Source organism: Vanessa atalanta, chromosome 11, assembly GCF_905147765.1.
Source record: "Vanessa atalanta chromosome 11, ilVanAtal1.2, whole genome shotgun sequence".
Classification (NCBI taxonomy): Eukaryota; Metazoa; Arthropoda; class Insecta; order Lepidoptera; family Nymphalidae; genus Vanessa; species Vanessa atalanta.
Window position 1 is genome coordinate 1,091,101 of NC_061881.1, and position 240,671 is coordinate 1,331,771.

The window sequence follows — 240,671 nt, forward strand, 5'->3', positions numbered from 1 at the left end:
ATAATCAAATTCGTGTTCAGCTAAAGGAAAACATTGCGAGCAAATCTACATACGCTTTGGATATTCTGCCCCGTACACATCTACCAATCCAAAGTGTTTGTTGCTTATTTCAGTAACTGTTAAATTTTAAATAAATCAATGTTTTTTAAGCAAAATTCGTTTTTAAATTGTATTATTATTAAATAGATACTCATACCATCATATCGAATACATTTTGAAATGTTCACAATTCCAGTAAAATTAAATTGCAACGTTTTAAGTGTAACGTTTGTGTGAAACGTTTCTGACGCAACTAGGTTTAACTACTATTACATACAATACGAGTTGCATGTTTAAATTCAATAATCCAGTGACGATAAATTTGTATTAAGCAGTCTTTTCGAAATAAGTAATCCATTTACATAACAATCAACAGTTTATTGCCATAAAATAATTCATTAATTCAACTACATACAGAGATAAAAACAATACCGACAAGCGTCAGTCAGGCATAAAACTGAAGAACACTCGAATTTAAATATTACCTACCTAACAGAAAAACTAAAATCTTTTTATTAGATAATGCGACCTTCCCATCTCTACAGAATCATTTAGTCACATTATAGTTTCCGTACAGACTGAGCGTGTTGTGATAATATAACAAAAATAAAAAAAAAATATTCTTAACATAATACGAAAAATATTTTTACCTTTTCCATATCGCGAAATAAAAAAAAAAAAAACGAAAGAACAACAGGGACGATAGAAAGAATAAGTGTTTCGAATTTTGAAAACAATCGATGTCGGTGACATTGTTTTGATAAATGACTACAGACAAAAAAGATAAAGATATAGAAATGAGTGGACGAATTGAGAACAATGTTAAGTGCTACAGTTACGAGGACGCGTTAGATATGACAGGTAATATATTTTTACAGTAAAATATAACATAGTATGTTGTGGACAATACTATAATAACTTGCTTAACGTAATAACATTTTAATTGTCAAACTAGTTTTAGTTTTAATTTACTTTAATTAAGGCTGAGTAGGTTTTTTTCTAAATATCTTTTGTAAAAAAAAAACGAGTAAATTGGTCATGGTGATAGTCACATCTGCAGGTCAGGGACATAATAAGCGTCTTGGGTATATTTTATCTAGCATTTGCTTGGGAATTATATTAGAAAATTGCGACTAAATGATATGTTGAATTTCGTCTTTCGGAGTTTTTACTATTAACACAACGGGTAGACGAGATTAATCATACAGAGATGCCTAGAAAATACGAGCCTCGTAAATTACTCTCGTCTCCGACTTCAGACTTACAATGGAGTATTGACGGACGCGACTCGCGACGGCCGCACGCGTCCCACGTTGCGTCAACTGAGCGCTAAGGGCTTCCCCTTTTTCAGTCGGGTCTCATAAGTCGACCTCAGCGGTAAATCTTACTGAGTCTCAAGTCTTAGGCCTTCCGAATGCAAATCGTCGGCTATTTTTTATCAATATAATCGTTTTAACAGTAGGCTAATGTCCTAAGCGTTAAGTCTAATAAACATGGACTTTCTATTATCTGCCATGTTGTAAAAAATAACAAAACAGTAGACGCATATGATGTGTAACATCGGACGTCTCACCTTGGTGATAAGTAACATTAATATTATATCCTCTCGGAAAATGAGTTGGTACCAAGAACCGTTCATTCAACCATTCGCGTTCTCTGTCCAAATAACCGCGGAATCTCGGCTTCCGTTCCTTTTCACGAAATTACTCTTACAAATCGCATGCAAGCGAGATGATATTGAACATCAAACACTTTAATTAAGTCAAGTCAAGACCGATGTTTTATATGTGTCGGAGTAAAACATCGTCTCCTGAACAATTTCATATATACACGTCTTGTGGGCGTTATCAGAATTGAATACGAGCACAAAACAAAGTTATAACTGATTCGTACAATTTAATTAAAATTTGTCTTAATCACATAACAGTTATTACTTTGCAGTTACTAATACAAATGATCTAACAAGATCCAGCGTTGCGCCATTATCATTATCAAATTCCCGCCAAAAACGGCCAAGCCCGCCAAAGATGGCGCCTCGACCGCACTCAAGGCTTAACCTCCATTGTAATTGATCGTGAGGTATAATGCAATATTATAACAATAAATTGGAATAAAACATTACGATTTTATTCTTTTAATAGTATATATAACGAAATAAATTAAATGATATTTATTATGTGCTATTCCGTAAGAAAAAACTCGAAATTCACTGCAGTGAGTGTTGTATGAGCGCTCGCAGCCTATCTCACTTGTAAAAAATACAGTCTTATTCTGATGCGTATTATCTTTAATTGTTACCACGATAATGATGATAATGTTAGAGTTTTTTCGTACAGAATAACAGTAAATTTGTTATATGGTTTATTAATTTTGGTTAAAATATTAATTATTTATGAATTGTCTAGTGTCACAGAAACGCACGTGAAAATATATATTAATATTAAGCAAGGTAGTCGTGTTTATGACCTCTAGGAATAAGGAAAAACATATCCGCAAAATCAGTACGGTCTTGAAAATGACCATGAAATTCAACGGAAATATCTTTTACGAACGCATAAACGACGGCGCAAAAATTAAATCAAGACTGTCATTAATACTATATACGTACTATCTGAGCCGAGGTGGCCCAGTGGTTAGAACGCGTGCATCTTAACCGATGATTTCAAGTTCAAACCCATGAATTTTCATGTCCTTAATTTGTGTTTATAATTCATCTCGTGCTTGGCGGTGACGGAAAACATCGTGAGGAAACCTGCATGTGTCTAATTTCAACGAAATTCTGCCACATGTGTATTCCGCCAACCCACATTGTAGCGTTAGAGGCAGAATATGCTCCAAACCTTCTCCTCAAGGGAGGGAGGCCCTAGCCCAGCTGTGGGAAATTTACAGGCTTTTAATGTAAAAATTTTTAAAATGTAAAAAGCTGACCCGGCTAACGCTGTCTTATGTTCCTCATTCATTAGTAGAACATTGCGAGTAACAATGGCCGCCATTTCTACAATGTTGTACTGCAGTTCACGATTCATTTCAGTGTTCATTAAATCAGTTGCACCTCGATTTGGCGAATTCAAACCGAAATGACTGAGTGGTAAGTTGGCAATGATAATGCAAAGATCCTCAATAGCAATCAATGCCTCATTGTACAGATCGTCGCTGAAGGTTAACGTTACATCGTCATCGATCATTGAATCTTTTTGATTATCCCACAATATTTCTGCTGCTGGAAAACAACACTAGAGACAATAGTAGACGAATTTGTATTCCTGTACAGGTCAATGCTGCTTCAGCAAGCATATATTCCCACTGGTTGTCATCTTCCAGTAAGCCGAGTGCACATTCACTTAACGTATATCTTGAAATGACAATGGGCCAGTAACATTAACCAACAACAGTCGAAAATAAAAGCACTCAGTCTGTCTTGGATTCACTGTAAATACTCGCCCAAAGGCGTTTAATTTGAATAAATTAGGACATGCATCAACTGGTGAGCCTTGCTTGCGGGGTATCCATTGTTGTGTTTGAGCCCATGTGAAATAGCGTGCTATTTGTGAATAGAGTACGTGTAAAGGCACCAAAATCATCCGCACGATTACACAATTTAAAAAAATTCAGTGAGTGTAGTTTTTGGTGGATTTATAGCATGTTGATCGTGCAATCAATCTAAATGTTTAAAAATTACATGTAATTTAGTAATAAAATGTATTAAAGACTTCAGCTTTTGTCTAAACACACGTGCTGTAATGTCATGACGATGTATTAGACTTTGGTCAGGCAACAGCAAAGATGTAATCTCTGGCCATTTTGGATTACATGTGACAACACCGTGTTTATTATCACAACGTGATAATAAACACGGTCGCCCATATTCGCGCACGAAAGTCAGAGCATCCAGTATGAGTATATACTCTTGCATACGTGGACGTGGACTGCCTACGTACGATGATGGTAGAATGACAGAGTTATCAATTTCGGCGGCGTCGGCGTTGTTGACAATAGTGACACCGGTAGACACATGAAGGTACAAGGAAGGTAATTATTATCACTTACCAAGTGATAATAATTAATGTTATCGAGCGGGATAAAAAATGATAAAGTTATTAAAATGACTATTAAAAAGAAGAGGTGGGAGATAGAAGAGTGAAAATTTAGGGTTGTATGTATTTTTAATGCCACATTATAAAAAAATAAAAATTTTATACAAAAAATAAAAAAAATTGAGGTGCACACCTCTTATCACTTAGGGGTTTGAAAGAGAGTTAATAGCCGGATCTCAGACTTACTGAATATGCATAAAATATTTCATAAGAATCGGTCGAGCCGTTTCGGAGGAGTATGAACTACCTAACCATTGTAACACGAGAATTTTGTATATATTAAGAAGACAAGTAAACTGTAAGGTTATTTGTTTATTGTCTGTTTTTCCGCTTCAACGACGAAACAAATCGTCGTGAAATCGACTCACGAATAGCTTCAATAGCAATGGGCCTAATTTGTATTCCAAGCGACAATGTAGTACCAATTTCACACTAGCATATCCTACTATAGTCAGTGCAAACGTGCTTACAAATATGTTAAGTTTTTAATTTAATTTATACCAGTTTGGCCACTACCACCCACTCATCACGTCATATTCTTCAGCTCCTAAGTATAAATGTGTTCCGATTTGAGGGATGAATGTGAGCCAGTGTGACTACAGGCACAAGGGATTTTACATTTTTGTTCCCAAGGTTGATGATGCATTGGGGATGTAGGGAATGATTATTTCTTACAGCGCCCGGAAGAGTATTAGCCAGTCTGCCTAGAGGCCATTCATTTATTACGTAAAACGATTTAGAGGGGGAGGGGTTTCGACCATGTCTTATGTTTTCTTACAGGGGGTGGAAAGGAGTCTCGATAGTTCTTACGTAAGATAAAAAATGCGCAAAGTTAAAATTATTAAAAAACACGGGAAACCGCGCCATTGCCGAGGTTCACTCGGATGCGTATAGATATAAAACGATATTTCTATTTCAACGGACGGGCCAAAAAATAAAGATTATTCGTACATTTGAAATTACAAATAAATATCTCATAAATATTGATTCTTTGAAAAATTCTTACATAATAAATATTAAACAGTGGGAGGGGGTCGGCCTATTCTAATAGGGGTATTATATGAAAAAATGAGAATGAAGTCAAAATGGGAAGTAGTCCAAACTAGAGAAAATAGTCATGGCAACTTTAAGTTTTAATTTTGTACAAATTAAACGTTTCCATTATAATATAACTTACATGATAAAATTGTCGCCGCGATTTTAGGGAAGGGACTTAGCGAGCGCGCATTTTCAATAGATTCCGAATAAGAGAAAAAAAAAAAAATTTTTAATAGGCACACTAACTCAAGAACAATACATAAGATGTACAACAATTTTTGGACAAGCCTAAATATTGCTGTATTTACAGGATTCACCCATTCCTATTGATATTGGCAACAAAAATATCATTAAAGGAAGATTAAGATTTATAACACGTAGCAAGAGTGACATTTCTTTTAGTATCGAGCAGTAACCCACCGGCGAGATCTTGGCTAACTACGCGATCTGATACTCATCCTCAAGTAATCACCTGATGTCTGAATCGAATATTTAAAAGACAACACTGATCCGCCTATTAATATCGAGCCTAGCGTATATTTACATAATAGGTAATTTACGAATATTTAAGAAATTACGTTATCTTATACGCTGTTTTAGCTGCTGGGCTTTTCCTTTTACAGAACCGGTATAAACTAGTTTATCATTTCGTCGAGCACGTGTATCACAGACACAAACATATATAATATTTGCTTCGAATGTTCTGGGGTCGATTCTATCAACAAACTGTCACTTTATCGAATCGAAACTCATTCGTTGCCATTTAACCGTTTTTCTATTCCTGTATCACAATGACGTGACGGTCTAAGTTGGATCGGAATAGAATTGGGAACGTATCGTAACGGTTATAAATCAGTAGAATTGTCCTCCCTATTACATATATTATACAGAACTAGAATTCGACTATTTTTCCCAGAGAAATAATCATAAAAATGTAATTAAACTGTAATAACAATGTTTCAATGACTGCTAAACCGTAATCTGTATCCAATCTTATCACGATTTATTATATATGGTTATTTGAATAATGTAATTCAATTTATTTCAAGATATTTTCAAGATTGCATACAAAGGTAAACAAAGGAAATAAACATTGGCGCTTTAAGATATATAAACTTGGTGGTATGGCTTTGTGCAAGCTCTTCTAGGTAGGTGCTATCCACTAATCAAATATTCTACCGGCAAAAAGCAATACTCAGTATTATTGTATTTCGGATGAGTGAGCAAGTGCAACTATAGGCACAAGGGACATTATATCTTATCTCCCAAGGTTGGTCGTGCATTGGTGTGATGGTAGGAATGGTTATTATTCCTTTGTCAGTGTCTATGGGCGGTGGTGACTTACCATCGGGTGGCCCATTTGCCCGTCCGCCTACTTATTTCATAAAAAAAAAACATTATAACTATTATATACATCACCAATGTATTAGTGTTTGGCGGTAATATATGCTACCAGTTGACAGTATTACACACAGCTCGAGACGCACAGAATATTAAGTAATAAAAAATATTATACCCTCTACAAGTTAGCTTGATCTTTTTGACAGATGTAAATTTTTCTTATGGACCGTTATATTTTCTGTTTCCCATCACTAGCCCGTCTGTCAAAAAGATCGAGTTATCTTGAACAGGGTATAAATATTATATCGAGAAATATACAATTTGAACAAAACCTCTTGTTTCGAGGCTAGCGCTTATTTTCAGTGAAAAATGTTAATGATTCATTGTTTTAATAAAGTTAAATATTAGTAAATCAGACTGTGTTTGTTACCTTTTACATAAATTATATTTTATAATAAATACTATAGTTACAAATTGTAATTATTATCTTTTTAAATTTAAAGTTTAAAGTATTTTTTATTCATACTTCGGTTTACTTTGTTCTATTGATGTTGCGAACGCCTTCAACAGTCTCCCTTTCGAGACGATACGGGAGGCACTCAGATACCGTGGGGAGGCGACCCATCTGAGGAAGCTTTCCTTCAGGACAGGCAGGTCCTCAGGCCGGGGGTCGATAGGAGGCTGGTCCGGCGTCGGGTAGGCTGCGGCGTTCCACAGGGGTTCTGCGAGTTCCCGTCCTTCCCGGGATGGGGGTGTTGTGTTATGCTGACGACACCCTCGTCACGGAATCCTCGTTCCGGGAAGCGGCTTGTCACCGTGGACCGGATGGGTATGCTGGTACTGAGGGTCTCCATATCATAAACGGAGGCACCCCTCTTCCAGGGTCCACGGATAGGACCACCACGAGAAGAAAATATAACCGTCCAGGGGAAGGCGATCAAGGTGCAGGTCTAGATGAAGTCTCTGGGACTGATCCTGGACGGACGATGGAGCTTTGGGCAGCTTTACCTCGGCCCCAGTCTCTACTAGTACAAGCTACACACGCTATTTGTGCACGAATTTTTTTCATTTTTATGGTCTAGCTTTATTTTGGTATAGTAATGCTTTGTTTTTGCTGACTGTAATTTTTGATGTATGCCATATAAATAAATAAAACATGTTCTATTCACAGGTCATGGGAAATACAACAAAGGACTGCTGTTCGCTTGTTTTATGCTGATCATTGCCATGGGTATTGACATTTATGGCTTAGGAATTATCGTCACAGTCGCGACTTGTGACTTGGGATTGAATTTTCAGCAAATTGGAATATTGTCCTCCATGCCTTTTGCGGGTAAGATTTAATTTAAATATATTATAACCTTTTCAATATATATATTTTATTTCTTTGTTACCTTTTCTGGTAGAAAAATAGACTTCTTAATTGCATACATAATAAAGTCATAAATTTAATTGTATTTAATTAACTATTTAAATAGGCGCGAAAGGTAAATACCTACTGAGTTTCTTGGCAGATCTACTCGTTAGGACATACATTTCAAATCGGTGATTTTACATTTAATTAGATTATTAGTTAACAGCGATTGAAAAGTGCTTTTATGACCCTATTTTAACTAAGAATATTTTGATTTGCATAATCTCTTGTTCACCCTTCAGGTATAATAGTCATGTCGTATCCATGGGGCTACCTGTCGGACACTCGGGGTAGGAAGCTGGTGCTGATGTGGTCTATGACTGGTAGCTTCATTTGCGCCGCTATCAGCAGTTTGGCACCAACTTGGCAAGTCTTAGCCGCACTGCGATTCCTTAGTTCAGCACTGTAAGTTAACTGTTGATTAAATTAGTGATTAGTTTACGTACGTGATTTTTTTATCGAAGAATGCGTGTTTAAAAGCGGATGTCTGCTTATAATATATATCGGGAGGTAAAAGAAGCAGAACTTAATGCATCGGTGTCAAATTTACAAGCTGTTAATGAACAGCTAATTCAATTTAATGAAATTGAATTATAAAATTAACTACATTATATTTTACACATATAAGTTACAGATATTGTAATAGGTTTTAAGAGTGACAAAGGTTTCGAATGCGATAACATTGGCGGTTAGTTTCTTATGGACCTAATCCAAACTGGAGATACACTAACACAGTCACCCTTCACACCTGCACGCAATAAATAGTATTTCTACATAGGTACTCAAAGTTCCTTGATTTTATTTAACAAGGTTCATATTACATTTCTAATTAAAATTTAGAGTTCGTTATATAAAATCCTTATTCGCATACAAAGAAAGACTTCTTTTTTCGAAATGCTAATTAGCTATATCCTAATAACTACATATATATAGGTAGTATTTTACAACCAATCTACTGTAAACCAAAAAACAAATACAAATTTTGTGTGTAACATCTTGGAGGCGGTTTGTTTTTTAATGGAAATCACATAACACGCATCTTTAAATTCAAAAATCGGGTCGATTTTATAGGTATAAATTAGAGATTCCTTATCCTTTAGATTCAATTGAAAACAAGCCTCTCCCTACTTCTCTAATGTTAAATATGATTCTTTTTACTTATAAAACTGTATGTGACTTAATTGTATGTAGGTCCAGCGCAGCAGAATCTGCAACGTACGCTCTTCTTGGCGAATGCTGTAGCTCCAAGTATCGAACCAGATACATGCTAATCATGACAAGTGCCCTGATGTTGACACCCACCTTGTATTATGGTGAATTTATTTGATTTATTTAAAAGAACTCAACCTCCCAAAAGGTATAAATACCAAAAAAAATGTATACATTTTATATTTTATACTAACGAAAAAATAAATAATTACAAACATAAATAAAAAACGGTGTTCATAAAAATATCTCCGAACTTAGTAGTAATTGCTTAATGAACCTAAAAGATAATTATAAATGTTTATCTTTTCCAGTATGGGCGTACTTAATAACCAAGTTAAATTTCACCATATATATAATGGGCATTGTCTATCGGCCCTGGCGTCTCCTGACCCTCGTAATGGCTCTGCCCTTGGGTATTGGAGCTTTACTGTTGTGGTACTTCAGCGAGAGTCCTAAGTTTCTCGCCAATGTTGGAAGAACGGATGAAGCTGTGGCTGTACTTAAACGAATGTATGTCATTAATGGAGGAGAGTCAGAAAAATATCCTGTAAGTATATCTTTCTGTTATAAGTTTTTATATAAAATTATCTTTATGGGGTAAGCAAGTCGAATAAAAAAATATATATTTAAAAATTACGTATACGTATAGTCATAGCCTATAAATGTACCACGGCTAGGCTAAAACCTTCCAATGGCTTTAAATAATATTTTTAAACATATTCCACCAAGCTGTTTCAATGTTGCTTGGTGCATATAATGTGGTACATTAAATTCAATTAAGTTCAACTGACACATGCACGATTCCTCGCAATTATTTATCGCTGACCACAAAATGGTTCTCATATAACTCAAATAAAAAAAATCCTCTTTTACGAAGGGAATTTCGCTGCTTTATATTCAATACACCAATGACATTATCCAATACACTTATCCATATTATGTATTAGTTAATCTAATAATCCCTATTTCTCATCTGTTCTAGGTTGAAAAGATATATTTAGAAGAAGGCAGCAAGGATCACGTAGATGGTTTGACTCTCCGCTCACTCTGGGAGCAGATCGCGCCCCTCTTTAAACCGCCACTTCTCAAGAGAACGTTGCTACTATACTATTTAACATTCGTTGTATATATCGCGTAAGTAGTTTATGGATTATGTCCATAAATTGGGATTTTTATTTGAGCAACAGTAAAATGATTATTAGTCGAGAAATTTCAAGTATCGTCCTAGAGTCCACAGAATGTATATACACTGATAACTATCGAGACCTAACTGAATAATAATATTTTTATACCATTAAGAGAATAGAACCACAAAACTTTTTAAGTAAAAAAAAATTATATACTCCAAATGAATTATAGTATATTTAAAGTTATTATGATTTTCAGAAACAACAGCTTTGCAATAATACTTCCAACGATATTTAACGTATTCTTCACGTCTTACGCCAGTCAAGAATCTGGTTCCAGCTTCTGTGAATTACTCTCTGACGAGGCCAACAATGTTACCACCACAGATAGCCCCAATACCACAATCATTCAACAAGCGAGTATTTAGTATATTTATAACTTATATCCAGATCCCGAAGAAGCTTGTCCGGGCGTCCCTAGGCACGCCTCGGGACCTTTTTACCGCAATTTTCTTCATTACGATGTTTTTATTGAGACATTTTCGGCATCAACAATATTTTACTAACAATGATCTTTAAAATCTGTCTTACATTGTTTGCCTGAAACAGGACTAATTGAAAAATTTATTGTAGTTTCAAAACGTTTATTCAGAAATAAAAAAGGATAGATTTCTTTTGTTCTCTGTGAAAATTCCAGTTTATATGAACAATATCTTCATTCCAGGAATTAGATTGTACAGATTCCATATCTGATAACACGATATTTGCGGGATGCGCTCACGGTCTGTCTTTCTTTGTATTGAACGCGCTCATCTCGCAGTGCGCGAAGAAACCGAAGGTAAATCATAGCGCCTTTCTAATTGCTTGATATTTATGACCTTTTTTGACACGTGTTATTTACGTGTTTGTTGATGATGATCGTCTGAATGGATTTGGCGTTATAGCGAGCAGGAGCTACCATAAAAGGTCGTCTTATCAATGTTTATTTCTATATATTTTCCAGGTGTTAACGATAACAATCCTCGTGATAGCAGCAGTCGCAGCCGTCTTGATTGACCTGACCGGGGAAGCTATCTCCGGACTACTCTTATTCTACATCTTCCTTACCACTGCCATGGTCTTTGGACTCGTGTCTTCATATTTTGTTACATTATATCCCACGTCTTATAGGTAAGTATTGAAACTTCACTGATCACTTGCTCCAACTTTTTTAAGATGTTTAATGGAACAAGTCATTCCAATTAAAAAGACAATTATTACAATTCTTTTTGTTAGAGCATTATATTCGTTAGACTTTATTGATGGTATTCCTGAACTATTGATAATTTTCTGAATCACATAATAACTCGATAAATCCTTCCTTATTAGTTTCTATACTTGACAACATTCCACGGCTATTTTTTAACGAACCCGCATTCTCTTCAAAGGAGATACTAATTTTGTTTTAAATTGTTGGTAAGGAGTAATTACTGAGTTTCTTGGTTATTCTTCTCGGTTCTTGGCTAGGCTAGCTTCTTGGGTTATTTACTCAATTGGAAAAAAGTAATATTAGTAATTTCTGAAATAGATCGCTAGTATTATTTAAAAACTTACGATGATCGATTAAACATGAATATGTTCGTGTTAACCACCCAGGGGCATGGTGGCGTGCCTGGGCATGATGGTGGCGCGGCTGAGCGCGTTCGGCGGCACCAACCTCGTGAGCGCGCTGGTGGGGCGCGCGTGCGGCGCCACGCTGCACGCCGCCGCCGCGCTCGTGCTCAGTCAGTATACAACTTCAACTATTATTATAGTGGTATTGTTGATATAAACAAACGCGTAACGATACATATTGATACGTTATACTCGACCTTGAAATTTTAGTCTCAACGTCGACAAACGAATTTATTTTTTAAAAATACTTCTATTATAATTAAACTTTTTTATTTCAGGTGGTGCCGTCGCAGCTTGGTTCCTGCCTCCAGATAGCGATGCGAAAGGATAATAATATTATTAATTTGTTTTATTTACCATATTTTTAGCATTTACATTCAGAGTATTTTAATTGTTAAAATACAATAATTTAAAATAGATATCGTGGCATTTATTAAAAACATTTATATAATAAAATATAATTATTATTTCGTATTATACTTATTCAATATTTTAAATATCTTATGAAAATATCCATTGAACAACTTAGTAGTAAGGTTATTAAATTCAACTTCTTATCTTTAAATAGAAATAAAAGTGATTAATGAAAAAAAAAATTTTGAAAAATGTACAATAAAAAGTCAAGCCTTTTGCTGTATCTACGTCACCGTAGTAAAAAAAAGTAGCGTTGGCAAGGGTATCATTTTGGAACCAGTTTTATTCAAAGTTTATATAAATGAAATGCAAAGATAATGATCTTAATCTCTTTATTTTATTTATTTACATATCATAATATATCTCTGTTTAATAATTTAAATATGGATTTCGATTTTCTTATAAATATTTTAAGTTTTCTTTGTCCTACCGCCAGGGTAGGCCTCTGTACAATTCTAGCGTATAATGTACCATAAACTCATCGATCATTCTACTACTAAACCGAAAAAAACCATTTTTCTTCTGTTTGAGTCAGTGCAACACAAACGGACTAGCAGTTATAAGCAGTGTTAGGAATGGTCGATATTTCTTACAGTATCAATGTCTGGTTGCTGGTAACCGCTTAGCTTCAATTGGCCCATTTGCACGTCAATTCTAATTAAATAAAGTATATACACTTATGTTATATTAGATGCTAGTACTCTTTTTTACTTTCAAATATGTACACGAACGTTTATTTACTTTTCTACCAATCGCGCATTATTGCAAAGGTTAGCTGATGAGATCTCTGTTAGGGATAAAATCACATTCATAGATTTAAATGTTCCCGCTTAATTAACTGCTGTAACTATAACTGGTGAACAATAAAAAGTAACAAAATCAATATAATATTATACCTAATATATGTCGTATTGTCATGAATACGGACATTATAGGCTGTAGAAACAAGTGCCACTAGATGGCGCTCTGCAGAGTCTGGGTGGCGAGTGGTCGGAGTGATTTAAGTTCAGTTGCATATTAAACGTTGACCGCGACACTATCTATTTAGTAACAGCTCAGTGTTTCAACCCTTACTGTTTTGTGATTATTTGTGACTTTTTGAAATTACAATGATTTTTCTCGTAACGTCAACCCATTTTGCACGATACGATACGTACGCATTATGTCGTCCGAAGAATTAGACTGTAATCGTATTTTGGATTAAATATCCTAGATATACAATATAATACAATAATAATTTCAGATCCCTAGCACATTTATTTACATATGAATACAGTTATAACTAATACTTGTTTAGGTTTCCGTTGCTTTTTTGCTGACGGTTTTCGTATCAGACGGTAGAAGGAATCCAATTATACCGCCAACTGCAATTGAGAAAATAAACCTTTGTTAAGAAAAATATCATTCGAATTTGCAATCTTATAATTTAATAGAAGATATAATATATGCGAAAATAATATAATAATAAAAATATATATAATACTTGAGGTATTTTATTTTATATGAAGATTAACTGAGCTTCATTCCGATTTTTCTTGGTACATACGGAACTGAAAAAATATATAAATTTATCGAGCGTAATAATTGGACCGCAAAGTTATTTAAATATTAAAACAGACTTTGACTTATTTGTTCTTGCTAAATTTTTATTAAAATTTTAAAACCACAAAGCAAGAGGTGGACCAGTGATTAAAAACCATTAATATTAACCAAAAATTGCGTGTTTAAGCCCAACCAAGTAAGGCAATGTAACAGTTAATATGTTTTAATAATTCTTCTCGTGCCTTTTCCCATAAAACAACGTGAAGAAAGAAACATATGTCGCAAAAAATCTGCTCAGTAGAAATCAATAAGTATTCCTGATCTCACATTGGGATAACGTGGTAGAATAAACTGTAAATAAAATTAAATAATATGAAAAACGTACCGAAAGTGAGTCCACCGAAGATATAGAAGGCTAATTCGCAATCATATACAAGCAAGTGCTTCAAGATATTGATGCCAAATACTGAACTTCCTCTACCGACCATCAGCGTTAGACAAACTGCCATCGCTCTATAAAATAGAAAGCATAGCTGTCAATACGAAGTTTCCTTCACGTATCCTAGTATCTGTACTTCTATAAATGGCATGCCATGACAAAAACACTTATTACTAAATTAGATTAAACAGGAAGTTAAAGAGATAAAAGTTCGGGAAACGAGCCTTACAGATGTGTAACACTTGACATTATTAGGGAATAATATATAAATAATTATTGAGTGTCAATATTAATAAGATAATGATTATTTGATATTTATGAAAAATAATAATAATGGCACCTTTTCTGTGTAAAGTACTACTCGACACAGAAAAGGTTGAATTAGCAATTGAAGGCAGGAGCAGGTGCAATTACTGCACATGACTACCAACTTACTAGCTGGTCTTTCTTATAATGAACATTAAACACACACTTATAACTAAGAGGTAAACAGGTAAGTCCTACATACTTGACGTATGTGGGGAAGATATCGACGCTGAACGTGGAAAGGAAGCCGAAGTTAAGAACACCGGTCATGAATGCCACGAGCAGGATCGTGCTCACCATCCACGAGCTAGTCAAGTTGATGCACAGGCCCGCGATACCGGCGAACAACTGGAAGATTCAAAGACATCAATTAATAGGCATCAATCACTATTATTATAATCTTTACTGTTTATTATCAAAAAACTCAGTTCCAAAGCGAGCAAGGAACTTTGGTGTAATAGATATTTATTTTTTAATTTGTACTATTTATATGAGGTCCGAAGAATAGCGTTTTGTTATGATTTCTGGAAGGTATTTATAGTACTTTAACATCACCAGATATCATAACGTATTTAAGGGATCAGCTCTTATTTCTTATTTTCGATCCTTATAATAAACAAAATAAAAATGCATCGAAAACTTATGTGGAAATGACTGTTCATCTAACTGGTGGTAGGGCTTTGTGCAAGTCCGTCTAGGTAGGTACCACCCACTTATCAGATATTCTACCGCCAAATAACAGTACACTGTATTGTTGTGTTCCGGTAAGAAGGGTGAGTGAGCCAGTGTAATCACAGACAGAAGGGACATAACATCTTAGTTCCCAAGGTTGGTGGCGCATAGGTGATGTAAGGAGTGGTTAATATTTCTTACAGCGCCTTTTTCTATGGGCGGTGGTGACCACTTACCATCAGGTGGCCCATATGCTCGTCCGCCAACCAATACCATAAAAAAAAAAACTTATCCATACCTGCACTCCAATCAACATGCGTTTTCTTCCAATATAATTGATAATAGCGCTGAGGAATGTATTTAAAGCGGCGATTGTGACGCTGATCACAAAAACTGTGACCATCGCGAAGCTGTTGAGACTACAGTCTTGGTTCTGGAATAGAAAAACAAAAGTGAATTTAGTTCAATGTAGTTGTAATTATAGCCCATACAAATAAAAACTAAATAGATCTCAGTTCTGTTTCTTCGTTCGACGTATCTGAATATAATAGTGGCTGTCAGGGAAACTTTGATGCTCTACAAACATTATTGATTAGTTTAGACTTAGATTAGTCAGTAGGGCTATGTGCAAACTCATCTGGGTAGGTACCACTCACTCATCAAATAATCTACCACCAACATTAATACTTGGCATTGTTGTGTACCATTTGTAAACGGTGGGTGATGCAGACACAAAGGACATAATATCTTAGTTCCCAAGGTCGATGGTGAATGACAATTTAAGGAATAGTTAAAATTTCTTACAGTGCCAGTGACTATGGGTGGTGGTGATCACTTACCACCAACTGCCCTGTTCATCCATTTACCCAGTCTGGGTTAGATATTAATTAAGATGAACACGAAGGATATTTTAAATTTTTTTTATGATATCGGTAGGTGGACGAGCAAATGGGCCACCTGAAGGTAAGTTGTCATGTCACCTATTATAGACATAGGCACCGTAAGAAATATTAACCATTCCTCAAATCACCAATAAGAATATCTGACGAGTGGGTGGTACCTGTGTTGTATAACTTGGATGATGATAGCTGCAACATCTCGTGTTTAAAAACTTTTGTGAAAGTTTTCATTATAATAATATAAGTTATGTTTAGGATATAAGACTTACTAACTGCTTATTGATGTCCAGGAGCCCCAAGGCAATGAACGTCCCGGGGGCCTTAGCCCTTTTCTAACTGTCTAAAAGATTTTTTATTCTACCATGAGGAAATTTGTCCGTAATTACGATGTTTATTTATATACTAAGGTATGACATTATCCTCTCAAATAGAATAAATGTTTGCCTTCAACAAATTTGTGAAATTTACATTTTGATAGGTAATTGAAATTATTGTTATGCTTTTTTCAAAAGCCTAATTGAATGATGTATAATTATATTGATATAATTTTTTACTTTGACATCATATAAAACATATACATTAACATAATTCAAATAAGGCAATTCGAACTGATTTATTGAATATCAATTATTGAATGCGATAATTACTCTGTCTGTCTGTCTGTCTGTCTGTCTGTCTGTTACGCTTTCACGGCTAAACTGCTGAACCAAATTTGATGAAATTTCTTATGAAATATAAATAATGAAGTAGGCATTAACTTCAAAGAATGACAGGCTACATTTGTATACCCAAAGAAACGCCCGCATTGTAAGGCCCTTGGCGTGGGGAAAGCCGCGATCAAAAACTAATATAACGTATATTTATTGCTACAATTTCATAACTTAACTAAAATTCAGTAAATGTTTGTATGTCTTAAACACTACTCGCATATCTAAATACGTTTGATACGCCTAAACAGCATAACCAATAGCGTTAGAACGAGCAGAATTGCACCTTAAGGACATAAACATGACATAAAATTTCCTATGACCGATCTCATGATAAACGCTCTTGAACACCTAGGTAAACAATAAATATTCTAATTAAATATTAAACTTGTGTTTAATGCTTTATCAAAGAAACGAAATACGATAAATTATCCGCAAGTTTGAGTAAGAATTATTTTATTACGTGATTACAGGTGTACGTACTATTTACTCGTTAAACTACAAACGTCATAAAATTATTAATAATTTATTATCTGTAGTTGTACGTGTGTCTGTCTTTTATGCTTTTATGTACATACATTGACTTCATTTTGACGAAATTTGGTACAATCCTTTCCTGTTTATCCTTTGAGGTGTGGTCTTAGGGATGATGAGTCGTAAAGGAGATCTTGAAGCATTTTCCTCACAAAATGATTTCTAAGCGGGCGAAGTTTTGTTCAGTTACTCTTATACATATACAAAAGTTAATAAAATCGAATAATCATTTAAAAAATCGTTTTTCAATTAATTATAATATTATCATTATTATGTGATATTGTGAAAAATAGCGTTTTGAAATTCGGCGAAGTTGTTTTCGGAACTTAGGAACTAAAATTAAAGTACAAATTAGAACTATTTGTAGTGCAAAGCATAGCAGAGTATGTATTAACAAATCACATGGAATATTTAAATCTAAGGATTGTTTTTCTTTACTCCTTGCGCACCAGGACCAATAGTTTGGATTTGGAAACTTTGTCGAAATCTTAAAAAAAAAATTCAGTTTCCACAATTTAATCGAGGCAACATACTTAAACATAAATATGTATACTGCAAAGTATTCACGAATTCATAATACTAGTTGTATAAATGTATACGTGTGTAAATAATTCAAGTAATAGCCCGTAATTATTCTCTTAATTCATAGGCCTTTTCCTCTACGTTGTCCTCCAAATTAGCGTTGCAATTTCGTACAACAACGCGAGATATTAACTAAAAAATATTGGCACAAAGGTTTGGCCTATTTGTAAGGTTGGCGTTACCTTAAATAGCTGTTAGCTTGACCACGGAAACGTAGATTAGACGAGATTAGTCACGGCCTATTTAATTTATCGTCATCATCAAATGCTTTACTACTAAAGTTTTAATAAAAACCTAATTCAATTTGTCAGAGCTACATAATATTATTTAAATGAGCAAATAAATCACGCAATAGCAGATTAAAACAGTTGTAATAATGAGATAAGAATCAGGAAAACACTATCTGATGAAGTTGGAAACATATTTTTGAGGCATTATGGTACGTATGATTTTTACATCTATTCTGCCTATAATTCAGCATTTTCCTCATTATGCAATATAATATAAATTGATGGTGATAAATTGCGTTTGAATGTGTCTTTATCGTAAATCCAAATGTGTGGATTCTGATTCGATCACGTAGAGAAACGCCGAGCATAGCCCGCTCCATAGCTCGCTGAGTGACTCTGAGCCTTTTTAAAAGGCCCACAGTTAGAGACCACGTCTCGGCACCGTAGGTTTGTTTGTTGGAAGGCCAGTTTGGTTCAGGGCTGAATAGCTTGGTAGCTACCGAGAAGATCGACATTAAACCATCCAACGAATAAATAACACAGTTATTATATGTTAATATAATTTAGTCCACCATTTTTAAATATATTTATTTTTAATAAAATACCATATCACAGGAATAATTGCGGAGCCATTAACTAGGTGGTATTAGTTTACCTTTACTTCTGCTACTCATACAATGTTTGTCTTTGATTCTTAAATTGTTTGGGTAGTATTGTATGCCATAAATTTTGTGTTATAAGTAGACATACTTACTTCTGTTGCGGTTTCATTGTGAGACGATCTCAGCATATCACAGAAGGATAAGTTATCATCACCTCTTTCAATCGCCTTCATAACTCCATCAGCGATGTAAGGTAACCAAGTTAAAAATGGATTGATTCTGAAATTATAACAAGACAAAATTGAATAAAACATCGATAAATTCATTGGGATTGTATTTCTTTCTACTATAGTTATTTCTACTATAGTTATTTCTACTATAGTTATTTCTAAGGACTTAATTTATAATATTATAATCGAGTTAAATAACTAATTAAATAAAGTTTTGAATGAGATAAATACAAGATCTAATTATAAAAAATAAAATAAAAAACTAATTTAATAATTATTTAGTTTTTTAGCAATGATTGAATTAACTATCGTTCGTTTTTACCACCCTCTCCTTAAGAGAGAAGGTCACCAAGTGGGACATTACAAATCAAATAGAATAAAAGCACTTTAGTGTACACCAATAAACATATATGTAAGTTAAATTCAAGAAAGATGTACAAGATGCCTTATCCCTAAAACGACAATCTATTCCAGGCAACTTGAAGGTAAAGGAACAGAGGTAAGAAAGGGCAAGATAAACGTGTTATTTTGGTACATTTCTGTATTATCGTAAAATAACGTGGCTCATAAAAATGTATGTCGGCTCATCCATATCTAATGATCAATAAAACTCACCCAAAGTAAACAATCACAAACATGACGGATAACAGCAATGTATTTTTAAGAAGTGGTGGTTTCATTAGTGGTACTGTTTGGGCGACTAGAGATGACCAAAATCCGTTAGACGGTTTGCCCGTGTCTTCGCCTAAAACTACAGAACTGACCTGTAAATATAAAAGTATATTTTTACTCAATAATTGATTCTTAAATTATTACCAACAATTAAAAGGATTACATATTAGGTCATTCATGATAACCATTTTCTGTGTAATGTTAGCCATTAATTCGCTTTAGTTTTACCAAGTATTGGCCCAAAAATTGGATCTGATTATTATTATTACATAGTATGAAACAAAGTCGCTTCCCGCTATCTATCCCTGTATATGCTCTTTGATCTTTAAAATTACATAACGGATTTTTAATAGATAGATTGATTCAAGAGTAAGGTTTATATGGATAATACATGCACAATATAGTACAACAAAACTGATTATTTTAGAGGTTTCTAAAGTGATGTCTTAAATAAACACATTTTTTTGCGCTTAAATTGTAAAAGCTGGCTGAACCCTTTTTTTTTTTTTTTTTTTTTCGCTGGAAAAACGCGTTACGCGTTTCCCCCACGTGGAAGTGGGGGGGTATGTGGGACTCGCCGGTGCCCAAGATGTTAGCGGCACACCGGAATACCCACTAAAAAACCAGCGGTACCCTCTCCGTCTCATCGGTAGGCGCCACGGGATCGCTTTCGCATACTACCGTGACGCCCTGACGGTCGGCCCACCTATGCGGGCCTCCAATTCCTAGGGGGGATTCCCGGGGTACTGAGAACCCTCCTAGCTCCTGTGGCGCCTATTGAGGCGGGGGGAGAAGGTGCGCGTAGCGTTGTTTCCTCCTCCCCGGTCTTCTTCGGCGGATCGGGTCTGCAGCAGCGTCCACCTCCCGCTCCCGTTCCGCTGCCTCCTTCTGCGACATAACGTTTTCGCAGAAGGAGCGCATTTCTGACCAGCACGCCTCGCTACCGAGCATTGCGTTGATGACGCTCGGCAGCGAGAGGTCTCCGCCCAAAGACGCCACCAGGGAATGCCTCTGGGGCCCCCACGCAGCACACTCAGTCAGGGTGTGGTACGCCGTGTCCACTGACGCGCCACACTGATGGCAGGAGGGTGACACCTCCCGCCGCGCTATCCCGTGCAGGTACTTACCGAAGCATCCGTGCCCGGTAAGTACCTGCGTCATCCTGAACGTGAGCGTGCCACGCTTTCTCTTGACCCAGCGACTCAAGTGGGGACGAACCGCCTCCACTGTCGCCAGGCCTGCCGTGGGTGACCCCAGATCCTCCTCCCATCGGGCGATCAGGGCTTGCTGGGCTATGGCCCTGATCCGCCCGACCTCCGCCAACCCTGGACGGTCGCCGCCGTTCCTCGCCTCCGCCCGGAACCGGTACACCTCTGCGAGCACCTCCGCTTGGAGTTCCCAAGGTGGATCACCCGCGAGAAGTGTCGCCGCAGTCCATGACACCGTACGGTACCCTCTTATACCTCTCACTGCTATGACCCTCTGCGGTTTCCGCAAGAGGGCCCGATTGCCAGCGGTGAGGGCGTCTATCCAAATCGGGGCACCGTACAGCGCCATTGACCTCACTACACCGGCATATAGTCGCCGACATAGCGATCCCGGCCCTCCCACATTTGGTAGGAGGCGTCCCAGGGCGGCAGCGGCGTTGATAAGCTTCGGCCCGAGTTGAGCGAAATGCTGCCTGAAGCTCCATCGTCCGTCCAGGATCAGGCCCAGGTACTTCATCTGGGCCTGCACCTTGATCACCGTCCCCTGGACGGTGATACTTGCCCCTCGAGGGGGTCCCCTTCGTGGACCGTGGAAAAGGAGAGCCTCCGTTTTCGAAATGGAGACCCTCAGGCCCAAGCTGGCTGAACCCTACGAGACAGATCAAAATAATGTACTACAGTATTGTACGCCTTAAAAAGGGTTTTCAAAAAATTTCCGTGATGGATATATATCTATCTCTTAGGGATAACCCACAATAACCATTTTTTATCTTTTACTTTTAACGAGAAATAATGCCTTAATTTCGAAGCGATTGTAAGCAATACAAAATACAATTATGCATGTTGATTTATACAGTATATATTTGGTGCATGTAATTTAAAGGAATTATTTTCGAAAATATTTAAAAACGCTTTTAAATCGCAGGGACATAGCGGCTTGTATTGTCTAATGATTGAAAAACTGTGAACGTTGTGAACGGATATAAAGACACACTGTAGATATTTAGTATCGGGATTGCACCCGTACGAAGCCGGGGCGCGCGGCTAGTAGATACTAAATTTAAAATTTCAGAGCCCAAGCTTGACGGCGCACGGATCGTGTTCGATGATGACTTTATGACCAGGTCTTCTTCATATTCGTACATTTTTTTTTGTTTTTTTTTTTCAACAATATGGACACGAGTGTAATCTTAATAATATGTAAAGTCTGTTTAAATATAGAAATTGTTTGTTCAATTGTATTGTATTTTTGTACACTTAGTACTTTTATACTCTTTGCTAATTTTAACATTGATATTGGCGAAATTATTGTGGACTGTAACCGTTGTATTAAATTACCAAAGGCAAAAAACAAGTGAAAAATGATTGGAAACGTATTCAAAGTATTTTACAATGAGACTTCTTTAACACTGATAAAATTATTAAATGCGATCACATTATGGATTGGTTTCATTTAAAACAGAAAGTGAGAGAGACAAAAAATCAATTATCTACCATTACAAACATATAACAGCACTACTGTAACTTACGTTATAGTCGTCGCCACTCTTTCCAGTATTTATCATGTAAATGCCTTTCAAGACCTTCAACGCCTTCTCCTCCTCGCCAACACTTAACAGAAATCGCGGACTCTCGTATGAGAAGTACATGCCAACAGCTCCGAGGGCACAGGGAGTAGCGAACACGAGGTTCAAAAGACGCCACGATGTGAACTCAATATTTAAATACGGTATGTAGTACGAGAATTTTAATTGTAGAACTGGAATTGATATCACTGAAACAATGGACACATAAATACCTATATTTATTAAATTTTGTTAGCAAAGTGGTTTGAAATTTTAAGACAATATTCATAATAGTCATCAAGTTAAATAATAGGTTTATCTATACATACATATAATAAAATTGGAGTGTCTGTTTGAAATATTAAAATAACCGCGTTTTACTAAATGCATATGTATGCACGGTACATAATACCTAAATATTATTTTTTACAATTTTTGTCTGTTTTGTTTGGCTAATTTCTGGAACGGCTGGACCGATTTTTTCTGGTTGATGTAATAAAGGAATAACTTAGGCTACAACAATAACCATTTTGTTCACTTCAAACGCGCACGAAGTCGCGGGCACTGCTTGTCAACAATATAAATTATTTATTGCACGGGTTAAACCACGGTTTATATAAAATGATTTTACTGAATGATAAAAAAAAAACATAAAATTTAATTGCCTTATTAGAGTTAAAAACCAGAAACAATGGCCCATTATAAGTAATTACTAATATTCCTACTTAGTCCTCCGATTAAGCTTGAAGCTTGTGCTGGGAGTGGTGACGACAATAGCCCATGGGTTAGGATCAAACCCGCGATTTTTTACTGCGGGCCGTAAACCATAGCGCTATTAACGCTTAGAATTAAAATATATATATATATCTCGTTTATACATTTTCCGTTACAACTAATCACCTGCCATAAGTCCAGTGGCGCACAAGAAAATACTGCTCGTTAAAGCTACCATAATTGCCCTTCTGTGCTGCGGCGTACATTCACTCAGCAGAGTCAGAGCTAATGCATATGTCCCGGCTACACTGTAACAAAAATACTCATTGAGGTTTTGAAGAAACTACTCATGTTTTTTACTAGATTAGTAATAGACAAATGTTTATTTTATTTCTGATGCAACTGATCAAAGGATATCCAAGCAATTTATCTCATACATTAGCAGCCTGTAAATTTGCCAATGCTGGGCTAAGGCCTCCTCTCCTTTTGAGGAGAATGTTTGGAGCATATTCCAGGACGCTGCTCCAATGCGGGTTAGTGGAATGCGTATGTGGCAGAATTTCGTTGAAATTAGACACATGAAGGTTTCCTCACGGTTTTTTCCCTCACCGCCATAGCAATTTATCTATTTAGTAGTAAATGAAGTTTGATTTGGTTGGAAGGGTGAGAAAGCCAGTGTAACTACAGGGACATCATTTCCTACGGCACATTGGCGATTTATCAAATGGTTACATTTTTATACGGTGCTAATGTCTATGGGCATTGTTGAACAGATACCATCAGGTGACCCATTTGTCCACCCTTCTACCTAGACCAGAAAAAATTAATACCTTTATTTTTTTGAGCAAAAAAAATATTTTTAAAAGATGTCATAGTTTGATGAGATTAGTCTTTTGTGGCGCTTTAAATTTGCACAGTTATCTAAGAATGCTAAAACACATACTTTTTTTAATTTGTCTCTCTTCAGCGAATATCTTTATCTGTCAATGTTCCTGATAAATTATGAGCATGACGTCGTATTACGTAGAAGAAAATAACATTTCTATGATAATTTCCAAGCATAAAAACAAGTTTCAAGTATATTCATACTTTAACACAGTGGCGTAGCATGGGGGGGGGGGGGCGGAAGGTGCGGTCCGCACCGAGCGGCACTATGCCGGGGGCGGCGCTGCAGAGGTTTAACTTTTTTTTAAAAAATGTTTTTTTTTTGCCTCACACGCTTAATAGTTAATTTTCAAAATAAAGTTTCACTTGCTCTCAGCTAAATTAATCAAGTGAGTTCAAACTCGATAAGAAATTAACGAAAACTTCCTAACTACTACCAAAATGTCGAAACCGCCCGTTATTTCGACTTCAAACTCGATTACGATTGCAAAAATAAGAGGGCGGCAAATTTGGAATCCGCACCGGGTGCTAGTGACCTATGCTACGCCACTGCTTTAACATTTAAATAAATTAACGTTTACATTCATGTTTGAATATATAATTTGAACTTACGCGCACGATGATAAGAATTTCAAGACACTGAATACGATCCAGTCTGGAGATAGAGCTGCTGATGCACCAGCAAGGAAAGCCAAAGACATACACCAAGCTAAGATCTTCCTCCTGCCACGCGTGTCAGCTAAATATCCCCAAAAGTGGGATGTCGCTATAATACCTATAAAAAGTATCACGTGTTAATATGTGACATCTGAATGTAAGTTTTTTGATAAATTCATATTCACACACACAAACACACACACTCAGATGGACTTTAGTTGGTGGTTTGGTAGGACTGGTTTTTAAAAACAAGCTCACGCAATAAAACGTATATATTGTATATTATGTTAGAACAACCTAGAATCTCGCGAAATGTCAGAAAGTCGAATCAACTATAATTAATAAACATATACCTACATCAGACAAAAATACCTACACAAGACAAAAATAGTAATCATTTTCCTGTTTGAATTTCATTCATACAAATATCATAAACGTATTAGTTAAAACCCGAAAGAATATACAATATAAATTAAAAATATATGAATATACCTACAACATAAAAAGCATTTGTCATTGTCATCAGTAAGTTGCTTCTCTTCATTTCGGGAATGTTGTCAAATACCAAGTGACTTCTTGCAAAAGTTACCCAAAGCGGTTTAGTAAAATTAATCAGTTGCAAGATAACACCCAAAATAATAACAGGTGAGTTTAATTAAAGATTATAAATAATAAAAAGTAGATATGACAGGGCACTAAACATTAGTATTATAATTAATACAGACAGACAACAGTAAAGATAATAATTGTTATACTCATATTTGTTTATTAGATATCAAATATTAATATACTAATTACTTTCTTAAATCTTTTGAATTACGCATACAAATTTCATCATATATTTATCTACATTTAATTATATTTTCATTTAGTTTAACTAAACGAGTAAGGAAAAGCTTAGAGACTAATATAGGTAAATACAGAGAACTTTCCAACCGAAGATTTATTCCAGTTCCACTGACTTTTCATTCGCTTTAAGTTCAAACTTCATCTCGGTGTTGAAACATCGTAAGGAAACCTACATGGCTGTCCATATTATTGTGCCACGTATCCACTAACCAGCATTGGCGAAGCGTGGTAGCATGAGCTTTAAGTCATCTAATTAAGATTATAGAAGACTTTTCTCCACAATATTAACGTTAATTATTTAAAAAAATGGTTTTTCTTACTTACCTAGTAAGGGCATACCAGCCATGAAGCCCTGTTGAAAATTGGTAGTGTTCAGTTCACAGGCACTGGCGGGAACTAAATACGCTACAGACACAATCTCGAACGCCATTCCCATGATGAGACTGATGTTTACCAATTGCATCAGGAAGTTGAACTTGCCGAATCCTGGTAAATTAAGCATATAATTTATTGGCAATTATTTACAAAAACATAAGTATAACACCTAATCTTGGCATCTGGTTGATTTTTCGTCCACTGAATCAAAGGTGAGATTTAATTTTGAAATTGTGCTAATGTTTTGCTACAAGTCAACGCAATTAATTGAATAGTGAGTACTATTAATTATGATTGGTATAATATATTTATATAAGACTCTTAATAATTCTTTAAATATTCATGGTTATAATTAATACTACCTTATAATTAATCTGTACTGTTAATTTTCAACTGAGTTGTTACATTTTTGAATTAAATGAATAATTTATCTTAAAAATGTTTAATAGTTAAACATAGTTAGTATTCAAAGAGATTAAGATTTATTTCTTCTAGAATAGAAGCATTATACTCCCGTGTTGATTGTCACAGAGATACCACTTATTTGGAAAAAAAACATATCTCGGACCTGAAAAGTGTTTAAGATGTATAGTCACTTTATAATAACCAAAAATGTATTTATTTATTTGGCACACATAACAAATAACCGTCAATAAAGGAAATATATGTTTATCGAAAAATAAAGCAAGACTATAATATTACAACATCGCCGTGCGTGTGCAGACAACGTTAGTACTATTTCGGCTAAATTAAAAAAAAAAACAAATAGGTATTATTAATAGAAATTAAATCAAGATTTATATATTTGAGGAGGTTATTTGAGGAATTATAATACCATAGCAGTTTGAATATCTACGGCAGTATAGACTGTAACATGGGCTACTCTCGTTATGTTACGCTGAACTGATACGTGTATCCTTTAAATATTATATATAATTTGTATCGTCAATATCACGTATTATCACTTTCTGACATTTACGATCGTGATCGTGAGTTACGAGTTTGTTTGTCAGTTCCTACAGATCAGGTGCAGACCATTCCGAATATCCATAATAAAATTGTTTTAGCTCCGTTGAATAATTCATAAGAATATTATGACAAAATATTAATTTTATTAAATATATTATAAGACAAAAATAGTAATATTTTTCCTGCTTGAATTGCAATCATACAAACCTATCATAAACGTATTAGTTGAAACCCGAAAAAATATACAATATGGAATAAAAAATGAATATTATTTGCGCAGTTAATTCACTGATAGTATTGCTATGGTTTGATAAGTATAATAGTTTTTAGATGCGACACTATCTTCAAGTGAATTGAGATAAAATCGAGCCCCCAATTTCTACTTCATTAAAATCATTTTAGCTCGAAAACAAACCGAGCTCTATTTCATTGTAAAACCTTGCCATATGGTAGCTACGCCACTGTATAGTCTAAACTAGACCTAAAGCCTAGACCAAATTGAAATTTCGCCATTTAAGGAAAATTGCTGATAAGACTACACTAATGTTAAATATTTTCTTAATTGAAAACATTCGTCAAGGTTATTGTGACACGCATAGTTTATATAAGTAGGTCGATTGAAATTAAAAACCTAATCTATATAAATGTGGAATATGGATTTGAGTTTCTTTAATTAAATATAAATGTCATTTTTGTCGTTATATATATTTGTATTTATTATGAATCGTTAAGATTGGAAATTATATTCGCAACAAAAACTCTTTGAGCGATTAAAGGCATAGATTAGTAGATCAACGTTCTCGCGGTCGAACACACACAAGATGGATAGACCTCGTTTAATCGTCTATCATGTGTTCCCACACTCAATATACACAGAGTTCCACGAACAGAGAGAGACGGAAATCTCTATGGCAACTCCTCCAGGAGATAACTAAGAAGATATTTACACGAATTTCTAGATATGTCAAAGGAAAAAACATTAATTGACTAAAATAAATTTATTATAAACGATTGATAGTTTTTGTACAAACTGACATATAACTGAACAATAGGTCAAGTATCCGGTCACGATCGCGCTTCCATTAGATAAAATCAATAGTAATATTATCAAATCAACCTTTAACGTGTGTGTGTGAACTACGCTTAAAGATATCGTGTAAGGATATTTGGTTAGTAAATCACATATTTTTAAATGCAATAAATACAAAAAAAGGTTCCTCTCACCGGTTAAATTCAAAGCTTCTTCGAAGTTCACCGTATTCGTTTTGACAACCATTTTGAATCAATTCACTTTCAAATTCACTTTCAATAAAATTAAAAATTAACTTCATTTGCATTTAATTTTCTTTTTTTTTTCGTTTTCGTACGATTTATTAACAACACGACGCTTCTGCGGCGGATGCGTAACTATGAAGATTTTATTTCGCAATATATAAGTATAGTTTTAATTTCTTATCAATGTTCGTGTTAATACTAAAGACAACATGGCACTACTAATGTTTGCTGAATGAACTTGGCAGCGATATTTGTTTTTTTATTTTTAGTACAACTCGGTCACTCTCGTTTCCACGCATAAAACAAACTCATCGCAGACCCCACGTGCGTTGGTTGTGCCCGCGAACGTTTGCGTTTATCGTTTTATTGTAAAAAAATTTGAATTAGAAATGCATAAGGTTACACTATATTACTTATTGCGTAAGACTTCTTTCAATCGTGTCTTCATGAGACAAATATAAACTGAACTAGAATCTCTATTAATATAACCATGCCACATATAAAGTTAAGGTCATACAGTTGTAAACATTAAATCCTCAAAAGGGAAGCCAGTAGGGTTAATACCTCCTCTCCGTTTTGAGGAGAAGGCTCGGAGCTACCACCAATGCGGGTTGGTGTGCACACGTGGCAGATTATCACCTATATTTTTAAGCACGATTTATATTATAAATACAAATTACGCACGTGAATTCTGCAGTGCTTGCCCCAGATTTGAAGATGAATTTTGAACATGCTGTATATGCTCTACAAGAATTTTAGGGATTGGTCGTCACCGTCAGGTGTTAAACGAAAAAACCGATGTCCTTTTTTGGAGTTCAAGCTGGCTTCATATCAAATTTCATTAAATTCGGTTCAGTGTCAGACAGACAGACAAGCAGACAGACGCACAGAATTACTTTGGCATTTATAATATACGTTCGTTTAACGGTGTCAAAGACGGAACGGTTGAACACATTTTCTAAGAGAAAGCTGTTTAGACTATAAAATATTCCAAAAATTGTTTTTTGCTAGAAAATTTTCTGCTAAAAATTCCGTGACACGTATATCTTTAATGTTTGATCAGATACCACTATCATGTTAAAAAAAGTGCAAATAAATACTAAACAATTAACTTATAACTAAAAAATATATTTGCCACACAGCATTAATCCTTATCAAAATAATTTACATAATAATTTCAAACGTTATCTACGAGTAAGGAACTTTATTCACACTTTGCAATTTGGATCAGTAGTTTTGTAAATATTACAATATATTTGAATAAACGCACGAGAAGGAATAAAATGTTGAGAGTTGCGATAAGATCTGATATAATTAGTGTTGTTGTAATACAATGCGATCACAAGTGTAGTTCGCTTGATCAACTTTGAGTGTATTTATTATTATTATTAAAAAAAGCTATAAAAAATATATTCAACTGAATAAAGGTTCGTTATTATATTTATTATTATTATTTTGTTATTCTTAACAACTCGGCTTAGAGCCGGTATTTACGTCATTCTCACGGGCCGAAGCCAAGTGGTCAGACACGTCTTAAAAATTGAAAACTCTAAAGCAATTCCCGTTCCCTTTCTGTTGCAAGAAATTTGCGTACAATTCTGCAAGTGTTTAGTATCACGGCCTTCTGCATATTTACATATAGAAAATTTGGAAGATTTAAAGTTTTTACAGATATGTGCATTTGTTTGGGTACGATACCAGTAGTAGACAGAACTATTGGGACTATTGTAACTTTCTGCAAGTATTATTATTATATAGAATGAATTATAAATATAAAAGTATAATCAAAAGCAGCAGAGAGAAGAAACAGCAAAAGTTAGTTTTTTTTCAACCCATTAACAACTTAGCCTAATACTAATATTTACAATAAATACATATAATAATCTTTTTACAAGGTATTTAGTAGAAATATGTTACTCTAAGTTTTTAAAAAATATTTATAAAACAATGCTAAGGAACTCAAGTTCGATTAATATTACCCTCCGTACTAAGTGAACTGTGTGACGTTAGGAATTTAGTAGTAAACATACTCTTTAACCATTTTATATCCTAGTGAACCCTCTCTATCTGTTCATCAATAAATTAAACAAGATACAAAAGGAAACATGATAATGGAGAAAATGTAACTTTAAAGCTTACTACTGACGTTAAATTAAATGCCGATTTAGAATACTTGGAGAGGATATAAACTCTGGATCTTGATTATCAACTTCTTAGTTTTATTATAAACGGTTTTATACAAATTAAATTTATTATTTTAATATACACGTGATTATAAGTAAACATTTCATTTCTTGACATTCAATACGTACCTATATAAATATTCTCAAATGTTGTAAATTTATTTCATTGGCTGTTATTTAATAAAATATAGCGAAGCAACTTCATTCCGAATGGTTGCTTTGATCACAGTTAACATAAAACGAACGTGATTCGTTAACTTTCAGTACTGTGATCAAAATTAGAATATTACAAAACAAAAAGGAAGATCGACCGCGAAGAACGAGCAATGTAAGGTTCGCATTTGGTCAAGACAGCACTGGAGAAATACAAGCAATATTAGCGCTATTGTATGTGTTGGGCTGCTCTACATGCTTCGGTATACATGATCGTCTGATTACTGAAAGATTTCAACATTAACCATCAAGCCGAAATTTATATATATAAGCCTACAAATAATCATTAATATTTAACAACGTACGTAAAACGGGAGCTATAGCTTAGTCGTTATTTTGTTTCTAATGTAAAACCTTTATACCTTATAAACTAATTTTCGTCTCTATTAATTTCCCTATTGTTTTGTTTTCTAATTTCCTTTAACCGAAATACTTCCAAGGCTGTGTTTTTCAATGTAACAAGCGATTCTCATTGAAATTTCGTATCAGTAAAATGTTACCAATTATAGGAAAACCTAAACATGGTACCTTGAATGATTTTTAGTATTTATTTGTTATTCTACAATTAGAATAGTTGTCAGAATTTCATAATATGATAATATTTTTTTGTTTATTTTGTATAAAAATTATAAATGTGTCTAACAGTACTATTATTGTCACCAAGGGTACAAACAAATAATATCAAAATTGCAACGGTGGCTAGGTCGGGCAGCAAAAACATCGAAGTCAACAAAAATCGCTTGCGGCCAGCGGTGTGGAGTAGAGGAATGTTTCTTTCATTGCCGAGGCCACGCCACGCCTTCGCTCGCGTTGCAATGCTTATCAATTCGCTTTATAGATAAGACCCGGGTGAATATTACGCGATATTCTTTAGTCGCTGGCGATCGTATGAGCTTCGAGCGAATTCTTTTACTATTATTTTTTCATCTATTTAAAAAAAAAATTCAAACAATAAATCGCAAGTATAAAAATGACGTTGGTATCAACTGAGTATTAATTTTTGCAAGTGTTGTATTTTTTTATGGATTCGGAATAAGTAAATAAATCTTTCAATACGATAAATAATAATGATTTAGAGATATTATAAAGCATTTAATTAAATAATTTGATTTTGGTTGGTTTAGTGGCTAGATCTAAGGCTGCAGATTCCGAGTCACTGGGCTAAAACCACAGGTCGTGGTGATAACAAGTTATTGGTTTTTTTTCTATTAAAAAAATCTTACTAACAGCCCGAAATCTGGAAGTTGGAAGAGTTTACGCACCCATACTTCAGAAAGCACATATAGCCATTAGTCCTGCGCCTCAACTCTTTCCGATCGTGATGGGTTTGCTGTCTCATCGAATTATGAGATTAAGGGAATAGGGAGTGTACCTGTGTTGGCGCGCAGAGTTGTGCAGTATATCTAATGTGTACTGCGTAGTTGCTTGATCTCCCTTAAGGTTTACTGCCATAGCCGAAATAAGTCAGGACAATATCATGATACAATGATTCAATGATATTCAAAAACTACAAATCTGTTATTGATTAAGAACGAGTATTTGATTACGAAATAAATTGTTGCAATTACATTATTATTTGAATTTATCGTCATTGGTTTTAAACAGTTGATAATAATTTGAACAGTCACGATTTGACGTATTGCATTGTGTTTGTATATTTGGTTACACTGTGCAAAGAGACAGCCATGATTTAACAAACATACTTTATATCTCGTTCACATTGATCTATAAAATAAGCAAATATTAAGACTGTCAACGAACTTGATATGATTATTAATTTTTTTATGATATGGGGGGCGTGCTAATGTACCTGATGGTAATTAGTCACCACTACCCAAAGACAATGGTGCTGTAAGAAATATTAACCACTCCTTACATCGCCAATGCGCCACCGGTTGGTGGAAAACCAAGATGTTCTGCCCCTTGTGCCTGTAGTTACATTACCCTTCAAACCAGAACACAACATTACTGAGTACTGTTGTTTGGTGGTATTATATTATAACTCCTGAGTGGCTGGTATCTACCCAGATGGGCTTGCACAAAACCCTTCAACCAAGTTCTAGTAGGAGCCTAATTGATTTTATTATTAAAACATAGATAATAAAATTTGCTATTAAATAATAAAAGGAGAATGTACATTCAAAAAAATGGTAAAGACTAAAAATTGTCTAGAAAGTAGTCATTATATAAGCATATATCAATATATGTATAATTTTATCGCAAGTTGATAAATTAAACGAAACCTTCTCCTCAAAGGGAGAGGAGGCCTTTAGGCCAGCAGTGGGAAATTTACAGGCTGCTAATGCTAATCAGAAATAAATTAGGATTAAATTATAAATAAATAATTAATTATTACATAATTGACCAATGATCGTACCCGATTGGGTGTTACCTATAAATATGCACGGCGCAGACCTCAGTAGTCATTAGTAGTCGTTAAAAATCCTTCGTCTGAACGACTAGTCGAACTTTCTAGTCGTGTTCGTTTTAGTCATATAGACCAAATCTTGCCTTCAAAAATTTAGGTAACTTTATGATTATTTACACTACACTTATATAATTATAATGAACATTTATTGTGGTCGTATGTCCTTCAAAAAGAGCCGAGATAGCCCAGTGGTTAGAACGCGTGCATCTTAACCGATGATTGCGTACTCAAACCCAGACAAGCACCACTGAATTTTCATGTGCTTAATGGTGTTTATATTTCGTCTCGTGCTTGGCGTTGAAGGAAAACATCGTGAGGAAACCTGCATGTGTCTAATTTCAACGAAATTCTGCCACATCGCATTGGAGCAGCGTGGTGAAATACGCTTCAAACCTTCTCCTCATGGAAGAGGAGGCCTAAGGCCTGTAAATGTATGTCCTTCACTTTAATTAGAATGTTTAAACGTCAATAATGGTTGTGTAAACACAAATAAAATACAAATATTCTTTATTTAGTTTTGAATCTTCATGTAACTGTATTGTATTGATTGCATAGCTACCGTTTCGGTAAATATATTCTACTGGGAAGAACCGGCAAGAAAGTAATGACTATACTTAGAATCTTAAAATCGATTACCGGATATAATTTCCAAATAGATAACTTTAAATAATTTAGATCTTATCAAAAAATAATTAATTTGACAAGAAATTAATATTTAAAACTAAGATAGATATAATTGTCTTTTCGTGTACTTTTTTATATTTTACTGCGTCACTATTAAAGTATCTTGTCTTATTCAAATATATATATATTACATATATGCATCCATTGCTATCGACCGCTGAATATTTTTTTCAATTCCTACTGGTAATCCCCTGTAATCGCTGTGAAACAAAAGAGGCTTTATTCAGCTTTACTAAAGTATAAAGATAATTAAAATATTGAAAAAATAATTTAGTAGTCGATTCCTAAAGCCCTCTTGGAAAGGCTATAAGCTATTCAAGATCACAGTAAAACTCACGGGCCAGAGCAGGATAGTAGAAACTATTCTGTTATTATTTATTATAATTGTTATAAATTTAGCACAATTATCCCTCAGCTATTTTTTTTTGAGGAATAAACCAAATTAGAAAAACTACCGGAAACGTACACCAACCATTAAAATTAGCAAATATTGCGCCCAGAAACGTTAAATGCGATTAAAGCACGCATAACAGTCTTAGAGTTTAAAATAACGATTATCATTCAAATTCTTTTGGTTGGTCGTGGTCGTGATATAACAATAAATAATATTCAGCAAAGACAAAACAAATGTTGATTATATTAATATAGTCCTGCGAGGTTAGTTGAGTTTTTCTATAAATTCTGTAGGCGCTTGGGACGCTAAAATTCAGCCACCAAAACAAATACAATTTTCAAAGGCAAATACGAACTACATACACTGCAATAAAGCTTTAATAACGAAATGTATCAATTTATCGAATTTTGCGGATATATGTTGTCGACTAAAACATTTAGCTGCTGTATTTTTTATTTTTTTTTTGTGGATAGGTTAGGTTAGTTAGACCTGTACGATAGTTATTAATAAAAATAATGCCTTCTTGTGTAAAGATCGTAACAACTGTTCCATCAAAATTGATCAATGTTTATCTTTTCATGTCACGGTGTTGTCGGGTGACATTGAAAATTTTTCTTTCGAAGTAGGTTAATGGAAATTAAAATGAAACAATAGGGAAATTAATGAAACGAACGGAAATTAGTTTGTAATGATAAAAAATAAACATATAATTCTAGTGGATTCGAAATGACGACAATAAATTTGGTCAGATCAAGTTGGTTAATATTTTGGAACCATTGGGATGCCTTATTTGAAATTTTTTTATATTATATAGAGACACTAGCAGTTGCCGCGGCTTTGCTTGCGTGGAAGTTGAATTAAGTTTACAGATTAACTTAATGAACTAACTAAACTAAACTAAAATATTACGTTAATTTAAGACATCTTTGTATACCACATTGGTATGTATTGGTATGTATATGTATCAGATAAATGTAAATCTGCCTCGTTGATCTGCAGAGTACGGATCAGCTCCAACTCCATCCAAAAGACAGTGGCTGAGAGATATGATTCTCCAATTGTGCGTCATATTGTTCGTTTATGTATAAGCTAAGCTAAGCTTTTAATTCTTTTATACTGACCCACTCATTCTTGTCAGTAATCAGTCCAAGAATAAAGTTTCATGTTTCTAAGTTAAAAAATTACGGACTTCCAAACAAACTTTCAACCCCTATTTCACCCCCTTAGTGGTAGAACTCGCCAAAATTCATGGCCCTAACTTTAATAGTTTACGCTCGGTCATGATGAATCAGCCAGTCAGGTCATGTTATTTTATAAGTCTAGATATTTAAATATATATATAGTTTTTGATCCGATAACGGTTGCATATTATTTTGATAAAATTAATAATTTTAAGATATTGTATCGTTTATCATAAAGTCATATTGTATAATACTATTTTATAAACTGACAATAATTTATTAAAATATGAACGTGTACGTATTTTGTATTGTTAATTTATTACATCATTATTATAATGTCAATTTATCTCTCACGTCCGCAACAAAATAAGTCCATATATAACATATTTTTAATGTATAACCAAAGACATAAGTGTGCATTGTCCATGTATTTCCAGTGCATATTATAAAATAAATATTATCCGCCGCGTCTGTACGCGATGAAGTTCAAAACTATCAACCGGAATTTTTCATGAAAAAGGTTTAGGTATATAATTGGTTAGATTTTGTGTGTATTCTCTGAAATATAAAGATGATCGTTGAAGTTACCCCAAATATGCCAATAGAGATGTATTTTATGATATAAACATTTTATGTAGGTATACTACCCATGTGAAACCGAGTCTAGCGACTAGTTATTCTTGTGTAGTGTAATTGTGTACTGAAATACATTTTTATATGTATTTGAGTTGAGTATTTAGAGACCCTCTAGATCGTTTAATTAAGTGGCGCTATGATCGGTTAAGGAAATTCTTATTTCAACCGGCAGAAGTCGGGATGGGCAGCTACTATATATAAAAACTTACATAAATAAATATTTGTAAAGAGTTTTTCAATCCTATATGATTAGAGGCCAAATCGATTGCCGTTCGGGTTTCAGCGACAGGTTCATACTCTGGAGGACTATTCTAGCCGAATTAATGTTTTTGCATTTTAATCACAACTGAATTGTTCCTCCACTCGCCTATGGGGATGAAGCTGATTTGGATCGAACCATTTTCAGATATAAAGTTTAAAATTAAAAAAAAGATAATACAATAAAAAATTCTGCACAAAAAGTTTTTTTTTAAATTTCAATCGGTGAAATAATGGAAGAGCATACCTTGGAAATTAAACGATCTCCGCCTGGTTGTTTGTTTGATATATTCAATAATTGTAAAAATTACAAACTGACAAAATAAATACCCGCTATTTCCTTCGTCAGTTCTTTACATGTATTTTATTAACCGAATCGGTAGTTTTAATTTGACATCAATAAGTACGAGTAATGCTTCTGTATTGAGTAGGATTTGGATTTGAATGATGGTTTCAGTGAAAACTACAAGTCATATGTCGAAAATATTTTGAGACAGTTCGACATAATTTAGTTCTTTCTCCGTTTAATTCTCACGAGGTTCTCGTGATGCGGAATGGTGATTCCGAATTCGACTTTTTATTATTGCCATTACACTAAATGCTCGCAGTAAATTTACATGTTTTTATCACTAATTATTTGAACACAACACAACATGTATTTTTGTCCGATAAAAGTTAAGCATTACGTATACTTTGTATTTCTACTAAATAATTATGTCTAAAGTTTAATAGCAGTTTATACGAGATTTTATAAAGTTTAAATAAAATTATTCAACTAAACAGCTATATATTTAATTATGACAAATGCCTAATAATTCAGCGTATATTCATTTGTTTTTATAAACAAACGAGATTCCCGAAGAATGCAATTTCAATTTTGATTACTTCTATCGCCTTTGGTACTTACAAAGATATAGTATAATTAATTAGTCTTGAGCGCGTTACAATGCTTATTTAAAGAAACGATTTCAAGGTGACGTCATCAAGCGCATTTTTTAAATGATTAAAATCAAAATTAATTGCAATTCCGATAAGCGTTATTTAATTAAGTCGAAGATCTAATATTTTAATCGAGCTTATTAGTATATAGACAACGCACAATCTGAACGGATTGGTCTAGATAATTCCTTTAACATCCTCATCTAATGGTGGTAGGGCTTTGTGCAAGCCCGTCCGACCCGTACCATCCACTCATCACATTATCTATCACCAAGCAGCAATACTTTGTATTGATGTATTCCGGTTTGAGGCTGTGTGCCAGTTTAACTAGAGGCACAAGGGACATAATAACTTAGTTCCCAAGGTTGGTGTCGCATTGAAGATGTAAGGAATTATTAAAATTTCTTACGGTGCCAATGGTTATGGGCGGAGGTGACCACTTACCATCGGGTGGCCCATTCGCCCATCCGCCTACCTATATTTCATATAAACTAAAAAAATATATTATCTTTCTACACGTCGTATTTATTATCTATTTATTAAATAAATCCACCAAAAAACTTATAAATTAAAAAGATTAAGAAAGAGGAAAAATATATCGACACCAGATCATTATAAGATAAATTAAAGAAGTCTATATTATTTTCTTCATTTAAATAAAATCTACATTGACTGATGTCTTAAAATTCAAGTCCGGACAGACTTTTGTTATAATTAGTTTTGTTTCGACTGCAACGAGCTTATAAAGGAAGACGGACATACATTCGTTACGATTTTATATTTGCGAGACATTTATCATTTAAACGAAAATGTTGAATACACGTCAATCAAAATGTCAGAATGCATTTGCATTTGTTTGATTAGCTGTTTGAAGACACAGCGTCGTCGTCGTGGTCGTCTCAAAATTAAAATGATGCTTCTCAAATTAAGCGCTAGTAGGCACTATTCAATCGTTTCAGAGTTTTCCAATGAATTGCTTGCATTAGAATGTAGATTATACCGAATGAAAATCAACAAGATCCTGTAAGTAGTTTGGAGAGAAAAAACATCTGTACAATTAAATTTATGTGCCCTGTATTTATAATTTAATCAATGACTAAAGATAATCAACGAATCACTTCGGTCGAACTTCTTTTCGTAATAATAATAATATCAATAAAATTGAAATGTTTTACATACATTACATTACATTACATTACATTACATTAGCAGCCTGTAAATTTCCCACTGCTGGGCTAAGGCCTCCTCTCCCTTTGAGGAAAAGGTTTGGAGCATATTCCACCACGTTGCTCCAATGCTGGTTGGTGGAATACACATGTGGCAGAATTTCGTTGAATTAGTCACATGCAGGTTTCCTCGCGATGTTTTCCTTCACCGCAGAGCACGAGATGAATTATTAAAACATTTCACAACACAAATTTTGTGTTGTGAACTGTTTTAATAGACAAATACGTGCTTAAGCTAACGAATAATTTGCCACAGAAAAGACTGCTTTTACGAAATCGAAAAATGTATCTAAATCCATCCTTATTTTACATACGAAATTAGCATCCACTACTACTACCTACGAGGTGTATATGTATAATATTATTAACAAAACAAATTTACTTTTAATAAATTTATTACATGAATATAAAATAATAATTAATTAATAACAAAATACTTTAATCAATTTCTGGTTTGCTAATATTACAAAAACAGTTTACAATGATGTATAACGCGCTGCTTCCCGCCAAAAAGTGAATGCATTTAAAAGACGTCTGACAGCTTGACGCATGACGTTCGGAAAGTCACACTAATTCTCCTTATAATATATTTACTCACTGTTAACCACGACAATTTTAATGATGTGTGACAATTCAATTACGCATTCTTTGTAGAGGTGCTTTAGAAAAATGAGTTTATAAAACGTTGTAACATACGCGTGTACATCGGGTGAGACTACTAAAAGCTTAAAAATCAAGATGAATTAAACACAAATAACCGCATCAAAAGTCAGTGGTGCCTGCTCGTATATGAACTTGAGATCTTCAATTATTGACTTAACATCCACTGAACAATCTCGGCATATTTTATATATATATATATAAATGGTATAATTATATCAATAAAACGATAAAACTGAAATAAAAATATATGCAGATCGATTAAGATAGACCAAATCTATTTTTAGACATCAACATAAAGTGTTTTGTTTGATAAGATATTTTCTGATAAAGTGTTTATCATTGGTAAGAATTTAATCGGTTAGTTATTTATATGCGTTAATAAATTATTATTTATTACATATAAAATATACATCTTCCATTCATGTCGTGATGCTTGAGTGAAAGATAAAGGAATAGACATTAAACCAAGCGACTCTTTGTTTGTATCTATAGTAAAATAAAAAGCGGCCAAGTTTTTAAATTTCAGTTTTAGGTATGGGGGACCACCACAATTTTCTGTTTTTTTTTTCTATTTTTGTGTGAAAATCGTAATGCGATTCACAGAATACATCTACTAAGTTTCAACAGTATAATTCTTATAGTTTCGGAAGAAAGTGGTTGTGACATACGAACGGACAGACAGACAGACATGACGAATCTATAAGGGTTCCGTTTTTTGCCTTTTGGCTACGGAACCCTAAAAATGAATTAATTATGTCGTTTTCCTCCAAAATTTTACTTAGGTTACTATATAAAAGACTAGCGACCCGATGCAATGCCGATTCCAAATATACTACAGAATGTCTTTATATAAAACGTTCACAGATTTTTTGTTATTAGATAATACAAACCGCTATGTCTCTGCATATGAAATCTGTAATATCTTCGAAAATACTAATTGAAATTACATGCTGTAAAGGGCCATATCAATGTATATTAAATGTTAAATATATTTAAGGTACTTGATTGAAATTCGCTTCGTAAATAAGCCACTAGTTTTCGTAAAAAGTAAATAATAAAAAATGGTCATTGTGGGTTATCCCCTAAGAGATAGAATTATACCATCGCGGACTTCTTTATAGAACTCTTTAGGGTGTTTCTCTACTATATTATGCATGTATCTATTATAGAAACTTTCCTCTTAAATCACTCTATTTACTTAAAAAACCGCATCAAAATCTGTTGCGTAGTTCATAGATAACCATATAATTATGAGTTTATTTAGTTGGATGATTAAATTAAAATTAAATATTTAGAAAATGATTCTAAATATAGATTAATTAATGTCTTTGTGATATTATATAATCTCTTCACAAATATATAATAATAATAGTTAATAGTCGCTATAAAATGTAATGAAGGAATCACTACTCTTTTCAAGGCCAACATCAAGTGGTACCTAATTATATCAAACTATCCAAAGGTACTCCTTACGACAATTCTCTACTTGAAAATTCAAGTGTTTATCGCAGGGCCAAACCATATCGACTATTATATCGATCGATATCGGCTCTAGGTTTCGCTAATAGTTTCAGAAGATACAGGGATTTTATGCAAAAAGATAGTATGTATACATCATAACTATATATATGCATTACAAATGTACTTTAGTGGCAAGTTTTATTAGCTTGCGCAGATTTCACTATTAGTATGATTAAATAAAGTAAATAAACAATGAATATAACTTAAAAAAATGTTTCAGGAGGTATCTGAAGTGAAACTAAAAACTGTGACTCCTATCAATTAAATATAAAAAAGTAAATACGAAGAGATAATATGTGTTAGAACGGAAGCGGGGACGGGGAAGCTGCGGAACACAAGAGAACCGACCGAAGTTTCTAACTTTTTCTCTAGCCTGAGGAAAATTCGTGTAGGTAACAAAAATCAAAAATTCAAACATCTTATTCACGACAAGCACATATTAATTGAATGTATACTACAATTTATAGAAGCAGTCTGTAATCAAACCAACATAGTGCATCTTATCAGTAAAAGAAAATCTAACATTGGAAAATAATAAACTCTATTCAGACAAAAAGATCTTAAATTATCCATCAATTACTTACTTTCATGTCACCCCAATGAGCTAAGAGAAATATTTAATTACTTGGTGCTTTTGTATCCTTGTTTTTATCGTGAAGATATTTTAGACACTTTTTTTTTTAAATCAGTCAATTTCATAATTAAAAAAATTAATTAGTGTAACGCGGTTGGAAAATAAATCAATATCGTAATATTCAACAAAAATATGAACTAACTTGTTGTTGTAACATCTTCCTCTCGATTTTCTACAATCTGTGGGAGAGATTTTATGAAAATGTACGTAACTGTGACAGTAACTAAATTTACGTAATACAGTTCAGTAATACACAATACGTAAATTTGATTTGACCAATAAGTGCACCATTTCCTTTTTTTTTCGCTGGAAAAACGATTTACGCGTTTCAAGTGGGTCTTGATGTGGAGTTTATGGGGCACGCCGGCGCTGAAGGTGCCGGAATATCCACTAAAAACCAGCGATAGCAACTCCGTCTTTTCGGGGTACGTCACGGGATCCCTAACGCATACTACCGTGACGTCCTGACGGTAGGCCCACCACCCATAAGTGCACCAACTCAGATCAGTACAACGGTAGTAAAGATATTGCTAATGTTGCGTCGATATCGTTTAATATCTAACATCACGCGTTGGTAATAACCAAGGTGAGATGTTAGATATTAAACATGATATCCGACTACTACATAGCTCATTGGTTCTTTTTCGTAGACTTTCGAGAGATCCCGGGTGAGATTAGAGTTCTTATTAAATCCATGAAAACCCTCATTTTGAGTCATATGACCGCAAAATACATTCTTATTTTTTTGGTCCAGATTTGATAATAAAAACTGTTATCGACTTAAACTTAAAAGATTTAAATCTCAACGTATTCCTATAAGTCATTACATTAATATCTTTTAAGTTATCTCTTTAGTTTTGACGTAATACAAAACAGATCACAGAAATATAGCCAGTGGGAAGATTGATAAGTACCTTAAGCCGTAAAATGTGATGAACTCGAACTTACGAGCATCGAGGTAGGATTAAGATATACGCTGATAGGAGCACGAGTCAGATGCTGATTAACTTACAAATCTATAATCCAACAGGTAAGTGATTATTATTGTAACCGCAACTTTGAGCTCTTAACGTGAGAAGTAATACTTTTTTTTTTAAATATAAATTCTTTCTTAAACGGCTTCAAGTTGTGGTTGGCGAAGCACTGAGCAAATCTATGTCGATGTCGAATGTTATTCCCAATCTTAGGTTCTTAATTCTATTAACTATTTTTTATATAAAATAATGGTAAAGTATATTTAAAATATTAATATATGAATCATTTATTTTTTATCAACGTTAAATGAAAATAAATACTAGAAATTATCTTTTAAAGAGCAAGCTTTTATTTGCCGGCAGTTTTTAACAAATTGAGATATTTAGTACAACAATTATAGTACATAAATGCATAAAATTTTAGTGTGACCGAGGAAGTTCATTTGGAAATTAATAAAATTGTTTAAATATATAATGATGTTACGAAATTAGTTTCGACAAAACTCTGACATTCAGTTAATAATTACAAGTAAATAATGAAAGTGTAACTTTTTACTTCACTTAATCTTGAAATTAAAATCAAGATTTTAAAGACGGTACAAACAAATTAAACTGTATAGTGATCACTCATCAGTTATTTTTAAATCAATCAAACCCATACTTTGCATTCCAAATTCAAAATTGAAGGGTGAGCTAGTCCCTGTAATTATTAAGTCCAAACATCCCATTTTGATGACATTAAAGGTATAAGAGATAAGGCAAGGAAGCACGGAAGGTATAACGCTCAAATCATTCTTAAAATGTCAATTATGTCTATCCGACAAAATTTTTTTAGAAGAATGTAGTATTTTTATCTTCTGCTTCCAAAAATGTATAATGCTGTTGTACATGATTCATAGTTATGATTGGTACATTCACTTTTGTCATTCTTTCACCGGTCAAACTTTTATCATCATTAATTATATATTTTGTCACAGCTGCTGTCAATACGGATTGATTGGAACCACATGACACTGTTATCGAGTCATCTGATAAATGTGATTTTGTTTGTATCAGTGTTCATTTCGATTTTTAACTTTTTCTCTCACTTAGTATTCGAAAGGCGTGGTAAACATTTTGCCAATATAAGGACATCATAATTTATGCTGTCAAATATATAAATTCGAAGTTCCATAGTCATAATAAACGTGAATAAGTTTGTGTTATGATTTAGTTCTAATATTTATTAAGCAGGTTATGTTTAATCGTTCAATTCGTTACTGTAAAATAACGAATTAAGTTGATAATTAGTCGTCTTTTAAACGTCTTTGGAAGCTTTCAGCGTCATGAATTGTCAACAAATGTGGTATTGCGCTATCTTTCAAACGCTGAAACGGTCTAGCCCAACTTTCTTGAATAGAACACTGGTAACATGAGGTAACTCAGGACGAGTTTCCGTTCTCACCTGAAAGTTTTGATCATGTAGATAATACCAATGATGTTATTTAAAGCCTCCATTGGTTTCGTACGGGTACAATAATACCTTTATTTACGTTGGTTACGGTTATCTTTATATCAAGCTATAAATCTGTATTAGTCGGAATACTTTTTTCTGACTACTTTTACTATCATCTTATTTCAGTCAATTTAGACAAAATCTAATGAATTATATACCTAAACCTTCCGCATGAATCAATTCAATTTCCATTTGTGAAAACCGTATAAACTTCAAAACTTCACAAACGGATGTTCCGTTTGGTAGTTTTGAAGTTTATTGCGTACAGACGCGGCGGGAGGATGGACAATGTATACGTTGTGTTTGATTATATTGTTTTTGAATGTTATATATATTTATTTTGTTGCGGACGTGAGAAATAAATTTACATTTTAATAATATGTATAGTACAAAATAGGTGTTCATATTTTCAAGTTGATTAAGATTGAATAAAAAAATATTTTGATTTGTTTCTGTTTTTTTACTTATAACTGTTTCCTTTTTTTATTTTCTCGCATCAAAGCACATTTTGTATGTAACGTGAGATGGTTCTACTAAAATTTTATTTTTCTCAATATTCATAATATATATTTAATCAACAGCATGTCTTGAAAACTTATTAACTATGCTCACAATCGTTGCTTGATACGAAACACAGACACCTGGCGTTCTTCTATATGCTCGATCCGAATTGATTATGATAACATGACAAGATATATTGTGTGCATTTGATAAAATTCATGTAATTAAGATTATAGATAGTTATTGTATTTGTAGCTTAGTTTGCAATTACGTCATTAAATTTTAAAGTGAAGCCACATTCTCGCCATTTCTGAATAATTTTATAGGACAGGATTTTTTTGTTCAGCATTTTTTATGGCTTAGGCAAGTAGGCTGTCAATTTGTAATATTTTTAGATATTCTTTTTTTCGACCATCGACGCTCATTTGAAAAACTCATACTTTCTTAACTTATCTACAGGTATATGTACATAATGTATTATAATAACAGTCATATTGCGTGCATAACGTGTATGTATATGCATGTAGAATACCAGACTTATAGTTGGCAAAATATTAAAAATATTATAAATTTCAGTGGTGCCTGCCTGGGTTTGAACCCGAAATCATCGGTTAAGATGCACGCGTTCTAGCCACTGGGCCATCTCGGCTCTTTCATGTGCTTAATTTGTGTTTATAATTCATCTCGTGCTCGGCGATGAAGGAAAAAATCGTGAAGAAACCTGCATGTGTCTAATTTCAACGAAATTCTGCCACATGTGTATTCCGCCAACCCGCATTGGAGCAGCGTGGTGGAATATGCTCCAAACCTTCTCCTCAAAGGGAGAGGAGGCCTTTATCCCAGCAGTGGGACATTTACGGGCTGCTAATGCTTAATCTTCCTGCCTTTTGATAATTTTACAAGTATCTTAAGCGATGATTGCGGATTCAAACCTAGATAAGTGATACAGAATTCTCAAGTCGTTACTAGTGCGAAGTGCAAAAGCATCTCGTACTCGAGAAGAAACCAGCACGTGTCTAATTTAAATGAAATACTGCCATATGTGTATGTAGTAACCCGCATTAGAGTAGCGTGGTGGAATTAGCTCTTAGCCTTCTCCTTAGAGGCAGAGGAGGCCTTAGCCTAGAGGTAAATAATAGAGGTAGACTTACAACTTTATACTTAACTTTTACTTTACTCTATTTAAACCCGACTGACGTTGTCCTGACAACACTCAATGCGCCAACAACCTTGACGTTAGTTCATATGCCTTACACAGCCTCACTCACCCTTCAAGCCGACACACGACATTCCAATCAGAGTGCTAATTAGATTAGAATAAGTGATGAGTGCACAAAGCCCTACCTCCAAATATTTTTACACCACATCACTAAGTATTGTACCAATAATAAATATGTCTCGTAGATTATAAATTTTAATGTCATGTCCGGCTTAAGAAAAACATGATTCATATTCATGTAACGCGTTTCCTACACATATGTATCAGGGCACTTCCGATAAATGGATTTAATTGTTATTTTTACACGGTAAGGATTAAATTGAAGCTTAATGTATTATAATTTTATAATAAACTGTACAGTCGGGAAAACTGGTTTGATATTTTATTTGTCACCAAAAATCGTATAATTCCGTTAATTCCACAAAACTATGTCACAGAAACACCGATTCATTTAACAATTTAGTTAAAAGTACTTAAAATACTAGACGACCTCCGTGGTCGAGTAGTGTGTACACCGGTTTTCATGGCTACGCCACTCCGAGGTCCCGGGTTCGATTCCCGGCCGTGTCGATGTAGAAAAAGTTCATTAGTTTTCTATGTTGTCTCGAGTCTGGGTGTAGTCGTCGCTACTTCTGATTTTCCATAACACAAGTGCTTTAGCTTTACTTACTGGGATCAGAGTAATGTATGTGATGTTGTCCAATATTTATTTTATTTATTTTAAGACATGCCCTTAATATTCATTCAGTATATTGGCAAGTTAATTAGTTAAATATTAATAATAGTAAATTCTAAAATACTTATATTAGAAATAACAAGTAAGTTAGTAAAACATTATAATAAACGACTATGACATCCAATTTAATAATAACAACATTTTCAATCAATTAATTTATGTAGAGTGCCCTTTTCTGTCAATCTTCTGATAAACTATTATCATTTTGCAAGACCTTCGGAAACAGTAGTTAGTAGGATAAGTCATTGACTGACATCCGCACTGTAATATATAGGACAGAGAACAATGAATAATTCTAATGCATTTATGAGCATTTGAAAGGTCTGTCTGTGTTGAACATTCGGTTTAATTGAAAATGGCAAAAATCGCATTTTACTAGAAGTTATTTATTTTATTTAAGGTATTGTTACGAGACTAGCCCTAGCCTCCAATACGGTGCTACGTCATAGGATATCATAATTAATAATATCATTAATAATGTCACATTATTATTATTACATATTATTACAATTATTATTGTAATTAATTGGTCAATAATTTATACAACTTTAGTTGATATTATTTTATAACATTTAAAACTGGCATGTAACACTATTTCTTATTTTAAAAGTGATTGAGCTGTCATAAGGAAAACGATTGGATGATTGGGGCATTGTAAAAATATAGAGAGAGATTGAAACTTCATGGTACAACATAATTTTATTTTGCCATCCCGAACTACTGAAATTACAGTATACTACGAAGCGTAATTTGAGATCTTTTTACTCACGAAGGTATACTTTTAAATTAGTTTGTACTCAAGCTAAATCTATTTATATAAGAAATTAAATTCTAAATTGAGATGAAAAAATCAAGGCTACATGCGAGATAATAAACAGTGTTTGATGTAAACCTAAAAAGACAATTTTGCCAATGAAATTAAACTTTGGAAATAGATCATACATTTGGATTTGTGAGTGGCAAAGGCTTTTAAAACTTTTTTCGACAAAATACCTACCACAATAAATTTCCACTGAAAATCATATACTTTAGAAGCAAATAAATTACTAGCAAATCACAGGAGTACAGAAAAATAAACTTTGGCATTAAATTAATGTGATATCGTTTGTCGAGATTGTAAATAAGCTACGGAATTCATACGAATTCGTAAGAAATGGCGTTTTGAATTTCGGACTCGTCATCAAAACTTTGGAAGTAAAATTAGAATGAGCGAGATCGTTAGGGTAAAATAAAAGAGAGATCTCGGTTCAATTTGAATTTATTTCCCCGAATAAAAATATTTTTGAGGCTGTCGCAGAAAATATTAAATAGACAATCGACTGAAGTTAGTATTACTGCCCAGAAAGTAGGCAAATCTTTTATAGTAAGAGACACATAAAATACTTTTTACAAGAGATTAAGTTGCCTATATAAAATTTGACAATTCAACATATTATAAATAAAAATATATGGATCAAGTACTGAGTAATTAAGTAGCTATATATGAATTTTTTGAAGTGATTGTTACAGTACAGGCGAGTGCTCGGCGGTCAGTGAGGCAGTACTGTGACGTAATGTCCAAAATACAGACGAATGCTCCCGGTGAGAATCGCCCTTATAAGACTGTAATCTTTATCTTGTAATCTTAGAGCTAGAGACGTGTTATGTTCTACGTAACATTTATACATTTTTTAATATATAGTATTATAATGCATGTAAGATAATTATCACATATATACAACATTATTTTATAACACTTATTTAAATGAACTATATAATGTACGATAAATACAAATCTTAATAAAACGATAAATTACAGATTAGATATTATGAAACCGGTATGACCAGTTAAAAATAATAAAGACAATAAAAAATAGGCATTAAAGCGTCGGATATTTTTGTTGTGTTAACAAAAGACGAGCTCTTTATGATTTTTTATCTGTACTAAAATAAAATCTATACTCTTCAAAAGAGGTCAACTTCAAAAGTTTCGTACACCGCAAATTCAATAATTGCATCCAAGGACAATGTAAGCGCTTCTGTAACAACATTCCGCAGATATAATTATATAATTTTTTCTAAATTTTTATAATTAATAATAATTTTTGATTAATTCAAAAATGAAAAGTTGTGTAAAAAATATTATTTAATAAAGATATATTACTCATTACGTTATACGGACGATAAAAAAGAGCGAATTTTGTATTTGCAGGTCGAATATTTCTTCTTCTTTACAGATTCTTCTCGGAATAATCTACTATCTTACCCCGTGGTAGCTTTATATTTAATTCAAAACTGTAACGCACAGGATAATTTTGTATGTGCTTTATTTACAGATAAGTAGTCAGTACGTGTGACACACGTAATTTTATTTTTCAATCAATACCAAATTACCAACATTTTTTATTTTTTTTTCACGAAACACTTGGCCCTTGAACTAGTCGTGCAAAAAGCTTCATTAAAAGTATAACACCTCGCATTATTGCCTGCGCTGGTGACTGGAGGACTGGTTCGTTTTTTGCCTAGAGGATCGGGATTGCGATTCAACGGGGAAATGCTGCTAGCATTCTTGTCATCATTCCACGCGGTCAAGATTTATACAGGAACAATTTTAAATTAATATTTGTAAATATTTAAGGTCTTAATATTAATAATTCTTATGTAAATAAATAAAAGAGTATTTTATACAATTTATTATCGTAAATATTAAGTGAACGTAAGATCTTGTCTACTTCTAAAAAATGTGACGTAAATTAGACAACGATTAATTAGACTTATAATATTCATGCACAGGAAATCGATAAAATCATTACTTTGTTATCTATCGTAGTATGAAACATTAACAAAATGTTCGCACTAAATGACGAGACGCTTTTTTTGTCATGCCTCACAGAAAAATTACTAAACCTATATACATAAGACTATAAATATATATATATATATATATATCCCGCTGAGGTAGATTAGAACTAAATAGAGCTAAATTCCGAACCGGTGGTAGATTTTTGACTATCAATAAGCAAGTGTAAACACTTCTATATTGAATAAAGATTTTTGACTTTGACTTTGACTTGACTATCAGATGTTAAGCGTTTTGAAGGAGGTTCTAATGTATATATCATATACATTAGAACCATATTAGAAACATATTGTTATATAACGAACACTCCGCAGTTTTACGCGCTTTAAATTTATACTATTGACGTGACAATCACAACCACGTTCTCGTATATGACATAAAGTAATTTCATTTTTATAAAATGGCTGATATCAAAAATAACGACTTAGATTCTTAGTTATTTTTTATTACTTGGTGGGAGGGCTTTATGTAAGCCCGTCTGGGTACCGACCTTTCGTTTTATATTGTTGTGTTTGAAGGGTGAGTAAAGAAGGTTAACTGCATGCATAAGGGACATAACATCTCAGTTCCCAAGATTGGTGACGCATTTGTGTGTTGGGTGGTTATCATTTCTTACAGCGCCAATGCTTAGAGGCGGTGGTGCTGCTTAGCATCATCGGCCCATTCACCCGTCCTATCGTAACAGTAACATACACAAAAAAGTCTGGATTCTTTTCTTTTTTAAACAAACCAAGTCAAAGTAAGGCAAAATGTAGAATTGTGTAATGTGTCTAGAAAATATATAATAGCTCAGAACACAGGCTTAAGAGCTTTCCAAGGGGGATTGCTTAAAGGGAAATGACAATTTTCATTCTCCGAGCGAAAAAATACAATAATACTTATCGAACCGAACCGGAAGTCGAAACCAAGTCTTAGATCTACAACTTTACAAGCTAGCCACTAAACTAGATAGACATATCTAGGCAGTCGCCGCTTTAAATTATGTAGATAGTAAAAACGTCCAGTACCGGAAGTAGCAAGGAACTATTGTGTGTCGGCATATAATGTATTGAGGTCAAGATTGTTGACCGCTTCCTTAACTAGTTAAACGTCAACAGCTGGCTCTGACACTTACCTCCATGGTTTCCTTTTATTCCTGATAATATCCTCAACTTATTATTTTTAATTTTTATTTTTAGTCTGTAGGTAGACAAGCAAATGGGCCACCTGAAGGTATTTCGTCATTACTATCCATAGACACGGGCATATTCCTTACATTGTCAATGTGCCACCAATCTTTGAAACTAAGATGTCAAGTCTGTTGTGCCTGTAGTTACACTAGCTCACTCAAACTAACCATAAATGCAGTTTGACGGTAGAATATATGTTGAGTGGGTAGTACCCTACCCAGACGGGCCAGCATACATCACCACCATAAGCATAAATTCCAAACCTATGATTGTTTTCCATTTTCACGTCTTAATCACTGGACCAAATTAGATAAAATTTAGTTCGGATATAGGTTGATTTCTATAAAGAAAGAAAGAAATGCCCCAAATGAATAAGGGCAAAGCCCAAGGGGTCGGGATCTATCCTGTGACTTTTTAAATCGCTAGACAACTAACTGTTGCGCTATTGACGCTTAAATTAATGAATTACAAGTAATTGAAATAAATATGCAAAGTACCCTCTGAATTTATTATTATTAACTTTTTTTTCCTTAGCTACTTATAGCAACTATGCCATCCGGAGCCGGATCTACCATATGGGATCTTTTCGGGCTTCAGCCCAGGGCCCTGTGGAATCAATGGTGCCCCAGCTAAGTCATATCTAAGTATGCGAAAGAATCCATAACTTTATTAAATTAAACAAATCGTATGGTTTGCAGCTCTGCGTGTCCAATTAGTAAAATTAGTCAATTAGTCAAACCAGATCAGAATCAGATTCAGATACGTCTTAAGTGGGCCCCTAAGTAGTGTAAGCCCAGGGCCCCCTAAGCTTGCGGGCCGGCACTGATGCCATCGAATATTATATACAATTATAACACATATAACAAATAAAATTAATATATTAAAATATGTAACTCTAAAATATACCGTATAGTTCGAATTCTAGATTCATTATACTGCCTGCAACCTTGGCCTGTACAAGTGTGCACTAAGCACTTCGACTGTAGCTTTAATCAAAAGCCGTTATGTCACGGTCAATGTCATTCAAGTAATTCTATTGAATGAATATTTATAAAGCAGTTCATTCATTCATACATCAAATTACTGGCATTTGAATTCGTATGAGTAGCAACTAGTGACTAGTGAGTTAGCCCGATTTGACTTCATAAGGATAAAATATTCACACAATTATAGGCTTCGACTTAATTTTCAAAAATTTTACATATGATCGAAAACCTTTATTTGCGGATGTTTAACCTTTCTTTTTTTAATATAGGACGAGTAATTGGGCCACTTGATGGTAAGTGGCACAGTAGTTAGAACGCGTGAATCTTAACCAATGATTACAGGTTCTAAACCAGCAAGCGCCACTGCCTCACGTGCCTAATTTGTGTTTATAATTAATTTAGTGATCGGCGATGAAGAAAAATATCGTGAGGAAATCTGCATGTGGCTAATTGCAATGAAATGATTGCTCTGATTCCTCTACAGAGTCCCCTGGCGTAGACTAACATATCCAGCGTACCTACTTTCAAATATTAATCAAAGACAATCATATTTAGTCATAGACAATTTTACTACTTTTTACTTATATGTAATATTCCTAACATTGTATTTTTTGTAGTTCTGTGTTCTATCTAAGAAGACAAGAATACAAAATAAATAATAATTGTTATTAATATGAAGGCTAGTAGTGCAGTACATACTCTTGGCAAATTCAGTGAAGCGTGAAAAATACACGCCTTACATCGACAGATAATAAAAGGTTTCATGTAAATCAATATAGTGTTGTACGCACAGGCTAAGCACGTGCGAGGTGATTACTATAGTATTAGGGGAAAAATTAAATCCTATAAACATAGACTTTAAAAATTATCCAAGTAATGATTTGTACGGTAACAATTTTTTAACTTTGATCTATATATTTATTTAATTCTATTCTAAATAAATATGTATTGTCATAAATTAATTTGCAATGTTTATTTTACCCTTCCGGTTGTCAGATGATATCAGGAACTACTTATTCGTACCTCGTTGGTTTAATAGCTAGTCATGATGCTGTAGGTCTCGAGATTTTCAATTTAAAGCCCAGCTGTGATTATTATAAAGTTATGTAATTTTATGTCGCGAAATCACTTAGAAAGGAAAAGCTGTTCTTGTAGCTCATCTCTTTCCGGTCGTATGAATTTGCCGTTTGATCAGATGAAGGCATGAAACTTTTTCAAAATAATATATACGCTCTCTCTCACGTTTGAAAATGGCGGGCCCGGCCCGGCTAAGGACTCAGCTGTCATCATTAGGAAAATGTCAAATTTGCTTAGTAAAAGACCGTTAAAATTGGAGGGGTCACTTGTCAGAGAAGACGTCCTAATGGATATCGCAATGTTCAAAATTACCTAGATGTTTCGACACTTGGTCAAAAAATCCTTCAAGTTATATGTATTTGCGTATACCGAAAACTAACCTGAAAGAACTGATAAGTTGGAAACAAAATAATATTCAAGAAGAAGATTTTTTTTTCTTTAACCAAATCACAACTTTGACTAAAAACAATATAATTTTCTGATAATTTAACATTAATATTTGTAAACAAACTTGTTTTGAAATGGGAATGTAGGTTATCTAGAATTTAAGATGCTAAAAGATATGCCCTCGGTCAGTTCTGTAATCTAATAGGGTATTGATAACGCTTGTATCTCGGTAGCTATACGCAAATACAAACGTATAAATTTCAATTATATTTTCCATCAAAACAAAAACCTAATTTTTAATAACCAAGCGATTTGAACCAGCTGAGAAGGCGAACCAATATTATAAAAAAGAGTCAAAAATCTAGCTTATTAATTGTCATTAATCACCAACCAGTTCACAAAAAAAAACACATCACTGAGGAGAACCGTCGATTCTAAAGAAACCGGCAAAAGTAACACAGCGAGATTTTTCTCCGACAATTGCTTACAATGAAATGAATGACTCCATGAATGACTCCACAGCACAAAAATAATATTTTAAATCTGTATAATATATATACCAAAAAATCAACATCCAAATATACTTTATTCAAGTAGACATTTACTTTTGAATCGTATTTTTACAAACTATATTGAGCAAAGCTACTACCGGTTCTGAATGCAGATTCTACCGAGATGAAGCGGTAAGAAACTCAGTAGGTAGCTAACTACTCTATTCCTACATTTTAAATACAAAGTTATGGTAGTTGAATACATTTATATATGTATAATAATATCCTGCTTGGAAGTCAATAAGTATGTATTAATTCCACGCTTTTTTATCATCTATATAATCTTTAGAATTAACAAAACGAGTTGCTTATAAGAAAATATTATTTGGATATTACTGACAACAATAGTGAACACCACGGCGCCTGATAATAATAATAAGGATAGTTATGAAAATTGTGACCACGTCAAATGTAGATCACGTGACACGTGACATTTTACGGTGACCAGCTGATATCGTGAGATAAAGGCAAATGACATTAATTTTTCATATGGAAAAAGAAGAATAAATAAATTTTAGAATAAAAATTACGAGTAAGGCGTAATTTTCGCTTTAATTAAAACTAAATATTTTATTATTACGAGACAATAGTCTTTTAAAGCGGGTGGTTTTACGAAGAGCAGTATAACAATGCTACCAATGGCTAAGTTAAATGTTAAATTATATTGTATGATAATGTTTATCTAAATACCTTCACTGAAATACGCTGGATATCAGCTAAAAGCTAAAAGAATCAGCGAACTTTATATATATATATATATATATATAAACGAACTTTATAAGGAAATTATACACGAAAACCGTAACATCACGAAAATGTAGGTATACGAGTGGTTCACCCACGATACTTCGCGTTTTTGCAAAAGATCTTTTAGGTACGCCGAAACCTACGACAGATATTGTTTTATTTTTTATTTAATTTGAATGATGAAACCTTATTTAAATGAAATTTATAATATCAAATAGTATACATTAGTTCAGTTAGAATTGGAGTTGGTCGAAAACAATTTAATAATTTTGTTTACATTTTTCATTTTTTTTCTTATACAGTCATAGTACCGCTTGCTAAACGGCCAGTAATTTTTTTCCGCTTAATTAGTAAATTGCAATTAAGAATCCTCTTTTTTTCTGCACATCTGCGGCTGGAGCTCTTCAAAATGAGACCTTAATCGATTTTTATGTGCAGCTAACATCCTATAATCACGGGAACAAAAGTCGGCTTACGCTATTAATATATAGGATTAGTTTAGTAGTTACATCACATATAAAACCGTCTCATTCAACTCATTTATTATTAAACATATAACAATACCTGAAATGAAAATAGATCTGTAAACAATAGTTGCCATGGACACAACGGAACGGATATGAATATATAGGAAATAATCAGATATTAATATCTCCTGCCTTAACATGTATATACGACCTTTTGCTATAATAGTGTGTCCAATGTTCACCGAGAAGCCCGACATAATAGCTGTGTTTATTCTAAATAGCTTATGTATAATTAGGTGTGTTACTTGTACGAGCAGGATGTCTTATAGAATTATCCTAGATACCTTGAATGCCCGGTCGTGGCCTTGTACGAGCCTAGAAAGTGGAAAGGCTCGGAGATCAGACATGATTAGACAATATAGGGTGCACTTTATAACCATAATTTATAATATTATTATTATTATTTTTTACAGTTAAAGTAAAAATCTCTGGTTCGAAACATAAATACACGAAAATAATTTTAGAAAGAAAATAAATGAGTCTGTTTTGTTAAGGTGTTCTTTCACCTAAGAACTCACTAATTCACCTCTATCAATATATTTTTTCACTGTCATGGCAACATTAAAACATGCGGATGATATTAAAAAATATGTGTCAAATAATCTCAAAAGAGCTGTGATGGCCCAGTGGTTACAAAACATGGATTTTAACCGATGATTCTGTGTTCAAACCCGGAGCAAATACCACTGAATTAATGTGCTTCATTTGTATTTATAATTTATCTCGTGCTCAGCGGTGGCAAATGCACGTAGTGGACACCACCGAGCCGCTTTGAAGTAGCGTGGTGGTGAAGCTCCAAACCTCGAAAGGAAGTGGAGGTCTTTGCCCAGTAGTGGGACATTGACTGGTTATTACTTAAGAATAAATTACGTCGAAACTGTTATTCTGTACCGACTCTATAATCACTCTGTGCAAGTGATAAGCGATGTAGACTATCGTATCACCATAACTCGCTTGTCAATAATTTACGAGTGAGATCTTAAAAATAGTACTGCAGTCTCTTATTATAAATATGAAAATATATTTTCAGTATATAAGGGCAGGAGGATGATATGACGTACTATTTATATAACTGCCTCAAAATAATAAATTATCAATATATCTAATTTCAAAAATATTTAAATACATTTAAAAAAAAATCTTAATTGAAATACTTTAAGAATATAATTAATAATAAAATTGAGCAAGGGACGAAAATTAATGTACCTTCAAAATGAATTTGTATATAATATTGTATGTGTATATATATATAATAGTAAGTAATGGTACTTTGTTAACAACTGCATTTATTTTAAATACTTAATTCCTTAATTAATTAAATAAATATATAAAATTATGACAATATGACGAATCGTGAAAGGCGAGTCTTGTATTTTATAAAAATGTTATATAACATTTATTTGTAAGCATCTATTTTAGTAAATAATGATAGAGCAATTTGTATAGATTGCGGTCTTCACCGGTACAGCTTCCACAGAGCGATTTTTATTAGTAAATTAGGTGACCTGCGCACAGACACTCACTGAAACTGACACACAGCTGTCTAGACAAACGAATAAATATAATTTAAATAATAATTATTGAAATAAAAAAATATCTTGATAAATTATTTTATTAGTGAAAACGATTTTTTTTTTTTTCGTTCATTTACTCTCGTTTGAATTTACATGCGAAAAAGATGGGGAGATTACATTAAAATTATATCATTACAAGGCAGTAACGAATTTAAAGATATTTTTACGTACTACTGTAAAATATCACTCACTCGTTATATAAAAAGTCGAAGTCTTCATTGAACGTTGAAGCATGAAATTAGCTTTTAGATTGGCATAAATTTACCGCCCTATCGGAAAAACATACCACAGACCCGAGAAAATGTCAACAAGTTCAGCACTGCATTTAAATGATAATGCAAACTTAATTAATGTACAAAGTAAATGCAAATTTCTGGTATGCAATTTACTCGAAATTCGATATAATCGAAATTATTATTTAATTATAAGAAAATATATTACAATTCATTATTTTATCGAAATCAAAAATATAAAATCTTATATTTAATCAAGATTAAATTTGATTGTAGATTGTGTACTTTATCCTACATCGTTTGAAGCAGTGAGTCACGGAGAGTTATCACTGAGCTAGACGAGACGAGGAGTGCAGTATCGGCTCAACCATACGTGGTGTTAACTCTAATAAAAAAAATAACCAAAAATGTATAAAACCTATGTATATTTTCGCCAAACATCAGTTGTTTTCGATATTCGCAACAGTGCACATACTCGAATATATTAATTGAAATTAATAATTCGGAATAATATATATATATTAATTTATTTAATTAATATTTTTAGTACATAATTTATTAAAATTTTTAAAATGTGGATTATTGCAGTGAATTTATTGGCTGTTGCGGGTGAGTTGTTTTTTTTTTTTTTTCAATTATTTTTACATTGTGTAGAGATAAAAAAATAAAGTTGAAGTTGTGACGGAACTATTTAGTTTTTTTTTTTAATATATTTTAACCAACATGTAATAATATTGAGCATACATGTAAAATTTATTCAAAGCATTTTAGTGATTATTTATAGTAAAATAAATTAATTTACATAGATTTGCTCGTAAACAGATCGAATGAAAGCAAAACACGCCAAATTTAAATTTATGTACAGACATGCGAATTTGAGACTCGATCATTTTGTATTTATTATATTTTATCGGTTTGTTTGTAAACGATAATGTCGGAAATCATAGAATACATTTAAATTAAACTTTGGATGCTATATTCATTTGTCATAAATATAATACAACAATAAATTAAACATTAGTGTAATATTAAATATTAAAAAAAGGACTCAGGTTTTATAAGTCTTGTAAAAATTATTCAAATTTAGCTCATACATGTCGACATTTTTTTTTTAATTTTATTTAGATTATATAATGTATACTAGTATGTGAGTATACAAATTACTTCTATTACTTGAAGGTAGGCTAATAAAATATAAATTATATAAATAAATTAATATATAAATCCACACCGGAATCAAATTACGTTTACAATTACATTTATTTTTAATAAAAAAAAAAAGTAAATGCATACTCCTTTATCTGCGTCATTCAATAAATAAATTAATTAATTGACTGTAAACAGGATATTTAGGAAAAAGGCGGATTAAAAACAACGTTATTGTAAAAAAAACAGGAATTCTCTATTTAAAATTTTGTAAATTTTTGCGCGGATAATAATTTGTTTCTTAGTACTAATTCATATTTATACAATTTCAATGGTTAACTATATACATTCAATGAATGAATGAACGATTCAAGTATTGTGCACTGTATGGTTTCGCGAACTAAATCTGTACGTCATTCTATTACAAAATATACAATTATTTGATACAATGAATGATCAACAGCCAACAAAGAATACAAATAAACGTATCGGATTATTAAGAACAGTTACAAAAATTACAAGAATTTAATTTCTGTGATTAAATAATATTAAAAAAAAGGTCTTTACTATGGTTAAGATAATATTTAATAAGTTGAAGTGAAATTAAGGTTAATAACATTCAGACAGCGCCAAAATGGTAACGTTGATAGCCATATATCCATCGTATAGAATGTGACTTTCATCTCCCGTTTCTTTAATTTCATAATCTAGAATCTGGAACCCGAGAGCCAAGATGCTAAATCGATCTGAATTAATTTATGAATCATGTCATGATAGGCGTTAAAGGAAAACTTCATGAGAACACCTGAAGGTGTGGGATGAAAATCTGCCACGTGTATACACTAGCATTGGAATAGCGTCTTGGAGTTTGCTCCAATCATTCTCCTGAAATGGAAAGAAGGCATTTGCCCAGTTGTGCGAATTTAATATACACAGGACAGATCTAGCGATAAACATATGCCAATATGTTTTATTTTAAATTTTGCTTACAATAAATATAATAATATTAAAAGTATCTCGAGTTTGGACTAAAAATAAAACTTCACTAATCAAGCGTTAAGTCGCTGTCGACGAATAATTTAACGCTTTTAAGTTAATTAAATATTAATTGTGTGCCGTATTATTGTTCGAAGATAATTTCTGCAGCTGACAGTCTAGCGGCGGCTTTTTACTGATATTCGCAATAAGATTGAATTATTGATATGTAAATTAATGAAATTCAATATATTATCGTTTGTTTAAGTAGATTGTAATCTAATAAGTATATTTGAATTCATTTAAAACAAAAGAATGATCTAACGAGAAAATAAAAAACATACACTATGTTCTTCCACTTTATATTCTCCGCCAGTCGTATTTAAGAAAAGTTTAAGTACTAAAAGAACCGTCTTTCGTGTCGAGAGCAGTAATCTCCACTTAGGAATTTCTTTGTTCCAACGATATTCAATTTTTCAATACAGCCATTTAAGGCTGATCAAAAAGTCATAGGTTCGATTTATGATTAACTAAATTTGACCCTTTGCGTAATGTTAAATATCCTATTCCCAACAAATATTTGAACAAAAGAAAAAGTTGTTTTTACAAGTAGTTCTCGATATAAGCGAGTTCGAACAAATCTTCAACTTTATGATAATGTAACACTAAACATTTAATTCCATAAAACCAAAATCCAAGTCATAAAGACGCCATTGAATAACTGTGTGGCAAAGTAAACACTTAATTCTGACAATCGATTTTATAATGTAACAATACGAATGTTTCCGACGTTTTCCGATGCTCAATATTTATACAGAAATTCTATACAGAATTCATACAAAAAAAATCTAAAATGAATTTATCTCAAATTCATTGAATTAATATTAAATGATGATAGACCTCATACACGCGCAACATGTCACTCACACAGGCTAAATATTTTATATGTTTATAAACAAAAGCGTAAAACAAATGAAGGCTCGACAGATATAATCTCTCTACACATTTACACGTTTCTTTGAAAAATTCCATTAAAACCTATTTGAATCTGAGCAATAAAAACTGAGTTTGTTTTTGCTATCTTGATTCATGTGAAATTGATAAAATATCGTATTACATAATTGTTTTAATTTTTAAAAACGTAATTGCGCAGAAACGCCTCCGGAAACAAATAAGTAAAGAATCGGTTAACAGTCGGCACAAATGCCACATCATTACAACATGCAATAAATTATATATAAACAAGAAAGTCTACTACTATGTACTACGTATTTTAACTCCTCGATCATCGACTGAGCTGACTGAAGTCAAAAAGATATATTTTTAAACTTTTCCCTTATCCATAGAAATCGATTATTTAAAGTAAAAAAAATTAAAGTCAGATTTAATAAAAAATATAATGCCCTAATTAATAACAAGCAAAAATCCACGATTCATTAGAAACGAATGAATATGAAAATAATTTATTCCGACCTTAGAATTGTAACGTTAATAAATATAAACAGACGCTAAAATGTACTGTCGGTGTATTAGTGTATTTATTATAGTGTAATGTCTAAGAATCTGAGAACGTTGTTTTACGCCAAACATTAAGTCTATTTGTTTTTTTTAATTTGTCCAATAAAATCATATGCCAATCATTTATTAATCACCCAAATTATCCTAATTACAGTCATTTATATAATAATATAATGTATATTATTATCTAACTATTAACTAACACTCTGTAAGAGGAATATAGTACATATAAAGTAATTACTTAATATCAACCATTATATTGTTATTATTATTTTTGAATAAATAATAATTAAATGAAGCGTATAATGAAAAAGTAACAATATCTAGTTAATCTATACTATCTAACTTATATTATAAATGTGACTAAGTGAAGTAACTCCGTCTGTCTGTCTGTCTGTCGGTCCTTCACTGATGATCGAATTTGATGAAATTTGGTATGAAGCAATCTTGAATTCCATAGAAGGACATCAGCTAAACCCAACCCCTTAAAACGCGAAACTGCGGGCGACAACTAGGACAACTAGTAATAAATAAGATATCAGCACGGACAACACGTTTGTCATTAAAAAAAAACCTTTAAAGTTAAAGTGGTTCTCCAGGAAATTGCAAAAATTGTGGGCGTGTTTTAAAGTATGTCGCTTAATTTTCCGTGTTTTATGTAATCGGTTATTTTGTAGACATTTAATATATTTACAAAAAGTATAATACAAAGTTGCAAAGTATTGAACTAAAATAATTCTTGTCCATTCATATATTGACGTATTCTAAATTGTTAATAGCTAAAAATAATTAATACCTACAGACAAAAAATACGTAAATTGAATCACAAAACAATATTAGATTAGATAGAATTACGTTTTGACACAAAAAAAAAAAAAAAACAAAACAATAAACTCCGGGCATCGTAATAAAAATGAATAAATCCCGTTTTAATTTCCCAGGAGAAGACGATCGGGCTCGATGTGAATATTATATTCTGGCTGACCTAGAGTACGGCATCACAAACATACATTAAATCGTGTATATTCAATTTTATGACGCCTTGTTTAATTCCGCTTTTGAAAAACTTATCACCAAACACAAAATAAGTCTATTAAATATTTTGTAATTCTAACAAAATAAGTCTTGGTTAGTGTAATGTTTGATACATTTATACCAATTCAGTAATAACTTGAAGCGTTTTTGGTTATAGCGATTAAAGAGTTCCGTTATCATCCTCCCTCAGATCTCCATCACCCGATCAGCTTAATTTGTAATGCATATCATTGGATTATCTGAATTACATTTATTTGAAAAGTTTCAAATCGACAACACAATGAGGTTAAAATCAACGACTTATATCATAATATATATATAGAGAGAACTGAAACTAATTAACTAGAAATTGGCAATCAATTTCACATTATCGTGCTATTCTGTAAGAACGCACGCAAAACTTATCGCAAAACACGATTGTACAATGAAATATACAAAGTGAGTTCTTACAGAATAACGCCGCCGTTATCAAAATGTATTAGAGCGGCCGCTGGATTAGCTGGATTAATTCGACCGCAAAAACTACCTTCTTTAGGCAGTTACATATATTTTGATTTGCATAACTCGCTAAAGAATAATTATTTCGCTTTCAATCATTTGATCAAATAATTATAAAGAAGATAAAGAATAGTAGGAATTATTAATATTCCTATGAACCCCTGCGATTGAGCTTAAAGCTAGTGCTAGGAGTGAGAGTAGAGCCCAAAGGGTCATTACAAACCTACAAGTTCTTACTCCACTAGACGGCTCGTGATCAAATTTTTCAATTGTATAACAATATTTACCGTATTGTTGCAGGTATCATCAACGGAGCCGACTGGTCATATGATTGTAAGTTATCCCTTATAACTTGCAATGACTTTAACAAAATTATTTTATGAGATACTAAAGTTTCCATAATAATGAAAAAATCCGAATATCATTTGTAAAAACATATTATCTTATAAAACCTAAATTCCAATTGTAATATTTATTTTTTACTCCAGTTGAAACCCAATGGCCGGGCGTTTGCACCACGGGGAGCCAGCAATCCCCAATCAACATCATGTCCCGTGACGCGGTTGTGGACAGACAGGAGGCGCACATCAAAGGACCGCTGGCCTTCAGAGGATACAGCAACGTGAACGCCACTGGTGAAAATAACGGACATACTGGTAAGCATAGATGGAAATTCTGATGTACCGCACAATCTTGTATTTAAAAGAATCTAATTCAAAACATGGTATTGAACATAATATATTATGATAATCAATCATTTTACCTGTAATTTAAGTATATATATCTTTAGAATTCTAGTATTTTATAAATAAAAGACTTATACACCGTATTACTGATCACCATAAAAGTTTTCTCAAAGATATTCTATGATTTTCTATGCATGGATACATTGGTTTATACTACTTAGTTGTAGCTCCGATAGATGATATTTAAATATACAAACAGGACCACTTGTGTCGAGTTTTGTTAGTAGGTATTACATAATAGTATCATTAAAACTTACTAACATAATATGAATCCGGTTAAGCACCGTTAAGTTTTCATGTGTTGAAGTTCTGTTTGAACTTCAACACATGAAAACTCTCGAATATCTCGAATAAAAGATATGATGAAAGTTGATATTATCGGTTAAGCTCAAGTTATTCGATATATTTTAATATTATATTATATTAATACTTAAGAATATCTAACAAAAGTTCTAACACATTTCGACTGACCGATAAATTTGTTTTCTTTTTTAATTCACCCTTAAAAAAATTCTAATGAGAACTTTATTTCATCAGTAAAATGGACCATAGTGGATGACGAACCAATGCCCATATTATCTGGAGGTCCACTGCGAGGAAACTACAGCTTCATACAATTCCATATCCATTGGCTGTCAGAACACGCTATTGACGGCATGAAGTGAGCATTTTATATTTATATAAAATAAAACCTAATTAACTTCCTCGTTAATCACTGTCCAATGTTTCTAAAAAGTTCCAAAAGTGACAAACAACTTTTGGAACTTTCCAGAAAAACTTGAATAAAATGAAGGGAGCTAAGATAAAAGATAGACGAGCTATAATATTTTTTTCATCACAAAGAATACGACTTGTGATTTATAAACAAAGAAAAATTTAAATATTGAGTCCCGAATTTATATTGACAATAAGAAATCATCAAATTGTTGCTACAGTACGAATTTATTTTCCTAGATACCCAATGGAAATACACTTCGTTCACGTTAAGACGGGTCTGACAGTCGAAGAAGCACTTAAACGGCCAGACGGACTCGCCGTTGTTGGGGTTCTATGCCAGGTAAGCGAATATTATTAAAAAGAAAACCTACATGATCTGCTTTGATTAAAAAACGTAGTAAGCTTGCTTGTATTCCTTAAATTTCACAGCAGGTGAAATTATTGCTATATTTGATAACTTTCCGACTAAATAAATGCAAGGCGATATTCTTTTTTTTTACGTTTTGGACAAACTAAAATATAATTTAATAGGGAACGTGCTAGATTATTTTAAATTTCACAATGTATTTTAATTTTTGAATGAAGTATCAAAATCAATCAACGATTCTGAGAAAGTGTACTTATTCCATTTTTTTATGATACCAATGTATGTATTTAAATATCTTACAAGCTCGTCGTTCATTTTACAAAATTTAAATGTTAATTAAACTATATAGTTTTAACGAGATCGATTTTGCACAGGTCCATAGTGGAGAAGAGAATGAGTTCGCATTAGGAGAATTGACACCAATGCTCCCTAGCCTTTTTGATAGACAATCGGGGCCCTTGCCAGCTTCCATCATCGATCTCACGTAAGTATATATTCTAAGAGTCCCTCGTAGTCGAGGACTGTGAAGATATTAACTGTAGCAAATTATAATTTAAAAGTTTTTAGTTTTTTTCTTCGCACATGCAACATAATTATAAAATTAATCCTTATCCCAACAGACGTCTGTTTAGTCCAAACGTGCAATCTTTCTACACATACCACGGCTCTCTGACTACTCCGCAATGTCAAGAAGTAGTCACCTGGATCGTAATGGATACTCCTCTCATTATATCTGATACTCAGGTAAGCATGACAGACAGCGTATATATTTAAGGGCATTATCGATGTTCTTACGAAAATTTACATTAAGAAATCGACCATTTTATTTCATCGATTTTTCCGTTATTTTCTTTTCCGAACCATTGCAGTTTTTGCTTTGACGATCAATATTATATTTATAAGAAATAACATATGTACATTTGGAATTTTGCCAAGCCTTCTTAACTGCACTATTACTGCTTTCAAAGGAATCTCATAATAACACTAATGATTAAATCTGTATTTTAATATTCGCAAACATTTGCATAATCGATTTAAAAAAATGGACAGAATGCTTTGCAATTCAATATTTATAAAACTTTTGGAAAACAGTCATTGTCAAATGAAATTTATAAAAATTGATAATACAAAATACGTCTTTTCTTGGGGTTTAAGTTTCGTACAACATTCATCAAACGTTTCAGTGTCTTTGCTGTAAAAACCTAACGGGCAAACAGATATTTTTCTTTTCGCCTTTGTAGTATTACGTAGGGATAAATGATTATCAAATTATTGTAGGTACACTAAAACAACGTGATCATCACGTGGGTAATAAAAGACTAAATCATGTAATATTATCATAACCATAAATTATTTTATTGATTCGTCAACTTTGAACACTAATTTATCGGTTAAACTACTTAGGATTACTTCAGTCTAGTGACAGAAAATAATCTTTCTATTGATGCCAGATGGGACATTTTTTTTGATGCAACTTTATAAGTAACTGCAGTTCAACCGTCACACCTACACAAACTACCCCTGTACACGTGGGGGGTTGGACGAACGGCACCACGCGGTCGTCCAACAGACCAACTGTTGGACGACCGCGTGGTACCGACATTAATCTTAATTTTGTTTACCAATTTAAAACAAACTAAACAATCTTTACTATCCACAGTACAAACTCTTCAGCAAAGTTGACGTCGGTGGCATAGACAACTACAGAAGCTTGCAGCCTGTCAACCGAGTCATCTACCGTAGCCTCGCTTCCTGTGCATCCTTGACCTTACCGAGCTCTCTTGGCCTCCTGGCTGCTCTACTTAATCTCTCATCAACCATGTCTGGTATCGTGAGCAAAGGAGTCTGCACAATTGTGAACATGAAGAGGAAGTTCTGGGGCAACAAAACTAAAGAGTGTCTCAAAAGTGATTGAAGAACGCGGACATTTAAAATATTGGTTTCAATTGGGTATGTTACATATCATTCTTGCAAATAGGAAATTTTAAGGAATATTTCAAGAAATCCTTAATTTGGATAAGGGTTTTTTTTATATTTGATGAACTTTGGGAATTGTTTCAATCGCTGAATGGCATATGTAATATCGTTATGAATTAGCTTAGGATTTATTGCATTTCGTTACTATATCCTTAAAACTGCATTTAGTCATAGTAATACTGTTAATGTGTGATTAACATGCTTACAAAGATTTTATAATTTAGTGACTAACTGTAGTTAGTTCTTCATTAAAACAAGAAACAATTTCATTGTGTTACATTTTTGCTCTAGATGTGTGGTAATTAGTGGCACTAATTACTAATCACAGGAAATAGGCAAAAAAAGATTTCATTCAATTTACAATTATAGACTACATTAGTTAGAGTTGTTAAATTGGATTTTTTGACTTAAATCATACAAATTTAAGTTTTGCTAACTCAAACCCTACACCATACTAGAACTAGAGCCGGTGGCTTTGTTGAGATTGACAATCGTCATTGTAAACAGCGTCCTTCGAACTCATCCTCGATCGAAATACTACTCGGACTAGGGGCCACAAGGGACGATTGGTTCTGAAGTTGCGAAATACGATCTTATGTTACTAAAGTGCCATTAATTTTTCGTAATGGATTTTTTATTAGATTATCAGATCGAAATACTTATCGGCGGATGCTTCTTTTTTCGATTTAAGATTTGAAATAAATTATCCTTGATAATGAATGCATTTATGATAAGAATTATAATTGATGGTCTATTTATCGTCGTGAAATATTGATAAATGAATATAACTAGTTATAACGAGTTCTTATCAAAAGATCTGTCAGAAATTAGCCGAACTGATAAAAGGAAAGAAAAAAACGTCTCGCAGAGAAAAATAGAAAATACTTCTGAGAAAGTATATTATATGAAGAAAACATCAAATTTTGGTTTTCACAAAACTTATGACAGATATACTGTATGTATATGAATATTATTAGACCATGCTTTACACATTAAACATGGAATACACTATGGAAAGTGGAGTATGTATATAATATAGTAATTAAAAAGATTACATTCTGTTATCGTAATTAAACATTAGAATATATATTTATTGTTATCAAAAATCAAAGTATTTCTTTCATTTAATCTGTACTAATTATATATATATATTGATTAAAAAATATTGATATTATGACTAATGTTAATTAAGGCGTAATTCAAGTATTCATTAAAAACAATCGCAAAAGACAAAAAAAATCTTTCATCGGATGTTCTTTGGCCTAAAAAAGAATTTAAAAAATAAAAGGATATAAAGAGATATACATCACTAATATACTCTTTATTAAAATACTGCTCTAAATTTCATGATCGCTAATTGACAAAATTACTCTAATACATATTTCTAATAAATATTTTTGATTAATTCTAAAGATATAGATCTAAATAAAATGTATTATTGTCACATGATACCAGCGCCTTTATCTTCTTTTTAATCGTTTATGCACCTGAATGTAAGTATATGTGAAATAATAATAAGAAATTGTACAAAATGAATGAATGTATCCACGTGTCATTCAGTTGAACGCATTTATAGAATTATCAATACAGATAATACAATATGTAGCTTATTATTTTATTTAGTGCACATATTAAATTAAATCTATAATATTGTCGTCAAAACTTTTATGACATATCATTATTTGTTTATATATCGTATCGTTACATCATAAATTTTTAAGTCTGTCTGTGACGTCAGATTAAATTAAATTGCTCTGTTTAAATCCTATAGATATACAGCAGCGTTAATTTATTATAGTAATAAATTAATACAACTATTCTTATAATAAATAATTCTAAATTTAATTTTCTATTTACAAGCTGTTATTAAGATCTCAGATATTATATTCTATAAAAGATACAGTCTATTTATGTATCAATAAATTATTTAGAATATATTTATTTGATAGTGTTAAGATAAAAGATATTAATTTGTCATGTTTATATATTCAATAAACCATAGACTGTAGATCCTCAACTTTTAAAGGAATGAAATATACAGCCGATCGTTGTGTCTGTGTGTAGGGAGGCACATAGTTCTATCTTGACTATAATTTGTTGTATTCGTTCTTTGTTGTAATAACAAACATTTATTAGGCTGTGAAATCGAAAAGATATTAAAATTATATTCATTTTAAGTTCTGAGAAATGCGTCAATGTTCAAAGTACCTACTATAGTTATAAGTAATTTTAATCCTTTAGTTTTTATTTAATTGTTTTGTTAATGGTTGTGTTTTGTGTTCTATACAATTTAAGTCAATAAACTTACATAATAAAATTTATTTTAAAATATTGATTACGTTTTATTAAAACGCTTAGATATTTTTAAGTTTATTTTAAAAGTCGAGTGTTACTAAAAATAATATTGAGTGATTTACATAGCATGTACATACAGATTTACATAACAGATTAAACATAAAAACATGTTCCTCGGGCTAACTCCGGTTCCATCTTTAATTGATACAGCTGGTAAATAATCCAAGATATCGAATAATTGATATACATTGATAAAAACTATAAATAGATTTTTTTTTTTTAAAATATGACACAACGATACGATAAAATTGATTGATATGTGAATTTTCGCGTATTAATTTAATTTACTTAATAATAATTAATTAAAAAATATATCAATGCAACATAACATATAGAGATAAGTGAATAAAATTAATTATGTATTACTAAAACTAAATAAATAGACGACATAAAGTACATTGACAATAAAGAAACTTTGGAACATTATTTTAAATTCTATAAATTAGCTAGATTATTTTTGGCGCCCTTTTTTCTGTAACAGAGTGACAATATTTTGGACAATTTAATTGACCTAGGACTTATTTAATATATGAAATGTAGATAATTTTCTTCACAGAGAAGGACTTAAGGAAGAAAGAAAATTCAAATTCTAAATAAGGATTTAAATAGATTATTCAAAACATAGATTAGCTTCGTCATATTTTAACTAAACAGCGATACAGAATTATTGGTAATTAATTTTTTAATCGCACGGTATTCAGGCAACAGACAATATAAATAAATACTTAAGATAATAACGCGTTACATTTTTATTGTTATTAGTAAAAATGTTTGAGATAAAAAATATAAATCATATTTTATGAGATAAAGTGTTATCTAGGTAACGTAATAATGTGTTAGCTCTTCAGAAATTTATATTCCTATACTTAATGCAGAAGTATAACACTTACTTATTGACAAATACAAAGGCTACTACAAGAAGATGTACTGGCGAAATAAACTAGCCAAATTCATTTTGTCTTTTTTAAATTTACTATTTTCGAAGGCAATCGTTTCATTCAGCCAAGCTTTCAAGATCTCAATATATTTAATTTTTTATAGAAAGGCGGACTGGCAAATGGGTCCTGCAAAGTGGTCAACATCGCCCAAAGATATTGACACTAATTATAACCATTGAAGCTTAGGAACTAAGGTGTTATGTCTCTTATGGCTTTAATTAAACTGCCTCACTCACCTTTCAAATTGGAATACAATACTGAGTCTTGCTCTACCTACCCTGAAGGGCTTGGACAAAATCCTACCACCAAGTAGGTACCATAAAAAAAAAACGAATTATATATTTTTTTGTTAATTTAACAACAAAGACAGTTTGTATATTATCTTGCATAATATCATCGTATACATTGCCCTACAGTTGCACCAATTAAACATTCACAAGACAAAATAACTATCTATCGTACACTGGCTGACTAACTGTCAAATTATTATTATATTATTATTATTATAAAAAATATATAATCTTCTTCAGGGAGAGTGATCACCCAAAGAATCATAACACGAACAGAACGGAGCCGGAGGCGGAATACTAGTTATAAAATACCAAACAGTTATTACCGCTTACTGTACCTAGATTTATCAACGCGTCCTGCAGTCTAGATTCTAAATATACCTTTGACTTGGGGTTTCAGATAACGTTATTATCTCGTTACGACCAGGATACAGCAGATCTTATTAATATTGTAGACGTTTTACTGTTTAAAATATGTGCATTGTTTAGTCATTATGTGTTATGCGTGATTCCAAACGTATGACACGTATCCTGTGAGGGTGTGGACAGTGAAGAGCATCGAGTCGGTATATATGGTAACATTATTTTGATTTAAATTAAAGCATCAGGAAAACCATAACGACTAAACCGTATTTTTGAAGAAAGACTATCAATTGGAAGATCTGGTAATTTAGTTTAAAAAAAAAATTAGACATTTTTTAAACAAAAAATAAATAATAGTTAGTCATAACAGGTTAAAGACGATTATAATATTTTATTGTAAATCTAATGAAATAGTTTATAATGTGCGCTACATAGAATAATCAAGTTATAAGAAAGTAATGTATAACGTTAGAAACTTTGTTGATTCCAAGATGTCCAAGAAGGCTGCGACAAAATAGGTCGATTGTATTAAGTTTAACTAGTTTTAATAAAAATAAAGCTATTTTATAGCTTAAAGGTAGTAAAAAATCAGTTAGTGCGAGTTTCTTTATATTTACCAAACCTTATCATCAAACGTTTGGATTTAGAATCATAGCCGCTAAGGGAAAGTTATTCCCAATCGAAGAAACTTTTCAGATATAAGGATATCCTTATATGATATAATGTATGACCTATTCAAATGGACAAGTTAAACTCCATGAGGAATTGTAAATATAAAGTACAGTCAAAATTTCCGGTTACCATTACGTCAAGTTCCGAATGAGAGGGTTTAAGTCCTATCAAAATAGTAGTGTCAGAATTACCCCTCAGAACTGAGTTCACGTACTGGTAGAGGATGATACGAGACGTGTGATTATTTACATGAGGTTTTGACTGCCTCGTCTCAAAGCTGAAGATCGTGAAGTCCTACCTTCAATCCTAGGTTTGGACAATACAAAGTGATTGGATTTTGCAATCGAAATAATATCTACAGCAGTCTGCAACTTGGGAAGTTGGCAGTTTTTTATGGCATAGGTGGCAAAAGAGCAGGAGCTAATGGAAGCTCATGGACATCTGCTATACTTGGCAGGGGAGTTATTAGCGTGCAGGAATAGTTCAAATGTGTTTTGCGCCACACACATGGCACCTAACGCGTAATCATAATATCATCCTGGTTGATTTCGGCATCGGCCATTTTCAAGAGACATTAGCTATCTGAACGAGATGTATTAAAGTGCAAGTATGTTTACATATCAGCTAATCTAATCATTCAAACCAACCATTATTTTGCCCACGTCTAACAGGTCATCGGTAAATTGTGCTACCTGTGCAAGACCGACGCTACGACGACTCTGGTAAAATTATGTCTGCACTTATCACGGCGAGAGTATTTACGATTGGGAAATTTAAAACATTGCATTACACAATGATGTTATTGAAAACAAATATTATTAGTGGAAATCACAGTGCATGAATTTTTAATATCATTTGTAAAGTGATTTTATTCACGTTCGTATTGAGATATGTTCGTGGAGAAAGTTTATATAATTGTAGTTTTTTATATAGGTAAGTGTTGGCTTACATATATGTGTTTTAAGATTACGAAATAAATAATATGAAATTATAATCAAAATAATCACTATTTAATTAGGCTCAAAAATACTTTATAAAGTCATTAATATGTACTTAAGTACTTAATACGTACTTAAATATTTAAATAAAATACTATCATTGCATTTTGATATTATTTAAAGTTTGTGTAATAAAATCCTTATCAGTTTTGATTTGATTATCTTTTGAGATGTTTTTTACTTTACTGTTTTACATCTTGCTAACTCCGAGGTAATGAGAATTGTTATATAACAAACTAGAGAACGCTTTACTGGACCGAGCAGGGATTTGAAATCTGCAGCCTTATAAGCTAGCTACTAAACCAAAGAGACAAAAATATACCGAACATATACATATACATTTCATATTCATTACATAGTTATAAGATTTTTTTTTTGTGAATCTCGTCGTTTTCATAAACTTTCTTTGCCTGCAATTAACAGAAGTGCTCTTCTTTTAAAAACTAGGTCAAGTAGACGTTCGGGCGCAGAGTTTGTTGTGTGTTAACTTTGACGTGTTAGAGCAAGTTTAAAGCGTTCACATTTTTTGCCGACTTTAAAAGAAAGGTTGTCATTTCACTTCGAATATTTTAGTTTTTTCTAGAAACGATTTCATTCCACGTACGATTTTGTTATTGTTTTAATGTTATCTATATAAAGGGCAGGCATATAAAACATAAAATGATAAGGAAAGGAAAGGAAGGTGTTCATAAGGGAACACATACACACATACAGATTATCATTTATACTAATATAAACATATCTTAAAGTCTTTAAAAAACAAATAAAACAATACCACTTGCGGCTTAAGCCGCGCGTCACCGTCAAGCCCCCATTTTGCCGTGAATTAAAAAAGTATCCTATAGCCTTCCCAGGGACTTAAGCTCCATACCAAATTACATGTAATTTGATTCAGTGATTTAAGCGTTACTAACAGAATGAGTTACTTTCGGATTTATAATATGAGTATAGATCCTTTTTGATAACACAATCTATATATAATATTAACGTTTATTTCATTTATTTACTTCATTTTCTCTTCCAAATATATATGAGCAATAATATTTAAATGACCGCTCTCTGTCGTTTTTTTTTTTCAGATTTATTTTCATGTATTTCGTTTTACGGCCCAATTTGGAGTTACCGCGGTACGTTTACATTTCAATAGTGTATTCTGCCAAAATTGTTGAGCAATTATTTAATAATATAATAACTATGACAATTAATGCAAACTCGATAATCTTTTTTTGTATCAAACAAATTTTTGCAGACGAAAGTGCATGGCCGGGGGGATTTTGTAAAAAAGGGGGTAAAAGACAGTCCCCAATAGATATCCGGACGAATAATGTCATTAAAGACTTTGACAGGCAGTTTATTACAAATGGCCGACTCAAGTTTATTGGTTATGAGAACGTCCTCTCATCTGGGATCAATAATGGTCATACAGGTAAGTATAAAACAAGTGACTATTCTCCGATATAATTTTATCGTATTTAGTGTGTAAGGAATATTATATATTAGTAAAAAATAGTAAATTTGTCTATGCCTAAATCCCATTGTCTTTGATTAGAGTATATATAAAATTTCTCAGTACATCAGAAAGCCTCTGGATTCTGGGACTCTCAGGTAATAATCGGTAAACAGAGTAAATAGTAATCGAACAATGTCTTTCGATCAGAAGCTCAGAAATATCCAAGTCAAAGATATAATATAAATAAAATGATGTGTATGGCTTGGGCTAAGGAAAAGCGTTTTTTAATCAACTATGTATGTGTCTTAAGTCGTTTCATAGTCTAAGATAAAGCGAATGAAATACCTGTCTATCGGGTACCACCCACTCATCACATATTTTACCGACAATGCTTACAGTTGTCGTGTTCCAGTTTTAAGGATGAGTGTAACTACAGGGACATGAGATACACATCTTATTTTCCACGGATAGAGGCGCATTGGTGTTGTAAGAACTGATTATTATTTCTTACGGTGAAATTGTCTACGGGCAACGGTGACCGTCAGTTGATCAAGTCGCACTTTCGCCTACTTTTTATAATAAAAATAAAAAAACATTTATTATTTATTAGATTCAAAATTACAATAGACTATTAATACTTACTGTTATTTATGAATCTTAAGAGCGTTTCGCTGGATTAGCCGTTTTCGTGAGATTTTTTATAGAGACTAGAGTGCCAAATATTTTTCAGTTACTTAAACAAAAATAATACTGTACAAAACTTAATTAACTTAACTTATTAATATAATCTATTGAAATAAATTATTTGTTAAAAATGCAAAATTTTACGAATCAGTGTGATTTAAATCTTGTTTTACCGGTAAAAATGAGTTATAAGTTATTTCTGTAAACACTACATAAACGATCAGATTGCCAAGATTTTTTTCGGGACCCAAATAAATACCGCTTACTTGAAATCGACGAAACAATATTCCTGTCATATGTATATATACGGTCAGCATGAGCGAGCAAAAATTTTGACTTTATTCCGTTCAAGAAAATATTTCTACTACCTCGTTTAATTTTGTAATATGTATAGTAATTTTTATATTGTAGTTCAGTTCAGTACGGAAGGCGATCCAGACATGCATCCAACAATAACTGGTGGGCCTCTGAAGTATACATACCGCCTCGAACAACTACACTTTCATTGGCTTTCAGAACACTCTATAAATGGAGCTAAGTAAGTGTACAATACATAATCAAAATCAAATAAATATAGTAAGATTGCTTCTATCGAGTGGATTCAACCTTCACGTCGCCTATAGTGCCCAGCAAGCTGTTGTAAAAAATGACGACCAATTTTCGAATTTTTGCTTAAAGTCGACTAATTTGCCATACACAATTTTAAATTAATAAAAAAACTCATTCACAGCATTTTTTATATTCCATATTGACATAGCCAGCGCTGGCTATATCGTCCAATGTAAATATGATTCAAAAGCCTACAGTCTAAAACTGTTCAAACACGACAAAATTACAATGTTTACAGGTTTCCTATGGAACTACATTTCGTACACGTGCGGGCGGACCTCAATGTTTCAACAGCATTAAGTAAAAAAGATGGACTGGCAATACTCTCCGTATTTTGTAATGTAAATTATATATTTATATAAATTGAGCCAAGATGACCCAGTGTCTGTCTAACTACGATAAACTCACTCAAATAAAACGATGACTGTTGATGACGTTAGAAAATATCAGAATTGTACTACGTTCGCCGCGTAAATCAATAGAGTTATAATGAGTTAGATATGAGTATTATGATTGCCATTTTAAATTCGTAAAAGTACCCTTGTAGTTTTCATATGCTGAATTATTTTTAATAATTTATTTTGTCCTGATTTTATGTTATTTTGTTGCTTCAGTTGCACATTATAGCCGATTTGAGCCCTGTTTTAATCTTCTAATCACTCCAGGTGATTAGACCGCCATTGCATACTTTCAATTTAAATGGTCTACAAAAGACTAAGGAAATTTAAAGAATACAAGCAAATATATACTGTCTCATAGAATTGTTTGGCTCTTAGGTCCAACCAGAGCTAAATGAGGACCAGCGAGAGGCATCCGAACAGATAATGCAACACATTCCACTGTTAATGAGGACTGGACGCAGAGTCAGTGGAGTTATTTTAAACTTAAGGTACCTAATAAACATAATATCTACCATTAGGAATCTAACAAGTTCGGTACTTAAAGAGTTAGATAAGGAATACGCGATCAGGATTCATAACACTTTGGATTGTATTTGCTATGTAATAGGATGTATTTTTTTATGTTGTGAGGTTCTTATTTACTCGCGCTAGTTTTTATATGATGATAATGTCCACCTAGTCGATTTAGGTCACGGCCAATTGTGAAGGTCATATTAGAGGGCACTAGCGCACTCCCTATTCCCTCACTCTCTTAATTATGGGATGTCAAAATTTCGTCACGAGTTCAAGCACAGGAAGAGCGATGACAAAACGCACGGAAGTGTAACTGTCAATTACCGGACTCCGAGCTGTTACTGTTATAATAGAAAAACAAAAGAAATATCCTTTTAATCTCCAAAGTTTGAACCTTAGACCAAAGTGGCAATCACTAAGATGTAATAGGAATATATATCAATAATATGACACTACCCTATACTATAAGTTACAAATTATAGTTATGTACTAGCTATGTAGAGCGATGTCAAAAACAATGAACAAACAATGATTGAAACAATGAAGTTAAAGAATTAAAGAACAACGATCTTCTTTTAAATTATTTTTAGTACGTGTCTTCAGTACAACACCAAAGCTATCTTCAAAATATCAGTCTCTTTGTCTTATACTTTGGACTTTACGTTGTGAATCAGTGAGGATATTGCCTTCTTTATATTTAAAAAGATATATACAAAAATGGAAAATTCACGCCTTTCAAGATAAAAGAAAAATAAAAGCGGCTAAAATTGCAAAGCGCAGCTAATTATACACTAAAACTTTGTTCGTAAACGCAAACGCTATTTACTTCTGGTATAAGTTTTATACAATATATCGCCTTAATAGTTTTTTTAATAAAAGGTCTTCTCCTTTGTTAGTTATATGGTGTTGTTAATAAAGTGCTATACAATGATGTGTCCAGAAATGTCGCTATGTTAACCAAATTAAAAATGATTGTCAATGTCGTTTCATTACCAATTTTAGGGCTATTAAAATTAAGACGAAATACCGGAACCTATACAAGTTCAAAGGCATAAAACCGTTTGGCAAACTCAATAGGGATTAATAATTGGAGAATTACCGGTCCCAATTAACATTACAATGCATACAGTAGTCCTTTTAAATAAGCACATATTTTTTTTAAAGGAAACTTTGAAATGTGAAGGTATTACAAATCAAAATTTTGCGAATCTGTTAAATAGGTGTAACATAGTTTCCAATAAATCATTTTATCACATCACAATTGCTACGTTAATCTTTTAATAACTTTTTCTTCATTATTAATACGTCGCTGTTTTTTTTTAGCATTAGCAGCCCGTAAATGTCCCACTGCTGGGATAAAGGCCTCCTCTCCCTTTGAGGAGAAGGTTTGAAGCATATTCCACCACGCTGCTCCAATGCGGGTTGGCGGAATACACATGTGGCAGAATTTCGTTGAAATTAGACACATGCAGGTTTCCTCACGATGTTTCTGCCTCGCGCACATATGCCTTTTTTATTATTATACATTATTATTTAACATTGCAATATATGAGCTGAGATGGTCCAGTGGCTAGAACGCGTGCATCTTAACCAATGATTTCATTCATCATCCCAATGGAGGTTCTCAAACCCAGGCAAACACCGCTGAATTTTTATGTGCTTAAGTTTCGTTTATAATTCATCTCGTGCTCGGTGGGGAAGGAAAACATCGTGAAGAAACTGCGTGTGTCTAATTTTAATAAAATTGTGCTACAGCGTGGTGAACCCTTCTCCCAAACTTCTCTTCAAAAATTTGAGGAGATTTTAGCTCAGCTGTGGGATGTTTATAGGCTGTTACTATTGTAATATCTAAGTACATTATTGAAATGAATTTGTTTTAGGAAGCTTCTAAGTCCGAAAATAAATTCTTACTTTACATATCTCGGTTCTCTCACATCACCGGAGTGCAACGAAGTGGTAGTCTGGATAATTTTTAACAATCCTATATACATTTCCGATGCCCATGTAAGTATCACTCAGTATATCATATATGTAATCAGAGAATAAAATAACTAACTCTAACTGTACAGCCCCCCGTCAAGGTAGACACCATTTTTGTACTGATTCACATAATCGAGAATCGAAGATCGAAGAATAACTGCAAAAGATAACTCGATTGCAAAATCAAAATTTACTTCGCTTAAATAATCTTTTACGAGCACTTTTGAATCGTCATTTTAAAAGATTATATTAAATGTCAAACGAATCCCGGTTCGAAATTGAGAATCTATCAAAAATAACCGGCAAGAAATTCAGTATTGTGAGCATTCTTCAATCAATACATAACATAGGTTGGAGCCTTGACTTATACATAAAATACACTTTCGACTAAAATACCACGCAATAAAAGATATTAGCGATATACATAATATGTTCATACCTTAAATAAACGGGTCAAAGGAAAACATTAAGCGACATTCCTGCGTTATCATAAAGTTGTATATAAGAATGCAAATATATTTTACTTCAGAGTAAACTACTTTTACATAGCAAAAAGACAAAATGTATAAAATTCACTATTCAAATGTGAAATGTGTAAAAACTGATAAGTGTTCTCGTAAATGGGAGAATGTTATACACATTACAAAATTCCTTCCTTTACTATCGCTAAAGAGGTTAAGCTACAGGATAAGCTAGGATATAGGGATGGAGGGGAAGAGGACGACCTAAGATTACATGGATGGAGTGTATGAGGAGGGATATAAGAGAGATGAATGTGAAACTGAAGTCATTCTTTCCTTGCAGAGCCATCGCGGGTAGATGTTTATATATGCTGATCTTAAGAATTTTAATTTCAAATTGGATCGCTTAATTGAGTACCTAATTATTTTATTTTATTCAGTACCACCTCTTCGGTAAGGTGGGCAAAGGTCGTCACAACTTCAGAAGTCAACAGAAGATAAATAATCACCAGGTGTTTCAGCCTCCAGACGCATTCATCACCACACCAAAAGCTGTGATCATAGTAACTGATGTTTTCAAACATGTTACACAGTTCTTTCAGAATATTACCAGGCAAGTTCGATTACAGTCTATTGACGTAAATAAAACAGAAGTTTGACAAGTTTGAAACCTTGATCGCTATATTGGTACCAATCAAAGTCCTATCCTGAACTCATGGAGAGAACAGGCCTGATGTTTTGTCGTGATTGCGTAAACAATGCACAGATAATATGCGATACCAGCAATCACAGAAAATCAGTACCAGATTTTTATCCAATTTATGAATGGGTTCATTTCGGAATGAACCTCCTTCGAACAAAACATACATAATCATGTAAAGCATATAAAACATCTGAATTAAGAACTTCTTCCATTTTTGAAATGTGTTAAAAAAATATGAAAAATAGCAACTAATTGCAATTTTCGTCGTTTCTTTCAGGTTCGTAGTAAGAGGATTTAAATCAAGAAATTAAACTTAATCATCATGGCTGTTTTAAAATATTCCAGCATTTTCATGTTGTACTTAGAATAATTAGGGTTATTTTATTCATGATTTTTCATGTTAAATTTAGTGGTTGATGTTGAATAAAACACGATTTTAATTAAATCTATTTATTTTTCTATAATATTAACAACCACTATTTTACACGCCCTCGCAGTTAAACAGAACAAATAAATCAAGGGAATTTGATTTTTACATGTATGAATTAGAGACTAATTTATCGTGAATAAATTAAAATTAAGTAGACAGCATTCACACATATACAAATCTATAACAAATTATACAATACAATTAGGTAATTTTTATTTTCAAGGGTATTTCTACATAAATAAATAAAAAATGGGCTACAGTAAAGAAATATTACGCGTAATATTGTTGATGCGGAATTGGATTAAAATGTATGTTTATTTGCTTTTAATTGAGACATCAAGGGGACAAATATGTCACCATAACAGTGGAAAAGAGACGAAAGATTGGATGCTATCGAATTAGTTATCCATCAATTTCTAAAACTTTAATTAAAGTCAGATTAATTCATTTGTCATTGTTCGGTGTCAAGAGCTGACTAATAAGCCCTTAGTATTTACTTGAACTTTATTAATTTCTGAAACTAACTGTCGATCAATTAAATTTTGAAGATAAATAAAATATTCCTTATAATTCAGTTATTCATTTCAGAAACTTTGATCATTGTCCAATTAAATAATTAGAATTCAATCTGAATGGCCAATGGTCAGTGGCTGCTGGTGACGTAATAAGGCCACCAATGAGCGTCCAATGTTTAGTCAGATTTGCTTAACTCATTATTTCTGAAACTAACGGTAGATCAATCTTATTTTGAAGACACATAATAGTAGTAATTCCCATATTAAGCCTTAAATCTAAATCTTACTGTATAAACAATCTGTATTTGACAAGTCGAGAAGACTTGCTACACTTTATAACCTCTTATGACAGAGCGAGAAAGCAATATTATAGCCCGATCAAAATTATGTCTTCCCCATAGGACAAAACACCTTATATTCAATATAGACGAAACCAAATTTGATTAAAGTATTTATAAGTTTAAATAATAAACTAATATGAATACACACTGATAGCTAATTGGTCGGCTATAGCGTCATCATCAGTTATCATAGACCAAGGCCATTCAGCATTAGCATTAGCAGCCCGTAAATGTCCCACTGCTGGGATAAAGGCCTCTTCTCCCTTTGAGGAGAAGGTTTGGAGCATATTCCACCACGCTGCTCCAATGCGGGTTGGCGGAATACAGATGTGGCAGAATTTCGTTGAAATTAGACACATGCAGGTTTCCTCACGATGTTTTCCTTCACCGCCGAGCACGAGATGAATTATAAACACAAATTAAGCACATGAAAATTCAGTGGTGCCTGCCTGGGTTTGAACCCGAAATCATCGGTTAAGATGCACGCGTTCTAACCACTGGGCCATCTCGGCATTCAGATTGAAGGCATTTAGGTTAATTTCACTTTGATTAAGGCTTCAGAAATGAATTGGGAGATTTTATTGTTTACTAAGAGTTCTCTCCAATATAGTTTTGATTTATTTATATTATTTAAATACGGATCACATGCTTTCCGTTGCAAATGGATGATTTGTATGTAATATATTTTAATAGCATAAGTATTACACCACGAAAAAGTTCGAACACAATACATGTAAGACCAAACATATGTGAGGTAAAAAGATTTTCGTCACTGCAAACACTTGAGATGCAGGACACAGGACTCGAACCTCTAAGCATATATACTTCCGGTCCTCTTATCTTGTGATTTGTATATTATCAGTACCAAATAATTCAAACTTTGCTTTTGTAACACTAAATAATTGTCTAGTATAGCTCTGTTCATTCTCGAACAGTGCGTTAAATTATCGGCATGCGTTATTAGTGACGCTTCTGATTACAAGATGTCTTAGTGTGCGTGAAAAGAATTAGATTATATTTGTTAATGCACGCCGATAATTAATTTAACGAGGAGGCGCGCCTTTGTGAGTGAATAGATCTATTCGAGACAATTATAAGTAATTATTGAGTGTTAATCGACAAAAAAAGCAAAGCAGATATTTGAAACCAGTTAAATTTTTGGATTACCGCAGGATATTCGCGGAATACAAGAATAATGAGCACAATAATTTTGCTCATTGTTATCGTACTTTTGAAATTCGAATTTGGATTGTCCATCCGATAACTTGCTTATGTTTATAGTCAATGTTACATCAAACAATTAAATACATACATACATTATATTACATTTTAAAATTAGTATAGGTCTTTGATGCCTCATTAATTTATAGTGTCAATAAATAGGGTTGAAAATCATTTGACTGGTAACAGAACAACTTAAAAAAAATTGTACAGATAGAAAAAAAAGTGAAATAATTGAATATGATTAGATCAAACTATTAATCTCTTTTTCATTTAAATTTCATAGTTACATACAATATTTTTTTGTTATTATAGTAACACGTTTTGTTTATAAAAATAACTTCGTATCTGTCACATCATCACAGAGCATCTGGTTATAGAAAACAAACTGCTCAGGATAGGGATTTTTATTGTTGATCCAGTCATCATTTTAAACATAGAAGGTATTGCTAAGGAGTTTTTACATGTGTTTCCGTGACGTTGAACTCAAATAATTCAAATGGCGTGAAACGAATTTCAGTTAGATACTGACGTTACCTAGCAAAACAATCGGATACATTTACAGATACAGATTATATTGAACTGTTATCCTCCTAAAATAGTTCTAGTATTTTACCTTTAGTACGTTACCTTTTCATTCCATAATTTAAATGTCAAATGACAATGTGAAAACGAGAAGTCATCTTAAAACAGCTTATAGTACATATTATAGTTAACAAATTAAGAGTCGTGTATTATCTACAGTATATTCGAACTAAAGGACTCGAAATAAGCCAGATAAAAAACTTCTTGAATAATCAGTATGAAAGATAAACAGTATGGATTATCGTTTTGAATTAGTGTTGCATATCGATAGTCCACTATCGATAGACTATCGATAGACTATCGATAGTATTGATCAAAATGATACTATCGATATCCTGAATAGTTTTCGAGGTCAACTATCGATAGTCAAACTATAGATAGTTCTGTATAGCTGTTTTGATTGTCGGTGAAGTTGCTAGCGGAACTTTGGAAGGAAAATTGAAAGTGATATTAGTGGTGAAGTGGAATAGTGTTGTATTATATCTCATATAGCTATTATTGGAATAGGTTATAACAAACCACGCGCGATGAAAAAATGCGACCTTGTGGATGATGAAACTTTGACATACGCGGTAGAGTCAGGAAATTAATGGAAACAGAATTAAAATTATAAAAATTCAATCACGCACGTTAAATCTGTCAGTTGAAACATATTTATGAATAACGAAATCAGTCATACAAACGTACACACATACTTCTATTTACATAGTTTGTAAAAATCATAACCACCGTTTTGACTTTGCCAGAGTCGGATGATTATTGTTCGAAACTTCTTTGATAATGCTATTTCGCTCGAGAATTTCTATTTTAGATTACTTTGACAAGGTTCCGTTCCAATCTGGTAGAACGCTAATTAAATTAAGATTATTGTTATGAAAATTACTGTAAAAAAAATATAATTTTAATATACGTAGCTGATTATCATGTCACACTCAGACATTCTGAGTTCATATATAATAAAATTCCAAAAAAAAAAAAAAATTAACTACACAACAGTTCTATAATATGTTCTATAGCTTGTTTACAAATTCAATTATACGACCCTAATTAATATTTTTATACCTAACTCTTCGTGGTCGATGAAATGATTTCCTTGAGACGATTCTCGATGTACTTAACCCTTGTGACCAGCTTATCTTTAGGATTGAACTCCGTGTATGGAATCTCTAGAACTTTGTAACCCTGTGAAAAGATAGATACGTATATATTATGTCTATTTTTTTAATAAAAAAATTTACAATTAAAATTATAGCTGTTATGTATTAATCGTTACTAATATAGTAAAGTTTTTTTTTTAAAGAATAGTAGCATAACCCTATTTTAAGGAATTATTAATATGTATTCCTATTTTCCTCACCAAATTAAACAAAAGCTTAAAGCTTGTGTTAGGAGTGGGAACGACAATAGCTCCAGGGGCCAGGATTGAACTTTGCGACTTTTTACATCGCTCGGGGGCCCGTAAACCATTGCGCTATTGACACTTCAATGTAGTAGTATCTAAGTAGGATGTAATGACTGCGGGATTGGAATTTTTCTTTTACAAGTTTATAATTAAATAACTTACCTTAAGTTGCAATAGCCGGCTGTATAACTTGTTAACTCCGAGAGGAACGAACTCCTTCCTCGTGAGGTCGTGATAATCCAAACCTAATACTGCTATCCTATGTACACTGAAAACAAAAAAATACGTTATATATATATTTTTTAAATATACTATTCTCATTTATTTTTTAAATAAAAGAATATAATATTTTTTTATATTATCTATGGTAAATTTATCTACAAACAACTCCTCACAGCTGAAGACGAATAAATAACTTTGTCATTTTTTAATTGAAACAATATCATTGGTCGAGATCGTGAATAATCTATGGTATTATGGCATTATGGTTTCATGAGAAAATAACATAATAAATGCGACAGAGTTAACACTCTGTCCGTCCGTCGGCCTGTTTCTCTTTGACAGCCAAACCTATGAAATTAATTAGATGAAATTTGTTATGAAGCGAGCTTGAACTCCAAGGAGATAGGCTTTTTTATACCTGACACCCAACAACCAGCCCCTTAAACGCAAGCGTATGACGACTACTATAAAATTACAAGTGTACGTGACTACGACGGGTGTATTAATAGAAAATAATAAAAAATCGCGCGATTCAATTCTATATATAAGTCTAATACACAACACTTACTCCTTTCTGTTAGCCGCCTTATCCAAAGACACCGGATGACACTTTGAATCCACAACGAACTCTGCGTCTGGAATATAATAATTATATTATTTTTAATATAATGAAATCATATCATAGTTATCAGTAAGTAGTAGAATTTAATTAAATTATATTATTAAGTGTCAAAAGCTTACAGATCAAAAAGGAATATATTTATATTAAAGGATCTAAATGGTCTCTATTACGATTGATTTCCGAAGTCTCAGTGCACTCTGCTGGATCCCGCAACTACGTGGATCCAGCGGAACTGAAATGATTCGGTCCCGCAAATACGTGGATTGCAATATTATCGTAAGGGGTACCATCACCATTACCGTCTTTACCATAGGGCACACGGGGCATGTGCCCAGGGCACCCCTCCTGAGGGGGCCCCGAAGAACCAACAATTTGTTTCACACGTTTATGCTAACGTTGACTGCTATACATTATATTTTCGAAATTGTCATATTTGTAAGAAAAAACTAACGTATTTATCAAAAGGCTCGTGACGATAGCCGATATTAAAAGTTAAAAGCTATAGACGTGCTCTTCATGATAGAAAGATATATACTATAGCCATAAGATTGCACAACCAATCAGATTCCTACGAATTTACGAAAAGTACCTTACAGTTTATATGAAACTATACTTAAGGCCTGGCTAAAAGCAAATTATTTCTACATGGTAGTAAATATTTACCAAAAGGGCCCCAAATTCATGGGTGCCCAAGGGCCCCAGCATAGCTTGAGACGGCTCTGACCACCACCTCAAAAAAAACTTAGCCATGGAGCAGCACACTTTTGTTGTTGTTATTTTAAACGTGTATTACTATATCTTATAATCAAAATCAACTCACCGTAAAGAAATCCCATTCCCGATTGACACTCCTTCCTTAAAAACGTTTCCGCTGAAACTAGACTCCTGAACGTGTCCATGATGCTTTGCACGTAGAGCGCTTTTTCCTTTGTATAAACTATCGGAACACCTACTGCTATGTCTTCGGCTAATCGAGTAGTTGTGGACGGGAATTTGAGACCAATGTAAGCGTCTATCGACATCAGTTTACGTCGAGATGGGATGGGTATTTCTGAAACGTTAAATAATTTCATTAAATTATTCGCTCCTGAAGCAATGCAGATTTTTACTCTTTTTCTATCGATTTAATTACAAAGCTATACAAATTGTAAAAAAACAGTCTTCAAATCGTCGCATATGACGTGTAGCATCTGACACCTCACCTTCTCTCTCACTCTTTGGTCAAATCGAATAACGCGTGTTTCCCCGGCTTCCTGTTACATACTTCCGTCCCCTTTCACGAAATCACTCCCACAGATAATAAAGAAGCGAGAGGAAAGATGTTACACATTAATAAAAAAATATTATCTCTTTGCTTTTTTTATCATATATTGCCATTTTACAAAACTAGATAGTTTGGTTCAACTTACAAAACTACAGACCCATATATTTTTTGCCTTATTAGTCAATTATAATTGATTTGTTATATTTATTTCTATTATAATTATATTTATGGTTAAAGATAGATATTGCAAAATAATTCAATCGAAAATGAATATTATTTCAGCATCATAGAGTCTATTTTTACTCACCACCTGCAGAAAGAAGTTTTTCAATAAATTCAGGCTTGACTGTAGAGACGAGGTGATGTTCCCGTGCTTTGTCCAATATTAGGAGAGAGAACACAAGATCGAGCCACGATGATGCTTTTGTCAATTCGTCTTCTTTTAGTAATAGTGCTTCCTGGTAACAAACATGAAACATAATTTAGTTTATGGAAGAAAAATAGTCCTCTTTAGAAATAATTATGTTTTATTATCACTAACATGTCGTTTTTAAAGGAAGCTACTTTTTGTTTCTTAAATAAAACAATTCTTCCTCCTGCCTGATGGAGGAGCCATCCCATTTACGACAAGGCAAATTTTTATGTAAATACATCAATCATAATAAAATCAAGCTGTAATTAGTTTTGTGATTGATCATATATATCATATATATATTTATCTAATTGTTTATTTTCATGTTATTTTAGTTTGTGGATTTACAAGGAAGCTACCACTATTATGTCTTTAAAATTAAATTGAGCCTACCTTCTCCATTGTATGTGACATTGGTGAAATAATCTATGAACTCCCGGCACTAATAAAGCCAAAAAAAAGTAATTGTTGTTAGAACTTAAGTTACAAATACCGGTTAATAGTATTGAATTTACCTCTATCAGAGAGCCCAATTGAGCTGGCAAGTAGTCAACAGTAGCCAGCGTGATGACTGCGGATGCTATGTCTCCCGGTCTACAAATTTCTCTATATTTTTGTATCCACATTGTTAAGGCTAAGAGGACTGTTTCATGTCGATATTTGAGCAAGCCGAGAGATACTAAAATAGAATTTACAACAGCTGGTTTATCTGTGTTCTCTGGTAGAATTTCTACAACATCGCTGAAAAGTAAAAAAAATAAAATATTTATAATTTGTCATGGAATTAATGTATAATTAATGGCAACAATTATTATACTGTATTCCATCCCTGTAGACTCTTACAATTAAATTAAATTTTAAGTAAGTTACTTATTGGACTAAAGATGCTACAGAGATGAACTGGCAAAGTATTCCGTTTATTTTTTCTTTCCTACCAATTAAATTACTCAGAATTTTTGACTAAATGCAGTAATAAAATATTATTATTTATCTTGATTTCAATCAACAAATTCTACCTTCACACTTTTAAATCATCTATCTATCATTATAAAAGATTATGCCTTTATTTTTTTAATAATATATTTAACCCTAAACCCTACAAGGAATATAGACTATAAATCAATATCTTACCTGCATATCCTATCCAACAATACTGGATCTGGGAAATTCAGAGCAGCCATTGAAAAGAGAAGATCAGCTGATTTTTTTAAGTCAATTTTTTCAGACTGTTTTGTTATGTTGTAAGAAAGGGCACGTAACAGTGGTGTGCTTCGTCTACCTTTCACCTGGAGAGCTTTCATCACCTAGAAACACAGCATTAAACTATAAACAAAAAAAAACAATGCACAAATAAAAACACTCATAATAAAAAATATTCAATAGAGATTTGTAATAAATTTTGTACAGATTTAATGCTAAATGACTTGAATCCATATTAATTTTAATATAAATTAAAATTATAAATACATATATTCTATAGATATATTTACTTATATGTCTATATAATTAATTTATTATTCTTTGTACATCAACCATGCAACACACATATTATATTTGTAAATAAAATTACCTTTATCATTTGCGGCAATGATAGATTAGCTATAAGCCTTGCTGCTTCATCATCACCAGTGATACCAAGTACTGTGCTCAGATCTTCAGCCATTGTTAGTGAGCTCATAGTCTGGCCAGTAGGTGTCCTGGCTAAGATCCTACACAGCTTAAGGAAGCGTGGATCCTTTTCAAAGTCAGATAATTTAACCTTGTTGTTACTGGACCATTCAGATAATACTGACACCATCTATAATTATATATATTTAAATGACTTTCAAGTATAATATTTTAAATATTCATTGTTATCGAACAGTGTAATTAAGAACTTAACAGATCTTAACAGAAACAAACCAGGGCAAGCACCACTCAATTTTCATGTGCTTAATTGTGTGTATATGTTTATAATTCATCTTATGGTTTGTGGTGGAGAAAAAAAACATAAGTAACAATATCATGTAGTATTAGGATGCATGAATTTATTAAATATTAATATTATTTAGACACTAATAAGTAAGCAGTTATCTTCTGCATTTCTACTTTAATGTAATGGCATAAACAAATATTCACCTTAAGTGCATGCCTCCTCGATATGACAGGGTTTTCAGCAGCTAATAGCAAGGATTCTACATCTGTTGCTCTAATAATCTGACTGTCAAGTTGCTGGGCACGGCTCTGTTTTACAGATTTAGGACTTGGCTTCTTCTTTTCATCCTGCTCTGGAGAATTGAGTGAAGCAAATGCAGCTGCAACTAAACCTAAAAATATTATTAATACATCATATTTATATTACAAACAAATGTCATGAAATTTTAATGGGTAAAAAATAATATTAAAATCATCTATTGTGTTTTAATTATTACAATTCTGCTTACACAATTTATAAGTAACTTTAATTCCTATAATTTAATGGAATAATTCAACTAAAATTATGGTCAGAAAAACCAGATTTTTTAATGTTATAAATAAATTATTATTATATTTCAAATAGATAATATTATGTAACTGTCAAATGTTATAACAACAAATATGGTAATTCTGACTGACTGTAAATTTTGTTTTGGTATATGGACTAACTTACTTGGACCTTCTTTAATTCCCAGAGTATTACCTTCGACATTTCTGTCAGTAACATTTGTCGATGGCTCTGTTTTATGCGCTTTAAATACTGTCGCACCTGGAGCTGAATATTTTCTCAAAGTACTTCGAGAACCTAACCTCCAAATTACTAACCCGCTAAATTTCAACATCTATAACAAATATAAAAATGCACTATTTATTAAACGCACACTTATGTTTAAAACTAGCTTAAAATAATTGTTGCGGTCGAGATATAACCTTCAAATAGTAAATATTAGTGTATAATTGTCTTCTTACATCACGCCTGGATATGTTTATATTTTAAAATATAATAATAAATATGGTATTATGATACAAGGATAATTAAGCTATAGAGTACCTTAATGTATAAATTATTAAATACTTGTCGAAGTAAATATTTTTCAAGACATTTACAATTTGTAAAAAAATTATAAATCTAATCAAAATCAACTTGACAGTTCCGTCATTGATTTGAAGTTGTAGCAAAAATAAAACAAAAGCACAGTTAGCTACAAGAACTTAGCTGAAAAAAATTGTGAAACTATTTAATTTGCATTATAATAAATTCAAACAACTTTATTAGATGATTTAAATGTATGAATCATACTATATTTTCTTAGATAAATTAAAAAATAGGAGATATGTTATATGGCAATTTTCTGTTATCCTTTTATCCTCGATTTAATATTTAATCTGTGATTCTGTGCTTTCTTAAGAAATTGCAAGCGGTCGTCGGTGGGAGATTTGTTGTGATTTTTCGAATTATTTAATCAGGCTATGAAACAAAGGTGCAATCAATATAACAAACGTTAAAATGGTAAGCATAAAATGCCTTGTAAGTAAACAATACATACTTTAGACTGATGAACCATAACTATAAACATTCTTGTGTATAGATAATGGTTAATTTTAACGAAGTTTTTTTATGAACTTGAATAATTACGATAAAAATCGTTTGAGAGTAATGTATTCATAAAGAGCATGTATTAAACATTGCTAATGTCAATTATTTTGATCATTTTAACGAGCAAATACTGCTCTGCAAGCCACTATACATATAAATAACAATCTACCTGCATCTTATTGATAAACCATCCTTACTGCTAGACTGCGCGCTACTTTTATTTTTTTCCATTCGCCTTGATATTTATGTACTTACGTATTTTTCACGCAGGAATTATAAAAAATGACATGTACGCTATAAGTACATACATTTTTATGTTCAAGTATTAAATACATCGTAGTAATAATTTAGCTATAATATTTTTATACACTGTTTCTAATCGACTTGAGATACATTTACATAGTTTAGTTAAACATTTGTAGAAAAACAAATTCCAATTTTCCTTTATTTTTCATTACATGTTATAAATAAAAAAGGTACAAAGCCTGTAAATCTCCCATAGCTGAGTTCTCACCTCTCTCCCTCTTCTCCTTATGAGGAGTAGGTCGAGAGCTTGTTTGGCAATTCTTCTCTAATGTGTATTGATACATATGTGTATATTGCATAGTTATGTCTATTTAATTAAATAATATTCCTTAAAAAATGGCCATTATTTTGTAAATTATGCTATGTAACAAAAAATAAGTGCAGTTATGGCCCTTTCGCATTCAAGTTGAATTCAGCAATATTACAAGACAATATACAAAGACAGAAAGAATGTTTTGCTGTTTCTTAATATAATTATAAGTGAAAATCTTAATGAGAATTAAATAGTTACGGCCATTATTTGTATGAAGCTTGTTAATACCATTGGAATAATGAATTTGTAATACTTGTAAGTAGTAAATTACATCTATAAGACCAATAAATTATATAAATTGAAATATCAAGACATATTTATATTTATTGATTATAATAATTCTCAACTTATTAATCTGTTTAAGGTTAAACCTTAATCTAATAGACAGCATGTTTATTGGATTAGCATTTACCTTTGGTGTATGACTTACTGGCTTTCTCCAGTTAACATTATTTGTTATCATTATAATGTTAACATTATTGTTATTAAGCAGCTTTGAATGTATTTATAATAGATATAAAAACTTCAAAAAGTTTAAGGCTTTATACACAATTCTTAGAGCAATTTTAGTGAAAATTTAGCACTTTTAATTGTTGATTAAATTCAAATTAGATTCTACCTAAAATAAATGGCATGTTGCCCAATGATTTCATTTTATATGTCAATTAAATAACATAAACATGGTTATTATTAATGCATGAAAAATCAATAAAAGCTGACTGTACACTTTATCATATTCTATAGCAAGTTAAAATTATTTTTATTACATTTACTGTAATTTTGCCTGTTATTAAATAGTAATTAATATGTTTCATCCAATCAGACTTAATTTTCCCACACTTTGATGACTATATAATAATATATTAAAAAATCATTCTAAGACCCACGAGGCCAGAGCAGGCACCACATGCAGCAGCTAGTTAAATAATAGCAATGTTAACTAACAGCTAGTCTAATATGTAAAATCATCGATAATGAGAAGATTTAAAATGTATTCCCACAGTCTATGGAAAGCCTTTATGAAATTTTGTAACCATCAACGGTATGTAGAAAAATGATTCTAAACCTAATTCTTCGCCTGTAGTAAACTACGTTACTATAATAAACGTGTATTTACCTTAACCACTTAGAATTTCCTACAAAAATTTAAAAATAAACAAATCTCTTCAACCTCACCAGTAAAAATGTGTTGCCATTAGTTATGGCTCATCATTTCCTGAGGACGGAAATACGACGATGCCTTGTTTTTCTCATTTTAATTTATTTATGGAACACCATGACGAATGACATGGCGAAACTGTTTGGTGGATAGGGTTACCAGAGCTTTTTTACTAAGTTTTAGATTTAGCTGTGATGGTATAAGTTTCAAAGAAATGATAGTATGAAAAACGGCTGTAATCATATTTTACTAATCGATTTAAGCCAAGACGTTATAACATCGACCATATTAACCGACAACTTTTTAATAAAATTATTAAGATACGACTCTTTTAATTTTTTTTCTGCGCTTGTTAGAAAAAAAAAAAGATATATTATTCCAATCGACGTTGTAAAGAGATTAAAATTATAATGAGAATGTTTCGTATGAATAAGATATGTTTTTAAAACACATTTGTAACCAATTCTCTTATTGAAGTATAAACCGTGTTTTCAAACTAACTACGTTAATGATGAATGTCGTTATATTTGTAATGTATGCTTAATTAAATAGAAAAACGCTGAAGTGCTTGTCGTTATATTTTAATTGAAGATAGTGGAAAATAAGAACGTCACTTATTTATACTGGTAATTTTTTTTAAGGTTTGTACGCGGAATAAATGTCATGTAACATTAAAAATAGTCAATATAATAAATTAATAACTTATACATTTATAAATAATATTTAAGATACCAAAAAACTTTTTTGAGAGCAAGCATGTTATTCAGAAAAAGCTCCAGATTTTTGGTAATAACATTAGAAGACTTATTCATAAAATATACCTATTTATTTCTCACGTTTGTGGTGTGATAACATCTAATTTAATAAATATGTCAAAGTCGTTGGGTGCGACCGCTCCAGGTACACGACGCTATTTTTAATTTTAAAATATATCGTCTGCCCCGAATATAGTTTCTAAACAAGATGAAATAATTTTTGTAATAGAAAGTATAGTAATCCCTAACTATACCCTTGAGGGCAGAGATGGTTCAGTGAGTAGAACAAGTCAAATGGTAACCGAAAATCGCCGGTTCAAATGCAACCAAACACAAGAGTTTTCATGTATTATCTCGTGCGCAGTGAAAAACGATATCGTGATAAAGCCTGCATGTTCAAATGATATAAAACCACAAGTGTATACACCAAGCCGCATTAGAGCATCGTGGTAAAATTGAGTCCAAGCTTTCTCCTTACGAAGAAAGTAGGAATTGTCCAGCGAGGGCCATTAACGAGCTGTTATTCTATTAATCCTTACCATACAAATAAAATAAATAATTTACAATGTTTCACATGTATTTAATGATGGTGTTTTTTTACAGGCGGGGGCAAATGGCGTTGGTGCGACTCACTGAGCGCGCCCCGCTCCGCGCCCCCTCCCGAGTAAATAGGTAATGTATTTTCTATCATTTTACCTTTTATGTATCTTTCTGAACAAAAATGTTTTACCAAACGAATCGCAATCATCTTAATTAAATTTACTTAATATATTATTGAGGGATTACATGTCTACGCCCAAGCACCTTAAAACTCTTAATAATAACATGAATCTTCCAGGTCGCAGGCATTTTCGAAGAAGTAACATTGAAACCAACCGAGTTCTAATGGCTTACCAAACGACTTGTACCGAAAGGTATGTCAATTACATATATTTTTTTATAGTCGAAGTAAAAAACAGAGCACTTGGCGGTAAGTGCTGTCGCTTCGAAACATCGTGAGACAGTGAACCATTTAACACTAAACTACATTTTCAGTCTTATCCACTTATATTTAGTATTTATAATATAATATTTATATACATGTATGTTTCATATGTGTACACTCAAATAATAACATACACAAATTTGATGTCGGCGTGCATTTTGTTCCTTTGATTTCTAAATAGGTTACTTAAATTTTTCTTTTTTCCAATAATATCGTGCACGTATCTAACAAATATTTTTATGTTTGTAATTTGCCCGTGGGTGTCCTTCCCAGTCTATCATAAAAAAAATTTTTTCTTAATTATTCCTTATGAAAGATCTTTTATGGAGACCGTGAATTTAAATAAATGCTAAATAATTATGTCATGTATACCTGACTAGTTAGTTAACTCAGCTGAATATCTTCTGCTAATGGGGATTTTTTTTTATGGCATTGGTTGGCGGACGAGCATATGGGCCACCTGATAGTAAGTGGTCACCACCGCCCATAGACAAAGGCGCTATAAGAAATATTAACCATTCCTTACATCACCTATGCGCCACCAACCTCGGGAACTAAGATGTTATGTCCCTTGTGCCTGTGATTACACTGGCTCACTCACCTTTCTAGCCGGAACACAACAATACAGAGTACTGTTATTTGGCGGTAGAATATCTGATGAGTGGGTGGTACCTACCCAGACGGGCTTGTACAAAGCCCTACCACCAAGTAAAGCCCTACCACCATTGATATAGAACATAAAATTCCATATATATCATCTTAATCCATAGTAACAAAATTAATCTAATATATAACAAAACTATATATATTTTACTTGTAATAAATGCTTTCAGCTGCACGTAAATAAAATATTTTAATTTCATATTAAGACTATAAGACTTTATTACGTGCAAATGCAAGCATTGGGCTCATTCTCGCATTATTCTCAATTAAAACTAACCGCACGGTGGTTTTCCACAGTCAAGATTGATAATTCAATTGATACCGTCCGCCATATTAAATTTCTAATGACGTCATATTATGCCAATGCTTTTCCTAAACTGTTTTGCTTCGGTCCGATTATTTTCATGATTTTAAATATGTGGCAACGTACTCATTAACTTAAGTGCTTTAACATTCAAAAATGAAACGTTTAAGATTAAATGAAATTGTATCAAATAATTCATATACCTTTATTTATATTTACATGTTAGTGCGTGTGTGTATGTATGTGTGTAAATCTTATAACATAATCTCACCCCCACGACGTGCTATATCATTTAGGATACAATCGTTTTATTGTTACTGATTGTCTATGTATGTAGAACTTATGTATGTAATTTAGCCAAACGAAATAAATTAAATTAACGAGTACATCTAAATGACAAGGCTGTTCAAGAAATACTGTATATTATTTTCATGACTCGTTGCCAGGTCGCGACTCGACATATGGGAGACTTATGACATTCGATATGATCATATAATCCAACGATCATGTTACTCGAGATTAGTGGTTTATGTATGTTTAGGTATACTCTAGATGGTGTAACACAGGGAGTACTAGTGAGATGTCTCGTTGGTCTAGTGGCAATATATGACCACAGATTCCGAGGTTCTGGGTTCAACCATAGGTCGAGCCGACTAAAAGATGGACGAGTCTGTGTACATATGTATTAAATATTCTCTTCGAATTAAGCACCAAGCTAGAAAAGAAGACAATAGTGCAAGTTTTACATCGCTAGGCTCGTATATAGTTAAGCATGAGACTTAAATTCGAAATTTCATCAAATTTGGTTCAGCGGCTTGGCCCTGAAAAAGCAACAGATGGACAGAGCTACTTTCGCATTTATGATAAATAAATAAACGTTAGTACTTATGTAAATTCTTAATTTATAATAATCTTAAGGATTACCGCATACGAGTAAAAATTGGGATGAGTGCAAACACTTCGTGTTGGATATACCGTTGTACTTCGCTCCTGGGAATTGTACGCAATACGGGGGAAGGTAAATCTAATCTCCATGTCGTAATTGGTAATATCCCGGCTGCCCCTTTTCGTGTTGAGGAATTTAGGGGTCGTCTTTTGGGGTATCCGAGAAATCGATGTTATTTTATTTATCTATGTCTCTAAATTAAACTGAAATCCATATATGAACAAGTCAACGTAAAATAGACTTTCAAAAATCGATATATTTTTTAATTTCATTTATCTACATGCGTTGACGCACTGGCCTCCTCTTATATCTGGGAAACAATATTCAAGGTCGCAAATTCGTCTCTTATTTCAAACTATTGGTAAAACATTAGGACCTTGTGTTTAAAATTTTTTTTTAAGTATAACTTTTCGTCTTCTTGCCTCCGCTGGTGACTGGAGTGCTGGAGGTCATTTTTCACCCAGAGGATCCGAATTGCGATTCAATGGGGAAATGCAGCTAGCATTCTTGCTAACATTCCACGCGGTTATGATATTTGGTACCGTAGCTATTTTTTTTCTCATAATCTGTTTCTTCTCGGTATAACAATATTCAATGGAAAACACCACAGGTTCGTAATGCAAATTCTTACTGGAAAGAAAATCAGTATATACTCTTTTCACGAATTAAATAATAATAATAATATTAATAAAATACAATTAAGTTTATTCAATGGCATGAAATCAACAAATACTAATCTCATTTGCTTTTATAGTCTTTTCTTATATTATTGTTATTGTTTTATTTAATACTGATTTTTACTTAAGATTTAAATTTATTGATTGGCGTTAATATCGTAGTGAGAAATATTTATCAATTAAACTCATCAACAACAATTATCATCGCTAAATTACAGATACGAATTCTATTGTAGCTCTCCCCTTCGAAATGTGACTACCGGAGTCACATGCAGGTCACGTGGCCAAGGGGTCTTGTGTCGAGCGAACACGGCGTCCATCTCACGTGTTCAATATCGACTTACAATATTTATATTTGGATTAAATATTACGTAAAATACGGCATGTTTACATTTCGTTAATGGTACGATTTCATTTTACGTTAGAATTATAGAGTAATATTATATTTCAAAGTTGTATGTTAGACAGGTTCAGAGAAAAACTAATATAGTGAGTAAATGTTAACAAATTATTATGGATATATAAATGATCACACGTCGATTTGTGTTATTTGTGTGAAAACAATTGAAAATCACAATTTTAAGTCTAAACACGTTCTGCTAAGTCAAAAACACCTATTTTTATACATTGCCTCCTGGCTATTTTATAGTAATGGGCCGAACCGGGGAACGAATCCAGTAGGAGTCACTAAATGCGTCTTAACGAGTGTATTCTTTATTAGTATGCATATTATTACTTTAAGCTTAAACTATTCACTACTAACACTTGCTTGTAATATGTATAACAAAACAGTAGCTGTTACTGAATTACATCCATTATAATAAAAATGTATGTTGGTATGTGTGCTTGACATTAATAGACTTCAACACCGCTTGACTGAATACCATGAAATATTATGTATTTTTCAGGGAGAAACTTAATTTACTTTCCACATTGTTGTAACTCGCTACTAGATGGCGTTGCAAACACATCAACTTCATTCACTTTCCACCGATAGGCTTGATAACAGCAGTGTAATTCTGGAAGAATTCACTTCGTATCTCACTCGTGCAATGTTGAAAACTCACTTACCTTGATACGTGTATCCTATAAATGTTTTATACTCTATATCGCATATCATATTCTGATATTTTACGCTCGTATTCTGCGTGAATTTCTATTCTCTTACAGAACACTTCTATTGATATATAATAAAGTATGAAAAATATTTCAATGCAATCCGGAAACAAATAATAATTTAAACTACCAGTATAAAATATATATGAAAAATAGATCTATTGTATTTATAATACGATAACATTTTACGAATGATTCGATTTTTTTTTCTTTAGGAAGGCAATGCGAGCAATTTCTAAAATAAGTATACACTATTCCCTTAAAAATAAAAGACAATATTAATAAAACGTTAAACATTTCCAGAAAGACTAAAGGTGAACAAATCTTATTAAAGTAAAAATCCCTAAAGTGCCACTGTTAGAACTCTGTCTTTGCCTAGGCTCTCTTTGAGGAGAAGATTTTTGTACAATTTCCCGATAGTTCTGCTATATTATGCACCATAAACAATTCTCAACGAATGTGTCTTAACTTATAATACAACACTATTCCACTTCCCACTAATTCCCCCTTAAATTTTACTTCCAAAGTTCCGATAACAACTTCGGCGACGTTCAAAGCATTTCACAAATCGAAAATGATACTAGAGATTATTCAATATCAAGTCGTTTCCTTGTCAAAGCTTTTTATTTGTCTTACTGCTCCTTTGATTGGAATACGCTATAAATCGGGTCTCTGTAGAGGGAGTATGAATAGATATTTATCGAATATAAAGAGAATTATAAAATTTAAAAAATAAGAAAATATTGTTTTCATTATATTTTCTCTTGATCATTATCCTTACTAATATTATAATTGCGAATATGAGTTCGTTTATATCCTCGTTTGTTTGTTTGTTACGCTTTTAAGTCTCAACTATTCAATAAATCATGATAGTTTGCACACGTTTTCAAAACACACCCGAACATTCTTACATGCAGAAACTAGTTTAAAGTAAATTTATTTGCCATCCGAATTACGATCTATACTTAATTTTAATGATCATTTATCTTTTCTTCAAGTTTTAATCTAATAATAGATAGATGCCTATCCTCTGTCGTGTGACGCTAGCGATCGATGTGACCGAACCACGCCACTTCACGAGTATCGTATACAGTGTGCTCAACCAGCCGTGTCGTTATATAAATCCTATCTTCGATTACACTGGTATACGTACGATATTGTTATGTTTTAATCGTAACTTACCTGTCTGTAACATGATTGGATTACTATTTAATAAGTTGTAGTAATGTCTCTATCGAGAACAGAAGCTGAGCTGTCAGTGCCGACTGAAGTTTGTTTTAGTTTAACTGAAACAAAAGACGACATCGACAAGGCGAAATCTTAAATATATAATAAGAAATATTCACAATTAAAGCTTCAAATAATTAGTGATTTTATTGATTTTTTTAATGTATATTTTAATTCGTTTTCCTAACGTAAATTTCAACAAGTTTTCGACTCCGCGAAGTCAATAAATTCTTCCTGAGTAAGGTACGTATTCGTTTCTAAAACAAATATTCATAAATAGTTTAACTCAATTAAGTAATTTGAATCTTTTGTACATTTTATTAATGTATATGACATATAACTCAACACAAGATTATGTACAAGGTAAATAGGAACTAGTTTTCGCTCAAGTATTAGGGGAGGCGCTCGTAGGCTTTAGGTATAAAAGAAGTAGCCTATGTCCTTCCTTAAGCTTGAACCATTCCAAATTTCATCAAATTCGGTTCAGTGGTTTATCCGTGTAAGTGTAACAGACCGATAGACAGTCAGTTACTTTCGCATTTATAATATTAATAAAAATAAAAAAAAAGCGTGAGGTTAGTATTTGTTGATTTTCAAATACGAAAATTGGTAAAGAATAATTACCGACACATTTCTGTAGAATCTACATTACGAATCGGTAGCTTTACATTAAATATAATCGTTACGGCTTGCCTTAATTATATTCTGTTTTAAATGAAGACTTTCAGTGTGTTTTATATATAACACCTTTAATATACTTCGTTCATCTAAAAATGCATCACGTTGAATCAAGTTTTCTATTACTAAAATAACTCTGCACTAAAAGCAAAAACATTAACTGAAACAAAAGAAAAAGTAATCAAGTTCTACGTAGCTCGTTTTCTTTGAAGTCTCTCGGAATTATTAAATTTTGTTGCATAATGTTGACATTAAAAAAAATGTAACAACACCATTTGTAATTAAATTATGTCAAAATAATGTTCTCTGTAAAGAGCAGAGACGAGATGATGATTAGAGCACGCTGTTTCAATGAGCGTTGCACTGGATACAAATGCGGAAAATTAACCCACAAAAAATAAAAAGTGGCCAAGTGCGAGTCGGACTCGCCCATGAAGGGTTCCGTAGCAGCAAGTAACATAGACCATGTATGAAATTGAATTTTTTATTTTTTAGTTGATTGAATGAAAGGTAAATTTCGGTTTACGATTTATGACGTACTTACTAGGTCTCGTTCAAACCAATTTTCGGTGGAAGTTTGCATGTACCTACTTCATATTATTTTTTTTAGTTTTATCATTCTCTTACTACTTACCGAGTTTCAACAGTATAGTCGGAGTATAACAATAAATCCAGTCAATTGTTACCGAAGAAAATCAAAATATTATTCATATTATACAGTATTTAATATTCACAGAACTGAACAGTTTTGTCTTCGTCTATTTATATAATTTTTAACACATCAATCGATCATATTCTACCTTACTTAAAAATATAAAAACCATTTGTATGCAATTAACGCAGTTTCCTCTGCTGCTACGTGATGCGAATCTGTTCCAACTAATTTAGCGTGTGACTAATATTATTACAAACATTGACACTCCAGCGGTTTTGCGTGTGCAATTTTTTTATAACTTATCTCACAACTCAAATAAATTAGTTATTCAAATAGATTTAAAAAAGTACATTTGAAGCTCTTCACGTATAAACAGTTACATATTTTCACGTACGATACTACAATAACTTTTTTTTTTAATTTAAATGTAAGTAATATCTGTTCTTTTGTTGTACATACCGTTCTTGATAAGTAACACCCACTCATAAAATATTTAGTAAGTTAGTTAGTGAGCCATTGTAAGTTACAGGCACGAGGGCCATAACATCTTAGTTCCACCTTTTGGTCGCACATTAACGATGTAAAGAATGTTAATATCCTCGCGAGTGTGTTTCTATCTTGTAAATGTACTCATAGTAACTATTTTTATATATAACAAACCTATTTAAAAAGTATAGGTTATTTGCAAAGCTATTTATATTATTAATACCTATTCAGATAAATATATTAGCTTAGGTATTTTATATAGATTTAAATAGTATTTTTTTCAGTATAACAATCGATTGAATACATTACAAGATATCATCAATTCAAAGTTACGTGCACCAAAAAAAACCTTTGCCACGAAACGGGTGGTCAGATAACTGGCTGTAACAATAAAATTACACCCTACCTTGTCACATAAAAAATTGAGCTTTTGATTTCTCATTTATGATATAAAAATAAATAAACAAAAATAAATTAATTATAATTCGCACCCGTACGAAGCCGAGGCGGTTTGCTAGGAAACAAATAAATAATTGTGCCATGGAAGTACCCTTCATTGTATTCAAATGCAAATTAATTAAATTCATAACAATATGTTATGTTAAGCTTCAAAAGGATGAAACTGGAGGTCGGCGGAAGAGTTTAAGAACAGCAGATGAGCGGAACACTGCATCGTATCGATTTAACCGCATGCGATTTACCGACTCCGACGCCCACGTGGCGTCTCGTCTGAAATGCTAGACCGCTGCGGGCTTACTCATTGCTTTTTTAGCTACAGTACGTTCACTTCCTATTAGCTATGTTCATTATGTAAACATTATTCTGCTGCAAATAATTGTTTTGGGGCGGAAAATGTTCATAATAAAACAAGTAGCTCCAATATATGTAGTAAAAATGTCTCGTTTTGACGGTTTCCGAGAGATATTATGTATGAATAAAAGAGAAAGATTAAACGTGACTTATGAAGATCAAACAGCTGTACGAATTTCGTATATTGACGTTCAACAAAGTGCTTTTAAATAGAAGCGCCCGGTAACAGACCGCCACATCAAACAACGCCCTCTGTCGCTAATACACCCATTCAACACACCGACCTCGCCTCATCCCTAAATTTCCACAATAACCTCGATCATAAACAATAATACACTTTAATACTTCTGCGTTAAGTTCGAGTATAATCGGCAGCCGTGCGACATATACCTTTCTGGCATCAAGTAAAAATCGATTGACGGCATTTATTATTACGATGGAAATAGTACCGTATATTGCAGGTATGAAGTAGGTTTTTGCTTGCGCGGCATGCGCAAATACGCAGCCTCCCCCAGGGTAGCGTTCGATCCTTCCAGTCGCCTCGTCGGCGTGGCCCGGACGCGTACCCGGAAAGAAAATCGAATTCAGGAAAAAAATAAGTATTAAAACAAATCCACTCTTTCCTTCTGAATGAAGGAAAGGAGCTGGTAGCAAGCTGAAAGATAATTTCACGTTATTAGCTTTGTAGTTAACTGCGGTGAGAAGATTCTTTTATTCTTTATTTTAAAACGAAAGTCTTATCAGGCTTTTTGTGAAACAGTGAGAGTGAAGTGATATTTTGATAACGAAATTTATCATATATATTTTTTTATGCAGTGATTTCGCAAAACATACTTATTACATTAAGCTTAGTCCTCCGAGCCTAGTTATTTCAGGATATTTGGACGTCGTTACGAGGTATACGTTTGGTTATTATCATGTGTTGGGTATGGTCGTGTAGCTTGTAGTTAGGACCGCAAAACCGAACCGCTTCCGTCTTTGTGAGACAAAAGGCTTGATGCAGCTGAGTTTCCTTGCAACATGCAGAATTGTGTGCGTTGATGATACAATGTAACGCGCAAAGGAATGCACCGAGTGGCTAAATTTTGGTAATATTGTGACGAGTATTATTTATTAGTCCTTAGATTATTAGCGGTAGTCACAGAATCGGTTTGTGATTAGGTAACATGACAATTTCGTCATTTCAAGGACGTAGGTTATGTCACATACGATAAGTTCACATTATATTAAAAAATAATTTAGTGCTTTTAAAGTGTTGCAAAATCGATAAAAAATATGAAAGTATCAAATTAATGGAGACATTGCGTGATAATTTTGAGTTCACTGCCAAAACCGTGGCAAATTTATTTTATCGATTAAAATATTAGTCCGTTTGATACAATCGTTACAGTTCTACTTGTGTTCAATAAAAACATTGTTTTTACTACATACATACACGCGAAAGCAACGCACCGAAATTTTACAAAATTCGATGTTGTTGATAGGTATGGGCATTTGATGGCTCTACGATGTATTACATTCGATATATAAAGTGTAGATGTGTGTGTTTGTGCATCGGAATGTAAGGTTTTATATGTGTGCTTAAGATTTTCATAACTAAAATAGTTTACACGCAAAATTTATATTTGAAAATTTTACAAAGGTACTCGAATGATATTTGGATATGTTTAAATGTAATCATAACGATAATAAATACAATAAAATCTTGTATTTGTACAAACGTACTATTGAGCGTTGTTAATAACATTCCTAATTTTACAAGCTTTTATGTAAAGTCAGCTGTTTGTGATTGTCAAATCAGTTCCAACGGATCGATCGAGTTGAAATTTTACATGATGATAATATCATTAATTCGAACGTAATTTAATTATTATTTAACATGATTTAATCCGTTTTAAATTTAACTTATTACTAATTAAGCTTAATTTTGTAAAACAAAATGTTTTCGTTGAAAGCGATGATGTAACTCCATTAGCACTGTAATAAATAACTGCAATTCATATGACATCACACGCTTATTTGTCAACACTATGTAGAACAAACTGATATTAACAGCGTGCACCCTTAACTCGTGTCAAATGACCGTTTTAATAGATATGCTTGTAAATAATTGAACTCTCTGAAAATCAAACATCTAAACCATGACACAAAGGAATGTTGCAAAAGAGTTCCTTTTAGTAATCGTCTTTATGATCATTCTTCCTAATTAACTTTCTTTCTTTGTTGGGTTGAATTTGAATGAAAAATAATTATAATACATCAAAAATATAATACTTAAGCTGACTGAGAAGTGGGCCAAGTGATGGTATGTGCCTTGTGCTTGTAGTTACACTGGCTCATCCTTCGAACCGGAACCTAGTATTGTTATACTAAATATTACTATTTGGCGGTAGAATATGCACAAAGCACTAGTAACCTAACCTTACCTCTAATCTGTGAACTCATAATGTTAGCGTTGTTTATATGATTTTATTGTCACAAAAGCTGTGAAAGTTTGATGTCGAATGCGCTCGGAAATTTTCGCGTTAATGATTTTGAATGGATGAGACTTTAAATTTAGATAGATCAGTTAACATATGACAATTGTCGTACAGGATTCAATATAGTTCTTTGTATTGTAAACCAAATTATTAATGACAAAAGAGCTCGTTGAGTTTCTGCAGTCTATCGATGTTCGCCGTTATTATCAAATGCGAGGTATTATTCTTTTGTACCGGCGGTAATTTTTGACAATTAATAAGCAAATATTAGCTTATTGTATTTTGAATAAATATTTTGGTCATTTTTGTCTTGGCCTTTGAGTTACATAAAAACTCCTCGTGAAGTCGTTTCTCTATAGAAATATATTTAATACGTGAATTGTTTGTCACGGAAGTGAACTCTCTGTTACTAACATTTATCGGACCTTCAGCTACACGTGCGTAATGCGTTATTTCATCAGTAAGTAGGTTTAAAAGCAATTTCCTTTACTAACGCTCATCATAGACGATTAAAATTTCCACTTCATTTAATTCATTTCATAAATCATTTATGCAAAGGTGTACACTACTTTTTTATATGTAAAATGCTCTATGTTTTTATTAGCAAATTGCTATGTTGCAGTTATTATTTTATAACAACGCGCACCTCCTTTTCTACATTGTTGGTACTACAACAGAAATATCTAGACTTAAGTTGCAACTTGACAAATATAAAAACATTAATAAGTTTAATATTGATATATATTTTTGTTTATTAAAAGGTGTTTAAAAATTATTATAATGCCCTACACCATACAGGATGTAATTGGGCAACGTTTCCTACTGCGAGCATTTTGTCTCTTATTTGCAAAATTTTATACTTTCAATAATCTTAATTGACTTGATATGTTCCTTGCACGCATAAGCCTGGACCACGAAACCCCTATGTAAATAAATAGCGTGGTTCAACACGTCTGTGGGTCTGACAATTCCATTGAGTTTGATGTATTTATTATTTCAAATAAATAAATTACAGCTATTACGATACAGTTATAAGTTCTATAATAGGTGGCTCAAAAAAGAAACGTACGCAGTTCACGTATCGTAATCAGAAGTTTCTGAACATAGTCGCGAGTATGATTGTTTGAATAATGTAGTCAAAAGCATGTCTATTTTAGTTTTCTATAAATAAATTCACATATTAATGGATTCTAGTAGATGTATAGAAATACACAAGGAAATGACATGTCATGTAATCAGAGACTGCTCAAAAATGTCAACAAAATACGCTTTGTCTCGAACTTCTCTAAGCTCGCTTCTTTCTTGGTCTATACTTAATATAATAAAGCATTTTTATTTTATTTGAATGCGTTAATCTCTGGAACTGCAAGTCGGTATTGAGACGTATTATTGATTATCATATAACATCATGCTACGGCTCATGGGAGCGGAGCAGGAGTGTTTAAGGCCGGTAAAACCGCGTAAAGCAGCTGATTAATTAAATATAATGTGATTGTCTCTATATCTATATTAATATTATAAATGCAAAAATGACTCCATATGTCTGTCTTTCACGTATTCACGATCAAACTACTGAACTCCAAGGAAAAACATAGGCTAGATTTTAATATCTAACACCGAGAAAACGCGAGCGAAACCACGAGTCGCAACTAGTAATCAATAAAACATTTAATATAATGCAATGATATTGCACTGCACTTACATGGTAGACAGTTTGTCGTTTTTCACGCAAAGTTCCGAGTGCTGTAATAATTAGTTCATCGCCCCCGTAACGGGTGTGGCATATTTAATGAAACAAAAAAATTTACGCGAAGATTGCTTAATTAAAGTTTCTTTGTTCGTAATAGCCCTAGAGAAATTAGTGTGAATTCAGACGTCTACACTGTTGACCCCTACTTTACACATATTATCAGTTCAATGAGTTTAAATTATTATACAAACAATAACTTAATATAATACTATTACAATATTTAAGTAGACGTGGATCCAATGAAATACCCCATTATTCAGAAACACACCAATTTTTCTTTAGTATTAGAGGTTTTGGTGACATGCATTGCCCTCATCTTACCTCGTGTTCCATGTAAACTTTCATCCCCTATTTAATCCTTTAATATTATATTTGAATCATTCTAACGACTGTAACACACAAACAGATGCTTAAAATATTTCTAATGTATATGTTACTATAAAAGCTCGAACTACGGTAAATCTTAAGATTTTCCATTAAAACCTAAGATTTACCGATTATGAATGGTAAATGTCCATAAAACTTTGGGATTCGAATTTTTACTACCATCACTTGGTTTTACATGTTAGGTTAGGTTAGGTTGGAATGGTAAAAGTGCGAAAAAGTCGTCCCTTTATAATAAATGCTCACATTTACTTACTTAGGTTTTACTGGAAAATCTTAAGATTTACCGTAGTTCGAGCTTTTACAGTAACATATATATATATTCTTAAGTATAACCTATTCCAATCGAATAAAGAATTAATGAATATCATAGATTATTCATGCTCACCAATAGATATCGCGTCGATTGCATGTGAAATATCGTTTATTTTGTGTTTGTTCCCTTGAGGTACGAATTGGCAATAGATAGGCTGTTAATAATGTATATTTATTGTCCCAACATTATAATATTTGTTATATTCTTATTAATTGTTTTTTGTTAGAATATATTTTTTGGATATAGTAAAGAATTTAAGAGAATTTTGATTTGTGTGGATTTTGTGTTACGATTTATACACACATGACTTGGAGATGAGACTTCATGACGCGCATATAAATCTTGAATTATGTGAAATTTTCTGGCAAGTAGCCCATAAATGTTTTTTCGCATTTTCGTATTACGTCGCTCATCCGATTAAGTTACTTAGTTGGCACTTGCGTGAAGGTTTCTGGCGGATTATCAACGTAGTAGCAGCAGTTCATGTCTTATATCGTGTAATATATACAAGTATATTAATGTCATATTTGTAGCTCCACAGATATGTTCGCTTTTTTTCCTTATCTTTAATTTGTAACTTCATTTATTTTAATGTGCCTGCGTATTTTTATCACCAGCCAGTATCACATTCTAAGTTATAGAATTAGTATATTTTTTAAATAGATTTATTGTATTTAGGAAAAAAAATTAAAAGGCAAGACTGTACTTTTTATAATATTCTCATTTTCAATCGTTCAAGCTTTCAATTTCATGAAAATTTGTTACTTGGTGGTAGGGCTTTGTGCAAGCCCGTCTGGGTAGGTACCACCCACTCATCAGATATTCTACCGCCAAATAACAGTACACTGTAATGTTGTTTTCCGGTTAGAAGGGTGAGTGAACCAGTGTTATCACAGACACAAGGGACATAACATCTTAGTTCCCAATGTTGGTGGCGCATAGGTGATGTAAGGAATGGTTAATATTTCTTACAGCGCCTTTGTCTATGGGCGGTGGTGACCACTTACCATCAGGTGGCCCATATGCTCGTCCGCCAACCAATGCCATAAAAAAAAGTTACGATACTTGAATAATTGACACATAACAATACGAAAATGACGCATGAAAACAAGTTACCCTTTGAAAACGAATATGATTTAATGTTCAATAATAATCAATGAAAACCCGTTGTTAACGTGTAACTGGGTCTCGCACGCATTGTGTAATAATTAGGGTTAGGAATCATGTCGAATTATACAACGAGCAGCGCATTCCGTATAGGGCATCGCGATTCGCTCTTACTTCCTGCTAACGGTATCTATGCTAATTTGGAATCGTTTCGAATTGTACGTATTAAGTTATTAAGGTTACAACAATTTGTAGAATTCTACTTGGCTTGTTTAGTAAGCTTGATGATATAGCTGCTAGTACCGAGGTCCCGGACTCGAATCCGGGGTTAAGTTCATAATGGGTTGTTAAGTTTTTCTGCCAATTCGTTGTCAGGAGTTACGAAGTCAGGAATGTTAAGCATCAGAAAGTAAGATAGATTACTCATTTCTCCTGTGCCTGATATCCCTGAACGTATGGGATTGCTCCTTGACGAATTGAGAGAACTGGGTAGACCTGTGTGCTCACTTGGGCACTATATAAAATGTGCCACGGAGATAATCCAACCAGGTTGTTGCAAATCAGGAACGTTCACTGCTATACAGACGACAGTGCCGTTGACACATCATACACCCGCCATGCTAATATTTCTCGGGAAAACGTCGAAGAGAACCGGAACAAACTTGTGTCTGAAATCGAGTCTTCATTAAACGAACGAAGTCTCGATCTGGGGCCGGCTAAACCTAGTCCATTTCAACCCCAAAAAGACGCAAGTTTGCGCGTTAACCGCCAAAAAAACACCATTCGTCGTATCTCCACGATTCGAGATCATTCCGTTAGCCGCCACAGCTAGTATTGGAATACTTGGCGTTGATGTTTCTAGCTTCGTTCAGTTCCGCGGTCAACTGGAAAGCAAAGCCAAATTGGCATCAAAAAAGCTTGGTGTGCTCAGCAAGGCAAGACAGTATTTCACGTCGGCCCATCGCCTAAGACTATACAAGGCGCAAATTCGGCCTCACATGGAGTACTGCTCTCACCTCTGGGCGGGTGCTCCCCAGTACCAGCTCCTTCCATTTGACCGCATCCAATGTAGAGCAGCTCGAATTATCGACGATCAAGCCCTTTCTGATCTGCTCGAATTTTCCACGGGGAGTGTTCCGAGGAATTGTTTGGATTAATCCCGGCAGCTGAATTTCACTTTCGGACATCTCGACAAAATTCTAAATTTCAACCGCACCACTTAGATGTCCGTAAATCCACAACAGCGCGATTTTTAAGGCATTTTCTGCCTCGCACAACCACTCTGTGGAACCAGCTTTCGCCGGCGGTTTTTCCGAACCGATACGACTTGGGAACCTTCAAGAAAAGAGCGTACTTATTTCTTAAAGACCGGCAACGCACCTGTAACTCCCCTGGTGTTGCAGATGTCCATGGGCGGTGGTAATCACTTTCCATCAGGTGAGCCTCCTGCTCGTTTGCCCCCTATATCATAAATAAAAAAAAAGGTTATCTGCTCTCTGATATAAAAATAAAACCTATTTATCTCTACTTATAAAATAACATGTCCTGACTGACTGATCCATGATTCATCATCACCGAGCGTAAACTATTTAAGTTAGGGCCATGAAATTTGGTGAGTAGCATCGTTTTATTGAATAGACACCTACTAAGGAAGGAATTTTGAAAATAGTACAATTTTCAAATTTCTACCATTGTTGAAAGTTTGTATGAAAGTCCGTCATTTTTTAAGTTTGAAACATGCAACTTTATTTTTCGGATACTCATTAAAATTAGTAAGTAGATACATATTCAAACGTTTCTGCATACCCTAAGGGGTGAAATACACGCCAATGTGGTATACAAAGAGATCTTAAATTAACGTGATATTTTAGGTTAATCTGTAAATATATTCAAATTCCACGCGAGCAAAGCCGCGGGCAACAGCTAGTATTAATATATGCGTGATATGTAGTAAAGAGTAATTCAATATATGATGTAATTTATCTAAGACAAAACATTAACACGTGGTCGTTAAAGTCGGACAAGCTAATGATTACATGTGTTGTAGTCTTGTTTTAAATATTACAATTCTACAAATTAATAAACACTTGTTGTTGAGCGATATTCTAGATAAGCGTCTTATCAGACATATAATTTGTTAGCGTGTTCGAGGCGAGTAATGAACCGTGAATCTTCGAAGAAACTAAATTAACAGCAGGTTTTTTTTATGGAAATCCAATGGTCGTTGCGTATATGCCGCGAATGTGTTTTGCGTGCGCGAAGAGATCGCTACGTATACGCGGCGGGCGCGTTGACCGATAGAATCACTGGTGATACGTTCACAAATCGCTAAGAACTCTCTAAATCGTCTTAGAGGACGCTTTTAGTATTTGGTGGGGGTATTTACGGGCTTTTATTGTTTTAAGATAAACATATTCCGACGTAAAAGTATATATTATTGTCGACCTCCGTGATCGAGTAGTTGTGTACACCGGTTTTCATGGGTACGCCACTCCGTGTTCCCGGATATTATTCTATATTGTCTTGGGTCTGGGTGTTTTTGTACCGTCGTTACTTCTGATTTTCCATAATACAAGTGCTTTAGCTACTTACATTGGTATCAGAGTAATGTATGTGATGTTGTCCAATATTTTTTTATTTATTTATATTGAGAGATTTAATGAGAGACACCAAGGATACAAATCGATGCATATCGAATAAGAGATGGCTAATCCCTCTTGAAATACCAATGTCTATAAACTGTGGTGATCAGACAAGTAATCATAATGAAATATTTGTTTAGCGGTTCTGGATGAAAAAGTTTTTTTTTTTTTCCTATACACGCAGAGGAAACCACCAGAAAGGTACCAATCCCTTAGAGGAACCGGGTTATGTGATATCTAACTATTCACTTAAACCCCAACGACGAGATTCTTGCACACGAATCAAAATTTAAGTCAAAAATCATAATTTAATATAGCCAAAAGCCTACCACCGGTTCGAAAATAAACACGGACCTGAGAAAAAGCGGGGAAACAAACTCAGCGGTTTTTTTTTTTGTAATATCATATTTTACAATTATTGTTATCATACATAATTTAAAAAAAACCGTAATTTGAAATAGCCTGGAGGCGATCATGTCTTTCCCAAGGCGTGTAATCAACGAAAAAGTGGTTATGTTTTGTGATATACAATATATCATAAAAGAGTAACATAGAGAGTATGTAATGTACATAAAACTATGTAATCGGACAATTGAAGTTTATGCTTGTTCCCATGGCTAACGCGTAAGTAGTAACGTACATTAAAATATCTGCATAAATCCTTATATTTTTGCGTACATGTAGAATCAATACGCCTGTTTGAATATAACGCGTCCGCTTCAATACCCTGATAAAAAAAAAAAAGAAAGAATTTCTCTTAGTCTCGAAGAGACTGCAGACTTTACCTCATCGTCTAATTAAATATTTAAAACACGTGACTGTAATGGGGACTTTCTTTTCTTATGCTGATGACTGTGTAATAATATGTACATACTTATAATAACGCGTTATATCTGTGCGAAAACTAGAATAGGCTTGTAAGGAATAGTTGACTTTATCATATAATTAACTTGCTAAGCTGTTACAAGCTTGCAACAACATGGTCTTAAAAAAAAATCTTAATTCAAAATAAAATGTTTTTTCTGTGTAGGTACTGTTTATGGTAGTAAATACTCTGTCCATTTTTATTAGCTTTTGCAATTCTGAGGTCGGAATATAAATCAAATTCACAAAATATACAATTTTAAATAAAGTGCCGTAAAATGCTTTCAACAATACGGCAACACAAATAACGTTTTGAAATCGATTATATTTTCATTAAATCAGATAGAATGATAAAAAATGTGTTTATTATTTTAAACACATGACATACGTAATCGTCTTTAATAGCAAGTTTTTATTAAAATATGTTATAAGTTGGAAAGGAACCACTAGTAGGCTTATTGTTAACGCATTTATAATAACAATTGTATTTAAATTTAAAGCTAAAGATAGTTCTGCAACGGAATTGTAATATTATAAACCGACCATCACTGCAATTAAATATATAAAGTAGGATGTAATATGTAGATGGACAGACTTACATAATACTAGTATCACTCTATCCCACTCTATCCCTTAAACTAAATAATATTAATTTATATGCATCTGATATTATAATAAAGTAATATACAGTGAAGTTAAGTCAATATCTATTGAACAAAACTCACTCGAGGTTTCGTCTGACTTTGAAATATAATATATCTAATTGAAACACTAATAACGTGTACATTGATATGCATGTTGTTTGATAGTAAGCACATATTATTCTTCGTGTATAAGAACGCGTATACATGTGTGTGTTGATTTGTTTGCGTGTATGTGTTGTGTGATCGAAAATGCTAAAATTCTTTTGCAAAACAAACAATTAAAAACATAATTGATCGTTAGTATTATGTTATTTGCTGCAAAATTTACATATTTTTCCCCTACGTCGCAAGATTATTTGGGGAATTCACGGGGCTACTGGGCAAGTTGTCAGATCATGTAAATTATACTTTGATATGAAATAGTTGTAGTAACTACGTTATAAGTTATTTATGAGTGTGTGTTTGCGTCTATGCGTTTTTGCATGCGTGTGGGTGTGTTTTTTTTTTATTCGACAATGCTTAAAAAATATTGACAACTTTGCAAATTCTAAAAAACATGTTATAATATAGTAAATTTATTACTAATCGTCAACTTCTTATAACCTAGCTTCATATGATGACTGCCTTGGCCCTCCTTAGTGAAAATCCGTAGCCCCGTAAGTCCTGGGTTCAAGACCTTGAGCAAGGTCAATGAAGAAGTTATTGTATTTTTATGTCGACAAATTATCTTAGCAGTAGCTTACGGTATCTCACACTTTAAAACCACAAAAGGGCGTTTATTAAAGCCGTTGATCCTGGGCCTGAAATTGTTCCGGTCGTATTTACCTTGACCGAAATCTGTCAGAATTATAAAAAAATAATTAAAACTGGTTTTGCGGTTTTCTTTTGCAAATATACCGTGATGTCTTGGAGGTAAAGGGCTTGTCCAAAGCCGTCTGATTCTATCCACTCACTATACCTGATATCACCACGTAGCAATAATATTATCATACTTGAACACAAGATACGTCGGCCTATATAGTATTTATTTGCTTACTCAATTTTCATTACAAATGTACGAGTATTAGTTATGTGACTTTATTTTGTAATAATATAAATAGTGACATAATCGATGTTTCACAATAATTTAATTACTATTCTTAATTAATAGAATAAAAACATTTACGGCCTTACTAAAAATATTATATATCGAGGGAATAGTTATAAAATTTATCTCTTTCTGTCGTCTTTATCCTCGTAATTTAACATACTAAAGAAAGAGACAGAGCATTGTGTAACTATACAACCGATGCACGACGTTTATTAAGTAAAGGAGTAATTTTATTGCTGTCCCAATTAAATTATTACGTGTGTCACGTAAGCATCCTTTGTAAGTTTATAATAGTTCTGATATTTAAAAAAAAAAATTAATTATTTTCTTTAACAATGAATTTAATACAAATATGTTTTGGAAATTCATACACCTAACTGGAAACTCGTATATATCCTAATATGAGTATATTTGCATTTATAATGAACATGTTATTTTTATACGATAAATTTCTTTATCTTCTAATCATTTTGTAAATAAAGTATCTTTCAAATCATACTCATATAGACAGCAGTAAATAAATGTGAGGTTTATATATAAGTTTAATATCACGGAAAATGCCGCGAGATACAACTAGTTGACTTTACGATAATTAATTATTATGATGTCTTCCCGACCGATTTCGGGACCGAAATCGTTCGACCTCAAGAAACGTCGTCAACTACGCAGGAAATATAAGAGTGTACAAGTGTATGCTTAAACACATGTGCATCCTCTGTTCCCATGCTCTCGTAAACCGACACGATGGGAGAGATTTTATGCGCAGGAGCAACTTCTTTGCAACATATTCCAATGGAAGTAGGAAAAAAGATAAACAAACTTTAGATTTACGTAATTCATGCGATTTGCTATTAACTCACCTATGTTGTGCACTATTAGGAGTTTATGATTAATATATCTTTATTTATAATACAACACTTTATAACCACTTATTTCAACTGTAATTTTACTTCCAAACTTCCGATAACAGTTTTGTCGACGTTCAAAACGCCATTTTACCGCAAATCCATAGTGGATATATAATATAAAGAATATTTTTGTATGTGTTTGTATGTTAGCTCTCGATCAATGATATCGTGTCAATATGCTGCCAAGTGTTGTTATTTTCCTTTTATCCTGTTATGGTTGGAAAAGAGCACACGTGCTTTGCAAGGCACGGTATAAACTTCCAACTGCCAAACACCGGATTGCTACCGATATTTTCGAACAACTTTTTATAGGTCCGGGTTTTAAATCTGGACCGCTGGATCTTCGGGCCTTTGCCACTAAACCACGGAGGCAGTCAAGCGTAGATAATTAATTATTGAATACACAACTAACAAACCATCGCCAATCGATGCATTATGCATGTAAATAGTAATTTCAACGAACTGACGTCTTATGCGCTTTCTTACGTGATTCCAGATTAAATGCTCTGTTAATGATAGACTATTGGCCTTTTGCTAATTGATGTATGAACGATATACATGGCGATCGTTTAAATTATTATTTAATAATTTTATTAAATTTCATTAATGATTTATTTCTTATTCAACATCAAAATATACTTTATTCAAGTAGGCAATTGTTAATCTATACTAATATTATAAATGTAAAAGTAACTCCGTCTGTCTGTCCGTCTGTCTGTCACCTCTTTCACTACCAAACAAATAAACCGATTTGATGAAATTTGGTATACAAAAAAAAACTTTACATGCACAATACCTGTGACATTACCACTAGGTAGGTACTTCCACTTCACCAAAAACATCTAAGATTAAAAATAGCCCTAACCGCTCGTTTTTCACGAGTAAGATTATTCTCAATAAGACAATTGAATGCTGATGATATAAATTGACTTACCAGAGATTATTTAATATACTGAAAGTATAAAAATATATTTATCAACCAATAATTTATTTACTTGTAAATTCGAACTCAAGCCCACCCAACATTGTCTCCTTTAGTGTCTGAGGTCAAACATTGCGTTAGACGAAATTTGAATGTCACAATTTTTATTCATTATGCTAATATTTGGACTAGCTTCTCCGCGTGTTATAAACTTTTGTGCTGGTGGTAGATCCAACGCGCCATAGCGTGATAAATAAATAAATATAAATAAATAAATATTGGACAACATCACATACATTACTCTGATCCCAATGTAGTAGCTAAAGCACTTGTGTTATGGAAATCAGAAGTAACGACGGTACCACAAACACCCAGACCCAAGACAACATAGAAAACTAATGATTTTTTCTACATCGACTCGGCCGGGAATCGAACCCGGGACCTCGGAGTGGCGTGCCCATGAAAACCGGTGTACACACTACTCGACCACGGAGGTCGTCAAATTTTATATAGTTTCAATAAATCACTCTTTTGTTTTATATCGGTCGGCCATTTTTTGAACTAACGCTCTGTTATTTATTTAACAATTTTGCATGGTTAATTAATCAAATTAAAATATACTTTATTCAAGTAGCCTTTTACAGTAATATGTAGTAATAATAATAGTTTCCTACACTTTAATTTCAAACGTCTTTTCGGCTTTTATTAAAATCCGCTTACAAAAATTATGCCGTGTTATTGTGTGTAAATAAATCTCACAGTGGTATTTATTTCAGCCCACAATATGTACTTTATGAGAGACGGCACGTAGCATTGCTCGTAAGGATGATGTAACTACCAAAAGGTTTAGCTCAATTAAATACTTTACTTATACTAGATAATACGTTCAGTGAATTAAAATTCATCAAATAGTTTTCAATTATCTATAAAAACAATTAATAACTCATCATAGTTATAGGAAATAAGTGTTAACACTAACACAGTAAATTAATTAATCACTACTACTTAAATTGTGTGTATGCGCGGCGTCGACGTACTCGTTTACTCGCACATAGTACGTGAAACTACATCCCCCTGTATCGCGGAGCACGCACAGCGCCGACCCAGTCAGTCGGTCTCGCGGCATGCGGCCACTGCGCGCGCATCGACCGCCTTCTCTGATACATATTAATTTTACGAATACGTTCCGTGTGTAATTAAATTTTTATTGTGACTTTGACATTTCACTTTTTTTTTTTAATACGAAGTGAATATCGCTCAGTGATAGTGTTGTGTATTCGGGTCCATCGATGTGCCTTATCGGAATGCGTAGAAATCGTCACGCACGAACAGCTCAGAAGACCATGGAGATGTAACCACCGGGTTGCTTGTACTTGGACAATTTCAGGCACCGCTGCCTCCCGTCTAGCAGTTGCGTTGATTGCCGTACCGTTATGGCTGGTATTATTCTTACACTTAAAATAAATTGCACTAAAAGAAAGTGTTTTCGTCTTGAAATTTAAATAACACTTCCTAACGTAGTCTTTCCGACAAGAAAAGGCACTCTGTAAAATGAATATTCCTGAAGTTTAACTACCGGATGTTTTCAAAGAACAGTTAAAACGAATTTTCAAATTTATTTCAACTAAATAGAGTCTTTAATTCTTTGTTTCGGTCGATTCTTCCGTAGTTCTAAATCCGTAGTTACGGGGTAGTCTCCGACCAGATTGTCGGTTGCTCGTCTTAATCTTTATAGTTTGTTTAGGACTAATGATCTGTTTGATGCGTGTGGTATGCCGAAGACAGATGAGGCGATGACATTTAAACTATTCCTAATTATCGATCGAAGACTTATCCTCGTACACACCACGTCCATAAATCTTTTACTCTTAAGTATACGTCAATTTAAAACTATGAAGTTACTAGCCAATGTGATATAATATATAACGATTCACAAATATATTTTTTTATTTTATTCATATATATCGGCTCGAACTATTGAATTATTTTTTATATCCTAAGCTATATATTTGGCATACGTTTCCAAGTCAATAAATGTTTTCATAACAGTAAGCTTATAATAATAATAATAACAGCCTTTATTTAACAATCTTACATAATAAGTTTCTTTCTTAAATACTAAATTTGAATATTTGACACCAGTTTCGCCAAGATTGTCTTGCTTCCCAGCATAGGCCTCCCCTAAAGCTTGCCGCAAAGTACGATCTTGTGTCTTTCTTGTCCATGTAAAACCTGCTATTCTTTTTATGTCGTCTTCCCACCTGCGTTGTCTTCCTATCTTTCTTTTGTATTGTCTTGGATAACAGTAAGCTTCCTGTGTGTTAACTATTGTTGGGTTTCCACTAATCTTGAAGAGTAGTCAATATTTTGATTGATATTTGATATTGTTTTCTGTTATGTAATAGTTGTTACCAGTTCACACGCCTTGAGCACTATTTCGTCTTATACGTAAAAGAATCTACAATTGATCTTATAGTTTCTTTTTTTTTTAAATAAATAAAAAGTTATTCAATATCCTTTTTCGTGACATAATAGACTTCTTTAATTTATTTCCTTGGTATTAGAAATAGTGGACGGTTGTTCGTGTGTGGTAATAGGTAATAGTACCTAATTTGCGTTTATTAGTAAAAATTGTGATTGTAGTAGAGAGAGCGATTCTGAACGTAATGACAGGAAACAGCTGATAAATAATTGCTATTATGTTTCCGACCCTTTCACATAAGTGTTACATAAATATCCATAAATACTGATCTTGACCTACGCCGACGAAAATACAGTAATTACCTAACTGCGCCGGAGTAATGGCCGTGCCAATTTATTTAAATATACTTGTTAAAGTTATTTAAAGATATGTATTTATATGAAGTTTTTCAATTCTATTTACATTTTGATTGATTTTGCAGTTCCGTATATGTGGGTATCACCCACTCCCCATTAATTCGTAGCACCAGCAATACTTTGTACTGATGGGTCGTTTGGTGAATGAGTCATTGTAATTATAGGCACAAGGGGTATAAATTATTAAATGTGTGTTTGACGCTGTCTGCTGTGGTTTATTCTTCATACAATTCCAAAGTCTATGAGAAATGGTTAAATTAAATAATAATAAAACATCATTAAAAAAAAAACAACTAAATAAATTATAAATTTCCCGTTTGTTTAACAGCTACAAATATTATTCATGCTAAAGTAACTTTGTCTGTCTGTTACATTTTCACGGTCAGACTACTGAACCGAATTTTATGAAATTTTGTATAAAGCGAGCTTAAATGCCATGTAAGTACACTACTTTTACACTACGCTAGGCTAGGCTACTTTTTATATCTAAAAGGTACGACCACTAACACGCGAATGAAGCCGCGGACGGATAATATATATGTGTAACTATATAACTATATATACTAGCAGTAATATATGTATAATACATGAGACCTTTTTCGAAGACGATTAGTTTTTAATTTAATACAAATTAGATAAAAAGAAAACTTTGAAGTTTCACAGTTTAATTCAATTTTGTCTTTATTGATTTAATTGATAGTATTTCTTACAAACCACCTCTCAAATTAATATATTATGTGACAGGTGTTAAACAATTGATCCAGTGACAGTACTAGCGCGAGTGAGTCACAAACCAGAATAGCGTGGCGCTTGAGTTTAAACAGGTCACAGTTATAAGTAATCATAACTCCGCTATGGATGGTGTTGTGCAAACATACGGACTAGACTAAATATGGAACGCGAATTATTAGTAATTAATTTAACAATATACAATAGGCACAGAATTTCCAAACGAATTTGTGTTGTAAGTTAACTTTTTATTGGAAATAGGAAGTGGATTTCGGTATAAAAGTAAATTTAAAATGAAAATTGTCGCCGTAGCTTTTAAGTCTTATTAATCTATTAAGTGTGTTTTTTTAATTTATATTTATAACTATAAATAAAAATTAGTTTAAGCCCCAGACTCGTGATTTTGGTATAAATAGTATCCTATCTTTGTATTCTCCGATACACTTTTACATTCATAATTATTAGAATCTAATGTATTATCTACTCGTATCTTCATTTAATGTTACGTTACGAAGACGCGGTAATATTGTATCTAAATTTAATGGTTGAAATATGTTTTTAAAGAAATATTAACACAAAATAGTATGAGAGAATGTTACCTACGCTTAAAACGGTCTTGTTTCTAGATAGCCAATCTTCATTTCAAACAAGTTTTTTACTATGGGATAGCTTAAACCACAACGTAGGTTTAAGTGATAGTTACATGCCTTATACAACAGACTATCTAACTCTAATAGAAGATTCTAATAACACTTAGTGAGTCTAACTGTATATTCCAAACGATTGAACCCACTCGGCTGCATTGGCTGTCTAATCTCCGTTTAATGAAATGCTGGTCAAATTCAGATTTAAAAATTCGACGTTTAACTGAATATTCATTGTTCGGTTAAAACCGATTCGTGACAGGTGACCAATGAGCGTTCAGTAGTCGTTATTAGTTAATCGGACTTTAATTAGCGTTTCGAAAATATAAAAGGTTGTAGTGGTGTGAAAATTTTTGTATCAATATTTTGATAAAGAAAATTTTTGTATTCCAATATTTAAAAAAAAAAATATTTTTTTTCTTCAGAAACGGTTATATTACCGCTGTATCGATAACCTCCTTATAACACGAATAAAATATAGACAAGTTGTTTGATATAAGTATCTTATTTCTCTACGATTTGTGGTAACATATAAAGAAACATATATCTTGGAACTTTCTTCGAAATTGTTCCTCTAATAAAAGACGGTATATAGTTTATTTTTACTTTCTAAAGCCGAATACGTCGGATGTGTACGTAACATCCCATTGTATCGGACGACGTTATATTTCATGTTCTATGTTGATATGTAACGTATGAAATTCATCTGGAGAATGTTCTGGAAGAATCTAGGGCAAGTATGTCTTGGTATGTGTTTGTTTTTGCTTACAAAATTATTTCAACATTCGTTATTATAACAGATGTTTATGGGCTGTTCTATGATTTTATAGTCAACTAACTTATCGTGGCCTGGTAGATTTTAGTTTTCCATCTGGTACTATTGATAAGTGGTTTTATTGTTATGTCATCGACTCCCGTTATAGCTATTACTCCCGTCGAGAGATAAGACCGTTGTTTTGGTCTAATCGTAAACATATGAATAAATAGTTTCTTCAAAATCTGTCACGCGATTTATAGTCATATAATACAGATAGATACAAGATAGAGAACTGATTAACCGTGAATGTGACTGTCTGTCTGTCTGTTACTGATGAAATTGTGTATGAAGCATCGGATATATACTACTTTTTATACATAAAACCATAACCCTGCCCAAACAAGTATAATAAAAATGGGTAATGGTATTCGCATTTTTATTTGTTTATAATGTGGTATTATATTTAAAATAGCTAGAAATTTCATACTTTAATCGGAAGTTGGAACTACATAGTGACGGACTGGTTTGAAATTATTCATACAAAAATGATAAGAATGCAAGTTTATGGGGATCAATTTCTATCGATAGCGTTTAAATATTTTACATTCTTCACATTACCGACCGGTACTAGTCACCGGATATGGGTTATTTTCCATTTCGTAATTACAAAACTCCACTATACTCAATGATAAAGTAAAATGTTTAGCCTACAAACAGTTACAACTACGAAACACATTTGGCCATCACTCTTCCTTAATTCTTGTCTAATTATATTGTCACAATATTTAGTAGGTAAATAAGTATTGATTTATACCTAAAGTACATGTGAATTCTTACTTTTTTTTTGTAAATTGTGTTTTTAGATTTAATCGTTTAGTCTAAAAAGTAAGTTTTAAAAAAGACTGCCTATTGAGATTCTTAACAGTTATTTTTCAATAGATTCCACATTATGACCTTTGACATCGTTATCGTTATGTTAATATAAATGTAATAGCAGAAGTCAATTTTAATAAAATAAATTGACTTGAAAAAAGATGATCTGTCAAATTAAGACAGATCATTTTCTTTTAAAAATAATCTTAATAGTTATTGTCAGTTAATTTTATTTTTAATGTTCTCGCGTCTCAGTCCTTTTAATATAATATATACTTTAAGCGAATTCACTTCAATATTTTTCGGATATATTCACTATCTTTATAAAATGCCCTAAAATTATTCTCGGTATAAAAATTTACGCAGTAAATTCCAATGTTACTGCATCCCACAATTGATGAATAACAACTACTGGCGTTATTTTATAACAATAACTTAACAAACACATATTGTAATTTTTTATTGAAAGACTATAGATACATACATACATTTTTTTTCTATCTGCACATAATTTGTAAAATATTTTTAAATAAACCATTAACAAATAACGTTTATGCGCAGACGCACTGACACCGTTCACCCGTGTGACTCACCCGTTGGAGATTATAATTTATTTTAGTGTGAAGGTTAGCGCAAGCAATTAATGACTAGATATTTAATCATGAGTAATTCCTATGGGAAAGTATACTCTTTAAGCGAATGATACGTTGCTTTCTTGCTTTCAAACATGCATCTTTATTATTAGTGCAATAAATCTCAATCTAATTTTGCCGGTCTGAAGTTAGCACAGTGCAATTTTATTTATTTATATTATATTGTTCGAGAAACTACTTGGTTGATATATACATGAACACAATAAAATAATTGATTCTATCCTCCCAGATGTAAAACAGCATGCAAAAATATAAAAGTAACTTTAGCTTACCAGCACATCAGTATAGTTTATTTTTTTACATACTATAGTAGTGGCTTGTAACAAGATTCTATTTTTTAATGCAACAGATCCGAACATATCTCTACTTAGAGAGAGATTATGAATCTTATGTTATTTGATGAAGATCCGTAATCACGTCTATAACCTAAGTAATCGCCCGCATCGCAAACTTGTTTGTAAAAACTAAATCTGCGCAGCCACTCGTGACTAATATCTGACTGGCTTAACGATATTAAGTTTTATTTTCATTGTATTTTTTTTAAGTGAAATTTCTTTGGGTGTGATGAGGGAACAATTTCAAGGTCGTATTCAAGTTTCGAATGGCCGTGTGCGTTGAACGCTACTGGCGCAAAAATATTTTACTTAATACCTAGTTAAAATATATTTGGTTATAATTTTTTTATAAAATATTATTTTATCAGGTTTTTTTTAATCTTCTAAGTTATTTGAACACTATTCATTTTACTTTTATAAAATAAGAAATTCTTATTAAATCAGTGTCTTAATTTTTTTTATTATTATGAAATAATTAACGTAATACAGTTATGTAATGTGCTCTTATTTATTTATATAACATAAATAAAAACTATTATAAAAATTTAAAGTAACTAAATTATAAATTAGTCTATATTTTCCCATCATTATATATTATTTCATAATCATTAACAAATTGTAGGAAACGTGTTATATACCTAGTTAAAATTGTATTCGTTATGTCAGTAACAGTTTCTTAAAGTATGTGCAACGATGTTATTGTTCAAAACTCAAACTTTTTGTCGCTACATCTGTAATCAGTTACAAGTTACAGTAGCGGGAAACATTTATACGGAACTCATTTATATAATCGTCACAATAACATCAAATTATTCAACAATAACAAGAAGCTAATAAATTTAGTCGTTAAATTATAACTATTTCAGTCGAAGAAAGAATAAATATTAACATACAATTTGTTAACAGCTACACTGTACACTATTATCAGGTCTTGATTAATATTTTTTTTATTTATAACAATATTCCACGTGACTAATATATATGAAAATTAATTTAATTTTCAACAATTCTGAGCTTTGTCAATGTTCAAAATGCAATTTTTTTGCAAATCCATTATGAATAACATTGTTTGGAAGGCATACTTCCTGTTTGATTCCATTGAAGTTAGTATTTACAAAAGTCAGCAGACGTCGCTTGCGCCTTTTTGTGACCAACTATGTTAACTCCTTGAAAATATACGTATAAATGTAACTTTAATGGTAATTGGGCAAACGGTATTATATTATGTGTATATAACTACCTACCGGTACCTGTTTCGCACGGATAGAATAAGGGTTTACATATAATGTTTTTTATAAAAAGAAAACATACAAAGTAACAAATACAAATTATCTATACATATATAATAATAATAAAATTGGAGTGTCTGTTTGTAATATTAAAATAACCGCTTTTTATTGAATGCAATATGTATGTACTGGCACGGCTGGACCGATTTTGACGAGACTTTCACTGGCAGAAAGCTGATGTTATAAGGAATAACTTATGTTACAACAATAACTTTTTTGTTGAATTCAAACGCGCACGAAGTCGCGGGCACAGCTAGTTTATTATATAATTTAAACTTTATTTATTGCATACGTAGGTAGAAGAATGATTATAAAGCTTAAAACCTTGTCTGTTACACAAGAGACGCAAAACCCTGAGTGACTCAGTGGCCCAAGCGAACCGGTCGCAACAAAAACACACTCCTTATTTGTAAGTTGCACGTCAATTTTGTTAAATGTATTGTTGAACGCGAGACGAGTTGCGAGTGCAGTCAAAAATGTTGATGTTTTTTTTTTTCATTTCGATACGTGCACCCCGTAATGATTTCAACTTAATACTACTCAACTAATTAGAAAAATGATTTCGTCGTTCAATTGTTAATTATATTTATTAATTCATTATTTAAATTGTATGCAAGCAATATTTGTGGCAACTTCAACCGTGTGCAATTGTCTATTTCCCCCCTCGTCTAAACTTTTATATAAATTTTATTTATACTTTTACTCGAATTTACTCTAGGATGTGTAGAATTTGACAGAACTAAAGATAGCTAATAAATGTGCATTATTGAATAAGTTAGTTTTAACAGCTAGCGAACTAAAAATAAAAATCTCGGAAACTACTGGACCGATTTTAATGAAACTTACACTGTTCCCTAAGTTGAAGTGTACCTAATTTGAATTAAAAATAATCAACTCGATATGACTTTTAGTTTTTACAAATTCGAACGAAAATAAGCACACGTGCTCGGAAGTCTAAATGGATCATTGTAGTCGAATATAATTCAATTCTAACAATGTACCATATATACATGTCTAACTGATAACCTCCTTTTTCTAGAAGTCGGTTAATAAGGTACTAAATACCGCCGCGTGTGTACGCATTAAACACAAAAAACTAACGAACTGATTTAACTATACGGTTTCAACTAACGGACGGAGTGATTCATGTGAAAGGTTTGGAATTTATGGTTAAGATTTTGTATAAATTGTCTGAAATATGGTGATTGTTGAAGCTGGTCGATAATAAGAAGATGTTGAGCAATAGAGATGTGTATTTTGCCCGTGCGAAGCCGTGGTGTCTATTGAGATATATAAACATACTTTTATCTGAAATAATATCTCATTACAAATCGAGTATCGTAACAACGTTCACTTTGAATAAAAAAAAATCTTTGAACTTTTAAAATGAAATTTAATACAAAAGAAATCAAGCGAAAGTACACCAGATATCGGGTACTTCAATTACAAAAGATATGACTCTTGATGAATTATTTCAAAAGCATTTTTTATTTGCTTACCAAATACTTACCTTTTGTTTGTCCGTCAAAGATTGTCTCTATTTCAAGTTCCAATCTACATCACTAACATAATAAATCTAACTTTCACTCGATTTCGTAATCAATTTAACGGAATCTGTTGTAATTAATCTTGCACTTTTCATTTAGATCATAAAATCACGATTAATATAAATATTAATGATTCTAAATTTAATACCGAGTCACTTTCATTTTTTAAATTAATTGTATCAAGTTACTATCGTTCATTCATAGACTGCTTTGAAATATATAAAACCTTACCTACTATTAGCAACACGTAGTCTGAAAACAATACTCGTGAAGGTAATTAAGGAGAAGCTAATTAGGTCTACATTTTCCTATTCAGTGATTTAAAAATTAATAATAATACGTATTATGTTCATTGCACAAACAAGTGGAAAGAAAATTTAAGGCTTAACAATATTAAAAGGTCTTAAAAGTATTTTTATTGCACAGTAAAGAGGAATTTAAGACTATAGACTGTAGTAATTAAAGATTTGTTTATCCTAATCATTCGACCTGATAAAATCTACCAACTATTAATCAACAAACATCAAGCAGTCCTAACAATGTTATTTACGAGTGGAATACAAATATTGTGATCGTTATCGTATCCACTGTCTATTTACCAGGTTACGACCTATTTCGCTTATATGTATCGTACTACAAACAGACTAAAGGTAGTCTTCGTATGTCCAACCTGTCGCCAGCAGCGACACCACGACGCCTTCCAGTTAATGATATAAATATAATAACGGACTACGCTATCCGTGTAAACCTGAAGGTTGAAAAGAAAGCGCAATAGTTTATTACCTAACGTCTGCTATATCTGTCCTTTTCGTTAATATGTTTAAAACGAACACATCGCGTGGTTTGTGTATTTTGCTAGCAATGTCCCGGGCTTCCTACGCTCCTAATTTATATGCACCATTCAAACCGTCAGGTCCGTATTCGGTGACTAAGTAACTATATGAATTGTTATTGCAATAGTAGAAGTCTTTGTATGCTTATAGCTTATTATTTCTGATTTAATTCGAATATATTTGAACATCTTTATTATATAAGATTTAATAGTATCGTATAAGATATGTATGTGTAACAATGCCCTTATTTTTAAAGAAATGTTAGTACTATGCATTTCGGCGGCATCGCTCGCGTTTTAATGGTTGGTCGTCAAGTGTAAGGCATAAAAAAAGTAACTTGCTTGATACTAAATTTCATCAAATGCGATTCAGTTGTTTGCCTGTGAAAAAGCAACAGACAAAAAGAGTTACTTTAACATACATATTTTGATAATATTGATATAATGCCAATGTAAATGAACAATCTGTTAATAAAAATAAAATGTTAAAAAACGAATTACATATAAATTAAGTCTCGCCCATACCAAGAAGCCATCCAACTATGGCACAGGGCCGTCGAGTTTTCTTGCGTAACCTCCTCTGTTGTTTCACATCTTTGAATTGAATTTTCAACGAATTTAATGAATACTCGCATTCAATTGATTATAAAAAAAAAGTTTCTCCATTATTTAAACTAGTTTTTGTATTTACATAAATACTAGTTACTATACCAACTGTAATTGTAATAGGTCCTTTTTTTTGTACATATTTGCCTCTCCAGTGCTTTTAAAAGAAATTTGATAGATGATAATGATAATTCTTTTCAACATTTACTATTGAATCTTAACCGACGATTACGGGTTCAGACCCAAGTACCATTGAATATTTTATTGTTGTTAATTCATTTCGTGAAGGAATCTTGCTTTAGTTTAATTTGACAAAACTCCGGAACCAGCACAGCGGTACTATAGGTTCCAAAATCTTTTCATTTGGGGAATAGACTTTAGCCCATCCTTTACGGTACTTATAAAAGATTATTTCATGAATAATCTCGGTGATACTGAAATATCATAATCTTGATATTCCTCGCAAACGATCAGTAACGACTATCCTATTGCTAAGAATCAAATTAACCCCAATTCTTAAAGTTTCTCAAACAAATGATTATAAACTCCTTAATTATTCAATGTGAAACGCCTATCAATAGTCTGAAATTCAGGCCATTACTTCCTCGGTACCTTCACGCTTCGTTATTTTAGATGTCGACACCATACTTGACCTCATCCGGTTGGATATTACAAAGTCCTTCCGTTTTACGGGAACTAAGCTAACATAAAGTGAAGCCTTTTAACTCAATGCCTTTGGACTCAATGAGATATACTTTAGATAATTTATGAGTAAGGTTAAATATTTCAATACTATGGAACTAAATATTTTTTATAAACAATCACATTGCTATTCAAAACATAAATATGTTTTTAAGTATCCTGTAGCCAAATTTTGATCGTTATATTTGGTGTAAAATTAAATGTAAAGCTACTACCGGTTCTTAAGACAGTCTTTTGCAAATCAAACTGCGACAAGGAATTAATTTTAATCATATTTATTTTATTGTCCCTATATACAATTCAATTTATGTACCAACCAATGTATGCAGGACAGTCAACTTAACTAATCAATATGCTTGCAATCTTTTATATAATATACTTCGTCGATTAATTATTTTGAAATGTACAGTTCAAATGACTATTTTCAAGTTCTATATGAGAAGCTTAATTAGATCCAAAAGTGCCTCCAGCATTACCATTTTCACCTTCTATCAAAGAATTCATTGCATTGTTCAAATCTATTGTAATCAAGTTATATAGTTACCTCTCGCATTGTGATGGAATTGTCTAAAAAAAACCGTAATCTTTTTAGCCGTATTATCTGCTAGGTGATATACAAATGCAACATACTTAAAAATAATAACTACATAGTTAGTTAGTCGCTTTCGACTAACTAACTATGAAGTTATAATCGTTTCTCCTGTTCAGTTGTCAAAGTCATTATACTAAGAAAATTTTCATCGGTATTATTATTCGTTTTCATATTTTAATTATCATAAAACTTTACCGTGTAGATGATTGTTTATCATTATAATTGCAACATAGCATAAATCTAATTCATTAAAACATTTAACAAACTAAGTTAGAAATAAGCACATAATTCACATGTTTGTGTGTAACGATAATTTTCGCTGTTTCACATTCAAGTGACTATAGAATTTCATTAAAAGTAAAAGTAACGCGTAATGTTGTATGATGATGAAGAGAAACAGCTAATTTACGTGGCGAACGCAATGCGAGAAATATATAACGATCTGGATCACTGGATTTAATTCATCATTATTTATGTGATTATATATTCATGATTATAATAATCAAAGAAAGCTCTTATTAAATTAAACAGTTACCGTAACAAATTGAGAGTACCGAGAAATATTTTATAATTTTCTGTCTATCTATCTACAAGTTGCAGCATCCCTCTGCTGAATGTAGACATCTCCCAAGTTATGCCAACAGACTTTCGTCTTTCGCATTCAGTACGGGTCAAGCCACCGTCTCTGGGTCCTATTTATCTTACAAGGCTGTTTTTATAAACACGATTAAAAAAAATGTTTAATTGAAAAATAATTTGTTGTTTGTTTCACATTTGTTTTTATGTGTTATATGACATTTCCGTGCCTTTGATGTATGTTTAATTTGTATTTTTTTTTTGTTTCTTATTTTTGTGTGCTTGCATATTTTTATTACCAGATATATATAAAGCTAAAGTTTAAAATCTAATGTATAGTTGAAGTTGAAAATCGAATACAGCAAATGTAATTTAATAAACAAGCCGCATGTATGCCATATAACAGCGCTCACTTTCATTTTATCGCCGGCTCGTCTTTAATATAATTGCTTTGAACAACTTAATTCATTTCGTACTTTTGAATAGAATTCGCATGTTTTTCCTGTTACGTTAATCTCTATCTTATAATTATGTTAACGTCGGGGCGATGAACTCAATTAGTTTTTTTTTTTTTTTAGTTTTTTCTTAATCGAGGCCACGTAGTAAATGTTAATTGACTCCAGTTTCAGAAACGATGATCAAAGAAAAATTATTTTATTTTAATCTTATTTGTAATTGGTCGATGGAAGCCGATGCCGGAATAGACGACCAATGACCGTTCAGTATTTAGTCGGATTGGTAAAACTGGCGTCAGTCAGCGTTTAAACAGTCTCAAGTCTAAAAAAAAGTAGATATATTGTCAAGTAATTGTCTCATTATTCGACATTAAATTATATGTATTTTTATAAAAGTTTTATTTTAGCGTTTTTTGTATACCTTCTTATATAATTTTATGAAAATCAAGTAAAAATGTTATTATTATTGATAAGTGTCTGAGGTTTTTAATGTTTAATAATTTATATACACACAAATAAAATAGAATATATAAATTTTATGAATATATATTACGTTTTATGCAGTAAATATATACATATGTCTTGAGATTTCGTTTTCCATCCGTGTTACACGAGCTTATTGTTTTAGTTTTTACTTTTTGATCTGTGCATTCTCACATTTTCATATTATGTCGTTATGTCTATGTGAATTATTACCCTACTTTATATAACTTCTAAGCATTATTTCCTGGGTAACTTTTTACTCATATAGAAGTAGCTATTCTGTAAGAACAGTCTCGAATATTACGTGAAGTATCAGAAAGTGATAAGCGACATTATTTATAATAATCATAATTATAAAAGATACACGCATCAAAGTATTATATCATCGTATGTCGATTTTAAACATTTCACGAGTGAGATACTAAAGCCTGATATTACCTTTATATGCCTCCATAAAGCAACAGTGACCGCGTATATTAAAGGGCATTGTGCGAACTCATCAGTGTCGTTAACAACGCCTTTATTAATACAATCATTAAAAATATATGTAAATATTTATCTATATACAGATATAAAGTAGCTATGTTAAGTTTTGGTTTGAACGGTACACGTGCCAGTGTAATTGCTGTTAGCATGAGGTGAATCCTAGGACCGGACATGTACCTATCTATTTTCATTCAAAAGGTAATTCATATCAGTACAAAGAAAAATTTAAAACCATATAAAAACTAGGTACATTATTGTTTCTTATTTTTTATGTGGCAAGTTTTCTATTTCTGTTGGCACTACTTACTAAGATGTGCGATAATCGTAAATCAGTATAAAAGTTTCTCTTTTATTACCTTCTGGTTTCAAAATGGCTTACTTTTCTTTAACGGCTATTATGCAACATTTTTCTGTTGGTTATTGATAGAAATAGGCTTAAAAAAATTTAATATTAAAATGTATTATTATTTATAAATGGATCCGAGAGCACGTTGAATACTAATTTTAGTATGTATGTGTTTTCAATGTGCAATTTTCGATAATGGTTTCAAACTGATGAGTTCATGTGTATGTTTGAAATAGGTAGGTAATATAGGGCTCTTCCAAATCACAAATCTTGTGTTAGATAGACCATTATTTAAGAAAGGTTGCAAACTCAACATCACGCTACGATCTAAGGGAGAGGAGCGATGAAATTGAAGGCGTGTGGAACCGCGCGGTGGAGCTTAGTGAAACTAAAGTAACATATTGTAAACGACCCGCTGCTGCCTTCTCTTCTTTCAAAGAAAAGATTTAAAGCTCACTTGACACTATTCTATCATGCTTTGCATTGGATGTATGTAAAATACTAGCATTTGCAATTATTATACGTTAAAAAAGCGATTTAAAGCGAACTTTTGCTTCTAAAAATGAACCTGCTATAGTAACAGCTGTGAATAGCATCCATTGTTCTCAGGTTCACAATGTATTCTTAAGATGCTAATCACGCGGTCCTCGTTGTAGTCATTTCGTATCATCGGTTAAGAATGTTAGATAATGTTACGTTTGTTAATAAGTAACATATCTGGATGGATTGTCTCATAATTAAATATAGTTTTAGAATTATAGCAACATATTTTCCATCAATATAAAATACTATTATATGTAAGAAAAATTTAATTCGTGCTAAACATGGTCAAGATTGATCAAGAATTAATCTTAATTTTTTAAATTATAAATGCAAATGTCAATAAGAGAAATAATAAACACAGATTATATAATGATTGTTAATGCGATTAAATATTAATCTTATTGATTTAAAGGCAAATATATGATAAATAATTTTGAAGCTGTTGAATCCTAAATTAAGATTTTAGTACAATAATTAAATGTAGCAAAATGTTCCAATAATAACGTAGAAATATTGTTTTTATAATGTATACACTCTCGGAAATAGTAATCGTATTATTATGAATAATCCATATGTTTATAATTTTCCAATCTTAATTTTTCTTTGTTGTTGTTTTATTTTTGTGCATGTCCGTAATACTCAACGAGACTTTTAATACTACTTTATACTGTTGAGAATTACGGTTGAAGACTGACAGCACATTTACTGCGTCAATGTTGATAAGCCGATTAGCACATGTCATTTGCTTTTCTTTAAATGATAAATAAATATTAAAAATATATATATATATATTTCTAATAAATGATCATAGTCTATATTAGATAATAATCATATCATATCATAATCATCGTGGTATATCTATATCTGTTACCAGCTATGAATCAAGATAAATCACGTAATAGTATTTATTGATGTAATGACTTGTCAAACGTGAAAGAGCGAGGTAAGTACATATAGTGCTCTGCAATGCGGCGACGCAGTTTCCCTATTTCAAAATTATTAGCTTATTAATAAGAGTATTATGTCTTGATCCCACTAGCCGCCGTTTTCGACTTTATATCTGTTCTGATAAAATACTGTTCAATGACAATAATGATTATTTTAATATAATCAGTACTAATATTAGTAATAATCAGTAATTCATTAATTCATATTTATACATATAATATATAATTCATATAATTATATGTATATTCAATTATACATATAATTATTTAATTCATATTTTTGCATTTTGTTATGTTAACAGTCAAAACATCTTTATGATGTTAAATGAAAAATCAAACGGGTAAAAAAAAACATTTTATATTTAATATTAGCATTTAAGTTAAATTAAATTCATGAACATACAGTATTCCTTTGCATAGTGTTTCTTTATAAATATTTGGGTGAAAATAATACATTTCGAATGAATAGTGAATTTCATGTGGGTTTTTTTTTTGTAAAATTCAAAAATGAATTAAACTAAAACAATTATTGAGGTCGAAGGAAACAGAGCAAGTAACGAATATAACGTTATTCGTAACGATATGACATGATGCTTCGTGCGAAATGAACTTTTTCTTTTCGTCACCGTTCCCCAGACAGCGGTGGAGGTAGCGGCGTATTGTTCGCGATTCAATCGATCTTTCGATCGAATGAATGATTGTCTTAATGTATCTCACTTTCACTCGCCGTCTTTGCTACTTTTTAAACTGTTTATTTAGTTAAAAATTCTATTATATTTACGTAATTTTTACCATAATTATTTTAACTATTATCAAATTAAATTGGTATGTACATAATTCAAGTAGGCTCATGCGAGAACTTTTAAGTAGTCAATTTACAAGATTAAATGAAATTCAAAGTTACCACCTATTTGCAATGTAGATTCAAGCCAAAACACTACTCTTTTCCAACAATTAAATTACAAAAACATTAAAATGTGTTAAGATTAACATAGAGTTGCTAATAATTATCATTCAAATTGAACGAGTTTCAAATTTCATCGCTCACGAACGGAATACACGATATCGTTTTGTTCTATTAGTGTATGTTAAATCATAGTTATATTGCTTCTCATTAAGATTCACTCACCTTAGGGTTGAGCATGAACTCATCTATCACGCTTGCGCCATACCGTGTACGCGTTTCACTCCAATTACCATAATAGTTGGGTGCATCGCAAAATTCCATAACATCACTTTCACCGTTTTCTGTAAGTGTTCGGTTTGCTTTCGTGTATCTAATGGCTGGCTTTGTGTGATGAAAGAATTACATTTGATCGCATTATATTCTTGCTATTGTCGACTTCGATTTTTTTTTTAATTGAATATATCAAGCTGAAATATTTCAGCTTGATTTATTCAATTGATTTATATAAATCTTGAGCGTGTGACCTTCGTTTTGTATTCGCCTGCACGATATGAAAATCTTTATTCATTGTTAATTAATTGTTCTCAATTTAAACTAGTCCGATTCATGCGGCTTCGCCTGAGTGCTATTTACTATGCTTCTTTAATAGAACATACATATTATCAAAGAAGTTCTTAGGATCCATCTTTGATTGAAGTCATAAATTATTGTACCGTCAAATAGCAATATTTTGGCAGTGTTCCCGAGTGGAAGCGTGAGTGAGTCAGTGTAATTACAGTCTCTAGAGACGTCGTTAGTATCTTGGTTCTCATTGTTAAAAGCGCGTTGGCGGTCGGTTTAAGTAAACGTTGATATGACTCGTAAGAAAGTGTAATGTAATCGTTTAATATCGATAGCGACAAATGAGAATCTCCTTAAGTTTGTTTATCCGGTTCTTCTCGAATCAAGTTGTTTTTTCCGACAAGGTGATAGTTTTTTTACTTTGACTACGATAACTATGGGTAATGCTTCTATAGTGGTAGTGTTTAAATATTGACGATTCGAAAACGCTTAATTGTAAAATTAATTCGTTTCATTTGATTGATTTATATAGAATAAAGGAATTTGAATTTACCACCAGTCTGACCATTTGTCCGACTGTCTTCTATTTAAGAATAATGTTTTAATGTACATGTGTGTACGTTTTGTATACTAAAACCTTTTTATACTTGTCAGTATGTCTAAATTTAACCGTGTTCAGTTTCAGTCAAATCTTCTAAATATAACTCTTTGACTTCCTACTCTGTGTATTTTTTTCACAGCTCATGTTCATTCATTCGTGTGTTTGTGTTTTTTTCTCGTTTTATTTTATTGTATTTTTGTATTCAAAGTTAAAGCCAACTTAATTTGACTTAACATTTGGGGTAAAAAGTGTTATGTGGCGGTAAATCCATACTAATATTATTAATGCAAAAGTAATTCTATCTGTCTTTCTGTTGCTCTGTCACGGCCGAAATCTCTGAACCTAATTTGATAATGTTTGGTATGAAACAAGCTTGAACTCTAACTACTTGACGACCAAAGCCTAAAACGTGAGCGAAGCCACGGGTGACAACTAGTATATAGCATATATAGTATAGTAGCGACCCGCCCCGGTTTCGGCACGGGTGGAATACTGATACTAAATATATTACAGAATGTCTTACAACGTTCACAGTTTTTCAGTCATTAGACAATACTAACCGCTATGTCCCTGCATTTTAAATCCGCTCCAATCGAAATATCTTCGAAAATATTCATTTAAATTACATGCTGTAAAGGGTTATATTAATCTATATTAAATGCCCAATGTATTTATGGTACTTTATTGGATAGGGATTAATGCCGTATTGCTTAAAATCGCTTCGAAAATAAGCCATTATTTCTCGTAAAAAGTAAAGGATAAAAAATGGTTGTTGTGGGCTATCCCTAAGAGGTAGACATATACCATCGTGGACTTTGAAGACCTTTTTAAGGTGTACAATACTGTAGTACATTATTTTGATCTATCTCGTAGGGTTGAGCCCGCGTTTGCAATGTAAGCGCAAAAAATGTGTTTATTTACGACATAACTTTAGAAACTTCTAAATTAATCAGTGTTTCTCTACTATTATACTAATATTGTGCATGTATTAAACATATAAACCTTCCTATTGAATCAATCTATCTATTAAAAAAAACCGCACCAAAACCCGTTGTGTAATTTAAAAGATCTAAGCATACATAGGGATGTAATGATTATACAATTATTTTAGTATAATTGTTTAGTTCTCTTATTAGAGGTAATAAAGCCTTAGCAAACTGATAAACTAGTTAATGATTATGAAATGGGTACATAGAGCGTATTTGTTCTTTATTCGCACGTTACATAACGAAAGCCTGTAATTTTTAGTGAAATGAATAGCTTCTCCTTAGCTGACCTGCACTTAACTTAATTGAATGCGATCACTAGAATCAACGACCTTTAGTTTCACTGTCTATTATATAAGTCAGTTCATTGACCTCGCTGTGTGTGACGGAAGCTTTTATTATTATTTACATCGATAGCTGCGGTTTTAGTACATATTAATTATAAGAAAATACACATATTATATAAATACATAATGTATATATAAGTTGGAGTATAAAATTTCACACATATATAATAGTAGGAGGTTGCTTGTTGATTTTTGTTTGATATTTTGTTGTCTATATATTAATAATATATTTCTATATAAAGTTACTAACTTTAATAAATATAATAAGGTCTAACGTTTAAAATGTCTAGTCCATTGTATTACGTATGTAGAAATAAAAACTGAGACCTGAAGCCACTTAAAAATCTAAGAAAGTTTAAGGGCTATCGAATTATCGCAGACGTCGGATTCAGGTCAAGGGATCTTGTAATAACTGAGTTCGCGGCGCTACGGAAATGTTACCGACCGTGAATAAAAGAATACCTACTATATATTTATTATATTCTGACGAAACGCAGAATATATACCTATTAGAGACAGAGTACAAACTAAAGAAAAAATAAAGTTTTCGAGTAGTTCATTATTTTTAATTACCGACTACGTTATCGATACTATTTATTTTCAAAAATTAACTACTTATATCGGAATCATTTGGGATTGTACCTACCCAGATAAAATCATAGAAAACTATTAAAATAAGCGCTACATGCTGAATTTAGATCATGAAAGATAAAGTTTTCCGATAATAAATAATAGAACCTTGAAGAGCGTTCCATCGTAAACCTCCAACAGAAGATAGTTTCGGAGTAACGTCGAGATTTAATGTATTTTTGTCCATCTGTCCGCCTCGCTGTTAATGTCTGTAACATGTGGCCGAACGATATTATAATCATTATGAGAATGCACGCAGCTTTGAATGTTTTTAAACAATCGGCGGATGCACTTCCTTGTATTGAACGTTTCTGATTATTGAGAAAAAATATACCCTTTGAGAAATCGTCGATCGTTCGCAAATTTTGTTTAAATTCTGTATCCTTTTTCGCAAAGCTGTAGGTATATTTTTGATTTCCAGTGACTGGACGCCATATGATGGTTTGCAAATATATATGAATATATATTATACAAAACATACGTACATACGTTTCATTATAAAAATAATTGGGTCGATATATTTCAACATTTGCCCATTGTTTTTGTACTTTAACGTGAGAATGTGATAACATTATGTTTAATTAGTAGCAAGTAATAGTCTTAACCTCACAGTCTCAACAAAAGTTGATTCCACCACGTTGCTCCAACGGGTGAATATATGGCTGAAATTTAAACGACAGATGCTGGCTTATTATTCCCTAAGCGCAAAACTCTAAAACCTGCAAATCTTATCACCTACTGTCACTCAGACACAGACTGTACAAACAGCTTAGATGACATCATGGATTTGTAACGCGTGAAACTCATTCATAATATTTTGTCAACGCCAATTTTGTCTCGTCAGACGGTTTTACTACAAACAAAGGACTTCTTAACAGAAATCATAATATTATTATAACTTTGGTATCTTTTCACCGGAACAACGTCTCGTTTGATTAATGTTTCTCATCGGTACAAGATTTTACTGTAAATACCGTTATTGATACGTGCTATCCAAATCCAAGTATTCCACTAAATTAGTTAATAACCTAGACAAGATAGAATTATCTTTTCGGAATGAAAGTAATCCACGCGTATATATATAGCTCTAAAAATTAATCTAGTTCAATAGGGGCGACTAAGTAACTAAACAAAGTTTCACTTACAAAATATGATAAATACCTATGACCTATTTCTAAACGAGTCTAAACTATAGCGGTCAGATGTTTATTATTGTTACGCAGTCAGAGAGTAATGATCTCTTTACAATATTAGCTCTAAGGCCCGTTCAAATATTAGAGTAATAGTGCTCTGGAGTATATCAAGTATTTTCGGATTTCATATTCAAGTCAATACAATGCCATGCCAAATTGTTACTGCCAGTATTCGGTCCAATATTTTGATTTGAATATTTAAATGCTAAGTTGTTTTAAACGCTTGAATAGTTTCAATAATTAAAACGAAAAGTAACCGATAATAATGACCAAAGAATTTAAAAAAATTAACAAAATTTCGTCTTCGATGTAATACAAAGAAAACAGTGTCTGAGTAATTAGTATTCATCCTATGTGAAAGACGTTATCATTATTTTGATACGAAACTAATTTTACATGCGTTAGATAACCGTGCCAAGTTTACTACGGCCGTACCCAATACATCATTCATGTTATACCGGTATTCGACGCAACTGCTTCAAAATCATTCCTAACTTTTTAAAATAATCGAACAGGCAATTCATTTATTATTTACAATGAAAAGCAGACTTAACGGAAACTTAATTTAAAATTAGAAGAACGTTAAGTAATAGTGAAATAATGAATCGTGATTATTATAAAGTGATGTTTACAAACAAGAACTCGAATCGTTCTAACGTTGTGGAAAGTCATGACATCTTAGACAACGACACTGAATTCAATGCTAACCAATTCAAATTGTACGACGATTTTACGACAGACCTTCGTTTCAACTTCAATTCTCTAAGGAACTTTCATGACATTGTCAGAAATGAAGTTGTTAGACGAAGAGGTGATCCAAACGATTCCGGCGTGGATGTAGAAAATGGAAACCCATTGGATGACGCGACCACGTCTAATGATAGCGATTTGGTAAGTTTGTAGTTAGCGTCATCGGCATAGTCGTATAAACATTTACTAACATTGGAATCATTTCCGTTCGATGTCATAAATTCCAAGAGTCGTGTTTCATTTGTTAAATAATACATATTATTTTAATGATGCCTTCGTAAATAAATGTTATTAAGGTTTCGTTAGTTTGTACCATCTATATACTTTTTTATTAATTTAAAGGAAATATTACGTCATATACTTAAGGGCAAAGCTAAATAAATATTTTTAATACCATTTAGGATTTATTGCCATTTATTTGCGAATATATATATATAAAAATACAAAGTAAAAAACCTTATCAGAACCTGGATCCAATTAGTCAGTTTCCCGACGCCATTTGTCGGCGCCGAGCCATTGTGTTGGAAACGGAACATTAGCATGCCTCGTTTATTGTCCATTCGTCCGCCACTGTCCATTGTCTACTTACTAAAGCATATAAGTAATATTATCACCTCACGTTATATACTAAATATAATATATAGTTTTCCTCATACTTACTAACCGCATTTGAAAAACGTATTTTTAATGTAGTAAAAAATTGAAAATTACGCCACATTAGGCTTCAATGCATTGCACTCTATACATGAGTTTTATTTTAATTATAAATTGCACATAAAGCAATGCTTCATAGCTAACACACTCTACTTTCTCCAATAAAGACGGCAACCTTAATGATTATATGAACATTACAGTTTTCTTGTCTCTTCAGCAATAAACCATCAGTCATGATTACTTTAATTTACTCTTGAGTGCCAGTATTAACCTGTTAAGCTTAAAAGAAAACCGCTTTCAATTTGTATTTTGTCTTTCTATGTGCTTTAAAGAGAATGATTCACTTTCTTGTTAACACAATACCGAATAAAAATGCAATATAATTCGTGTATTGTATGAAAGTTGATGCCATTATAAAATACGATGCCTCTCTACTGTTCGCTTTAATAATATGCAAAAAGAAAAGGTTATTTTATTTTGTAATGCTTAGAAGAACATTAATTGTTGATACGATAATTGTGTAAATTACGAAAAAGAAATATTTATCTTTGAATCATATGAGTGAGTGTTCTTTTTAACGCCAATCATACTTGTATGTGCGTGAGTTTTGACCTTGACCGGTTAACGGTAATTAATTATTTTGGCTGTATTCTTCTTAAGCCGCTTAAGAAAAATACAGATAAATCTTATAGATACAGACTATTAATTTATTGCTTTGAATATATTTTACCGTCTCTGTATTTTTGTTACAGTTGGAGAACGAAGTTATGGTAGATCCTTGGAGCAGTATGGACTCTTCAAATTCGCCATTAACTGACTCTGGGCCATCCGCCAGCGAAGACTGCACCCCATCTACTTCTAGTGAACCTCGGAGACCTTTAAATGCCTCTTCTCCAATTTCGTCGGATGCGCGCCGCTTACCGAACCCAAAAGATACCAAACCCAGATATTCCAAACACCTCGCTCCGAAACCGATCGACAAAGCGCGCAACCGCGATCTTACTCTTGACTTAGATAATCTTGATTCTGATCCTCTCTCACGCCGGCCGCATTTTCTTGACGATGATTATCACCTACCGTCAAAATCTAACATCGAATGTCGTATACCTAAACCACACTTTCTCGATCATTCGCCATCACCGGATGAATTTGACGAACGTAGTGATATTACCAACCCCAATTTCTTAGATGATGAGGCGGAGGGTGATGACAATCAAACGCAAAAGAAAGCTGGTGATCTTCCAAAAAGAGCAACAAAACCTCAATCTTCCAATTATACATCACAAGAAGACCGACCGCACAGAACAAATTACAGAAGTACCTTGCATTATGGGTTGGAAAGCGCAGCTAGATCGAGTGAACGCGATAAAAGAGCCTCGCAATTATATAGAGGGACGTGGCCTGGAGAACGGGATGTTTGGACGGGTCATGATTCAGCAAGTGTACGAAGTTTCTCTAGTAATGGATCAGACGGACCACGCTCTTCATCGAACTTAGAAAATAAAATGGAATGTGTATGCTCACTTATTTCCTTACTGAGTTTATCACCTGAAAATAACGCCGATCTAAGTGGACCTCTTCTAGATATGAGTAGGTCTGTTGAAAGTTGTATTGCAATGAGACAAGCAGGGTGTATTCCATTATTGGTTCAATTAATTCACTCGAAAGTAGCCAGAGAAACTAGAGATCGTGCTGCAAAAGCTCTTCGAAATATTATTCACACGCAAACTGATGATAAAGCTGGTAGAAGAGAAGCAAGAGTGTGGAGATTGCTAGAACAAGTAAGAGAATATTGTTATGTACTAGAAGATTTGGTAGAAGCTAGAAAAGAAGGAAAGGAAGCCATAGAAGATGATGTAACTAAACATCCTAGCCAAAGTGTGGCTGCATTAATGAAATTATCTTTTGATGAGGAACATCGTCATGTAGTTTGTCAATTAGGAGGATTGCAAGCTCTAGCGGCATTGGTGAGTGGAGACCAAGCAGCACATGGAAGCAGAACTGATGACAATACATGTTTGACAATGAGAAAATACGCTGGTATGACGTTAACTAACTTGACTTTTGGAGACGGCAACAACAAATCTTTACTATGCTCGTTTAAAGACTTCATGTTAGCGCTGGTCGAACAATTAGAGTCACCGAACGATGATATGCGACAGGTCAGTGTTTACTGTTATTTACAAAGTATATACTACATCTTAGACTCGTTTAATATATTTAACAACATATTTTCATATTTCAGGTCACAGCAGCTGTACTCAGAAACCTTTCATGGAGAGCAGACACAAACAGCAAACAAGTTTTAAGAGAAGTAGGTGCTGTAAAAGGACTTACAAAAGCGGCTATGACATGCCAAAAAGAAGCAACCCTAAAATCCGTTCTCTCTGCACTTTGGAATCTTACAGCTCATTGCTCTATGAACAAAGTTGCCCTATGCTCAGTCGATGGAGCTTTGGGATTTCTCGTAGATATGCTAAGCTATAACTCGCCCACAAAAACTTTGGCAATCGTGGAGAATGCTGGTGGCATAATGCGAAACGTGTCCAGTCACATCGCAGTACGTGAAGATTACAGGCAAATTCTCCGTGAGAGAAATTGTTTAAGTGTCTTGCTCCAGCACCTCAAATCTCCAAGTCTAACAGTAGTAAGCAATTCGTGCGGTACTCTGTGGAATCTGTCAGCGAGGTGCCCTCAAGATCAGCAATTTCTGTGGGACCATGGAGCTGTACCGATGCTTCGAAGTTTAATTCACTCAAAGCACAAAATGATCGCAATGGGATCGAGCGCTGCTCTCAAAAATTTATTGAACTCTAAACCCGGAAAGACACACATAATATCATTAGACACAACAGCGAGAAGTATGAATTTGCCTGCACTGCCGACTCTCGGCGCAAGAAAACAAAAAGCTCTGGAACAAGAATTAGACCAAAACTTGGCTGAAACTTGTGATAACATTGAGCCCGCTACTTCACCTACAACTAGCAATAGAGAAGAAAAAAATCTTTTTACAGCTACAGAAAGACAGATTGCAATGAACCTAGAGAGACATAGGATGACATCCAGTTCGCCACTTATGGGTTCTCTGACGTCACAAATATCGCTTAGTCATAGTGCTCACTTGGCTAGTTATCTAAGCTGTAGCAACACTTTATTAAAAGGAGCGCTCGTATCGCGCTCATCTGAAGGAAGTTCCAACAATGTTAACAGGTCAGAAAGTAAAGATTCCGTTACCAGCACACACTCTGATTCTGTTTTCGAAAGAGGCACACGCACGGGCAAAGTTCCGGTACCAACACCAAGAAGCAAAGACTTAATGAAAATGGACACTGGAAGTGATTCATTCAAAGGTACCAAGCCCATAGCGAAAGATTCTAGTTACCTGCGATACACAGGACAACCACCAATTCCGCCCCCAAGAAGTTCAACAGACATGAGAACAAATTACACAGAATCTGGTTACGACGTCGACCAAGATTCTTGCGACCAACCAATAGATTTTAGTAGAAAATACTCGGAAACTAAGACAGAGTCTGAACCGGCCGAGAAACCTAAATCTGAAAGCAAAAAGTACTCTAAAAAAGAAAGTCCAAATACGTTTGGAGACTACCAAGAAACTGATTTGGATCAACCAACCGACTACTCTTTGCGATATGCGGAGCATCAATCAGAAAACGGTTCGGACATATCCGAGCCTCCAGCTCCATCAGTCCACGAAGACACCATTAAACACTTTGCCACAGAAGGCACGCCTTACGAAACTCCCATAATATTTTCGACGGCGACGTCAATGTCAGATCTCCGTATAATTGGCAAAGATGGAAAGCCAAAAACATCGAGTGTGAAAGAACACCCAGAAGCAATGACTCACTCGGATGAAAAGGACACTTGTTCTATTGAAGATCCCCCGCGACACGACAACGATATTGCCATTTCTACACCACCAACTGCATCGGTGTCCGAACCGGTTGTCGAGAAGCGAGGTGTCTTTGATACTAAGTTCAGCTCGGGAATGATCAGTCCCGAAAAACCCGTAAACTACTGTGACGAAGGAACCCCGGGATATTTCTCTAGAGTTAGTTCTCTGAGTAGCTTAGGGGAGCCAACCGAAGAAGACAGTTTGGCTAAGAAGAATGCTCAAGCATCCATAAACGTGGAACTAAGTCCACAGGAGCAAAGTACCAGCAGCTCCGGAAAGGACAAAGAAGGTAATTATAAGACATATAGTTATATACGTCATATAATACGTTATATATTTCAATAAAAATCTTAAATTTAGAGAGCTCATATCTTATTATAAAGTATTACAATGTATTCTGCTCTACCTTTTAGGATCGAAGGCAGTAACATTCGCTACGGACCCCGTGTCGATACCGCAGGACGCGTCCGGGGCGGCGTCGGTGCGGACGTCGTCGCCGCGCTTCATAGAGGACACTCCGCTCATGTTCTCGCGGTCGAGCTCGTTGGGCTCCTTACCGGAATGTTCGCAGCAGGACGACCAGGGTTCTGTGGTCTCGGAAGTTAGGTAAGAATTCATTTACTTGTACTTTTTGTATTTTTCGAATTGCAGTCAGTATAATGTATACGAAACCTCGTAGCAAATTGGTTAATGTTTATACAAACGAAAGTATAATTTAAATTAAGTTTAACTTGCTTGCAGTCAGTCATTCCAAAGTTTTAGATTACATTAATATTTTTAGCTCAATCTCTTCAGATGGTAAGATGTTACAGTCTAAAGAAGACGCCTTTTCATGTGTTATTTTATACAGGTATTATATATAAGCTTCGCTCACGTACATCATCGTGACCTATCGTGACTACATTTTAAATAAGATTATTCGGTTTTAAGAGACCATGGCATCATCTAGTGGGTTTCTTAAAGATATTTTAACTTATCTTGTGATATATTTTCTTGCCTAAATTGTGACCGAGTCGGGATGAACCCTCATGAAGTCAATAACCTGCTCCCTCGCAACATAAAAAAAATATTGAATTTACAACATGACGAGAAGTTACAATGTTTTGGACACTACGCTAGTTTTGTTTTTTATTCCTGCTCGAGGAATGAATAAGCCAATTTAAGCAACGGGCACGAGGAACATAGCATCCTACCCGCTACGACTCACGGCTCGGTAGATGACAGTGGTCACACTCGAGTCGGTCTCTGCCGTCCACCCCGACGTCGACGTAAACAACGACTCCGTTTAAGTGGTGGGGACGTGGCATGCTTGCAGCCGGCTGACGTCGGGCTGCATCTCCCCGAGCGAGATCCCGGACTCCCCCGGGCACAGCGTGCCGCAGTCGCCGCGCGCGCCCTACGCGCCGCACGCGCCGCTCGCGCCGCACGCGCACTCGCCGCCCGCAGGTACGCCGAGTGTATATCAGGGCTGGTGGGCTACGTTTCTGCTGACGTGCTAACGATTCATTTGAAGGAACCACTGAAACTAATACTTGTTGTTGTTACCACGTGATCATAGTTTAAAAAAAGAAAAATGCACGAAGTGAGGTAATTCGCTTTTACACGAATCGAATGCTTTTTTTCAAATCCCAGTTTGCCAAATTAAACGTAAATTTTGTTCCGAAAGAAAATGTTCTGATTTGGATGTGATTTTCTATGTTTCTAAAAAATCATGTGAAACTTACAGGTGAATTCCATCGAAATATTGTATGTTATAATAAAACCACCGGAATGCCCACTTATGCGATACCCTACTTCTAACAGCTAAGTCATTCAATTGGTGTTACACTAAGTAATCCAATTGAATACTACTAGTCTCATATCGCATAAAGACGATCGTACACAGTTGCGATATATTTATACTTTATTCCAATTGAAACTAATGTTAACAAATAATTACATATTACTAAAAAAATTTTTAATTTGTAACATGATCTGTCTTAGTTCCTTTTCTTAAAAGACTTCTCTTTATTAAAACTCAAACAAAATAGTATAACACGTACTTATTAATAGTCAAAGTAAAAATTATTACTTTAAATTATAAAGATGGGACTTTTCGACGGTTAGTCTTATGTCTTATGGTATGATGAATATTCCAGTGGAGCCGCGCAACATATCCGTGTTCGAGGAGCGCACGTCTCAGTTCGTGGTGGAGCACACGCCGGCGCAGTTCTCCGCCAACACCAGCCTCTCCAGCCTCACCATCAACGACGAACCGAAGGTAAATATAATCATCAACTACATGGTTAAATGTTAAAGTTAATCAAATGATTGATGATCAATATTCGCGACGATATTATTTTAAAAGATGAGCTACGTTTTTGTAATATTTATAATAATGGTATAATATATTTTCCAGTTACCGCTGCTACTCGAAGACATAAATCAAGAATCAAACCCTGATCTCGACATATCCCCGCCTGAAAATGAACCGTTATGTTCTGATTTGCTCGATGACGGGTAAGTACTCTGTGATTCGTTTAACCCTCGACTGTCACATACAATAGTTTGTTTTCCTAAATTAACTTTCAATTTATCGTTCTTTTTGATTAACAATTTGCACTTTAATTTTGTAAAATGCCTAACATTAAAAAAAATCGTGTATAACGTACGTGCGTGATCAGCATAATTAAAAATAGTTTTAATTGCATGTAAAAAATAAGTAATATAAAATAATATATTGATATATATACTTACTTATACTTATTAATAATAAAATAAAAATCAATACTATGATAATAGTACTTTCCTGCTACACTTACTTTCAAATTTAAGTATTCTTTTAAATTTGTAATAAAATATACATTGAAGGTTTAATGAGCAACTTCGTCTTGTAGATTTCACGTCACGCTGTGCGCGCGCATCATAAAAACCACTCTCATGTTTAGGGAAAGAAATATAATTAAAATAAAATACAATTTAATGTGTTACGATCGTCCTTTTCAGTTTACCAGTGGAAGAACCAGCTACGAACTCTAACGATGATATCAATCAAGGTAAACAAAATAAAGTTTTAAATAGGGCTAAGGCATTTTGATAACATTTATTTTAAAAATCTTACGAATTTGCTTAGAAAAATTAAATAACTAAACACATCTTGCTCTTCAAAATAAATAATTCAAAAGTAATTCAAAAATAAGAGAAAGATTATTCGTGTTAGTCCGTCCGAGCGTCCGTACCGAGTGTGTAAGCGTGTGTGTGTTGCAGGCGCGCACTCGACCGACAGCGACGCCAGCGACCGCGACCTGCTCAACGAGTGCATACAGAAGGGCATCGCACAGGTACTGCACTCTTATACACCGTACTGTTTATCCAGCCCTTCGATTCGTTTTGTAAATATTATTCAAAACCTGATAACTTCCACATTTCAAATATTCATTAGATGTTTTTGAGATGCAAGCTAGCTAAGTCAACTATCGTTTACAATGCCCAATACATAATTCTAGCATATCGAAATTAAGTTTGTTATTAATATCCATGACCGAACAGATCGTGACACGAAATGCTTGGTTACAGTGTACCTGATACTGTACATCATGCGTATAAATATAACCCAAACATTTTAATTCGAATAAATATAGTAGCATTGCCCCGTTAGAAAGAATTACTAGTTTAAGTAGTAAGTTTGTGTTAGGAGTGGGGATGGCAATAGCCAAAGGTGTCAAGATCTATACTGTGACATTTTAAGTTAACTCTCATATTTTTTCAATAATTCATCTCTTAACATGTTTTTATATAATCATGATCTTTACATATTAATTTTTAGTCTAAAAAAAACAATTATATTTACAGGTCGTAAAGAACAAAGGACCACCATCTGACGTATCTTCCGTTAACCACTACCCGCTGAGGGATGACGTTTATGTAAGTGTTCAATACGACAAATATTAACTTACACCATTTCTTTTAGGATTGTAATGTGCACTAGAACGCTTACCACGCCCCCCTTCCCCTCTCCCTCTTAAAACCGGAACACAACAATACTAAGTATTGCTGCTTGGCGATAGAGCACAATTTTTGTTTGTCAGAACATGAGGGGGTTAAATATAATTTTAGTAATACTTGAATAAAACCTTACATATTTTCAGCGTTCATTGCCGCCCTACTTGCGATCATCCACGGAGACTATCATGATGTCGCACGACTTCGGAAGGAATGTCCGGGATTGGTAAGATACATTCAATAATATATTTAGTCACAAAAAAAAACTGTTACAAATGTACTAACATATTAATATTTATATTTTAGCAGTCCGCGTCAGAGTCCACCTCCTTTACCTCCAAAAGTACGTCACCCTGAAGCTCCACCTAGACCACCTCCTCTTGAAGACCATCAACTAATTGAAGGTAAAGATTTTTTTTAGTGTGTTTATACAGAGACTACGTAAAATATGAAAATATTGTCAGTCTGTTTATAGAAATAATACATACAAAACCATGTTTTGTTTCAATAATAATACATACTTCATATCCAGGAAATTAAAAACTGTTCTCGAGTATTAGCAAAAGATTGTTCACGTTCTGATATGATTACTTTACAGGTATTACAGGACGAAGACATGAAAGTCGTCAGCTCGAGAAAACGCAACGGGATAAGCCGAGACTGCCGGTCACCCAAACCTTGGCGCGAAACGATTCGCTCAGCTCTCTCAGCCTAGACTCCTTCGGTTCCACAGACAGAGAAATATTCGAGGAGACAGTTAAAGCGGGCCTCTCCAGCGTCAACCCTCGGGCCAAATTCGCTCTAGAAAGCGACAAAGGTAAGGCACACTCCGTAGAAAGAAAACCGGAGTCCGCTAAGCACAGTCGAAATCACAAATCACTAGACAGAAGCGATAAGATATCACATCGAGGACCGAAAGTACGAGATGCTGAATTTGAAAAGAATCTTGCATCGGGCGCCTATCACATCAAATCTTCAAACAAAGTGAAGAAGTTGGAGCAGGATTTCGCTAACTTGAACGTAACCAGGTCACCATATTCGTACCACGGGGAGACATCCGGCGCTCATCACTCGAGGTTCAGAGGCCACTCGCGGTTTTACGACGACGGACCACCGAGCCTGCCCGCCAGGATCGACGACCCGAGGCGACTAGACAGGAGCAACTCTCTCAGCTCCCTGAGCAACGACTCCTTCGGGTCGACCGACAAGGAGGTGTTCGAGCGCTCCGTGCGGATGGGCATGTCGAAACCGCAACCCAAGAAGCGGGACGACGGCAAGCTGCGGGTCCGAAGCGACGACCGGCTGGAAGTCAGAGAGTCGCACAGGCGACGTCGCAAGGACACGAAGCAGCACCAGGGGGCCCTGGACAAGATGGTCGGCGACGAGTACTCCAAGGACCGCGCCATCCTGGAGGAGGTGATCGCTCGCGGGGCGGGCGAGCTGCGGGGCGGGGAGGGCTCGCAGCCAAAAAACGTCCCGGCGCCGTCTGCGGTACTCGCGGCCGCAGGCGCGCGCGCCGCCACCGCGCGAGGCAGCACTGGCTCTGAGCACGACTCGGCGCTCGACACCACGGCCGGCAGCGCCGACGCCGCCGACGCCGCCGACGCCTGTCGCAACTCCGCGCTCGACCTGTCCAACGAGCTGCCCACCGTCGACTCGGGCAACACCACGCTGGACTCCGACTGCAACGACATGGAGCACTCCAACGAGTGTCTCGCGCCCGAGTCCGTCAACACGACGGTGGAGTCGGAGCGGGACGAGCTGAACCGCTCCAACGAGTCCTACGCGGACGTGCTGGACGGCTCGTGGAGCGACGAGGACGACAAGCCGAAGTGCTACGAGGCCGCCACTCTGACGAGGAAGAGTAAGCCTAGGCTGGAGTGGACCGATATCAAGTGCACCGATAGTCAAGTGAATTTGGACGACGTGTCGAAGAAGAGCAACGATACGTGGAACGAAAACACGTGTCCCGACGACGTCACTTTTCCCACTATAAGTGGTTCTGTCCATATGGTTTCGTCTATGAGGAGTGAAATAGTAGATGCCACTATGGCTTTGCCGGACTTATTGGAGAAAAGTGAAATGCCAATTTTATTCTCGAGACCAGATTTAACGGATAAGCTCGACGGAAATATAGGAGACAGCGACGAAGGCAAATTAGATGATAGAATTTTAATAGAAAATATACCCGAACCAAGTTTTACTTCCTTAGTCGACGATGGAGAGCCGAAATTTGATTCAATCATATCTTCCGCAATCGAGCAGGAAGCCGCACGCTTGGCTGCTCAATTGAAAATCTCCCAATACGTCATGGAGAATAGTATGACTTCTTTAACATCGATAGATTTAGATAATGTTAAACCACCTTCTAACTTGGGCAGCTTACTGTCGCTCAGCGCTTCGGGCCATTTTGACGACTCGTCTGCTCAAACGTCGAAAAAATGTCAAAGAAGTCGTAAAAAGTCATTACCAGTTGCATTAATGGTTAAAAGGGCGCTCAGCAATTCCATACATCAAGGCAGCTCCGAACATCTGGATAGCATACCACTCAGTTTCTTAGACAACGTAAAACCTCCTTCGGAAATGGAAAATCTTGATATGGATGGGAGCATGATATCTGTATCGAGTATTGCATCTGAAGTAGCAGAAATAAGAGATAGTAAAACTCCAATAATATTTGATTTTAAACAGCCAATACAAGACTTTCCTCTCTGTACTACGTTCACTCATGTCTTCCATGATCTAGACAAAGTTAATCCTCCATCTCTATTTGACGAAATGGCAGAATCGACATTAGAAGTAGAACCGACAACAGCCCATGAAGTTTACGATGATTGCGTTTCCAATACTCTGAATGTAATAACTGACCTACCTTCTGGTTCTGAAAATTGTACACCTTTACCATCTGACATAAGTAGTGTTGAATCAACTCCAAAAAGACAACGTGACACTAAATACTTAACCCCGAAAGAAAAACGTAACGCGGCCAAATATCGCTACCAAACATACACTATTACTGACACCGTATCAGAAAGTGATGTCGTTTTAAAAGTAGAATCGGAAGAATTCGTCACTTGGACAAAATCTGAAAGTGACAGATCTGATGATTACGTTACAGCGACATCTGAACCTAAATCGAAACGAAGGGTTAGCGCGAAGCAGAGAAGACAAGAGGATCGAGCAAGATATCAAACTCAAACGGTCGACATTCATAACATTTTGTCATCTTCTCAAGAAGCATCACAATCTAAGGACCAACCCAACCCGCACATCGAAAGTTTAAAACAGCGGTTAGCTGCAAAGAAAACATTAAAACAAAGACGTTTAGAAGACGCAGAAAGATTTAGAACCAGAACTTTGAGTGAGGATATCCCTCCATCGCCAACTTTCGTCACTAAAGATGCAAATTTCGAGAATGTCGAGACTACCACTGGCTACGATAGCTTGTCTTCTAATGAATTGAACCATCAACAGTTACTCGATGATAGACAAAACGATGATGTCTTCCCAGACGCAGATAGCGGACACAACGAAGACGACTTTGAATTGAATTCGACACAATTAAAAACATACACACAAAGTTTTAGAAACTATTTACCTGTTATCGAAAGCCCCGCGTCAGTAGATATGTGTGTAGTCAATAACTTAAAAAACATTGAGATGACGGCGTCATATAGACGTACATTACAAAATGATAAAAATCCAAATCCATGTAGTAGTGATTTCGCTAGCTACGAAGGTGACAGTAATTCAGAAGATAAAGTGCATTCAGAATCGGACTCAGAAACGCCTTCTTCGAGGCCTAAGCCGAAAATACTTAAACCTGAACGAAGAGACGAGAGTTTAGACTCCAACGACTCTGGTGACAAAGAACACGAAGCACCGAAAGCAGTAAGAGGTAGAAAAAAGGCAATGTACGTATCACCGTACAGACGAAACGTACCGAGTCCGAAGAAAACTGTAACGCCACCTGTTAAAACATCTCCTAAGGTTACTACCACAGCAAAGGTTGCAGCAGGCTCTGCCAAAGCTCAAACCAGTGCCAAAACGCCTAGCAGGGTATCAACTGCATCTAAAACCCATACGACTTCTCCTAAAAAAGCTGTACCGAACAAATCACCATCTAAAGTAGTTCAAAAGCCCATTAGTATTCCACCGGCTCCGGCTAAACCGATTCCTTTGGTAAGACAAGGTACATTTACTAAAGAAGAAAGTTCTGTGCCTGCTAAAGATCTTCCAGTTCCTGATAAAAAAGCGACTGGATCGCGTGCAGGAACGGCCGCTTCCCCTACGAAACAACCGGCTAATACATCTCCATCACGGCTACCTCAGTTTAACCGTTCCCGACCTTCAATGAGCAAACCAACTAAGCAGTCGAAACAAAGTACCTCCGCAAAGCGTAATTCGGAGCCGGCAATGAAGAATTCACCTTCCAATCACAGTTTACAAAGTAACGACAGCGGAAGAACGATTGTATTAGCTCGCGGTTCCAGACAAGGGAGCACGTCTAGTGTTAATTCGGTTACATCGTCGAAAACGAAAGACGTAGAAAGCAAAATAGCTAATCTTTGGAAGAAAGTCGAACAAACAAAGAAATTACCAGCAAAGAATGATAAAAGAGTATGGATAGAGAGCGACAAGACTGAAACACCCAAGCTGATAAGAAGTTCCACCTTCGAAGGTCAACCGAAGCAGAGTCAGGTCTCCACGGCCACCAAACAGAAGTCGGCGATCGGCATACGAGTGTCGCAGATTCCAAGCCTGAGACCGAAATCGACACCGACAAAGACTACGAGCCAAAGTAATGTCGGCAAGAAACCAACGACCACGAGAACATTCTTACGTAAAGGAGGCGGCCAAGTCGCATCGTGTTCGTGAACGGAACGCTGAATCATATTTGTAACCGTCCCAAATTTGTGTTTGGGTTACTTTAAATTCGTGCAATTTATATTAAAACGTTGCTTCTTAACGTTGGAAACACGACCAACATATTATGCAACTTTATAAATTAGCAATAATACGCTCGCCATTGATGAACAGCAATAATCAACAGATAATATAAGAACGTCTTAGAAATAATTCAATTTATTCGAATTAGGATGATTTGTAATTCAATTATATGGTTTGTGAATGTGTTTGGACGAATCTTGCACTTCCAGATATTTGCACTAATGTTGTGCACGGTTTTTGTCCGAGTATTTATTTTGTTTATGGAATATTTGCTTTCGTTGTAAGACGATTTTTTTTTTGTTCTATTTTACTATTTACTTTGTATATCGGTTGCATTTATTTACTGTTGGGACGAAAATATTTAATAAAAAAATAAAAAACAAAATGTAGTTGTAAGTATCACACGATGATTAAACGTCACAATTTTATATACGAACTGGCATATTCATTTATTATAATATATTCAGATGAAATACTGTTTGAGAAGCAAATTTCGCTCCGTTTTCGCAACACCATAAAATATCTACCGTAGAATTTACGGGATGAAAACATGAGCTTTTCCACTGTACTATTTCTTACGGTATTTTATCATTGTAAATATTCCTATATGACCTGTTTAAGGTTACCAAACGCATATTTGTATATTTTTCATAATATTATAGTTATAAAGGATCACATCGCTTCGGAGTAAAAATGATGGCATAGTGTGTTATGTCGTAACTTTTTACGTCTAGTCAGTTTTAATGTTAGATAAGCAAAGTAGTGAATTCGGCTTGCGATATTTAGTATGGAAAGCTTCGCATTAAGCGTAAATTTTTTGCTCCGAAAAATAAACTGGCTTCTCAAATTTTTTTACATAATTATAGGCTTTCTAATCGTTACTTGCGTAAGACATCATTATTTTCTAAAATTGTTCTAAATAATAGAATATATTAAATTCCATTTCGTAATCTTTTCCTTATTGAATAAACATGTCAATTGAACAATGTACATCAGACTGATATTATATATATTGTCTCGCTTATATTTTTGGATCATCTTTGTCTAAAATATTGCCAATTTAGTTAATAATGTTTGGAAGTTAAACTATTATCAATTGAACATGGAAAGAACGATCGAGTCTGTTTCTGTTAAACAACGCGCCGGCAGTACGTTTGAGCACTGATAAGGGTTTATTTAATCTTGTAGTAATAATAATACAACTCCATAGAAAATACCATTAGCTTCGATAAAACTGTTTATTCCATTGATTTAGCGTCAAGTTATCCTAGTGTTAAAACGTAAATAGATAAATATTTGGTTGTATTAACCCCTTAGTAGTAGTTCTGACAAGCCAGTTTTAGCTAAATGATTATATGATTAGTTTTAAGGTGCGTAATTCGATGGTAATAAATGGAACTTACCGCATTTGATGTTTTATTTCTAATAGCCCCATACGTTTGGAATGATGATTATGGAAAATTAATTAATATAATTTTCTGAAATGCGTAATCTTTGATACATTTATTGAGGATACTTAATTTGAACTATATTCCCGAACCAAAAAGGCTGTAATGTATATTGGTTAACAAATGAGGACTTTTTGTAATGACTAAAAAACTACATAACCGATAATCATAAAACTTTAACTAGAAGGTGCAGCGCGTTTCTGAATGTATATTATATTATTGTATATTTAATAAAAATAGCCAACTGATCGACTCGCAACTTTAAAAGTTGCATAATTGCAACTTATTAAGTGAACGTTTGACTTGCTTACACGATCAAAGTCAAGCGTCAGGTGTTGCAATTTGCAAAGAATTATCGAGTCTAAGCGAGCATTTGCTGCCCTGCATTAGAGCATAAACAGCACAGGCTAGTAGAAATAAAACACAACAGTACATTGAAAATAGGATTTAATTTTCGAATATTTTAATAAACATTTGTTTCTTATTTACATACAGGCTAAAAATACTGATACACTGAAATTTTGTACACGATCATCGAAAATTTATGTTGACTTATTTACATAAATATGATGCCGCTATACATCAGTTATTTCATTAAAAAGCACTATTAAAAATAAAATTTAAGCCGTCTACTGTTGGCCAACTAATTTATTTCACCTTAGCCCCGTTACAATTACTTGTACATATATACATCACTACCCCATCAATGTATCGATTCTTTGCTTCTAATTACTAATCATAATATTTGTTCATGTTTTTAATTCTTTAAAATACCTAAAACATTATAGTCCATCTCGTTAGAAGTTGTACAAAATGTTAATAAAACTACGTCAAGGTAGCCACACTATTCAAATTAAATTACAAAAGGAAAAAAAAAACATATATATATTATTGGTTTACATTTTTTATCTGTATAATAAATAACAAATATATTAGTCGGTACAAGTTGCATCAGATTTAAAAATAATATATTTTTGTAGTTTATTTACGTTTTGTACAAGTTAAAATAAAATGGAATGTACATGAATAATTTCAAAAATACTATTTATTAAAAAGTAATACTTGTTACGCTTAATAATCTTTACATAAATATATATTTACAAATTTAGTAGCAATATAAAAATACATACACAGAGAAATAATTTAGTTTAAAGATATTTAATTTCGTGATAAATTGACCTTTATTTAAAAAATATATTTGATAATAAATTTATTAATTAAGAATAACTACGTTAAGTATTTAGTGTCGTAATATATAAATTATTTAGTAAAGACTAAGATCACACAAATACAACCATCAATAGTTTCATTAGCGGGAAATAGCATTATTTTTTCAATTTACGGAACGGCATATTATAAAAACTTTACTAAATGGTATTATTTAAATAAATCATTACGTAATACTTTTTTGTCTAAAACTTTAAAACTTGTTAAGAATATGTCAGTTTGTAAAATTTCCATACTTTAGTGTATTTTTTATTAATTTCAGAGCTTGAAAGTATAGAATCAAAACTGTAGTCTCTTCCAACCACAAAGCAAAATGAACAACTCTGACGTTGACGTGACATTATTGTTCTAGATCTTGAATAATCTATGATATTTAAATCCACATTTAATATCAGCATAATTGATATCGGAACTTTGTATGTAAAATAAAGTGGATATCAGTAGTTAAGTGCAATTGTGTTGTATTACAAATAAAATTATATAAATCTAAGATTGTTTATCTGTACTCCTACTTTTGATTTTAATAAGGTATAGTTTACATTTTGCTAACATTATATATCTCACCTTATCACTCTCACTGGCTACAAATAATTTGTCTTTTTATCTAAACACTATTTTTCAACTGATTAATTTATCTGTTACGAGCTAAAACATAGATTTTCTCTCTCTCTCTCTCTCTCTCTGATTGCCTACGAAACCATTAACTAATCATTAAAATACTGTTAATAATTTTCACAACGATTTTTGTCACAATATTTCATTAATTATTATCGTTAACCTTTGAAACAGTGAGTATAGCATAAAATGGCACTGACTAAAAATGTCGTCTGTAAAGTCAGTACGAATAGACGCTATAATTGTATTGTTACTGTAAAATCTCGAATGGTAAATGTCCATAAAACTTTGGGATTCGAACTTTTACCATCAATCACTTGGTAAATCTTAGGATTTACATGTTAGTTTAGGTTAGGTTGGAATGGTAAAAGTCCGAAAAAATCGTCCCTTTATAATAAATACTTCTAAGGTTAGGTTTTACTGGAAAATCTTAAGATTTACATTAGTTCGAGCTTTTACAGTAACATATTGTATATTTCATGTAATTGTTATTTCTCAATTTGAAAAAGTATAACGTTTGACTTTTCTTTAGTTAAAATTTTACGTACGACAAACCATTTTAATAAAATACCAAGCACCATTATATTGGTTGCACTTATTACCTATTATTATTTCCACTATACCCACTGTTCCCTGGATTAAAATATTTAATAGCCAAAGTTACTTAAGGTTCTTCATCTGACGTGTCGGGCAGGTTGATCGGGGAGGTATCCTGAACGTTCTTGAAGTTGGCGAGCACTTCAAAGTGCATGTGTAGTGAGTGAGGCATGCCCGGTTGCTCGTGTAGATACCTGCTGACCTGTAAACAAATACGTACATTATATATATTATTACATTACAATTTGTGCAAAAGTTGACCAATCCCAAAAGAGAATAAGCGACCCGTGGGTGGTATTTACTAGGAACATAAAATCTACTTAAAAGTAGTCAAATTTAGTCTAAATCTCATAGTCTGGTTAAATTTGCAATAACAGGTAAACCATAATTGGCATTTGCCAAGTCGTTTTAAAATTATAAATTTCTTTGTACTAAAATGGTTGAGAAATAAGTCTCAAATAATTTTGACGATGTAGCTCTCAATTATTATCACAGTGTGTGACGTCATAACAAATACCAATCTACACAAACCAGCACTCTCACAACTCACCTTAGCACCCAATTTCTTCAACAGAGTGGTGAAAGTTTTCTCTTCACGCCCAATCCAGGGCCGGCTCTCGTCTTGCACCTGGTACGGGCTCACGTGAATGAACACGTTCACATCTGTCAAGTAAATGAATACTTGCTTTTTAGTCACCATAAATAAACACTACAATGCAGAATAGTGAATTAGATTATTGATCAAGATTTCTTTGCATAAGTTTATGATAAATATAAAGTTTATCTTGACCGCAGCCAATTTCAATAATTTTTGAACGAGACAATAGTGCTCAAGCGGGTTCGAAAACAGATATTTTTAACTTTGCCGACTCATAAATTCAAGTAATTTGTCAATCAATATAAGATTATACAGATGATAAAGAAGCGTGGAGCTAAAACTTGTTGGAAGTCAAGAGGCAGGATGTATTACATACATATAAGTATATGTAATTGTATTTAACAAACATGACTTTGTATTTTTAAATGTTAAAAAAGAGTAACTGCTGAGTTTCTTGTCGGTTCTTCTCGGTAGAATCTGCATTCCGAACCGGTGGTAGCTTCACTTATACTCATATAGTTTGAAGAATCACGATTCAAAAGTGCTTATAAAAGCCTAAATGAATAAAGTATATTCTGATTGATTTTGATTTTGTTTTGTTTTACTGGGTTAAGAAATTCACAATATCGGTGCAGATATAGGAGGTTGAGAGTGGTAGAATCCAGTGTTACGTTAAGAAAGTAAAGTCGTTGGCTCTGTGACTGCGATCTCTCTTAGGTCGTGTGCTTCGAGCCTTAGAGACTGTCTCTTTTCCTAAAATTCGAAAGCATCTAAGTTTCATCTCTCATCTCATCTCAGTTGATCTATCATTAGAAGACATTATATTTAAGGATACAACAGTTGACAATATTTTCATGTTGCATCAGTATTTATAATTTTATGTACATATCAAGAAATCTTTCAAACCCAATAAATCCTTGAACCAACATAATGTAGATGCTAGAAAAATGTAAGTCTCACTGAGCCTGGTGAGCGTCTCGAGCAGACTGCGCGACGTGATCCAGGTGTTCTTCCCGCCCGCGTGTCCGCCGTCCAGCCAACACATGCTCTCCACGCGACCCATGAACCTGCACGATTTATTCATTTATTCGCACAACCAACAGACATACATCCTACAACAAGTTGCATCCTCTTTTCAAATAAATTCAAGTACCTCATCATATGCGCATCGCCCGGTGTCAAGGTCTTAGTGTAATGAAACTCATAGATGATTTGGTTGAGCACGACACAACCCTTGCTGAACCCAACCAGTGTGAGACTACTTTCATCCAGGGCCAACTTCTCCCGCCACCACAGCGGATCTCTATCGGAGTCTCTGAGACATCAAGACAAATCAACTTTAACATAATGCCAGAAAATTTATTTATCATAAATCATTGATTTCAAACCAATTGGTAAAAACGATGTAAAATTCCAAGTATTATTTGATTTATTTGGTTTATTGGGTTATTTTATTAATTTACATTTTCAACGTGACTGTTTACATTACTGTGATAATTTGCACCAAACGTTTTTCAGTAAAGTTCTAGCAATTTGGACACCAGAGTTCTGGTACCGACGCTAAAAAAATTGAAGTGTTCACCCACTTCGACTATTAGAACATAGGTACGATCATATGATTCGTTGTTCTCTTAAAATCTAATAAATCACGTGGGCGTAAATATAGTAAATACAAATAAACAAATATTGTATTTATTATTACAATATTATATAACATGAAAGTCGCGTTGTTTATCTATTATTTTCACAAACTGGTTTGACAACAATTTCATATAAATTAATAAAGGAATCAGCAATTAATAAATTTTTATTCACAATACAAAGTATATTTTTCAACTTAATAAAAATTATGAAAACTAAAATGATTGCGATGATTTTGTCAAATAGTTATTAAAAATGCAAACTAAATTATATAAATGTGCTACATTCAAATTTGCCCCTTCTATATTTTATACAAAAAAAAAGCAGACATCCAAAAAATTAAAAAGTATATAAAGATCATTTTCAGATTAAATTGCAATAGACCAAATATAAAGAAACAATTTTAATTTTAATTCAAATGATTTATATTCATTCAACATAGAAGCATTACACTTTCTTATTGATTGTAAAAATTCTACCACCAGTTCGGAAAGAAACACCTCAGACCCGAGAAGAACCCACGAAAGAAAACAAGCGGGGTTTTTTATTCGTTTTGGTCAGATATATATTTTTAGATAAATTATAAATTTCGGAAAAGGCGTGGAGGCGATCATTTCGTTCCCAAAGCTTGCGACAACTTTACTGATGATATTTATAAAGTCATGTATGTGCTATGTATACTCTTATTGCACACAAATGTTCTTTGACCTTTTTTTAGCTTAATAGAGGCAAGAGGAAACAATTTAAGATATATTGAGGTAAATGTAAGGCAAATAAGCATTAATACGTTTTACTCACACACACAACTAAACTTGGAAAGCAATATCTAATATATAACATACATTGAGCAGTATCATTAACGCTAATATATAATAATACTAAATATTAATATGTATATAAATATAACTATAGTCCATTTCAATGGAAGGAGGACAAAAGATTACAAACATTTTATTTCTTTTGTATTTACGTTTTCGTAAAAAACGTATATGAAATTTAATAATATGTCTTTTTGAAACATATTTTATAACAATCCAGGATCCAGGTGTAAGGCTATCATTGAGTATATTTTATTGAAATTGTTTATTTACCTTTTCCCCTCCACCAATTGGAATGGGCTATACATATATTGGCAAAATTATGAACATCAGTCACTCTGGGGGTAGGGCTTAGTGTAAACTCTCTTGATATGTTCAGTTTTAGTGACTATATTTTGAAAACGTTAGTGAAGCAGTGTTTTCACGGACACAAGACATCAAAACTTAGATTTCATGGTTAGCAGCGCATTGAAAATTTTTATGTTTAGAAATACACTAACTGTGATTTTGTCGATTTACTAATTTGGAAGGGTTCTCAATATTCTGAGACCCGCCGGCCGTAACCAAACTCGCGAGTACTATCAATTTTGCCCACAGAAGGAGGTTAAATAGCCCCAGTATCGATACGAGATATTACGCCTTATTCAAAACTATAGTATATTGATACGATGTATTATCGAAATCTCGGTCTTTAGAATTAAGTGGCGTAGAAATTCTGGAACTGACGCTGAAAAGTTTGAAAACATAATTCAATACTAAGAATACGCTGCCACCTGACTGAAGCTGACTTATTTGACCACGCGCAGGCGTGCTTACAGTCGGCCCGCCCCAGAGCGCTGGCCGTGCGTGTTGGAACTAGACCTACTCACTCGCTCGCTGCGGGCCCGCGCGGTGCTCGCCGCACTCTCTGCACACACCACACGCTACTGGATTACACCTACTCACTCACTCTACACTCTCCGGTATGATAGCGGCATCGAGGTACGGTATGACTAGCGGACATGACTGTTCGTGTCGAGACCAAAATGTGTTAAAAAGACATCAGATGACCCGTGGGTCTGTTTACTTACTACTATGACTATAAAACATATCATTAATATAAGAAAAAAAGGTCATATGTAAAATGTTACAAACAAAGGTAATAAACAGCTTACGAAAAATATATACATATATGACATCAAGCTAACACCTAGCTAGACTTTAATAGAACAAAAAGAAATAATCCGATATTTTGCTCTGGTTACATATTACCTTTTGCACTTATAGTAACTTCTTCGTATTCGTAGTTGTCTATGATTCACATATGTTTATCATAGACAAATTACCCTTTGCTCCGCCATCGTAACCCAATACCACCAACATATCGAACAATGTAAAATCAGTTTTAGATGGTATGATGCCGACTTAGCATTGTTTGCGGAAGCGCAAAACAGTGAACTTCAGTGTTACGTATGTTTATGTCTAATTTAATTATAATCGAATAGAATGCGGATCATTGATTATGTGAGTATCATAGATCTCTTCTGTGCCCAGAATCTACCAAAAGCGACTGTCAAGAGCGGTAAAAATAACTCCCTTCTCAAATATAATTACGAAATCCCAACCGTATAAATGGGACCTGACATACGGGCGGAGCCTAATAAACATGACCGATAAAAGAAAAATAAATAAATTACTAAAAAACAAAAATAAAACGCTTAGTTAAACTTGGAATCGAGCCTTAAAAAATGAAGTGAGCAAAGATTCCCTAGGCAGTGCACGTTTCAGTATCCCTTTACCTTTTATAATTTCCTTAAAATATATAGTATATTTCCTACCACATCACCACTATGCAACATACTGACCTAAAATTCGTTTATATTTCGGTCACCAGATGTCACTAATCCATATGTCAGATCCATATACAGATTATATCCAATACAAAAAACTAACAGCATTGGTGTCAAAATAATTATCACCCAAATAAATAATTACACAGAAAAATATATTATTTATATATCATCTTTGATGAATATATATTTCGCTATAATAGAAAATAAATATCTAATAATCATGCCTAATAACCAACCATCTATTACACAGGTTTTGCCGTTTAGGAAATACATAGGCCTGGTCAAAAATAAAAATAATATTATAACTTAATAAACCCTCTTTGGGCGCGATGAAAATAAAATTAATATATTTCGAATTTTACTATATTGTAATTGTGTGTGTACTGTTTGTACAGTAATATAGACTTGTAAATAATTTATGCACAAAATCATGACATTGTGGTAGCACTTTCCAGTGCAACTTGGGGGGGGAAGTACCATTTAAAGTATTTGTCCTGATATCTGATTTGGAACATATAAGTAGTAAAGTGGATTGGGCAAACGGATACATCATAGATAAATGATTATTATCGATAATTATTTTGACAACCATAATAAAAAAGAATACGCAAATTCAAATGGCAACACTCACATGCAGCTCCTCAATATCAATTTCTTCGGGGATTACCACTGATGTCACCGCTTCTAATAGTTCCGGTGTCGGAAAAGATTTTAACCTGCCTGTTACACCTTGGAGTAATCTGCAAAAAAAGATAATTATTTTTTAAAGGACAGGGGAATTTACTGTCTATACGGATGAAACATCTAGCACTTGGCTGTATTACCGTCACTAAAATTCAGGAATTGGATAATAATCTGCCAAATCTCGGAATATAATAGCATGGTGGTAAACGCATAAGGAGTTAAATTATTTAGAACACTTAATTCTAGTGGATTGGTTTCTATCGTACGATTCGTTGAAAATCTTAAGTGTTCAATTTGACACGTTAAAAACGAAATCCTTCCATTGACATTTACTACATTTGGTTTGAGATGTCTAATTTTTTAAAACATAATCTCCAGATTTCAGGTATCTTTCAAAAGGTTTTCTCAACGGCAAGAAAATGTAGCTCCTATCTATTTCGCTACAATAACAACACTTACATTCACGCTATATCATGAGAACATTTCATAAGAATAAGAAAAGAATAAGTTTACTATATTGAATGCACAGGTATACCTCTCCAAATGGTGCAGAGCGTTATGTGTCGGCGTGTGGTCGGGGACTCCCGCATTGTTGCTGGGCACGAAGTTGTCATAGCAACTAAAACTCTTGTACTCTATCCTGCAACACGACATTTAAATAGAAAAAAATCTACGAAAAGAATTCCCAAAGAAATATGTCCTCATGCGGTTATTGGTTATAATCTTGAGTTTCATTGGACAATATTTTCTTAGGATTGTCTTACATGCCGAATACATCACTTATAGCCGTGGAAATTGACCAATGAGGTGCGAGAATACGTACAACGTCCTTATAGTCACGCTACACATACCTGGCTGGTCTCACAACCAATATGTGTTTGGTGGGATAGTTGTTAGCAAGTAGACGCGCTGTATTTTCCAGGTTCCATTTTAAGTAGTTTCTGTTGTCGCGATGCGCTTGCATCACTTCTGGGTAATCCTGTTTTAGAAAATGTAATACAAATGAAAGTCATTTTATTTTACTAAACAAACTAGTCCTTTTTAAGTCCATTGACGAGGGTTTTATCAAGCCAGCCTAACGATCTTTTATTCTATCATTAAAAATATTGAAGATAACTATTTTGGTTTGCAAAGCGAGTGAGCCAGTATTTTTTACAGACACAAGAGACTACACCTAGTGCAGAAATGATTGAGTTTTCCATTCCCATGGGTGACAGCGGTTTTTCAATATATGGATTGGCTTATATTGTTAAGTTTATTTCTTGGTCTACTAATTTTCCAGTACAAGTACATCTCTCGACTTCAACTTGTATGCGAAAAAAACTTCGTTTTAAGGTTTTTTTTTTATTAAATAGATAGACCGGCAAATGGGCCACCTGATGATCATGTTCATATCAAATCTCGACTATTTAGCACATTGTCTCTAACAAATATGTTATATTTATCGTGGCTGCAGTTACACTGGCTCACTCATCCGGCAACAAAACTAGCTGTTTGGCGGTAAAGTATGATATGTGTGGACGGTACCTATACTACGCTAAACTACACTACTCATCGCATTTTTTAGACATCACTCATTATACACGGGTTTTCTCAAAACCTTACCGTCAATTAAAGTATCTAAAATATTGATACCATATTAACGGGAATTATAAATTCATATACTAAATATAAATAAAGATTAAAGTAACCTGCACATCTCCTCCAAAGAACACAAGCGTTTGCGGTTCCAGCGGCGGTCTCATGGCTGGAATGAAGAGGATGTCGTTAGCGCGACCCTCGTGGCCGGTCACGCGCCGCAGACGGAGCGGCAGCATCGCCGCGCTCACTCTCGATACATACCTTCATAAGTGAGAGTTATACTTAAGAGGAGCCCATTGTAACGGCTTGAAAATATACATCTTTGGGTCATCTTTATCATCCTCTTCCAATTAAGAAAGTATGGAATATTTCCTGATTGATTTGCGATATCATGCAAGCGTCATATCATTGACAATCGCAGTATCGCAGGTTCAAGTCCAAGTACCACTGAATCGCCATGTGATTGGGTACACGGAATTGTGCTGATGATTCATCTCCTGTTCGGCGGTAAAGGAATACATCGCGAGGAATCCTGTATGTGTGTAATTGACATTGATTAGCCACATTTGTGTGTCGCATTGGAATAGTGTCTACCAGACTACTCCAATGCAACCCGCATTGGAGTAGTGTGGTAGAATTAGCTCTTAACATTCTCCCCAAAGCCTTAGCCCGATTATGTATACTATGTACATACATATATATTGAGGTTTAATGAATAAATGTTTTAAATTTATTTTCTGCAACTCGAATGTATAATTCTATACTCAAAAATAAGGTTACCTTAAAAGGTGAAATATACTTTTATTATTTATTATTAAAATAATGTTTCGTGATAGACACATTGCTGATTGTTTATTGTTCATATTCAAATTCAAACTATGATTTTTTTGTCTTCAATATAATATCCTTCATGAACCATATATGTTAATAATATAAGTAATATTTACTTTAATAAAAATTGGGTAAATATATTAAAAGTAGTATGAGATAGTAAACAGAATATTTATTTTCAAAAATTAATTAATAAAGAAAATATACTTTAAATTAAAAAAATTGTGATAAAAAATGTATTTGTAATGGTCACAACCGAAAATATTACTTTTTAAAACTACTGCTTAACAAATAATTTAACAAAATTACAACATAGGTGTTGAATATTTCATTTTATACAAATCCAAGAAACTTTAATAAGGAACATTTAAAAGAAATGCATATCTATGTTCATCATTTTATATTTCTAGTCTGTCTCTGGTGATAATACTTAGTATCATTCATGCAAACAGTTATTTTAAGTGTAATATCATCCAAACAGTTCTTCAAATCTTCTCTCAGCTCCCGCACTTTAACCCTAACATCTTCGCACATTAGGTTATAACACATAGCCACTAAACCCATACCGAGCAAAACATATATAAAGTTTATGACGAGCTTCAAGTGAGAACCCTCGGCGGAATCTGCTATATTTGCTCCAGGAACAAAGTCACCAAAACCGATCTTACATAAACTAATCACACAGAAATATGTAGAGTCTAGATAGTTCCATTTCTCCCAAGCACCAAACATAATTGTACCAGTCAATATGTAAAAAGAAATCACCCAGAGGCAAGCAGTGGACGGGACAGTTATCTTTTTCTTAATGGGTTGTATTTCTCCATCTTCAAGCAACGGATCCTCTCTCCGACTACATTCATGAGCCGTGATATATAACCATTTGAAAGTCTTGGCCAGTACTTTACCCATGTTACAGAAATAAAGCACATAAATCGGAATTCCAAAACAAGCATATGCAATTGTTACAATCTTCCCCCAGACAGTTTTGGGTACAACATTGCCATACCCAATCATTGTGAACACTGACAATGAGTACATTAGTGCTGCTGGGAATGACCATATGTCTTCTGAGGATCGCCCGTTATATCCCAAATGTATCGCTGATGTAACATTGTTTTGAAAGTCTTTCAAAACTTTGTTACTGTTAGACATCCAAGCTGTGTAGTTTAAGACATTGTATTTGTTTGTGATGTTCCACAGCTGTTCAACACAATTTTGCCTCCACTGGATAACATTTTCCAGCTGTTCATCTGGACTGTCTTTCTCAATGTGCATGAAACTTGCAGCACCTAATATCGCATAGCACACGACAAGGGCGCCAACACCCACTTGAGTAAACATAAATGCTATAAATTTTCTAAGACAATCTTTGATTTTTTCTCGCGGATCACTCTCAACTGTCGAGGAAGAGTCCTTGCTCCTGAAGGAGCCATGGATACTAGAGTGCAGGTTATGCTGCCGCTCCATTTATCATAAATAAAATAATAACCGCGGTTTTACGTGATTTTCATATAAATGTCGGACGCGATTCACACGGTTTATTTCTGGAATACGTTGGCGCGGTGCCAGGTCGTTTTGATTACAAAACATTTAAACTAGTTTTGCCCTTTCAACTCCCTACCATGAAATGCTTTACCAAAAAATATTTTGGCCAAAATTTATTACAAAATTTTATAACATGTTATGAATTTGTTTCAGTAAAGATAACAAAATATTATTCAACGTTTTACTTACCGTACGATATTAAAGCTTAGAAAAGTTATCACTGCTGAAAATTACAATATTTAATGCATTTTAGATGATTTACTATGGCAATTTACTGACAATTTTGAATTAATATTGATTATAATTTGTTAAATACAATCCAGGTTAAAAGACGCAAAATTCTTGTTTATCCTTCAAAATGTCATATTGACAGATAAAGTTATAAACAAAAAAGCCGACTAATGTACAGAGCCTAACAAAAAATAGATATTTTTTTAATGTTTTTTTTTTTTTAGTTTATTACATAAACAAAAATACTTATTTAATGAACGGTGTAACTAAATCAATCTATATAGGAAACTCAGGTGAATACCTGGCTTACACAACAGTTTCTACAGGCAATGCGATATAACAATATTAATTATCTAAATTGTTAATCACGTATTGTATAATAAATCAATTAATTATTATGTATTCCTCAATACGTTGGTCTATTTGTCAAAACTAACAATTAAATCTATGTCAAACTGTAAAATGTATTATAAGATACATTTAAAATAATCTTTATTGAATATTATAATATTTTTACAGAAAATATTGCTATTATTCATTTTCAAATACCCGAAATTAAAAATTTACTTTAATTAAAAAAAAGGAGTGCCAGAATGTCTACAAAGCTTATAAAACAACTGTGTGAACCAGCGTTATCCAATTTGAATATCGATTTTTTTTCTACAACTATAGATGCTCCACAGATGTCAAAAATCAAAATTCACACGTTTTCTTGGCGTTGTTTGTCGTCCGGCGTTACATTTTTTATCGTTTAAGTTTTATTTCGGCTGTTGTAATGTAAAATGTAAAGTGGGACTCCTGTCCGATGCAAATTTATAAGTTTTTATCCGATTTTGTAAGTATTCATTCATATTTTATAACTTAATGCGATACTTAAGCCGTACATCGGCCTACAAATTTACTGATGACTTTTATGTTTTAAGGAATTTCAGTGTAATTTAGCGAAATGTATTCTAAAATTACGTGTACAATTTAAGATTTGTGCATTAATTATAATTTTATACGTAAATTCATGTTAGTAGTTTTTTTTGGAATAATTCTGTTTTAGTCAAGGTCGCGGGTGACGGAAATCTGCACAGATCTCTACATATACATGTATTTTTAATGAATTATGATTTGAATTGAAATTAATATATTTCTACTATCGTTTTTTAGCATATTCTAATCGTATATTTAAAATATTTCGAGAAAAACATGACTGATAATCCTTTGACCTCAGAACTTATGATAACATTGTTTACACGCCAAGATTTCCTTACACCGAAATTTAAAATTTACATTATCTTACAAGTTAGACTGAAACTTCTTACGTCTTTAAAGTAAACAAAAGTGTATTTAAATATGTAATTCCTATTTTTTGGATGTTATTTAAGGTCGAAATCAACATCCAAAACATGTAGGTGCAAAATGATGCCTAAAGGAAATATTACACATAGCAACCATGGAACCCCTCGTTTGACAGACATAGATGCTTAATAAATGGATAGCACTCAGCAAAAAGATCTAAAATGGCTTCACTCACCCATATGGACCCGGAGAGCTCAAGCTCAGCTTTATACCGGAGCCCTAAACCCACTACAATTGATTTAGTCGGTGGTATATACTGCCACATATGTCATATTACATATGCTAACAAAAAAGAGTATGATTCACATTACATTAAACATGAAACTGGAAGTAAAGATATAGTGTACACATGTGTGGTATGCCATAAAGAGATAGCTGGCTATCCGAGTTTCCGCGGCCACTGTTATACAAGCCATGTCATAAAAGATAGATTCAAGTGAGTTTAATTTAATTATGAATGTATTTTAATATATTTCCTATAAAATTTTCTGTTAACTGTCTAATGTTTTGAAAATTTAATGTTTTAAATATAATCAAGTACAGTTTTACAACCTTTATAATTATTATTTTTTATATATATAGGTAGACGATTTGACCATGTGGTAAGCACTCATATGCAATTGTGGTGTAAGAAACATTAATATTTCTCAAACCTTACATAGCCAATGTGCAACCAACCTAAGATGTTATGTCCCTTGACAACAATACTGAATACTGTTGTTTGGCAGTAGAAAATCTGATGAGTCGGTGGTACCTACCTAGACGGGCTTGCACATCATTCTTACCACCAAATTATAATGGCAATGTCTTTTGAAATTGAAACTGTAACTTTATCTTTCAGGTGCGAACATTGTTCAAAATTATTTTCTAAATCTTTATCCCTCAAGGAACATATCAAAGTAATGCACAGATTTAAATGCTCATCATGTAATAAAGAGTAAGTATTTATTTCGAGTTTTAATTAAAGCTTACTTCTTCCTTGAAAAAATTCCTTGAGAAAACTATGTGATACATTTTTAACTAATTTTAGATTTACAACTAAAAAAGAGCTTCAATTGCATCAAATAATTCACAACAATACAGATATGCCACCTTTCAAATGCCAAGCTTGCGACAATCAAATTGATTCACTCGAAGGCTGTAAAGAACATATAGATTTGCACTCTGCTTCTATATACTTTTGTCCAGTTTGTAATGAGAATATATCAAGTCGAGAGAATGCTAAGGAGCATATGAAAAAACATTTTGGTGAAGACAACGAGGATCAAACAATAATACATAAAAATTTTAATAAAGAAGAAAGTTACATAGAACAGTTGGGTGGAATTTCATGTAAATACTGTCCTCTCATTTACAAGGATAGAGTTGAGTTTGACGCTCATTTCTCTTGCGAACACGGCAACGAAGATATAGTCTACACATGTAATGTCTGTGGGAAACATTTTGAAAAGTACTCGGTGTTCAGTGATCATTCGTATAACCATTTCATGAAGGATAGATTCTGGTGAGTGTATGTATAAAGAAGCAATTAAATGCAACCTCTTTTTAAACATGGTCCAACAATATGGATTTCAAAACAATCAGTTGAATACTCCTCTTTATCATTTACAGCTGCGACATTTGCCATAAAACATTCAACCGCCTGTCCCTGCTGGTGACACACATGTCTGCCTGCCAAGCTAATATGGACGCAAATGGGAAACCATTTGTGTGTTTCCAGTGCGGACACCGCTACGCCACCGAGATGCGGCTCCGCGAACATCTCCGAGACGCGCACGCTATCCATTGCATTATGTGTCCTGAGGAAGGCTGTCAGAAAATGTAAGATGATATTTTAATCAATGTTGTGGTTTAAATAACTTTTGGGCAAATGTGCAATCTTATGATAAGCAGTCACTGCAAAACATAGACATTAGCCCTATAAAATTACTTATTAATTTGTCATACATTGTGTTCACATTTTTTTCAGTTTAAATTTATATCATTGTATGTTATTTCATAATAATATATGTTCCAAAAAATATGAGAATTGGCATGGGACACTCCGTTCGAAAGATGCTTTCGCTAACTGGCATAAGTGTAGTCAAATATATTTCTTTTTATAGATTTTCCACACCAAAAGATTTGATCACCCATCAACGTGAACACCGTACACAGCAGAACTGGTGTCGGCAGTGCGGCCTACTGTTCCCCACTCTGAAATCATGCGAACGTCACTTGGATGTTCACAAGAAAAAGCTCTATATCTGTCCGGTCTGCAATCGAAATTACAGCGAGAAATACCTTATCCTGAAACATGTCCCCCAACACTTTGAAACAGTTTTGCACCTCTGCAAAGTATGCGGAAAGGTCTATAACGCCAAGAATCGCCTCATCGAACATATAAAAACTCATTCTGAAACCAAAAGCCATAAGTGCACATATTGCGGAAAGAGTTTCGTGAAAATTGGTCAGTTACAGCAGCATCTGAACGTCCACACCGGATCCAAGCCGTACAAGTGTCCCATATGTTCGAAAACATTCGCCAGCTATCCGAACTGGCACAAACATTTGCGCAGAATGCACAAAGTCGACGGTAAAAAGTACAAAAAGTGTACAGAAAACGTTCCGAATATAATCGACGACTCGGAATCGGACAGCACGGAGACCCCGGACGAGGAGGAGTCGCCCACAGAAATCGACATCAACGAAATCAATATGAATCAATCGATCATAGATGTCGCCCCGCAACTGGACGGCAACTTGACGAACGCTCGCCTGCACGTCGACATCTCCGAAACGTACTCGTTCCAGGAACCGGACGACAGCACCATGGAGTCGGACGACATCGATCGGATCATCATCGAGAAAGAACTGGAAATCTTCGAGGACACGGCGAATCTGAAAAACATCGTGGAGTTCATCAACGTGCTGCCGGCCGACATCGGCACCCCGGCGCCGGCGGCCCCGGCGGCCCCGGCGGCGCCGGTCGCGCCGGTCGTGCCGGCCGAGTACGGGCCGGAGTTCGCGGAGCCGGACGAGCACATGCTGCACATCGACCCGCTGCTGACCATCAAGCACGCGGGGCCGGGCTGGGAGCCGCTGCTGACGCGCGTGTTCCCCGACGTGCTGGAGTCCAGCCGACTCTCGATGATGAACGCCGATATATTTTGAAGTGTCAACGCGACGAACATATTTTTGTATCTACACCTCCGGCCGGCCGGTCCCGGGCCGGGAGCGCCGGCCGGCCCCGCAGCTACCTCAGACGGAAACGATGATGTACCTCAGTTATACAATAGGCTCTATTTTAATGTTGATATGATATACATTTTTAACATATATCCCACCAAACATTAGACGGTTAATGTTATCATAATTCATAGTAACGCTACCTCATTTAGTTAAGTTTTTCTCTTATATTCGCTTACACTGTAATGTTCGAAATATGTATATGTCGTCTCATAGAGTTTGTGTTGTATGTTGTGTATGAAATTTACTTGCATGAGAGGTTAGAGTGACTGCTTTACGCACTTTCTCTTCGTTTCAAACGTATTTTAAATTTGCGCCGATTGTCGATTAGTTCGAGGGTTAAATTAGCGAACTTCAAAATTGTATCTAATTTGATAAATTTAAAACCCTGATTCCTACGATAAACATACGCCTGTATGTTGTTGAATTCAGGTCACAAAAACTGTAAACAATTTACATACCCTTGTGTCAGTCTACCGTACATCATTTAGACTTCTGTATAAGTGAAACATTCTCAAACAGCGATGTTTATCGTAGTCGACATCGAAAACAATCTTTTCGAATGATTTCCAAAGGTTTAGGCTTAAGATGTTTTGGTAAAATCGGCTTTTTGTAAATATTTTGGTACATTTTTGCGGCACGTTGTAATTTGCATTTTCTAATGCTTGATCCTGAAGCCACCGCCCACTTACTTCACCGACTTTGAATCGGCTCTCCTAGTTCGGCAGGAAACAGATATTAATCAAAAGAGACCTAGGAGAGGATGTCGGGGGGAGGGGGGTCTAAGAGTAAACGAGACAGCGGTGGCATTTTCATGCATTTCAATTTCGATTCCTTTTTTTATTATTTTATTCAAAGTTGCGAACGCAAAGCGTCGTGATTTTAGTGTAAGTGAATCGATAGTGCTGTGATATTTTTATGTATATTTAGATATAAGTCTAGAGAGTGTAACGTAACAGCAAGTACAAAGATACATTATTTATGATAGACAAACAGCTACGCGTCCTCGTTCTTATATATTACGAATAGATTGCAAGGAGTTTGGTAATCACGAGATCGGTACTATTCTCCTCTTATAATGTTGTTGTATTAATCTCGAGTTTCTCAATCTTCGTGTATTGCAAATTATTGTGTCAACGAACTCTACGTTATACCTAAAATATTGAATAAGGACGCTATCATATAACCTATACCCATATGGACAGAACACTAACAAGTATCCGAAAATTGTGTAACTACATTGAGTCGCGCTTGCTGACTCACGGTTTTGATACAACCCTTAAATCTCTCTGAGGGATTCCAAAGTGTAACATAATACGATAGCCGTACGTCCATATGCGGTCAAAGTTCGTGCACGTTCTCACGTTAAAACGACAGGAGAGAAATCAAAACGGTCGCAGGTTACTGCATGACAAAATGTAGGTTTAAAAACAAAAAAAGAAATGAAAAATGTATGCTAAGAAATGAACTCCGAAATATATTTTCGAGAGAGTAAACTATTTACAATTTCGCGGCGAAGGGGTCTTAGTGATAAAAGTATCCAAAGACTGTAATGTATTTATAAGTTCAATGAACTTAATAATGTAATGGAGGTAAATCCGGGAAAAAAAGTCAGATGTGAATTAAAAAATTATGAAATAGCTGTTTAGCTTTTGATAAAAAATTGGGCTTCGACGGAAATAGACACGCGGAACGGCCGCACCGGAAGCGGTGCTGGACGACAAATATCAATCAATCTGGTTTATAAGCCGATTAGAAATGACAACGCAAGAGCAAGTCGAGTGACATGCTTGAGAAATTACAAAATTATTGCATTAAAATTGATGGGGAAGTTACTTCAGTGAATCCGTTCGAAAAGGAACTTTTAAAGCTGTTGATAGCGAAATGATCTGCCGTGGCAGCATCTACGAGTACTTCCCCTGTCGAAATTTCATTCATTCTCGTTTGGTGTAACTGCGCTGTAGTTTTAGTTTTAATATGTGTTTCGTCAATGTATACCCACTCTCGAGTAAATGAATTACAGTATAATTTCGTGTAAATAAAATTGTGCAGTGGGAAAGTGTGGATGATTAATGTTCCAAATTTACAGACTACAGCGCAGTGTAACTGTCAATAAACGTTAGCTTTGCTGCAAAATACACTGCGACCATCTACACGGTATAAACTAGATGTTCTGTGAAGATAACCTATCGGTGTGATCGATATCTATGGTATAAATTGATTGTATTGAGTACTAAAGTTCGTCTCGTCTCTGAAACGTTCGGCGTCGCAGTGCATTTTGTTCCGTTACGACAGTACATAGCGTATAAATATTTGGTGGTGTTACATAGTCTTATATAAACCTCATCGTTCAATGTCATAGTACTTATGCAAAACTTCTATATTCATAATAAAATGATAACAGTTTCTATGTGTATTTCGTCGCAAAGGTAGCAATAATGTATAGATTTTCACACATCTTTGAGATAAAGAGTATTTATGGTAAAGAATAGAGTCTTAAAAGACTCCTATTGGTGTACCTGATAAGAATTATCTCTATTCAGACATCTATTTGAAACTGTTCGAGTACATTTTATGTATTAAAATAGATTAATTTAAATTTAAGAATCGTATATGAATCAATTTTCATTACTATTTACTATTTTTACAAACAAGATATTTTACTAATTTTACTAAATATTATTTTTGATAAGAGAAAATTTTCATAATTGTAGCCTTTGCGATCTTATTGTCCCTAGCTTTAGGTTATTAGGTTATAATCGAGCACAGGGTATTGTGGTTCTATTTTACGGATGCGTTATATTGATAACTCGATAAGTAAGCGAAACAGCCTCCGATAGTGATGGTTACACAATACTACCTCAATACCCGACATGTGTACAAAATAGATTCCATCTAAATCTGTCTTAAAATGTAAGCTTTGGGACCGGGCTTACAATTAATCACTTCGCGAGTCAATCTCGCACGATGTCGATAAATAAAATATCGGATTAATTTGTATGAATGTGAAGTTTGAACCTAAGCCCGGTCCTGTTACGCGTAGTAAGCAAAATTGCGTTTCAATTATTCTTTTAGTGCTTCTAAAGTATTGCATAATAGATCATCGATAGAATTTATTTTTCTCTCGTGTCGAATCTAATTTGTCGATGTATTTTGATATATGGAAATGTTTAAGTAAGATTTTCTTGTCGCGTAAGATATGGAAACGGTACAACAGTCAGCCTTCTTACAGCAATATATTAATAATAATAATAGACAGGTAACAAAGGTTCCTATAACATTTACACTCAATAGTAGTATTCGTCGTGAAATAATTTAATCAGTCCGTATGTTGTGCGACAAGATTAGAATTGTAAATAGAAATTGCTGTTCTCTATGTATTCAATTCCTAAATGGATTTTTTTATAAGATAGCTCGTATTGCTTGTAAGACGATACACTGTAAAGCTTGATCAAAGTTAACTTTTTTTTTTTACTTAGAATATAATGAAACGCGCCGGTACAGCATAATTACAAACTACATTTATATTGTATGATTTTCTTGGATTTTAATCCTCTGTTACTTACATCCATGTGTTTACATTATTGCATAATTTTTAAAGGTTAAAAGATCGGTTTTTATTATAACGCATAATATATTTTTAATTTTTTTTTATTCGCCATTGGATATATCCAGTAATTTGCCTTTATGCATTTTGTGTTTTGTATTTTTTTATATTACTATTTAATAGATTCGTTTTTGTTTCCGCTGTAACGCCATCTAGGGGTTGTTTGTGTGATCCGGCTTTACAGTAATGTTATAATGTACCGAACTACCTCTGCATATACATGCCTCCATAAATACAGTAATTATAGTTTTTGTTATTAATATTTTTGTACGTTATATAAAACAGATATACATAATTATAGGGTAAATAGGTTTTACGTGATTAATGTGCTATTTCAAAAGTAACTATAAAATATTGTAAGCATGTTTTCAGTTAAGTAGATGGGACACTCCAATCTGAATTGTATTGAACCATATTTGACATAATAAACAATCTGACTAGTATGATCATTTTATTTATTTGTGAAGTTCGCTTTTTTGTCGAGTCTCCAATAACCAAACAGGCAACAGATGTCACACACTTTCAGATTAGTACACATACAGCCATTTAACGGGTTTACATAACGTAATAACATTAGAATAAATTTTAATTATACTTAATAATTTTCGAATATATACCTACTAATATTGGATTATGTCATAGCAGCGGTTGATCTACAAACATTCATCAAGAGGGTATTTGTTTAATATAGTTTTAATTAGTAACAATGCACACTAAGCCGATACGGCCGTGTTTAGAACGCCTCATGCGTCTTAACCGATGATCGCAGATTCAAAGCCAGGCAAGCACTACTGATTTCTTAGTTGTGTTTATAATTCATCTTGTGTTCGGTGTTGGAAAAACATCGTTAATTATAAATTTGAATGCACCGATCTTCTAACTGAATTAAATCGATTCGTATTGAACTGAACTTTAATCGATATGAGCAAAGTAGTATATATAGTGCTAGTGTTAGCCATGTTGGACTTAATGGAAACAATAAATGGTCAGGTTTGCCAAGAAACTTATAAGAAAACAAAATAAGTCCTCATAACAGTTTATTTGTAAATTCATTGTTCCACATACAGAAGAGTAAAACTATGTTGTACACACTTATATACAAATTACTACACCTCAAAGTACCTGACAAGAAGTTTCATAGTTATAAGAGAAGAATTAAGTATTGAAATTTATTCAAACTTTGCTAAAAAGACAACAGTAGCTTCATAATCAATAACAGAATTTACACAAAGATCTATAAACTATTTTAGCGTTTGATATAAACTAATCAGGTAAGATTTAAAACCAGGAACCTGTATATTATAATACAGTAATGGAATCTACACACATGTATCTTTCAATTTCATTACAGATCCGTATAAAAAAAACGATTCGTTTTCGTTACCGATAGTAGAACAGTCTAATTGACTTTTTTTATTTAAAAACTAGGATCTGCGTTCATAAATTCGCCCTGCTAACTTTTATTTAAAGGCTTCTGATCTTTAAGAAACATGTCAATAGCTCCTTCTGAAATACGCCTCGTAAGCAAAACGAATCGTTTCTTAAATACAGTAACTAAGGGTCCCTTAATCCCCAATTAAAACGTAGTGACTGAGAAATACCTTGAAAATTAATTCAATACTCCACAGTAGATCCAGTCACGCTATAATGTTACACACCTACAAATATTGTAGAAACAAATTAACTTACATCGTAAATTACATTTTGGTGCGGAGATCTAGATTCAACTGCGTGAGGTACTTGACCAAACGAGATTTGCATTTTGAATATGTAAATGTATTGTTTATCGTGAACTCGGGTTACATTTAAATAAACACATACACTTCATATACGTACATAGATATAAGATTATGCTTTAAACATTGTGAAAACTGCATTCGTTAATTGGAATTTAGTGTGAGGTGGCAACATTTATATTTTAATATGTGCTCTATTATATTTAAATTTAAGACAAATTCATGAATCATATTATGTTTTAAAATGCAAATCGTTACAAAAAGACTAATGTACAATATAAGTTTTACTAAATAATTAAACACAAAGTCGAAATAGCAGTAAATTAATGCAGTTTTCACATTTGAATGATTTCCACTAAACACACTTAAGCAAATCTGTTTGATTGGTACATTTACGATACAGAAGATCACATGTTCTCAAACTGTCCATCCTTATCCAACAAGAGAATGTTAGGATTCTCCTTCTCAAACTCCGTAGGTTTCCTGTCTCTCTGCTCGTCGGTCCACTCGCCTTCCCCCTTTCCCCACTCGCCTACTTTCTCGCCGATGACATCGATCTCCGCCTTAGCTCTTTGTTTCTCCGCCTTGAATGAAAAAAAAATACATGTAACTGTTACATAATTCTCTAAAGGGTTCTCAGTCCGAATTTGGATCACTGGTGGAGAATTGTTTCATGAGGAAATTACGCACAGAATTGCATTTTCGTATGTAAAACTAGTCATAGATTAAATTTATATGATAGCTATAATATTCGAAGCAATAGGCCCTATTACTTTTGCTTTAAAGACACTTATTTTTCGGTCCTTTACCATCTTGAATAGAAAAAAGGTCGGGGACTCCTGTTTCCAGGCTCGCGATAAATCAAATGGGCCGTACGCTCCAATGCCGCTACCTAAAAATATAAAGTAGCAAATATTTAACGTTACCTGCGCGTCTCTGATGGCGAACTTATCGAACATGTTGGCGTACAGCTGCATCTCGCGCTTCTTCTGCAGCGCGATCGCGTTTCGGCACACGATCACCTGGTTCGCCGCCGCCTGCAGATGGATATCATCATTAGATATTAGCTCTACTATCGGTATTATGTACTGACATGCTGTCTGTGCCGTTGTTACAGTCTTACATGTAATTTTTTCTATTGCCGGGCAGCCACCACGATCTAAAAGTTCTTTATATTATTATTTATTATACAAAGATTTGGCTGAGATGACACCGAGATAAGAGAAATCAAACAAACCACACTAGACCAGCACGCTGGAATGAGCTCCAAGCTTGCCTCTCCTAAGTCCTCTCAAAGAGGCCAAATTTTTTTACAATAATGATTATTAATAATATGTCAATTTCAACAACCATGCATATTCTCTCAATCTCTGTTTACCTTGTTCTGCGGCTCAAGTTCGATAACGTTCTGGAAGTTCTGCAAGGCCTGGTCTACTTCTCCCAGACCCAGGAGCGCTTGTCCGAGCCGGAACAGGCCTTTCACGTTTTGCGGTTCGATTTTGAGGGCTTTGGCTGCGTGCTCGCGAGCTTTGTAGTGGTGAGCCGGAGTCACCTTGAGGTACACCAGAGCTAGGTTCAAGTGAGTAGAGAGCAGCAACTGTTTGGCTTGCTCTTTGTGCTCTTCTGCTTCGTTTGCATCTTCAGGCAAGTCTTGGGGTGGCAATTACATAAATTAAATTAGCTTTATTTATCAAAGTATTAGCATTACATTTTAATCAGGTAAGATTTCTTAGAAAATATATTATAATAGACTATTTGAATGGTTTTTAAAAGACATTTTATATTACTTAGTTGTGTTTAAGGAAAACGCTACTTTGAAAAAATGGGGTCGATGACGTCACTTGCCTGTATTATAATCTGTCGCACGTGACACGTATCGCACGTGACACGTGTCGCACGTGACACATGTCTCACGTGGCACGGTGAAACGTTTAAAAAAATGCATTTTTATTTATGGATTTTTTAAATTATTAATTAATATTTTCAACTTTCGTCGATAAATAGCCATTTTTAAATTCATAATTTATACTGATTACAATAATTGACACTTTTTTTTTCGCATTGTCAAATAGCCTATTATATAAACTTTCGGAACACATCTGAAATTAAATATTTTTGAACATAATAAAAGTTAATGATCCTTTTATGAAGTAGTAAATATATCGTATATTATATTCACCAGCTTTAAATTTAGACTATTGTCGTGCCAAGCGTGAATTTTTTTTGATACTTGAGTTTTATACTTAGTGTTACCAAAGCAGAAAATATAAACAAAGTACTACAAGAAACTCACCTCCCAGCATTGTCACAACCTTTTTGTACTTCTTAATAGCGAGCTGGAACTTGCTAGCTTTAAAATAGTCCGTCCCTTTCTCTTTCCATATGTTAGACTGCTGCAACTTCTCTTCGGCATCCATCGACCACGGCTCCTTGGCCTTCTCGAAGCTCACTAGCTTCACGATATAATCTACCACCGAGTTAGGAGGTACGCCCATTTCAGTATTTCCCTCCGTTTTAAACGCATATTTTGGTTGCAAGGTTAGTCGGGATTTTTCACCGAGTGTGAACTTTTCTAACGCTCTCTCGATGCCTTCACAAATGTTGCTTTCGCTGCCTTCGCCGAGGCTGAACGATACGGTGCGCGTGTCAAATACTTTGCCGTCTTGAAGCTTGCCTTCGAGTTCCACTGAAATAGTATATAGAATCTTGTTTAGTAGTTATTTTTTACGACCTTAAGTTATTTATTTCTAAGCTAGCCCATTTTTATTCTTTTAACACATTAGTCTTCGGGTTGGTTGGTTAATGAGATAGGAGGCTGGAATGAAAGACTTGAGAATTGGAGCAGGCGGTGGAATAAGTCTAGCCTATCCTAGCCTCGAGAGGAAAGGAGATCTTTGTCCGGAAATGGAACATTCAGACTGTTTCTAGGTACTATTTTTAATTATAACTTTATTATAGAAATTATTATTTTATTAACTACAACATAATAAGAATCTTGTCGAGCTACCCTTAGATATTTGCACTGCAAGGAATATTAAGTAATCCTTACGCCACCTATGTGCCATCTATAATGTAATTTACAATAACTCAGTCGGTAACATCTACCTGAACGTAACCCTAAAGTAAAGCTTAATTTTTGTTTTATTTTTAGCGACAAGCAAAAATAACATTCAAATATATAAATGAAAACGCCTGTTTACATAAAATCTTCGTAAATAAAATTGTAAACGAAGCCATATAATGGAATGCTGGCACGACGCGTCGTTACGCGATACGCATGTAGTCACACAATTGGATTAATTAACAATCATAGAAAGGGCGCCGTGAGGATGCGAAGCGAAAAGCTTTTCTATTCATAAAGCGTGCAAAAGAGCTGAAATGACTCAGGGACTACATCTAACGCGTTCATTATGAAGCATACGTGATATCGAGAATTTCACGACTGAAATCCCACTTTTTTATTGACCTATCCCAGGATTTAAACCAACTCCCTAAAAGGCCTGCGACACTATAAACCATTAAACACACGAGATAGTCTATGAAAGGATCTAATAAATAATAAGCATTTATTACAGTTTGCCGTATTATATATTTAAATAAATTCATAATTGTAATAAACTTAAGTATATCATGATAGCCTACCCTTTCCGATTTAAATATTCAGTGCACGACATATTTAACTAATAATAAGGATTGAGTTCCAAAGGCCCAAGGCTAGTTCGACAGGATAATTCTATTGAACAAAAATTTCTTCTGATGACCTATATTTTTTTTTTTAAATGAAACTTGTGCCAATTTATAATATCATAATCGTGCCCAACGAGTGAACATACACGAATACAAGAAATTTTAAGAAAAAATGCGGTGAGGGCTTTCGGAAGTATCTTGTATTTTTCCTTCATGCGTTATCACGTGAAAACTACTGCATGTATTTGTACGAGACTATGACCAGTCGACGCGGAATTGTTCCTAGTTTTGCTATTTTATTCTTTAATAGCGTTGATCATTTCCCTATATTGGCCAGCAAAGTGTGCATCAACTAGTAATATTTTGAACGTGAAATTCTTTTTTAGTTCATTTAAAAAAAAAAAAAAACAATTTATAACAATTCTTTTTGCTATAACATAACAGCGGACAGGCTAATGGGTCACCCGATGGTAAATGGTCAACACTGCCCGTAGACATTAGCGCCGTAAGCTATTTTATTTTTTTAGTACTAGTACTTTCTAGTATAGAAGCTTAAGCGACGACCGCCACAATATTTACGCACATTTGTAACATTTATTTGGTATTCGAAATAATGCATGTACATATGTATGTAATGTATTTGTAGTAAATGATGTAAATTCACCGCCCGCTTACGTCATCTGACCCAAATAGGTATAAGTACTTATAAGAGATACGGCGACTACATGTTAGATGTTTTCTAAAACTCGCGACTGAGAGATCAAATCACATCGCGATATGTACAATAAAAAAATCTATAATTTTCTTTTGATTCTTCTCGTAAATATTTATATCAGAACCGGTAGTAGCTTTTATCTATTTATATATTTTATCTAAATATATATATTTTATCTAAATATATATATTTTATCTAAATATAAGTTAATTTTGATATATTTGAAAAATCAAACAGTAAAAATAAATTAAGTTCTTTAAATAATAATATCACGCCTCAATATAAATATTTAGAAACAAGGATACACGCACGTACGTACAGACATACATACCTAGGGTAACGATAATATCAAAAAGGTTGAGGACAAACCGTATCTAACATCACTAGATTTCTCGTTTATGAACGAAACTTGACGTCAGAAATGTTTCGTTTTGAACCTTACACATACGTTGCCCTATTATTTCACCTTGCCATTTGATTTCGATACAACATACACTACAAAGAGTGTAATGGATTTATTGATAGCAAATCATAATGTTATTGTGAAATAACGCGTTACAAATACCCATTTAAAAAAATAATTAATAACTATGACCTATTCCAATCGAAGAAACATAAACAAACCTTGTATTTACATATTCTATATTATTTGCTAACAGTTCCGCTATATTATGCAATACGAACAGTTCCTGATTCATACAAATATATTTATTTATAACACAACACAATTGCACTAACTACCTACATATGCACCAAAATTTTACTTTCAAAGTTCTAATAACATCGCTAAGACCAAAACATCCATAATAAATACCATAGATAATTCAAGATCGGCCAATGACAGCACGTCAATTGAATGTCAAAGTTGCCACTCCTGTGATTGGTCCAATAGGAAATAATGTCAAGAACCCTTATTAGTGTGTCGAACAGTTCTCACCTGTGACTTGAGCTCCGTCATTGGGGTTGTCGTAACCGGAACCCTGTTCGATGATGTGCCGAAGGATACCTTTGTTCTTATTTGGACTTAAATCTTCCGCCTTCCAATCGATCATTTCGATCTGAAATTTTTAAACTTCATTAATAATTTACTTAAGACCAAAACAATTTCCTCCGGTATTAATAAAAATAATAAAGATATTTGTTTACCAACCATTTGATCAGTAAAAAGAAATAAAAATCACCTTAATTCATGAATTCAAAAAAAACTGCCAATGAAAAGGTCATAGTATGGTATGGTCAGGTAGACTCAGCTAGTAGCTGATTTTCGGTGCGCACCTATACACACAGTAAAAATAAATAAAATTGTCTATATCTAATTCTCATTGTCTTTGATTAGATTTTTAATTTATGGTAGGAATGTGTGCAAGCCAAATGTTTTCTTAGTATTGTTATGTTGCTTTTTGAGTGGGTGAAAGTAACCACATCTTGGGTGCATTCAATTGTCGTGGTCTAAATTTACGTACATATATAATTTAACTTATTACAAATGAGGTAAATTATACATGATGTACATAAACATTGCGAGGAAACCTGCATGCATTGTATGAAATATTCCAAATGTGTAACCACCGAATCACAGTGGAACAATGTGATGGAGCAAGCTTTAAATCTCTCCAAACAAGAAGTGGCCTCAGACCAGCCATGGCATACTTATAGACTGTACTTTACTTTTTAAGCTCTAAATGATTTTAAAAAGGAAAAATTGTAAACTAAAACTTACCTCAAATTGCAACGTTGCATTTGGTGGTATTTTAGGAGAACTGCCAGTCGCGCCATATGCATACTCCGGGGCGCAAGTCAATACACAAACCTCCCCCTTCTTCATCGTCGCCACGCCAATTTCCCATGCCTTTATCACGGAATCTATGAATGTTAAACATCACATTAGTTACTGAAACCTACAAAATAATTAGCAAGCTAGTAGAACAAATAGTTATATCTAAAATATATTCAAAATTATTCAATAAATATAAATTGTTAAGGAAAATACACTTTGCTTAAATCATTTTCATAATTGAATACATAACCTACAGAACCAAAGTATATTAAAGAAAATAATTATGTAAAATTCGGATAAACTTCCTATTAACCTACAATTGTTCCGAGTTTCGATATGACATTCAAAACAGCTGCGAAGTTTACAATTCTACAATCTTTTCGCGTCGACTGCGATATATATTGCTGTGAAAATGATTCCTACAAAAGTAATACAAAGATTTGACGTTTTTCGTTTAAAGCCAATCGTTGAGAAAGAGTCCTTGTCCAACAATACTCCCATTAAAAGGTATCGAGATATCATTTTTTTCTAGTTTTGACTTTGACGATAAAATATTATTTTGTGCTGACAGACAGCACACAGAAGAAAGAAATATTATCGGTGCTTCGTAATACATACCTATGTATACCAAAATTCAGATCAATCGTGTATTTTAAATAAGAAAAATGTTTACTTATTTACAAATAAATTAAACTAATAATGATATTTTGATGGCACATGGTGATATATTCCTTGTAATATATTTTTGCGGTCATATTAGTAAAAAAAAAAGTTTGTAATAACTATTAATAATATGAGTGATTTGTTATCGAAAATGTAAACCATATACAGGATATAGTGTGGTTAATATTGTCAAATTAATATTTTTATTCTATTTATAATATGAAATGGCATTTGATACAAAACATTTTTAGGTATTTCGAAACCTATGAAAGGTTTTGATTTCATTTCATTGTCAACTGCCAGTTACATTTAAATGAAACCTTTAATGCCAAATAGTATACATTAGTTCAGCTAGAATTAGATTTTGTCGATAACAATTTACTTTTGTGTACGTTTTTTTTTTTCTTATACAACCGTATTACCGCGCTCTAACTGGCCAGTAACATTTTAACCGCTCTCTAAAAGTTTTTTTTGTAAATTGTAACAATAAGTAAATTTCAATCAAGATTCCTCTTCAATTTTTTGCACATCTACGGGTTGAGCTCCCCAAGTGAGACCATAACCGATTTATGTGCAGCTACCGTCCCATAATCACTGGGACAAAAATCGGCTTACGCTTTTAATATATAAGAAGATTAACTTATGACCTAACTTTAGCTTCGTTTATACAATGAAAAACCTCAACCTATAATCTGCAACAAAACGGTTATTATAACACTCTTCCTCTTAATATTTTTATTGACAATATAACACAAGGAGTGTTATAATAACACTTAGTATTTTTTATCACAATATATTTCAGCTAGTTCCACTTTTTTACAATATTATTCTTTATGAGCACTAGTGAAACAAGTCCGATGAAATCAAATATACTATGTCCATATGTGGGGTGAATAATAAAACACTATTAAAATGATTAAATTATGAACATACATTCAATTTGAAAACGATAAGCATGGCATCGGATTTCACATAATAATATACTAAGCGTTAATTCAATATATTAGAGCCATGTATGAATGTAACAGATCAAATGACTGGTGGATCTGATTCGATACAACTTTTAATCCCTAGCTAGCGATCTATACTAATATTATACGTGCGAAGTAACTCTCGCCTGTCTGTTGCTCTTACAAGACTAATCCACTGGTACATATAGCCTATTCCAATGGAAGTGGGAAAAAAGATAAACAAACCTTAAATACCTTAAACGTATTTCATGCAATTTGCTAATAACTCAGCTATGTTGTGCACTATCAAGAGTTTATGATTAATATATCTTAATTTATAATACAGCACTACTGCACTTAACCACTTATTTTCACTTTAATTTTACTTCCCAAATTCCGATAACATTTCGTCGACGTTCAAAACGCAATCAAGCTCAAGACCATCAATATCGCGTCAATTTGCTGACAAATGTTGTTTATTTGGCTTTTATTCCTGTTATGATTCGAATAGAGTATAGGTATAAAGCAAGCTTGAACTCCAAGAAAGGGCAGGCAACTCTTTTATGCCAAACACCTGACAATTAGTCCCTCAAACGCAAGAGAAGCCACAAGCAAAGTCGCTGGCGGGAACTGTGTATAATCATTACATAGTATAAAACAAAGTCGCTTACCGTTGTCTGTCCCTAATTTTAAAGATCTAAGCATACACAGAGACTCCATATGTATTATATGCTTAGATCTCACGACCGATTTTAATGCGGTTTTATATTAATAGATAGATTCATTCAAGAAGGTTTATATGTATAATACATGCACAATATTAGTATAATAGTAGAGAAACACTGATAATTTTAGAGGTTTCCAAAGTTATGTCGAAAATAAACACATTTTTGAGCTTACATTGCAAACGCGGGCTCAACCCTACGAGATAGATCAAAATAATGTACTACAGTATTGTACACCTTAAAAAGGTTTTCAAAAAAGTCCAGGGTGGTATATGTCTATCTCTTAGGGATAACCCACAATAACTATTTTTTATTCTTTACTTTATATGAGAAATAATGTCTTATTTTCGAAGCGATTTTACGCAATACAGCATAAATCCTTATCCAATTAAGCACTTTAAATACATTATGTAATTTAAATGAATATTTTCGAAGATATTACAGATTTAAAACGCAGAGATATAGCGGTTCTTATTGTCTAACAACCGAAAACCTGTAAATGTTGTAAGACATTCTGTAGTATGTTTAGTGGCAGCATTGCACCCATACGAAGCCGAGGCGGGTCGCTAGTATAATAGTATATTGCCTTATTAAAATGAAAGGAAGCCTGCCCAGAAGTGAAACATTTATAAGTTGTCACTGTTACTGTTTGCTAAAATTACAATATAAGGGTATGAATAAAGGTGAGCGAAGTTCAGGGACTTTCATATACAAAGTTACACATTATGTAAATAAATTTAAATACATTACTTCAATAATTCATTTTGATTGGTTCATAAATTGTCACTATAGCATTATTTTCCTTTAAGCCTTCTGTCTTGTACTTTTGTACTAATTATAGAAAAAAAAAATTGCATTTTTAATAAATAAATAAGAAAATGTAAAAACTAACATTTTATTTTAAAATTTATATGAGTAGAAATAAGAAATATTAAATGCCTGATAGAATATTATTTCCAAGATTTACAATATATTAAATAAAATAAAACAATTTAGTTTTTCTTTTTTTTTGCATTTATATTGTAAATGAATATAAAAATGTAATCCAAACTTAATTCAACTCATTTTAAATAGTTGTAACATTATAAAGAAATTAATTATCCTACAGAATGAATATTACAATTACAGGAATATCATGACTGATGTACCATCAGTACTGCTCATGTATAATGAAGCATATTATTCTTTTATATTGATTGAGAAAGAGTGTCTACTGAGTTTATTGGCGGTTTGACTCATTTTTTTTTTTATAATTAACTTGTTTTTACGAGTCAAAATATTGTTTGATTTTTAATTTTGATTGAGCTGGATGTTGTTCAAGGGATAAAGAATCGATAAAGAGACCAGACAATTTTTTTTCTTTATGGTGATAAAACTTGAGAAATATTTTATTATGTCCTTTGTGTCTGTAGTTACAATTCTGCTGTTCTAAGTTATACAGCAGAATTGAGAGGGAAAATCAGGCTAACCTGGCTGTTACAGCCAAATATAATGACCTACAGGAATTTCTTTTACATGTTAATACTTTAAGGGTATAATATAATATAAGAAAACAGCGGTCATACCTTTCCCCAGAAAAAATTCGAACGGCTCATTTCTATCTTTGCTTGAATCGAATTTTGTGCCATCTAACAGCGTTCCAGTGTAATGTACAGTGACCTGGCAGCCGGCGCTTGGAGTGTCTGATCCTTCGCCCTCGGTGATAATTCGCTTAAGAACACCACGATCGCCATCCTTGGTTATATCAATTCCTTCATCCACTGTCATTATTGTATTTTTGAAATTCTTATTATTATAGTTATAGTTTTAGTAAAATTACGTTTATCAGTAGCACGCCAGTAATACGCAATAAATAATACTAAGACTTTCAGGAAACTTATTGCACGAGGAGCACCGGCAATTAGTAACAAAATTTGAATGAATCGAAATTATGAAGATGAAGGATTGAAGGATGCGAAGTGAAGTAAGAAAGAACGAATGAAAATACGTATTTGATCGAATGAGTAGAATTTTCTAGACATTAAAATCGGATACTCATACGAGCAAAATGTAACGAATGCCACTTTACTTTAATTTTGTAATGCTAAGCTCACACTTTTTTTATATACCTTTAGTATTTTCTGTTGGTACAACAGAGAAGGACAGTGATATGGGATAAAATAAGCACTGGCTACGATTGAAAAAAATAAGAAAGAGCCGTTGATATTCTTACAAATGTGAGATAACTAATATCTCATAAACTACTCGTCCAAATCAAAAATTGCGAATGACTATATTAATTTAAAAAAAAAATATTTTCTTATTTTGATATGTATCGTTTCTGCTTATCAAATAAACTAAACTAAGAACTGTTTATCATATATACCAGTACATAAGGCGTTTCAAACTTTTAAGTATATGTTTAAGATTCAGTAATTTCGTTTTCATTTTTCAACTGTTAGCCTGAGCTACATTAATTCTTTGAATAAATATATTGCTTACGTAACCCACCAGTGGTTGGATCCTTAGAATTTAAGGGAATGCTTACGTTACAATAGAACTATAGAATGTAGGCGTAAAGTGTCCTAATTCAAGTGTGGCGTCGTATATATATTGTACGCACTATCGTCGAATACAAAAGAGCTCCAAAAAAGGGTTTCGCCTCCACAAGCGAGGCACAGCACGAGAAGCAGTGGGTGTCTAAATGCAAGCGATCTCACAGCCTCCCCACCGTGCATAAAAAATCGTAGGGGTTTTAGTGGGTAAGAATCCCAGTTATTTCCATGGCTAGGCCCTGCGTAAAGCTATACTTTATGAAGAAAATACAATTTTCTTTTATCTTGATTTCGGGTTCAAACCCAGGCAGGCACCACTGAATTTTCATGTGCTTAATTTGTGTTTATAATTCATCTCGTGCTCGGCGGTGAAGGAAAACATCGTGAGGAAACCTGCATGTGTCTAATTTCAACGAAATTCTGCCACATGTGTATTCCGTCAACACGCATTGGAGCAGCGTGGTGGAATATGCTCCAAACCTTCTCCTCAAAGGGAGAGGAGGCCTTTAGCCCAGCAGTAGGAAAATTTACAGGCTGCTAATAATGCTAATGCTTGTCAAATATTATATATGATCACTTTATTATGTACATTTTTTATAAAGATAATTATTTATAGTTCTCTTATAGTTTGTCATTTATGTATCAATCTTTTGAAGATATTCACTGCGAAATAATGTAAGATGGGACAATATATTTGGCGGACTGGTACAGTGTACTGACCGAGTGTGACCTGCAGTTCGTGGTTACAAGGTAACATTTCTTAACACGAGCATTATAGGGTTCCTATATTATTGGGTTGGCTAAACATGTAGCAAAAAGTAAAGACCTTTGTTTGATAAATACAAAGATTTGGGTCACATTTGTATGTGGCAGAATTAAATCCAAAACATGCAACGACCCTTTCCTTTACCACCGAGCACGAAAATGTCGAAATATATTATTTTTCAAATTTTGAAACGCGATATATTTCAAACGCGTCTTTGATTTCGATGTAGATTGAGAATTCGACTCTAAAAATAAAAACGGGCAGTTATAAACAGAAAAATACATTTTTATTGACTTTTTAAATTTAATACGTAAGTCTTACAACATTATATTACTAAAGATAACATTTCTAGTAAGTTTCAGTCTTTTTTTAATATTCGAAAAATCTAAATTTTAATTCTATTAATTCTAATAATAGTACCTACATATTACTGTTTAGATTTGTTCTTTCGAATAAAGAAATTACAAAAATTAGAATTAGTAGGTAAGTAAGTACGTAATATACTCAATGTTAGTTTTGATAGATATAGAAAATGACTAGGTACCTATTTAAATAATAACTTTACGTACTTTATATTACACCTTTGGGGAAGATTAGATAATCCAACTATAACTATTATACTTATTTACATTTTACAATAACTTGAAGCCTCAATGGCGTAACGGTGCAAAATAATAGGTATTAATATGTGTTAGCACATAATTAGGTATAATTCAATATTGGCCTGGCTACTATAAAACTAAAAAACTGTTTTATTTATATTTAGGAAACATATAATTATTTGTTTTAATTATCTACTTAATTTAATATTCAATTGTATACAAAAATTAAGGCTCCACAAAAAAAGGAATTAAACGTTTACCAAATTACGTTGCAATAGTTGTTTTAATTCTTTCAAACCACCGTAACTAGCCCTAAAGTTGCTGCTCTGAACCTGACCCCTTGGACTAGTTTTGTACTAACAGCAAAATGTTTACCTACCCTTCATTGATAAGAAAATGAGTTATTACTTGAATGTGACCAATATTAATGATTGATGAATTAATAAAAAAAACACTTAATTACAAATACAGAATACAGTTTAAGGACTTAGGCCGAAAAATAATTTAATTAGCAAAATGAATTATGTATATCTGAATATATAAATATTCTGTATGTATGTATGTAATGGTTGGATCGGATTCGATTTTGTTATGTGTATGTGAGTAGGTTCCTGAATAGTTTGGATTAAACCCGGTAGGCGACGCTGCGATTGGGAATGTAATATAATTCTTATTTTACCTGGACAGAGTCAGGACGGGCATTTAGTATATTATTGGTACCTACTAAGCTTTCGCAATTTTTGTTAGCATCATTCGTGACGCTTAATTTAAAGCAATCTGCTTATTCAAAATGTTTCTTTTTTTAACCCAGCTAAATCAATATGTAAATAAAAATTTATATACACCTATTTTTGATGAAGTTTACAAATTTACATACATAAAAAAAAATTAAACTGTTTGGTATTTACTTTACTTATATATTTTTTACCACATTGTTCAGTTTGATTCTAAGAAATATTTTTCCTCTTCTTAATATCAGAGTCCAGACCTTGACTAGACCACCAATTACACAACCCTGACATAATATATATCACATATTGATACACATATCATATATTGGTGACAATAATTTACCACCCTAAACATCTGCGGATGAATTGGTTGACAAATTATGCTAGTAAATGATGATTTTTTAATTATATATAATTATTATAAGGTAAAGTTCAAAATAAATTAAAATATGTAGGAATAACTGGTTTTATTTTCAGAGGGCAGTTGAAGGTAAGTAGTATGATAATATACATAAGATAAGACCATATACTTGACAGTGTTAATCTATCAGATGTATATTATTCATGTATTGGCATATTGTGGCAATGAGACTGAAAAGAAGGGAATTACGATAATCTATAATTATATTAAGACTTCCTAATTGTTTTAAACAATAATGTGCATATAATAAAATCCATAGATATTTAGTTTACTATTTGGTTCTTTTCACCTAAAAGTAATATTTATTACAATCTTTAGTTTTACTATTTACAAATATTTACAACTTTGTTCATATAATTGTGCTAATTTTTATCACTCATTTGTTACAGTTGTTAGGGCACTGGGTTACATAGAATCTATAATGTTTAGGTGAACTTTGGCTCAGAAGTTTATCACTGTTACTGTGCAACCACTCGTCAGAACCATCGCAACAGTCACAAATACCATCATTTACTTTACTTGATGATATTGAGAGTGTTTGCTTTCTTGGGCTTTGTGTATCACAGTAAAAGATACCATCAGGACAGGCAGTTGTGCTTGGCTCGTCCGTACCATCTTCACAATCACAAAAGTCATCATTCACTCGTTCAAATGGAATTTTTTGATGCGATGTTTTGCACTTAAATTCTTTGTTTGAATCTGGCCTGTAACTCTTGATATCAGCATAATATATACCACGAATCATGCCGTGTTCATTGAGGTATTTGTCATCTTCTGAACGCAAATGTAGTAAATCCTTAATACTATTGTAATCCAGTACAGGAACCACTACATTCATGTTAGCTTCTGATGTTATGGTTAAGAAGAAATACAGCTGATACAAAATAAAACAAGCAACCATGCAACATGATAGGATAATAACGTTTTTCTTTTTCTTAAGGCCCATTCTCACTGTTTTGTATCAAACCACCTTTAAGTTCTAATATTGTACATCAATTTATTATATTTTTGTCTTTTTATAAGAAGAATGTTATCGTTTCTGACACATAAGTCAAACCAAATAACCATTTCTTAGCAATTTTTGTAAATAATTTATGTCCATAGAGTCAAAAGACCACGTATTCTTAAAGTATTTTATATATTGCAGTTTTCAAATGGTAATCGTGACAATAAATTCGATGGTTAACTTAAGCATAATATCTTTTAAATTTTACACTAATATATTTGATGAATAATAACATTAGTGTATATTGTAATACATATTTTATATTCATGAAATTTATTTTAGTAAATATACAATCTGGAGCCATAAAATGTCAAATGTCAATGTAAACAAATGACCATCTGTCAGACAATCGTGGATTAGAAATTTTTTAACAAATAATAGTAACATTTTTATTGTATATCATTATTGGTGTATGTTTTATATGAATTAAGTGCTTAAAAATACATATATCTTGCACTATGATATTGTTACTCTGATACGTTGTTCATTTTAGATAAAATGAATTATTTAACAGTTGATTCGGCTACGACATCGACCAGCTCTGACAAAAATGAAGCAACTAATAATGAAGATCTTGAAGTAATTATCATAATTCTCATTAATTTATTTAATATTGTGTTATTCTCACCAAAAATAAAATACGGGTACAATTATGTCAAACGACAAATAAATATGAAAAGCAAACTCTAAAGAGATTTCTTCCAAAATACCTAAGAAGGAATTCATGTAGTAAAAAAAGAGATTTTCTAAAATAGTTTCTAAAATAGTTTTTAGTTTTTAAATTATTATCTTTGCTATACATCTTACAATTCCAAATAAATAAATAGATAAATAATTACAATTACAAACATATTCTATCATATAGATTAAGATAATAAAAAAAAAATTTAACTGCCAAGTTTTAATGGAATTGTCCCAAATATGCAGAACTGCATTATTTGTAGAAAGCAGTTGATTTGTATCTCATATTATATAGATCTACTATTGTTATGCTACTTACCTCCAGTAAAAGATCAGTAATCTTTCTATTTTCAATAATTATTTAATAATTATAATTGTTCATACTTGGTTGATATGGAGAAACTCCTTGTAATAAAATGCCTTTTTGGGAAAATCACAGATTGTATATTTAGTAAAACTTTATTGTAACAAATAAATAAGTTATAATTTTAGTTATTTTAAGGATTAGATTCATATTCATTGACTAAATTTATAATCAGTTTGTTTTTGCAAATTGCATTAAAATTAACTTAATATAATTGCTTCTGAAATTTAGATTAGCTAAAATACTTGCTTTAGGGATTAAATCATATTTGAAATTGTTGAAAATATTTCTTTGTTCAGGTGGACAACTCACAGAGTGTTTTGCTTAAGATAGCAACTCTGTATGCAGAGCAGTTGATGAGTGATCTGATCCTGGAGGTGGGAGGGGTAGGCTATCCTGCCCACAGGCTCATATTATGTGCCAGCAGTGAAGTATTCCAGGTGAAAATGTGATTACAAGAAAATATATTAATTAACCGAGATGCTGTTGTGTGTGCCACATACAATAAAATCATAAATCTATACTAATATTACAAATTCGAAAGTAACTCTGACTATTGCACTTTTTCCCCGAAACATGTAAAGCAAATTTGATGAAATTTGGTATTATTATGGTAGCTTAAACCCCCAAGAAGGACATGGGCTATTTTAAAACTAAATCTTACGACAACCCCCACCAAAAACATGGGCGAAAAATAGTTTTTATACATATTTAATTTTAAAGAAACAATAATGTTTCCTAAAAATTAATTAGACTTTTTTTTGTTTCAGGTTATGTTAATGAATCGTGAATGGAGTGAGTGGCGTGAAAGTCGTATAATATTACAGGAAACTCCCACTGGTGCATCTGTCTTCCCTCACTTCCTGAAGTATTTTTATACTGGCCAAATTAGGATATCGCATCAAACTGTGCTTCCCGTGCTGTCCCTTGCTGATAAATACAATGTTAAGGTAATCAAATCAATAAGTATTCTTGTAGTAGTAGTAACCTTAGGATATGTCAAGTTTGGCAACTAAGATGTAAGAATTAAATGAGAGGGTGAGGTAATTTAACCAAAAAGTTTATTATGAAAAAAGTTTTATTTTCATGTAGTGTGTAAAATAGACATGCTATTGTGAGTGCATGTGTATTATGATTTCATATGTATTGTGAGTGTTTTGTGGGTTTGCATGTATTATGAGTGCTATTATTGTATACGTAATTAATGTACATATTTCATCTTGTAAATACTAGATGGCGTTATGTCAAATTGTAGATAATTCTGAATCGCGATGGCAAGATTCGCTAATTGTTTGCATATAGCATTTATAAATTTTTTGATTAAACATGGTTACCAGTGGCACCTAATAGTTTTAATAGTAAAACGTTAGTGTTGTGGAGCATCCTTAGGATCGACTGAGCTAGATGTTCAATTATATTGTAAGTGTGTGTTCTTGCATTTAGACTTGCTTGTATGTGTCTGTGACCGAGTGTCAACATTTTCACCTTTATTAGTGTACTTATCTGTTTCCACTTTCTTCAGGACCTTGTAACCCTCTGCCTGAGTTACATGTCTCAGCACATAGCGCAGGCAGCAAAACGTGGACAACTTATAGCTTGGATGCAGTACACCATGGCTTGTGGCCATAATGATGTTGCCAAGGTAATTAAAATATTGCTATTCTATGTATTTGGTAATGTTTTTGACATTATTTATAAATCTGTAAAGCTTTAGTTTAATTTAGAATATTTCTTCCAGAAAGCCTATTTATCATAGAGTTTTTTTATATATTAGTAAAATAAATAAGTAAATAGCTTGAAAATGTCCCATTGCTGGGCTAAGGACTCCTCTTACTAAGAGGAGAAAGTTTTTGACTCCTCACGCCGGACCAATGTGGGTTGCTGAAGATTATTTAAATTAGACACATGTAGGTTTCAGCACGATATTGCCCCTCACCGACGAGCACAAGATGAATTATAAACATAAATTAAGCACATCAAAATTGAGCGGTGCATGTGTGGATTCGAATCTGCAATCTTTAGTTAAGCTGAGACATCTCGGCTCACCTCGGCTATTTATTAGTATGTTAGTATATTGGTTGGTTTTTTCTGAAAGAAGAAGGATTTCTTTAGTTCACTATTCGGCACTATGCTCCCCGCATTGATTTCTATGATACAAGTATAGTATAGTGCAGTATTCAGACTTATCATTTATTTGTACATCCATGATGCCATCGTTATTTGCACTTAAATATATTATTAGATTCTCAAACCAAATTTTTCTGTATTTAATGGAAATGGAATTCTATTAATTATTTAATATAAAAACTAAAAAATATATTCTTATAATTACATGATAAATAAAAATATGTTAGTAAAAATTTGTATAATTTTATAGCATGCATATTTGTGTGTGAGTGTGTGAAAGCATACAAATTTTTATTATATGTGGATGTTTGTTTTGTTGCAGGCTTGCCAGAACTTTGTCAAGTGGAACATGGAATGGGTGGTGGACAGTGAGCTTGCGGAGCTGGAGGATGACACACTCCTGCTACTGTTGCAGCACAGTGACCTTGTACTGCACAACGAGATGACACTCTACCAGTGAGTTAACCCCACAAACTGTATCGATTGCAAAAGCATCATCAAAAATATTTTTATATATTTTATGTTATAGATTCGTTGTGCGTTGGTTAAATAAACAGAAAGAGAGGTTAAACACGAGTGACCTCTCTGAGAACGAGTTGAAAGTGCACTGGGACTCCCTCGTCACTACGGTCTTTTCACATGTCCGGTTAGTATTCGACTTAACTTAGCATTCTTTTAATTAGTAATCCTAATTATTAATAAGGAGATTGGGACGCCTAAAATTATTATTATTATTATTATTATATATTTCATAACATTGTCTTTTATAACCATTGTTTAACTGTTTTTTGTAGTTCGCATGGTAATTAATTAAGTACCACTAAGTTACATTTGTTTTTGCTTAAATCCAGTTTGGTCCAAATTTAATATTCTTGATGTGATCTCCTGTAATTAAAGGAGCACGTAGATATTGAAATAATATTGCACAATGTACCTGCAAATGTGTATGTGTCCTTTGTTGAAGATAAGGATCTTATCGATAAATAAATATAATTCCAGATTTCCTATGATGTGTCCAAACCAATTGGCAAAGTTGCTGCTGTGTCCATTAACACAGGAACACAAGGAGTTCTTTATGGAACGAATGGCAATTGCGATGAGTTATCAATCAGGTATGTCGAAAATCTGAATTAAACAATGTGGAGCGAAATCTGCTATTTTAGTGAAAACCCAGTTTGTAGTCAGTAATGCCCTCATTCCTCTTTGTTTATTCGTGACCGGTATAATGTGATCAAATAATGCAAGAAAAATGATTTGACAGACTTTTACTGCTAACCGCTTGTCTGAAGATAAATACCCCTGGGAATGCTTCAGAATCGGTTACCCGCCACCACTCAGGTGTTTGTGGATAGTGGTGATGGCATTCTGGATGGTCTTAACGCAAAATACAAAGAAAAACATAATCTACTCTTACGACATTCACTTGTTAAGATGTGGTAATTGGTGGTAGGACTTAATGCATGCTCGTCTGCGTATAATACGTAGCACCTACTCATTAGATATTCTACCGCTAAACAGCTGTAGTTAGTTGTAGTGTTCCGGTTGGAAGGGTGAGTGAGACTCTAAACACAAGGGACATAACATCCTAGTTCCCAAGGTTGATGGCGTATTGACGTTGTAAGATATAGTTTATATATCTTACCCAATGTAGGGACAGTAGTTATCACTTACGCGGACGAGTAAATTGTCTATCCGATGGTAAGTGGTCAACACCAAATATAGACATTGGCCTTGAAATAAATATACACCATTCGTTAGAACGCCAATGCCTCACCAATCTTGCGACCTATAATATCTTCATCATCCGCTAACTCTCAGAAGCCCTTCTCAGACATCAACCATACGTGTCATCATAAATAAAAATTACAACGTGGTACCTTATTACATCACAGTGGCCTCTGTTAATAAATTCCAGGTCAATATGAAAGAATAGCAGAAGTTCAAGAGACGGAAGCCGGCCGGATGCTGTTTACCCCCCGTCTCTACACCGAAGACACCTGGGGCTTGGTGCTCGCCGTTGACAATTTCCATTCACTGCCGTGTTATCACACACGCACGTTCATATTCTCGACCAGGCCCTCCATAGCCGACGTGGCAGCCGACAAGCTAACGGAGTGGACGGTGGATCTTTATCCCAAAGGGGTCTGGTTCAGGAAGAGCATGCTCATTGTATGGGCTGTGACATATGATGTAAGTATGACTTACTTTATCAAATCTTACCTCTAGAAGATTTCATAATTATTATATTATTAAGAGAATAAAGAAATTTTTGTCTTTAGCATAATTTTTTTTGACTTAAGTTCTATTACATGGTTTACAATTTTTGCCAGTAAACTGGTAACCTTGCCCTCTCTTGCACTTTCATTCTATTTTTTTCTTTTTTATAGGATTTTATATATTATTTTTTAAATTTTTTTTGTTATTGTTTTAAGTCAGAGAGGATTTTTAAGAACATTTTTTTTGTCATTGAATTATTCTCAAACGTTGTTAACCCTTCCCTCTTTCTCTTTCACTCCGTATACAATAGAAAGGGACAGCCTTTGTGTTGTATAAGGTTTTATATCATATTATTGGTTTTATATCAGATTTAGTATCATTGGAAAGATCTTGGCTTGGATTTGTGTTTTTTCAAGGTTTCATGCGGTATCCAGAGTTAGTAAGTTAAGATAAAATGCGTATATATATTGTGTCAGACGACATTTATGATTGACATATAATACTATACTGAACAATAGAACTCGTAAGTCTTAAAATCATCCTGATATATAAAGAATAATGTTGAATACTCTTTGATTTGTCCACAGGTACCAGAAGTAGTCCTGCGTACAGTACGCATCTCGATCACGTGCCAAAACTGTCCGCAACAACAGGACAACAATTATGAGTACTGCGAGTACAACGAGCCCGATGTCAGGGTCAAGGTATGTTATATAAAAAAAGTTGTTTTTATGTGGATGGACGACCGGGAAACGGTCACCATTCCACATAGCCTTGTGCCGTATGTAATTTTAACCACACATCGCCAATTCGTCACCAACCTTGGGAATTAATGTCTCACTCAGCCTTCCAACCGGAACACAACTGTGCTAAGTATTGATTCTTGGCGATAAATCTCTGGTCCGCTGGGTACAGAGAACATCTCTAGTCCTGGTCCCCCCTACCCCTAGTCGACGCTTACAGCGGGCATAGATCTACCTGGTCTTCTTCAAGGGACGGCTCAGCGGAGGCTCTCTCTTCGCGCTTATGCTAAATAGTAGTAATCCTAACACGCTGCTCATATTTATTGAATATGTGCGTATGTCAATGAACTCATATTAAATGACTGGACCGATTTTGATAGTTTTTTTGGGTTTTTTGACTACTTTAAGATCGGACCCGGTCCCGGAAGGGCGATCGGGTTTCTTATTTCCTTGGACGAAATCGGATCGGTCAGCTCGTGTTTACATAATCATGTCTCTTTTAGATAGGAATACTGGTGTGGGGAGTACAGAATGGCGTCGAGCACGTGGCGTCCGTCGTCGAGAGAGTGCACAGATTCTCTGCTCAAAATAGGTGAGCTAACATTTATGACTAGTAGTAGCAGTCCAATACTTAACTTTATAAATGTAACTAGTTGAAAAGCTAGCGATATTTAAATTTTCGAATATTTATCTCTCAAAATACTGCCGATCTAGATTCGTATAGTTAGGTACCGACGAAATTTTAGTACTTTTTTTTCATATCTTATGACACGACACCTTTAGAAATTGTTGGTGGTTTCTTTGTGAAGAAGCCATAATATGGAATATATTTTAATTTTGAAGAATGTTTTTCGTTGTGTCTTTTGGTAATCAATACTTAAAAGATATGCGTCCCAGTCGGACGTCGCGTATAACAGTCGTGTAACTGTGCCCCGCAGAGTGCTGAACATCGACGGCGCGCTGGACTTCGACGAGCTCAACACGCCGCTCTACTCGCCCGCCGGGCCCGCCTCGCCCTCCCCCCCCGCCGGGAAGCACGGGTAACGCTCGTTTGCCTATCCATTTGGGAAAAGTCAATGTTTCATTTGTTGAGCCTATTGTAATTGAACAGGTAGAAATTAATGCAGTTCTTAAGTTTAACTTTATTGAACAACACTATACCAACTTCTTATGTTCACTTTAATTTTATTTTGAATCTTATAATAACACCTTCGTTTTCAGTTTTTTCGTTGTTACTCGTCTCGCCGTTGAAATAGACTAAGATTAAATTAAACCAAATTCAATCAGTCATATGTGTTGTCTCGTGTACTCAAATCGTTAGTCAGGAATCAAACAATTTGAATCTTCTCTGAATGCCAACAGACGTTGTCCGAAGTGCTCGGACATCTGCGACCCGCCCGAACCCAAGCACCTGTTGGGCCCCAACAGAGACCAGCTGAGGGTAAGTCGGACCCATCATAACCATCCTTTCTCACCAGCAAAGTCAGCGTTTTCTGCCATCGAACAAGTAATTGTAAAAGTAAATAATAAACATCCTGTATATTTTACTTCTGGTCTAAAATTGGCTGACTTATGGGCCACCTGATGGTAACAGATCACCACTGCGGCGCCATAATAAAATTGAACCATTTCAAACATTGCTTATGGGCCACTGACCTTGGGAACTAAGTTGTTATGGCCCTTAAAATACATAATACTTCACCTGTGCCTGTAGTTCTACTGACCCACCTTTCAAACTTTAACAGAAGAATGCTAAGCAATACTGCGTGTCGATAGAATATATGACTACCACCAAGTAAAAATTAAATGTCTTCTGTTTTCTAGATACAAGTAGTGATAGTTCCGCTGACAGACTTCTGCCACGTGGGCGCGGCCGACACCAACGGATGACCGTCCGGCGCCGGCTCGGCCTGAGCGACCGTCGACTTGCGCCTCACTGGATGTAAATATATGTGACGAATATTCGCGAATGTTGTAATTTATATTATTTAGTGTTGTATGCGTGAAGTTTTACCGGTTTGTAAACGATTTAATGGATAAATTAATTTTAGTTCAATTTAATTAAATATTAAATTACAGAGTTGTGATTATTGTACTATGTTATATTGTAGTCAAAAGTACATGTTATGTGATTTAAGTATTACGTACATTTCTTTGTATTAAAAATAAATGAACAGTAACAAAAATGTTTTTAAAGCTTCTATGTTCAAAATATTTTGTCTATGCTGACCTATGATCTTAGAGGAGTTCCTTCGCTTGTATCAAATTTGGGTGCAGAATCATCTTGCGCTTATCATAGAAATGCATTGTCATCTGAAATTCAACTGAACCAATATATAAAATTTCTACTCCACGGGATAAGAGTAAGTGGTTTCAATTCAACTTGCATATTTGAACTAACAAACATTGCACGTTAAATAAAATAATGTAAAAACTAGTTTGTTTTGATTTAATAAGTTTTAAAATATATTTCTTACTTTCTTAATTTTTAGCTTTAAAATTTATTCCCTTTGACAACAAAAAAAAAAAAAGAAATACTTTGCGTAGTACTTAAATGACATTATTCGAATGTATTTATTATTCAGTCAGTAGATAAGAATTAATTACAGTAATTAGGACTTTTGTCGTGAAATAATTTAAATGGTTAAATTTACTTAATTCTGTAATTAAAATAAGTTTCGAACTTTTTTCAAATGTAGAATGCCAATAAGTGAAATCAATAATGTGACTTCTATACCACGCCATATTGTTTTGTTACTGTTGTTTGTCGTATATTTATGATTTAAATTTTGTCTTCGGAAAGAAGTGCAATAATTTTAAGCTAATATGACTCCATATTGTTATATTTGAGTATTAATTAAATGTATTGAATATTTGGTTGCATTTTATTTAAATAATAATCATGTACCGTGTATATAATATAATGTCTATTTGTTCCATTATAAACTGTTTTTCTTTGGGGTAACACTACAGATATGAAACTGATGACAATTCATTCGACAAAATAGAGCTTTTTAGCTTGAGAATCTCTTCGGGATGTTTTTAATAAACTGGGTATACCTACATCACTATTATGTATATTCAAAATAATATAAACGTTTTAAAAAAAATGGTGACAATCATTGTGTAAATAGAAAAAAAACATCTTATTTCTTCCTAGAATAAGATTACAGTTATTTTAAATTTTATAGCTCATGTTAAAAAATCATTTATAAATAAGACATATTACTCATTACAAGATTATATGAATGATAAAAAAAGCGGCGACATAGACGCGATTTGTTTATTTCTAGGCGGGGTATGTAATATATAAATTTAATTGTACTTGATTGACATACTCTGTAATTGGAATTTTGGAAAAGAGTAACTAGAGTTTCTTGCTTCTAGAATCTAATTTCCGAAAAGGTGCTAGCTTAACATTTAATTTAACTTTAAATTTAAATTTTCATGTGGGTTTCATGTAACATGACTATTCAAAAGTGATTTAAGAGACTACTTGAATAAAGAACTAGGTTTTGATTTGTAAGAACATTTCTACACGTAAATCAAGTCACTGAATTCAAATTAAATGTATTTTATTCAAGTAAACTTTACAATAAAGCATTTTTAACCGTCAATCTGAAAGTTCGCAAACTCACTGGAGCAACGAGGGAGTTTCAAACTTAAAATCAACAATATAATATAATTAGTATTTTTAGATTTGATTTTACCCTATATATTTAAAACAGATCCGGAAGTAAAACAGATCCGGGGAATTATCGGCCGATATCAGTTTTACCAGTTTTGTCAAAAATTTTAGAAAAAATAATGTATGTCCGTCTTTATAATTACCTCAATAAACAAAACTTCTTTTTTAGTCAACAATATGGCTTTCGTCCGAAATCTAATACACTTTCAGCAACTGTGGATATTGTCACCAAAATTAAAAACGCGTTGGATAGTAAGCAAATCGTTCTAGGTATCTTTATCGATTTAAAAAAGGCTTTCGACACGGTCAGCCATAATTTATTATTACAAAAACTACATAAAGAAGGTATAACAGGTTCGGCAATCAAAATTTTAGAATCATATTTACATCGTCGCAAGCAAATTGTTAAAATCGGAAAATTTTAAAGTAAGCCCGCAACGTTAACATATGGAGTACCACAAGGCTCTATCTTGGGACCGCTATTATTTTTAATTTATATAAATAGCATTAGTGCAATTGATTTGTCTGGAGATATAACTCTTTATGCGGATGTCACAAGCTTATTTTAGTTTGGTGATAACATTAAAAATATAATTGACGTAGCTCAACGTGATTTAAATGTTATTAGCGAATGGTTTGTTTCTAATTTATTAACTATTAATACCAAAAAGACATCATATATGATCTTCGCGCCTAAAAATAAAAATATACCAAATCATGACCAACTAACAATTTGTAACGAACCAATAAATAAAACTGATCATGAAAAATATTTAGGTCTTATAATGGATAGCAAGTTAACCTGGCAATATCATATTGATCATCTTAAAAATAAAATATCCCCTTTGATAGGTGCACTACGTAAGATTTCCTTATGTATACCTAATAAAATTCGTCCTATTATTTATAATTCTTTAGTAAAACCTCATATCGAATATCTTATTGAAATATGGGGAACAGCTGCGAAGTCTAACATAAAGTCATTACAAACTTTACAAAATAAAATTATTAAAGTTCTTTATAAATATGATTATATGACGCCATCCGTTGAATTATACAAAAAAACAAATTTTTTTAATATAAATCAATTATACACTTTAAAAACCTGCATGTTGATTAGAAAAATAATAACAAATAAAACACATTCACAATTACACTTTCATAAAAAAACACATACATACCACACTAGAAAACGTAATAAACTAGAACTTCCAAAAACCAGAACCAACTATGGAAAGAAAAACATTTTATTTGAAGGAGTTCAAATTTATAATAAATTATCAGACTTAATCATTAATAGCAAGAGTTTTCCTATATTCAAAAAACGTGTAATGGAATATGTGCAAAATAATTTATAAGTTAATGTAACCCCTACCTAAACATGTTTGTGTAATATTTAACTACCCGCAACATTTTATTTTACTGTATATAATTCATAAGGCAGACTTTTAAATGTACCCCCAAGCAAAATTATTGGAATTTCTTATTATAAGTGAACTTTTGTGTTCTTTATGAGAAATAAATGTCTTTAAACCGATATTTATTGAATCTTATATGTAAACGATTCATTGTTAAATTATTACTTTAATTATAAGTAGATTGGTGAAATAAAACGAAAATATTTTACAATACATTTATTTGCAAATAATTACATAAGACCGAATACACCGTAGCTCGGTTACGAATTTAAATGCAAAATCAGGAAAACATTGCAGGAAACTTTGTTTCAAAATGCGTCTTATAATTAAGCATTCCTAAAATACAAGCAAATAAAACTTATAAGCTTTGACAGTTGAGCAGTTTTTCGTTAATAAACGAAAAATATATGTACCGTCAGCAAAAAGTAATCTTTTATTTTTAGGTTTTTTTAGGAGTGATTTAAAACCATAAAACACAAGTGTCGTATTAAATTATCAATTGAAAGTTAGAAAATAGAAATCAAATCGAATTTGTAGTTAGTTTTTGCTGACTATACAAAAGCATACTTCAATTAAAGACTTAAGTAATAATGTATTCCAATTCATTTAGATCCAGCCGAATACAAAATAGTCTATTCAAAGCTATTCAATATTTTCTTTTTCCGAATATTTGCCGTAACCAATACTATAATTAATATATTTAGTTGACAGTCATTACTGATTTTTACTTTTTAAAAATAACAAGATAAAAACAGCTTAAAAGCAGACGAAGAACTCGTCGCAGCCAGCTTATAGAGAATCACAAAATTATTAAAAAAATAAAATATATTTAAATAATAGAATCCTCATTATTTCGGTGGTATCCATGTACATACGTCTATTTCAAATGCTAAATATTTGAATAGTAAGAATTGAATGTACGGAATGTATATAAATGACGAATATTATTTGTGAATAACGCAGATACGCCTTCGTATACTATTCATCGAATTTAAAAACAATAAAAATATATAATCTTTGTAAATGTACACCAATGATCATTAATACATCTTAATTTTAATATGAAATATACTTGGATTTCTTTGTCACTACTATATAGATCTGTTCTGTCACGAAGGCACACAACCGCGTTAAATTATCGGTGGGCATTAATTAGCAAATATTATATAAATTGATTTTTGTTGTAATGTTTTTACATTAGTAATATCACGCACGCTTTGACATCTTTTAAGAACAAACGTCACTCATACTAATTAATACACGCCGATAATTTAACAGGATTAATTAAATAATGTTCGAAGACAAATATTATTTGTGATACTTTTTAATTTTGGCTGGATCTTAATTTCGACGTACAATATTTAGAAAAATTGACAGTTTTCGAATATTTATAAGTATCTGTATTTAGTTCATAGATTATATAATATGACGTATCTATTGATGTTACAAATATTCATATAAAATAGTTTATTACTTGAATAAAGTATTTTCTTAATTTCAATTTCTCTTAATATACTTTAAAATTAAGTACTTAAATGAATAGTAAAAATAATGGTAAGGATACAAATCGTATTAAGTACAAATAATTCACTTTTCAAAGTTAATTTAAGTAATTCCTACCGGATGGGATTTAGTTATAAAAAAATTCGTTAAAATTTTTTCGAGAAAAAAAAAACATATGACGTGGTTTTTGGTATTGCCAGTCTTAATTTTTTACGTCTATGATTAGTACTGTTTTTATATTCCGAGTTATGTACAAAATAGTTTGACCAAATGTTGGGCAATTTGTCTGCCCGTTAAAATTTATTTTTTATCACAGTATGGAAACCTTATTAATATAAATTCAAACCCTGGATAGTTTGGACTGTTCGTCCTTTTTGTCAAAGATTTTATAATGTTATAAACGACAACTTCGTAGTGAATTTAAAATTTTATCAATGTTAAAAGTCATTACAAGTTTTAAATAATTTCGATAAGGCAGCGAAGGTTGTCGATATAATCTACTATGTAAATGATTAAAATAATTTCGTTTCAAGTTAATGTCTTCAGTTACGATAAGCTCAGCTCCGCTGCAGCGGTCGCGTAAAGGTTCAAAAATCGCATATAATATGGAGCGTATTATAAAATTTCATAAAAATAGCTTCGAATCGAAGTCATTAGTATTGCGGCGGTCACAGCAGGAGTTCTTGGGGGAAGAGATTCATGGAAGCGTAGTCTTGAAGTACCTGAAATGAATTATTGGATTTAGTTTCTTCGCTTTTCAACAACAACATTAACAGCCTGTAAATTTCCCACTGCTGGCCTAAGGCCTCCTCTCCCTTTGAGGAGAAGGTTTGGAGCATGTTCCACCACGCTGCTAAAATGTGGGTTTGCGGATACACATGTGGCAGAATGTTATTGAAATTAGACACATGCAGGTTTGCTCACGATGTTTTCCTTCACCGTCGAGCACGAGATGAATTATAAGCACATCAATATTCAGTGGTGCTTGCCTGGGTTTGAACCCGCAATCGTCGGTTACAAGACTAGCTTCGAGCCGTAAAGTGAGGGGAGTAGAACTTTGGTGTTCGGTAGCCTGAGTTATTATACTGTCGTCGTGACCAACTTCGGCTCCGGCGGCCCATCTCACGGGAGACCAGCCAGCGATCCGACACAATAAAAAAGAGTTCGACGACCGACACCAACGACTTTACGTGCTTTCCGAGGCACGTATACACACACGCTTCCATCTTCCAAACTCCGGGCCGTCAATGAGAATTTTAAAAGCCTAAGAACTCTTGACTGGCCCGACCTAGCCTAGAGTTCTACCGGCGAGTAGCGCAAGGCGGGGGGGGGGGGGGCGTACCTCGAGCAGCGCGGCGCGACAGGGCGCGGGCACGGCGGGCGCGAGGTGGCGGCGCAGCGCGGCACCGTCGAGGCACAGCTGCTTGTTGAGCAGCAGCTCGGCGCCCGCGCTCGGCTCCAGCGGCGAGTGCGCCAGCCCGTACTTGCGGCAGATGTCCGCCCACGCCGTCAGATGCTTGTCGTTCGCCTCCTCCGCCACCGAAGCGATATCGTTCTGGAGTAACGTAGTATATTGCATAAATTAGTGGAGGGGAGGGTCGATTTGATATCTCTTTGCACAGATTGGGACCGAAGGACCGATGATTTGAATTAATTCTATAGACATATATTAAATGAATTACGATCCCCGTGCGTACTCAGCTCACCTTAGCCAGAGTGGATATAGCCGTTCCGTAGTAGTCGTGATTGATCTTGAATATCTCCGACACGAGCTCTGCGAGGCTGCCCTGGGTGCTGTTCGCGTCGTCGACGACGTTGTACGTCTTCCAGTTCGCTTCGGGCTCATTGCCGAGGACCCATATCGCGCGGCAGACGTCGCTGACGTGGACCGTGTTCATCTTTAAGTCGGCCGTCCAGAGTAGCTTCATCGTTTCGCCCAGATGCTTGTATATACCGCCATAGAGTAGGCGCGGGGCTGTGTACAGTAATTATTATCAGTGTGGAAGGTATACTTCAAAGAAAAAAATATATACAGCCCATAATGATAAACAAAAGTATGTTACACAATAAAATACTGCTATCTCTTTCTCGTGAGTGGGGTTGAAAAGATAGGAAGGATTTAGGCTAGCTGCAACCATAACTAAGCGCCCCCTATGACCTTATTTCCCGGATCTATTATTACGTCTTTTAGTTTGTGGTTAAACACTGACACGAGGTTAAATCAATATGTATAATATCTTTATCAAAGACAATGAGATTCAAATAGACAATTTTATTACTTTTTTATAATATGACATATTCCTAACACAATGATGGAAGATAATGTACGTAATATTATCGATTTTTTGAGTATTACTCAAGACAAACTAAATTTAAAGGTTTCCTTTGTGGCCGGAAACATAATTTTTGCAGACAACCTATTTTGGAAAAGGGAATAAGAATTATGATTTTTTGTCTTGAAATAGATGCGAATTATTTTTAACTAGGTGAAAATGCCAAATATATAATATTGAATGAATAATTTTATTTGTTCAATCTTTACATTCAGTTGATCCTTGATTTGATTTCCCAATTGTCTCAATGATAATAATTAAATACCATTCGATACTCACTCAAGCTCCTCCTGTCTCCCACTCCATAGACAATGGCCGGTCTAAGTATAGTGTAGTTCAATTCTGATTGCATGTTCTTGAGTTCCTGCTCAACGCGACTCTTCATACGACCCTCCACCGTCCACGGTTCCACAGGACAATCCTCATTTTGTGGCTAGGAATTAAATAGTTAACTAAATAAATATAGTACTGCCTACTGCTGGGCTTAGAGGCCTCTTCCGTTGAAGAGACCGTTTGAAGCTCTCTCCACCACGTTGCTTCAATGGTGGTTGGTTGTGACAGAATCACATTTCTTGTATTTTTTTTATTTCATTTCTTACTATTAGTTACTCCGCGCGGTTGCATTCGCATTAGAAATTACTAAATGATATATTTATTTATTTATTTATTAATTTTCGAAACACCATCGGCATATTCACAAAATATTTAAGAAAAAGTAAGAAATACATTCTTGTACGGTGTGATACACCACTACAGGCGTTTACATTTTACACATCAAATAACAAAGTAATAACAAAACATTACACTCTTACATTAATAAATCTTTAAAATAACAACAAAAATATGAAAGATATGAAGTAACAAAAAGGAAACCAAAACAATAATAAATTACTCCAAATTAAAAGAAATAAAAGCAAAAACTAAAAAAATACAAAATCTTGACACAAATTGAGCAAACAGTCTAATTTTTTCTTAAAACTATTGCTGTTATGGCTAAATATATCAATCTCATGAGAAGTGATATTATTGTTACGACTCATATATCGGATAATAGGCGAAAACTTTCCTACATTTGTACGGAATCTAGGAATAGCGAAGGTGTTTTGTATTGGGTGACGCGGAATCGTTCTTGGGACATTTATATAGATTTGTGAAAGTAATTTTTGCGAGTCTATTGAACCATGGATTAATTTATGCAGAAACATTAAGTCATGATTGCACCTACGTTTCTCCAATGTGGCAAGTTTGAAGTGTTTCAGTCGTGTATTATAGTCTGCGCGATATGGACAGCTTCTATCTTTATATGCCAAAAACTTTGTAAATCCTTTTTGAATTCTTTCAAGGCGATTAATGTGAATTTTATAAGATGGATTCCATGCAGGTGAAGCATATTCAATAATACTACGGCTTAGTGAAAAATATAAAGTTAGAATGGCATTTACGTTTTTAAAATCATGACATGTTCTTTTAATAAATCCTATCATTTTCAAGCATTTTTTTACGATTGTATCTATGTGATCTTTTAATTGTATTCTTTTATCTATAATTACACCTAAATCTCGTAACTTTTCAACTTCGGATATTAATTGATTATCTATGTAGTAAGTTGATGGTATGAAGTTTTTCTTTTTTTTACTAAATTTGATATGCTGACATTTATTAATATTTAGTACCATTTTATTATGAATACACCAAGTTTGCACAGCACTCAAATCTTGCTGCAGTAGTACTGTATCATTAACAGTTTCAATAGGCCTATACAGCTTTAGATCATCAGCAAATATTAAACACTCACTGTGATTTATGTAGTCCGTAATGTCATTTATAAAAAACAGAAATAGTATAGGACCAAGATGGGAACCTTGCGGAACGCCCGAATATGCAGTATAAGTCTGTGAATTATAACCTTTGACTACTACTTGTTGCAGTCTGTCTTTTAAGTAAGATTCTAACCATCGCAGTAGCTCCCCGTGTATTCCATAATATTTTAGCTTGCGTAACAAAATTAAGTGATCAACTTTGTCAAAAGCGTTAGTAAAGTCTGTGTAGATGGAGTCTACCTGAATACCGCTATCAACGCAATTGGAGATATCTGTAACATAACTTACAAGATTGCTAATAGTAGACTTATTTTTACAGAAACCGTGTTGTTTTGTTGAGATAACTTTTGAGCTATATTTTGATAATGATTGACAAATAATGAATTCAAATACTTTAGCAAAATGATTTAGTATGGATATCGGTCTGTAATTATCGACTAAGTCTTTATCACCTTTTTTATAAATAGGAATAACATTAGCTATTTTCCATACTGACGGAAATACCCCGGTCTTAAATATAGACAAAACAGTACGACATACTCTTCAGTATTCACCGAATTTCGACACAAATACTAGTCAACTAAAGCAGGAGATATTGTTGTGCAAAATCTAAACTAATATTATAAATGCGAGATCATTTTGCTGTCTGCCTGTCTGTTGCTTCTTCACGGCCAAACCACTGAAGCGAATTTGATGAAACATGCTATGAAAGAAGATTAGACACCAAGGAAGGACGCGGGCAACGACTACTGTACTGCATAATCAGAAACATTATATTTCGAGACCTATTGCCTAATTGATTTAACGACTAGCTGATAATGATAGAAATCTTTAGTGATACCCGTCGAGCCAATAAAAGTTTTTAGATTTCTTCTCCCAAGAAATTCTCTGTAAATGAGTAACTACTGAAAATGAGTAACTACTGAGTTTCTTGGCGGTTCTTCTCAGTAGAATCTACATTCCGAACCGGTGGTAGCTTTGCTTTAAATAGTTTGTTAAATGACGATTCAAAAGTGCTTGTAAAAGCCTACTTGAATAAAGTATATTTTGATTTGATTTGATTGCATTAAAAACGCGATGAGTATTTGGATCCGAACCTAAACTCGTTCTTACAAATTCGTGTCTGATTAAAAACATTATTCTATCAGTATTATTATTATCCTACCTAATCACGAGTGAGTCTGTTATATAAAAAAAAATGTGTCGTTTGTGTTTATATTATTCTGCCCGCTTAATAATTTTGCAGGAAGGAAAACACAATTACATGCTATTTATAACAAATATAATTACCTAGTGAAACAAGCTATTATAGACGACACTTAAAAGTTATTTTTTTGTTTAATTAAAACAAAACCAATTTCCGGAGTAATGTCACAATAATAATAATATATACTAATATTATTAATGCGAAAGCTTTTTCACGTTCAAACCATTGAACTGTTTGAATTTGATGATTTTTTGTATAAAGCAAGATTGAACTCCGATTACCATACTTTTTATACCAAATGGCTAAAGACGCCACTTAAGAGACGTGCAAAGTTGCGGGCGACAGCTAGTCATTAATAAACTAGTCGGCTCGAGTTTGCACGGGTTAACGAAATCGGTTTTTTACGCAATGATATTCAAATTATTTATACTGCTATTATTTGTGTACTAACTAACTAGGTATGTCTGTTACCTAAACACGATTAAAACACCGATTCTTACGAAAGCTATATGCATAAAAATTACGAGTCTTATCGATTAAAAATGGTCACGGATGGTGTCGCGGGGAAAATCTAGCACAGATATATATACAAATATGGTATATTACAATTCTATAAGTGAAGTATTATAAACACTAAAGTCTATATTTGTTAACCAATCAAGTTCGACCCATTGGAAATATAATAAAATTTCACTTAGAAATCGTATAACTGCAAAAATAACCTGAAATTGACGCCATTTCTGTCAATTGTCTAAATTATAAGTGAAACTTCGCAATGATTTTACATAACAATCTTTATCGTCTATAAAATATCGCATTTTTTTTAAAACGCATATCATATAGGAATGTTTTGACTTAAAATAAGTACCGTTTTATTTTATTATACAGTATAAATCTAGGTATAACGTAGCGTGTGCCTGAATCTGCTAGTACATCTTTTTTTTTTAAACTACCAGACGTTTCATAATAAGACTAAGACACCAATCGACGCGGAATAGTCGGTAGATGGTTATAAACTTTGAAATCTGCATCTTCTTATAAGTTTTATGTTTATTTGTCGAGTCATTTTTTTCAATTAGTAATTACAAAAGAAGTCTTCAAATTTTTTGTACATTGGGTGCTTGTTTTTATTTAAAAGATAAAATAATAATGAAAATTGAATTACGCCGAGCGAAGCGGCCGCTCGTACATATACATGACAACATGACATATACATTACAACTAAAGCATTTAATTAAAATTTTCCAAGGGAATACTGATAACTGTTCGTGTTTTGTGAAACGAGAAGCCTTACACTGCCACCCCAAATTAAGTAAAGTTTAATTCGACTAATGAATAAAGTACTTCGTCGTATCGTTCCACTTACGCCATTTAGACAAACAATTAAAATGTTAACTCGATTACGAATACAGCTACAAAGATGTCATATAAATCTTAACAAATATAACAAATGGGAAATTTCGTTTGTGTGTTACCTACGCATTTCATACATACTACCCAACCAATCATCATGAATTTTTTCATACAGGTTATCAGGGGCGCAGAAAAGAATATACACTTAGACACCCTTACGCCCATTCAATTCCAAATCCTTATTCTTTTATTTTATTGATTTATTTGTATGTACACAGAAATGTTGTCCGTGCCTTTGGTGTATCTTATCGATAAGTTGTATTTTTTATATTTATTTGCCTTCATATGTTTATTAGCAGGCAGCATCACAATTTGAGTTTGAGAATTTATTATTTTGTTCTTTAGTGTTCTATATAACGAGAATCTTATATTGTAGGTCCAAAGAGCGCGGATAGAAGATTTGGAGGATGTGAGAGTCTATAGCTAGAAGAAAAAGGTAAGTTATTTATGAAGCATACCTTATCACTGCTATACATGTGCCCGCTGGATATTTCAACCAATCTTGGTACTTTCAAGTTGGCGCACTGTTTGGCGACGTTCACGCTGAGTGTGAAGATGCCCTCCGTGTAAACTGCCTCCATCTGCCCCACGCGCGTTTCGCCCGCACAGTTGGCTACTAGGTCCCATTGGGATCCATTTGGCTCTAACGCTTTTGCACATGATGCTGAAAAAATCAACGGATGAATAAATCGCCACACTAACTTTAGTAGGATAGTAACGGTAGGTTTTGTTATGTACTAGATCCTTCACGCGGTTTCACTTGAGTTAAGGTATGCTCATTTTGGTCATGGCGTAAAATAAAGTATATACTTTAAAAGCTTCCTTAATAAATGGACTACCTAAAATATTTTTAAAGTGATAACTTCTGATGGGAAAGTAAACTATTTCGTTACGTTACGCGTTACGGCGCCAGACTATCTGGCTTCCCATTATTAGTGTCATTATTAGGCAATAATGCCTACCGCTGCCGTATGCGTAAGAGAAACACGCACAAAAATATATTGTACATATTTAAGAATTGTAACTAAGAGTAAAATAAATTTTATAATCAATAAAATATTTTATTAATAACCTTAAGCCTAAGCATTCGACGTACGTAGATGACGAAGATAATTGATAGTTTTTAACAGATATGTTCGATATTCTTTCTATCAAACAGTATAATAGGCTTTTAGACGTTTTTGTGTTTTTTTTTTGTTTATGTAATTGGTAGGCGGACTGGCAAATGGACCGCCTGATGGTAAGCGGCCCCTACCACTAGATATAGACATTGGCGCGAAAGATATAATAACTATTCCTTATATCACATCAATGCACCACCAACCTCGGGGGCTAGGATGTTATGACCCTGGTGCCTGTAGTTACACTGGCTCACTTAGCCTTCAAAGCGAAACAAAACAAAGTAAACACGTGAATCGAAAGCGACCATTGTTAAGTTATAAGTTAACATATTTTTAATTTATGCTTGTATGTAATTTATCTCGTGCTTAGTGGGGAAAGAAAACCTGCTGCAAATCTGCCACGAGTAAGTAGTTCAATGGAAGTTCCAAGTCTCTGAATGAGATGACAGATCTTTGCAGCAATGAGAATTTCACGGCACTTTTATATAGCGACCTTTAAAATATATATTTTTTTGAATACAACATAACATTACTGCAAATATACATATTCCCTATACTTAAGCAACCTTATTAGTAGTAACATGGATATACATGTTACTGTTCAACAATAGTTTAAAAAAAAAAAAACCATAACTATAAAAAAGCGTTCGTCTTTCATATGCATATTTGTTATGATGAATACAACCCTGGAACCCGCTATGAGTTTCACTTCGTATCTCACTCGTGAAATTTTGACATTTAATTTAATTTCTTAAACATTTTGTTATTATTATAGTCAATATAAAATATCACATTTAGACATTAAAAATGTTCTGCGGTGAGTTTCGTGTTCTTCCTTGCAGAATAAGGTTATTATAAGCGTGTCAAGATACATAAGGTAGAATAACGGATATTCTTTGTTGGAAATCTAAAGCCCTATCCAATATAAACAATTTAAAAGAATTCAAATCACTGTTTATTTAATCAACGGATTTTGTTATAATATGTATTAAAAATAATTAAAAGGTATTTGTTGTGTCATTGTTACCTTAAGAACTATAATTGAATAATGGTACTAATTATATAAACGCAACTAACGCAAAACGAAAGAAAATTAATGTAATTAAAAAGAAAACTTTAGATTTTAATGATCGCCGAGGCAAAGACCAAATAAAAGACTGCCCAGAATGAAAACTTGACTCAATTAATGTTAGTTTTTTTTACTTTAAAGAAATAGTCAATTATTTCAGGCAGCCAGTATATACATCAGTCACGGAGCATTAATGTTTTATAGTGGACGTTTTCTAGACCAAAAAACTATATTAAAATTTAAAAAAAAAACATTTCACACGTAGAAGTAGGTGATTATGTATCGGTATTTTTTTAAACCCATCATTAAAAGTGCATACCCTCACGCCCGCAACATTAGCTGGCGCGGACATGGTTAATATATTCACACAATATCATTTTAACGACTATTGTGTAGGGCAGCCATTGTTAGTAGCTACACTTGAATACTAATCAATATTATTGTCTTTCTTGTCACATTTTTTTGGATAAACTTCCCTCTTCGACGACAAGATCAATATTTTTTTTACCCATTTAATTTGAATATGGAATTAGTTCTTTCAACCAATTGTGACGAGATGTAAAGAAAAAAAAATTAAGGCTACTTTATTATACAACTGTTTTAACATGAATTAAGTATCGTTTAAAAATAGTTGTCCACTATTTCTATGTTGTACTTGGTCAACACGATATAAGACATATTGTTGTGTGCCATAGAGCCCCGGAAAGGGCTGAGACGGCCCTACGTGTGGGTTTTTAATGTTTTAGTTTATTATAAATTTAATCACCGTAAACGTTACAGTTATACATTTACAGTCTGCCAAAATTAAGGCAAAAAATATGTTATATTGACTGGTATAACGGATTCATTATTAACTAGATATGATCCATCATATAATGGACCCAATTGAACCATTCAATGCCTGTCCATGGACAATTGCTTTGTAACGGCGACGACACGACATTCTTATGCCCTTTGTGCTGTAAATTACCCAAAGGCTTATTGGCAAAGTCGCAGTTACGCTACATAAAAAAATTATGACGCTTACATCCAATACGTGTTAAAATTCATTATAACATTTGAATTTCGAACCGCGCAATTATTTTGTAACAAAGCTACAACACCATTTTTTTTTGTTGTTAAAAGAGTTTGCATTAGATAAAATTTACGACGGAAATAAAAAAAAAAGAAACCGGACATGCATGTGACATTTGTTGGTAAAGAATTACCTTATCACATGTGATAAGAGTGATTGACGATAATATTCAAATATTTGTCCTGTTTATATTTTGCTAAAGAATTAATCATCGCCAAGGTTAATTGTCTTTAGTGGTCAAATTACACTAAATTCACAGTAAGCACATTTTAGCTGTGTTTAAAAACTATTTGAAATACGAAACTTCAGCTATACGTTCATACATTATTCAGAATTTACTACTCATTCATATAAATAAAGAAAAAAATGTTTGAGAAATACAGTTAAAAAATGTAAATCTTTTAAATATTAAGTTCACATCAAAAAAACCACATCATTTCTCTCATTCTGTCTTTTATGAAAGCTTAGCATGGGGAGCAAATCCATCAACATATATAAAAATACACAATAACTTGGTAGTACGTGCAAGCCCATGGGTAAAGGTACCATCCACCCATTACATTTTCACACGCACAGAGAAACAGAAATACTTAGTACTTGGTTCCAGTTTAAAGGTAGAACAAGTCAGTGTGACTACAGGCACAAGGAATATAGTATCTTACTTCCCCGAGATTAGTGGTACATTGGCAATAAGGTGACATTACAATACATAAAAAAATATATGTATAAATCTGTTATGTCACGTCTGATGCGTTAATAAAAACACACAACGCAATAACTTAAATATTGAGGCTTAGTGGCAACGTTTAAATATAATAAACATTCAACGTATTGAATATGATTCTAAATATAATTTTGTTTTAATTAATTATATCTTACTTCTACAGTTAATGTGTGGTCAACAGTAGCATTATATTATTAAAATGATTCATCCGTTGATAAGCTATCATAATAAATGTCAACGACACGTTAACACTTGGGTTTATATTGAAGGAAATTATTAAATTCATACATTTGTTACCATGTAATACAAACTGGCCTGGTGTTAAAAGGACCAATATCAATAACTCCTTATTTTGGTAATTGGAATAGAAACAATGATCTGGAATTGGTCATTGTATATAACATAAGCCTTTTCATTTCAATAGACAAGTATTTTTGTTAAACTGGTGCCGTTTAAGTACAAATAAATTTATTATTATTTAAACAATATGTGGTTTATATTTTGCAATTATTAATACTTAAAATTTGACTTGGTACTTATAACACCTGGTCATAGAAATGTATTGAATTTAATTATATAAATATATATAATGCAAATGAATATTCTCTAATTACATTATGATATGGTTAAAAATTATGTGATAGGTGCTTACATAATTTTAGTGCATGGTGGTAATTTTTTTAATATTGTCGATTCAAAAATGCTTCGTTGTGAAGTTTACTTGAATAAAGTTGATTTGATTTGATTTTAGTAAACAAGTTTGGAATTAATTTATGTTTATTAAGACAATGTATAAAAGTCAAAAAATTAAATTAAATAAAAAAAAGTGTAGTTATTTTTGAAATTGTAAACTACTTTTTAATATTTTTTTTTAATTTTGAAGGATCTTAAATATTGATGTTAAAAATGGATTCATAAATTAATGTTTGCAGTTGAATAAATTAGTATTATTTCTGTGTATTAGATAATTTATTGGTAGCATTCTGAGTTATTTAAATATAAAAAATCTATATAACTTACTTGGATTAATAAGATTTGCACTTTTATATTCAACGCGGGGGTCTTCAAAAGCCTTAGTGTGCGCCGAGTTTAAAAAAGCCAGTTGCGGTGGAGTCTTGTCCACCACACGTAACCAACTCACCAAATCATTTGTTATCAAATAGTCGACCAGGTTCCGACCAATGAAGCCGCACCCTGAAGCAAATAGCACGATCAGACAATAAAAAAACACTTAGGTCACCCGATGACTAAGACTTTCCGAAACCGTTATAGAATTTAAAAACTCTATATTATATACTCTTCAAATATGACTTAAACTGTATACAAAAGTTTCGTTTTTCAACGTGTTAAAATATATTATAGTGTTTTCTACCTCCTAATACTACTACTCGAGGTTTTGAATTATCGCCGGCGGAATCGGACATTTCGCTTGCCGTTTCACAAAGCTGAATGACAGTTTGACACTTGCAGAGACGGGTGACGTTTTAAGTAAAATGTTGCCATTAAAGTTATTTTTAAATGTTATATTTTATAAATAAATTGAATAACTTAATTGGCTACTTTATGTTAGATTAAAGAAAGAATAGCACCGTCAATATTAATAATTGAGGAGATATTTTTTCATGTTTCTTAACATGTGTTCTCCTGACGGTCGCTTATGTTTTAGATTTGGTAGCTACTTGTCAAGCTATAGGCTGTGAGTTTAAAACCTGTACGGGTCGATAAAAAAATCTGAGGTTCTCTGTCGAAAAATTATCTTTAACACCCAGGTTCTAGTAGTGGGCAATGGTAACTCAGCGGGTTACGAGAGTAAACTCGTGTTTGCGCAGTGATGCGCAGTAATCGTCCTGGCGGCCAAACTTCAGGACATTATGTAAATCAAACTACTACTACTAAATACTATTCGGCTACTACGCATATTCAACAAACGTATAGTTTTGTTTATTATAAGTAGTATTGGTATATCAACGACGTTATATTTGATTTAAAAACGACGTCGGTTACTGATATAAATATAATAAGAATCCGATAAATATAGGAAACTACAGATTTATAAATAGGAAATTATTAAACTCCAAGCTCAATTAATCATAAAAACCAAAATGTCCATAGTAAACCTCCTCATTAAGGGGACTACATGAGCTAAATGCAAGTTTTATAATGCAAAAAAGTATATGATCCAATGCAGTAAACCAAATGAAAAAAATATATGATAATCTTCAGGATACATGCTAAGTATTTGTTATTTTGAAAACATGATGTAATTAATTTGGTACGATAGAAAAAAATCACAAAGTTACCTCTAAAAAGATCTTTTAATCAATAATAACTATACTTATATACGTTCCATAATTCTGGTTTTTTGTCAGATTATTCTACAAGCAATATACTATTTAACCTCGGTTTCACTTTTTTAGTAAAATCAATAGATTTTTTTTAAATCCGATATTCTTATTTTCGAACAAAATGCGTACGCATGTGTGCGTAAACGCCGTGTACAGACAATGCCGGCCGAGGCCTGATGCTATACAGACGTGTCGATCTTTTCGCCGCATCATTCATTACGTTACGAGATATTTTTTTGTAATTTTAATTGTAAATTCATTGTTTCATGTTTTCTTATAATAAATTTTATTCTTTCTTGTAAATAAATATATTAAGTTAAAATAGTGTAGTAGTAATTAGGCATTTGATTTTTAATAATATTTTTTGTTATAAATTTTAATTGTGTAAATATGGGAAATAAAGTGAAACGCGTGAGGAAAACTAAAAAACGTTTATATAAATCAAGCGCCGAACATACATATGAACGATATTAAAAGGTAAGAGTATTTAATTAGTAAACATATTTTTTTTTTATAAATTTTGAATATTAAAAACATCTATTAGAAAAATGTGCAATCAGTTCTCATATAATCAGATTTTTCGAGCAATTCTTAATAATTACGATAGAGTATTTGGTTAAAGGAAGGAAAACATCAATTGACTTTCATGGGGATCAAGTGACTACATTCGATCCCCATGAACTCGAAGCATTTTTTTTTCATTATAACTACTATGACATATTAAGATACATATTTTTTAAATACATAATTTTATAATTAATAAAAATGTAATTACTAACATATATTTATTTTTTACAGAATAAAGAAAGTCGAAAACAATAACACGGAAGCTATTTATATTGCGTAAGAGTTTAATTTTATCGATTGTTTATAATAAGAATTAAAGTTATGTATGAACTAATTTTAATAATAATAAAAAAAAGTAAAGTCGTAACAAAAAAAATGTAATTGTTGTGAACCAGAGAACTAGAATATTTAGAAGTGTCATTTGTACGTAATTCATAAATTTAAATTTTTTTGTAACGTCCGCCATATTGGATTGAATATAGCAGCAATTCATGAATCGTGCATTGTCATCGAGATTAAATATGTGTGCCAACTTTTAGCTGAAAGTGGGTGTAATATTTATTCCAAGATTCCAGGACAAATGTAATAACATTAATACATACAAGTGAAATTAAATAAAAAATTTTTAAAAAAAATTAACACTAAATGTTTTTTTTTTGTAGTACTAAATATAAATAAAAATATTTTAAGTTTAATTAAATCAGTTTTATTTTTTAATCATTTTTGAATAACAGTCAAAAGCAATACAAATAATTCTAATATCCTATCTATTTTTATGAGATTTATGATTAAACCTATTATGATTAACCTTTCATTCATCAATGATTCAACCAAACCGAATTGACAACATTTTTTTCTAGTAAATATTTAGATTTTTTTTTTTTAATTTAATATATATTTTTTCTTTATGAACCAATATTAATAAAACGAACAAATACTCCGCTATATGTTACCCCACGGTCACTACACTACAGATTTCGAACACTTACGATTTTATTATATAAATAGATCATTAAACTTTTATAAAATGTTAAAAATTGTGGTATAATAATATAAATAATAGAAAAAAAAGGTTAAAACTAACTGTCTATTTTATTGTATACAAAATATAAATAAAAATATTGTAAGTTTAATTGAATCAGTTTTATTTCATAATCATTTGTTAACTAACATCGAAAGAAATAAAAATAATTCTGTTGTCCTATCTATTTTTTATGAGATTTATGATTGATCTTACGTCGCTCGGTTTGGCGCCATCTATTAGAATATTTGGGCGTAATCTCGTTACCTCGCTTAGCCCTTAGTACACGGGCTTGCCGTTTTTGTCGATTTTGTAAGTGTGTGCGTGCGATTCTCAAGGGCACTTAGCTCTTGTAGTCCTCTTAATGTGTCAGTGGTCACTACAGAGGACTAATGTTGTGCAGCCAGCAGCATATTTTAAACTAAAATTTATTCTTACACACTATTGCTTACATACATTCTGTTTAATATATACTGAAATGAGTTGTATGCGAACTGATATATTTCTTAAATATCTTTGATAACGAATGGATACTGTATCAGTTGATGATCACGATGACTTAGATAACATGAAGTTTTGGGAATTTGGGAAATTTATCATACTTAATTCGGTATTAAATAAAACTTATAGCAGGCTTTAAATTTTTTTTATTTTTGTCTTTTTTTGTTGTTTGAATTACTTTAGTAGGTACCTATTTACAGTAAAATTAACTTAAGTAATATATCTTAACACGATTATTATAAATGAACTAGCTTAAATCCTAATAATACTATAATTCAGTTCTTTCTATTTCATTTTTCTTGTTTGTTGATATATTGTTTTCGATGTCATCTTTTTTCGGTGATTTATCCGGAGGTAAGAAGAACGATACCAATAGTCCAGCTGAAAGAGGAAATGGTTTGAGTAAGTTCATTTATAAAAAAACAGACGTAAATCATGAAATACAATTTACTTACAAATAACAAGAGCAATGTATCCAGAGATCATGGGTGTGCAATAGTCAGCGAGTAAGCTGGCAATTAATTGGACGCTTATAAATCCGAATCCACGTGCAACTACAACGGACAAACATGTCGCCATACCTCTGAAACAAATTTTTTTTGACATAAGATACTAAACAGTAAATAAATATCCCGCGACTAATCAATGGTGAGACAATGATTGGACTTTGTGAGGTTATTTTTTGAAGCTGAGGTTTTATGTTTAATAGGCATAATATCTTTGATTCTCCACCAAATATGAAATGGAATTAACAACAAAAAAATACACGCGAAAAATTTGTTCAATTTTCAGCTTTTTAAATATTTTATATACATTTTTAAATTAATTGGCTCTTTTATTCAACAACTAAATATTCAAACACCCGTCTTTATGTCAATTTACATTATATCAATGATTTTGAAGTCTATGTAGTATTCAATTGTGTTTATTTCATAGTATGTAATTCTATTAGAATTTAGTCATCTAAATAAGTTTATATCCCAAAATAAACAAATAGGAATAATTAATCATTTAATTATTTAGAAAAACACTTACCTCAAATATGTAGGGTTTAGTTCAACTATATAAGTATTGACGTTGCCCAAAATAAGCGCCACGTACAAAAAGAAGTAGAACAGAACGATGCTCATGATTGGAATCTTGATAAACAGGAGGATGATTCCACAGATTATAGCGACGGAGAAGACTAGTATGGTTGTCTTTCTCTTGCCCAGAGGTCCTACCACAAAAGTAAGTACGATGTTCAAAGAGCCGGATAGTCCAGAGTAACACATGACCGCGTAGAGGGTCATGGGTTTTATTACGTTATCACAATCGGTTGTAGTCTGTAAACAAATATAAAAATATAAAATAATGTTTAAATTTTAGATTTAATTTTACTAATATTATTATTGATTGGTGTTGTTATTATAATTTTAACCTTGAACACTAATGTATAAATAATTTCAAATTGGACTTTTACATGTACTATAATTTACTTGCTCATCAAGTTATATATATTATATCCTATATATACTCATATATATATATATATACTCTTTATACCCGAAACATTACTTTTACTTTGCCATAAATTGTACAAAATGTTTTAATTTTGTTGCTTTAAATTTTCCTGAAGCTTTGTTAATTTAAATTGCCTTTTTTTTAAATTACAATTTGTCCGCTTTGATTTTGCAGAAATAGCTACATATTCATGAACCAAAAATATGAAAGATTGTTGGAAGTATTACAGTGCTATTTGAAGCAGTGGCGGCTGTACTTGCAACTTCACAGAAAGTCTTTCCCGCGCTATCTTCTCCATTGAAGAAGGCATTTGTCATCGTCGGTACCCACATCGTGTAGCCCGTTGAACTAAAATTATTCAAAATCTTTATCTTTATATTTTGTATTTAAATGAATTATTCATATCAAAGCATATTTTAAAAAACAATTAAAATTCAATAACGCAATGGTTTATGGGCCGACTAGTGATGTAAAAAGTTGTAAGATCGATCCTGACCTCTTCGGCAATTGTAAATAGGAGCATTTAGAGCAATCCTTCTTTAATAAAAATACTTTTTTTTTACATAATACCAATAGATAAACATGTCTGTATTGCTAATGGCTGATAGGACGTTTAAAAATGGCTTTCTGCTGCCATTGATAAACGGGTCTTTGAAGCTACCGACTAATGAGGATTCGACAAATACGTACATACGAACAAGTCGCGAGAAGCCAGCGTAACGTCAATATGAAGTAATACTAATTGTTTAATATACTCTGATTTCTTAGATACGACAAAGTCAAATAAATATGCTTGGTTAATATTATTTTAGATTAGTTAGTAGAAAATCTTACTTCTTATTATTATTACTAAAGCGGAAGTTTACATACGGATGTTTAACTGAATAATGCTCGAATGAAATTCGATTCGTTTGCGGATATATATATTTATATTTTGTATTTTATAATAGCGGAAATTGATCAAATTAAATAAAATGTAAAAAATGTAATGTTTGTGATTGTCATCATGATCGATTTGACATAACTAAATTTAAAGTTAAAAACGTTACTGATTGATTAGATTGATTGATTAATGGTTTCCGATTATTTTTAGTCATATCCTCGATAAAATCTTTGAAATTGGAAATCGATTAATCTCTTACGTGCATCTCTATTAGACGCGACTTTCCGGCGACGTTTCCGGCGTGGTACGGTTTGTACATTTGTCGCTCGCTTTACTCGCGTTTGAGGGGTCGTCAGTACAAAGAGAAGCTTATATCCATCCCTTGAGTTCAAGCTTACTCCATACCAAAATTCGTACAATTCATTCATTCATTCAGTGGTTTGGACGTAAAATTTTTAGTAATAGTATAGATATTTTATTAATTGTATTCCTAACTGATCTCCGATTATTGATTTTCTGTTATAAAATCAATAATCGGAAATATCGGAAATATTTGTAAATTTTTAATTGTGTAGTTTGTAAATTATATATTCGGTAAATTTACTTACGTCATATAAGCACAGAGCAGAATGTAGTATAGTTTCAGCGAGTTTTTAAGAAGAGGTGGTTTAAAAAGCGGTGCTGTTTGATTCCACATTTTACGCAAAAATGACACATTTGCATTATTCGGTGTTTCAAATTCTTCTAAAAAAATTGATTTCACCTAAAACATATGAAGTATAAAGTGTTAGGAATATTACATATTAGTAAAAAGTGGTTAAATTGTCTATATGTATAATATTTGTCAGTACATCAGAAGCTTATATAGGATCTACACCGGGGGACTCTGTTTAAATATTTACTTAACAAGATCAAGAATTAAATAGTGAAAATTATACATAAAGTTTTGTTTTATATATTATTTCATATTGTTAAATAATATAATTTAGTATAACTTACGGGAAAACTTTCCTTGTCTAGTCCTTTATTCCACCTGAATATATTTTTTAGACATTCAACAGCAGCTTCCTCCTTTCCTTTACTGAGTAAAAATTTCGGACTTTCTTGAAGAAATATAATTCCAACAACTCCAATGATGCCCGGCAAGCTGATGATTTGCAGCAGCATTCTCCAAGGTCGGTAGGTCATTGATAACCAAGATACATCAATGACGAAAGAGATCCCAGTTATGGGTAGAGCAATAACTAGAATAACATAGTAATAAACAATTTAATATTCTTTTCAATGTGTAGTTTAAATTGTAGTTAAAATTTACAGTATGCAAAGTGTATGTATGTCATCAGGGAATATGAAATATCATCTGATATTTAAATTATATTTAATTTTTTTTTAATTGAACATTGTGACCAATTATTGCCGTCTATACATATTTTAAACGAGGTTATATATATATGGATAAGATGTGATATATGTCAAAGCCCTGCAGTCGTTAGTAGAGCTTTGGGCAGGCCTTTCTAACTAGGTAGCACCCAGTCATGATACATTCTACCGCCTAACAGCCATACTCATTATTGTGTTCCGGCTTGAAGCGTAGTTGAATCAGTGTAATTAAAGGTATAATGGACATAACATATAAGTTCTCAGGGATGACATTGTAAGAGTTAATATATTAGTGCCAATGTCTATACTAAACACCTTTCATCAGCTGACACATTTGCTAGTATGCCTTATATTCAATAAAAATAAATGTTAAAATTAGTTTTGCTTACCACATATAACAAATTGCACGTACATTGTCGCACTCGCCATTAAGAACATGAATCGACCTCTATATCGAGCTGGAACACTTTCCCCGAGCAGAACAAACGCAGCTGCGTTTGCTGATGACGTGCTGAAATAGTAACAAAAGTTTTTCAACTTCAATTAATAAGTATAATATCGGTAAACCTCGTGGATTTACTATTCCACTCGAAGTGGATTACTTTGATTAACATACTGAGGGCGATTAATACCTTGTTGTATAATTCAAGTGGTACTTACAAGCTGGCTGAGAAAAACTTGAATACGGCCAAGTATATGTAGTTCGGCGCTATACTGGCAGCTAAGTTTAGGAGCATGCCGATTGGCATAGCTATTAGTAATGTTGTACGTCGCCCTATGGTATCAGCGCCGAGACCCCACGCGTACGAAGATATCATCACTCCTGAACATAAGAGTACATACATTAAAAACTTTTTTAGTTAGCATCGTTTGCAAAACGTCTGGGCTTCTTTTTTTATGTGTTCATTGGCACGTAACATTTTCAAAGGGATTATTCTGGTATCTTGGTCGTCTAACTAAAAAATATGCTGGGGGAGTTTATGACCTACATTATGCGTAAGCAATTATCGAGAGAAATGGAGCGTAACGAGGTTATGGTCTGTTTGTAACCTTACCTATTATTATACATTCAATTATACAAAAGAGGATTATACATATAAGATGTTTAGTATATTTATGCATTAAAATAACTGAAGTAATTGCCTGTAGATGTCCCACATTAGCTGGGCTTAGCCCTCCAGTCCTCCTGAGCGAAGAGCTATATACATATGTTTTCACCAGATAAACGCAGATGACCTCTTAAAGATTTCCTTCATCGTAGATCAAGAGATGATGTTAAACATTTTTTTTACATTAACAGCCTGTAAATTTCCCACTGCTGGGCTAAGGCCTTCTCTCCCTTTAAGGAGAAGATTTGGAGCATATTCTACCACGCTGCTCCAATGCGGGTTGGTGGAATACACATGTGACAGAATTTCTTTGAAATGAGACACATACAGGATTCCTCACGATGTTTTCCTTCACCGGCGAGCAGGAGATGAATTATAAACACAAATTAAGGACATGAAAATTCAGTTTTGTTTGTCTGGGTTTGAACCTGAAATCACCGGTTAAGATGCACGCGTTCTTACCAGGGCCATCTCGGCTCTTGATCATGTTAAAGCACAAACATACGCTCGCCAGCGTTTTTCAGGTTTTTTAATTACTGGGCCGTATTGACTTTTCTGTTTTAATATATTTTTTAATTATTGTATTTCTATTAATAGTATTTATAAATAAAATTACATTTAATTATATACAAATAGAAATAAAAGCCTACTGTCAAAATGATCGAATGGAATGCTGGCTAAAATGTTAGCAGCATTTCCCCGTTGAATTGCATCTACGATCCTGAATATGTTTATTAGGTAAAAGGTAGGCGGACGATAATATGGGGCAACAGATGTTAAGTGGTCACCACCGAGCGTAGACGTTAGCGCTGTAAAAAATATTAATTCTTTCATCGCCATCCACCGTGAGAACTAAGGTGTTATGCCCCTTGTGTCTGTAGTTACACTGGCTCACTGACCTTTCTAACCGGAACACAACAATATTAAGTATTGCTGTTTGGCAGCAGAATACCTGATGAGTGGTTAGTACCGACCCAGGTGGGCTTGCACAAAGTCCCACCACCAAGTAAAATAATTTTAATAATAAAATTTACCAATTAAAGGCACCGCAGAAAGCAGGCCCTGTTGAGAAGTCGTGAGCTCCATGTCACACGCAACACTTGGCAACACCACCGAGAACCCGAATATGTCGATGTACATGGCTAAGATCAGTAGGCAGCATACCAGCAGCATAGTAAAGTTGTATTTTCCAAAACCTGTACGAATATTAAATAGTCAATTTACTTTTATAATAATATTCAAAATACTCATACAAAAATGGGCTTTAACAAGTAGATTCGAAGCTAAGTGGTGAGGGTGATATTTATTCAAATAATAAAATCATATAGAGGGGCGGAATGTCTCTGGAAAACTAGGGGATTCGTCCCTCGTTACCTTGTCGATGATGTCTCAATTGAGTAGCGTGTAAAAAAAATTAAAATCAAAATTTAAAAAAAAAAACAAATATTCTGTTCAGAGAATTTTAGAATCGTCATATTACAAGATTCATTTTATCGTTAAGTATAGACATTATATATACACGCAGGGTAATGTGTATACAACGATAATATTCTTATGACATATTATAAAAAAATATATTAAAATATTTGTTAAATGTAATAGCAAGAAAGATATAAGGGCATTAGATTGGCATTTATAAATTATTTTTTATGTAACTAACAAAACCCGTGGCTTCGCCAACTTGGAAAGGGTGAAAAAAGTATATGCCCGTCCTTTGGGTTAAAGTTTGCTTCGTAAAAAATTGCTTTAAATTCAGTGATTTAGCCGGGAACTTTACTTTCGTATTTATAATATAAATTATATCAAAGGTAATATAACAGATGGAATTCAGGGCTGATATTGAAAAATGTAAACAAAACTTGTGTGTAAAATAAATAAATAAAATATTTATAGGTTTCCAAAATATAATAATGTCAAATATGACTGATGAAGATTAGCCATAAAAATTAATAATAACAAAAGTCTAAGTGGGACATTAATTATTAGAAATTAATGTGTACGTAGTTTTATAAAAAGAGGATGAACATAGATATTAATTAGAATAATTAAAACTTACCAGTTATATTTAACGCGTCCTCGAAACTACATTTTTTCGGTACATTTTTATAATTTTCATTCACTTCCATTGTGTTTGGGATTTTATAACAGCGTTAAAATAAAATAATGAGATTATTTGCAGAGAGGTGAAGTCATCAAGATATTTTGTCACTAATACCGGTATTCCACCATAATCAAAATTTTCTGTAATAATTTGTTGAACTAAAATAACACGTTTATGGCAACGTATCAAAGTAAATGAAGCAATACTAAAATTTCTTTAATAGTTATTGATTTCAAGTAGCTATTCAGACTTAAGTTTATCGCGGGTTTTATCGATTACTTTGTCCACAGAGTAATTTCTCACAGAGTTAATATTATTTAAATTTGTTCTTTTTTTTTTAAATATATTTATAAATAGAATTAGTTTCCACGCCTTTGTTACTTACTGAATACATTTACTTTTTTTTAATTGTAGGCAACTATTTAAAAAAAATTAAACAATAATTATATGTACATTGAAAGCTAAACTAAAACTGTAAGTATAAACACATACTGATGTTTATTAATTAATTAATAACTTCCAATTATATGATACTCCTCCTCTGAAGTTTTTTTAGAGAGTCGCGTATGGAGTACCTAACTGATAAATTTCAAACCAACCGGACCTACAGTTTCGGAAATCTCGGATACTTTACTTTACTTATATGTATAGATTAAGATAGACTTACATTATTTTTTTTTGACTTTTCAAATAACTCCTAATGTTTTAAAATTATTAAAATAATATAACACAGACAAATAGCTTTATAAGTTATAATGTTAGCCTAAACTAACTAAACTTTGAACTGAAATAATATAAAAACGACAATTCTATTTATTTGTTTAAATTACAATAACAAAATAAACAGTGAAAGAAATATAAAATATATTTAAGCAAAATTAAATGATTAGATTAAAAATAATTAAATTCATTCCATTTCCAATTACATGTAATTACGACATGCTTCCGTTAAATTTAACGATTAAATATAAATATATTCCTTTGGTTTTAATTCTTGTGAGCCTTTATTTTATTATTATGATTAATAGCAGAATATGTTACACTAGGTAATGGTAACGGTAACACTTAGATAATATAAAGCTATAAGCGGGCTATTCAAAAAGGGTAAGTCTTTTCGCAAACGGTATATTAGTTGGTGACGCCGACAAGGGACGGTAAATATTTATCTCTAGATGGCTTTGGGCGGTTTTGACCACTTACCATCAGGTGACCCATTCTCCAACCTGCCTAATTATTTTAAATAAATTCCATATACAAATTAAAATTTTCCACTAATTTTTTACCGATAATAAAATATAGTATGATTAAGTTTTTTTTTTGTCGTCGTCGTTTATTTTACGTATTATGTAGATGTTTTATTATTATTTAATTTGATTTCCATAACCGTTTAATGTATCTATAAAGGTGTTTTAGGTACTCTAAAACAACACAGAAGATAATATAATATTTCATGTAAAGATCTCTATCTTAAGATAAAAAAATTGGAAAATCCAAAATTTTTCACTTTATTCATTTATGTTGTAATAGAATAAATTGCAATTTCAAGTGGAACTATCAGTTTTCTCTAATTTAATTTATGTTTGTACATACGTATATCTGTTTCCTTTATATTTATAACTAGTAACTCTAGGGCATAGATAGTATAAGGGTCTACAAAAAACATGAACAATGAAAAAAAAATGTTTTTTTTTGGGCCAGAAACCAAGTTCAGAACAACTCATGAACGCTTCATCACAATCGGATCGGAATCGGTAGGAAGGCATAGAAGACATTCATTATTTTTTATGAAAAGAGATAAGAAATTGACCACGTGACTACTTTATTAGCTGAATTTTAAGTTATTTATTTATTATTTAAGCGATGTTCGCTTTCTTGGCTCGTAAAGTTCTTAAACTTAGAAATTATATCAACAAACTATTTAACGCAGAAACAATCATTCATTCAAATGGTGTCAGTAATTATTGATATAAACGCGTTTTCACGTCAAGTCACGTCACGTCACGTCACGCAGACGCAGACGCAGACGCAGACGCAGACGCAGACGCAGACGCAGACGCAGACGCAGACTCAGACTAGGACAAAGACGAAGACGTAGACTAGGACAAAAACGAAGACGTAAACATATCATTATAGATAATGAGACTATTTTCTTTTCAATTTACGATATTTTTATCGTGTGCTGAATAAATTTTAGTAGCTGTTCTAAAAACAAATACATAAGATTATTGCCAAATTATCATAATTCAAGTTGTTTATGTCATTATAATAGCACAATTCGTATTATGGTAGTTTTTTCCAGTTGGTTTTTAATCAAAACGATTAAAACTATTAGAAACAAATAGGTCAATTATTGATAAGATGTCATCAAAGATATTATTTGTTCTTTCGGTTTTTTTGCACCAAAATTTCCATAAACGGTATCTTTTGATATTGTAAAGTAAATGAGATAATACCTATCTAGAAAGATATAATATCTTGTACATTGGATTTTAACGCGAGATATTATCTTAAGCGATTTTCTGAAATCAGACAGCCTTCAGACTTCACTTTCACTTTTATCGCTCTTGGTCTTTCTAGGTAGTTTTTTTCTAATGCTGGTAGAGTTGAAATATTGATGATTGAAAAATGCACTTAAATTTAAAATATATTTAATTTGATGTGATTTGATACGATCTTTTAAAACTGTACATGGTAGGACAACATCGTAGATCCTAAGGTTAGCTGATAATAAAGGGTAAGAAATATTCTACATAATAGTTAGGGTCCAATTGGGCCACTTACTAGTCTAGCTTCATGCATTGAATCAAAATAAACAATGAATATAATTTATAAAATTTAATCATCCGATACATCTGTTTCTGTTATATTATACTTTTAATTTCTAACGGTATATTTAGTTTATTCTTATAAGACTCTGCGAAGGGTAAGAGACTACGAAATAAAACATGCTTAGGAAATTAAGAAAAGGAAGAAATTCAATTAAAAAAAAACACTAATCCCGATAGCTTTGCTAACAGTAACCTTTTTACAGCTTCATCTACTAAGCAGCCCGCTTCATGAAATTTGGCCTCATAAAAAGTAGTCCGAATTGGTCAAAAATGGTCAGTGATTTTTAGTAACTGGTCAATACTTGAAAACTAACTGCAGAAAGGTAAACTTTAGAAGGAAACATTGCAGGAAATATGCTGGCTGAAAAGAAATCCTAGAGATCGCTAAAATAATTTTAATTGGTCATGAATTGCACCAATCACTGATCAATTTGAACAATTTTTTTACTTGTTAGATACAGGATTTGCGGAAATTTTATCAAATTATAATTCATCAAAAAACGGTTCGTCGATCAACGTCGAAAATATTTCACCGGAAAACAATAAAAACATCGAATGTTCCATGATTAGTTATCGTTGGACGAATTGAAAATCGAAGAATTGTTTCGATTAATTTTCAGAACACCATTAACAGGCGTCGGTGACGTCATACGGTGCTCCAATCCAAAAAGTTCAAGCTTTACGCTATTTAAAAAGCATAATACATCCATTCTCTTATATTATTATCTGTACTTAGAAGGAGTTACAGTCAACAATTTAATCTCTTATTTGCTTGATTACTTGACTTTGTGTAAACCCTGTAATATGAATTAAATTATATGTATTTACTAAATTAAACTCACAATATTTATTAAGTAACGTTTATTCTTATAACCACTTACATCACTACTTATTTATGTGAATATTTAACAATAGTTTCACTGGTGGTAAGGATTTGTTGTTCCGTCATTGTTTGCAAGTCTGAATTTTACTCATAACATTTGACGTTTTAAATGTGAATTGTGTTATATTTTATATGTATGTACTTAGATTATTTTGATATACATGTTGTAATATTATATTTGTTTTTAACTGGTGATTTATAGTTTATAGTGATGTTCAAGAAATATATTAGGTAAGTCATTGATTCATTCATACTCTATACCTAGGATAGGATAACAAGAGTTTTCTACTGCACTTGAATGTACCAGAATAGATGGAAAATGTACGTAGTCATTGTTATAGATCGTTATGAGATAATCGGGGAAACCATATTTATTATGATGTCATGATGCCGACTAAGATTTGATCAATCACGGATTTATTTTCATCGTAATCGGTTCAGTAGTTTCCTGGTTAGATAACAGCTTCAATTGACGCGCTATAACCGACGTTCGCCCATTTCCCGAAAACTTAAGGTCATTTTTTTATGACATAGGTGGCAAACTAGCAGGAGGCTCACCTGATGGAAAGTGACTAACACCGCCCATGGACATCTGCAACACCGGGGGGCTTGCAGGTGCGTTACCGGCCTTTGAGAAAGGAGTACGCTTGTTTCTTGAAGGTTCCCAAGTCGTATCAGTTCGAAAAATGTGCGAGGCAGAAAATGTCTTAAAAATCGCGCTTTGGTAGAAAATGCAGAGTGATCTCTACGAAAAGCCAAAGGATCAAGCAGATTGGAAAGGGCTTGATCGGCGCGCCTTCTTGAGTTAATAAATGTTTACTACGAAACTTTGATCTCAATGAGTTAAATAATTTTAAAGTTTGAAACTTTGAAATCATTTAACTTTTTACCTTTACATACTATGTGAACCACTCGCAAGCATTGTTATCATTCAATAATATAATTTGTAACTACTTTATTATAATTAATATATTTCCTTATCAATACCTGAAGTTGTTTATATCGCTAAGTGAAAATAGTAGGTACCCAAGTTATTTGGGTTTGGCGCCAAGTTAATTATATTTTAGCTTGGCCTATTAATTTAAAATCTCGTGTCAAACCATTGACGAATAAGGCATATTACTCAAAACGATTAAATTAATGATATAAAAAGCGTGGACTTAGTATTTTCAATAAAAAAAATTATGACCATAATTGTAAAGTCATTTTGAAGTTCTTTCAGTTAAAGAGTTATAATTGTATCTGTAGTTGTAACGCTTGGAAGACCTGCGTACCAAAGGCAAAGTCTCCTTTATGACTGCGCTCACATAATAAAACAAACAACTGTATAGCCTAAGACTTTCCTTAAACCAGCTATCATAGTGTGAAACATCCTTAACTATAAGTAATTCTATTGTAATATATTTATTACGTGTCCGGGAAAACAAACAAAATTTACCAGCTTATAATATTACTATGATAATATATGCTTATAATATTACATGGTTATTTATTATCAATCACGTTATTTGCACAATTGTTAATTATGATAAGGACTCAAGTTGAAATTGTTAGGAGTGGGGGAGATTATTTAGACGACAGATATAACCATTGGAGTAAAAAGATTGCTTGATTCTGTGGTTTTAGTTCAACGATGACAATAATTATAGAATCAATTTTTCGTCATTAATGTTTTAATGTTAATAATAATTGTTATTAAGTTAGTATCACATAGACATGGATAATTTGGGTCGTCAAACACTTATGAGTTTAAGATTTTTTATATATTTTTTTTACTTTAAATTAAAAAAAAAAACATGGGAAGTACATAAATAATATTATTAGAATTACTTTTTTAAATAAATAAAACTAGTATTTGAAATATATTTATTTATCAGAATATAAATTGTATGATTTTAAATGTTCTATGATTTATCTAATTTCATAATTCCAATTCACCCATAACCTGGGAACTCTAGTAAGTGTTGTAACATGTAGGCCTACCTACGTACGATAAAATAATTAAAACTGTGAATTAAAGCTATAGTGACTAATTACATAATTCTCCTATTTACATTTGAATTTTATTTCAAAACAGAAATAATTTACGTTAAATTAAAATAATTAACTTTTATTAAAGTTTTCGGTTATTTAATTTTTACATTGTAACATAAATCACATAAATTAGAAGTCAATCACTAACTCTATAATTGTAACGTAGCACGTTCGCGTAGTTGCATTAAATGTGTTAAGGGGTTATTTAATTATGTTTTATTTGGACAAAAAATAGAATTATCAAAGCGTGTTTCATTTTATTTAATAAAACAAAAAACGTCATCTACATATTTACAAAATATTATAGTTAGGACAATACTAGGCAGTAGATTCTGACACAACATTACAGTCACTCACAACAATAGGTCGCACGCACTCAACAATACAATTTACACTAATTAATTTCAATTTCACAGCACTATATAGATTAACTTCAGAGATTGATATTTGGAATCAGTCCATGTGTAGTTGGCACGTTTATGTAATATTTGCGGAAACATCAAAAATTTGATCGAAAAAGCAATGTTTCAATGCAACTAATTTTGAAATTTTTGTTCTTTATCAATTATTATGGGATGGATATCTTTAATACTTGTTTGTTTTTCATTAGACGCTTTTTCATCTGATCAATTAGTGTGTGGCGCCGGCACAAGGGCATTTTCATCAGCCTTAGTAGCGTCGACGATACGAACTGCTCACTTCTGCTCACTTGGTAATGTTCCATTGACAATACTTTTTTCAGTACAAAGTCACCAATATCAATATCACATCAATATGGTAAGTACGATTGTACTAATTATTCACTTCACAAGTGCTCTATCATTAAAAAAAATATTCTTTTTAGATTCACTCGAGTTTTTAACCTTTAAATTTAGCTATTGTACAGGTCCTTTTTTTATTTGAATAAAAAAAAAAACAAGAGTTGTGTTAAGTTCATGAATGTCTTTCTTTTCTTTGATCGATAGTATTTAAACTGTCATTGCTGCCTAAAATCAGTTCGTTTTGTGTTGTCGGTAATGTTTCTGTGGTTGCTTTCGTGTCTGGAGGCAAGAGGCACGCTGTAGCTAGTCCGACTGTAACGAGAATTGATAAAACATATTTAAAAAACACAAAATTATTAAATTCTAATTTAATAGTTATCGCTCACGTTTAAGAATTTGATCGTCAGGCATGAGGTTTAAAAAATAGCCCTCGCCTACCTTGTAGTTCAAGGTTCAGGTGGTTTTATAATGAAAGAACAACAGACAGACAGTTATTTTCGTATTTAAGTATAATATAGACTCTGATTTATAATTTATTTATAAAAATTGGATTAACATATAGGTACATGATTTGACGAACGTGGTGTCTCTTTACGAAGGTTGGCAATTATTAGAGTTATTTTAACTTTCACTGTTCTGAAGAGTTCTACACAGTACCAAGCAAATGCGAAACCTGCAGTTATATTCTGTAAAACCTCACTTTTTATCAGCCATGAAATTTTGAATTTTTTTCTGTGTATCTTTTATAATATTTTATAAAAATTATAGACAATGTCACATATTATAACTTATTGACTTAACACGATCGTGTTCTGGGTTATTTCGATATTTGTTCCGAATAGCCCAGTTGTAAGCTACCTCTGTCATACCCCATTCCAAAACTGTCCATGCCATGGTACCTAAGATGAGAGCTTTTGTACCTAATATACCATTAAAAAGCTGCAACATAAAGATGCTACATTACTATGTAAATTAATTGGTATGAAATTAGGTAGACGTATATAATGCCCTACCAGTAAAAATTAATAAATAGAAAGACATACTGAGTACTAGCACGATGTACCCGGACATCATGGGCGTGCAGTGGTCAACGAGCAGCGTGGCGATGAGCTGCACACTGACGAAGCCGAAGCCGCGCGCCACCACCACCGACAGGCACGTCGCCATGCCTCTGGAACATTGGCACAACATTTGCCATAAAAAATGTAACAAAACACACGACTAAATATCACAGACTCAATAACTAAAATTGACAATTTTCTTCAAGAAGAACAGATTCCTAAGATGCGTACAATTTGCTTAAATGCGTATTTTTATACGAAATCCATGCAATGTCGTTTTTTATTTCTAAGGTATGATTTTTGAACTAAATTGCTAAGAGTATGATAGGACTGAACTGAGACAAAATCGTTTCTCTTACCTTAAATAAGTGGGATTCAGCTCAACTAAGTAGGTGTTTATGTTTCCCAAGATCAAAGCCACATATGGGAACATGTAGAATAGGAATATGCTGAGCATTGGTATCCTCACGAAGAGAAGAAATATCCCACAGGTGACCGTGACTATGAAGACCAGGAGAGTGGTTTTCTTCTTGCCGAGGTAACCTACGATGAACGTGAGAACAAGGTTCAGGAGTCCACAGAGTCCCGAGTAAACCATCACGGCGTAGAGTGTCATCGGCTTGAATACGTTATCACAATCGATGGTAACATTGGATGTCTGTGGAGTACAAATAAAGAGTGTATATATACTGTATGCTGTGGAGTAAAAATAAAGGAGTTTCATATGTAGGCATAACCTATAAAACGAAAGTTACTTTTTTCCTATTCCATAATATAACCTTTAGATATATAGTAAATAGAGCAAAAATAGTTTTATGTTTCACACTCTCGTTCGTTGTAATTTCAACATTAAAATGTTGTAAGGCGACTTCAAGTGATACGCCATTTTGATAAGTATTTCATTTCAATGTTATAATTATTATACAAAAAGTCACATAGCAGTCTGGCATATGTCGCTCCTGTTATGCACTGCAGTTTCGAAAAGGTTATTAAAGAATAGCTCTAGTTTCAGTTTATTAGTCTGTTAACGCGGCTACGACAGCGTTATTAATCTGGGGTACTTACCCCTTACCTTGTACCTTTATGTAATTCTTGTGTGTAAAATGTTTGTTTTGGTAAAGAAATTTCTATACAACGTACAACACGAGCATACTGTGAAGAACGTCGAACTGCTGCGCTGGCGACTTCGCAGAACGTTTTGCCCGTGACATCATCACCGTTGAAGTAAGCATTCGTCATAGTCGGCACCCACATCGTGAAACCGGTAGATCTGAAATTGGAAAAACTTATTTGTAGAACTTTTTTCGTATTTTGGGTTTATTGATTATGTTTATATCCATGTGTATCAGCATATCAGATTTTGATTGTACATTATAATTTAAATTTTGTATGAATATAATTTTTGTATCTGTCTTAATAATTTTTTGTTGGAGGAAATCTGTACAATGTATAATCGCGCCTTCTTTAATTAGGTGACTTTCATGTCAGTTAGATTATACTGGGATAAACATATAAACAAGAAGACAGGTGGGCAAATCGGTAGGTGAGCTATGAAATTGTAATTAATTTGTAAATAATTCTGTGATGTCTTACGTCATATAAGCGCAGAGTAAAATGCAATACAGCTTCAAGGAGTTCTTCAGAAGTGGTGGCTTGAACAACGGCGCCGTCTGATTCCACATTCGTCGCAGGAAAGAAGTATCAGTAGTCCATTTTATTTCAGAATTGTCTAAGCACACTGACTTCACCTACAACAAATATGTTTATTTTCATAATAATAGTTTTAGTATTTTAATTTTGTACGTCATTTTTCTTTTTTATTGAAAATGAATTAAATAAATTTGTCAGTAGCTGTCCCAATAGTATATTATATTAGCCCACACTTCTTTGGGGGTAAATTGGATATATTCTACCACAATGCCGATAGTGGATACCCCAGTTTTCTCACGATATTTTATTTCAGGGCCGAACACGAAATGAATTATAAAAACAAATTGAATTTCAGTCGAGCTGGAATGCTGGATGAGTTCAAATATAGAATCAGCTTATTCTAAGCATAAATTCTTCGGTTCGGTTCTTAAGTTCGCTTTTTAAATTTATGCAAAGATTTATTAAATTATATAAAATACTTTTGTAAAAAGAATCCGCTTTGATAATTAATTTACTGTCATAGGACAAATTCAATAATCATAATTATAAATATTGTAACATAAAATGTTAGTTAGTTTACATCCCAAAAATATGACAATCACATAACAAACCATTAATTTCATTGGAGATTTAAAATAGTGTTTATATAATTACCGGATAATTATCATGGTCCAACCCTGTGTTATAATGGTACATGTTTTTCAATACGTCTATCGATCTATCCTCTAAGCCCTTGCTGAGAAGAAACTTGGGACTTTCGTTAAGGAAAAACATGCCAGTGATTCCAACCAAGCCCGGAATGCTGAGGATCTGCATCAGTAGTCGCCATGGCCGGTACTCCATGGCTAACGCAGGCACTTCAATGTGGAATTTTAGTTGAAAGACTGGTAGAGCTGGAACTGTACAAAAGGCGCTTTATGGTTATGTTATTGGTTTGCGATATATACGCTTTAAAATGAGTATTTTTAAGATGTAAAAATTATAAAGTATTTATTAATCTTAATAATTATATTTCTTCAAAATGGCGATCAGGATAAATCTCATCCATTACTCCGAATCGCTGTATCCCGGTTTAAAAGTTGCTGAATCATTTTTATTTCACTCTAGAATACTAACCTCATTTTCGGTTTAGGAAAAGTAAATCTACTGTGAAACAATTTAAATCAAAATAAATAACCTTTTTATACCAGCGTGGTTATAACTAAGAAGGTTAGTGTTTTAGGGTTAAGAAAAAATAAACATAGCACCATAGATCCGAAATGGTTGGCGGACTATTTATTTAATAGATAGCGTGAGTTCCTTTTGCGTGTAATGAAACTGGCTCCATTCACTCTTAAAAGAGCAACATTAATAAAGTGTGTTAATGTTTGGCGTCTCGGACGTGTTGCACAAAACTACACCTTAAGTTTTACTTGGTGGTAGGGCTTTGTGCAAGCTCGTCTGGGTAGGTACCACCCACTCATCAGATATTCTACCGCCAAATAACAGTACTCTGTATTGTTATGTACCGGTTAGAAGGGTGAGTGAGTCAGTGTAATCACAGGCAAAAGGGATATAACATCTTAGTTCTCAAGGTTGGTGGCGCATAGGTGATGTAAGGAACGGTTAATATTTCTTACAGCGCCTTTGTATGAGTAGTGTGTACACCGGTTTTCATGGGTACGCCACTCTGAGGTCCCGGGTTCGATTCCCGACCGAGTCGATGTAGAAAAAGTTAATTAGTTTTCTATGTTGTCTTGGATCTGGGTGTTTGTGGTACCGTCGTTACTTCTGATTTCCATAACACAAGTGCTTTAGCTACTTACATTGGGATCAGAGTAATGTATGTGATGTTGTCCAATATTTACTTTGTCTATGGGCGGTGATGACCACTTACCATCATGTGGCCCGTATGCTCGTCCGCCAACCAATGCCATAAAAAAAGATTTGTTAATTTTTTACGTATATTCAATATGCTATTCAAAACAATTTACTCTGTGGCCGTGAAATGGTTGCATATAAAATAATATACTGTACCAAATACGTCACACATAAATTGCAATCAGAGTCTCATCAATCATCTCGTGTTTACTAATCAAATGCAACATGATACTGAACGTTTGATTGATACTCGTAATACTTTCAGTTAATTCATTGATGTCGGTTAGCCATAACAAAGTTGGTTTATTTTAGTGATTTATGCGCACTGTATCTATTTTTATAATGTAAAATAATTTAACTACTTATGTAAAATAATTGTCAGAAAAGGGTAACTACTGAGTTTCTTGGAGTTTTTTCACAATAGAATGTATTTTTTTTGAATTATTACAATATTTAAGCCTTCCCCGTTTACCGGGGATCCCGTACTGTGGGATCGCACAACACAACTAAAAACACTGTCAATTGGAAGGGGTGTTTAAACACTAAAACAACTGCGATGGGTAACTCCGCATGAATCTGATAGGCTATGGGATCGTTTCGAAATAAAGTATCCTTGCCCTTCTGATTTCTTCTCCGACACATGAGGCGAAAGGTGATTATCGAGGTGGTTTAAAAAATAAAACACTCACTGCAGATAGCGAGCTGTCCAACCATGGTGGCGCTCGCCATTAGAAACATGAAACGGCTTCTATGAGCTCTAGGAATAGTTTCCCCGAGTAGAACGAAAGCAGCAGCATTAGCTGACGACGAGCTGAAACAAACCATTCATCATTAAACTGTATTTAAAAGTAATACTGAATTAGTTGCTTTAAATACAACGTTAATAATAATCAGTATACAACATCTTTAATAATAATTAATAGACTTTAACGACCTTACTGAAATACTTTGTTTTTAATACTGATTTATCTCTTTCTGTCATCATCAATTTGACATATGTAAGAAGAAGACACCGGATTTTTGACACCGGATTTTTTCAGAGTGATTAGGTAAAAAGGGACGGAAGTATGTAACAGGATGCCGGGGAAGCGCGCGCTATTTGATTTGACCATTATTATTATTATTATTAATTTATTACGAAGGTGAGATGTCAGATGTTACTCATTATATAAGATTACTGAGAAGCTCGTCACAGTATTTTGACAAATTTACTCCTTAAACAACATTTATTGGTAAAAGTATAAATATCCAAGGGTATATGTAAAGAAATTTTTGAGACATAAACTTACAATCCCGCTGAAAAAAACTTCAGTACGCAAAGCGAGATATAATTAGGAGCTATGCTTGCTACTAAGTTGAAGAGGGCGCCAATGGGCATAGCAATTAGTAGGGTTTTTCGTCTTCCCATAGTATCTGCACAGAGTCCCCAGGCATACGAAGATACCATTATACCTAAAAAAAAATAAGGCCGTTTGTTTTTTCAGAGAAATAAATCTGAACGAAGCTGGTAAAGTCTTATCTCGCTAATTGAAGATAAGAGTCTCCCCTCATGGATAAAAGTAATCATATATAACGGATGTAATAATTATAATAATAAACGTTAATTTTAAATTTATAACTCAGTTTAAATTATTTACTTTATTAATAACTAGGTCCATCTCTTGATTGATACAGAAACACAATAAGGAATGAGAAGTGGCTCGTGAACAAAAATTACCATTAAAATGCCCCGCTTACCTATCAACGGAACAGCTGATAGCAGTCCTTGTTGGGCAGTCGTGAGGCTCATGTCACAGGATACACTAGGTAATAATACCGAGAACCCGAAGATGTCGATGTACATCGCCAGGATCAAGAAACAACATAGTATAAGCATACTGTAGTTGTATTTGCCAAATCCTGGAAACCAAATAATGAAAAAATAAAAAGTTGTGACAATGGAAATACCTTATATTTAATATATTCTATAAATAGTTTGCTATTGAAGAAGGTTTTTATTGACTACACTAAAGCTCGTCGTAAATAAAAGAAAATCGGTTGACAAATAGATAAGAAAAAGACACTGAACTGTCTTGTCTTTGCCGATTTATATGTAAAAAAAAAACTATATAATTTCTCGTTTATTTAGTGGCTAGTTAATGGGGCTGTAGACCCCCTGGTTTCAAACCGGTTTCTCTGTCAAAAAAATCAGAAACCACTCAAAGTTTGGATGTTAGCAGTGTTAATATTCCCGTGTTTCGGAAGACGCGATTAATCGTTTCTCTTGCGCTAAAACTGTCTTGACCGTGTCGGATTGCCCTGTTATTAAATTATGTGAGTAAGGGAACAGAAAGAGTCCAGGGACTGTTCGCGGATACACTTGGTATAATCTTTCCTTTTTTATGATATTGATAGGCAGACAGGCGAATGGGCCACCTGGTAAGTGGTTACCACCGTAGTTTCTATTCAAGTTGGCTAATAAAAGCACTTTTAATGCGCCATGTTACAGTGTTGAATTAATTGAAAATCGTCTGTATAGTAAATAATTGAAAGAATTTAATAAAAGTTTTGACAGATATTCTAAACAAACATAAAGAAAGTATCAAATTTTGGTGATGAAGAAGCAGAACCAGAAATATATGAAAATATGTTACAGCAAAAAAAAATTAAAGATACGGTTTATTTGTATAGGCTTCAAGTAGATTTTATTAAAAGTATATAAAAACTTGCCCGATTAAAAATTTAGTCACTCACTTTTTTAATTTAAGTATTCAAGTAACAAAAAAATAAAGTATTCATCATCATTCTTCTGTGTTCAGTTGAGCTATATTGTAAGAACGAATTTGAAAAACACGATAGTGATGCACCAAAAAGTTACATACATTGACTAAAGATACAAAAATATCGTAACATCGCCAGTTAGTAGAGATTTTACATAAAAGTTCTGCTCTTCTCCAGTTCGAAGTTTAAAATTACAAATGACAAGAAATTCAGGTAATATAAACGAACATTTCAAGTTCAATTTGTGTAAAAATTTAAAACTCATACCACTAATGTCTAAAGCGTCTTCGAAAGTACATTTTCCACGTTTCTCTTTATTAAGTTCCATTATTTTGACTTTAACGAATGACGAAACGATAAAACACGAGTATGCTATTCGATGTCTAGACACTTCTGGCTTAATATATAAGATATCGCTCATGCTTATTTCTTCGTTCTTTAAATAGATACAATATTTAACTAGTATTCAAGGTAATGATTTTTAAGTAAGTATTCAAGGAAAGATTTAAGCTGTATTTTGTTTAGTGGTAGCTTTAAATATTGTATTAAAGTCCTACATTTGACTTGCTAAGATAGATTATTTCCTGGACCTCAAACGCGTGCTGCGGAGGCGGGATGTGAAGCGTGCTGGTTCAAATTTTATTTATTATAAATTTGTTTTATATTAAACCCATATAAAGCTAACAAAGTATATTTCGCGTACTGTTTGCGTCTTTGTTCAAACTTTATTAATTTTGTAATTTTTTTCTACTAATTTAAAAAAAAAAACTGCAAAAATAGTTTTGGATGGAAGTTTATTGTTATTTTTTATAGTAGTAGTAGTAGTAGGATTTTATAATTAACTAGCGACCCGCCCCGGCTTCGCTCGGGTGCAATGCTGATACTAAATATACTATAATATGTCTTTATATACAACGTTCACAGTTTTTCAATCATTAGACAATACAAACCGCCATTTCCTTGCGTTTTAAATCTTGATCCTTATTAAATGCACAATGTTTTTACGTGCGTTAGTGTGCTACTTACTTGGATAAAAATTAATGATGTATTGCTTAAAATCGCTTCAAAAAGCCAATATTTCTCGTAAAAAGGATCTATCTGGTAGGGTTCAGACAGCGTTTGCAATGTAAGTGCAAAAAAAATAATTGTTTATTTACGACATCACATTAGAAATCTCTAAAATTATCAGTGTTTCTCTACTACATTGTGCATGTATTTTACGCACATGTAAGAAGGATTGAGAAATTAAAATAAAGATTCACGTGTTCGAACCACTAAATTAGGGTTCAAAACTCGGTTTTGATCTGTTATATGATGTTTTTTAACATGAATAACACTACCAACTGCTACTCATTAATATGCCTACTCATCGTCGTCATCATCGTCAATGTGTGACGAATATTATTAATCAACGAATTGACGTAACCTACTGGCTTATACATATAAATGGTTTGTTTCGACGTCAAAACAATTCAAATATCGTATGACGTAGCATTAGCATTTTAGCATTAGCAGCCCGTAAATGTCCCACTGCTGGGATAAAGGCCTCCTCTCCCTTTGAGGAGAAGGTTTGGAGCATATTCCACCACGCTGCTCCAATGCGGGTTGGCGGAATACACATGTGGCAGAATTTCGTTGAAATTAGACACATGCAGGTTTCCTCACGATGTTTTCCTTCACCGCCGAGCACGAGATGAATTATAAACACAAATTAAGCACATGAAATGACGTAGCCTTATATCAAAAAGGCAAAACTTAAGAATTGTTCAAATCCAACTGCTTGTTCTAAGTAATTAGCGCGTTGAAACAAAAAAAGAACATTATGAGACAACTTTTCCATTCCACGGATTCACCGAGAGGGTGCCGAATCAATGAGCAGAGGAAAATTCGAGCAATTTAGGGTCTAACGATCCAGGTGTACGTTGCAATGATGCAATTTCATCTACACACCTAACTATACAATAAGGTTCGTTTTTTTATGAATAATAACTGAATATTTTATAGATAAGAAATTTCTGCGAACAGCGTACAACGTTATAGGCGTTTCATAGCGTCACATGAAGGAATCGTATTTCATGGGCTTTGTACAAAGTTGATTCGTCATTATATTTCAATATAAACTATACTGTCACTAAAAATGATCTCTTTATATCTTATCAGCGAGATAAATAATTGAACAGAGAGCGGTTTCAGATTTATTGTTTTTCATCGTTTAATTATGAAACAAAAAAGCAAATCATTTCAGATAATTATTTGTTTATCGTTATTTACTTTTTATATTTCATGTCGACCCAGTGACTTGAAACTTTTTGAATATCCTTGGAATTTTTTGAAGCAATTTCAATCATCCGTCGTAAAATTAAAACGGTCGGTTTTTCGTAGGTTATATTCAAGTTCTGTTATTATTGTGGATTTCAAAATAAATGCTTTTGATATTTAGTTAGTAACGTTTTTATTAATAGCACAAACTATTCTATTGCGGTTATATATATATAACCGAATACAATGCAACGAGTAACAATATGTAATAGCCTACTTGAATAAAGTATATTTTGATTATGTAGTAAGTACCTAGACAGCAGTGGCGGCGGAGAGATGACTGCAAAAGAGAGTGTCATGCCAAAATTTAAATTAAATTACACATTATTCAAATAGGCTTTTGTAAGCACTTTTGTGTTGTTATTTTACATGATTAAATTAAATGCTTTCACCGGTCTCATCTCAACCCTAATTGAAACACATTTTTTTTATTTCATATTTGAAATATAGCAACGCTTGTATTTTCTCAGCCTGTATATAAATTATCTTGTCAACAATAAGTAGCTAAATATTAGAATTGTTTTCTGAATTATCAAATCTTCTTCAGTGTTTGTATATTTTCTATTGTTTTGTTCTAATTAACGTACTTTTATGTGCCCAAATGATTTTCTTTTCAGCCAGCAATACAATATTGGATTCGTATTTTGCAATTTTTTTTACCTATAATTATAATAGCCTATAAGTAACCTGTTGCATGTTTTTTTTTTATATATATTAAATAGTTCTTAATAAATATAAAAAGTATGCTAGTAAAAAAAAATTACCGTACGTGTTGGGAAAGTACAAGAAAATCCGATCACCCCTTTCAAATTCTGTGTTCCTGGTACTGTGGGTTAAAATGGCGGATTGATCGATCATAAGCGAACGTCGCTTTGCATGCGACCAAAAAACATTTTGGAATGTCAATTAATATTAAAAAAATGAAATTTGCGAATTACAAGCACTTATGTGCACGACGTGTAAATAGGAAAAATAACAATTCTACTTATTGCCAAATTTCAAAGTCACGAAAAATAAATGTATAAATATATAAAATATATGTATTCAAATAGATATAGACAAGAACAACAGACAACAAGTCTTTACATTTTTTTAAATTGTAATTAAACAAGGAAAACTGAGCAACCTAATTGTTGACATTAAAATTATTTGACATAAGAATTTAAAGACTTACACAGTAGATACATACAAATATATAGGAAATTTAGTGACCAATCTTAACGTTACAGGGTCAAGGCCCAAAGGGCGACCTAAAATCAAATGAACAGATGTGGCCAGAAAAGATCTTAGTTCCTGCAATGTTACAACGATACGTCAAATAGAGCGAAGTTGAAGCAAAAATCTATAAAGACAGAACCCACCATCATATGGGAATAATAAATGCACAGGAGAGAGAGAGAGAGAGAGAGAGAGAGAGAAGATACACATAAAATAAATTAGTATTATTAAAAATGTTTGCCAGTTAGAAAAATCGGCTTTTCCGAACATAACGAGCAAGTTTTCGCGAAATCCGCAGTACTAGGGCGACATAATAACGAAGCAACTACATTAAAGTGCGAAGGAACATGGAATAAAGAAATCGAATACTGGCATGATTTACATATTATGTGTTTTACTTTAGGATAACTTTAGACACTTTATGCTTTATTTACACCACAAAGAGAAAAAAAAAACAAAATATAGATACAGCCTAAATAGCATACAATTTTGGCGACCTTCTCGCTAAATAGCGATCTGGTCTAGGCAACCAACGATGTAACTGATAGCTCATAGGATACGAGGTAGGTGGTGCTGTAATAATAAATAAAATAACATTATTCTATAACAAACTATACTAAATGTAAATATAAAATAAACATACCTATTATATATCAATAAATAAATTATATTATCAATACGTATAAAATTATAATTATATAGTATAAATACATACAATAATTACGAAAAAAAACGATAATTCTTCAAAAAATAATTAAAATAAAATAAATTATTGGCTTCATTTGAGACAAAAAGTGAAATTTTACAAGTTTATTAATAATATCTTTGGATTTGACTTCCCGAATATTTAAAAAGAGGGCTTTCCAGAGCTTATTAGCCTGAATTTTAAAAGATTTATTATACAAATATGCTTTATGATGACTACATATTAAGAAATAAAAAAAATAATCGTCTCGGGACGCACGACAGAAGCAATAACTTAAAAGAAACAACGTTTGTCCGAAATACGGCTAGCGCTGTGAGTTTCAGTGAGAGGATCCTACCGCTGCCGTATGCGTCATAAAAGAGGTAGACAGACAGACCGGCGCCATAACGCGTTACGTGAACCGTTTCACAAAAATCTATAAAGATTTGATTTAATCAATTAAGCTCAGCTCAGCACAGCTCGTATTCAGCTCTTCATATTCAGCCTGGATGCCTCGTAATTTTTTTTTATTTTCAACAATTATTTTACAAAGAAGACCTGTCAATCATAATTCAATTTACCCATAGTGGTTTCTCGTTTCAGTTTATTATAGTACTCACAATAATTATAATAATTGATTTACTATATGAGCAAATATACAATAAAAATGCTTGCACAAGCCTGAAAAACACGCCTCATTTATACAGGTTTCTTTTTCTCCTTTATAAAACTTGAAAACGATAGCTGGATTTTGATAAAAAAAAACTAATTTAAAAACCTTTATATATGTATTTATAAAGAATAATTTTACGTTAAAACTGTTATCTTTTAAATGTGCCATGTCCATTCTTTCTTCAACCCTGGGTGCGTTTCGAGCAGGGGTGCGAAAATCAATAGTTCAACGCATGCGTACAACTTTGTAACTGTAATGCAAGACTTAACCTCCTATATTCTTTGGGATCCTAGTACTGCCGCCCACAACTCAGACATTTTCCTGCCCTCCTCCAGGTTTTCCCGGAAGTTAAAGACCCTCAACTTCCGTTCTGTAGGGCGGTTAAGATGTGAACTTCCGCTTCGGAAAATTTTCCAACAGGAAAACAATGTTCAGTAGCTTTTTTACGAAAGCATATTATATACAGCCTATCAGACATTATGTTTCGATTCTTTCGCGCATGTTGTTCGCGCAGATAGGAGGAATCAACAAGTTCTTAATCGCTGAGTAAATAAATAAATTGACAGTTGTTCTTTTAATATCTTGTTATTTATTTAACTCTTTGTGAAAACAAAGGAAAAAAAATATATTTCTCATTATATTACAATGAAGTGTTTACATAAGAATTTTTAACATTAAGTCTTTAAATATAAACACATACATGAATTAAAAATAGATACTGTAAAAATCTTGACCGCGTGGAATTACCGCGTGAAATTCGTTTTTTGACCGATCCTCTGGGCAAAAAACGAATCAGCCCTCCAGT

General features: G+C 33.1%; 15 protein-coding genes across 19 annotated transcripts; 6 read left to right on the plus strand and 9 right to left on the minus strand.

Annotated features, from left to right (window-relative positions):
• The first annotated feature begins 663 nt into the window (after nt 1-663).
• LOC125067263 (synaptic vesicle glycoprotein 2C-like) lies at nt 664-12,336 on the plus strand. The gene is made up of 11 exons (XM_047675749.1): nt 664-900; nt 7,684-7,845; nt 8,169-8,331; nt 9,118-9,239; nt 9,447-9,682; nt 10,118-10,269; nt 10,522-10,678; nt 10,987-11,100; nt 11,266-11,432; nt 11,898-12,025; nt 12,194-12,336. Exons 1-11 carry the CDS (start codon nt 804-806, stop codon nt 12,244-12,246), a joined length of 1,551 nt encoding a protein of 516 aa, XP_047531705.1. The 5' UTR covers nt 664-803; the 3' UTR covers nt 12,247-12,336.
• LOC125067264 (putative transporter svop-1) lies at nt 8,209-28,444 on the minus strand. Of its 2 annotated transcripts, XM_047675751.1 has the most exons (12): nt 28,191-28,444; nt 25,947-26,108; nt 24,729-24,891; nt 23,418-23,539; nt 22,482-22,726; nt 19,688-19,836; nt 18,995-19,121; nt 15,587-15,721; nt 14,819-14,964; nt 14,257-14,384; nt 13,619-13,693; nt 8,209-8,340 (listed from the first exon to the last, which is right to left on the minus strand). In XM_047675751.1, the coding sequence occupies exons 1-11, from the start codon at nt 28,240-28,242 to the stop codon at nt 13,623-13,625; spliced, it is 1,500 nt and encodes a 499-aa protein (XP_047531707.1). In that variant the 5' UTR covers nt 28,243-28,444; the 3' UTR covers nt 8,209-8,340; nt 13,619-13,622. The 2 variants fall into 2 exon arrangements, with proteins under 2 accessions (XP_047531707.1, XP_047531706.1); XM_047675750.1 differs by lacking the exon at nt 8,209-8,340 and having other exon boundaries at nt 12,651-13,693.
• Nucleotides 28,445-56,585: 28,141 nt separating this feature from the next.
• LOC125067419 (putative carbonic anhydrase 5) lies at nt 56,586-67,526 on the plus strand. The gene is made up of 8 exons (XM_047676021.1): nt 56,586-56,825; nt 61,689-61,721; nt 61,877-62,044; nt 62,672-62,795; nt 63,089-63,191; nt 63,593-63,702; nt 63,839-63,962; nt 64,879-67,526. The coding sequence occupies exons 1-8, from the start codon at nt 56,789-56,791 to the stop codon at nt 65,131-65,133; spliced, it is 954 nt and encodes a 317-aa protein (XP_047531977.1). The 5' UTR covers nt 56,586-56,788; the 3' UTR covers nt 65,134-67,526.
• Nucleotides 67,527-70,685: 3,159 nt separating this feature from the next.
• LOC125067379 (carbonic anhydrase 1-like) lies at nt 70,686-77,964 on the plus strand. The gene is made up of 9 exons (XM_047675940.1): nt 70,686-70,746; nt 71,891-71,938; nt 72,061-72,237; nt 73,357-73,483; nt 73,793-73,895; nt 74,331-74,443; nt 76,349-76,472; nt 77,350-77,522; nt 77,890-77,964. Exons 1-9 carry the CDS (start codon nt 70,704-70,706, stop codon nt 77,921-77,923), a joined length of 942 nt encoding a protein of 313 aa, XP_047531896.1. The 5' UTR covers nt 70,686-70,703; the 3' UTR covers nt 77,924-77,964.
• A 3,067-nt stretch (nt 77,965-81,031) lies between these two features.
• LOC125067215 (FAST kinase domain-containing protein 4) lies at nt 81,032-87,738 on the minus strand. 2 transcript variants are annotated; one of them, XM_047675674.1, is made up of 11 exons: nt 87,634-87,738; nt 87,286-87,424; nt 86,745-86,932; nt 86,197-86,424; nt 85,758-85,930; nt 85,142-85,367; nt 84,522-84,672; nt 83,771-84,001; nt 82,897-82,963; nt 82,269-82,374; nt 81,032-81,886 (listed from the first exon to the last, which is right to left on the minus strand). In XM_047675674.1, exons 2-11 carry the CDS (start codon nt 87,422-87,424, stop codon nt 81,767-81,769), a joined length of 1,629 nt encoding a protein of 542 aa, XP_047531630.1. In that variant the 5' UTR covers nt 87,634-87,738; the 3' UTR covers nt 81,032-81,766. The 2 variants fall into 2 exon arrangements, with proteins under 2 accessions (XP_047531630.1, XP_047531629.1); XM_047675673.1 differs by having other exon boundaries at nt 87,256-87,424.
• Nucleotides 87,739-87,973: 235 nt separating this feature from the next.
• On the plus strand, nt 87,974-149,485 carry LOC125067413 (adenomatous polyposis coli protein-like). Of its 2 annotated transcripts, XM_047676013.1 has the most exons (15): nt 87,974-88,092; nt 91,316-91,384; nt 91,551-91,626; nt 135,981-137,390; nt 137,474-139,436; nt 139,561-139,753; nt 140,463-140,593; nt 141,286-141,407; nt 141,546-141,646; nt 142,133-142,182; nt 142,394-142,467; nt 142,979-143,050; nt 143,275-143,354; nt 143,435-143,532; nt 143,727-149,485. In XM_047676013.1, exons 4-15 carry the CDS (start codon nt 135,996-135,998, stop codon nt 148,004-148,006), a joined length of 8,559 nt encoding a protein of 2,852 aa, XP_047531969.1. In that variant the 5' UTR covers nt 87,974-88,092; nt 91,316-91,384; nt 91,551-91,626; nt 135,981-135,995; the 3' UTR covers nt 148,007-149,485. The 2 variants fall into 2 exon arrangements, with proteins under 2 accessions (XP_047531969.1, XP_047531968.1); XM_047676012.1 differs by lacking the exons at nt 87,974-88,092; nt 91,316-91,384; nt 91,551-91,626 and adding exons at nt 113,475-113,806; nt 134,340-134,715.
• Nucleotides 149,486-151,860: 2,375 nt separating this feature from the next.
• LOC125067143 (mitochondrial protein C2orf69 homolog) lies at nt 151,861-161,823 on the minus strand. The gene is made up of 10 exons (XM_047675518.1): nt 161,685-161,823; nt 159,230-159,380; nt 158,390-158,517; nt 158,074-158,178; nt 157,486-157,594; nt 155,892-155,929; nt 153,717-153,878; nt 153,524-153,630; nt 152,516-152,628; nt 151,861-152,167 (listed from the first exon to the last, which is right to left on the minus strand). Exons 2-10 carry the CDS (start codon nt 159,353-159,355, stop codon nt 152,033-152,035), a joined length of 1,023 nt encoding a protein of 340 aa, XP_047531474.1. The 5' UTR covers nt 159,356-159,380; nt 161,685-161,823; the 3' UTR covers nt 151,861-152,032.
• Nucleotides 160,207-161,667, minus strand: LOC125067142 (TWiK family of potassium channels protein 7). Its single transcript, XM_047675517.1, has one exon. The coding sequence runs from the start codon at nt 161,415-161,417 to the stop codon at nt 160,344-160,346; it is 1,074 nt and encodes a 357-aa protein (XP_047531473.1). The 5' UTR covers nt 161,418-161,667; the 3' UTR covers nt 160,207-160,343.
• A 601-nt stretch (nt 161,824-162,424) lies between the features above and the next one.
• Nucleotides 162,425-168,507, plus strand: LOC125067141 (zinc finger protein 808-like). The gene is made up of 6 exons (XM_047675516.1): nt 162,425-162,561; nt 163,100-163,509; nt 163,915-164,010; nt 164,104-164,577; nt 164,685-164,894; nt 165,179-168,507. The coding sequence occupies exons 2-6, from the start codon at nt 163,235-163,237 to the stop codon at nt 166,224-166,226; spliced, it is 2,103 nt and encodes a 700-aa protein (XP_047531472.1). The 5' UTR covers nt 162,425-162,561; nt 163,100-163,234; the 3' UTR covers nt 166,227-168,507.
• Nucleotides 168,508-170,928: 2,421 nt separating this feature from the next.
• LOC125067339 (FK506-binding protein 59) lies at nt 170,929-182,118 on the minus strand. Of its 2 annotated transcripts, XM_047675882.1 has the most exons (8): nt 181,727-182,118; nt 177,767-177,909; nt 176,984-177,104; nt 174,044-174,330; nt 173,938-173,986; nt 173,023-173,294; nt 172,571-172,681; nt 170,929-172,228 (listed from the first exon to the last, which is right to left on the minus strand). In XM_047675882.1, exons 1-8 carry the CDS (start codon nt 181,926-181,928, stop codon nt 172,052-172,054), a joined length of 1,362 nt encoding a protein of 453 aa, XP_047531838.1. In that variant the 5' UTR covers nt 181,929-182,118; the 3' UTR covers nt 170,929-172,051. The 2 variants fall into 2 exon arrangements, with proteins under 2 accessions (XP_047531838.1, XP_047531837.1); XM_047675881.1 differs by having other exon boundaries at nt 173,938-174,330; nt 181,727-182,116.
• A 3,126-nt stretch (nt 182,119-185,244) lies between these two features.
• LOC125067342 (glucosidase 2 subunit beta) lies at nt 185,245-186,275 on the minus strand. The gene has a single exon (XM_047675884.1). The coding sequence runs from the start codon at nt 186,159-186,161 to the stop codon at nt 185,592-185,594; it is 570 nt and encodes a 189-aa protein (XP_047531840.1). The 5' UTR covers nt 186,162-186,275; the 3' UTR covers nt 185,245-185,591.
• Nucleotides 186,276-186,561: 286 nt separating this feature from the next.
• Nucleotides 186,562-195,198, plus strand: LOC125067340 (BTB/POZ domain-containing protein 17). Its single transcript, XM_047675883.1, has 13 exons — nt 186,562-186,800; nt 187,566-187,706; nt 188,037-188,216; nt 188,789-188,908; nt 189,716-189,849; nt 189,923-190,039; nt 190,393-190,505; nt 191,309-191,583; nt 192,198-192,314; nt 192,857-192,945; nt 193,292-193,393; nt 193,716-193,794; nt 194,178-195,198. The coding sequence occupies exons 1-13, from the start codon at nt 186,720-186,722 to the stop codon at nt 194,241-194,243; spliced, it is 1,614 nt and encodes a 537-aa protein (XP_047531839.1). The 5' UTR covers nt 186,562-186,719; the 3' UTR covers nt 194,244-195,198.
• Nucleotides 195,199-197,668: 2,470 nt separating this feature from the next.
• On the minus strand, nt 197,669-211,173 carry LOC125067327. Its single transcript, XM_047675866.1, has 7 exons — nt 211,097-211,173; nt 210,745-210,918; nt 206,194-206,399; nt 201,575-201,728; nt 200,669-200,937; nt 200,305-200,517; nt 197,669-199,684 (listed from the first exon to the last, which is right to left on the minus strand). Exons 1-7 carry the CDS (start codon nt 211,146-211,148, stop codon nt 199,631-199,633), a joined length of 1,122 nt encoding a protein of 373 aa, XP_047531822.1. The 5' UTR covers nt 211,149-211,173; the 3' UTR covers nt 197,669-199,630.
• Nucleotides 211,174-214,392: 3,219 nt separating this feature from the next.
• Nucleotides 214,393-221,318, minus strand: LOC125067325 (organic cation/carnitine transporter 7-like). Its single transcript, XM_047675863.1, has 10 exons — nt 221,090-221,318; nt 220,068-220,229; nt 218,585-218,747; nt 218,314-218,435; nt 217,544-217,788; nt 217,153-217,307; nt 215,889-216,009; nt 215,194-215,483; nt 214,614-214,741; nt 214,393-214,539 (listed from the first exon to the last, which is right to left on the minus strand). The coding sequence occupies exons 1-10, from the start codon at nt 221,157-221,159 to the stop codon at nt 214,427-214,429; spliced, it is 1,569 nt and encodes a 522-aa protein (XP_047531819.1). The 5' UTR covers nt 221,160-221,318; the 3' UTR covers nt 214,393-214,426.
• A 5,892-nt stretch (nt 221,319-227,210) lies between these two features.
• LOC125067324 (putative transporter svop-1) lies at nt 227,211-235,346 on the minus strand. Its single transcript, XM_047675862.1, has 10 exons — nt 235,239-235,346; nt 233,949-234,110; nt 233,501-233,663; nt 232,901-233,022; nt 231,006-231,250; nt 230,295-230,449; nt 229,842-229,971; nt 229,061-229,359; nt 228,684-228,811; nt 227,211-227,952 (listed from the first exon to the last, which is right to left on the minus strand). The coding sequence occupies exons 1-10, from the start codon at nt 235,297-235,299 to the stop codon at nt 227,813-227,815; spliced, it is 1,605 nt and encodes a 534-aa protein (XP_047531818.1). The 5' UTR covers nt 235,300-235,346; the 3' UTR covers nt 227,211-227,812.
• Between the last annotated feature and the right edge of the window lie 5,325 nt (nt 235,347-240,671).

Excerpts from the sequence above, each read along its gene's own strand:
- LOC125067263 (XM_047675749.1), top strand. The coding sequence starts at position 804 with ATGACTACAGACAAAAAAGATAAAGATATAGAAATGAGTGGACGAATT. Across the intron at positions 901-7,683 it reads GGACGCGTTAGATATGACAG|GTCATGGGAAATACAACAAA; the intron begins GTAATATATTTT and ends TTCTATTCACAG. Across the intron at positions 8,332-9,117 it reads CGATTCCTTAGTTCAGCACT|GTCCAGCGCAGCAGAATCTG; the intron begins GTAAGTTAACTG and ends AATTGTATGTAG.
- LOC125067264 (XM_047675751.1), bottom strand. The coding sequence starts at position 28,242 with ATGGTTGTCAAAACGAATACGGTGAACTTCGAAGAAGCTTTGAATTTA. Across the intron at positions 26,109-28,190 it reads AGAAGCTTTGAATTTAACCG|GATTCGGCAAGTTCAACTTC; the intron begins GTGAGAGGAACC and ends TTAATTTACCAG. Across the intron at positions 22,727-23,417 it reads CGCCACTGGACTTATGGCAG|TGATATCAATTCCAGTTCTA; the intron begins GTGATTAGTTGT and ends CCATTGTTTCAG.
- LOC125067419 (XM_047676021.1), top strand. The coding sequence starts at position 56,789 with ATGTGGATTATTGCAGTGAATTTATTGGCTGTTGCGG. Across the intron at positions 56,826-61,688 it reads GAATTTATTGGCTGTTGCGG|GTATCATCAACGGAGCCGAC; the intron begins GTGAGTTGTTTT and ends GTATTGTTGCAG. Across the intron at positions 61,722-61,876 it reads AGCCGACTGGTCATATGATT|TTGAAACCCAATGGCCGGGC; the intron begins GTAAGTTATCCC and ends TTTTTACTCCAG.
- LOC125067379 (XM_047675940.1), top strand. The coding sequence starts at position 70,704 with ATGTTCGTGGAGAAAGTTTATATAATTGTAGTTTTTTATATAG. Across the intron at positions 73,484-73,792 it reads CACTCTATAAATGGAGCTAA|GTTTCCTATGGAACTACATT; the intron begins GTAAGTGTACAA and ends CAATGTTTACAG. Across the intron at positions 73,896-74,330 it reads TACTCTCCGTATTTTGTAAT|GTCCAACCAGAGCTAAATGA; the intron begins GTAAATTATATA and ends TTTGGCTCTTAG.
- LOC125067215 (XM_047675673.1), bottom strand. The coding sequence starts at position 87,424 with ATGTTGAAATTTAGCGGGTTAGTAATTTGGAGGTTAGGTTCTCGAAGT. Across the intron at positions 84,002-84,521 it reads AAAACTTCTTTCTGCAGGTG|AAATACCCATCCCATCTCGA; the intron begins GTGAGTAAAAAT and ends TTAACGTTTCAG. Across the intron at positions 82,964-83,770 it reads GGGAATGGGATTTCTTTACG|ACGCAGAGTTCGTTGTGGAT; the intron begins GTGAGTTGATTT and ends ATTATATTCCAG.
- LOC125067413 (XM_047676012.1), top strand. The coding sequence starts at position 134,425 with ATGAATCGTGATTATTATAAAGTGATGTTTACAAACAAGAACTCGAAT. Across the intron at positions 139,754-140,462 it reads TCTGTGGTCTCGGAAGTTAG|CCGGCTGACGTCGGGCTGCA; the intron begins GTAAGAATTCAT and ends GCATGCTTGCAG. Across the intron at positions 143,355-143,434 it reads GGAAGGAATGTCCGGGATTG|CAGTCCGCGTCAGAGTCCAC; the intron begins GTAAGATACATT and ends TTTATATTTTAG.
- LOC125067143 (XM_047675518.1), bottom strand. The coding sequence starts at position 159,355 with ATGCTGCCGCTCCGTCTGCGGCGCGTGACCGGCCACGAGGGTCGCGCT. Across the intron at positions 153,631-153,716 it reads GGCGATGCGCATATGATGAG|GTTCATGGGTCGCGTGGAGA; the intron begins GTACTTGAATTT and ends TAAATCGTGCAG. Across the intron at positions 152,168-152,515 it reads TGAAGAAATTGGGTGCTAAG|GTCAGCAGGTATCTACACGA; the intron begins GTGAGTTGTGAG and ends ATTTGTTTACAG.
- LOC125067142 (XM_047675517.1), bottom strand. The coding sequence starts at position 161,417 with ATGGAGCGGCAGCATAACCTGCACTCTAGTATCCATGGCTCCTTCAGG.
- LOC125067141 (XM_047675516.1), top strand. The coding sequence starts at position 163,235 with ATGGCTTCACTCACCCATATGGACCCGGAGAGCTCAAGCTCAGCTTTA. Across the intron at positions 163,510-163,914 it reads GTCATAAAAGATAGATTCAA|GTGCGAACATTGTTCAAAAT; the intron begins GTGAGTTTAATT and ends TTTATCTTTCAG. Across the intron at positions 164,578-164,684 it reads TTCATGAAGGATAGATTCTG|CTGCGACATTTGCCATAAAA; the intron begins GTGAGTGTATGT and ends TATCATTTACAG.
- LOC125067339 (XM_047675881.1), bottom strand. The coding sequence starts at position 181,928 with ATGACAGTGGATGAAGGAATTGATATAACCAAGGATGGCGATCGTGGT. Across the intron at positions 173,295-173,937 it reads GGTTGTGACAATGCTGGGAG|ACTTGCCTGAAGATGCAAAC; the intron begins GTGAGTTTCTTG and ends TGCCACCCCAAG. Across the intron at positions 172,682-173,022 it reads AACTTGAGCCGCAGAACAAG|GCGGCGGCGAACCAGGTGAT; the intron begins GTAAACAGAGAT and ends ATCCATCTGCAG.
- LOC125067342 (XM_047675884.1), bottom strand. The coding sequence starts at position 186,161 with ATGGGCCTTAAGAAAAAGAAAAACGTTATTATCCTATCATGTTGCATG.
- LOC125067340 (XM_047675883.1), top strand. The coding sequence starts at position 186,720 with ATGAATTATTTAACAGTTGATTCGGCTACGACATCGACCAGCTCTGAC. Across the intron at positions 186,801-187,565 it reads CTAATAATGAAGATCTTGAA|GTGGACAACTCACAGAGTGT; the intron begins GTAATTATCATA and ends TTCTTTGTTCAG. Across the intron at positions 189,850-189,922 it reads AACGAGATGACACTCTACCA|ATTCGTTGTGCGTTGGTTAA; the intron begins GTGAGTTAACCC and ends TTTATGTTATAG.
- LOC125067327 (XM_047675866.1), bottom strand. The coding sequence starts at position 211,148 with ATGTCCGATTCCGCCGGCGATAATTCAAAACCTCGAGTAGTAGTATTA. Across the intron at positions 201,729-206,193 it reads ACATGTATAGCAGTGATAAG|CCACAAAATGAGGATTGTCC; the intron begins GTATGCTTCATA and ends TTTAATTCCTAG. Across the intron at positions 200,938-201,574 it reads GGGAGACAGGAGGAGCTTGA|CCCCGCGCCTACTCTATGGC; the intron begins GTGAGTATCGAA and ends TACTGTACACAG.
- LOC125067325 (XM_047675863.1), bottom strand. The coding sequence starts at position 221,159 with ATGGAAGTGAATGAAAATTATAAAAATGTACCGAAAAAATGTAGTTTC. Across the intron at positions 218,436-218,584 it reads AAGTTTTTCTCAGCCAGCTT|CACGTCATCAGCAAACGCAG; the intron begins GTAAGTACCACT and ends TTACTATTTCAG. Across the intron at positions 214,742-215,193 it reads CTAAACCCTACATATTTGAG|AGGTATGGCGACATGTTTGT; the intron begins GTAAGTGTTTTT and ends AATTTGTTTCAG.
- LOC125067324 (XM_047675862.1), bottom strand. The coding sequence starts at position 235,299 with ATGGAACTTAATAAAGAGAAACGTGGAAAATGTACTTTCGAAGACGCT. Across the intron at positions 233,664-233,948 it reads ATCAGCTGTTCCGTTGATAG|GTATAATGGTATCTTCGTAT; the intron begins GTAAGCGGGGCA and ends ATTTTTTTTTAG. Across the intron at positions 229,360-229,841 it reads CTTCACAGTATGCTCGTGTT|ACATCCAATGTTACCATCGA; the intron begins GTACGTTGTATA and ends TGTACTCCACAG.